The sequence below is a fragment of the Cyprinus carpio genome, chromosome B18, assembly GCF_018340385.1.
Source record: "Cyprinus carpio isolate SPL01 chromosome B18, ASM1834038v1, whole genome shotgun sequence".
Classification (NCBI taxonomy): domain Eukaryota; kingdom Metazoa; phylum Chordata; class Actinopteri; order Cypriniformes; family Cyprinidae; genus Cyprinus; species Cyprinus carpio.
In genome coordinates, this window is record NC_056614.1 from 19,749,808 (window position 1) to 20,038,165 (window position 288,358).

General features: G+C 36.0%; 14 protein-coding genes across 30 annotated transcripts in view; 4 read left to right on the plus strand and 10 right to left on the minus strand.

Moving 5' to 3' along the window:
• Nucleotides 1-686: 686 nt before the first annotated feature.
• uri1 (URI1 prefoldin like chaperone) lies at nt 687-10,114 on the minus strand. 3 transcript variants are annotated; one of them, XM_042744266.1, is made up of 12 exons: nt 9,289-10,114; nt 7,707-8,001; nt 6,802-6,836; nt 6,379-6,457; nt 5,733-5,868; nt 5,555-5,646; nt 5,401-5,461; nt 5,128-5,314; nt 3,288-3,540; nt 2,569-2,720; nt 2,224-2,467; nt 687-1,605 (listed from the first exon to the last, which is right to left on the minus strand). In XM_042744266.1, exons 1-12 carry the CDS (start codon nt 9,387-9,389, stop codon nt 1,423-1,425), a joined length of 1,818 nt encoding a protein of 605 aa, XP_042600200.1. In that variant the 5' UTR covers nt 9,390-10,114; the 3' UTR covers nt 687-1,422. The 3 variants fall into 3 exon arrangements, with proteins under 3 accessions (XP_042600200.1, XP_042600201.1, XP_042600202.1); XM_042744267.1 differs by lacking the exon at nt 7,707-8,001 and having other exon boundaries at nt 9,422-10,114; XM_042744268.1 differs by lacking the exons at nt 7,707-8,001; nt 9,289-10,114 and adding an exon at nt 7,403-7,692.
• A 363-nt stretch (nt 10,115-10,477) lies between these two features.
• pdf (peptide deformylase, mitochondrial) lies at nt 10,478-12,173 on the plus strand. The gene is made up of 3 exons (XM_042744271.1): nt 10,478-10,531; nt 10,825-11,437; nt 11,581-12,173. Exons 2-3 carry the CDS (start codon nt 10,852-10,854, stop codon nt 11,736-11,738), a joined length of 744 nt encoding a protein of 247 aa, XP_042600205.1. The 5' UTR covers nt 10,478-10,531; nt 10,825-10,851; the 3' UTR covers nt 11,739-12,173.
• A 144-nt stretch (nt 12,174-12,317) lies between these two features.
• Nucleotides 12,318-15,284, minus strand: spata2l (spermatogenesis associated 2-like). Its single transcript, XM_019122165.2, has 3 exons — nt 15,143-15,284; nt 14,234-14,570; nt 12,318-14,133 (listed from the first exon to the last, which is right to left on the minus strand). Exons 2-3 carry the CDS (start codon nt 14,567-14,569, stop codon nt 12,781-12,783), a joined length of 1,689 nt encoding a protein of 562 aa, XP_018977710.2. The 5' UTR covers nt 14,570; nt 15,143-15,284; the 3' UTR covers nt 12,318-12,780.
• A 561-nt stretch (nt 15,285-15,845) lies between these two features.
• LOC109109533 lies at nt 15,846-20,893 on the plus strand. The gene is made up of 6 exons (XM_042744270.1): nt 15,846-16,004; nt 16,546-16,653; nt 16,770-16,909; nt 17,119-17,215; nt 18,407-18,531; nt 18,686-20,893. Exons 1-6 carry the CDS (start codon nt 15,857-15,859, stop codon nt 18,860-18,862), a joined length of 795 nt encoding a protein of 264 aa, XP_042600204.1. The 5' UTR covers nt 15,846-15,856; the 3' UTR covers nt 18,863-20,893.
• An 856-nt stretch (nt 20,894-21,749) lies between these two features.
• Nucleotides 21,750-38,983, minus strand: LOC109109050 (VPS9 domain-containing protein 1-like). Of its 3 annotated transcripts, none has more exons than XM_042744272.1 (16): nt 38,830-38,983; nt 38,247-38,319; nt 37,596-37,781; nt 36,782-36,941; nt 35,786-35,897; nt 34,183-34,245; nt 33,566-33,618; nt 33,248-33,335; nt 32,654-32,739; nt 32,046-32,569; nt 31,676-31,805; nt 30,569-30,774; nt 28,952-29,036; nt 25,937-26,041; nt 23,351-23,464; nt 21,750-21,994 (listed from the first exon to the last, which is right to left on the minus strand). In XM_042744272.1, the coding sequence occupies exons 1-16, from the start codon at nt 38,926-38,928 to the stop codon at nt 21,982-21,984; spliced, it is 2,097 nt and encodes a 698-aa protein (XP_042600206.1). In that variant the 5' UTR covers nt 38,929-38,983; the 3' UTR covers nt 21,750-21,981. The 3 variants fall into 3 exon arrangements, with proteins under 3 accessions (XP_042600206.1, XP_042600207.1, XP_042600209.1); XM_042744273.1 differs by having other exon boundaries at nt 23,347-23,464; XM_042744275.1 differs by lacking the exon at nt 21,750-21,994 and adding an exon at nt 25,707-25,767 and having other exon boundaries at nt 23,347-23,464.
• An 876-nt stretch (nt 38,984-39,859) lies between these two features.
• On the minus strand, nt 39,860-45,616 carry LOC109109049 (UTP4 small subunit processome component). Its single transcript, XM_042744276.1, has 17 exons — nt 45,485-45,616; nt 44,975-45,147; nt 44,644-44,832; nt 44,105-44,189; nt 43,917-44,006; nt 43,599-43,810; nt 43,208-43,379; nt 43,016-43,107; nt 42,826-42,922; nt 41,915-41,979; nt 41,628-41,750; nt 41,303-41,459; nt 41,034-41,140; nt 40,851-40,946; nt 40,565-40,750; nt 40,197-40,307; nt 39,860-40,108 (listed from the first exon to the last, which is right to left on the minus strand). Exons 2-17 carry the CDS (start codon nt 45,131-45,133, stop codon nt 39,992-39,994), a joined length of 2,058 nt encoding a protein of 685 aa, XP_042600210.1. The 5' UTR covers nt 45,134-45,147; nt 45,485-45,616; the 3' UTR covers nt 39,860-39,991.
• Nucleotides 45,617-46,498: 882 nt separating this feature from the next.
• wfdc1 (WAP four-disulfide core domain 1) lies at nt 46,499-58,040 on the minus strand. Of its 2 annotated transcripts, XM_019122805.2 has the most exons (7): nt 57,565-58,039; nt 50,591-50,786; nt 50,297-50,380; nt 47,777-47,917; nt 47,524-47,574; nt 47,355-47,418; nt 46,499-47,275 (listed from the first exon to the last, which is right to left on the minus strand). In XM_019122805.2, exons 1-6 carry the CDS (start codon nt 57,682-57,684, stop codon nt 47,360-47,362), a joined length of 651 nt encoding a protein of 216 aa, XP_018978350.1. In that variant the 5' UTR covers nt 57,685-58,039; the 3' UTR covers nt 46,499-47,275; nt 47,355-47,359. The 2 variants fall into 2 exon arrangements, with proteins under 2 accessions (XP_018978350.1, XP_018978351.1); XM_019122806.2 differs by lacking the exon at nt 47,524-47,574 and having other exon boundaries at nt 57,565-58,040.
• Nucleotides 58,041-63,041: 5,001 nt separating this feature from the next.
• LOC109108988 (monocarboxylate transporter 2-like) lies at nt 63,042-76,154 on the minus strand. Of its 2 annotated transcripts, XM_019122102.2 has the most exons (6): nt 75,754-76,154; nt 71,083-71,173; nt 69,755-70,016; nt 67,954-68,097; nt 66,037-66,879; nt 63,042-63,901 (listed from the first exon to the last, which is right to left on the minus strand). In XM_019122102.2, exons 3-6 carry the CDS (start codon nt 69,975-69,977, stop codon nt 63,702-63,704), a joined length of 1,410 nt encoding a protein of 469 aa, XP_018977647.1. In that variant the 5' UTR covers nt 69,978-70,016; nt 71,083-71,173; nt 75,754-76,154; the 3' UTR covers nt 63,042-63,701. The 2 variants fall into 2 exon arrangements, with proteins under 2 accessions (XP_018977647.1, XP_042600211.1); XM_042744277.1 differs by lacking the exon at nt 75,754-76,154 and having other exon boundaries at nt 63,760-64,108; nt 71,083-73,307.
• A 1,784-nt stretch (nt 76,155-77,938) lies between these two features.
• LOC109109489 (potassium voltage-gated channel subfamily G member 4-like) lies at nt 77,939-104,834 on the minus strand. Its single transcript, XM_019122601.2, has 3 exons — nt 104,402-104,834; nt 102,006-102,925; nt 77,939-84,680 (listed from the first exon to the last, which is right to left on the minus strand). The coding sequence occupies exons 2-3, from the start codon at nt 102,753-102,755 to the stop codon at nt 83,814-83,816; spliced, it is 1,617 nt and encodes a 538-aa protein (XP_018978146.2). The 5' UTR covers nt 102,756-102,925; nt 104,402-104,834; the 3' UTR covers nt 77,939-83,813.
• A 17,451-nt stretch (nt 104,835-122,285) lies between these two features.
• On the minus strand, nt 122,286-167,954 carry si:dkey-246g23.2 (solute carrier family 66 member 2). 2 transcript variants are annotated; one of them, XM_019122101.2, is made up of 5 exons: nt 167,576-167,899; nt 164,062-164,303; nt 160,131-160,264; nt 139,509-139,725; nt 122,286-126,768 (listed from the first exon to the last, which is right to left on the minus strand). In XM_019122101.2, the coding sequence occupies exons 2-5, from the start codon at nt 164,259-164,261 to the stop codon at nt 126,594-126,596; spliced, it is 726 nt and encodes a 241-aa protein (XP_018977646.2). In that variant the 5' UTR covers nt 164,262-164,303; nt 167,576-167,899; the 3' UTR covers nt 122,286-126,593. The 2 variants fall into 2 exon arrangements, with proteins under 2 accessions (XP_018977646.2, XP_042600212.1); XM_042744278.1 differs by lacking the exon at nt 122,286-126,768 and adding an exon at nt 133,319-135,582 and having other exon boundaries at nt 167,576-167,954.
• Nucleotides 167,955-168,326: 372 nt separating this feature from the next.
• Nucleotides 168,327-171,353, plus strand: LOC109108986 (heat shock factor binding protein 1b). Its single transcript, XM_019122100.2, has 4 exons — nt 168,327-168,500; nt 168,747-168,813; nt 170,788-170,911; nt 171,053-171,353. The coding sequence occupies exons 1-3, from the start codon at nt 168,456-168,458 to the stop codon at nt 170,904-170,906; spliced, it is 231 nt and encodes a 76-aa protein (XP_018977645.1). The 5' UTR covers nt 168,327-168,455; the 3' UTR covers nt 170,907-170,911; nt 171,053-171,353.
• Nucleotides 171,354-172,064: 711 nt separating this feature from the next.
• zgc:173742 (DNA topoisomerase I, mitochondrial) lies at nt 172,065-204,272 on the minus strand. 2 transcript variants are annotated; one of them, XM_042744279.1, is made up of 20 exons: nt 204,033-204,272; nt 203,747-203,828; nt 202,813-202,894; nt 202,090-202,142; nt 200,975-201,100; nt 199,670-199,757; nt 197,495-197,619; nt 197,268-197,383; nt 195,512-195,633; nt 185,586-185,708; nt 185,295-185,482; nt 184,895-185,039; nt 183,446-183,589; nt 180,792-180,977; nt 179,154-179,222; nt 175,740-175,854; nt 172,903-173,030; nt 172,694-172,788; nt 172,428-172,577; nt 172,065-172,324 (listed from the first exon to the last, which is right to left on the minus strand). In XM_042744279.1, exons 2-20 carry the CDS (start codon nt 203,824-203,826, stop codon nt 172,222-172,224), a joined length of 2,238 nt encoding a protein of 745 aa, XP_042600213.1. In that variant the 5' UTR covers nt 203,827-203,828; nt 204,033-204,272; the 3' UTR covers nt 172,065-172,221. The 2 variants fall into 2 exon arrangements, with proteins under 2 accessions (XP_042600213.1, XP_042600215.1); XM_042744281.1 differs by lacking the exons at nt 203,747-203,828; nt 204,033-204,272 and adding an exon at nt 203,307-203,528.
• Nucleotides 204,273-205,437: 1,165 nt separating this feature from the next.
• LOC109107525 (malonyl-CoA decarboxylase, mitochondrial-like) lies at nt 205,438-220,434 on the plus strand. The gene is made up of 5 exons (XM_042744282.1): nt 205,438-206,047; nt 214,303-214,415; nt 214,495-214,651; nt 214,944-215,096; nt 218,272-220,434. The coding sequence occupies exons 1-5, from the start codon at nt 205,502-205,504 to the stop codon at nt 218,815-218,817; spliced, it is 1,515 nt and encodes a 504-aa protein (XP_042600216.1). The 5' UTR covers nt 205,438-205,501; the 3' UTR covers nt 218,818-220,434.
• A 41,930-nt stretch (nt 220,435-262,364) lies between these two features.
• Nucleotides 262,365-288,358, minus strand: part of LOC109108993 (cadherin-13-like) — a 355,177-nt gene continuing 329,183 nt past the window's right edge. For 7 of the 9 annotated variants that reach the window (XM_042744284.1, XM_042744288.1, XM_042744283.1 and 4 more), the window contains 3 exons: nt 277,864-278,097; nt 276,613-276,831; nt 262,365-263,476 (listed from right to left, as the gene is read on the minus strand). In XM_042744284.1, the coding sequence (XP_042600218.1) occupies nt 263,469-263,476; nt 276,613-276,831; nt 277,864-278,097 (461 nt within the window). In that variant the 3' untranslated portion in view covers nt 262,365-263,468. Of the gene's footprint in view, nt 263,477-268,782; nt 269,956-271,848; nt 272,230-276,612; nt 276,832-277,863; nt 278,098-288,358 lie in introns of those variants that run through there. The other 2 variants (XM_042744285.1, XM_042744286.1) reach the window with 2 other exon arrangements.

A 288,358-nucleotide genomic window follows, 5' to 3' on the forward strand; every position in this document is an offset into this window, starting at 1 on the left:
GTTATTGATTTATTGTGACATATCGCATCATTCAACACAACTATAAAATATAACAATTAAGTTAAAGACACCCTGTCATATATGTGTGTGTGTGTGTGTGTGTGTATGTATATATATGTATATATATATGTATGTATGTGTGTTGGCCCAAAATTTATATTGAAAATAATTTATTAAATAATTCGCAATATTTTATAAACCTATTTTATTACGTTTTATATCATTTAAAAAAAATGTTTATGTAAAAACACCAAATCCGACAAGCCTAAAAAATTTTGTTCGTAACATTTACTTCACATTAGGAGCCCTAGATTCAGCAGGAGCATTGTTTTGGATTCGATTTTTTTAAGATGAAAAAGTAAAAGGCTTTAGCGCCCTCTAATGGTTCTAAATGAACAACACCATGGCGACAAAGGAATTGCTTCATCACTAGAACCGCGTTACCGCGACTTGTTTCCTGCCCAGAAGTGAATGCATACATCTATATCCTGTGTAGAACCGAACCCAATCAAATAATGTCCTAATAACCAGCTAAAACACTTGCACAGTCAAAATTAATTTTCCCCCTTTTCAGTTACATTAACATTTCCTGGAGGTCACAAAAAAGCTAATGTACAAAGCCAAAACTCTGTAAACAATACAAAAACAAGATACAAAACGAGATAAGGGAGAGTCAGAGACAAAAGTTCAGAAGGGATAATTATTATTATTTTTTTTAGCTAACAGAAACTGGCAGCTATTTCATGACCACCATATATCAAAGTTGCACATAAGGCATGAATTAACAAAATGAGAATAAACTGTGATAAAGCATTTTCCATAATAAATCACATCATAGACCACATGATAATGACAGTAGTCGTGATGTCACTAACACTACTGTTTTAGCATTTTATTTTTTCCATTCTATTTTTAACTATTATTCACCTATTAACTTACACACACAAAAGATACTAACATGTGCAACTTCTTCATAACTTAAAGGGGTAGTGGCTCACACAAAAAAGAAAATTCTGTCATTATTTAATTAATCTCATGACAATCCAAACCTGTATTACTTTCTTCTGTGGAACAACGACTTCCTTCAAAATAACTTCCTTTGTGTTGCACAGAAGAAAAGACAAGAAGAGACGTAAGTAAATGATGACAGTTCTCATTTTCTGGTGAACCATCTCTTTAAACAAACCATCTGGCATTTAAAAAAAGCAAACATCAGGGAAATCATTTATCATCTCTATTAATTACTCTTATAGAGCAAATAAAATTTCCAGGGTGCACAGCATGTCACAAAAAAAAAAAAAAGACAGATGACAGTACAGCATGGAGGACAGATGAAGAGGACAGCCACTTAGAAAGTCAGTTTATAAGTGTTACTGTTGTACAAAACCGAATTCAGAAGTTGTGTGCTGATGAGATGAACTCTCATTTCTGATGCAACCGTGTAGCTTTAAACTTGGACATCCTCTTGGGTGGCTCCTGAGGAGCTTCGGGGCCCACCTCCTCCAGCTTTCTCTCAGGGATTGTGGGTAAGGCAGGAGGAGCGATGGTCAGGTGTGGGATGGAACAAGGCAGGGGATCCTTTTCAATCACTGTGCCGGTAAAAGCCTAAACCACAAAAACATTTAAATATTTAATGAGAATATTGTTATCTGAGAAAGACATAAAAAAATATATTACATTTAATACAAATTCTGGACTGAGAAGGAAATAAAAAATACTTTCGGTCCTGCTTTATATTAGGTGGCCTTAACTACTTACAACAAAAAAATAAGTACAATGTACTTATTATGTTCATATTGTATTGCAAAACAATTTTGGTGCTATTGAGGTGGGATATGGGTAAGGTTTAGGACAGGTTTGATGGTATGGGTCAACAGTGTAATTATAAATGCAATTACAGATGTAATTACATGCAGGTATTTTTTAAATGTAAGTACAATGTAAAAACGTGTACGTACACAACAAGTGCATTGTATCAAATGATTAAGTTAAAATGTAAGTGCACAATAGTTAAAGCCACCTAATATAAAGTACTTTCTCCGTCACAAGATATAAATAATTAAAGTTTACAGTTTTTGAAGTAAATATGTTTTTTTTTATTCACACTGCACTACGGGTTGAACACATAATTCACAATAAGATCAATATCATGCAATACGAATATGAACTGGGTAAATTTCCATTTCATGTTGACTTTAACTAACAGCAGTTAGTCTTCTGTACCTCAAAGCGTCCATTAGTGCGGGGGCACGTTCCAGTGGGGCTTTCCTCCTCTGTAATGCCATCGCTGGTATCACTGTGTGTGGCGTCATCATGGCTCCACGATCGTCCAAAAGCAGCACGGCGCTCTTCGAAGTCAGCTGTGCTGCTCTCGCTGGTGTCACTGCACACGCTGTTCTCGCGGCTGCGGGACTTCAAAATGGACTTGCGTGGTATTGGCTCTCCATTCACCAAGTCCACAAATACCCTACAAACAAACACTGTGTTGAAACTGAACCGATAAAAACAAACAAACAGTGTAAAACATCAATAAAAGTAGATGAATGATGTCTCCCATTAGGCTGTCACCTATAAATGTCTGCTGGGCTTGTGATCTTGTAACTTTCATGAGGAGAATGGCCGTTGCTTTTGCCACTTTTCTTTTTTCGCTTGGCTTGCGCCTTTTGTTCATTTCTTTCACTGAATTTTAGAGTGGTGTTCTTGCCTGTATTTATCCTGACCTTCACAGGGAAAAGGGAAGATGGAAAGAAAGAATTATGCAAAAAATAAAATAAAAAATAAAATTTTACTTAATTTCAAGACAGACAGGACAAAGTAATTCAATGCAAAATATAACATGTTAATATATACTACCGTTCAAATGTCTGGGGTCTGTAATTTGTGTGTGTGTGTGTGTTTTTGAAACAAGCCTCTTAGGTTTACCAAGTCTGATTTAAATTTTTTTTTTCACCAAAAATACAGTAAAATCATTACAATTTAAAATCATTCTATTCTTGTTTATTTTTAAAAATGTAATTTATCCCTTTAATAACAACACTGAATTTTCAGCAGTCATTACTCCAGTCTTCAGTGTCACATGCTCCATCAGAAATCAGTCAATACTGATTTGCTGCCCAAGAAACATTTCTTATTATTAATGTTGAAAACAGTTGCGCTGCTTAATATTTTTGTGTAAAACTATACATTTTTTAGGATTCTTTAATGAATAATTTTTTTTTAAAAAGAGCAGCATTTATTTGAAATCTTTTGTAACATTATCTAAAAGGGTTATGTAGCACTCGACTAACCTTTTTGAATTCTGCAGTGTGAGAAAAGTAGATAGTTGGAAGACCATTGCTTGCTTCCTCATTACAATCTTCCTCCTCCTCATCCTCAGGGTGCGAGCCATTAGTGCCATTCATCTGACTTGTGATAGATGACGGTACCCAGCCATTTTCCTTCTGATGGCCATTAACCTGGACATCGCTGCCACCATCTGCTTCCTTCTCTTCCTCCGAGGAGGAAGTGGTGTCTTCTCCATTAGTGTCTGTGCTGTCCAATCTAGTATAGCAGGGGAAAAATATAGACCAAGTCTATAAGCATACTATTAGGGTCAATATCACTGTCAACATAAAAATTACTATAAAAGGGTGTGTTATATTAGGCTAAGTTTTTATATTCATAACAAAAGCATTACTTGGTTCTTTAGATACATTTTCTAGAGTTTTGTGTAAGAGGATGCGTTATTTTGCTTATGTCCCATGCACTGCTCATTAAATGTTAGTAGAATATTGTCAAATCATTAAATGTAAAAATTTTGTTCTCCTATTAATATTTTGTTAAATAAGAGATTACTCAATTTTAGTGTATTGGTCATTTGGTAATAAAAACTATATTTTTATTAAATAAAAAAGAAAAGTTTGTCCATGTCCCTTGAATGGTTGTCCACCCCGTATTTTTTTTTTAGAAGTTGCATAAATGTTTCATTGTCATATTTTGTCATGCTTTGTGTGTTCTGCATTATGCGTCCACCCTGTCATCTAGATATTTTACAATAATATTTCAAATAATAATTAAATCATATCTATATAATCCAGTGTGTTCAATAGCTAGGTGTAGGGGCAGTAACATGCAAACATAAAACTGCATCCAAATATCACAGTTATCTCCAAGTAAGAAAAAATACATGTGTGAATTCTATAAGTTTCTTTAAAAATACATGGCTTACATACATCTTTAATGTACTTGTAATTTGAAAGCAAACAAATAACGCTGTTTAGGAAAGGGACATCATACCTTTCAGAAAATATAAATTGCATTTTAATTTTGCAATGAAAATCTATTAAAAAGCAATATATATGTCTATGACAGGGTGGACATATTTTATAGTTTATACTTCGAATAATGGCCCATAATTATCTAATAAAATGTGTGGGAGCTCAGTTTATATAGTACTTGAGTGTCGAACATTTATGACATGACACAAAGCAAATGGGAAATTAAAACCAAAATTTTTTGAGTATTGTGAGGGTTGAAAGGCACTCTATGGTGATACTGACCCATTAAAAATTTTGTGCAACAGCTACTTTTTCTGTATGTTTAACTGCACTTTCAATTTACCTAGAAATGTATGCATATCTGGTATGACAAACAGGGTTTTTCTACACTTTTAGATCAATAAATTCCCATGTGAAATTTGTTATTTCTGGATAAGATTATTGGACATTTCTTTTAAGAAAATTATATAATTGGGTTATCTAGTGTTGATTTCCATTTTAATGCTATGCACCAATCCTTAATTTAAACACTGGAGGAGTTTGAGGTTGGTAATTTTTTTTTTACTGTTTTTGAAAGAAGTATCTTATGCTCACCTAGGCTGCATTTACTTGATTTAAAAATACAGTAAACCAGTAAAAGTGTGAAATATTATTACAATTGAAAATAACAGTTTTCTACTTTAAAATGTAATTTATTCCTGTCTTGTTAAAGATGAATTATCAGCAGTCGTTACTTCAGTCTTGAGTGTCACATGATCCTTCACAAATCATTCTAATATGCTGATTTGGTGATCAAGATACATTTCTTATGATTACCAATGTTAAAAACAGTTGTGCTGCTTAATATTTTAGTGGAAATGCAATATGTTACCGGTATCTCTCATCTTGAAGTTCCTCCTGACGTTCTAGTTCATCAAGTCGAGCCCACAGCTCCTCCTCTGACAGCACCCCCGTCGTTCTCTCTTCATCACCTTCTTTCTTCTCCTTGTCCTCCTCCAGCTCCAACAAATACTCCTGCTTAGGTTTAGAGTTGGGTTTGAGGGCCAGACGAGGTTTTCCTGTGAAACCACAATAGGGGGTAAATGATAAACAGAAGATAAAACAACCTGATAACACACAAGTTAACCTGAAAAACTAGAATTACCTTTGGTAACTTCTTCCTCATTTATAACTTCTTCTCTAATGTCTGCAAAATCTCCAGCATCCTGTTCAAAAAGAGTAGACATGATTGTTTCTTTCAGAGGAGAAAACCTCAGTGTAATGTCACACAGTAACGAGGTCATGGTTAGGACACTTACACCAGTCAATTTTTCGAGATCATCTGTAAAGTCGGCTCTGTTCTGAAAGTTCTTCATCACTTTCTGTAAGTCATCTAGCGTATTTTTGACATCTGGAAAAATAAAATATCAGGTCAAGCTGTATGGATTATTCAAAATTGGTCAATGGAAAATCTTAATAGAATAAAAATGAACTCACGTTTCTTTCTGTGTTCCACAAGAGCATCGGCTTGTTTGGCAGAACACTTTGCAAACCAGTTATCCCCGAGGAGCACCGTTAACTCATTAGTGTGAACTAGCTTTCCCGGCATGAAAGCCAAGGGACCAAATGGTACCTATCATGTTAAAAAAAAACATCCAAACAATCAGGGCTTAAAGTAACAGTGACACTTTCACTTTCTTCATTGTCAAATCTGACAAGTAAAGGCCTGCTCACACCAAGAATGATAACAATAATGGTACCAAATCAACACATGCATTAAAGCGCACACTGCAATTATGCTGCCTGTCGCTTTAAATGCTCAAGCTCTGATTGGCTGTTAATGTTTTTATTGTTTATCATCTAGAAATAATTACTCAAAGTGATTCCAACGATATTGTTCCTCTATGTCACTATCGTTACAGTCATGGTCGTGGTGTGAACTTTCCTATTCTCATAGAATAACAATGATTATTAAAACTTTATGGTTATAGTTATCATCCTTGATGTAAACAGGTCTTAAAACAGGCTAAAACAGTGTTAATGATACTCTGATGATAATTTAATATTTTGCTGCTCAGGCAGAAAAAAATGTTTGTGTGAAGATTAATTTGGGTGCGTCAGTAATTGAAAAGTGCCACTATACCATAATATCATAAGACAACTTGTCAGGCAAAGTCCTGAGGCGGTCTTGAAGAGATTCATAGTCATTTTCCACTTTTTTCCTGTCAGTCAGAGAGAAAAATTAATCGCTTAAAAAGAAATTGTTGGTTTGTTGACATACAAGTTCTATTTTTGTTCTACCTACTGACAATCTTTTGAAAATAGGAAAAGGAATATAACAAAAGCCTGTCAAATCTTGTAATAACCATCAACATCTATACAGTGATTCACAGTATAAATAGCATTTCCATTCCAAATTTAAACCTTCAACAACCAATAAATAACCAATGACAAGCTAACATGCATCAATGAATAGTCCAAGCCTGAGAAACACTGACATGATACATTGATAATAACGTTTCGCATGTCTGAAACGAGACATGTTAAATTGCACGAGGACACCCACCAGTGCTCTATTTGACTTCTGCAATCTTTCACCACCTGTTGTGGAAACAGACACATTTTGTCATTTCATAACAGCTGAGATTCCCAAAATGGCAGAGACAACCAGTGACAAATCACTGCTAAACTATCTGTATTATTCTGGTAATGTGAATTGGCTATTATAGAGAGAATGAAAGAAATATTGAGACAAGGTACCCTGTAATGCATGTTTATGGCAATGTCTATATCAATAAGAATATGCAGACTAAGTTAATAAGTCCTATTGCACAAAATTAAACCCTTTTTAGGTACATTAGGATTACTTGCACTTATTAAATTTATAATAATTGCCCTATATTGTACATTATACATTGCAAAAACGTTTATTATTTAAACTTGTTTTTTTTTTAATTATTCCTTTATCTTTATCTATTTTTTTAAGCAATAAGAAGGAAATTATTTTGGCAATATGACAACAAACATTTTAAGGTTAATGTACTTGTAATTCATCTTAATGCTACTAAAACTGATTTTTTATATATATACAAAATAACTAAATATAGAAATAGAATTTCTTTCATATTGAGGTGCAACAGTATATGTCCTTTAAGAGATTCACTCACCAATAAAACAATATAAAGCATGTCTAACAGCATGAGCAGACTTGCATTGTTTTTTTCCCTCTCTCTCTCTACGAAAAGACGTGTTGCTGAGGGCAGTGCAACACAGAACTTCCCAGATCTTCTAAATAAAAATCTTCCAGTCTTGTTGATTTTAATTGAAGCAGCACAAATGTAGCTTTCATATGTGACCAGCTGAGGTTTATCCTCCAATGCCAACACATAGGTAAAAGCTGTTTGTTTGCCTTTCACCTACTCATATCACTCAAAATACCATGCAAATATAAATAGGTCAGTTAACCCTTACCTTCACATGGAGTCGTTTCACAGCATGTAAACTACCTACTGTAACAACAGTACTGTAAGCTTTTGCTAGTGTGCATTTTGGCAGCGTGGAAAACATGTGCTGGAACAAAGATTGTTTTCTAGCCTTACATGAATAATTTACTGTTATAATACATTGCTTATAAATATGTACGTGCATTTTATTGCAAAGTATAAGAAACACACATACACCAAAGCAAAATAACTGTTTGCAACCAGCTAAGTCAACAGCAACACGTGATACACAAAGAACTTTCCAGAAAACGAAACGCGTAATAGGGCTTGGGCGCCGCGTTGCATTCTGGGACGTGGCGGCCATGTTGATGGCGTCGTGAATGTAAACATACAGCAAGTCGAACGAGAAGAAACAGAGTTGGGAGAAAGATAAAAATATGTTAAAATCGCGAAAAGGTTGTGGGATTTACAGGGATACGCTAAGTAGGGATGCCAGGGATCGGTATGTGGACAAAATCGGCACTATTAACGGTTTGGATCTATATGAAAATCCCAACAAAGAGTGGAGCACCGACGACGAGTTGCTGCCGCACTTTTGCATTACAGATATCTTCGGCTACCTTGTTTGTTTTGTGAGCGCCTACACTTCAGAACAGTTCCGAAGCTACAAGTCATTGGAGTCTCATGTGCAGTTCACAAATGGATGGGTTAAGGAGCTGCAGATCATAAAGCCGGCAAACAGTATACAGTAATCCGGACAAAGGTAAACTGCACTCCGCCTAGTTGCTAGTTTAGTTACCGTTAGTGCTAACAACCATTCACATGTACTTTTAACTAACTTATGTGTTTCAAAAGTTTAGTTAGTAGCTGTCAACCCTCCCGTTTTTTTCCGGGGTTCTCATGTATTTGAGCTCTTTTCCCGCTGTTTTCCCGTTGTAGTATTTTCCTGTAAAATATCCCGTTAGCCCTTCCATCGGGCTGTTGTCCTGTTGCTACACAGTTGCCCTTCCAGCAAAACAGATATTTTTAAACCATCGTTTTGCTTAACGTTACTTGAAAGCAACCTTAGCGTGATATTGGCCTTTTTAAGATAACAGCGTGGTTGTTGTGAGAGCAGGATTTCACACCAATGTAAGCAAAGTCACGTTAGACATAGCTTCACAATCTCGCTTAGTTAATGCAGCAGTTTTGTAGTACGAATTTTTGCTGTCAGCAGAGGGACAGCAACAGAAAGATGAATGTAGAAATTTTCCGGTTTTTTTTGGATGAGTAGCCCAGGAAATTACCCTTATTTTCAGTGTTTACTTAAGCTATATAAATTAATTTCAGATATTATACCTCACTTGGTCTCCGTGGTCGCGCCTCCAAGCAGGAAAGCAGTGGCAAGTTAATCCATTTTTTTTCAAAGGGCGATTATGTGTTGCGCTATTACACCCCACAATACAGCAACGGTTTACCATGGTTGAAATAGATTTTTAATTAATCAAATTAAGACACACGGCTGAGAGGGAGTATGTCTAAACACTGCGCAGTAGTCCGAGTAGCAGTAAAGGAGGCCATCAGCATGGCGGCCACCCCAAGTAATGACGTCACGACGCCCAAGCCCTATACTAGGACTATCCTGCAAAAACATAAACATACGACTAATGAATCGATGCTGATGATTGATCACGTGCATGGACTTTAAGCTTTGATATCTGCGGGAATGCATTGGTGGGATATGAAATAATCGTTACTCCTGACCTTTCTGTGCTCCTCTTTTAACCTCTCAACGCCTTGGGGCATATCTTTACTAAGTTTGACTTTTCCAGTTGCAGCCATTTGGTCGTGCAAGTATGCCATCCACAATAAAACAAGGATTTGTTGTTTAAATATCCAAAACACTGAATGCTCAGGGGTTTGAAGTCCTATAGAAATGTTTATGAATGCAATTGGATGTGTTGCACTCAATCTGTCGCCTCGTAGTCATCAATGAAGCAGAACAAGTGGTCCAGTATATCGATTTTGAGACCATTTCACACGTGCATGGTACTATGTCAATCCTATCCCAAAATTTCCTCTTGTTTACAGTCCACCGATGGCCTGTTTCCCCTGCGCCATGTTCATCTAATCACGGATGTAGTACGTACTCTGGATGTCTCGCTCCCTACTACAACGATGCAAACACGTGATTGCCTCCTGTTTAATTTCACTTTCATTTATGAACAACAAATACAAATTTTAAGAGAAATTACATTTCCTAAACCATACATGGACTAAAAATAACTGTCAGCATAGAATTGTATAAATAAGAGAACGCCTACTGTTATCCTCCTGCCAATAATGCAACATGAGTAAATTACTTATGAAGAAAAAAAAATTAATATAGTATCCATAAAAGGTTCTGTTAACGGCAATATTTGTTTGATCGAAAATGTAGGTCGTTGATTAATGCATTTATATAGGTTGTGTAGTTTGCTTTTTTTGTTTGTTTGAAAATTTGTATCGTTGGTACAACACGTGACTTACAACGAAACAGGAAGTTGTAAATGTTGAGGAAAAATGTCACTAAAATAAAAGACTTCGATTAATTTTTTGTCAGTGTTGTTTCAGTTTGAACCGTTTCAAGATATGAATGATCTAGGTGTCTCATCTCAGCTGCTTTATAATAAACCCCATTATAATGAAATAATTCCGCAGTTTTATTTTCATCCGGATACTTTTATTTTGAAGAAAAAGAGAAAATGTGTTGTGGGTGTGTGTAGTTTTTTGGGGTGTTGTGTGTTCTCATTTTGATGTTTTTATATGTTTTTAGAGATTTTTTTCGTGTGATTTTAATATTATTTATTAACATAAGGAATTATTAAAGTGCCGGTGAGTACTGAGACTTGCTCATAAAATTGACTGAGTCCTTTTTTTGTTTGTTGAAGTCATTGTTTTGTCATGTCATTGGAAAAAAATTAATTAGAGCTAACATTGATAATTTATTTCACTCCCATTTAGTATAGCTACTTTTTAAAAATGCATTCCTGCTTATTAATGTATTTGTAAATTTAAATGTGCATTCAGCTTAATCAGTCAAAATAAAACTTGACTTATTAACTAGTTGGCATGCATGTTTATTGCATTATTAATTATTTTGTATTTGTTGACATTTTTTCCCCCAGGTGACGAGAGAAGCTTTGCAATCAGTCATGTTCAGGCACTGCAGGACATTTTCACATTGTGTCTTAAAAAGTCAGACAAATTATGTACTTTCAAAACCAGTTAGGATTCTTTTGCACTGGTCACCTTTCACATGTACCGCATCCCCACGCACTCATTCTACCAACATCAAGATGCGCTCCTACTTACAGTACATGAAAAGGAAAGTCAAAGGAGCACCAGCTCCTCCATACAATCATGTGTGTCAGGTTGGAGATCCTGTGTTACGTTCACAGGCTGCGGCGGTGGAACCCAGAGCCATTCAGGGCCCAGAAGTGCAGAAGGTCATAAAGAACCTAGTCAAGGTGATGAGGAAGCTTGAGTGTGTCGGCCTGAGCGCACCCCAGATTGGTGTTCCTCTACAAATACTAGCCTTGGAGTATCCAAAGAAAATGCTGGAGGACAGCTCAGTCACTTCCATTGAAGCTCGGGGTCTGGTGGCAGTGCCTCTTATGATTTTTGTAAACCCACAGTTACGTGTACTAGATGGACGCACTGTCATCTTCCAAGAGGCCTGTGAAAGCATCTGCGGGTTTTCAGCATCTGTTCCACGCTACGTGTCTGTGGAAGTCTCAGGTAAAAGTGCAATAAAATGCCATCCCAAAAAAAACAAAACATGTATTAAGTAACCCATACCTTGACTTAAAACCCCTCGTGGATTTACTTCCTGATGTTCTTAATGTATCAAACCAAAACAGATGTTTTTTTTCTTTGCAAAGGTCTTAATGAGAAGGCGGAGCCTGTCAGTTGGCAAGCGAGTGGATGGCCAGCCAGAATACTGCAGCATGAAATGGATCACCTTAATGGAGTGTTATATATCGATCGCATGGACAGTAAAACCTTCATCAATGTAAAATGGGAAGAGTATAATGAATAAAGCCTTGGGAACTTCACTGCAACCTTACCTTTTGAATTCAGAGAAAATAGATGTTCTTGTCACTCCTGTGTTATCTAAAACAAGCATTTAATCACATATCACACCCAGAAATGATTTTTCACATTGGGAGTTTACAAGTAATTTAGATTAGACTTTGCCTTTGCAGATAGCACATGGAAATAACAACAACAGCATCTGCAATAGTAGGACACTTTTTGTAATATAGGGCGACTGTATGTCCTTTTATTTCTAAACTGTTTCTAAATTGTTTAAACTGTCTAGGTTTTGGCTTTGTTTTCCTATTGTTTTCATACTTTATGATGGTAATTAATGAAAAGTATTCCGACCATTTGTGTGCAGGCATTTTACATAATCGATCAATCATGGCACGCAAGAAGGTGGGATCTACAGAGAACAAAGTAATGCAAATACATGTACATATGTACTGTAAAGAGCACATCAATAGGAGAAGAAAGCCAAAACCTGGACATTTTAGGCAGTTTAGAAGGACATAAATATGAGAGTACATATGTGTAATAGAAATATTTAGAATTTAATTTGAATTGAGCACAAGCAGGGTTCTCATTTAGATCTTTTATTTTTTATATGAATTCCTTTAAACAATCCTAATATCAGACATGTACATTATATTTAATAATTATATGGCAGTATATCACTCTAAACCACAGTGATTGGCTGGAGTTGTTGCTAAGACCGAAAGCCATAATTTTCCAGAACACATCATACCAATAACTGAATACATGTGGAGTGGCAATTACACAATCTCACCAATAACAGTTACAAGCCATGTTACTGTATGACATATAGATTAGTAAGAGACAGTCAACTCTACAGTGAAATTTGTTACTTTCTTGTAATATTTGGCTCTTAATATCATATAAAGACATTGCTAATATCAAAAATCAGATCATGTTTCTATTACCCAGTATTTCAGGCTTATTGTGCAATTAGCAAAATAATAGGCTTAATTTGGAGATTAACAGTGTTTTCAACAAGACATGGTCAACGCTGACAGTTGTTTCTAAACAGAGGAAGAAGCTCTGAGGAAAGGGTTTCCACACCTACACATCATGGTATATTTATAGCAACAGAGAGTGCAATACACATCACCACAATACCTGCATACCTGCAAGTTGCTAAGGTCCCTACTTAAGCAAGAGACACAGGATGTTTTAACATTTTTTAAGTTGTGTTTTAGAGAGCAGTGTCGTTGTTCAGGACACCCAGAGAAATGAAAGACTTTACAAGTAAGGCATAAAGTTTCAGGAAAAAATTGGTCACTATTCCAGCAGTAATCGTGATATGGTATTGGTCTTTCTGAATCACCCGTTTCCTGAGAGTACTGCTTATGATGTGTAGCAGAAAGACATTTGTGCCTCTTTTGGGCGTTCACTTTTTCTCCTTGAGGGAGTTGTAATTTTCCTGTTGGTTGCACGTTGTGTTTTAAATTGCACATTTGTATAATATTACAGTTGTGGTCATGGATCAACTGGCACTCATGGCACACCAAAAATGAATCAGAAGTAGAACCAACCATACAAAAATGTGTTTTCAGGGAATCTTTTGATTTTTCCTTGGCCAATCTAATCTGGTCTTGTGTTGAATAAAGCTCTTCAGCTTTGTCTGAGCATAGTGCTAAAGTATGTTCTTTCCTTCTGCACTCTCCATAACGAGAACACGATGAACTGTGCATGTCTTTGCAATTCTCACACTCGTAAATAAATAACTTATCTGGAGTGATACACTTGCACAACAATTTTGCTGCTGCTTGTCTCTGGGCATCATCTTCAATTTGATCTTCAGCAAAGCTTTCCACTGGACCTGGATTGATGAGTGAGTTTCCCTGCCTTGCATCCTCATTATTCCCCATGTTTGACTGTGAGGGCTCTCTCTGTAAAATCTTGCTTAAAGGCTTCTCTTTTGGTTGCATATAAGAAGAGTCAGGTGGCGAATCAGAAATGGACATCATGTGAGAAGCATCTGCCTGCTCTGTGTACAGATCCAGCTCAGCGTCCACGTCACCAGTCAGGATGGCGTCTGAAACACTGGCAGCATCTGACTTTCTCTTGGTGTTCTCTAATGCTATCTGAAGACTGTGGCCTGCCTGCCTCTCCTTGACTAGCTGTAGAACCCACTCCACACCTCTGTCCACAGAGCCCAAGGCCGAAAGTAGCAGCTGGCATTCCATCCGAGCAGTGAAGAAACCACATGCAAGACTGAGTAAAACATCAGCAGGAACTAGTTTGGAGTTCAGCGCCAACTCTTCTTCTTCATTAGGACTTGAAGCTTGGTATCCAAGCAAACCAAACAGCTCTTTAGCCTGCTGAAGTGTCAGTGTAGGTTTGATCAAATGGGTGAACATACCTGAAAACATCTGGTGAGGAGAAAGAGACTATTTTAAGGTAGTGAAAACAAACAAAATGTCATATAAACAAATAGACATCTGTAGGTGGAGCACCGGTATTTCCACATACCTTCACCAGTCTGTACTCTCTTCTCCAGGGGTAGATGTAGAGGTTTAATGCCGCAAGCTCCAACACTTCAAAGGCCTTGGAAAGATTCTCAAGCCTCATTTGGCCAGTTTTAGAGGGAAATGCATGGAGAGATTTTTCCATCACTGCCAGAGAATCTAATCTATGTAGACTGTGCATCTTCTGGGCATTGCCATTGTGAAGGAGCGTCTCAACTTCCTTACAAAAATCCTCATCCCTGCATACCAGACTTCGATCCCCCTTCTCAAGTCGTCTCTCCAAGTTAGTCTGGTACCTGTTTATGAGACCATCCGCTGTCTTTTTATGAGCAGAATTCATCCTAGAAGAAACAATATCATGCGTTTATTTATTGACAACCAAATTATAATCATTAAACATGACAATCACTTACAAGGGATATACATAAACAAGCAAGAGTCTATTTTGCATTACGTCATTAACGTAAACGGGAACTAAAAACAATGTCTAGAGATGATATATTCATATCAAATTCAATTCAATCTGACTAGTAATTGAATATATGTGGAAATTATACTATTAAAAACCATCTATAATGCTAACGGACTTATAAATCAAGAAAGTGAAAGTGATCTTCCAAGATCGAAAGCACAGTTCCGTCCGATTATCTAAAACCACCGTTTTAAAGAATTCTGTAGTTATTAAATATAGATTTTTAAATTAATATTTAACGTACAGCACAATGTTGAACAATAAATAGCATAAACTACGCTAAATGTTTAAAGACTGTGTATCTTGTGCCTTTCCCAAACAAAACCACCGCCACCTAGAATTTTTCCCAACTCATTAAATTTAAATCAACAGAGCTCTTGACACACTTACGCCGTTCAGTTTAGACTGTAACGAATTAACTAAACAGACGATATTTGTTACCTGATCAACGTTTAACGTCCAACACAAACTGCTTTGAAAAACGTCGGTGTTTCCCAGTCAAGAGAGAAACTTTTTTGACATCACTTCCGTATTCGGCTCACGTGAAGATTTTTAGGGTTGCAATGTCGTCAAACTTTATAAACTAACAAGTAGATAAAAATGAAATAAGTAAATATAACAAGATGAAAATAAATCAAATAAAAAGTAATGAAATAAAATCAGTAAAAAAAATGGTATGAAATATATATGAAAATTATTACATATCAATCTTGAGATCACTATTTCTTATTCCAAGTCTAATAAACAGAGATTTTGTATATAAAATAATTTATACAAAATTATTCGTAGTTTATACCACTGTCAATGTGCAGTTTGCAATGATTACTCAATTTAGTGTATGTGCTAGTGATAGTTCACAAGAGGGCGCTGTAATATATGATAGAAACTGTTGGTAATATCAGTTCTGACCCTGGTATCAAACTTAATTATTAGAACTATTTCAACTGGCAAGATGATATTACTGTTATTTATTAAAGTATGAGGATTTTTTTTTTCAGTTCAACATTAATAATTTTCTTCTAAAATAGTTTCTTTGAAACTGTAATATATTCGTGATACAGAAAAAGGAATGCATAATTAGAGGGGCGTGTCATTCTGAAAGGGGCGGGGCGTTCTTGCTGCGGTTCGATTTAAAGATCTTGAGCAGCAGGAGACATGAAGCCCATAAAGCATAATCAATCTCAGACGTGTGCACTGCTGCAGCGGTTTGTGAGCGCGATGTCAAACGGGGACAGGGTCGTTTTAGCGCTCGGTGGAGCAGGAACTGTCGGCTCCGGGATAGTGAAAGCTCTCCTGGACAGAGGTAAGAGCATATTAACTATTTACACCATTATATATATATATATATATATATATATATATATATATATATATATATATATATATATATATATATATATATAGCATTATCTTTATTTTAAAAAATCTGAAATATTATTTATAATTATTATAATTAACTATTCATTACAACAGTAACTATTCATTATTATTATTATTAGGCTATTATTTGTTTTTTTCTTTTTTTTTTTATTTTTGTTTTTATTAAGCATTGTGATTTAATGACCTCAACTGCCCAGCTCTGATTTTTCTAAACCTATTGCTTAAAATTTTATTTGTAAGTTTAAAATTAGATTCAGTGCAGTTATGATTAGGAAAACTATTATGTATCCACCACTATTAGATGTTTTTAGTTTAAATCCAGATCTTATTTTTGATTCCGTAATTTAATTCTAAATGGATTAAACATGTTCTTTCTTTAAATGAAAAAATCAATTTCTTTGCATAAATGTATTTTTCGAAAGTTCTGCATTGCATGTGTGGTAACTATGCAAAAACATATTTAGGTTTCAAGGTTGCGGTGGTCTCCAGAGACAGCAGCAAGTTGGAAAAACTCAAGGGCTTTGTTTCACCTAGCACAAAATGTAACCTGACCACTCTAGTGGGGAATGTTGGTAAGTATCTTTTGCATGTTTTTTTTTTTTTTTTTATCTTTGCAACTCTAGACATTTTGAGGTCTCATTGATTTTGGATTGATTGTGACTGATGAAATACTCTGCTTATCTATCAGGCTCAGAAGAAGGAGTAGAGGAGGTGAAACAGGCCTTGCTCAAGTCTGTGGGTAAGATCACAGATGTGGTGTCCTCTCTGGGCTTCAGCTGGTGGCAGGGAGGTCCACCTCACAGCCAGCCCCTCAAAGAGCTGCACTGGGTGAGAGAGCAGCTTTTACCCTTGCAAGCCCTCTACAATATCAGTCTTAATATTGATCCCTTTCAGCAATTCCTTATACTTGATTATATGACACACAACATTTCACCATCCCCATTTTGCGTTATAACGCAGCTTTCATCCTTGGGTCTGCTTCTCCAAATGATCCCTGATCACTTGATAGCTCAAACCTCTTTGTCTCTGATCAACAGGTTATTGAGACTCTGCTTTTCAGCACCTTTGTGTCTTGGAAAGCGTTCTTTCCCCTGGTGAGAGATGATCCTAACTGCACCTACACATTCATCACAGGTACATCATTATCTGCCCTCCAAAACATATATTTGGTTAACGTTAGGTATATGTGGAAAATAATTATGAGTGCATATAAATGAGCATTAAAAAATCTACTCATTCATCACTCAGCAAATTCAAAACACAAATCAATAAAACAAAATCAATGCTTAGATAGGTGGTTACATTTTTAGGAACGGCAACAATGCATATACTCTTAAAAATAAAGGTTCTTTATGGTTCCATGAAGAACATTTACCATCCATGGAACCCTTCTATCGCAAAACAGGTTTGTTATAGTGGAAAAAGTTTAGTCATGTTATTAAAATGATCTTTAAACTAAGTTTCTTTTGAGAGCTGTTTGCCATCACTACAAATAAATAAAATAAATTAAAAAAAAATAACGAAAGAAAGAGTAAGACTTTTGGAACCTGAAGAACATTTATTTTCTATGATGGAACCTTTCCAATTTACATTTTTATTTTATTGAGTAGAAAAGGGTTTGTTGGGTTAAGACCTGTGGAAATAAATAGAAGAAAATGGAACATACATATGTGACCCTGGACCACAAAACCATTCATAGGGGTTAGTTTTTTTAAATTGAGATTTATACATTATATGACATCTGAATAAATAAGCTTTCCATTGATGCATGGTTTGTTAGGATAGGACAATATTTGGCTGAGATACAACTATTTGAAAATCTGGAATCTGAGGGTGCAAAAAAAGAAAAAGAAAAAGAAAAAGGAAATTCCAAATATTGAGAAAATCACTTTTAAAGTTGTCCAGAAAAGTAAAAAAGCAACGCATATTACTAATCAAAAATTAAGATTTGATATATTTATGGTAGGAAATTTACAAAATATCTTTACTTAATATCCTAATGATTTTTGGCATAAAAGAAAAATCGGTGATTTTGACCCATACAATGTATTGTTGGATATTGTTTTAAATATACCCGTGTGACTTGAGACTGGTTTTGTGCTCCAGGGTCACATATACATATGCATATAGATATGAATATACATATATTTTCAGAGAGAGAGATTTCTATAAGAACCAGACTTAGATGGCAAAAACATTTAAAAATGGAATTAGAATTTAATGGCCAGTGTATTTTCTCAATCTACTGACCATAATGCAGGCAGATGTGGCAACAAAAAGTAAATGATTCCCCCTGCTTATCCAGATGTGTTCTGTGTTATCCAGGAGGTGCTGGAGAGAAGTTGCTCATGCCGGGCACAGGGTTCCTGACTGTAGGGGCAGCCAGCGCTCTGGCGTTCTGTCAGGTTCTGCGTGAGGAGTATCCAGAGGTGCCATGCAAACTCAACCAGGTGTGTCTCAGCAAACTCTCCTCAACAAGCTCATGGGGTTATATTCCGGCCATGACATGTACATTCACTGTAGAAGTGCCTAATTAAATGTCATGAAAGTATTTCTTCATATTTGTTCCTCTGTGATGCCTTTCTTTAACATATTTTCCCACAGGTGAAAATCAATACGGGTGTGGCGGCCCCAGACCGAATGGCCCCTGGATACCTGAACCACTTGGATTTAGGGGAAGCCATGGCTACGCTGATAGAGCGCCGCAACACGTCTCACACCGTCTTCCCCGTGAGCTGTCCCGCCGATCTAAAAACTGTTATCTTGGAGGGCAGTCTGTAAGCAAGGCCCATCGGATTTTCCTCTGTATTCACTTTATCCTGTTAGTATGCGTGTATTGTTTAATTGCATGTCAACAAAACATTTCTGTAACCCCAGCTTTGTCATAGTACAGTCATAGTCTTGAAATACTCATTGTGCTCAAAACATATCGATATAATAAGCAGTGGAATGGCACAGATGCTTTGGAGTGCAGCGGAGCGTAAACGCAGCCCCAGATATGTAAGCTTGACATTGAAGAAGAGAGACACGTGTGAGAACGGATGTAAAAACAAACTTGGTCTTTTCCGCGGTTAGAGAAAGTGAAAAAACATGGCAGGTTGTTGGCACACTTGCATCCCTGTAGCGTGACTCCCTGCCCTCGTTCACTCAAAACTTATCTGGCTGTTGCTTCCACGGCTCCAATTATTCCCAGCCGTGTGGCCCATAATAAGCGTGTGAAGGGGGCAAGGGGTTTAGAAATTGCTGGCCTTCAAACTGAAGGACTTTGTTTGCTGTTATCATGATATTTGCATAAACGCTTTAGCGATATGAATGTAAATTTGCTATTAAAAGAATCTGGATTCAGTGAAGAAAGAAAAGGAGGTGAGAAGGCTGTGGTTTTGCTTTGCATAGGCTTATTAAAGAGATAGTTTGCTTAAAATTGAAATTTTTTCACCTTCACGTCATTCCAAACATGTATGACTTACATTCTTCTGTGGAACAAAAAAGAAAATCATTCTTGAAGAAGGAAAACCTTATAGGCTGGGAATGATGTAAGGGTGGGTAAACTATCCCTTTAAATCTGAAGTACATACCAACAATTCTGTTCACACCACAGAAACATAGTCTCTGTTACTCCGTTTAGTTCTTGTCTGAGTGAAAACAATTCATGGGCGCATTTATATTGCGTGTCTGAGGAAATTAAAATAATAAAAAAAGAGAAAATCTCCCAGACTCCTGGCCTCTTTGAAGTAGCAAACAACGTGACCTGAGCCACAAAGCCTAGGGTGTGATATGACTTCAGTCGCCTGGATTTCATTAAAATCTGGCTTGGAGTCCTTATTTCAAAAATAGTTTGGGAATTGAAAAATTGAAAACAACGGAAAACAAAGTATCCACTTTGGCAACCAATGATGTCCCTTTTCGTGAGACGGTACACTTTGAGTGCCAGAAAGCCATTGTTTCTCATCAATATTTTCAAACTGTCATTATTTATTCACTCTCATGTAATTCCAAACCACATTTGTTTTTCTTCAGTGGAACACAAAAACTGATATTTTGAACGACATGAGGTTGAGTTAATGAGGTTTTCATTTTTGGGTGAATTCGCTTTAATTTTACAAACACAGTTAAAGAGAGAAACGGTCAGGGATGCAAAATCTCACAAAAAGTGAGACTGATTAGGTTATGATGTGCAACCAAGTGGCTTTTATATGCAATTTTACACTATTTAATTGTCCATTTCTACAGATCAAATTAAATGCATACAGATCAGGGTTTGCAAACTTTCCCTAACCACTCTTGCTGTGTTTTGGTGTTTAACCCCAAGGCTTGTCATAGGTTATTTTGGGTGCCAGCTCCAAAACACAGACAGGAATTGGGGCATTTATGTAGAGGGACAAGACAAGTGGACTGGAAGAGATTTAAAAGGCTGCCCATAGACAAAGTCACACAGTGAAGCCATTAGAGTGATCGTCATCCACACAGAGGGTATTCTAGGACATAGGTTAAGCCTCCTGATTCAGAGTGGCATGTTTTCTCCTTCGGCCCAGAAACTTTCGGAACAATCCAGCCATCTGCCCATCAGGGAACTTGACCTCCCTCTGAGCAATCGCTACTCCCAGCGATTTCCCCGCCCTTCGAATTTTAACCAATCGATTAAAAGGTATTAAAAAGCATGGAAGATTTAAGAAAATAAAAGAAAAACACACCCAAAAGGGTTACATATGTCTTTATTGTTAGAAAATTCACATGCCGTGCACTTTCAAACCATGCCCATGTGCATTATCCAATCCTAATGATCGGGTATAAAGAACTTGGGAAGGTTTTGTATAATTTTATTAATATTTATTTAATTAATTAAAACATGGCCGCTGTCTTTCAAACAAAGAGATTCAGGCTACATTCACATTACAGATCTTGAGCAACAAACAAACACATTCTGCTCAGACAAAACATATAAATATGTACATTAATGTATTTGCTCATACAATTTATTTTATTATGCCTATTTTCTATTCAATCCCCTCAACCTCAGTAGCTGAAGACAGATAGTTCAGCAGCATTAATGTTTCAAATTTTTTCACATTGATTTCATTGCTTTGGCTATTAGTGAAAAGCAATTAAATAACAAATTAAGATATTTTAAAAGAAATAGATAAAACCTATAATGCTTAACAACATGATGCCTGTCTGCTAAGTGGTAGATGTACTTGCAAGAGAAATGCACAGCTCGGAGTATAAACGTATAACAGATCTTTTGACAATTTTTCTCCATTATGTCCTAACCAGTACAAAAAGCTCAAAATTCCGATCTAAAATAATACAAAAACTCAATTAGTGTCTCTTTTTTATATTGTTTAATAAATAGGGTGTTACATGATGACAAATGCTAGTAGTGCTTTAGTCTTTCATTTCCATTGATAAAATTCTGAGCAATATATTGGACCAAAAAAAAATAAAGTCAATGGGATTAGAATACATTCACATTTGTGTGTGTGTGTGTGTGTGTGTGTGTGTATATATGTATATGTATATATATATATATATATATATATATATATATATATATATATATATATATATATATATATATATATATATATATATATATAAAAACATTTTTAACTATCCTTTCCACAAATCCTTTTCTAACACCTGGCTCATTTCATCCCATTCAGTCTCATATAAATGTTTTTTTTTTTTTGCTTTGTCTAAAATACTGATCTTACTTCTAACCACATTCGGATGAACCCTGTAGTACCCAAACACAGCGAATAACCTTCTCCAGTCCCTTCAAAAGCAGTAGGTGGGAAAGATTTGAACAGAACTGAAGTCTGGCCTGATTTGGGACTTGAACAGGCTGAGCAGAGGAGCTAGACCAACTCCTGAGGACTGTCAAACACAATGAGATCTTTTCTTCAGCTAAGGCACCTAGAACCAAAACACAAACGACTAATTAAACTGGATGAACAAGAACCATGTAAGCCAGCCAGCTACTCTAAGAGCAGAGACTGTTAATGAAGCAAGAGCAAATGAAAGTGTTCTGCATCCTTCTGGCAGATGCTAGAAGTTTGTGTGACGTTTTGGCATGTTTAACAGTCTCCATTGGGTAATCTAATTAGACCTTAAGCCACCGTAGACTATCATTATTTCAGTAACATGACCTTAAATAAAAACTTCACCCTGTGGGCAAAAACAAACAGCAACATTTCACTTCAAGAAGTGAAGTTCAAAGTTCAGCAAGGTCAATGTAATTTATCCATCAAGGTAAGAGCAGCACATCTGGCTGTGATCCATGGGTACCGCCCAGCCCCTCCCATTCTATTTGTTTCATTTAAGCTGTTCAGTGATGGATGACGAAAGAGGAACGCATTTCAACATGGGACGCCGTAGCGTAAGTGACAGCTGTACAGACACTGCACTCTGCAAAGTTAAACACTTGGATAAGATTGGATAACTGTGTCACAGGGAGTTTTGATGAGGCGGAACAAGTTCAAATCTTTTCCTGACCCACCATATGACCAATTCCTTACTCAACTGAAAAATAGCATTTGAAGGGCACAAATGCATTAAGGCAATAATGATTTTTTTTAAAGGTTTTTTTTTTTTTTTTTTTTTTTAAGAAGTCTCTTATGCTCACCAAGTCTGCATTTATTCGATCACAAATACAGTTAAAACCATAATATTGTAAAATATTATAATTTAAAATAACTTTTCCATTTCAATGCAAACTAATCGTTTTAAGACAAAGCTGAATTTTTAGCAGCCATTACTCCAGTCTTCAGTGTCACATGATCATTCAGAATTTAATATTAATTCAGAAATTAATCTAATATGCTGGTTTGGTGCTCAAGAAACATTTCACATTAAAAAAATTCCGCTAAATATTTTTGTAAAAACTGAGTTTTTTTTTTGTTGGTATTTTCAGATAAATAGAAAGTTGAAAAGAACGTCCTTTGAAATAGTTTTTTTTTTTTTTTTTGGTTAATGTAATAAGAAAAAGAAAGAAAGAAAGAAAGAAAGAAAACGAAAGAATGCAGACAGAATGAAAATGAAAAGAAAAAAGAAAGAAAAGAACGAAAGACAGGAAGAAAGAATGAAAAGAATGAAAGACAAAGAAAGAACAAATGGAAGACAGAAAAGAGAAAGAAAGAAAGAAGGAAATGATTTCATAAAATTATAAATTGGGATGGTAATCTATGTAGCCTGCATGTAGGTAGCTGACTTGGTTTTGAGTCTGTGTGTATCAGAGTATAAACTTGAGATGATATGATTGGCTTTACCTACGTCAGGTGGCTTTGGCAGCCGGGGGGTGGAGCCCCACCCAAGAGCAATGACTCAACGTAGGTCAGCGCACTCTGCATTGACGTCAGGCAGTACCCTTCCTCTCCGATCAGATACCTGTAGACATAAATAAACACTTCATTAGCGCTTCTGCTCACAAGGGAAAACAAGATCTCTTCCAGTGAGGGTCAACTTCAAGTGAACCCATCTGCTAATGAGACTAAGACACGAGATCAAGCTGAAGCCAAGAGCCAGTGTGTAACATGTTAGGGAATGTGATGAGAGAACAGAAAGTAAGGGAGAAATGAAAGAAAGACAGTATGAGACAGATCACTCTGTTCATTAAACCAAGTTTGCTCTAACACAATCATCATTTTCACCCTCAGGTCATTTTAAACCCGTGCCATAAAGTCATATTTGATTTGAGACCTGTTTGAGATGCAGATTATCAAAAAATGCTTACATTTGTATAAATGACAAAAATCTCTCATATGATTTAAAGCGATAGTTCATCTAAAAATGAAAATTTTCTGACAATTTACTCACGCTCAGGTCATCCAAGATGTGGATAAGTTTGTTTCCTTATCAGAACAGATTTGGACAAATTCAGCCTTACACTTCTTGCTCACCAGTGTAGTGAATGGGTGCCGTCAGAGTAAAAACAATACAAATACAATAACCCACAAGACTCTAGTCCATCAATTAACATCTTGGGAAGTGAAAAGCTGTGCATTTGGAAGAAATATATACATTGAGGTGTTTTACCTTTAAACTGTTGCTTCTGCTACATGCCTGATCTGATATCTCTCTCCCGATTCAGACGAGATTACCTTTTCACTGGAAATAGCAATATTATGTATAAAGGACTCATATTTTAGACAGCAGAAATGGTTTGAAGTTGAAAATGTCATGGATACGCAGCTTTTCACTTCACAAGACATTAACTGATTGACTGACTGGAGACATGTGGTTCACTTGTGGATTATTGTGATTTTTTAATCAGCTGTTTGAAATCTCGTTCTGACGGCACCCATTCACTGCAGAGGATCCATTGGTGAGGAAGTGATGCAATGCAAGATTTCTCTTTCAGATGAAGAAACACATTTTTATATCTCAGATGGCCTGAGAGATGGACCATTTTTTAAAGTAGCTTTTGATCATTTTGAATCCTGCCACTAAGAACAGTTGGTGAATAGAAGAAAAAAAAAAAAAGTACTTTTTTTTGGTGAGCTATTCCTTTTAAACAGTCTAAGACATGCATATAGTCAAAAATGAAGGGAAACCTGTTAACTGTGCCTGAGAATGAGTACACTTCCTATCACAGCTTTCCTCACATGCTGCAAAGAGTTTCACCCTCAGTTCCAAGCCACCGAGCAGCATAAACATCTAAAGAGATTTTATTTGTATTTTTATAGGGAGAGAAAAACCCAAACCAGAATATCCCCAAAATTCCTTGTTAAGTGCCAATCTAACCAGCCTGTAAAAACGTCCAGTTTTATACTGATAAACAGAGCTCAGGGCTGTGGTCTGAGTAGACACGCAAGAGTACAGCGCAGGAGGGGTGACATGAATACCCATAGCACTGCTCAGGAAACAGGTCAAGCAGTCACCTAAACGAACTGAGATCTCACTGTTGTGATATCTTCTGCTCAAAAAAAACATGAAAGATGGCATCAAGGTTGAACTCTTATCACCAATATGAACTGTAATATTTGCTTATGGGTTTATTCCAACATGTTTAGACTGGAGGGTATTTTTCTAGCTGACATTTATGCACAAAATCTGAGACATCATTTCGATTATTGGAAACAAGTGAGGTCGTGTTCTGTCGATACTTGATACATGCCCAAATGTCAGCGAGACTGGCTCTTAAAAGTATATGGCAAGCCAAATTTCCAAACAGCATCATCTACCCCAACATTTTCAACAACTGATGCCAAAAATTTGACAGACTGTCGATGGGTTTTAGAGGCTGTCTGAGATATGCCATTTTCTATTGCATAATATTTAGACAGGCTGGAATTGCAGATCTTTAACCCATTATTACAATAACATTTAACTGACAACCATATAGGTATCAACCGGACAACCTTTTACAATTTTTGGGTTTACTTTTTTATCTGATAGCTTTAGACTTGGCATGAAACCAAGAACTGGATCCCATTTAAAAGTATCATAAGCAGCACAACATTGATAAGTAATATTTTTTGAGACAAGAGTAATGGCTGCTGAAAATTTAGATTTGCCATCACAGGACTAAATTACGTTTTAAAACATAGTAAAATAAAGTTATTTTAAAATTGTAACATTTCACAAGCGACTTCTTTAAAAAGCATTAAAAAAAGATTTTCCCACTGACCCTTCTGTGGATGCTTGCCACTGATATCACATGCTAATGGTCACGTCATTCTTTATAACATCTAAATGTAAAAAGAGATTGACTTTACAAAAGATGATGAATTTGCGCGGTGGAGTATGGAGTGTTGGGTTTATATTTTGGTTCTTCACAACTACCCATGGCTCATTTTCAGTTCATCCTTGCAGAGAATAGAAAAAAAAATTACACAGCACTTTATATTGAAGACGCACCCCTCGTGAATGAACTCTTCCAATGCAGCACATTCAGACACCAGCTGAGGCGTTTCACTGCGTAAAGCCACGAACGCCAGGATGGGCAACAGGTCATCGGCACCACTGAGAAAGACAAAATGGGAAGAAATAAAAAGCAAAATATTAGAAGTAACCAAACAAATCCAATTAAATTTATTGGCAGGATAAGCTATTCTCAGGAAGAACAGATAAACTTCATGATTCGTGCGCCGGAGGGACGTTTGCGTGAGAAAATAGCTGGGTGTCCCCTTTCCTGCCGGACTGCAGGACACCTGATATGTTTCATACAGGTGAGAATAGCTCTGCATACCATCATCACCTCTGTTCCAAAACAGTTTCTGCTGCTATCAAAATAACGCTCATACAAGGCGTGCTGGGATGACGTGGCAGTTAGCTTGTTCAAGCCTGTATGTCAAATTATGCAAAATCTGAGCATATGCTGAAGAGCTTTTTCAGCAAGGGCAAAATTTGACTGAGTTTAGCAATGTGAACTTGAAGGGTGATGATGATAGTGAAATGTGTTGCAGCAAAAAATAAAAAATAAAAAAGGCCACATGCATGAGCTTTGTAAGAAATGAGAAACAAAGACGTATTATAGACCAATATGCCCCCTCTAGGGAAAAGACAAAAGATTAATACAAAGATGGACAGACAGAGGAAATGACTGCTGTGCAGAAGGAAACAGCAATAAAAGTTTAAGTGCGAGTGAACGTAATCCAGAAAGGAGGAGAAGAAAGTGAGCGAGTGAGAAAGAGGAGAGACAATGGAACAGAACAACCGAAAAAAATGGTGAGAATGGCTAAATTGTTCATGTTCATGCATGCATGAGGACATTCATTCTCCCTCACAACCAAACACAAACTTAAAAGCAAAACAAAGGCAGAATGCGCCTGGGCTTTGCTACCAGGGCAAAATCAGGACAAGTCTCACAATGACACATTTCCTTTCGGATCGCTGATGCCTTTATAGCATAATCATTTTTAAACCAAAGTTCAAGCACGGGACTGAAAACACCCAAACAATGCTAACGAACCAAAACCGTTGGATTTGGAAAGCAACTGTACATTGTTCTGGTAAGAATAAACAAATATACGAAAATTAAGGTTGGGCAGTATGACCAAACCATCTAATTGCAAAATTAATTATATTACAATATGGCTTTCCAAAAAAGAAAGGGAAGCTTTAACTAGATTGTATTGATAATTAAATGAAATAAATGTATATTATTTCAACAAATTAATAAATATAAAATACATATTCAAATATAATTTAACTGCAGAAATTAAGAAATTCTAACAACAACAATTACTATTATTAAATTACTTTTAAAAACAAATTTAGGGATTGGGAATTCATACATTTCTTGTCAATTAAAATTTTTGCTTCCAATAATTAAAACAAAATAACTGAGGTAAACGACTGCACCGCATTCATGCTTACCTTCCTTCACAGCGGTGCAATTATGTTCCTCTTTAGAAGCCCAAACTTAATATCAAAATTGTGTTAATGATTTCAATACTGACCAAAATAATAATAATAAAAAACCCTTGACCCTCTAACAATTGTACTCTTTTTTTCTATTTTTATTCTACTAGTTTCCTTTTTATTTATTATTAAAAAAATGACCCTCCAACATTGGCATTCCCTGTTTTTCTATTCTTTTTCTATCTTTTTGTTTTTCCTTTTATTATAAAAAATAAACAAATAAAAAACCCTTGTTAGACTTGTCACAGCATTTACATTTTATTCCTCTTTTGTTCTCATTTGGATAAAGAGTCTGCTAAACGATTAAATGTAAATGTGATTTGTGCCATAGTTGAGCTGTCCTATATACAAATATGATTGATGCAAAGAAGATACTTGTGACAAGACGGTCTGCACTGGACACTTCTGCCTGCAACACAGCCTGCTTTGCCCCTGGTTTTAAATTAAGTCACCACAGATATGTTGAATAGTATAAACAGTTTAACAATCTGCACCAGTTGATACATTTCTACAGATTTCACATCAGCTAAATGTTCTTTCTTAAGAGAAAAACACAATTGTGAGTCATTGTACAAGTTTTGCAAGTGCTTAAACAAGCATCTACCATCAGTCATCATGAGGCACCAAACCGCTGAGCATGTGCGTCACCAGCGAGCCACCGCTCTGCAAACTGTGATGCTAAGAGACATGTAGATATGACACTGAAGTGTTCATTCTACCCTGGCTTCCTAGAATGAAGCACGGAATCAAGAGAGAAAGATGAACAGGCAGCTTGTGTTGATGGGTGTGGCAGGGCCAAAAGGTTACAGGCATCAGAACGGCCCACATAATCTCCCAGCGCAGAACGCTAGCGTGAGCTCGCACTTAAACCGTCAAGATTGCAGCGGAGACGGGAGGAAATTTAAGATGTTTTCCAGAAGAGTGGAGCAGGCGCTGAGGTCTGTGGGAGAATTACCACAGGGGAAGCTGAGCCAAGTACATTCACTCCGATAAACCTGAATAAACCCACATATAAGAAAATGCGTGTCATCAGGATTTTACTCTGGTTGAACACACCCGTTCATGCTGTAAATCCAGAATTCAAATTAGAAGAGCTGGCCAGAAGCTGTGCGAACATCTCATCAACTAGAACATAAGCAGAGCCGCAAGTCTCTATCTGCAATAGATAAGGCTCACTTTTGGTTAGCATTACTGGATCAATTTGACACTCAGACCCTCTTTCAAAGTGCATCAAGGCCAAAGTCTGCTCCAGACAGGGCGACCCACTTAGAGAGGAAGTCAGCTCCGAGCGCCCCGCAGGGGCCAGAGGGTCAAGACAGAACCCCTGCTGAGCTTTGGCCTCCGTGAGGTCTGATGAAGTCTGACACAAGGCCAGCGGACAAAGCAGGAGATTGCTCTTAGGACTCTGAACTCCAACAAAGTTCCTTCATGACTCGTTGTACTTTTTTGAAAGGATGGAGCTTCACAGGAACATAATAGTTTTTTATGTTTAGACTTGTGCATACTCACATTGCTGCTGATTTGGGTGGAGGATCATTTTCTTGCAGGAGGCGGTACTCTTCAGCACAGCCACAGATGATTCGTAGAGTTCTCACTGTAATGATAAACAATTTAAGGTAAATAATTAAAAAGTGTGACAGGACATAGGTGTTTGTTCAAACTGTAATGGTAAATATTAGCATTTATAAGCACTCTTAAAGGGATAGTTCACGCAAAAATTAAAATTCTGTCATTACTTTACTGTCTAGAGAGAGTATGAAAGCTCTCGGATTTAATCAAAAATACATTAATTTGTGTTCCAAAGATGAATGAAGGCCTTACTGATTTGAAACGACATGAGGGTGAGTAATTAATGACAGAATTGTCATTTTTGGGTGAACTATCCGTTTAAGATTAATATGCAACAAAGACTAATATGCACCCTTTAGGGGTAGAAAAGGAATACATTTTCAAACAATGTCCAGAAGGTTACATTTATGAGCACCTTACTTAAAGGCAAAAGTAAGGAACCACATTTCTTTTTATGAAGGAATAATCATGACATAAGTCAAAATTATAATATCAAGTCATCTTAATTTCAACTGTCAAAACTAAGATTTTTCTCAATCTCAACTTTGCATTTATCAGTTATTCCAAATCTCAATTTTCACTGTCATAATTTTGACTTTTCATCTGAGAAATTATGACATACTGTCTTTATTTCAGCTATGCATCTAATAAATATGACTGAGTTATGTCTATTTTTGACGATCAGATTTTTTGTCTTTAAGAAAACTTACTAGTCACAATTACGGCTTCTAAATTCATAATTATGATTATTAAAGCATGATTTTCAGGTGGCAGAAATTATTTTCTAAAATGTTACAAAATTGTATCCTATCCCAGCTTAATACAGAGATGGCTAGAAATGAGCCATTTGTAAGCTTTTTTTTTTTTTTTTTGAAAAAAGGGAGTGTGTTTGGTAAACCTGTTTGAAAACATTTTATTTTTGCAATTCCGTTTGGACACCAAGGTCCCGTTTAAACCTTAATATGTTTTTAGTGACCGAATATCTATCCGATTCATTAAAATGGTTCCATTTACACTTGGCCACATAAATGTGTCTCTACAAAAAGGATATAAATCCAATCTTTAATTTAAAAATCCAGATGCAAAATTAACAATTCACGTCAACGAAAACATATGTGCTGCATTGTATTCGTCATCAGCTAATTTCAAGATCAGACCACAATAGGGGAGAGCACGGCATCAGCATTCGTAAGAAATTAGTCTCACTAATTTTTCACTATGAGCAGTTTGCATGTCGACTTGCTGAAGAAATATTCAACTTCTCATCTGCAGCGATGCATGTTGCATTAGCACTGTTATATCTGGCTATGACGTCATATAGCCTATAACACGCTTTCACACGTTTTACATTTGGGGGAGGAGTAACATTTACACAGGGTTTGTGTAAATCCCAAACCATCTCCTGAAGTGGTTGAGTTATCGGATTTCAGTCCAAAGCTCTCTAAAGCGTTTTGTAGGGCACTGTTATCTGATCATAGAAAACACTTGAAGTGACCAGGTGTAAACAGGCAATAAAGTGACACAGAAAAGGTTTATGGTTTCAATTTATGCTTTTACCAATACACTCCAGTTTCTTCTGAGGACAATAGTCTCTACACAGAAGCTTCAGCTCCTGCACTGCTGACTCGTATGGATAGGAACCATGCAGAACAGCTGGGTCTCTTGGGAACAATTTAGATGGAACACCAACATCACAAGGTGAAACATTACGATGAAGACGCATGCTGTTCTCAACAGCCAGCTCCCGTTCTCGATGCACCTTCCTAAAGCATCAAAAAAAAAAATAAAAAAAAAAATAAAAAAAAAAGACATGCATTTTGCTAAACCATACAGCATCTTAGAAAGTGCTCTGATGATTTTCTGAGCAGTTGTAAGGAACGATGGTTATTTTCAGCCATGCTCTAACTAAAGAATAATGCATACGATACAAATTGACAAGATGAGTTGGGACTACTGAATTTTAGATTAATAGTGCCATCTACTGCTCAGTGTCTAGACAATTCATATGATTCAACATGACTTGGCTCACTCTGCCATTCAAAGTAGTAATTTGAATATCCTATTTTTGAATAAGAGAAAAAAAAAATACATTTTGTATTATTTATTTAATTAAAATATTGTATTTATTTCACATAAGTTTAATAAACAAAAAAATTAAATCCAAATCTGTGCAACAGGAGATTAACCTAATTCTTGTTGTACACTAGTCATTAAATAAGTTAGAAATTAATATTTTTATTAAGAATGCATTTAACTGATCAAAAGTTACAGTAAAGACATTTATAATGTTACATCAGATTCTATTTCAAATAAATGCTATTCATCTATTTATTTCCACGAAAACATTAAGCAGCACAACTGTTTTTTTTAATGTTTTTTTTTAAGAAATGTGCCTGTGCAGCAAATCACCATATTAGAATGATTTCTAAAGGATCATGTGACACTGGAGCAATGGCTGCTGAAAATTCAGCCTTGCCATCACAGGAATTAATTACATTTTAAAATATGAAAGTTATTTTAAATTGTTAAAGGACTATATTAAAACAATATTACTGTATTTAATCAAGTAAAACAGATTTGGTGAGACTTTTCAAAAACATACACACACACAAATTTATTTAAAGACAAAAAACTCAAACGTCCAACAATTATTTTGTGACTTACCTAAAAAGCGCCAAAAGAGGGCACCAAATAGGGGTGAAGAAGACTTCCTCTATACTCGCCACACATTGGTCCTTAGAATTTGCGGTGTTGAGACATTCAAAAGAGAGAAGACACAGAGACAGCAGGCGATCTGTTTCACACAAAGATAAATCCATTTACCATAGACAATCAGCCAACTAGCCCGTTTCATAAAAGGACCTTTTTACAAACAGGTTTATGGTGGATTATGATGCTCAGTCGTTGGTTACACCCTGACGCAGTTTAAACACATGATACAACCATACAGATCCCACTGGCTATAACAGGGGATTTCTAAAAATGCTGAACTCACATGTTGCACTCAATCACACAAGAACAAACACTTACTTACCGATAGCATTGTGGATGTCTTTGACGATGGCCTTCAAATGTTCCTTCAAAGCACGCTCCTCAAGATGATTAAGATGAGATTTGAGGTCTATATGTGTTGTGTCAAAGGTCACATCAGAGTCCGTATCATCACCACTTTGAGAAGAAACCCAGTCCAGCTGAGTAAGAAACTTCTCTAGATCCTCAAAAGAGTTCTCCCTATCTGTGGAGATCAGAGGTGAGGCCTCGTCCATGTCGGTCTCAGACTTTGTGTCATTGGCGTTGAGGTCGTGGGATGGGGAAAGGGAGATGGAGGCATCAGATAAGCTGTGTGTCATAGCAGATTTGAGCGGGCTCTGCTGCTGCTGCGGAGAGATAAAACTGTCGGACAGGAGCAGGCTTTGGGCGCTGCGCGAGGGCTTTAAGGGCAGTGAGCGACCAGGTGCTGTGCTCAGAGGAACACCCTGGCTAACTATAGGATACAGTCTGTTATACACCCGATACTGAAGCCTCTTCAGCAACTTCATTACTGGATGGTCTGGGTAGCTGGGATTGGAAAAGAAAAGAACCAGATGACAAGATATGGAAGAAACACTTATGCTTATAGATGATCTGACAGCATGGACCTACCTGAGAAGACATGAGATAAGACCTGAAACCAGCACTGGATCATTCGGATTCTTTTTCAGATTAGCTTTCCAAATTTTTGGCCATTCCTATGATTAAACCAATAAAATCTTTAATTATACATTTGTATACATACACTTATGTTCAGTCTGTATGATTTTTATTATTATTTTTTTTTTTAAAGAAATTAACACTTATTCAGCAAGGATGCATTACACTGATCAAAAGTGAAAGTGAAGACATTTATGATGATACAAATGATTTCCATTTTAAATAAATGCTGTTCTATTCATCAAAGAATCTTGGAGAAAAAAGCAGCACAACTGTTTACTATGATGATAAAAAAAAATTCTTAAGCACTGACTCTGCATGCTAGAATGATTTCTGAAGGATCATGTGAAACTGAAGAAAATTTAGCTTTACCATTACAGGGAAAAAATATTTAAAAAGACAGTAATATAGAGAAGTCATTTTAAATTGTAAAAATATTTTAGAACATTAATCTTTTGAACAAAAGTGTAGGTATACAAGTTAAATTTGCAGTTGCAAAAATACACAAAGATATGATTTAAAAAGCTACAATATACATAAACTTACATGATCTTGCTCATATTCAAGCACACTTGCATACAGAACCCGCTGCTCTTGTTCCTCAGGTGTCATGGTCCCACAGGTCGCAAACCTCCTGCAAAAACACACAATTGCATGAGCAAAAAATTAACACAGTGTAACTCAAAAAAAACTGTTGCGCATTATACAGCTTAAATGTGTTAACATAATACCTTTGCTATTCCAAGGTATTATGTCATGCACAATACACAACAAATATGAAACAGGCAAAACTCATAATACTACATTTGCAAATAAATAGCCAGCTAAACATCTTCATATGGCTTATGGGTCAAAAAGGCTCACCTGTTGGCTTCTTCCTGCAGCCTGAGTCTCCTTTCCTCCATTTTTCTTTGAAGCTGCATGAGCTCAGGAAAATTCCCAAACATCCACACTCAGAAAAAGCTATCAGCAGAAGGCAAACCTTGCTCAAAGCACATTGATTAAACATTCACCCAACACACTTAACGTTTGGTTTTTCACATGTGGACGTGTGAAAAACCAAACTTTAAGTGTGTTGGGTGAATGTTTAAGAATGAATTTAGAATCAATCAGATTTCACTTAAGCTACATTAAATACTTCAGAGGTCACAGAGGTGTTAACCTTCCAAACCTAAACTTTTGCTCCCAGACACTCGTCGTGACACAAACATCTCAAAGGTCAAACATTGATGAACTTAAAATAGACATCAAAAACCCATTGATGATCTTATGTAATGACCTCAACAACAGCATATTTAATTGACAGTAATGAATGATGAAAAGAAAATAGACGTAACAGATACGATTGGAAGAACAATCCAATTACGGCCACCAGATTCACAAACGACTACATTTTAACACCTGTTAAAATGTAATTCCAGGCTGATTTAACCAGAATCTGAACCAAAGCCACACCTCAAGAAACTACTAAGGAAGGATACTGCATCTTGCCTGGCTTTTGCTATTTTTAGATTCTCCATCATCTGCCTCTGGAGTGAGAGGGTCTATAATAAGAAAAAGAAAAAGACCAGTGTTATACAAATAATTATTTCAGTTTCAACTTTATTAACATTTACTCATTAGAAGAAGAAGAAAAAAAAAACTGAAGAAAGTTACATGATAGTGCAAACAGTTTTGAACACATAATACTGCAGCTTTAACAGAGGAAATTAAACAAACTGACAGCACACTAAATATTCAGAAAACCAACTACTTCAACTGGCCACCAGTTCTTCCCTAAATGTAAAATCACACATTTGCACATTAACGGATTTAAAATGATCAAGTAGTGTCAAATGAATTAAAAGTCAAACATTCAAAAAGTAGTGTATGAAATAATGAAGTTAAAAAGCAGCATGCATAATGCTGAGTAAAAGCAGATTAGATTGGCCATATGACAGCATGACATTATCATTTTCAAACTTCAAATATTTTAATATACTGTATCATATTACGCAATGGATTTTCCGATCGAAAAAATTCATTTTAATTAACCGAATTTTTTTTTATTTTTTATTTTTTTTGCATCCCAAGTACGTACAGTTTGCATTTAAATTTATACGATTTTATCCCAAACCAAAAAAGGATTTAAAACGTAAATCGTTTGAGAGGCATCGGTTATCTTGCTTTGTCACCACGCAAATATATATATAATATAACGTTATCATATAAAGTCAACACGAACCTTCCAGAATGTCTTGATTTTTTTCCAGTATAAACGGATATCCACTGGCGTTTCTCTGCGTCTCCGGATCATTCTTGAGAACTGGACAGCACACACTGTTTGTGTCCCGCTGAACAACATTAAATTCGACCCGCCACCAAAATTTAAACGAAAGAACTTACCGTAGAAGTAACTGCGATATTGCTCATTAAAACTACGAAAGTACTGCGATAGCGACCTCAAATTATTAAATATAAATTGTCTTTACGGCCTATCTATTCCCTGACTGGCTCCCAAAACCACAGCAGGCGTCGCAGCGGTCGCACCACATGGACATGAGTTTAGTGAATCGCGCAAAGCCATTTAAAACTGGAGGTGTGGCGTTAGATGTGTTCTACGCATGCGCGCAAAAGGTAACAGATCACGTGCGTAAACATCTGAAATTGGGTCGAAGAATAAGGTCATTGTTTACGGATTTTCCACACACATATGCAATTTTATACATATTATGAAAGCTCTGAAACAAAAGGTGGAAATAATCACAAAGTGAAATATTTTTTATTGCCTTTTGTTGTCTCTTTCTTTTTCATTTTTTAATTTGTATTTTTTATTATTTTTTTTGCAAATACTTTTTTCATCATAATATGTTAACAAATAATAAAAAAAATACGATTATGGAATACAATTATGGAGATAAATATGCAACCTGGAAAAAGGGGAAGTGTAAAAAAGTACAGCAGAATGCTAATAAAACGTACTTAAGTACCTCAAAATGTTTTTTAGGGCTTTCATTTTATATGCATATTTTAAAAAAATATGCATTAATTTATTATTTTCCTACAGTAAGCATACATAAGCATACTAATTTCTTCCAGACTTACCAATGAGGTTTTTTGTGTGGCCTGACCAGGGGTAAGTCTTGCCAACCGAGCCTCATAATTAGCCTTAAGTTTCTGGTTGAGACGTGATGCTTCCTCAATAGGCGTTAATTCCCTGTCACACACATACAAGACTTCTTATTGTGTACATACTGTGCATTAGGGACAGTGAGACTAGAAAAACATGATGTCCTATTAACATTCTTCATATGGATGCAGAATAGATTTGTTCTCTATCACAAAACTGATAGCCTTGAAAGATCAGCTGACTGGGTCAGCGGTCAGTGGAAGTGCATGTTACTAATTGTGTGAAACGTGGAGCATCATGTGAACCTTTATTTAAAAAAAAAATCCAGTGATGAACAACCAAATATTAAAGGTTATAGACTAGATTTCTAGGTTTTTTCTTTAATATAGTAAATTATTTACAACAATTTTTGTTTAGTAATTTCAAAGCAAAAGCTTGCATTTTTACTTTTTTTTTGTCTTGGTCTCTTTTTCCTGCGAAAGCATCATCCAGAAACTTGTTGACATTATTGATTTTTGCTGTCTTAACATTATTTGAATAATATCCATTAAAAATGAAACCTCATTTTCAGTTTTCAAGTATTTGACAGAGGGTATTCTGTATCGTGTTAAACCAAGCATATTGTTCTTTGAGAATCTAATTTAATAAAACAAGGGTATTCATTATGGAGCAAGTTACAGTGAATTATAACACTTTTATTTAATGTAGAGCTCTGAGATGGCGAGACATAATTTATGAAACATTATTTATTAGCCTATAGAATTATATAATAGTAATGTACAGTTTTCAGTGTTATTTAATCTTGTTTTTGTTTGTTATCTTGTATGTCTTTGTATATCACACTATATTTTGGGAACCAGATGTGAATGATCAATGTATATTGGGACTCTGTTCCCATCATTATGTAGGTTCTCCCACATCCTACTGTTATGTATACAGTGGTTATGAAACTCTATATCTCACAGACTTACTTTCGGTTGTCTTGTAAATCCATTGACTGAAGCTTCTGGAAGACTTCAGGTGGCAGGAAGGGGGAGTCAGTCTCCCCTCCCTCAGAGAGGACTCTGCGATGTCTGGTGGGTTGCGCTTTACTTTTGGTCTCAGAAACCAGTGCAGATGCATTAGGTGTATCTACAGGAAGAGGAGTTTTGTGTAAACTGAGATACACTACCATTCAAAAGTTTAAGACGTGAAAAGTTAATTTTTTTTTAATAATTATTAATTTTATCTTGCAGGGATGCATTAAATTGTTCAAAACTGACAGTAAGACATTATAAAAGATTTCTAATTCAAATAAGTGCTGTTCATCAAAGAATCCTGAAAAAAGAAAAAAAAAACGTATCATGGTTTTCACAAAAATATTAAGAAATAAAAATTGTTTCCAACCATTATAATTAAGCACCAATTATTAATAATTAAGCATATTAGAATGGTTTCTGAATGATCATGTGACACTGAACACTGCTGAAAATTCAGCTTTGTCATCACAAGACTAAATTACATTTTAAAATCTATTAAAATAAAAACTGTTATTTTAAATGTAAATAATATTTTACAATATTACCGTTTTTTTTTTTATATATACTGTATTTTGATTAAGTAAATGCAGCCTTGGTGAATATAAGTGACTTTGTTCAAACCATTAAAAACTTTATTATTCCAAACGTTTGAATGGTAGTGTAGAAATAATATTTTTAAAGAAATGTCATTATGTTTAATACATACAAGTAGCAACTTCATAGACACCCTTATTGAAAACCCTGAATAAAGAAAATAAAAGCTCACCTGCCATTTTGGAATGATTTGTTGCATTAATAGCTGGAAAGGCGGTCTGTTGGGAAGCGGACAGAGAAGTGGAGGAAATGACATTTGTTGGGGACTTCCTTATGATGCATGATTTAACCCTCTCTAAACATTGCTCTACTAGTTTCACCATCTTCTCCAATTCCACCGACTCCATCTCTCCCTCCTCTGCAAGGAGAAGTGCATAAGAGTCATATATCACATTCAGTCCATAAAAACAGAACTTTAAATGTACAGTAGGACAGTGGAGTTACTCCTGCCTAATCAACCAGGCAAACTTAACATAAGCCTGAGAAGTTGAACAAAGGTGATATCTAGCCTTATCTTAATAGGGCTTTAATAATCATTTAATGCAATCTACAAAAGTTAAGCTACATTTGAACCCTGTGTCTTGTCAATTAAATTAACTTTGATGTCATGATGAAGCACACAAATTTGTGACACATTAGCACATACAATCTCTTCCTTAAAAGTTCCCTCTTGAAATAGGAAGCCAGTTTACACCACATGACAATGACTAAGGCAGAGGAAATAAACTGCATTGTGAAATAGCCTGTGAAGCCTGAAAGCACACATCACATTTGAATAGAAAGGTTGAAGTCATTTCTTAATTAAGTATGATGAATAACTTACGTTTAGATGTGGCATCTTCAAGCAGAGCATGAGAGATGTAGTTGATACTTCTCAAATATTCACAGTACGCCTCCTATAAAAGAAAATAAATAATCATAGTGGGTGGCAGGGAGATTTTATTGGATGTGTTCTGCAACACAGTGCCATAGAGTTACGTTGAAGTCTTTGTTAGATATCCTGTTCTGGTGTATCCAAAAAAAAAAAAAAAAAAAGAGAAACACAACATGATTTCTCAACAAAATGTTTCATCTAAATCTGCACTGAATCAGTGTTTTCACAACATGAACTCAAACTAGCCCTGATTAATCTTTAAACACACCCTAACGCCAGACGAAACTCTCCATATGACCGTTGATATGATTTTATTTTATATGATTTTATAATAAAGTTTATATTTTGTTCGCGATCGATTGGAGCCGCATTTTTGTGTATAAAAACAGGGGAAATCATTAGGGTTCTCGTGATCATCGGCTTCGATCAATGTTTACGCTGATAAATGACGTCACTCTCGCATGCATTTGTTGGCTAAATATGACCATATCTGGACTGAACAGGGCAGGCTTAAATATTTAAACATCTGTACCTTGTGTCTGTTGCCGGTATCTAACTGAATGGCCACTTTTACAAGTCTCATGGCATTCTGCAGCGGTCTCTGATTGCTGTCACTGACAGGAGCGGCCATCCTGCCAAAACAATCGCGCGAGTCTGTCGGTCATCCGCAACAACCCCCTAGTGACGTAATTACTGCTTTTTCAAAATAAAAGGACATGAGCTCATAGCTTTTAACTGGCATACGTTTAAATAAACAAAGAAAATACAGCATATATTATAATATTTGTTTGACATTTCAGAATTATTGCTTTGAAGTGACACTTGAGGTATGACTCTGTGAATTACAAAAAAAAAAAAAAAAAAAAAAAACCGATACTGAGATAAACACAAAAAGACTTGGATTAAAATTTTAATTAAATGTGCCAATATTGGCATATGTATTAAATAACTGGGAAAAAAAACAAAACAAAGAAAAATGGTTATATTGTTTAGAATTATTTCTTATACCTTCAATTGACTCTTTGAAATGCCTTATATTTTGCGTTGATTTTGCCAATGCAATAAATGCAATGGTATATGAATAAGGTAATAATTTAGTATTGTAATATTTCAATCTTTTTCAAAGTGATGAATGAGTGAAGTGCTGGAGATATAAAAAACTTGAGATGTCACAATGTCATGCAGTGTTATTTTAGTATTATTTATACTGTACATCATATATATATATATTAGCTCTTTGGGGGGGGGTATTTTTATTTTAGTTTGTATTATTCATTTTTATCATTTACTTTTGTCAGTTTAAATTGTTTTTAAATATTTATTTCTATATAAATTTAATATTTATTAGTTTTTTTCCAAGTCATTTTAGTACTTCAGCCTAAATTTTCAGTTAGTTGCAAAGGCAAGTTTTTCTTTTCTTTCTTTTTTTCTCTACATAATATTTACATTATTTCTGATTTATTTTAATTACTGAAATCTTCTTATTGTTAACAATAACTACATCAGAACATACCTGAAGATACCAAACTTAACTTTTTTAGACAAAAGACCAACACAGCAGGTACAGTAAATATTTCTTTTTAATACTGTCACAGCAGTTTTTACATTGGGGGAACAGGGAACAATTTGCAATCTCTTAATAAAAATACACTTCCTCACTGAGGCCACACACATACAGATGGAGAGGTTTATCCTTATGTGGCAAATTTCTTTTGTTTGATGGGTGCAGGCAACTGAGAGGCGACGTCCTCTAGAGGGCGCTCAACCACCACCAGAGACTGATCCGACATCAACTCAACACACAGGATATCCTAAAAAAAAAAACAGAAACAGAGTTAAGTAATACACTATATAGATCTAAATTTCTGGGAAAAAACAGTATATGTGGCTCACACACACCTTGAAGGTCTTGCAGACTTTAAAAGCATGGCTGTGAGATTTCCTCTGTTCTTCTGGGAGGCTCTTCAGGGTCAGCTGATTGTAAAATTGAGTTTTGTCATCAGGAAGTGGCTAGGAAAGGAACATACATTAAAATAAATAAATAAAACACATAAAAAAAATCTAACTACCAACATCAGAAATATTAGGCTCATAACCTTGTAAAGATAAATGACATAGCAGACACAATAAATAATAATATCAAGAAAAATTTAATTTAAAAACAATTTTGTGAAAAAATTTTTTTTTTTAATATATATATATTTTTTGACATTCAGACTTAAATAAGAGTGGCAAATGCTTTCTGAATTTGACTGAGTCTGTCTCACCAGGCTTTGGTCAATGATGCAGAGCATGTAGGTATCATGCAGGATAACATGGGATGGATTTTGTGGATTGAACATCACATTGAGACACGGTGTGTCTCTTTCCATCCAGAAGCGATGAAGGCCCTTCCTCTGCACCGTTCTGCTCCAATCTGTGTACTGTTTCTGCTCTATAGAATACTCGCACATCTGTGGTGAACAAGAACACATGAGACCAGAAATACAATCAAACCTACTTCATCAACCTTATGCTTTTCAGTGGAGGTTGTCATGAAAGCTCAGTGATTACCTGTTGATCTGCATACATCATGAACAGACAGTTTGTTGTTGGGTGGATGCCCATGGCGGTGACAGCAGAGCTGTATACAGGAACCGTGCAATGAGCCTGAAATGTATGAGTTCAATATTAACCATCCATCTTCTGTCAAATGTTTATATAAGGTTATATAATCATTGCGGTCATATAACACACCTTCCGTGTCTGCAGGTTGTAGATGTGAACCTCGTGGTCACTGTTTGCAGAGGCCAACCATTTGCCATCCTCACTGGCAGCTAATAAGTGAATGGCCTGATGGGAACCTGGAGGAGGACGAATGATTTTTGACGATTCTCTTATACTTTTGCATTTATTTGAAATATAAATCTTTTGTAACATTATATGTAAAACCTAATGCATCCTTGAAAAATAAAGAATTAATTACAAAACTAAAATTTTCACACCAAACCCTATAGTCCTCTCACCTGACTTAGGTTTAAGGGTGCCCACAAACTTGCATCCTGATTGGCTGAGAGAAACTAAGTGCACTGATGACTGTGTGGAGGCGGAAAACAAATGGGAGGAGTCTGAGGAGAAGCAAAGCTGATTGGCTGAGCTGAGTACCATTGGAAGTTTGGATATCTGAAAGAAGAGAAACAAAAACTGTTAGTCTACTATTTCAACGGTGTTCATGGGACCTTTATCGGAGGTCATCAGATTCTTCAAAATTCAATGAAATCTATGCGTTTCTTTAACATGCTTCAAACCATGTAATGTGTTTTCACGCAGCTCTGTGGAAATCTGCAGTACCTTGGTGATGCTGACGTTGTTATTGTCGCAGTGTAGCCTGTAGAGCCGTAGACTGCTGGCTGTGGAGTACACAATCCATTCTCCACAGGGAGACACGGCACTGCAGCGGATGTGATCCTCACCCTGCAGATAAACATCACAGCTCCGTCACTTCATTCATTTGAGCAGCACTACCAATGTCACAACTCTCACCACACTCTGAATAAAGATGTACATATTTTGATATAGGTATTCTGTGAAATTATTTTAATCAATTGACAATTAAAAAAAAAAAAAAAGCACTGTACCTTCACTTTCAAATGAAGCAGCTTCTCTGGATTTCTTTTTACAAATAAACTGCTTCCTGGCATGCCTGAAAACAGAAGACCAATAGTTAACAACAAAAGAAATTTGACATTTCATACTAAAGTCAACTAGAAATGATTTAATCTGTTATCAGTCAAAAGTCTAAGAGTCTAAGACAAGACACTTGACTAAACTTGTTTCTGATTATTTTAAATATTGCTTTTCTGCTTGATATTAGTTTTATAAAACATTCCAACATGAGTTGGACCAGAAATAAAAAATGTTCACTATGGGAATGTTGTATAAAAGCATTCCAGAACGAATGTCATGAAGACAGAGGAGACAAAGCTAAACATGAACAAAGACTGCTTTTATTTAATAAAATATTTAAAAATATTTTTTTCTATTTTATTATATTTTAAAATGCCATTTGATCCTCTGATGGCAAAGCTGAATTGCTCCAATCTTCAGTGTCATATGACCCTTCAGAAATCATTCTAATATGCTGATTTGGTATTTAAGAAACATTTATTATTATGATAATTGTTGAAAACAGCTACTTAAATTTTTTGTATAGAAACACAATATATTTTTTCAGGATTCTTTTATTAATGTTCAAAAGAACAGCATTTATTTGAAATAAAAATCTTTGTATCATTATAATTGTCTTTTAATAATAATAAATAACTGTCCGTTTTGATCAATTTATTGTGCCCATGCTGAATAAAAGTATTACTTCTTTCAAAAAAAAAAAAAAAGTTGTAATGTAAATTTGTGAATTGTAGTTTAATTTCCTTATTTCCACCTAAGCCATTTCATAGCTTTTAAAATACTAATTGTAAAAAGTGATTATGAGTTTCTAAACGTTTAACTGGTATTCTACATCAATGATCACGCTGAATATCATCCTCACCTTTTCCTTCACTCTCTCCCAGTCTCCAGAGCTCCAGATGACCAGGGTACTGGAAAAGCATCAGGCCTGACTTCCTCGCACAGGACACCAGTCTCCTCTGCAATGCAATAGAGCACAACAAGTCCCGCCCTGTTAAGAATCATTTACAAACATGCCGTCTATGTAAAAGTCACAAATTAACAATACTCACATGTGGAAAGTGAATCTTCCTCAAAGCTGAGGCCGCTGACCTCACTTCGACCTTGTCTAATAAAGGTCTCACGACCAGCTGTGCATCCATACCTGAGACGAGAATGCTCTTTTAAACTATTTTAAACAAAAATATTTCAGTCATATGATGATTTGTGTGATTTAGGCAGCTGTAGTCTAAGAATAAACTCACCTCCTGAAACCACCGCCGTCGTGATCTCCGCCACAGCTCTGATGTCATGCGTGTGGTTCTTAAATGTTCTGGTTCTGACCCATTCTTTGTCATCCTTTCCCAAAACCATAGAGATGAACTGGAACTGTACCACAGTTCCTTCTGAAGTCCCGGCAACAAGGCTGTCCTCATTCTGCCATTCAAGAGGTACAATAAGATAAGATGTTATCCTGTTCATATTCTTATAGTATGTCATGTATTCTATTAAGAGAAAGATTTCAGGTTTGAAAAACACGTGTACACTACCATTCAATTTATTTTTTTGAAATAAATGAACAGTTTTGAGCAGTAGTGAATAAAGTCATAAACGTGAAACTAACATTTGCTCGCAAACCCACAGCATTATTCTCACCTGAGAGACTGATAATGCCAGCACATCACATTTTGTGACATTATGGCTTTTGATTAGTGTACCAGTTTGATCATCCCACAATTTGACCATTCCCACAGAGTCTCCACTGATGATTGTCCCATCCGAGAGGTACACCACACTCCACACCACGCATTCCTTACTGCGGGATGTCCCGACCCCTCTGTCAGCCAGCAGCCTGTGTACAGAGTGGCCTAGAAAACATATTAAACACTTGATTACATTCATATTTTCCAGTTCTTCTACTAACTCTACATAACTGACTACAGTAATACATTCTGGAGGAATGACGCCGTTTACCTGTCTCTACATTAAATATCTGGATCATATCCATCATTCCAGCTGCTATTTTGGAGCCTGATGGGTGCCAGGACAGAGAGATGATGCGGCCTATAGAACAGATAATCAGATGTTCATTTTTATATTTTTTAATTCAATAACAAATCATGACATTTATCTGAAAGTTTAAAATATGACCACAATCTTACTTTTCTGCCTATCCAGATTTCTCTCAAACTGTATTTTGTCTTCATTCACCTCAAACAGTTTCACAGTTCCGTCTTCACAACCAACCTACAAATGGTAAAGTACACTTTAGCATACACTTAAACAGAAGACTGGAATATAATTAAGAAGAATGTACTTACATGTCAACTGAAGGTAATATTTATTTACAATTAAATGAAAATATGATTTAAATTGATCTGAAATGCAAACAGTTGAACTTGAAGAGTGATAAATAAGAGTGACTGTCAAAACAAAGTCATGAAAATGTACTCTCTTTACAATTAAGTGGCCTTTTATTTCATCAGTGCTATAAATATACTTTTTTATAGATATAATTTTTAGATTTGCAAGTGCACAGTCAATACAATTATGCATACTTCTTTTTCACAAGTGTTTGCTTGCATTATCTTGCCTTAAAATAAATGGCATTTGTTTTTAAATTGATTACATTATCTAATGCAATGCCTTTCATACATTACCTGTGGCTGATGTTTTTTTACTGTACACATAGTAAACATACCGCTAAGTGTGTTCCTTGTTGATTGCCTGCAATAGTCCAGATTGGCCCTCCATAGGCATCTATGGTGTATTTCACTTTCTGGTTTGTCAGGTCATACTCTGTTATTCCACCGTTTAGTCCTGCACTGAACAGACGCTCCCCAACCCAGGACAGGCCTTCAATCCCACACTGCTCTCTGCCAGGGATGATCTGTGGACATAGGAAATGTAATTAAGCATCTTTAACAAACTGTCTGCTGGTCAAAAACCATTTTATCAATGTAACTCTGGTCCCCAATACTAAGACAGAGTTGTCTTATGAGCATCTATATGATAAATATGACTGAACGTACCTTTTCTTGGAAAAATCTGTCTGAACAGTGGAAAACCTCCACTGATCCGTCCATCCTCGCCACTGCAATCCTTTCAATATCTCGATTGAAAGCCAAGGCTCTGATTCCCGACGGCATGTAGTCAAAGAACCGAACCCGGTGAACTTTAAACTCCCCCATCGCTGATCTGAGATCTGTAGACATCATGAGAACATTGTTTTAGTCAAAGAAGAGTCTGCTATTTTGATCAAATAGTTGAACCAGTGCGTAACGTTACTGGTCACTAACGTTACAGAGATCCTGAACGACACTAGCAGCCTAAATGTTTATACAACTGCAAATGTAACTGTGTATAGATCATAATTTGCTTATTTTAGACAGTTCGACTAAACGCCTCATGTATTAGTTTGTCTCTGAAAATGTCTTTCTGAAGTAACGTTAGTTAACTACTGATTTAGGAAGCACATACATCACGCCGTACGATCCGAGAAGAACTTAATGCAAATAAAAAATGACAATCTCTTTCCTTACCTTCTTTTCTTATTTATTATTCTCTTTCAGATGTTTTACCACTCAGAAGTAGCGCACACGTTGAGCTGCAAGACACACCACGTTGGTTACCCCTGACTCGGAAAGGAAGCTTCTGTCTAAAAAACCGAATTTCAAAATAAAGGTCCAACACTATCATAATAGTCAATATAATATATTGTTTCGATATTGTTGTATTAGAGCATTATGGCAGTTACAACTATAATTACAATGTAGCTAAAATGTTATTACATAAATAAGCTTTAGAATCAAAGTTACGTGTGTGAGATATAAAGATATAAAGGCATAGAAACGTTAACTTTAACTTCTTTTTCAGTTGCAAATATTACACATTATAATGTATTTAAACCACTTAACTTACAAACAGTAAAAAAAAAAAAATAGGGTGAAAAATAATAATAATAGAAATAGATACAAAAAATAAAATAGATAAAGAAAACGTGCCGGGGAGGTAATAATATAAAAATAAAAATACTATATTATCAAAGTCTCGTTTATATATAAAGTCTTTACGGCAAATACGGCTCAGCATTAAAGGGCTTTATAGGGCTCTTCAAAAAAAAAAAAAAAAAAAAAAAAATAATAATAATAATAAAAATACAAAAAATGCCAGGACTGTCCATGTAGGCCTACAGCCTAAAGGGATTTTGACTCAAGTCAACAAAACCTTTTTTTTTTTAAACAAACTTTTATGAGTGTCAAAAATAATAGTAAATCTTCTTTAAGATAATCAGTGAAGTTTAAACGTACTTCCCATAAAAGGGAGAAAGGTCTTGAACAAGAAATATTTTAATTAATACATGTATGATAATAAAATAACTGAATAAAGGTGGTTTCATGAGAGATTTTACAGAAGATCCTATTTATATTTTTACCTTTTTTAAATTTATGTAAATAATGATTGCTGGAGCCTGGATAAAATCTGATGATTTCTTTCTTTAGCTAAGATCAGACACAGCCCATGACGTTCTGATACACATGAACACGACACAGATATATTTTATCAAATGTTTTATTTGGAATTACAATGCAGTATATGCAGCACCAGTTTCAAATGTTTTGTTTTACAGAAAGTTGTATTGTGGTTTATCCCACTTGTCAGATTTGTATAGCTTATCAGAGAGCAGTAGAGTAAAACATAGACCTGCACAACAACAACCACGGTTATTGATCGGAGCACCATATGAAAAACAAATAGCTTGCAGTGATAGAGCACAGACGGGATGTTAAACTATAGCTGAGGCAAGCACCTAAACACATGATTTTTGAAAAAATAAAAATAAAAACCTTTAAAGGAGAAACATAATTGTATGGTATGGAATTTAAGTCTTTATGGAGCATTGCTGTACCAAAATTTAAATCCACACAGTAACTGAGCAGTTAGCTTACACTAACTAGTTTTTGGTGTTTAAAGTGGAAAAAAAGTTCAGACTCAGCAGCATAAAAACCACACAAAATATCTTCCTTTAACACAACTCACACATAGTTAATTCTGCTTTTTACCCAAAGTAAGCACATGTAGAAGACATATTATTGTATAAGTTCTTTGATACTTTCTGTGGTCTGTTTTTGGCTTTTATAAGAGGTAGGAAACTTTAGCTTTGCATTTCTGTCACTCCACCTTAAGCACCTAAGAAAAAGAGCACCAGATTTGAACCGATCTCTGGTTTAAGATGAAGAGAAAGGCTTGTGCAGTTCAGTTGGGTTTGATGGTTGGGGTTCAGGTATAAGGGTCAGCGCTTACTACTTCAGTCCTGATTCCTGAACAGGAACCTAAATGAGAAAAAAATTGGCTCTTTTAATACATTAAACCACAAAAAAAGTTGGGATTCAGTGGTGAAACTCAACTCACCTGTCTCAGCCCAAATGCTTGTGCTGATGTTTCTCATAGCTCACTGCATTGTTGGAGTTACTTCCTGAAGAATAAAGATTAAATTCATTGTCATTCTATTAATAATGGCTGCTTTTATTCTTCCCTTTCCTACAGCTGAAACACGAAATAAATTGGTGGTTGTACTAACCTAAATAATCCTTGTAATCTTTGAAGGACTTGTGTCTCAGGCTACGTCCATCTAGAGGGAGAACAGTTAAATGTGTTTAATATTTTTGTTTAAATATATTAATTATGCAATCTACTGTTGAATGTGTGAATGCAATCTTGCTTAGATGTTTTCTAAAACAATGTTTATAACCACCATACTATATAACCTACACAATGCAAAACATGTGAGTGGATGTGTTAATGCATTTTTGTTTAGGTGTTGATGGATGTATCTGAGTTTCCACGCTGTTTGATGCACTGGCCTCGGTTTGGGATCCCAGCTGAGGGGTTTCCTGGGTTGATAATGTGGCACTCGTAACCAGTTGGGCAGAGCAAAGGCTCATCTCCATCCTCTGTGGTGCTACAGGCCTCAGCTACACATAAAGACAGTCAAGCAAGTTACTGGTGTATCCCACTATGTGCATATCTGTGTTCAAGCAAGCTACCAGTGTGTTCTGATACACAATATTATTTATTTATTGGTTTGAGCACCAGAATGTTTTGTTGCAGGCAAAGTGTTCACATAATCCTTGTTTTTTTTTAATACTTGATTTAGTAATGATTGTAAACCAACTACAGATGGCAGTGTTAGATTATTTTAACAATGTCTTCTGGGCCTTGAATGTGGTGGTTGTGTTGCTGGCTGTGCAGGGTCAGAAAGCTCTCGGATTTCATCAAAATATCTGAATTTGTGTTTCGAAGATGAATGAAGGTCTTACGGGTTTGGAATGATATGAGGGTGAGTAATTAATGACAAAATTTACATTTTTGAGTGAACTATCCCTATAAGTAACAATAGCGAAGAGTCAAGTTTGTGCTGGTCAGCATAGGCCACTTAGACCCTTCTGGATAGTTTTCTCCGGTTATTATACAGTCAAACCAAAATGTATTCAGACACCTTCAACATTTCTCACATTATCACAGTTTATTCACTATAGTTTAGAAAACGGTAATAAAATATGACAAGAACTCAGAGTAAAACTGTGTCAGAACAATTTCATCTTGATAATGTCAGATAGCTTTGATAGAAAATTATTATTTAATGAATTAAGTTGAATAGCTGTCAGCTGTTAAATTTAACTACACTATTAGATAATAGCAATTTAGGTCAACCAATTACCAAGCAATGCTTAATTTAGTTCATTCTGGTGTTTAAAACGGTCACATTAGCAATTAAAGAAAAATACTTTAGCAAAACATGGTCAGGTCAAAGTCTATAAATAATTTTTGGTCTCAGATTTTTATCAGTTTTACTGGTAGTCCACTGTATGAAGGATTTTTGTGTATAATATGTCACAGCTTACTTTATTTTGGTATCCTCACTTACATAAATGCACTATAGTGCCCTGCGCCCACTAGTGAAAAAAAATATTAAAAATTATATCTGGTGTCTGAATAATTTTTGGTTTGACTGTATATATTTGTAAGTCCTTGAGAAGAAAAGGAGTCAGCTGAACCCCCTTGACCCCTCAGATTTAAATTAATATTTAAATAATTTAACAACATTTAAATAATTAACAGTCTGTTTCTGAAGAGCAGTTCAGATTTCTCTGATGGAGGCTAATGGTCACATAACATTCAGATAAGCAAATAAAATATTTAGATATTATGAAATACTTTATTTTTTATTATTTTATATTTTATAATATAAAGATATATACATAAATAGTTATAAAATATAAAAACGGTATTTATATTATTTTATACTATATATATAGTTTTATTTTGATATTTCTATTTTTCTTTGATGATACTTTATATTTTTATGATTTAAGTAATGATTTGCTTTTCATGAAACCAGTTTGCAGTTCCCTCACAAACCCCAGTTTGGCAAACTTTAATACATTATAATATAATTCAATATTTGCGATTTGTCAGAATATGTGGCTACTTTTAACCTGCTTCCTATGAAAAAGATACATTTTGCTGCCAGATGTAGGTGTAGTTCCAACCTCTACTAGAAGGAGCCAAATGGATCATGCTAACCAGGCAAACCTGGCAGCTTAGTTGAAGAGCCTGCACCTTCTTGTGGTGCCATCAGCCAATCAGCATTGTCATGACGTGTCAGCGTGCCAATGCTACCTACTATATACATCCTCAGTGCTAATTTAGACTGCTGACTGCAGAGATTAAATGTATAATAATTTCAAGATAATTGCTTATTTTTGATAGATTTTTGGATATGAATAAGCCTCAGGGTAGTTGGGGTAGCTCCATGTTGAATTTTTGATGGGAATGAAAACAACACTGTGAGGGATAGAAGTACAGTCTGTTCAATGGATTGAACATACCAATTCTATTAACTGTACTGAAGACTTTCAGTACACAAAACTCCAGAAAACAGCTTTGAAAGCTGTTCCATGTGATCTAGGACCTTTATACAGCACATGCCATTGTAAATACTGTGAGTCTATCCCTCAAAGCCTTGTTTTCATTTGTGGAAAAGTCAATATGGCGTCTACCGTGACTAAGGTCTATAGCAGGGGTGCCCAAACTCTGTCCTGGAGGGCCGGTGTGCTGCAGAGTTTAGCTCCTACTTGCCTCAACACACCTGCCGGGAAGTTTCTAGTATGCCTAGTAAGAGCTTGATTAGCTGGTTCAGGTGTGTCTAATTGGGGTTGGAGCTAAACTCTGCAGGACACCGGCCCTCCAGGACCGAGTTTGGGCACCTCTGGTCTATAGGGTTATTAATATTGCTCCAACCAACATTTAATGGTGAGTCAGTATTCAGCCACCGATTAATCGATACCCACCCTGCAGAACTTCTTCTGGTCCATCTAAAAGCCAGCCGTTCCCTCCTAACCACCGCGGCTTGGGCTGCACCAACCAGTCCAGCACTGAGCAATAAGAAATCAATACACAATATCAGTTTGGCTAAATGTACTCATGATTCACTGTATACACATCCAGCTCAGTAACTTACACCTCACGAGAGGATCAATTCATTTTAAAATCCATTAGCACTATGCCTTGTAGTAATGCTAAAGTGGATATGTGTGTCTGTTGCTTATATTGATTTCGGAGCAGATCATCGTGTGTTTTCTCACCGGGTGGAGGTTGCACTGACTCCAGGCAGGCGTAGATGCAGCCGTTGTAACAGCACCGTTTGTGTCTCTCACACTCAGAATCAGACCGGCAGCCCGGCACCTCACAGGCTCGCTCGGGCAGCATCTGCGGTGGCGGAGGACAACGATCGTTCTTCTGGTGCTGAGCAGTCTGAGGATGGTTGGGGTACTCATAGTCCTGACAGATTGATAGACAATATATGTAAGAAAATAATATCAGAAATGTTTTATGTTTTTGAAAGAAGAGTAATATTGTGACAAATCATTACAATTTAAAATAACTTACTTTCTGAACATACATTTAAAATGTTAATTATTGATGGCAAAGCTGAATTTTCAGCATCATTACTACAGACTACAGTGTCAGATAATGCTTCAGAAATCATTCTAATATGCTGATTTGGTGCTCAAATTTCTTATTTGAAAACAGTTTTGCTGCTTAATATATTTATGGAACACATGATATACTATAGTTTGGGGTAAGAATAATTTTCTTTTTTTTATTATTATTTTATTTAGCAAGGATGCATTAAATTTATCAAAAGTGACAGAAAACATTTATATTGTTAAAAAAAAACATATCAAATAAATGCTGTTTAATTAACTTTCTATTCATCCATATCATTTTATCACGTTAACATTCAAGGTAAAATGGTTTTCAGCTTCGATAATAAAAAGAACTGTTATGAATAATTAAGCACCAAATCAGCATATTAGAATATAATATATTAGATTTCTGAAGGATCATGTGACCCTGAAGACTGGAGTAATGGCTGCTGAAAATTTAACTTTGCCATCACAGGAATAAATATAATTTAAAAATATATTCAGACAGAAAAAAAATATTTTAAATTGTAATAATATTTCACAATATTACTATTTTACTGTGTTTTTGATAAAAAAAATTAAAAAAAAAATCGCAGCCTTGGTAAGCAAAAGAGAAAACATTTAAAAATCTTAATTATTAAAAAATTTGTCCACTGGTGTGTGTATGTATATTATTTTAAAACTTCCACTAAGAAAACAAAAACAAACCAAAAACTTGTACAAAACAATCAGCCTAATCAAGTACATTGGTTTGAAGTTGGAAGATCTGTCTGATATACAGTTCCTATGGATGACACGTTGCAGCTATAAAAGCCTGTGACACTGTTTTCTCTGATTTAGCACTGTTAATATAACGGGTACACTGTTCAGGAACATAATACCTCTCACAGAGAGGCTGAGTTTGGAAAAAAAAACTTGAGTTTTCTTCCTCCCATGGGTTCTTCAATGGGCTCATAGATCTGTCTGAGCCAGGTTTCAGTTTGCACCAGAGGTACTGTTTAGGGGTGCATTTTGTTCTGAGAGACCTCCTCCATTCTCTCGCTCTTGCTTTTCTTTTTACAGTTCAACACTACTTAAGCTCATCAGTTCTCTTGCTACCCTGGCCAAGTATATACTAAACTGCTGTTGAAACTCCAGACCATAGCTGTTTAAAATGCAAACACGCATCAGCTGGAATTCAGCACTTCATTCTTCTCCACAGAGTCTTTTATTAGGGCCCAAGTCGAAATGTGGCTGTGATTTTGTTTACTAATTAAATTATGGGTTTGTGAACTAACTGGATACATCTTAAAAACTCAGCATGTTCACTTGGCAAGTCTGGAGCTTTGCTTTCAAACAAACTGTTAAAATAAAAGCAAATGTCTGGCATAAGCCCACTGTGGTTGTTTTTGCAATTAGGTTAGATTCCATTTTATTGTATTTTTAAAGAGTACAAGAAAAAGTCTTATCAAAAGTGAAGTTAGTAAGATTTTTGAAATAAGTCTCTTTTCCTCACATAAAGGCTGCATTTATTTGATCAAAAATACAGAAAAGAACAGTAATATTGTGAAATATTATTACAATTCAAAATAATTTTATATATTTTAAAATGTAATTTATTTCTGTGATGGAAAAGCTTCATTACTCCAGTCTATAATGTCACATGATCCTTCAGAAATCACTGTAATATGCTGATTTGCTGCTCGAGAAACATTTATTATCATCAGTTTCGAAAAAAACAGCTTACATTCACATTAATGCATTTAGCCATTTATTAGAAATAGTTTTTTTTTTGTAATATAAGTATTAATCTCAGTTTTGATCAATAACAGAAATTAATACATTTCTTTCAAAAAATCTTATTGACCCCAAACATTTAAACAGTGATGTATATGAAATAAATGTTTATGTGCAATTAAATATAATATATATGTGACCCTGGACCACAAAAGTAGCATGGGTATATTTGTAGCAATAGCCAACAATAGCCATATAAATCAATGGAAATCAATGGATTAACATTAATGGAAAGCTTATTCATTCAGCTTTCAGGTGATGTATTTTAAAAAATTGACCCTTATGACTGGTTTTGTGGTTCTTGGTCACATATATATAAACCTGTCTTTCTCTGATACCTTTATAAATGTATCTTTTGCATAACAGCAATGGCCTCATGAAGTTTGGATTAAAATTTTATGATTTATGACTGCCATCAACATGACAGTAATTCAGCATGCTGTTTTACCAGTGCTGACAATAAAAATATCAGTGACTGTTAAAATCAGTCTGCCTTTGCTTATCTAACAAACAGATTATATTTTCCCAAGTGTCTCTGGATGAGGCAAAGAGGAAGTGGTAGTGTACTCTTCCTGTCTGGAATAGGTCCCATGATGCTGCGCTGTATATGACTTTTTGCTTATCTCCCCTAGATCCTCTGTTCCTGCATAGAAGATCAGTAGCTTATATAACAGTTTGTTCCAGTCCTCTGATCTGATCAGGCAACAATACTGATACTTCTATTAACAGCACAGGAACTTTGTTTGATGCTGCTCTTACTGTGTTTTAACACACATGTAAGCAACCTATTGTAAAAGAGATCTATAAAGAGTGTGGACCCAAAATAGATTACTCATTTGTCTTGCATTTTTTGGTAATAAAATGTTGTAGAGAGCAGCCTGGGGTTTTGTGCTGTGAAATTTTACTCTCTCTCACTCTAAGGGGAGACAAAATATATTTTTTTTTTCATTTTTATGTTCTACACTGTTATTGTTCTATATATTTCAGGTTCACTGACTTGAGGCCCCTATTAGTATGGACAATAAGATTTGAACTAAATACATGTTGACATACTTAGCACTCTGTAGTGTGGTCTTCCAAGCAATCATTAAGATAATTATGAGAGGAAAACTAAATAGGCCCCTTTCCTCTCTCTCTCCAAGTTTCACCAGTGAGCTGTGATTTAAGTCTAGACGTCTGCACGTTCATTTCCTGCCGAGTTCTGGGTATTTTACAGCTTCTTAGGTGCTTCGGTGGCTTGGCTCAGTCTGAAATGAGTGTAGTGAGTAGGACAGGACTTGTAGATGATTGACAGATCTGAAGATGGGAACAGAAAGCTGGATGAGGGGCAAGGTGAAGGTCACTCGTTTCAGTGTTTCACCTCTTTTCCTGATAAACCCTGATAAATTACGGTAATCATTAAAGGCTTTGAGGAAATGTAGAAGCCCCTTTGTTTTGGACTAGCTTAATATTGACATGCCATGAGGTTAGCTGCCATGTACTTGTTAGAAACATTACTTTCCTTCCCCTTAAATTATTATAATATGCATTGTGTAGTGTCAATCGGGTAGATGTAGATTTTAGATTTTTTTGAACATACTATATAGACCAGGTAGACTTTAGATATAAGTCCTTAATAACTTGTTCATGTATTTTATCTAAACATTACAAAATAAATGTTTTTCTACTATTTCTAGGTGTGGTTAAACATGGTCTCCTCAGCTGACTTGGGATTACTGTTGAACTCTCTCTGCAACAGAACACATGACTGCTGTTCAACTGCTTTAGCCTGATCTCATGTTGGAAATTAGCTAGAGTTGAAACACAACAACAGTCAAATGCTTCCCTAATAACATATACTGTAACATTTGGTGACAAATTGTACTTTTGCTCGTACTTTTGCTTTGCTTGAACTCTGCTCTGTCTGTCCCATAAGTAGGTTTGAATCATTTTAGTAAATCAGTTTGTATGGTTCATTTAAATAAACAATTTGTTGATCAAATAAATGATTCACAGAATCATTTAAAACCTCTGTGTCTTTTTGGAACAAAATAGTTAATGCTGCTGTGCTGTTCATGATTTCACTCAGTTATAAACACAATTGTGTTTTGTAGTTTCATTCAATCAATCATTGGTTGATTGATTGGTTTTGTAGTTTTATTAGTTATTTATTATCATTCAAATCATTTTAGGTTTTTGAAAGAAGTCGCTTGTTCACCAAGGTAGCATTTATTTGTTTGTGAAATATTATTATAATAACTATTTTTTGATATATTTTTAAAAACCTAACATTTAAATGGTAATGTATTTATTGAATAAATGTGATTTTCAGATATTCATATCTGTTCTATTTATGTTAGACATTCAATGCATTTTGATCTATTTAATGTCACCATAATTTCGATTATTCTTCTACCACATAAAAATATATAAAAGGGTAATATCATATGATAAAGATATCGACTCCCTAAATGGCTTCCAAATACTCTATGTAGCTTGCTTTTTCTCATAAGTTCCAGGGCATTAATTGAATAATTTAAGCTGCAAGTTAATGTTTAATATCTTACAAAAGTTATTTATGGTCCAAAACATTAACTCTATCCAGATTGAAATAACCTGTCATTAAAGCAGATGCTGCAGTCTTGATTTAGAGTCTATGAGCAAATACAACCTGAAAGAGAATGACAGACTCTTCTCATCACCTTAGGAGGTTGTTGACAAGTAGCTCTAAAACATCTGTCATCACCTCTGTCAGCTTTTAAAGCGTTCTCTCTTGGCCAGTTAGTCATCACTTTGCTCAGAGATTGATGGGGCTGTGAGGGTACAGCCGAGCTGAGATGACCCATCACATGCCTTTACTTGTTCTGCAGAAAAAAAGCTTTTTGTGATGACTATCTTTACAAAGATCAATGAGAAATATTTAGCTTTATAACCATACCTTTGTACTTTAGCAATGCAAACCCTCATGGACTGATTATACTGTGATTATGAGGTATTCATGAAAGCCTTAAATGCTCAGCCACAAGCATTGTTAACAAACACTAATGCTTTCAAAGGATAAACAGTCCTTGGTTCGCAGTCACGAGCGAGCTGGGAGCCAGTTGGACTGGGATGGCTTTTGGAACGCTTCAGGCCCACCCAGAAAACAACTCAGCAGAATGCTGGCTCAAACCCACTTTCTCTCTCCCACAACAATACTGTTACAAAACCCTGAAAGTGAGGCACAGCTCACCTACTTCTCTGACCCCTGTTATTGCTGTTTTTCAGTGGAATGATCTCAATTACCCTCAATGTGAACCTAATTATGATTTATTGCTATAAAAGCACTTTACTGTGTGTCTATCCATGCATCATCAGTTCACACCAATGACTCTGCAGAAAGAGAGAGTGAAAAAGAGAGGACAGCTAGAGAAGGAACCAGATGTTACTTGTCATAATGTCAAACGGAATAATAAATTAATCAATTGAATATGAGTATGAAAGGAGTTTTAAGGACAAAACCAGAAAGATGTACTTATGATAATGTAACAGAGGTTACTTTGGGCACAGTCCATTTCCTGTGGCATGTGAATGGATTTGTTTGTAAATCTTGTCAATCTCGAATTCCCCAATAGAGCCGTAATCAGAATGACGCAGGAATTCAGTCAATTGGGAAGGGATTTCCATCCGGTGCGAATTCCATCTTGCCATCCCTTGTTAATTGTTATCAATCAAACCTACGCCTATCAGGACTAATGAGCAGAGGCTCAGAAACTTCCCGCCTGAAATCCCTCTGCCTCTGTTGCTTGTGCACACACACACACACACACACACACACACACACACACACACACACACACACACACACACACACACACACACACACACACACACACACACACACACACACACACACACACACTACATACATCTGAGTATTCAGCCGTAACCACAGCAACTCCACTGGAGTCACAGAGACACAGTGTATTCATTAAGTTTTTTTTCACTATATAATGGACCTAAAAACTCTTAAAGGCTCACAGATGCCAACCTCTGCCAACACTGCCTCAAGTGTGTTCCATATCTGCATGCAACATTCTTTTTATAGCATATTTGCAGTATATAGTAATCTGAAAATAAAATCTTGAAAATGTATATATATAAACATGTGAAATGGCACCATGGTATTGCAGTGGTATTCTTTGAAGTACCATGATCAAAATATTATAGTACATGAATATGCCATGACATACTACCATAGTAGTATATAATCCAAAAATAATATACACTACAATTCAAGTTTTTTTTTTTTAAGAATTTAATACTTATATTCAACAAACATGGATTAAATTGATCAAAAGTGACATTAAAGACATTTATCATTTTACAAAAGATTTATATTTTAAATAAATGCTGTTATTTTGAACTTTCTATTCATTAATTAACCTTAATGAAAAGTATATCATATTTTCATCAACCTTTTTTATTTTAAACAGCAAAACTAGACTGATAATAAAAATTAATATTTCTTAAGCAGCAACTCAACATATTAAAATGATTTCAGAAGAATCATGTGACACTGAAGACTGGAGAAATTATGCTGAAAAAATTACATTTATAATAGTTATTTTAAATTGTGAAAATATTTCACAATATTAATATTATACTTTATTTTTGATCAAATAAATGCAGCCTTGGTGAGCATAAAAGGCGTCTTTCAAAAATATTTAAAAATGGTACCAACTACAAACTTTTGAACAGTAGACTACATTTCTTCCATTCATTTTAATTTCAAGAAAGTGACTGCTTATCAAATAAATGCAGCCTTGCTGAGCCTAATAGGCCTCTGGTGTCCAGCGCGCGCACACACACACACACACGGATTGAATCCTTACCTTCTGGTTGAGTCCCCTCTTCCTGATCATGCGTGCATTCCCTGAACCAGATGCCAACAGCAGAAAGAAACAGACCAGCAGAACCGGCACAAACCCAGTCCGGATCTGACAGTCTGGCATGGTCCCGCTTTTTCAGCCTGACTGTCCTTCTTCTTCTCTCCCAGCAATCCTCAGACTCTTGAAATTGTTCCCGTTGGAGGTGCTTATGCTGTGGCTTCCTTAAGGTGTCTCTGTCCTGTTGCAGTTACATAAATTCCTCTATAGGAGAGTTTCCAGAGCTATAAAGAGGACAAGAGCTGCAGAAAACATACACATAAAGAACACTACAAAAGGAGAAGTGAGAGGATTAGAAGCCAAAGAAAAAGAAAGAGAAAAAGAGACAGCTGTCTATGCATCGGTTATTCTGAGGAGAGGGTTAAATGTGTCTACTGACACGAAAAGCACATGGTTACTCTGAGAGAGGGAGGGAGGGAATGAGAAGAGAGGGAGGGAAAGAGGAGGACGAAAAGACAAAGTTAGGGAATGAGATTTTCTTACACTTCCTTTGGCCAGACATATTTATCAAGTAATTTTATGACAAACTTGTGTCTTCATCTGGAAAATACATCTGTGAAGTAGGCCTATGCAAAAAAGCAAAAAAGAACAGTAGAAAATCTCATATTTCACATATTTGTTTGTGTCTTAAGAAAAAAGTTATTCCGAGCACAATTATCCTGAGGTTTCCCTGCAATCTGTGTGTTTGTGTGCTCATTTGCATTGGATAAAACAGACCGGGTGAACAAGGAGAAAGAATGAAAGCATGTGGTGAATTCTGAGGAAGGGGCCACTAGTCTTTGAAATTTCACGTTCCCTCCTAAAGTAGGACATCCCGCCTCCAGCCCCACACTCTCTGTACCCTTCTGTACCCCTGCTGCAGGGGCTGAAAAAAACGAAGGAATGCCAAGTCCATTTTAACCTTTGACACCATTACTTTTACTGGACGAAGACACCTGTGAAGATTTCAGGGTTTAGACGAATTAGAATATATATTTACTGGGAAAAAAAAATGTTCAAGGAATTTCATTATATCCCACAGGTAAAATATATCTGTTTATTAAAAAAATAACAAATCAAATAATAGTATCCCAACATGTGTCTGTTTATCATATATTTTAGATTTATATTTTCTATTAAAATGAATGCAACAGTTACACGTTAAGTGATATTAATATAGTCAGATATTTATGCAATTTACAGAATGTACATTTTTTACAAAAAAGTAATTTTGACTTTTTTTTGAAAACATCCAAAATGGTGTGTACAGATTTGCATTGGAAGTTAAAGAGGCAATGTTCTAGAAGGTTTAACAGCAGAAATGTGCTGTATTTAGGGCTTTTCACACTGTGCATAAGCCTAGGTTATAGTATTTCTAAATTTAACCCTGGGTAAAGGTAAGTTAGGTCTACTGGAAGCTCGTAAAAGAGGTAATTGCAGCCTTTAATCTCACAATTCGAATTATTTCTTGCAATTTTTAAGTTTGCTGTGTTAGATTGTTGCTGCTAACATACAGCCAATCATGAGCCTCATATTCACATGCTTTGGAAAGACACACAATCGCTGCACTTTGTATGAACAGTCTTTTCAGTGTTTGAGGGGAAAAATGTCAAATGGTAACGGAAAACGCGTAAATTGGAGTGGACTTACCTTTATAGTCCACTGAAAAGTCCATTCAGGAAAAACTTGAAAGTACGGTTTTGATGTGCAAGGCTAGCCGTTATGTAAACACATGCTGAATTCTCCAATCACTGGCACAGTTTAGAAGGACCCAGGGTTAACTGTTTTAAGTTTTTTTCCCCTATTCATTAATTCTTTCAAACAAATTTTGTTAATTATAAAATAAGTTAGTTAACCCAAATTTTTTTAATTCTGTCATTTTTTACCATCGTGTCATTCCAAACCTGCATGACCTTCATTCATTTACAACACAGATTAAGATAATTTTGATGAAATCCGAGAGCTTTCTGACCCTGCCAGCAAAGCAACTGACATGTTCAAGGCCCAGAAAGGATACTAAATGGTTTAACTGTAATTTTATGAAGCTACGAGAATACTTTTTGTGCGCAAAGACAACAAAAATAACAACTTCATTCAACAATTCAACAATTTCTTCTTAATTGTTTCAGTGTGCATATGGTGCTGTTGATGAAGATGAATAAAGGTCTTACAGGTTTGAAACAGCATGTGGATGAGTAATTAATGACAGAATTGTAATTTTTGGGTGAACTATCCCTTTAAGCTTTATTAACTTCCATTATAAATAAATTCATATAATGTAACAGTCAAATAGCCTACATAAACACTAAAATCTAAACACTAAACAGCATGCCAAATTTTTGTTGGCTATTAATAGAAGTGTTTGGTCCTGTTTTTTTTTCACTCAAATCCATAAAACATAAGGAAAAATTAATAACAAATGTAAGAAAGAATGGTGAGTGAAAAATCTGCATAAAAACACCTGTATGGCAGGATTACAATAAATGAAGTGAATGCACATGTGTCATCTGATGCGCAGCTGCTCTGATTCCTTTGATCTATGATTTTTATGATTTTTGTGGAGCTCTGACACAATCAGTCTTTGACTTGCTGAAGCTATGATCTGCAAAGATCAGACCAGGAACACAGCCTCACAATGAAATTAACACTTTTATAATGATCATATAGACCTTTCTCTGCATCTGTTGAGTAAGGGTGAACCATGTGATCGTAAAATTCAAACTGATGTTTGAGAAAAACCTGAACATTGCCAATGTTAGTGAGGTTGATGCCTTTTATTATCTGTACAGCATGATTGGTGTGTTGTGGAAATAAGCTTTCTTGATTTATGTGTGGACAAAAGAATATATAGGGGGCTGACATTTCTGTGTTCAGGAAAGAAAGACAATAAATTTGTTAGAAAAAAATGCTATGATGTGCTTAAAGTTCCATTCTCTCTTTTTATGTCTTTTCCTTTGAAACAAATACCTTTGATTCTTGCATGTGGGTGCATGTATGTGATGTGGGCTTGAGTGTGTGTGTTGACAGGCACTTGAATGTTACACAACTGTCTGAAACTTTTAACCAATTCTATCAGAATTATACTAATTGTCCTGCAGGTAAATATTTTCTCAAATACACCAAAAATTGTAAAAATTCTCATAGGTTCACACCAACCTCTCCACAGCTGTTCCTATCAATCCTGTTCAGGACAGCCCCTCTCATTTGACCCCATTAGGCCCACCCAAAACAGGGCAGAAAATGAGAGAAAGAGAGAGTGAGAGAGAGCGAGGTAAAGGAGAAGAACTACACCTCTTGGGGTTTATCCAGTAATCCCTCCAGCTTTCCAGATTTTTCTTCTCAGACTTTGATTCCTCGCTGCTTTGAAGTTCACTCTTTCTGTAAGCAGTATGTCTCCTTTGTCTGGCCTCACTGCATAGTGCATCTTTTTAATTCATAATACATATCCCACTGATATAACTTTTTATGAAACATCAAACGCCGAAGGTTAAATGGCCATAAGGATGAATAATAGACACGGTGGCCTCAAAAGCTACACTTAAAGGAATAATTTCCCCAAAAATGAATACAAAATTTCTAAATCTACTAAAACCTTGGAACCAGATAAAGTTTGGTTTTATTGGTTTGTAGGAGCCATTTGGTTCGATATTTTGTTATCTAATAAGGTTTACAAGTTTTTACCTCATTGTCTGCGTAGACAGAGCATAGCCTTTCCTTTCTGGTGCAATAATATCCAGGGTTACATTTCCTAAATGTATTGAAAGCAGATTGTAGAAACCCTTGGTTATGATGCTTTTGGGAAACACAGCTTAGGTCTGTCTGTGTTTGCCTGTCACTACTGAAAGGTTATGTTTGCTGAGTCTGTACATAGTCTGTTCCTAGTGTAGTTTCCTAGTTTTCAAAGAGCTGGTAACATTAATCAGGTGTTCTGCCACTTTGTATGTTCACAGGGAAACATTTCCAATTTGTTGTAATTTCTGTTCAATTTCTTTGGTAGTTTTCCTTTTGTCTTTATTATTAGATTGAGTCTAATTGAGTTTTCATCTTGAGGCTTCATTGAATGTTGCAATCGTGCATCATTCTGACTGTCTGTTTCTGGGCTAACTGCCTAACCTGGACCACACCAAGGTCAAAGTTAAGAGGCCCGGTTTTATGGGTGAAGGGAGATATGTCTGAAGAAACGGATCTGGGATCCGTTATTCCACTTCACTCCATCAACTGTTTCCAATTACAGACTTCAAAGGACTCATCGCCTCAACCGAGTTTAAAAGAAAGGATAGCTCAGGTCAGACAAAAACAGCGTGAGTCCTATTTTCTTTCATTACAGCATTATTTCTTTTCTCTTTGGGATTTACTGATGGGATCATGTGTCAAAAACTATATGTAACGGCGTTTGTTGAGTTTCTGCTTGAAATGATAACTTATTTTACAGTAAAATGTCAATTATATTAAGATTACATAAAAAAGACAAATATAGAATAATATTAAAATATAAAATGATAAGATCTCTTAACTAAACTACTACTACAAAAAAAAAAAAACTGGAAAAAATATTTATTTATATATATAGAAAATTAGAAATGAAACTAAATAAAAATAAAGTGAATTTGAAATACTAAAATTAATAAAAATACATTGAAGCTAAGTAAAAAATATGAAAACTTGGCAAAAAAAAAAATGGCAAAAGCAGATTATAAAATTACTAAACAAAATATGAATAAATACTATATATAAATAACACTAAAAACTCGATACTATGATGGCCTGTTTGCTTGTATGCATGTATTTGTGTCAATACCTACATGTTAAAGTAAAGGACAACAAGTTATATATAAGATAATATAAGGGAAATTCAAAACTGTGCTTGTGAACATACTAAAATGTGAAGAATTTTTCATTTGTATGCCATTGAAGGCTCTTATTGTCTAGCATAATGTTTGCTTTCTCAGATTCTTGGGAACTAACAAGCATACTGAATTTTATTTCTAATTTTTTGCCAGTTTGAAAAGCCATTTATCTGTGATACACACAGACCAGCATGCATAAAACACATCAAAGTACAGATGTTGGGAACAGATTATCTTGAAGAAACGAGAGATGAGAAATATGCTTTGATATCTTATAAAGATGGTTTGGCTTTGAACGGTTAACGTTTCATCACACAGTGTAAACAGGAAAGATCTAGACACTACTATCTATCGTGTGGTTTTCTTCAGCAGGATGTGCCTGTGTTTTTAGTCTATGCCTTCAGAAAGACATTTATCTCCCACAGATCCAAGATCAAGCTATTGTAACATGTTTTTTTGTTTTTGTTTTGGCGAAACAAAATGCACTTTAATACCTTTTTCTTGATTTATGCTCTTTTAAATGTGCAGTAACTTTCATGTTGCACTGACTGATGATGTGACAGTTGCTCCGTGTAAAATAAACAACGTTCATTAGGCTGTTTTAATCAAATATGAGTTTATACATAAAAAAAAACATAGCTTATTTATAGTATGTATAAAATAAAGTAAATTTAGAACAGTTTCATTGTAGCCATCCATCCTGCATTCCCCTTTTCTCACCTTTAGAGGGCGATAAATGAGAATGTTTCAAGAACTGTGGGATTTAGATGACATCCAGACCTGGGGATGGCACTTTGAAAAAAAAAGGAAATGTTTCAAACCTAAATTTGTGTAATTTTGGACAGACAGACTACAATACATACTTAATGTCATACAAGAAATTGCAGCAGATTTGTTCTTGACTGTATGTGATCATCTTCGGCTGTGGCTAAACTGTGAGCTCCATTAGTCACTGCCCATTTTCCAAAGCAATAGAGCTGATGAAATATTTCCTGTAATGGCATCACTGTGGGATTACACTAAGAAGACTTCCCAGAATCCATCAAATGCTTCATTTAGGTGGGAAATGTCTGTTCACTCAGTGTCATTAAGAGTGAGAGTTTCCTTCAGGAATGGACAGACAGGACATGTCAGCAGCATGAGTATATGTTTTCAGTTTATACCTTTCAATTTTCACAGTCATCTCTAATTATAATCTCTGTTTACATTACTGCATTTGAGGTGAAACATTACACATTATGTCAGAGCCTCCTCTTACTAACTTTTTCTGAAATTGAAATTTCTTTGTTTCAGATCCTCATGTCCTTTCCCGTTCTCCAAGTTGACGTCTTTACCCCTTCCCATCCCTTTTTTGTTCATCTGCTGTAACACAAGCAGAAAGAGGGCGGAGACGAGAAGAGCCACGCCTGCCATCAGAAAACCAGTTCCATAGTCACTCATTTTGTCTATGAAGATTCCTGTAGAAAGAGTAGAAAATATTTTAGTCAATTAAGTTTGAAATGGAATTTTCTCTTAAAACAATAGTTAAACATTTGCTGAATATTTACTGACCCTTAGGCCATCCAAAATGTAGATGAGTTTAGGAGAAATTCACCATTATATCAGTTGCTCACCAATTGATCCTCTGCAGTGAATGGGTGCCGTCAGAATGAAAGTTCAAACAGCTGATAAAAACATCACAAGTAATCCACACAACTCCAGTCCATCAGTTAATGTCTTGTGAAGTGAAAAGCCAAGTGTTTGTAATAAACATCCATCATTAAGATGTTTTTAACTTCAAAATGTTGCTCTATTCATAACATTGCTTTCTCCAGTAAAAAACAAACAAACAAAAAAACATTGTGTCTAAACTGGAGAGAAATATGCACAGATCAAGCACTGTTTACAAGCAAAAACAGCTCAAGACATTATTAAACAAGTATGTTGGTAGATTTTGATGTGAGAGGACAACATGGGAAATACTTTTTCACTGGAGGAAGCATTATGTTTTGGTCAGATGCATTATATTTTGGTCAGAATTGACATTGTCTGAGACAAAATGAGAGTGTGCTGATTGCATGCAAAACCTGCTGAAACAATTCTAGGGTGTTTTAGGTGGTTGCAAGGGCATTTGTATGCAGTTGCAATAGGATGTTCTGGACGGTTGCATGTGCATAACATTGACGCTTGCCCAAAGACCACTAATTAGCCCGCAGTTGTTCATGCATCTTACCACGTCACGTTTTCATGCCAAGGTGCTTTCTGAATGCACATTTCCCTGTACATTTATTTTAAATGATCAATCAATTAAAGCACAGAGGAATAGAGCTCCTGTGAAGTCAGTGACGCAGTGATTATTTAAGATGTCTTTTATAATGCCACAGTAAAGGAGTTTTCCAACCTGATTAAAACTCACTGAGAAAAACTGCTGCAGAGCTAATTTATGGTGTAATTACACCGCCGGTTATGAAGCTCACCAGACTACACTCTTAACCTGCAGTGCCTAAAATAAAGATGCTCCTCTCCTCCCAAACATCAATCTGTGCTCTATTTAATGGACTAAAACCCCAAGAGATTCATATTAAGTACATTAGTCTTTCAGAATACAGATTTAGACGTAGTTTTGGCAGTCAATCCCTTTAAATGGACGGATGAAGTTTTTCTGGATGATTTAGTGTTGAACTGCTTCTGGTGTGGGAGAGGTTTTTGGCTGCTTGGGGTGAAAACTCTTCCAGCTTGTGCCATGTTTTGGCAGATGTTTATGAGAGAAAAAGTGTTAGGTAAGAGCAAAATGTCATTATTTCAACATTACAGAACTATCTATTTGAAGTTTCTCTATCAGAGCTTATTGTCTAGCAATCAATTACAGCTATTATATACATTGTTGTTGTTGGCTGGTTGTTTGTTTGTTGATTTATTGGCCACTTTTGCAGAGCTCTGCTGATGTACAGTATTATCACACTACCGATTGTGATGTGTTACGTACTGAGCAGCGGGCACAGAAAAATAACAGCCAATGAAACCAAATAAATTGTTTAAATTTGGTGAGGGCAGTCAAAGCATGGCATGCTACTGAAACAGGAAAAGCCATTTATGCAGTGACCAATGATCCATGAAATTAACACAATAGCCCAGTGCATTTCTCTGATAGGCAATGCTTTATGGGACGATAACATAGTATTACTGTAAATTGAGTCCTGTCGGGCATTAATAAGAAACCTCATCAAAGAAATATGATGAGGAAAGGGTATGCATTAGGATAACTGATAAAGAGCTTTACATATTGTTACTGTACAATGTCAGACTATAGAGTAACTTCAGCAAGCTATTTGTAATAATATGGCATGTTGAACTATGTAGCCCCTGGTGGTATAGTTCATTATTACACACAAACAAATAAATAAAGGTACAAATGTGTGTGTGTGTGTACATATTATTAATAAATAACATTTTGTTATATATTACACTCAGCAAATTATATTATATTATATTATATTATTAGTGATTTATCTACATTACACACTCAACAAATAAATAAATTACAAATATAATAGAATAATTTGATGTCACTGCTTAGGATAGTCACTAGTGACCAAATTTGTAAACATCTCACCTGCCAATGGTGGTCCAAGGAGGCCACCGCTGCTGCGGATGAGCATGAAGAAGCCCAGAGCACTTCCCAACCTCTCCACCCCCACCACCTCCGCGAGTACTGTGATGTGAATGGACACAGTTGCTCCGAACACCAGTCCATAACCCGCACTGAACAGCGCTAGCTGGGTGAATGTGGTTGCAAGTGGGCAGAGCAGCAGAACAATGCCCAACAGAATCACTGTGACGATCAGCTGATGGACTGTCTTGACCAGCCGCAGATTAGCCACCCATCCAAATAACACCCGGCCTAACAGGTCCAGCACCGCAGAGATGGACATGAGAGAGGCCGCCTGGTACTCCTCCACTCCTTGACTGCGGGCGTACGGAACCAGAAAGAGAGATGGAGCGAAGAAGCCGAGAGCAGCAAAGACACCAAACATTGAGTAGACCATGAAGCGCGCATTAGCGATAAGAGTGTAGTCCACGTAACGAATGATTTTGACATTCAGTGGATCCGATTTTTTTGAGTCTGACCTATTATTTGAACTTCTAGAGTCTATGTGAGATTGAGATAACAGCTCCAGCTCGTGCTCTTTCTCCTCGAGCTCTTTAGGGGGAATGTGTCTGTTGAGGGGTCTCAGAAGAGCTCCGCACAAACACAAGTTGAGTTGCAGAGCTCCCAGGATCAGCATCGCTCCCCTCCAGGAATACTGATCCACCATGAACTGAAAGGATGGGGTGAGGATGAAGGTGAGGATGCACTCTCCTGTGCTGGCAAGAGCGTTGGCCACTGGGCGTCGCTTCTCAAAGTACCAGCCCAGCATGGTCACAGTAGGGGTCCAGGTCAGGGCATAGCCAAATCCTGCAGAGGACGAAACAAAAAGGACGTTCAGAGAGCAAAGCAGGTGGATATACCTGAGCAAGCATTTATTCCTCTGACAAGTCATTAATTTTTCAAGGGTAAAACAATGCTGAAATGCCACTGGTTAAACGGGCAACTGTTTTGCAAGATTATGTGTATTATGACCATCTAGTAACACTGAACATCCGATTCAAAAGTTTGGGGTCGGTATGATTCTAACGTTTTTTTTTTTTTTTTTTTTTTTTTTTTTACGACTTCTCTTATGCTCACCAAGGCTGCATTTATTTTATTAAAAATACAGTAAAAACAGCAATATTGTGAAATATTATTACGATCTAAAATAACTATAATCTATTTGAATATATTTTAAAATGTAATTTATTCCTGTAACGCAAAGCTGAATTTTCAGCACCATTACTCCAATCTTCAGTGTCACATGATCTTTCTGAAATCATTCTAATATGTTGATTCTTATTATTATTTTAAATGTTGAAAAGTTGTGCTGCATGATACATTTTTCTTTCTTTCTTTATTTCTTTCTTTCTTTCTTTCTTTCTTTCTTTCTTTCTTTTTTTCTTTCTTTCTTTTTTTTTTTTTTTGTTTTTTTTTGTTGTTATGAAATAATTAGTTTTTTTTGTTTGCAGTTTACTTTGTGCAAAATAACATCAGTGCAAAAAGAGATAATAGTAAAAAAATAATATATAGATAAGTAAATATGAAAATAAATATTATAACTAAAATAAAAATACAATTTTCAAAACAAAAATTAAGCAAAATAACTAAATAGTAAAATTAATTAAAAATAAGTTAAGGCAATTAATGAAGTAAACTACATGAATAATTATCTAACTAAAAAGTAATTAAGTAATTACATTCTTTCTTTTTTTGCTTTGCCCCTACCATTTTCTCATTTCATCATATGCTCTCCTGTGTTCTTGAATCTGAGAGGTTCATGAATAAGATCCCATACAGCTACTATAAATGGCTTTTCAAGTTGTGAATCCTCACTGAAACATTGGAAACATGAATGTGTGTGAGTACAGCCATATGCTCCACTGCTGGCTGCGCTCTTACCTGTAAGGAACCCCACAGTGATGTACAGCTGTAGCAGATCCTGGGCATATGACCCGGCCACCATCCCAATGCTGCTCAGCAGACCCCCCACCACGACCACTGGCCGATGGCCGAAGTACGTGCTCAGTGCGGAGCCTACGGGGGCTGAATCACAGACAAACATGAAGCACACCATCATGACATACTGTACCACCAGGAGCCAAGTGCTCCATCAGCCCAGTAATGCTATTATACTGGTAGAACACAAACTCATATTTCTAGTCCCCTGCTCTGTTAGATTTGTTTCAGCCACACAATATTTTAAAGTCTGATGGTGCCAGAGACCAAGAGCGTGTCTCTAATAAATATTACAAGATTAAAGCGAGGCTGTGTGTTGGCATACATCTTCATCACAAATAAGATCAGACAACAGTGAAGATCAAGTGTGACAAAGAGTTTGTAAGTGTTTTTCACAAATCACATCTTCATGGTTTGCAGCTTAGATTTTGTGTGAAAACTGTGTATGTTAAACAATGAATAATAACATAATATTTGAATAAGTAAAAATATTAGTACTAGAAATTATTCATAACTTGAGAAGATGAGAGAACGTAAGTGTCTAACAAATATTAAAAGATTACAGTGAGGTTGTGTGTTAGCAGGCATCTTAATAAGATCAGACCACGATGAAAATCAAGTGTGACAAGTATTTTTACTGAACCACATCTTCATTTATAGCCAAAGTGATTGCGGCTTCGATTTTGTAATAAAATTGAATTGTGGAATTGTGCAAAATAATATTAGTGCAAATAGATTAAATAGGGGATGTTAACAAATAATACTTCAGTTTTATATATATATATATATATATATATATATATATATATATATATACTAGAATATAAGTGTGTCTCTAAAAAATATTAAAAGATTAACGATCGTGTGTTAGTATGAGTCTAAGGAGTAAGATCAGGCAACGACTACATACAAGCGTTTTTACCAAATGAAATCTTAATTTTATCGTTTTAAGTCTTAGCCACTTAGATTTTGTGCAAAATATCATTAGTGCAAATAATACTTATAGTGCAAATAATGTTTTAAAATATTTTAATGATATTAAATGAATTATAATATAAATATATTCTATTCTTTTTATTTCTTTTGTATTCTATTTGTTATCTTTTTATTTACTATACAATTAACAAAAAGTAAAAAAAAGCCTCTAACACTAGCTTGCTCGATTATTTTTCTATTCTACCTTTCTTTTTATTTATTATATAATAAATAATTAAAAAAACCTTGCTACGTGTACTGCATTAAGCTAACTGAGACTTGTTATAGCACCTGCATATCACTGCTCTTTTGTTGATTTTGAATGTTTCCATTGTCCTCATTTGTAAGTAACTTTGGATAAAAGCATCTGCTAAATGACTAATGTAAATGTAATATTTTATTAAATAAATTATAATATTAAATTCATAAATAAGAAAATGGATTTTTCAAGACAACAATTTAAAAGATTAAAACAAGCTTGTATGATCAAATGTGACAGAGTTTTTACCAAGTCACATTTTCATTTAGAAATTCATAAACATATCAGTCTCATGTATGACATTAAAAGGCAAAATGCGAAAGCAACGCAAAAGTAACGTTACACATTACTTTCCATAAAAAGTAACTAAGTAATGTAATTAGTTACTTTTTTAGGGAGTAAGGCAATATTGTAATGCATTACTGTTAAAAGTAACGTTCCCCAACACTGGGGCTGACAGCGAAAGTGGAGTGAGCCCCCTGCTGGTTAAAACTTTAAATTGCTACATACCCCCAAAATGTACAGTTGCCACAGAGATAGATGTGATCCATGAGCTTGCAGTCGCTGTGGTTGCAAAGTAGTGTTGGATTTCTACGAAGAACACACCGAAGGACTTGATTACTCCGAATGTCAGCCCAAATACAAGAAAGGTGGAAAGCACTATGAACCAGCCATAGCCTCCATCCAGGGGACCTGCAGGCTGAACTGTTCGGCTCTTCCTTCGTAGTTCCATTGGAAGCTCAGGAGAGAAGTTCAAAGCATCATCTGCAATCTAAAAATTAGATACAGCATACATCAGACTATTTTTATATCAATGGAATGCATAAATCCACACTGCCCAGTCAGCACTGATGTTCTCTGAGCTCAGTAACACATGAGAGGAAAGTGATATAATTGATCAATTATTAACTCTAAGTGTCCAAACAGCTGAAGAATGATTAACTTCTACAAGCTGTAATCAGTTATTATACAACACTGATCTTATGCTGTGTGCACATGTGTTTATCTATGAGGTAATGAATGCGTAACCTATGTCAAGACCCTAACAAGAATTTAGGACACCCTGTAAACTTGTTTTCACTTGGCCATCTGTATAAGGCCAGCACACACAAACAGTGAGAAAACTAATTCTTTTTTACCACCAGAAGCAAATGTTAACAGTCAGTGCTGAATCAGTCAGCTGAACATAGTTGGAGTTCATGGTGGTCTCTTTCATTATCCACACAGGGATTTTTTTTTTTAGAGCTGCTGACATGTTTCTCTGTCCTGTTTTATGTCCCATGTGTTTATGTATAGGTGTGAAGAGCTAACAGCATGTCATGCAGGATAGAAGTTATCAGTAAGGACAGGTAATCACATGATGACCTGTATATCACCCCCACACATAACATGAAACTTAGAAATGTCATAGAACAACAGAAACCCATTTCAATAACCATCATATATATGATTTTTTTTTGCCATATTATTTTTTTATATGTTATTTTGTGCATTTTCTTTATTTACAGGTTATCATCAGGGTGATAACTGGAATAGATAGAGCGGGATATTCTGCCCCCCAGTATTCATGATCATTTTAGGCTGTTTTTGTGTGTAAAATACAGTACAACTATTTAATCAATACCTATTTTCAATGCGAAATTTAAATTGTCAAAAAACATTATTTAAAAAAAAAACGTCTAAATGGAACACCTTGCCATTTCATATAATATATATATATATATTTTTATCATGAATGAAGCAATCATTTAAAATACAATAAGCATCTATATTCTGAATTTAATCACAGAAGAAAGGGTTGCAGGGAAATTACATTTGAAAACCAAACATGATTTTACCTCTCATGGTGTCTGCCGGCTGAAAAGACTGCTTATTCCCACTTCCATGTTTTGCCTGGCTTATCTTCAGTGACACTGCATATTCATGCTACTGTGAAATACAAAGGTCAACACAGGGAACAAGTAGAAAGTGGGAGGTAACCTGCTATTTCATATAAGAGGGAGAGATTTGTTAAAAGAAAGGAGAAATTTTAGTATTATTATTGTATAAAAATAATTGTACTGTATTTTCAACAACAAATATTACTTATTTACAACTTTACATTATATTATATTATTGCATTTCCTACTTCCGATAAAACAGTGGTGCATTTCCTGATAGCTCTTATATTAGAGCATGTAAGAGAGTTACAACTACTCTGGCCGAGCCTCACTGGTCCAGTGCTCAAATGATCTCTGGACCTGAGCATAAATAAGCTGTTTTATAAATGAATTACTCTGCACAGTAATGTGCAAAGCACATCATTCTCTAGAGCATAATAACAAGATGTGCTGAAATTAATTTTACCACTTTATCACCAAAATCACTTTTATATCCTACCATGCTAGGTTGAATATATCTTATAATAAAGTTCACCAATAGAGGCAAATGAACAGAGAAACACAGCTTCTTTATACAATTTGAAACTTTCCTTATGATAAAATTGATGAGACTTCTGGTGCATTCAGCACTTTAAAACACATTTTTGTTAGATAAGCTAGAAATGTGCATCGTGTGATAGCATCTAAATTAACTGCTTTTATTCAAGTCCAACATGTAATTTATAACTGAATACATTAGCAAACACCAATGAAAATAATTTCTAAGGATCAGATATAAAAGAAATGGGTAAAAGCTGCACTATAACTGACCAAGAAAAAAGAAATGTACAGACATCAGCTTTTTTGATAGACTCTAATATGGTACATAATTCCTTTTCATTCTCATTCCTTTTCACTCAATAGCTCACAAAGTGCCTATATAATAGTAGGATTTTTGGGTAAACCTTTGACCTCCAAAGAGTTTGATATGCTGTTTGTAAGTTCAGTACTCAGAAAATGTTATCCTGCTAATTGTGTTTCAGATTAGCATCGTCCAAGTTCATCATATAGGTCATCGAAACTAGTTTGGAAAAACATTCAGAAAACCATTTTTATCTAGGTGCAAACCTGTAATCTTGAACTACTGACACTCTATTTCAACTAAAATTGATGCATAAACAGTACTTTACCCTGAGAACCAAAAGCAGTTCAGTAATAGCCTGAATCTCATCTCTCAGCCACTGCTCTGAGTTCATTGATTAGTGGAGGTCATTTAAGCTTCTTCTGATGTTTGATCTTCAATGCTTAGAGCAAAAAACCAAAGTGTTTTGAAAAACAAATTAAAAGAAAGGAAAATTAAATAAGCTCGGGGGCCAATAAAAACTTGTTTCATTGATGTTATCCCTCTCCCTCTTTATGCATGTAAAGTAGGAAGTGTTTCCTAAAAGGAAGGTTAAACTATCAAATGTGCATAAAAATTCAGATTCATACAGCTGTAATTTTTGCCTTCTGGACAGGCGCTTACACACTATTCATTATGAAATAGATGGTGAGTAATATTACAGAGATGCTCAAATGAAGTTTGCATTAAAAAAATAAGTGGATAATAATAATTAAAAAAAAAAAAAAATACACCAGACGTGTTCAGCTTCCAAACAGAAGAACCAAAAGAACACTGGTTGCACAACATGCATGTAAAATGATATGTTAATGTGAAATGTAAAATCTTGGAGTGGCAGCACATTGGACAAAAAGATGAGAAGTCAGTTAGTATGACATTAATACCCATATGATTGATTACTGAAGAGGATATATGTAGTGTCAAAGCATGCAAACTTTTTACATTTATGGATTTAGCAGACACTTTTATCCGAAGTGACTTACAGTGCATTCAAGCTAACATTTTTTACCTAACATATCTTCCCTGGGAATCGAACCCACAACCTTTTGCGCTGCTAACGCAATGCTCTACCACTGAGCCTTCATCTGCCGTAACTAAACCGATTTCAGCACTGAAAAGTCATAAAATATATGTAGCCATTCTCAGATATATTACTGAAACCGAAACGTCATAATAAACTGCACTACGTCTTCTGTCTGAACAATAAATATCAACTAAATCATCAAGCACTACATAATAATATAACATAAGCAGCCGCTTTCAAGAAATATACCATTCAGTTGTTAGTAGTATTTTATGCTTTTTTGATATTTTATATTTATATATTTTTATATATTTTATATTTTTTGTATTTTATATTCACCAAAGCTGCATTTATTTGATCAAAACTAAAGATGATTAAAACTATTATTATTATTTAGCAGCAATTACTTCAGTCTTCAGTGTCACTTGATCCTTCAGAAATCATTCTAATATGCTGATTTGATCGTTTTTATGTTAAAAACAGCTTAATATTTATATGAAAACCATAACGTTTAGGACTATTTGATACATAGAAAGTTCATTAAACAGCATTTTTTAAAAACAGAAATCTTTTGTAACATCAATTTAATGCACCATTTCTCAAAAGAATGTATTAATTATTAATTTCTTAAAAAATGTTTTACTGACCCCAAATTTATGAATGGTATTTCTTGAATATAGAGGCAGAGGGATAACTGACAAACTAACTAGAGAAACTTTCACAAGGTGAAAATAACATATATTATGCTCATATGTTCAGCTATAAATTTAAATGTTGCATGTCCTTTTTAAAGCTTCATAGGTTGAATGTTCTCTGACTAATTGCTGGTCCAGTCTAGGATGAAATCCAATTAAAAAGAACTTTAATAACCAACCAACTGTCAGCAAGTTAGTTATCGAATACTGTGCAGTGCCTGATTATCTGTGATCTTTTACTCTCTGGACATGCATCAGACTACACTTGCATCTTGTTTAATGATTTCATATTCCAGGCATGAATTTCGAGGTAAAAACTTAATCAGACTGATTTTCATGTTACTGGATATCACAGCAGGGATGAAATGACTTTCAGATTAATCTCTGTTTGGGTGCTGTGACCCACAAGGTGTTAAACAGAAGGTTAGCATTAGCTGAGCCGTGTATCATTCATCATATTAAGGTCTTTATTTTCAGGATCCCTCTGATAGGATGAAAATGTGAAAAGACGCTAATTAGATAACATGGACAAGATAAGTGAAGTATTAAGCCTCCAAATGGTTCAGAGAGCAATATAAGATGCATATTGTGGGGGTGGAATAACATGTTATGACGTTGAACTGTATGTTTTTACATTGTCATTGCTAGAAGGGCATTCTCTTCTGGCAGTGCATCCACTTCAGTGGCTTTCACCCAAAAAGCACAGGTGTCTCTGCACTTACCCAGATGGCTTTGCTGTTGATTACAAAACCTGGGTATCACAAAAAGACGAGAAGCCAGCCATGCAGGATCTCATTGGAATATAAAGATCATCTAAATCACAATTCCACCAGAATTGCTTTGTTAGATTACGATCTCTGAAGCTTCTGTTACAAAGCATATTCTTCCAGAACGAAGACAGAATGCACATAATTTTTTCTTGGATACAAAGTTGCTGGGCAATTCTGGAGATAAATCAAAGTTAATCGAAATGTGCTGTGGTTGTTTCAAGTAGTACGTTTCTCTTTGTTTTTGGATTTGCTGTCATACTAGAGAAGAGCAAGCTTATTATAAAATGTGACTTGGGACTTAAAGGAATAGTTCATCCAAAAATGATTTTTTTTTTGAAAAACCAAACAGTTGTTGGTCCCCATTGACTTCCAGAGTAGGTTAAGAAATGGAAGTCAATAGGGATCACCAACTGTTTGATTACCATCATTCTTCAAAATATCTTCATTTATGTTAAACATAAGCAAAAAACTCATTCAGGTTTGGAACAACATGAGGGTGAGTATAAATGACAAAATTTTCATTTTTGGGTGACCTATTCCTTTTAAAGACTTGACCAGTCTATTCCAGCTAAGAATACTGATTTAGAACAATGGAAAATTGGTATAGATAGACATGGATTCTCTTTTTTGTGAATTTAAACCATATTGGCATATTCAAAATCTTTTCTGTATAATTAGTAGCCTATATCATAATTCAAAATGAACTGAGAAATTCAGTTCAGTTCCTACTTCAAATTGAATGTAAAAAGAAGTAACAAACAGAAAGTAAAATTTAAGGAGAATTAGAATCAAAGGAAATGCATCTAGTGTAAATGAAATTTGTCATGCATTTATATCTCTGTTGAGCATGTTGCAAATTTACAGTTCTTAAATTTAAAGTCTTTAGAAGGTACACTTTTACATCTTCTAAAAAAATGATGATGATGATGAAATTGAAGAGAGATCTGAAGACTGTTGAGTATTTGCTAATAATTACTATGTAGTGCATATTTTTAATGCACTAACACTGATTCTATTCTGTTGTTTTCATCTATATAAGGTGGGATACCGCAGGTGCCCCGTTATAGTCATGGTTATGTTTTGGTGTCCATAGTGACCATCTGTGCTCTTCAAGAGGATTTGGTGTCACAGCACCAAAAAACATCCCTTCCCCCTTATCCTTACACAGCTTAGCGTCACACACTGATGGAAAAATAACAAAGACAAAAAGACAAAGCAAAGCTGTGTGCTGACGTGATATAAAGAAGCACAAAGTCTTACCTGTATCCATCAGGTGTGTTAGCACAAAGCCTCTGGTCTGCTGTGATGATGTCAGAACTCCACAGGTTAAGCGAGATGATGAGGAAAAGGTGGAGCTTATGTAAATGAGACAGAAGACAGAAGGGTTATTATATCTGGTTATTATGGCTGTATATTTAGAATACTGAGTGGTGTTAGAGTTTATTTTGCATGTGTGTTGCTTACGTTTCATCTGAAAATGTGTAATTCTAGGCTTGAATTTGTCTGGGACGTTTTCATTGTACTGTATAAACAACAACTAGAAGGTTTCTGCACATCTCACAGGCTTAAAAGAAGAAAGTTATGAAGTGTATAAAACTTAGATGAATAAAACATTATACAGTAAATCAACAAGCTTGACAAGGCTATTCTGTATGAATTATGGAGGACCAAACCTGCAAATATAATAATAATAATAATAAAATGATGATAAAAACTGAAATAAAGTAGGAAAAATAATACATTATTAATAAGATACAAAAAATATTAAAAAAAAAAAATTATCCAATTGAACGTTCTATTGTAACTTCATGTTTTCTTTAAAAAAAGAGCCTCTAACACTAGCATTCTCTATTCTTTTTCTATTTTATCTACTTGTTTTCTTTTTATTTATTATAAAAAACAAATCTCCAGCAATAGCTTTCTCTTTTCTTTTTATATTCTTTTGACCTGTTTTATTTTAATTTAAAAAACTCCCTTTAACACTAGATTAACCGGCTAACCGAGCCTTGTCACAGCACTCTTTTGTTGTTTTTGATTGATTTTTGATTCTGTTGTCCTCATTTGTAAGTCGCTTTGGATAAAAGCATTTGCTAAATGATTAAATGTAAATGTAAAGTGCCATTTAGGTGTCTTTACACAGACTGTTTAATTCTGCTCAGATGTGTACAGTATGTACAGTATTAAGAAGAAGGAATTTTTAATATTTATTTATTTTCTTTTTTACAGAAGTTTTACCTGAATTGTGAATTTTGCAAATTGGGTTGTGATTTAGGGATTATGAAAATGTCTGTAAAATTACTGGATGATGTCCTAACAGAAAATTACCAGTAATTTTTTTTTTTATTTATTTACTTTTCTTACAGTGTAGATCATAAACATTTGATATTTTAAATTTAAGTTTTATATTTGTTTGCGCACCAATCTACAGTTTATCTTTTTACCACAGCCCTTGCAGAGTGTTGCACTGATCTATATTTCGAACTCTTGATTCATCACTCAGGAGTTCAACCTCACCATCTGCCCAGCATCACAAATAGTACTCAAAGCCCAAGGCATTCTAATTTACACCAGCACAGAGAGGTTTAGTCAACAAAAATGTACTATACAGCCAATCAAAATGTCAGAGTGTGGACGTGTGCACACGCACATGCATATATGCATGCGCTGGGAAACTAACGCAAGATGATGGTTTTCTGTGCATTTCCAACCGAGCAAAATGAAGGGCCCATCAGGGGCTTATTCACAGTCTGTGCTGATATTTTGAATGATTAAGACTCAATTCAGCCCTGCCACAGCTGTGAGGACACAAAGTCTTCTTCTACTGCTTTTCCCTGTCTCGGGATTGATCACAAATTACACTGTATATCTAATATAGGAAAGAGGGAGGAGGGGATACAATTTCAATCTAACTGGACTACTTTGTTTTCTCCAACCATCGTTATGTTTGCAGATAAATGGGGCAGTCATAATGGTGGCTCGACTGATTCTGTGGCATATGGAGATCCCTGTGGACAAGTTTTTTTGAATGTTTTTATGGCGTTCAATTTCTTGATTTTAGCCAAGTGAACATCTGGCAGTTATCCAGAGTGAGACTGATGATATAGTGATGATATCTCTGCTGGAGCTGCACAGCAGAGATGAGAGAAAGGAAATGAAACCCAGTTTTACAAGTATGATATCAGATTAGTGACTAAAATTGAATGGAATGACTGTAAAACATTTTTTTTCTGTGATGTGTTGTAGTTTGTCATTGTAGTATTGTACAGAAAGTACCTACACATTATGAAGACATAACTCAAAAATCAACTTTTGAATACAGAAAGACCTAAATTGCTATATATATATATATATATATATATATATATATATATATATATATTATATATATATATATATATATATTTTTTTTTTTTTTTTTTTTTTTTTTTTTTATGCGTGTTCTGGTTTTTTGATCATTCCAAAAACACTGCTTGTCAAGATTACATTTAAATAATTTTTTTTAATGTTATAGTAAATTAATAGGCAAGGCAAGGCAAGGCAAGACAAGGCAGATATATAGATAGATAGATAGATAGATAGATAGATAGATAGATAGATAGATAGATAGATAGATAGATAGATAGATAGATAGATTACGTTCTCCTACTCCACTGTACCTGCTGATAATAAAAGGCAGTTTAATAATTTGTGCAGAGTGTAAGAACCCAGACCTGGGGAAAGGTGATTATAAATCATAAATGAAATAATTTGTCTGTGGACATTTTATGGATTCACCACCATCCTTCGTGAGGTCTGATGACGCACATTAATACATTACAGTCACAGTCGCATAACTGATTCAGGGACATTTCTACATTCCCTGACATGACATCATTCTGGTCACCATGGCCTCTAGAATAGCTCGTCCCTGACTGTGGGCTATTTAGAGTGAGCTTTGATCGATTGGTTCTAGGATGTTAGAAGTTGCAACTAATTACCCATGGTGATCAGATGATTAACGCTGCCCTTTAATCTGCCCAGTAATCATCAGTGTCCTGTATCTGCCTTCTTATCTCTAGATACCTGCTTCATCTCGGCCCTCCACCTTCTCTCTGATCTCTCTTGTTCATGTATGATTCCAACATAACAGCTTCTGTATTACATCAGAACAAGTTTGTATTATTACAGCAATGCAATGTAATGCCATAATTTATAACTCTTAAAAATATCTGCAGTATGCATATAGAATACACCTGCATGAAATGAATAAATGTACGACCTACTACTTTTACTAAAATGTGCAGTTTACAGCAGAACACAATGCAAGGAATATGTGTATGGAATACAATGTAATGAATCACACAATACAATGGACTCCACCTAACCTTCCATTTCCAGAACAACAAATGACCTAGAAGTACTATTAATATGATTTTCAACGTCTTTCTCGTTATTTAATTGGATGTCAGAAAGTTATATATTTTTTTTTTACACAAAAGTTGGGTTAAAAACCACAAAATAACTAGTTCAGTACTAGTCTGGTATCCTGAATGAAATTTTTTTCACATTTTTCGGATCTTGTATGCATTTCACATATTTACAAAAAGCTTTGAGTATGTATTGCACAGTATGCAGAAAGCTATTATTTCACTCTGAACATAGCCTTTGACATCCGATCTGTTTATGGGATGATATACAGAAATTCAATATCATAAAACACCCATTATAGGAATTTAAAGCACCAGAGATGAAATGTAAAGCTTGCTAACGATGTTGCAATGCAGTTAAATTATGACTTTGCAGTAATTGTAAAGTCACTATTCTCTGTTTCTTTCATTTATCTTATCAAATTAGTATTTACTAGCATTATTCATCGACTCTCTCAATCTATTTCTGTCTAAAACGTCAAACTACACCACTTTGGAGTAATGTAGAAGAACAGATGTTGGTTGCCATCACGTAATAGCAGACATATCACAGTATAAGCAGTCATTTTCATTACATTTTAGGAGACAAAACCACATTTTTCACCACAAGATACTAGAAACGTCAACTACATTATATTAGTTTGTCTATAAGATGGAAGGCTTGTTACAGTTCCAAATCTGAAACAGTTTGTTGGTGGTTTCTGAGGGACACAAAAAGACACTTTGTACCTGAGCAGAACATCAAGCAGACATCAGCAGAACACACAAGTGGCTCATTTGACGGCAGGAATAAGAACCATCATGCACAAACACCTGCTTAAGAGCCTGAGAAACCTGACTAAGAAAGAAAATGTGAAAAGCATCATCAGTCTCTATATAAATAGTATATAAACAGCACATTGCAGGTAGCCTTTTTATTTGTGTACAGTGAAAAGTTGAAGGCCCATAGACTTCAACTGTAATTGCATTATTGTAAACATGACATTTGTTTTTGAAAAATCGAACAAATGTAATGAAACTCATTTCACATTTATTGTTTTACTCCACAACCTTCTAGGTTCTCAGGGATGATGAACAATGTTCCAACTAAACACGTTTACAGTACTTTTCTCTTTTTGAACAGAGAATGAGACTTATTCTAGGAAAGAGAGATGTTTATGAGCCAGATGCTGCAAATGAACAGATGAAATATCTAATCCGAGTTTATTAGCTGATAGCACATCATATGGCACTCTTTAAATGAACCCGACTTATTCTGCATATGAATGAGTGCTTGAACTGTCCCAACTACTCTTTCGATCAGCTTTCTGTGGTATATAAATAATACATGGATACTCACTGTGAATTAAGCCTGGGAAAAAAATGCTGAAAACGCCTCCTCCTAGAGCCTTTGATTCATTTTTAAAACTTTGCCTTTAAAGTAATACTAGGAATGGCACCAATCACAGCTGTCTTTCAAAGACACTAAGGTCTCTAATGTTCAATAAAACCTCCGCCTATAACTACTGCAATGATGATGCTCATGTGATACAGAGAAGAGGAACACTTTAACTTTCCAAGCGAGACCCTTTCCAGAATTTCATTGCCATGCTGCGGTACATCTATGGTCAAGCTGTCAACTATGATTAATGGGAAGCTTACTGCCCATTGAGGCTCTTACCATCATGAAAGACAGAAGACAGAAAGAATGACACAGTGTCATAGCTAGAAGCAAGGCAATACGTTTACTACGTCAAGCTATTTGTCGATCCACAGTAAAAGCAAAAAAGCTGCAGGATGTGACAAGTCAAAACATATTTAATATATGATATATAGCAAGTTTTCACCTAATCTCATCAAGCCTGGTTAGAACTGTTACATCACAAGAGACTCTTTCTTTAATCTATACTACCGACTGTGTATTTGAAAAAATGCAGAAAAACTGCTCAAAATGAGATGAGATTAGGCGGTGAATTCTGGGTAATTCAATGTATGCTGTATATCCAGATCACTATAATGTCAGCCAAAGTTCACAAGATTAAATCCATTTACAAAGAAACAGACCGATTGACAAGCCTGTGCTCAATTATGACTGACATATCAGATCAAAACTGAACTGTATATGGAGAACTCAAACATCTGTTCACTTATACTATCTCCGCCAAGAAGAAGCTTAATGCAGTGATAAAAAGTTAAATTTGAGCCTGAAATGTGGTATGATGACAACATCACAAATATGCTAATAGAAGCATCCAGACAGCACTGCAGAACTCGTGCCAATCATGGAGAGTTTAAAGATTAATGTAACAGGAAATACAGTTTTCCTTGATCTTTTTAGAAGCGAAAAAGCGTTCACAAGGCCATTTAATGCAACAACGCTGCAAAAACATCTTGATGTCTGACACCACCCACATTTACACATCAATAACGTCAATTCAGCATTCATAAACTGGGCTGCTCAGTAACGATCAAGTAATGAGAAAGTAAGACACATAAAAGATAACATTCTAAACACCATAAGAACTAATGATATCAGTAAAATTAATATCCTACCAATAAAAACAAGTACAGTTTTTGATCATTCTAGCCTGACCTTCACAGTTTATGCGTTATATTGCAGTGTTATGTAAAATGTCACAATGTAAAGCAGGCGTTGCCAAGTTATTGAAAGATGTGTGTAAGCGTATTACAGTGCTTTTACTGGTTTCACGTGAAAAGGGCATATATAAATGGACATCTTAAAGGGACAGTGGCAAAAAATAAGCCTTTTTAATTCTAAGGGTCCTGGATGATAAATGAAGACCATGATCAGCTTTAAAAGTCATGGGTGAGAGAGACTGCAATGGCCGGCCATCCATCCATCCATCCATGGACTGCTTTGTTCTTGTCACAAACACACAACCATAACATTCAACCACCACTATACACTCTGAAATGTTAAAACACATACACGCATCATTGACCTATTGTTTAGATTGCACCCGTAAAATGTTGACTTGAAGAGAGAACTAAATATTAGGTTTACTACACTTTGAAATCTAAAAAGCAACTTACCTATCGAATAGGAATCAATCTCTCCATCAAGAAGATCTGATAGATTGCCTCTTAAATCCTTCTTGATGCTTTCTACATCAATCACTGATACCAGCAGCAGACATTTGCCATCTAGATATGGCCTTCCTTGATAAATAATGGCATATGATACATCATTCAAGCCATCCATCAAGCCAACAAGATTTTTCAATAAGCACTGTGGCTAAAAGCATCTTTATAGCTGAGCTGATGGCATATCTCACGAAGCTTCCCCCCATTTCTGTTAAATGGTGCAGATGGTTATTAAGTTCATATGAATTGTTACCGCAATAGAATACGTTCTATCAAAACGGATAAGAATATGGTTTTCTCTTCCCGGATATGTTACATAACAGTTTAGGAGCAGTGTAATGTGAACATGAATATAACCACTAAACATTGAGATGCCAATGACTCAATGAACTGCAACACAATTTCAGTTGTGCATTAAATATAGCTGGCATTTATCAACAACATCGCTGTAGAGAATTGCATGGTGTCATTTGTTGGCTTTATGAAGTATACTCTTATCCACCTTTTTTGACGAGCATGATGACATTTCTAATATAATATAGTGATTCTGACAGAAACTGTTGACTATCTGGTTACTTACTAGTGGATTGAGACACCCCTGGACCATCTGAGACCTGAACCTGACACTGCTTGTCTATCATGAAAGAAAAACAAGCGATAAACAGGTTTAACCTTTACATAATGAACAAGCTGATGTCCATTTAATGATTCAACCAGATGGTTAATCCTGTGAAAAGCTACACATGCAGTTTGATTGGTCTAATCAAAGCCTCTTGGTTTCCTCTGTACCTTTTCCCGATCCATGACTCAGTCTTCTGGGACTTTTAGTGCAGCATCAAGGCCATTTATGGAACATCCGATGCAACATGACTGAATAATTGGATTAGAGGTGCAAATTTGTGATTTGTTGACAAAGCAAAGTCCATCACAGATTCTGACTTTTTATCACTATGAATTTATTGCATGTTAATCCCCAGCCTAATCACGATTCTCCCCCCACCAGCTGGACCCTGCAAGCATTGGGCAGTGGGACAATTTTTTGACCTTATACAGAGAAGCTCTTCACCTGGGGGCAACAGACTCTCCTATGGGGAAATCAGCAAGAAGACGATGAAAACTATGTTGAACTTGTTGAGGTCACAGCATGGCTGCATCTCAACTCTAGCAATAAAAACTAAAACAATCATAGATTCATTCACACACATAACTGCTGCATGTCAGAGCTGGCAGATGGCAGGGGCACATAAGTGCTGTTTCATAAAATGAAGAGAACAGGGTCACTGTGTCTAATGATTGAGCGTTTCAAAGAAGAGGATTAGAAAATCCTTCTCTGAACCCTAAAAAACAGGACAGGACATTGAGATTACTGCTGTTTTTATTTGGAGCTGTACAAGAGCATGTCTGTCCCAAACCGGTGCAGGACATTTCGTGTGCACATTCTCTGGAAGAGCAATTCTTGAACCTGAAACAGTCAAAAAAAAAAAAAAAAAAACACATCTTTGGATTTGTTAAAAGAATTTTGACAGTTAATTTGAGGAACCTAAATTTTTCTGCTGTATGTCTAACTGTGTGGAACAAGGCTTTAAAGTTAAACTATCTAGCTTTATTTTTTACTTCTATTGCATGGATTTTCATGGAGTGCTAAATCTTATATGTCCATAGTGTGAATATGAAGGAATTAGTACTTAGTACATGATCAGCTTGTGGCTGATGGAAGACAAAATAGCTTCAAGGCCCTTTAACTTCACCCTATCTACTGCAAGAGGGTTCATTATGAGGGCATGGAAGAACAGGTTTGATCTAGAGAAGTGTACAATGCGCGTGCATCACTTAAAAGGCTCCAGCTGGTAACGGGTGCTTGTTATTCCCGGAAGTCTCCCCACCATTCCCGAGAAGAGAAAGGTCTTCAAGAGAGCCAGGCGTCTCTGTGTCTGGAGTAAGAACTAGTCTGGGAGGAGGAAAGGCCACCCATCCTCCATCCTGCTCGCCATCGGGTCCTGCGGTAGCCGCTGCGGCTGCCGCACACTCCTCTTTAAAGAGCCTGTCGTGCTCTTGTTTCAGTTCTTGGTAGGAGCGGGAAAACATGTGGAAGATGGAAGTGGCTGGGAAGGCCATGATTAGGATTCCACTGAGGATGCTGCTGAGTGCCACCACCTGACCAGGTATGCTTCTAGGTACCATATCCCCATAACCCACTGTAGTCATGGAGATGATCGCCCACCAGTAAGAGGCGGGAATGCTGCTGAAATCCTGCACTCCGGTCAGCTCGCTTTCCGCCAGGTGCACCAGAGGCGAAAAGAGCGTCACGGCAACGCAAAGAAAGAGAAGAAGCAGACCGAACTCACGCGTGCTCCGCCGCACCGTCATCCCCAGCGTCTGCAAGCCCAGAGAGTGGCGGGCCAGCCGCATCACATACAGGATCCGAAGGGCACGCAGGATCCGCAGTACCAACCCGAGCTTGTCCAGGTAGCCTTTACCTCCAGAGGGTCGCTCATGTTCGTTGGTGGGGTTCTCTTCCACTACCAGAGACACATAGTAGGGAAGGATGGCCAAGGCGTCGATGATGTTCAAGGGTCCACGGAGGAACTCCAGCTTGCTGCGCGCCTGCACGAACCGTAGCAGAAACTCCAGTGAGAACCAGCCCACACAAACCGTCTCGACGATAAACATGTGGTAGCATTTTTGGGAGCACACACCCTGCGGAGGGAAAGAGAGTGAGAAACTAATTTAATTCTCAATTCAATTATTTTCAGTAAAACGCTTTGCATCTAAATTTAAAATCAATGCATTCGACTTGGCATATTAGAAGTTAAAGTAGAAAAATGTTTGCGAAAGGGAGGTTTAAAATACGCCAGAGAGTAAAAGGTTGGTCAGTAATACACAAAAGGGGAAGGAAAATAAATAAGATAAGGAGAGGGCTGATAGGCATTTTCCAGAAAAACTCAGTGTTTACTTTTAGTATTCAAGTCACACTAACCAATACGTCAAGCTGTATCAGTTAATTAGCCAGAGTCAGAGGTCAAATTGAGATGGTGGTGGAAGGAGGGCTAACAGAAAAGACAAACCAGACCACTTTGACCTTGAAATTTCTGATTTAAACCCCCCTATACAAGCAACATGCTGAAAGTGACCCAAATTTGATTTTCTCTTCATGTGGCATGCCTGTAGATGTGATCCTTGAAACTACACACATCTGATGCAGCCAGATCTGAAATCACACATTCTGTTAACACGTGCATACAGTATCGTCACACCGTTTTGTAATGTCGTTATCATTCAGCGCCAGCAAGCGCCTTGCTAAGATCTTGAAAACCAAAGGAGGAGCAAGCAGAATCAGTGAAAAGATGCTGAGATAGCAGATTTAATTAATATTTGCATTAGTTCAAGCAAAACTTGAGGGAATGTATCACAGTCATGCCATGTTAGCAAATTAGCTGTTCAATTTTCAGCTACTTGAAGGGCCTTGCAGATGTAATGGTTTTGTTGTTATGTGCATATATGCTGGTAAACCGTGTAATGGTATTGTTTCTGTACCTGCTCACACACAGGTATTTTAAGGTCAGCTGACTGTTCAGAGTGATGCAGATATGTGTCATTTATAAACACAAATGTGAGCAGTCAAAGAAAAAATATTACATTTCAGCAAATGCTTGGAACAGTATGGTTAGATCTATGATCTATGAAACAGCCTCAGAGAACATATGTAAGGAATAATTGATGGTGGACTTTGTGTGTAGCACATGTACTGTATATGTCTTCATAATGTGTTTACCTCAAGACATTGTTTTAGTAGAGATCAATACTTAGTTTGACCTTTTTTTTTTTTTCTGATATTGACACTTTTCCACTTCCTGTGGAAATTAATACATGCCAAAATATTTTAAGCATAACAGCCAAAAAAGGAGGAATATATATTATAGGATAACAAAATATATCTAACACATGTGTTTTGTATTATTGTACTCTAATGATGAACAGAAATAAAACTATTTAAAATTTGCATTTTGGTTATAAGACACTTAAAGAGAAAAATCTTTAGTATTGCTTTTTTATTGGAAAAGTAACAAGTACAAACTGTGAACTACTACACAGCAATGCAGTAGAAACTCATGACCTTGAAACAATCAGAATCAAGAACTAAACTAAAATAGTGCAGACAGTCATTCTACAAACACCCTGCCTTCCCGTAAGAAGCTCGCACTGCCACACTTACATCTTTCAAAAAACTTTCAAAACTCATTCATGCTTTTTCTTGTCTAAAAAGTATGAAAAGCCTTTTCTCAAGGCTAAATTCTTAAGCTTTCACATGAGCAATAGACTCGCAGTTAGAGAGGACTTATTACCAAACGGCAGCAGCTCTGAGGTGATTCGTTGCTGTAAATTCACTAATTTTAAATGCTCAGCACACAATTTGTCCCTCTCCGTCCAGCATGTACACTGACCCCTTTCCCTCTCATTCCCTTTCTGTCACTCTCCCCAGTTCTCAGTCATTCTCATTCCCCACTTCTACTCCAACACCTTCTTTTCATCACATTTCTCTGACTTTTGCTCCTCATCTCCCTGCGGCGGGGTGAAGTGGTTGTGACTGCAGCTGCAGACATTATGCATGTTAAAGAAGGATAACAATTTGCAACTCGTCAGGCTGATTGTCAATTTCTCAGTGCTAATGCACTTAGGGTGACCTTATCTCTGCGCTGCCACTAGAAATGTCAATGACATCCCCCCTCCTTTGTGCTCAAAACCAATCAACCATAGCCCCAGCATCTATACAGCCTGTATACATTTAGAAATCACCTACAGAGCTGATGAGCAGCTTACTATGAAGACTTCCATCGGGGCTTCTGAGATCAGCATACGTAGCAATAGGGCTGCACAAATAATCAAAATAAAATGCAAAATAAAATCTAAGCAACAGAAGGATGATAAGTTAAATATTTAGGGGAATGTATTGTGAAGCTTTTTATAGTATTCAACTAAAGTGACTTGCCTTAGCAATTCAAAGCACAATCAGAGCATGATTTTGTGACCAAACCATTCAGCCTTGAATAGCAGCACTTGCATATGGGATTTAGATGCATTCTGTGTGAATAGCAGAATATAATGACAAATTAAAATCAATAGGATGGTTGGAATAGGTTTGGCTCAACTCAACTGCCACAGTCCCAGAGCAAAACGGAGACATAAAACAACCAAACACAGAACTACTGTCCTAGTCTTGCCAGGTTATCGTAGCCTTTGTTAGCACTAAACAGGTTATACAAAACTGACAGTCATCTTTCCGGTATGAGTCTCTGATTGAATGTTAGGTGGTCTGGCTGACTGTTTGAATCTAAAGGGAGGGTCTGAGAATGCATAAATGGATGTATTGAAAACCAAATGCAGTTGGGATAATCCGATCTGTGAGCTGCTTAGTGAATGAGATATGGGGACCCAGGAATGGGGATGTCAGGAAGAGACGAGGGGTTGGACAGAGAGTTGAATAATTTCTTCTGACTGTACACTACTAGAGGATCTGATAAACAACACCAAACAGATTACAGGCATGTACAGAACTCAAAGCTTGTTATAGTGCGCATCCTGCTTTATACATGTAAACAAACAGGAAACAGACCCCTGGGGTCATCTGTTTCCTAACATTCCAATTTGATCTCGGTCCTCCAAACATTTTTACATTTTATATTTTCATAGAAATGCATCAGATATTCATCAAAAAATATTATTCATGAGGAATGAAACCGCAGCAGGAATCTAGCTCCATATAGCAGAAGACATACTGGAAAACCATAAAGTATATTACTTTCAACATCTAATATTCAAGCTTTTATAGAAGGACTCAAATTAAGTTGTGGAAAACACTTGCAACTAGGTTTCTACACTTTCAGATTTTAGAGCCCTATTGGGCCTTGGGCAAAGTGCTGTATTACTCAGGGCAACTGATTAAATATTAAATGGTATAGAGAAGGAACTGAAGACGAATTGTGAGAAAATGTTAAGTTTTTAAAATCGAATAGGCTAAATCAAATCTCATCTTTCACAAGTCATCAAATTTCAAACCATGACGTGCATCATGGGATTCTTTTCCAAATGTCTTTACAGTATTTGTCCACTTTTTATTCTAACAAAACAAAAAACCTACTGTAAAAAAATACTATAAAAACATCCTGTATTTTAAAAAATCGAAACTTTGTCTAAAAACAGCTTTTATTGAAGGCAGTCTGCCAAAACGACAGCTTTTGGAATGTTCTACTCTATGATGTAGTAGTGTAGATAAGCGCCGCCTCTGTAGAAGATCAACACCAGCTTGGACATCACTGCCTGTTTAGCCCCGCCCATCAATTTGCGCATGTAGTGTTTAGGAGAGAGAAACCAAACGATAAAGATGGCTCTGAAGACAATAAGATGCTGTGCAGTGCCAAGTTGTGGAAAAACAGTATTTGCGATGCCTTCTGATCCCAACGTTAGGAAAGAAAGAGTGAATGAACTTTATTTTTAATGAAGATACAGACCGCGTCAGTAAGAATTCATTCCTTTGTTTACTTCATTTACCACGGAGGCACAATTCAACACAGGATTTTCAAAAAGATTGAAACTAAAAGATGATGCTGTGCAGACTATATTAGATCTGACAGAAATGTCACACCTCAACTGTGAGTATCTGTGAGTATTTATTATGTGGTCACTATTGCTTTGTCCCTTCTTACAGATTGTTTGATATGTATGAGCTATTTATACGTTTTTTGACCTAAATTACAGCAGCGTTTGTCTATGAGTAATGTACGCTGTCAAACATTCACAACTGTTAGCCAATCATAGTAGTGGCCATTTACTTCAGTCTGCAATCTGCCACGAGAGAGAGAGAGAGAGAGAGAGAGAGAGAGAGAGAGAGAGAGAGAGAGGGAGAGATTGAAGTGAGACTAGGAGGAAAGCAGATATCACAAAGCTTACAGACGTTCTAAGACTGATGTCCTGTCTTTGATGTTTTCAAACAAGTGATAAAATATGAGGTTGAGGACTCACTAAGAACTCTTTTTTTTTTTTACAGGCAAGAGTAATGACTGATACCCAAAAAAACATAAAATAAAAAAAGGGTTAAATGGATGTTTAACATGCTGCGGAACAGTAGTCGTATAGTGTGATATGATGTAATGTGATTAAGTCTCCTCCACCGCACTGCTGCTGCTCATCGTGTCTTCCTGCTCTAACTCATCAGACATGAGCCCAGACCAGTCTCTCTTTCCAAACCTCTCTTCCATCATCTAAGTCCATTATTCATCCCGTCTCACTCTTTTTCACTTTCTCTTGCCAAAATATTTGTTGTCGAACATTTCCTGGCGCAGAGTCAATAATGCCACTTTATTCTGAGCTCCTAGAAAAAGACCACATTCAGGAAATTGTTGAGGTCAGCATATTGCTTTTATTTAAATCGCTGTACTCTCCCATCCCCCGGCTGCTCTCTATTAAATATTCTGATTGAACGTTGTTTTAAAGACATAAAGGATAAAGTAAGCAAAAAATCTGTAACAGCGTGCTCAATCTGTCATGTTGTTTTTACCAGGTTGTGTGTGCTGATGAAGGTGTATGTCAAAATGACCTTGAGGTCATTGCCAGGGATTGAGAGAGATGCAGAGACAGAGATGGAGTGATTGGGACATTGAAAGAACTCTATGCTACATCGCGGTAACCCAGAAACCCTCACCCGTCTGCCGCGCACTAATACAGTCACAGAGCAGAGACAGACAGGAACATGACAGATGATCAGATATACTCGCGTCTGGGTCTTTCTGGCAAACCAACCTCCATTTTACTCCCTGGAAAATACAAACACACATACATACACACACACATATACACTCCTAGAGAAAATAAAATTATAGGTCACCAGACTTACGGGTGAAGTGTGAGATTTCTCTGTTGAAAATACTTTCTCCTAGCCCAGTCTTTTGTGAGTTCATAACTAGGAAAAATATATTCACTGGAGAAATGTCTATGACTTTTCAGTGACCTTTCAAAATTTCATGCTTTTTGAAATTTCTTGTTATTTCTAGGTAGGACAGTGGGAACCCAGAACAGAGTAGGTTATGTGCGATATGATATTACACAAAATTTTTCAATACATATCGTCATATATATTTATAATGTGATCTTTGTTATTAAAAATGGGAACAAAGATACAAAAACAAACAATAAGGACAATTAAAATATAAAAAGCATATAAATTAAATAAACAGTGCTCAGCTGAAAAATAAAACGTTTTCAGGTACAGCAGGTCTAACAGTAGCAATCAAAAAGTAATACTACAGAAACATAATAATCAAATAATAATAATCATAATATAAAAAATGTTTGCTCATCATTTAATCACACTGCTGTCTGGGAGAAACAGCTGAGATAATGAAGTCAATATGAAGTTAAAAACTAAACCTATTTTCTTAATACATATTCCTGATCTTATTGTGCATCAGTACATGTTTTTTCAATGAAAATTTTTGTCTTCATAATCTTTAATCAAAACGCAAAGCTTGCTCTGTGTCTGAAACAACTTCGCTTTCCAGCTTACGTCACCTTAACTTCTTATTTTTTAAAGTCTTTCTTTATCTCATCAAGTCTTTCTAACAGCACACGCACATCCAGTTTTAGCCTGATGCTTTAATCTGTGTAATCCTCAAAAATGCACTCCACTCATTTTGTCCTCCTGCATAATAATTTGTCAAACAGCAAGACATTTCTCCCTCTTTCTCTGTCTCTATCCATCCCAGCCCAGAAACCTGAAGTATAAAGCGCTGAATGGGATGGTACGGCTCAGCTCTGCACTAGCTAAAGTACACAGCGAGACGGTTTCAGAATCTTAAACACCTGCCTCTCCATCTCCCTCTTGCTAAGCAAGCCGTATTTTTAACCTAGACACACTCGTTCTCTTCTCCTCACCTTAAGCTCCTATAATGGAGAGCAATGAAGGGATGGAAGAAGAGAGAGCGTGTTGGTAGGCACTATGAAATCTGTTTTATTTTTCCCAAATTCTGCTTTTTTCGTTTTCATTTTTTTCTGGATTCTGTGTGTTATACTTTAATACACATTTATTATCAAATATGTTAGTGATCAAATGAATGATTAACAAACAAATTAGAATTTGTCATTAAAAAACAATTTAATTAATCTTTTACATTGTAATGCAATAAAATTTTAACATCTTTTTTGGCAAACAAATTGCTGCACAATGGAGGTTTACTGTGATATTCATTAAAAACTATGCTCTAATAAACTCAAACTATATAAATATTATTATTATTTCTTTGAGAAGTACATTCCTAATATACAACATACAGGTGCATCTCAATAAATTAGAATGTTGTGGAAAAGTTCATTTATTACAGTAATTCAACTCAAATTGTGAAACTCGTGTATTAAATAAATTCAATGCACACAGACTGAAGTAGTTTAAGTCTTTTGGTTCTTTTAATTGTGCTGATTTTGGCTCACATTTAACAAAAACCCACAAATTCCCTATCTCAACAAATTAGAATACTTCATAAGACCAATAAAAAAAATAAAAAAAAAACAATTTGAGTTGAATTACTGAAATAAATGAACTTTTCCACGACATTCTAATTTATTGAGATGCACCTGTATATTTGCATCATAATTTCTTCAAATAAAAAAAAAAACTTTTATTTTGCGGGTAGCAGTGAAGACCATTCCCTTTCTGTGTGTATCTGATTTAAGTTTTTATCAAATGTAATGGTGACATGCTTGTGACATGTTGGAGATGAAGGTCACGTGAAGGTCGTGTGTAGTGAAAACATCATGACAGTCATGCATGATTGAGCATGTGTAGTACTGTAGATAAAATAGTGGTGAGCAATGCAGTTATTTCGAATATAAATGTGACCCTGGACCACAAAACCAGTCTTAAGTGAATAAATAAGCTTTCCATTGATGTATGGTTTATTATGATTGGACAATATTTGGCAGAGATACAACTATTTAAAAATCTGGAATCTGAGGGTGCAAAAAAATCTAAATACTGAAAAAACCCCCTTTGAATCTTCCAAATGAATTCTTAGCAATGCATATTACTAATCAAAAATTAAGTTTTGATATATTTACAGTAGGAAATTTACAAAATATCTTCATGGAACATGATCTTTACTTAGTGTCCTAATGATTTTTGGAATAAAGGAAAAATTGATTATTTTGACCCATACAGTGTTTTTTTTTTTTGCAATTTAATATTCACAGTCACAGTCACAGTCACAATTTGTTATAAAAAGTGTACAGCACTTTTTTTGATTTATTCATCCAAATTTACCAAATTCTGTGACATTCCGCATTACACTGTAAATTCCTGCGATTCTGCATTGGGAGGTTTTTGAGTGCTTTTCGCACACAGTGTGTCTCAGTTCCCACTAAACTTGATTGTAATAAGCTGTGTATCTCCAAAAAGGCTGTGAAGAGTGGTTGGCTGAAAGAGATCAGAGATCGCTTCACCCACATATATCTGACACAAAAACAGATCCGCTTGCAACTACCTGCGACTGCACCCACATGACCTTTGGAGGCACTGGTCACCCACCCACACCTTTTATCTAACTGCATTGCTCTCATTCTGTTCAGTCTCTTCAGTGTCCTCCTTCCCCCATTCCCAGAGACTGACGCTGCACTCTGTCCATTTGATCTGTCCTTTATGGCAGGTTACTGCAAATCCTGTCAAGCAAGGTTTACTACCGTAGTCCTGCACCAGCAGTTTTGTGGTCTCTATCTGCCAGAGCTTCTCTGCATCAGACTACAGAAATCAGAGGTGTAGCAACCATTAATTTATTAATGTCTTAGCTCATTCCCTCGCTCAAAAAAGTCAATTAATTTTGCTTGACTGCAGCTGAAAAAAAATGCAGCTGGCCACATATAAAACATTGACGTTCACACCAAAGTGACATGTTTATTGCTAACTACCTGTTGGAGGTATGTATTGTTACCATTACAGTAACATAAAGCACGGAAAGTATGTACAACAGGACAGTCTGCTTCCGACATTGGCCACGCATTCAAGTATGTTTCTGGCCTAAGTGTAAATGGCACTATAACATCCTTCCCTTCCCTTTCAGAGCAGCATCTCTAGCTTTTAGGCAGGACCCAGGAGACATTGAACAGACATGGATACCTAACAGCCAGCCCATAAACATCTCAGTGGAAAAATAACCAAGAGGTCAACGGATAGATTTATTCATCCTGCTAGTCTGTAAAGAGAAAGCAGGAAGGAAATGGGTGCTTGTTGGAAATAAATATGCTAAAAAGGAAATTTCACCCAAAAATGTAAGTTTAGTCTATATTTTCTCACCCTCTGGCCTTTCTATCTTCTGTGGAACACAAAAGATGATATTTTGAGAAATGTCAGTTTTTGTCCATACAATGGCGGTCAGTGGGCAGCAGCACGGTTTGATTCCTAATATTGTTCAACATATCTTCATTTGTATTCTCATTAAGTGACATTGAGTATACAACTGAGAATTAGTTTGAATTAGAGAAAAAGTATTTTCTAATGTCAAGGTGAGAAAATGTCAAGACATTTAAGTGAATTGATCTGAAATAAAAAAACTGAACATTAAATCATTCACCTGGTGCACATTGTGATTTATTGTAGTTAACCTATTCAGAGAGGAAATTTGAAATGTAAAATTACCAACCACCATCAGATTTACCAGCCCCACATGGCGATTATGAACATGCAAATCTGAAACCAGTGCTACCACAATATTAGACCCTAAAAACTCTTGAATGTCTCCTAAAAATCAAATGCTTTAACCCTAATGAACAATGACATATCCAAGTACTAGTTCTTTCACTGGAGCATTATAGCAGCCAAGTAGCTTAAACGCTGCTTTCCAGTGGATTTCACCACCTCTTGCAATTTAAATGTACATTATGGGGCAATCACCTGAAAGAGAAAACGGACAGTAAATGAAACATTCTACATGCTAATGTTGCTATACTGCCCCTTGTGCAACTCTGTGAATGCATTTTCATACAACAACACAAAATTATGCATACATAGCATAGAAGAGTCTGCATTTATGGACTTGCATAGGCTATGATTCAGGCCTTTGAGTAAAGCGATGGCTGTATAATGCTATGCTTCTCCACAGCAGGGGAGAAAACTCAGAGAGACACAAAGAACAATGGATAAAGCTAAAACAAGAAAGTCCAAGGAAAAAACATGTTACAGTCCTCCACAGCACTGAGACTTCAAGGGTGATTCATCTTCAAACAGGACAGGTACCTGAAGCATACAGCAAAATATACACTTAAAACAGTGATGTCCTGGAGAGATCCAGTCAGTTCAATTAAGCATCTGTGAAATGGCTTAAACACTGCAGTTTACAGTTCCGGCTTAACTTAATGAAGCCGAGGCATCAGTTTCTTGTCGATAGACACAGTAATTGTTGTCAAAGGTGACCACACTATATATTAACTCTAGAAAGGAAGTCATACAGGCCTACTAATGCATTTAAGTATTTCTATAATATTACAATTATAATATATATAGTATGCATTTTTGTCATTTCATTATTATTTTTAATTATACACATTTTGAGTGGTATACATTTTATTTTTAAAATCATAACAAACATGTTCATATTTCCTCATGACTCATTAAAAATAATGTTCAAAACTATGATTGTTTGGTGTTTGTATTGTATTTCTATGCACAAGAATGTAGTACAAGAGAGAGAAAAGCACCCACAAAGTGTGACCTGCACAAGATGAGTTGTGTACATCTTGCAAATTTAATTCAAGAAAATTATAGGAGCAGATAACAAGCGGGCGGGCATTAAAAATGCATCTTTAACTCTGGGATGAAGTTACTTGTGGAACAAATCTTGTGATGGATGGCACTATTTACACCATTTACTATTTCTGCATCTGCTGAATCAAAAATGAGTATGCAGTACAAGAGGAAAAATGATCAGACGTGCCCACATACATTAATGGCCTTACAGCACCACACCATACATCCCATGCATCTTCTCACTGTCATTTCCTGCGGCTTCTCTTCTATTGTATTAAATTTAAAGTCCATTAAATTATTTAAAAGAAAAGCAAAATGAAACACTACATTTTCTAAATGGTAGTTTTTTCTTTTATGCTGCAATCTGGGCCTCTTGTAGCTACCTGGGTTTTTTAATCTGACTCAGGTGATTAAAACCAGGAACATTCTGGTTACCCTGAGCTTGTAAACACTTCACTATATCACCAACAAAGACAAACACTACTACTGTATAAGACCAGCCACGTGTGTTTGTTTATACGTACACCTGTGAGACACTCCAGAGTATCTTTTTGTGAACTCTATAACCTTGGAACTGAAAAGATGTTGCGGTGCACGTAATGGAAAACAGCAGGCAGGCGTAAGAACAGCTCCCATTCTGAACATTTTCTTTCAAGCCATGCTGCTCATTTGAGGAGTTCAAGCAAGTCAATTCGTTCAGGACCTCAGGTCCAGCTTTAACAAAGGTGATTCTGGTGCAATAACACTTTTGACCTACACTGGCACTTTGTGACTTGGAAACTGCTGTTGAGTGTTATATAAAAACCTATTCTGTAACTTGCATCTGAGGGCAATCACCTCCAAATTTCTCCTGCATCACTATGGAACACTATAAAGAAATGTACAAAATGAATGCATGTAGAACTACAAAAAATGTCAGTCCATTTGCAGTAGAAAGACAGTCTGCATTCTTGTAAAATTGAACAACTAAAACACAACTCACTCAAAGCTATGGAATTAGTAATCGACTCTCCAACCCACTTCCATTATTCCACTGATGAATTCCCTGCCCAATGCAAAACAAATTTACATATAAGCTGAGAAGAAAGCTTGCAGTGTGAGAAATCCACAGGAAATCGGGTTAAAATTTTGAGTAAAAAATATTTATAAAAATCCATTAAAATCACAAGTGGAAAAGACTTTGAATATTGTTGTGAACAGGGTGGGACCATGAAGAAAAAAAAACACTAAGAGACGCTGAAATAAATCATCATTGTCATCATCATCATAATGTGCACATTAGGAAACCAATATTAATAATGCAGGTCTGTATCAGAACTTTCAAATAAATACAAAGTTAATAAAACAACAATAAAATATCCTACAAGTTCTAATTAGTTGGTGAAACTGCTTTGTTGTAAACTTTATTAATTAATTTAAATGGGTTAAAAAACATGGCATTACTGGAAACTTCTACAAGTGCAACCAGTCTTCACCTAGTGTTTCCTTTCCATTCTCTCACTTTGTCACTTTGGCCTCATCATGCTGGTTTTGGTCGCTATCATCCCACTCAAGAGGAAACTGGCAGCACATTGTCCAGATTGCACTGTGGATTGTTCACCTTCTCCTGCCTTATTGTAAGAACCCAGGCCAAGGAACAGTAGCTGAGATCATTGCTAACCCTGCATCAGCACCTGTTCCAGGAACTCCCCTTCTGGCAAATCATTGAGCCAAAATGCAAAACTGCAACACAACACCAAAACCACTCATGTCCTGCACCTGTTCCGACACCATCTGGCCCTCTGTAATACTCTGTCCAGCATAGCATGAACAGGACTGAACAGGACATGTAGAGCACTAGCTAGTCTGTCATTGATGGGTGTGTGGAGACTATGATCGGTCAAGAGGAAAATTAAACTAGCTTTGGTTTGAACTGCAGCATTTGCTAAATGTTCAAAGACCAGCTTCATGTTTCATGAATGTCACAGATGTGAAAGTGATGCAGAGCTGTAAAATGGCTTTAAATATTCTCTCACTCTGTATGCTTGAGCTTAGTCAGGACCGATGATTAATTTACCTGTTCATTTTTTCAGCACTTTCATCTAGCAAATGATGATAATGTGCTCAACTTTGTGGCTCAGAAGCAAGGCTGTTCATTATGTCTTAATGCATGTAATCAGGTGAATACACCTGCAATATAAAAGATTTTGATTGCTGTAGAGGTAAGTACAATACCAGGTCAAGCTAATTCTTTTAGAAGGTTCCATCAAATCAAACTGATTATGTTGTTTTTTTTCTGTAGCAAACACAAATCTGCTCTTGCATGATGGATTGGCTGAAGACTTAATTAGAAAATAGAATTAATTCTATAAACTTAATTAGAATGAAAAAGTCCATGACATCACTTATTCTCTTATTATTTTTAAATTGAACCCAATTCAAACATGCATTAAGGTATAATTGTCTTGGCAGAACAGGCCCATTGCTTTTTCTGGAGTCCAATACTACCTATTTGCAGATCAGTCATTTTGACTAGTCATCTCTATAGTCAATCTTACAACTACAAGAAGTTCATTCTATTTTTTTTATTATGTATTTATTTTAACATTAATATTTAGTGCAAGAACAAATCTTATATAAATGCACATCAGGTAAACTCAAAACCAAACCTAATTATTCAGGGATTTATTAAATGGGTAGTTCACCCAAAATGCAAGTTTGACTTTCTTCTTTCATTGAAATACTTTTGAATAAAAGTTAATGTGGTCCAAATACTGACTTATATATCTTATTTTTTGCTCCACAGAAAAGAGAAAGCAAAGTCATACAGTTTGGTATGACATGAGGGTGAGTGAATTTACCTCAAAGTTTTCATTTATGTAAATTTTTTGAAAATGTGAAGTTTTATCCTTAATACGATCAGTGATACAGCTTCACTTTTACAGGATACTGTGAATAAGTGTGTGTGTCGCCAGCACTTGAGTGAGAGTTTGCAGGATGCTCATTGGAATACAAACACCTTCAACTCAGAGTCCTTGCTGCTGTAGTTCAAACAAAGCAAAATTTACACCTTCAGCCCCAGGGAGGAGAAAAGGAGAGAGTGCATAAGACAGCATGGGGGAAGAAAGGGGCAGAGAGTGGTAAACAAGAGTAAAGGTGAGAAAAGGCAGAGAAAGGAAAAGAGGGCAGAGAGAAAAGCAGTCCAAAAGAAGAAAACCAAAGGTAGAAATTAATATTTAAGAAAGCAGGGCTGGAGTGAATCTACTGTAGGACAAGAGGGGAAAAAAGTAAAAGATCCATAGGAAGGAGTGAAGCACAGATGCTCAGATTCTCTTGACTGGCTGATGCTTTATCCATAGAACCAGTAGAATAAATGTTAGTTTAAAAATTGTATATACAATATATAATTAATTGTTACAAAACGGCAGAAGGTACACCCATGCGAAACCATAATCCTATTCTAGTAGCACTGCTTCCAACTTATCTAACTTCTGCAAAGATAACGGGTATTAGAGAATATGAATCCAGATAAAAGTCATCTTATCACCTCATAAGAATGTATTTATTGTTATCTAAACAATAAATAAAAAGGTGCTGCTTGGGATTATGAGAATACAGCCTACTCTGAAACACACAAGATAGTTAACCTCTCTGGATTGATCCCCAAGGTTGACGAGTTCAGATTGTGCTCCATAAATGTTTCTTATCTCTTATCTATTCATATCACACTTAAAATGCCAAACCAGGGAGTTAAGGAATCATACATAATGCCTGAATGGCATTGTGTAAATTAGGCTAGACCTTGATATAAAACTAATTTTGATTTATTTTGCCAATGACTTTTAAGTCTTAATGTGATTTTTAGTGTATGGATGAAGTCAGTTCCCCTCATGTTCACGCAGGTGTAGTTCATCACATTAAATATGGGCATTTTCCACTAACATTTGTCTACTAGAAAGTGTTCAAATACCTTTTGTCTTTATTTTAAATAGTATATAAAATTTTGTTGAGGAAACATTCAGAAAAGTGTACTTTTCTGAAGCTTTTCTTTAAAATAATTGTCACTTGGTTTGATATGTTGTCATCTAATGGAATACCATTCATACGTTATTTATGGGTTGCTTAAGTGTCCAGATACTTTCTGAGGCCTCTGTACCTTCATATAGATTCCTTAAGAACTAAAACGCTACAGGGATCTGTTTAGGTCACACTGATGTCAAGCGTTGAGATAAGCCCGTGGGTTGTTGAATTTATTCACTGCTTCTCTCTATCAGCTCATTGCGAGTTTTCTCACAGCGTCTTTCTCTCGTCTGTTTGTGTTTCCTGTTTACTAGAGATTTGCTGCCTTGTCTTTCTGCATCTGATATTGAGCTCTAAGTTGAAATCGTGTTGTATATAATTTATAGATGCATAAAACTTCACAGAAAAGTTTTATGCTTGTAAACATACAAAACTGTGGAACATCTGTACATGTTCACATTCGACTACGCACAAAGAATTGAAAGTGCTGCAAAAGATAGAGGAGGTCATCTTGTTATCACTCAATGTACACATGCACACACACTTATCTGTGCACACACACACACATTTATGAGCAGAGATGAATGACTCCATGCTCAGGCCATTCCTTTTCTACCGTGTGGCTGACATTGACAAACGGCCCGGCAGTGTGAATTAAATATGACAGTCCTGCTGCTTCCAGCGGGACTCTGCCTGTTGGACGCTACATGCTGGCGTAACTGCCTAGACACCGCAAGAGTCTTACCTTGACATAAACACAAGCACATCCAATCGCACATGCACAGTATTCCAATACAAAGCTGTGGAGTGAAACTTCAGGCAAATGAAGCTACAGCCATCGGTCTACCACTTCCACTTTGGGCGGTGTGAGGTGTCTGCCTAAGGGCGATTAAAATGCATAGTCATTTAACAGCAAAAAGGTCTTCTCAAGCGGACCCCCCATGTGTGCCTGCTGACATTCCAGAGGTCTCTGTGGAGCTGGTTCATTATTCTCTGTGTGTGTGTTTGCTGACATTGTGGAGGCATCGCTGGTCCAGTTCATTACTCTCTGGGTATTTACTGACATTGGGGAGCCCTGCTGAGGCGCATTCATTATTTCTCACTAGGAACAGGACGCACAGGTCTGCTTGAAGACCGGAAACACACCTCCAGTGACATGATCACATTCTACAGTACCTGAGGAGAAGGGGGTCTACGTTAACAGTGGAACATGTGTTGGGTTCTTTCGGTAAATTCAAAGGTAAAGATGAACAGAAGTAAAATGTAACAAAGAGAGAATTGTAACTCATGAATTTACATATAAATCACTTGATTTTCAGTGTGTTGGCTCAGTGTGAGAGGATCAATGCATTTGAGAGCATAGCAATCTTTATGATCATATAGAAAGGGTTAGACTGCCCTAAAATGAAAATTCTGTCATCATTTGAATTAAATCTGTTCATCATCCCTGTTGAAAAAAAAAAAAAAAGCATATGCTGGTTAGGTATGTTTTGAAGCTGGTCCTGAGCTGGTTTAAGCTGGTCATGTGCTGGTCCTAAGCTGGTCCTAAACTGGTCCTAAGCAACTACTGTAACTCCAGCTAAGAACCAGCTTAAAACAAACCAGCAGCCATGCTTTAAAACATACCTAACCAGCATATGCAGTTTTTTTTTCAACAGGGATACAGAGCGAACGTATCTCTTCATACAATTTAAACCACACAATTTATAAGGATTCATTTTATAATGCCATTATGGCACAATCTTCTAAGTTTTGTTTCTTTGTTCTTGATCTTCTAATCCTTGGTTATTTGAACTTTCAATAGGGAGACTGAAACCACTCAAGTTTCATTAAAATATCTTAGTTTGCATTTTAAAGCTTAACCGAAGTCTTATGAGTTTGGAATGACATGAGGGTGAGTAAATTAAGCCATAATTTTCTTTTTTGGTGTAACCTATACCTTTAACCTTTTGAGCGGTACGGTCCCACATATGGGATTCTTATTTCCGTGCCCCTGGGCATATGGTCCCACATATGGGATTTAGAATGTTCGGTGACGTCACATGACTGCCAAATTCAAAATTACGTTTTCGTGCATTGGCTGGCGCTGAGCCAGAGACAGAGGTGCACTGCCCTTGTCATATTATCACAACTCTGCAGGTGTTCTTAACCATATAATGCATATTTTAGGTTTCAGACATTTAAATACACATAAGTACTAGTAAAACAATACATTTAGAGTTTGAAAAATACACGCATATGTCTATGGAAGCAACAATAACCATCCATTCAAATTTAATTTGCAGATGTGTTTTATTCATATCAGTTGAACATGGTGTAAGTAACTATGAAGTTCACTCTATTCTTCACCAAATTCACCGGCCACTTATTACTTGTATTTCGGGAGAAATTGATGAATTCACGTCCTGTAAATGCGACTGACTGGACTCTCTGAACTGCAGTGCGAACAAACATGGCGGCGCCCATCACACATTACAGATCACGATCAAGATCATTTAGAAAGGTTTTTAAACAACAAAACACACTCATTTACACATATTTATGAATCAGAATATCAGATTGTTCATGACATGGTATGCAAGTTTGTGAATATTTTAAATAAAAAACGGAAAAATGAAATAAAAGCGATCCATCTGTCATACAGTGTTATTGTAGACGCGGTGTGTCACGTGATGCGTCGCCATGGAAACAGTAAGGGGAACGTTCTAAAATAATGGTCATCTTAAAAAAACTCACTCTGGGGGGACCGCTAGAATATTTTACACTCACCACTGAAAAGGTTAAGGGGAAGTCGTGGCCTAATGGATAAAGAGTCGGACTTGTAACCTGAAGGTCATGGGTTCGAGTCTCAGGTCCAACAAGGATTGTAGGTGGGGGGGAGTGAATAACCAGCGCTCTCTCCACCTTCAATACCACGACTGAGATGAGACCCCTTGAGCAAAGCACCGAACCTCCAACTGCTGCCCACTGCTTTGGGTGTGTGTTCACGGTGTGTGTGTAGGCACTTGGATAGGTTAAATGCAGAGCACAAATTCTGAGTATGGGACACCATACTTGGCCACACGTCACTTCATACTTCACTTTAAAATCCACTTACTCACCCTCATGTTGTTCCAAAGCTGTATGACTTTCTATCTTCAGTGGAATAAAAAAGTCATACTTGTTTGGAATGACACAATGACTTTTCATTTTTTGGGTGAACCATCCGCTTGATTGGGTTGAGAAATTTTGTATACACTCACCCTACTCTCCTCCTCTCTGAGGTCAGGCATGGTGCTGATGCACAGGCTGATCACTGTCACCGCCACCATCAACACAGACAAACAGGCGAACATCTTTCCCGGCAAACCCGACTGAGGGTTCTCCACCATGTCCCTCAAACGGTTCATGAACTTTCGGTAACCTGTCTCCTCGACAGGAGGGCGCAGCTGCATACTGCGTTGACGGCGCTCCTCCTCCCGCCGCTCGAGCTCGGCGACCTCCTCAATGCGAGTGTACATCTTGCGCTTGCAACAGCGTTCCATGTAGGCCATCTCTACGCCCCAATAGTTGAGCTCCTCATGCAGCGAGAGCGCACACATCTCCCGTAACAAACGTAGCTTTCCTGCTGCCAGGAAGTTGAGAATTACACGGAATGCACTGGGGCTACGGTCAAAAAAAAATTCACGGCGTGTCTCATCGTAATCGTCACAAACACAAGCGATCTCCTCGGGACTGCTGCAGGGTTTGAGACGTCCTAGACGAGTCAGGGGGAACTGCTCCAACGTACTCCAAGGGAAGGTGTAACGGTTGCCCCCCACATTGATGAGGGCCTGCAGGCCGTGGTCCACCGAAAGCAGATCTTCCGGTCGGCGAATGAACTGAGCACGCTGATAATACACTCCCTTGATGGTCTCAGTTTCCGGGATCTCGGTAAAAATGTGGTCCAAACTGCTGTCGTCACTGACCGAGAGGTTGCTGAAGTCATGATTGGCGTTGCTGATGATTGGCATGATGGCATTGAAGAGGAAAGTTAATCAAAATGGTTGGGCGAAGCTCAGGTCGTCTTAGCGTTAGCCTGATACCTTGGGTTTAGGGCATTGAGGTGTTTAATCGAAGGTAGATCCCATAGGATCTCATGCACAGTTCAGTGAAGACCCAAACATCCCACATCATTTGAACACTGTTGGAGACAATAAGACAACAAAAGACAAAGAGATTAAACAGTTGTTTTTATAAAACCACAAAGTTTGCAATAGTACTATAACTTTGTTAAAATGACATGGAACTTGTATAATGTGCTCTTAGTATTTCAATTACGAAGGACACTATTGTTTGGCATATTCTCTGGTGGCTAGGTGTATTAGCAGAGACCTCCAGACATGCCACAACATCTAATAGAGATTGAATAATTTGCTGTTGTCAAGGTGTTCCATTATGCTTGGGTGGGAGCTAGAGTGATAAACTATTTATTAATAGAAGTGTATTCCCGTCGGGAGCGAGGCTTGCTTTACTGTGTGGAAAGTTAATTGAGGGAAGTGTGTTGAGCAGCCCAGTGGCAGTGACTCTATAAAGAACATCTCTCCAGTACAGGCTGATGAGCAGAAAGTGAGGGGAGCAAGATTCCTCATAATCACACATAAGCAGGTGTTAAAATTGGGTGGATATTGGGAAGGAAGTGAACCAAGCAGACAATGCATGATAATTGCAAATGTGTCTAAACAATGGTGAAATAATGGGCATACTTTTACAACAACAGACAGCATGCAAGAAGTGTCAGGGGCCACTCCTATTGCCTTTAAAAAGCTTATTTAAAATCCACTGCATGTCTGACTAATTTAACGACTTTAGTAAATTTAAAAGATCATTGTATTGTAACATTAACTCAAAGGGGGTTCCAAAAAACAAACAAACAAAAAACACCTTTCTACAATGTTCATGTATGTCATCTGATTGCTTAGAGCATTGACAACCATTTAAAAATGTTTATTCCAAAAAAATATTTATGCAAGCAATTTTTAAATCACAAATATATCAGTATATTATACATTATATTATTCCTGTTCATTTGAGCCAGTTCATTTTGGTGAGTCAGAAACCCTTCAATCAGGGTAGTTAATTTATCTAACTCCCTCACTGAATATCAAGTCATGCAAGTATTTTATTCAATACATTAAGAAAAAAGTTTATAGGATTGTATTTATGCTTCTGCTAAAAAGTTCGTGGACCCGTTAAGGAATCGGAATCGTTTAAGAAGAATCAGAATCGACTAGATGAATCATTACATCCCCCTATCCCATCACTGTCAGGATGTATCACAAATATACTTAAAACATTTATTAAAATAGCTGGCTCATTCACAGACCGAAATATAAAACTGTTAAATATAATAATACTGCTAAATTTAATAGATACAAATAACATACATATAGGCTAAAAGGCTTTACGAAACTGTTCAAATAACATTAGGCTACTCTGAATATATTTATTAGACTGTGTACAGTCAAACCACGAAAGAACAGACATCAAATAAAACTAAGCGAAACTGACAGCCTAAAAGTTGATAAACACACATTAAATATAACAATACATACGTTAATGATTATATAAGTTATTAAATGAATTCTACAAGGGCATCAAAGTAAAACTCCCAACTCACCCCTCGACACGACTCCGGTCCTCACTTTCTTCAACAGAGACATTTTCTCTCCACAATGCTCCATAACGGTTAAACGAACTCACTTTAGTATTTCATTAACGGTTCTTGCTGGAATGCTTACGTCAGGAGCAGTAAAATGATCAGAAGGCGAATATTCTCCGCTGATGTGTCATCACTGTCCCGCGCGCTCAGAGTCACTATCACTGCATAGATCCGAGCGAATGTGTGTGTGAGTGAACGCCGGTCGGTTGAGAGAGGCACTGTAAGTTTAAAGCGAAGTCTAAATCATCGTAGGGATGTTCTGCATGCGAATCCTGGTCACGTACCGTTCGCACCTCGACAATAAACCTTACAAACAGCAGATAATTTAATTACCTGCTCCTGTTTTAAACGAGTTTGAGATGTGCACGTCATTGTGCGTCAACGCGACTGAGGCGTGATGAATTATTACACTCGCAACAGACACTTGAATTTGCATTTGAACCCCTTTTGTGGTCACAATCAAGAATTTCAAGAATTTATTAATTGAATATGAAGAGCATAAGGCAAAACAGTCTGCATTCCCAAATTTGTCTCGTGAGGTTGTTTCAACCGCAATAGTTCCATTACGACAATTCATAAATCTACAGGTAAGTGCATCTAGTATCTGTGTTTGCTGCACAAACTGTAGAATTCATAATGTCATATTTATGCATTGCACACAGTGCAAACACCTCGGGACAGCCCAGTTAGTTTGATTCAGTATTTGCACACATGCTGTTCACCTGGCAGCACTATTATGGAGTCCAAAGCTTACAAACAGACGCGTACAAAGTGTGCATACTGTACTCATTAGGTTGCACATGCCTAGGGAAATGCTAAAATAACTAAGCAGTTTGCACTGGTCCTAGTGGCTTATGAATGGAAAGTGAGACAGCTGGCATTGTGCACTCACACTATTCATCACTGGATGCCAAGGGTCCACAGACATAAAACCCATGAATGATCGCACAAATATGCCATGCCGCCCCCTCCTCACTGTCTCATATTTTATTTGTACCCCTTCATTTATACACATTTAACTATTTGCCCACATAATAAAGCTGTACTGAGTTTCAGTGCATTTTATTACTCTGTATAGTTACTGTAAAAAAAAAGTTGCTAATAAATGTTATAAATAATTAGAAAGAAATTGCAAGTAACATTGAATTAAGCATGACATTTTGAAGTAGAAAGATTAAACTTATTTTTTTTTTTAATTTTTGAAATACTTTTTTCTTCTAAAGCACAAGCCAATAATCTTTGTTTACTTAAAAATATGTGTTTGAAAATAAATTAATCTGTTAAATGTTTCTTCCATCTAATTTCCTTCAAACAATGAAGTATAACATAAATAGTTAATTTATGAATTTAGTTAAAAAATGAGAGCAACATTTAACTTTTAATCACTTTCTTTCTGTATTTTTTTCCACACGAAGTATAAAAGCTTGATATATAAGAGAACATTAAGTAAACACAAGTAAATGTGTTTTTTTTTTTTTTTTGCATAGAATCTTTTTTCAATACTTTGATAGGCAGACAGATTCATCTGATCAATATAGAAATCTGACTTCGATAATTTCTGTCAGGACCACTATTGTCAAGATGACTGGTAGTTAGCATACAGTTTGGATTGGTGGTATGGTTCTGTTCTGGGCAAGAACTCCCTGCGCATCCATGCAGCTGTCAGCTGATGCGAGGTTGACTAACGTGACCTGCCAGAACTAACGCTTATGCTTGATTTAAATTACAGATGTTTTTGATTTCATCAATTAGTGGCCCCAACTCTTTGTGTGGTTTTGGGGGCCATTACTTGAATTCACAGTCCTGAAGACCCATCATTCCTTAGTGGATTAAATAGCATGGGACAATGTTCCTGGACGTTTCCCAGATGACACCCTTTTGTGGTGTTGTCCTTCTTCCTACAAATGGTGGCTTCATCAAGGATATAGTGGTTGAAGCAATGGACCTACAACATTTCAGAGAGAAAGAGACTGTTTGAGTGAGATTGAGGCGAAAAAGGACAGAAATCAGTTGGAGGATTAAACTGTAATCCCCAGGGACAGCGAGATGGGGTCAGACTGATGAGAGAATCGTGCTGGGGGACGGGATGGGGAACAGCTTCAGCAGCTGAGTGGTGTGTCCCACTGACATCTGTTTGATCCCGTGAATGTTCAGATCAACCTAATTGCTCCTCAAGCAGATGTGTGAATAGATAGATTACTGCAGATCGGTGGTCTACCAAGAAAAAGAAAAAGGATGGTGAAGAATGAGCTATAGAGCTGTGAGACTTTCTCAATCCCAATAACAGGTGTTTGTTTAATTCCCTCCCCAACCAATTCAGTCATTATAACCAAAGACATGATTTTTGTTGTGCGTAAAGCACTGTGACTAGGTATGATGGAACAGGAAATGCTGGTTTGGACATAACCAGGCTCTGTTTTGTCATTCGGACAGCAATCCTAATCCAGGATGATCTACATATCATTCAAATTTGTAATCAAATCCTGAAGGCAGCCAAGGGAAGCAGGTTAAATGAGATTTCTCCTGGGGGATGGCAGATGTCAGTCATCTGGAATTTGGGGCAGTAGTAGCACTGGAGATTTTTGAAGAGAGAGATATGCAGTCTGAAGCCTTCCATGGTGTTCTGTATTAAACATTAATGCTGGAGGATGGGATGAGTGGACCTATCCCTTTATGCAGACATCAAACCTCCCTTTGAGCTTAAATTGGAATTTGAGAACAGCTAGGAACGTAGAACTCTCTCAGTCACACCACCTTGCTGTGTGCGTCTAGTGGATGTGTGTGTGCTTGTGAGAGTGCAAACTGCAGACCGGATATCCCCATACAGAACGGCCAAAAATAGCGTGGTCTTCATCATCTGCGCAGGGTAAAGCACATTTGAGCCTTTCCTGTACCAAAAGTGCCCCATCAGCATTTCAAACAAACCTCATGTTCTATAGAATGAATCCATCTGCCTATAGTATCAATTAACTCTCACATGCAACTCTAGAAGCGTCCACTTCTTGTCAACAACATCAAATGATATAGTTGACAAGGACACATGACATTGCCATAACTGCAGCCAGCAGTGAAACTAACAGGGGACCGTCCGTCTCACAGTAAGGGACTTTCTGTTGTCTCTGCTGTGCGTGCAGTGTTTTATTTCCACATTAATTGAGTCTATTTACATCAGCAACCCTTACCCTGCTGCTCAGGTTACCTGTAATGACACACCTGGATAAGAACTTGAGAGCTCAACCCGATCATCTCACTTCCCTGATCTCTGATCAGTTTACAGACACTGTGGCTCCAATTCCCGGTCCATCATGAATCAAATCAGAACACTGAAAAAAACTTTTCTGTCTATCTATCTATCTGTCTGTCTGTCTGTTTCTTTCTTTCTATAGAATGAAAGATTTCATCATCTCATCTCCTGTTAAAGTCAACATAAAACTGCTTTTCCAACCAATTTAACATTTGTAATGTAATACATTTACAAGTGAAACAGGGTGAGGAACAAATATGGTGTGGGATCTGATTTTATCCATCAGAAATTGGATAAATTGGATAAAGAAAATTGGGCGCTGAGGAATTCTCCTCTCTTGAAACACCACCAGAACCCAATTTAAAAGATTTTTTTTAGCCTTAAGGTTAGGTTCACCCTTAAAATCCCAATGTTTCTTTTTAAAATCAATTGTCATTTTCTATTAGCAGTGACCTCTACATGGAATTTCTACAAAACCACAATGGCTAAATATTTAGATATTGGTTAACATTAACCAAAAGACTAGACCAACTGAAAAAAAATGTGCCTTTAGTTTTGCAAAACTGCAAAAACTTGCCTGTTACAAACATTTCACTGTAATTTCCAGCTGAAATGAACATAATTATGATCTCAAGGGCAGATTAACAGATAATGAACAGTTAAAAAAAAAATTGTGCTGTTCCTTGCGTAATACTATGTTTAGATCATAAACATTCTTACCATAGTGTATGATTTGTAAACTAATATATTTTAGTGGTTGTTTCACATAATCAGATCCATATGTATGGCTTTTCTGATATAGCAAACTTGCTCATTAGCTCACCTGGTACAGCATTGAACTTATGAAAAAGAGTTCTCGTGTGAAACACAAATCACGATAAAAGTGCACAAAAGCTTGTAAGCAGGTAAAAATAGCATGCTTGCTTCAGAAAATACGTATTTATCGCACATTTACTTTGTTTACTCTATAGGTTTAAGGTAGGAACATTATTTTCAAATGCAATAGAGTATTAAACTTTAAGCGCAACTCACTGGACATATAATTTTCAAACTGCCCCAATACAACAACAGATTCATGTTCATATGTTTTGAATATAAAATTACAAATACCAAAATTTTTTTCTAAATGAAAATATGTAAAGAAAAGAAGTGTAAATATTGATTTCATGTTGACTTTGAAGACAGGAGGAAACCAATCAGAGTCTCTCTATATTTCCCAAATACCCTGACCTGTCGACATGCTAGCAAGGAATGAAGAATAGACCAAGACAGGATGTGAGCGCAATCATGGAGACAACCGCTTCCAGCAAAATACACAGTACATGAAGTATCATATTTTTGTGTTGCAACTCACTAACCCAGCGGCTATATTGGTGCCTGTGGATTTAGGGACCACGCAATCTTGGGACAGATAAGTCATCTATAGCCAGCCTCCCTACAGCACACAGACAGCCATCCAAATTGAATTTGCATTACTGCAAAGAAACATTAACTCATTACAATGTATCCCAGCTTTAGAATTAAGTTCATTCTACACACAGGCAGCCACTGACACGCATCATAACAAAACCCCCAATAGACTGAATCAGTCAGCCTCTCTCCTCCACACCTCTCCATGCCTAAGGGCAAGTAAAAGGGGTGGGGGGGAAATAAGTTTTCAATAATTTAAACGCAGCAGGAATGATCTATTTTAATTTCGGAGGAGAACTAACTCTGATAAGCAAACACATGCTAGGCTGTTACATTGCCTGGTCCAATTAATCATTACACTGCAACAGAATTCAATATTCTTGTCAGGAAGTATTTGCTAGCTAGCTGAGTTAATAGAGCTCTTTTTCATTTATTTGTTTGTTAGCTGGATGATGCGGGAGTGTTGTGTGTATGCTAGCACACCACAGCATCAAACACGAGGAGCAATGCTGGTTCTCCCAGAGTAAGTAAGCTGATTAATGTTTTGCTTTAAGTTGTTTTTGTATGATTTTGATTAATGATATTTAAAGCGTTTCTTCATCCGAAAATGAAATTTTATCATTGTTAACTCACTCTCATGCCATTTCAAACCTGTATGATTTGTACTTCCATGGAACAAAAAAACAAAACAAAAAAAAAATGTTTACCAGAAAGTTTGATGTAAACAGTGACAGTAAAACAATCAAACTTGAAAAAATGTTCATTGCACAGAAAAGATAATATAAAAATTACAGAAATAAAATTATTCTGCCAAGATTCTTAAGAATATTTTCAGTGAATACCAGATTTGTTGTTTGCTTTTATAATGTAATATTGTAATTATTGATATGTAATTATTATGCTTAATTTTTTTAACTGAAATAAAATAAAATAATAAAAAACAAAATAAAATAAAACAACTGAAAAAGAGAATTGTTGCTCTAACTGAAATAAAATTAAATGAGCTAAATAAAATGAAAAAGAAAATCTAATACAAATGACAAAATAACATTTAAAAATACTAAAAGTTTAACTAAAAACTGAAAATATAAAAATCTCAAGTATGTAAGTACTATAATAACATAAATAGAATTATAAAAGCTAAAAAAACCCCACTAAAATAACATTGCAAAAATGTCTGAATTTAGTACTTTACAGAAGACTTTGAGTATTTATTTATTTATTTATTCATTTATGCACCAAACTACTTTAGACCCTATAACAAAACGAGCACTTTGGACCTTTGTTTTCCATGGAAGAAATAGGTTTGGAGGTATGGTGAGGAAATAGTGAACAGGCATGTAAGTTCCTTTGTCACTGGTACATACAGTCCATTCTGAATGCCACAGGACTGCCATAGCCTAAGGAGACAAGTTCAAGACAAACAGAGCAAGGTTAATGAATGACCTCTAAAGTACATGACAAAGCTTCAGACCTAATTTTAAAAAACATGTGCTGTTGGCTAGGCCTAAGTCATGTTCTCTTGTGACAGCAATGTACAGTACAGCCCTAAGTGATCAAATAGGATGGAAGAGGAATGGACGGTCCAATCATAAAGAGAGAAAGGATCAGTGCCTCCAGTCTTGCCTGCTGAATATGGAGCAGCTGCCTCTGACTAGAAACATAATGGACTCTGCTGAAATGAATCCTGTGATGCATATTTCAAAATACACCTATGACAAAAAATATGAACATTTGCTATTTTTTGTAAGTTTAAGGTTCCAGATACCTAAGCAAAACCAAGAAGAAAGACATTACTGAAGATGTATCCCTCTATTTTACATCATAAAAGGCAAGCACTTTTTTCTGGTATCCATTCTAGTAACATTGTTCTCTTCTGGAATCAGAAGCAGAAATAAACATTAAACAACTTGAATGAACACAAATGAAGCATGTTATAAGTCATTATATCTTAAAAACCTTTATTACATAAGTTTCAGTGATTGGTACTAATTCCAGAATTGCTAATTGGGTGATTCTTTCATTTAGCAAAAAATTTTATTCGGGGCAAAGAAATGTTGACCATTTTCTGATTAAAATGCTACTAGTGCCGAATAAAAATAAAAATAAAAAAGCCTCTTATATGAGCATAAAGGGATATTTTGTAAACATTTTGAAACATCTCAGCTATGATTAGTTGATGTAATATTGCTGTGTTGTGAAACGTGTTTAGGATGACAATAAATGATAATGTCTTGTATTTGAGGTTCACTCTTGGAGCGTAGCGGGCAGATTAAAATGCTGATACAGACACAGAAAGACACACACACCTCTAGGGTACAGAACTCAGCAGCAAGCTCTCGGCATTCTTCCTAAACAAATACAGGTCAGCCTCCCTATTCTCCTTTTATCATGGGCCGTTCTTGCTTCCTTTGCTTTTAATCTCACCCACAACCACACACACACACTTGTTAAAGGAACAGTTCATCCAGAAAAGAAAATTGTCAATATTTACACACACTCATGCCAAAACAAACTGAACACAACTTATTTTCTCAGTAGAATCCATAGTGTGACTTTCTGAAGAATATCTTGATCATTTGATATAATGAAAGTGGATGAAGGGGAGCTGTCATAAAATATATGCATCCAGAAGTAATATGTGTATTAAAATATGCACTTTCCAGAAGAAACTCATAGAACAAATTTTTTTGCATTCAATGGTTCTCACTCGGATTGCTGGTTGATAACATTGTTTAATGAAACTTGTTCTGCTCTTTTCATTCTAATCTATATTGCTCTGAAATCAGATCTAACAGTGACCAAGTAATAAAATGATGAGAAAATTATGGCACAATTGTGCACATTTTAAAGATGAACTATCTCTTTAAAACTCGGGACATACATTCCAAATTAGAAGCAGAATTTAAGCACATTAATGTCAGTAGATCTTTCGGGATGGATCGTATTTTAATTTTGTGCCATCTTTTGGCCACAGTTAGGTTCATTAATATTATATAGGTTAAATTTAGCACTTCCTACAAAATGCAAATCTAGCAAGTATATCTTTCCTCATAAAAGAAGAACAAAAGTCTGCCGCCATCCCATTTAAATATCAAAAAGTAACTCAAAAAGACAGATTTACTGCTCTTTATAGCAATTTTACATTTTATTTGATATGTATAGTAGATTAAAACATAAAGAAGATTTTTCATTGACCATGCAGCAGACTAAGAAAAAGAAAAAGAACCATTTGATCTCTCATTTCACTAATCACACTACACAGACCAAGACTATAAGCACTACCGTATGATTGAATTAAATTCTGAGCAAATAAATGCTGCTTTCCCATCAGGTGGGATGCTGCAGTATCATTACCCAATAGTTATTTCAAATGTGTTCCTGCTATACATCACAGCCAAAGACACTGAAGGCAGTCCTTTTTGTTCTGATTGGCTCGTCTACAGCAGTCTTTGTGTTTCTATTTATGGAAACTGTTCTGGTAGTGGAGCAGGAAGTAAACTCTGTAAATGGAACTTGAATCCACCGCCCTGGGTCTCAAAGGGCAGAACTGGAGAGCTTTTCCTAATCCATTGCTGATATGGTTATGGTGCATTCACCTCCACTCTCAACATAATTACCAATATCAAATGTAAAGATGGTCCATTTTGACGTCACAGCAGGGAAACATAATGTATAGTGGACAGAAATGAGAGCAACACATATGGTGAGAAGAGCAGATTTGCCTACAGATATTAAAGGGTGTAAACAAAGACACATATGGATGGTCAGAAACCACATAATATCCAGCTGTTGTCATGAGGCTATCCGAAAAATGGAAGATCTTGGAGGTGTGAGAGAAAATTGAGAGAAAATAGTAAACAGAGAGAGAGAAAGATAAGGGGCTTTTAATGAGATCTTTCATTTCAAAAGCTAATTTTCTTCTTTTCTTCCTTCTGGTCTCATATTAATCTCTTCATTGGTATTCACAAAACAAACCAACAAATATAAAGAAACAAGGTTTATGAAAAGAGTTGTTTATACTCTATATTCCTTTACTCCTCTATGTAGAAAAAAAACCCCTCTATTATCTTGATTTTTTTCTTCATATTTTCCCCCCTGATAGTTAACAATACAAATCTTACATTTAAATACCAAGAACCTATTACAATTTATTACACATCTCTCAGAAATACATAACTCTGATGATACATGAGACTGGTTTCAGCAGTCAGACATTTTTGTATATGACCTCTATATTGTTTTGCACAAATATATGTATTTGTATAATCTTCTGACTTAATCTTCAGCCTCTTTCCTCTCAAACAATAGTGTGATTTCAGCTTAAATCAATTATTCATGTGCATTTATTATTTGATAAGTGGGGAGCAGTTGGGGGTTCGGTGCCTTGCTCAAGGGCACCTCAGTCGTGGTATTGCCGGCCTGTGACTCGAACCCACAACCTTAGGGTTAGGAGTCAAACTCTCTAACCATTAGGCCACGACTTCCCCATTATAATCCATATATAATGTACATTCAGACAAGAAAATAGATCCCTTCGGGACGATACCAGACCCTGTTGGAGCTTAATTTGTGATAATGACTGTCTGACTGAACATTATACCTTACTTACAAACACACATCACGATTCTACATGTTCAAAATGGAATACAATACACTTAGGAGTATTTAGAATATACATTAACTTCTTACTTACTTTGGTTGGTTATAAGTGACCACCTGTTGGACTCACTTGTGATCTTTCAGCAGTTACCAACAGTGACCGCAACACTGTTCAGGTGTAGAATGGAGGGTACAAATGCTTTCTCACATCCCACTGCTAATAAAAACCAAAGAAAGAGGAAAAATCAGAGATAGGACTTTGAAAGGTCACAACTTTAAAGGCTTTATGTTGTTGGTCCCATCAATCTACCCTTAGGTGTGGGAGAGCCTGAGTGTCACCATAGGTCAGCCTGTGATAAATCACTGGGTTTGTTTAATGTGTTTTCAGTGTTCACGCTGCACTGTGAAGAGGGTCAGGGACAGGTGAGAGGAAGTGGAAAAGAGAGGTGCTTACACAGAAGCCGCCCATCCTGTGATCAATTTTAAGAAGCGAGGAGAATGCTCCTGGTTTTTTATGATCATCTCTGGGCATTTATAAAAAAAAGTTTGCTATTGCTGAAGGCATTGCTCTGTCCATCATTACGAAGTACTAAATAACTCTGTAAGTTCCTGACAGAACAGTTTTTAAAATAAAACCCAATAAAACCAGGGGCAATAAAACCCGCTGTGGTGCCATCACACTGTCTGTGAGGGAGGAAGAGAGAAATGACAGATAGACATACAAACAATATATAATATAAAGCATATACACTACCGTTTAAAAGATTTAAAAAATAAATAATACTTTTATTGAGCAAAGATGCATTAAAAAGACACTGAGTAACAGCTGCTGAAAATTTAGCTTTTCGTCACAGGAATACATTACAATATATTCAAATGGCATTTTGTAATAATATTTCACAATATTACTGTTTTTTCTGTATTTTTGATCAAATAAATGCAGCTTCGGTGAGCATATCATACATGAGGCTCTGAATATTTCAGCACAATATTACAGAGTAGGATGACATCTATATAATGCTTACTCTCTCCAAAAATTGTTACTTTTCGTCTGCCGACCTGACCAGTGCTTAAAACTACACGGAAACTTAACCCACAATGCTCAGGATCCTTTTCAATGATCTCAGTCTTTCCCAAGCTCAGATTCTCTTACACAGGACATTCATTATTTAAAATAAAAGGGGAGGGAGAAAGACAGAAGAAAAATAAGGAAGAGGGAACAAACCACTAAAGATTTCATCCGATGTCACCAAAAGCCGAAGACTGAACCTAAAGAACAATCTGCAAGTCAGGTCCACTGAGTGAACTAGATGTTGTATCAACCTGTTGGTGAATTTTTCAGGAGGTGTCCTGTTGATGGGATAGAAAATGAGCAAAAGTAAGTCTTCTGAAAACTGCTTGGGTCTGGTCCAGTGTCTGCAGGGCAAAAGGGGTTAAATTTCCATTTAATCTAGGCAAGATTTTCACCTTCTCCGAAGAACTCTCCCCTCCTATCTAGCCCAAAGAGGCCAGCAATACTTGCTGAAAACTATCTGTTAGCAGCATTCCTATTCATCTCAATGGCAGTTTGCAGTCAGCACCAGTCAGAATATACAGCTACGTTTGAAAGGCTGTCATTGGAAAATAGGCTTTTTGTCCGCATAATGGATTAGCCAAACCCTACCTGGACTGGTGAACACTTCACCCGAGAAGAGTATGAGAAGGGTGAACATATATAAAATGAAGAAATTATGCAAATGAGGCGAAGGCTCATAGTTTTTTTTTATGTCTAAATGAAGTGAAGTCCCCTGCAATATCCAGCATTTTGAAACAGACAAATCCTCAAATGCACATTTCCAGCTAGTGATTCTGCTATGCCTGCCAGAGTTGGATTTGTTGGAATTCATTGAAACTAAACTTTGTAAAAATGGTCTTGGTTTCTCATGATCGCATTTCTTTTCATTACAACATTGAACGAACTTGTTCATAAGTGCTCTGACTGAGGGCCAGTTTAGAGTCTCAAACCCAAAGAGATATTCTTTAAAAAAAGTTAAGACTTGTCACGCCTTCCTAAAATGCCTCACTTAAACATGCCCCCACGTGCATGTCACTTTGTTGGAAGATTTGCATAACATCAACCAAATGTTACGCAAAGAAAGAAGACATAACATTTATTCTCGCTGTAGTATTATTGCTGCTGGCATGTCGTGGAGATGCTGTGTGTTTCCAAATATGGTGAGGGGTGTAACATTTACGTCACATGCTTGATTTATTCAGCCAATCACAACACACTGGATAGCTTTAGCCAATCAGAGCACACCGCACTTTTCAGAACAATGAGCTTTGTAAAAAATTATGCGTTTCAGAAAGGCGGGGCAGAGAGGAGCAACAATAATGCACGGTATGTGGTAAATAATTCGTTTTTTGAACCTCAAACCGTGTTAACACATTGCATTATTCCAAATACACAAAATAATTTTATTTTTTAGCATCGTCATTTAAGCCCTTTAATGATGGATATATTTTGTTTTGGAGATCACCAAAGCTTGCCTGAAGTTTGAAGTTGCACAAGAGCCCTACTGAAACTAAAGTGATGAATTCTATACCATGTAATGTGAATCCATTTCTATTTGAGACGGCAACATGAGAAGCAGTGAATATCAATGCTATAGAGAGAATGAAAGATAAACCACCACCTAAGATATAAAAAAAATTAAATATACAGGAACAAGCAGAGCTATATAAAAGATTATACATTTAGTAACTTTTTATCTGAAATGCTTACTAGCATCAAACACTACCTGCACCATGAGGTGCTCATGGTCACCTTCAACAGTGACAAGGAGGGTCCCATACTACGTTCTGTAATAGTTTTGACCCTGTTTAATTAGTCTGTGTGGGATTACTGGCCAAGGGATGGGCAATAATAATTGCCAGGGGGGAGGTGGTTGGAGCAGGCCATGAGATAGACCAGGATGCCCTTGACGTCCCCTGCCATGAAATGAGAGTCATGCCTAACAATGGGGTCTACCCTGGGGGACACCATGTATAGCGATGTATGGCAAGGACACATTCTGCAGCTATTCACCAAAGAGATGATTTGAAATGAGGGGGCATAAGGAACAGGTATGGTAGAGGTGAGAGAGATGGGAGCAGTGATTGATAGAAGGAGATACAGCTCAGCAAGTGTGGATAGAAATAATGATTAGCCTCAGAGCTAAATATATTTGCGTTTCCCAGAGGCTGTGGCTATGGCATGAGCGCACTGTCAATGCAGGCAAATGCAAGGAGCTTCAAGGACACTGGATTAATGCTATAACATTCACATGGAGAGGATACGCACAACGTCAGAACAATAAATGTGTGGCTGCGGTCCAATTCTAATAAATGTAAGGAAGTAGAAGTAAAATGAACTGAAAATCAAAGAAATTTATAGAATTGTAATTTGTAACTAAAAAAATGGATGGACGGATGGACGGACAGACAGACAGATAGACAGACAGAAAGACAGACAGACAGAGAGACAATATGGACAGACAGAATGATAGAACAATAGACAGACAGACAGACAGACAGACAGACAGATAGATAGATAGATAGATAGATAGATAGATAGATAAACAACATATGGACAGAGAACTATAGAATGAGGATGGATGGATAGATAGCAGACAGGTTAGTCATTATTCACATGCTTGAGTAATTACATCTTAATTTCACACTCTATTTAATACAGCGGTGCAAGAAACTGTAATCACGGGCAACTTCTCTGATTGGACTGAAATATCATTGGTTTAATAAAATCCCTCCACTCGTTCATGTCTTTATATAAGCCTGCCTGGGAGCCGTTTGGAAATAGAATGATTGGTTCTGTTCCTGAAATCTCATTTTCTGTGATGTGAGGGAGGACACAGAGACGCACCAGCCATTTCTGAGCTGGGAAACACCATGTCAGTTTGACTCCTAATGTCTCCTCTGCTCTCTGAACACTCTTCATGGGAGGTTAAGAGAGGTCGCGCTTACCCGAAAAAGATGTTAGCTAAAAGTATTACTAACATCTATAAAAATAGACGCTGGTAAAAAATATATAAAGAAAATAAATAAATTATGTTTGATACTTCAGTTTAGATTCTAGCACATAAAGAGCAGTATAGAAATTCTGCAAAATATCTATCTTGAGGTCAGGATGAATGGTAACAGAACCTTCCCTTTTGAGTGAACTGTCCCTTTAAAAGCAAGAGGAGAGGTGTGGCCATAAACAAAAGTGATATTCCTCTTTCATAATCTCTCACAGATGCCTTCATAATGCTGTTACGCTCCATTTCCAAAGCCTTTTCATGACTTTTTGCAATTCCCCAGTTGAACATTTTCTCTGGTGTGCCTATAGCATGCATGAGAAGACAATGACAGTTATGATCTATATCAGTCATAGTAATATATGCCTCATCATTATGCTAAAAAACTAAATCGATATTCCCCGTTATTAAATGGAGGAATGTAAGGGAAAGTTTTTGCGCATCATAAACTTACATAGTAATTTAAAATGGCTTATAATAACCTGTGAGCAGAAAATAGCTCCACTGCCAAACAGCTCGATTAGTGATTGTTTCATTTGAATTACAAGTAATGAGAAAAAAGTTGTAATTGGTGGGAGAGAAACCGATATTGATTTAAATATGGTGTAGCATAGTGATTCTGGCTGAGATGGAGACTGCCCTCAATCAGATTGAGGGGTAATTGCTCGGGTAAAGGAGCCCGGGGGGCATTCAGAGGAAGTCATTCAGGGAAGTCACTCTGCTAATGTTTGGAACAGCAGAAGCAGTGCACAGTATCAGCCGCAGTGACGGAGTCAGTTTGTTGGTGCTGCAGTTTGTCTGCAAGGCTGTGAGAGCTGACAGCCTGACCTTACACAGAAAAGAAAGAATGAAAGAAAGAAAAATCCAGAGGGAAGCAAAAGTAATAAATAGCACGGCTAAAGCACTACAAAAAAAATTTCAAAAAAAGAAAGGAAAAGTTCTTCAGGAAAAAAACAAGTAATTGTTTTACTGTGAGTTAACATTACATATAGGGTAAAATATACTTAATTTTTAATTCAATAGGTGAACACATTTACATTTTCTATAGTCAAAATGATTAATATTATAAGGAAAAGTACCATTCAAATTAAAAATTTCAATGATATTATATTGAAATATGAAATTGTATATATACACGTTCAGAAAGGATGCATTACATTTATCAAAAGTGACATCAAAGGGATTAATGTTTCAAATATTTATATTTCAAATAAATGCTGTTATTTTGAATGTTCTATAACTTGAATACTGAAAAAAAGTATCACGTTTCCACAAAAATCTTTAACAGCAAAAACTGTTTTCAACATTGATAAGTAATATTATTTATTGAACACTGTTTTTACTGTTTTTTATCACTTTTGTCAAAAGCATTATTTTAATGATTCCAAACTTTTGGCTAGTAGTGTAAATAAATCATATTTTATAATAATTACATTTTTACAATTTCATTTCCATTTTAAATTAAAATATATAACTTAATGAAGTACATGGCTATGCAAATATGCAAAAAAGTACAATTTAAATTTAAAATGTCAATGCATCCTTTCTGAATGTGTATACTATATATATATATATATATATATATATATATATATATATATTAGTAGCCTTAATGGGGGGCTAGTAGCCTTAATGGGGGGCCATATAATATATATATATATATATATATATATATATATATATATATATATATATATATATATATATATATATATACGTATATATATATATATATATATATATATATATATATATATATACGTATATATATATAATATATATATATATATATATATATATATATATATATATATACGTATATATATATATACATATATATATATATATATATATATATATATATATATATATATATATATATAGTATACACATTCAGAAAGGATGCATTACATTTATCAAAAGTGACATCAAAGGGATTAATAATGTTTCAAAATATTTATATTTCAAATAAATGCTGTTCTTTTGAACTTTCTATCTATAAATGAATTTTGTAAAAAAAAAAAAATCACGTTTCCACAGCAAAAACTGATTTAAACATGATATAATAATAAGAAATATTATTTATTGATCAGCATTTTTTAATTACCTCTGTCAAAAACATTATCTTAATGATTCAAAACTTTTGACTGGTAGCGTAAAATAACTATTATTTTAACTATATTATTAAAATTTCATCTAATTCTCAAATTAAAAAAGATATAACTACAAAAGATATATATATAACGAAATACATGGCTACGACATTCATTCAAAAGTAAAAAAATAAATAAATAAATGCAGATATAAAAATGCGATCACATAATATCTAAAAATGCTGCCATTTTAAGGTACACCTTTTCAAATTCTGTGAACAAAGGTATGATGCTGTGGTAACACAAATGAAAATAAATAAATAAAATAACATTTCCCTGCGGTTGAGCTGAATGGTGCAGCAGACTGTCAGGTGTAGTTTAGCGACAAGGAAGATATTTCAACCTCTTCTGGTGCGTGAGACCCTCTCATCACACTAACAGATTGAATAATTTAGCCTGGGTAGACTGAAAGAGGCGTTAATGAACGTTTAAAACAAATAGGATCACAGAGCCACTCCATCATAGAGTGAAGCAGCATCCCCAATGTCTGTTCAAGACTTTGTTCACACACAGGACAGAAAGAGATGAAGACAGACAGATCAGTCAGTACTAATGATGGTCCTTACATTATTTACATGTTAGACTGATGAAAAACACGGAGCGATGCTAGAATACAGAGTGGGAAATATGAAAGCAAGAAAAAATGTATGCAGGTATGTAGAATGTAATGTATGTTTTGTAACCCTTATTAAAAAACCAAACAGCTTTTTACTATAATTTTGATCAAATAAGATACTTTTTTTCCAAAACATTTTTTTTCCCAAATTTGTGACCAGCAGTGTATGTACATTCTGTATCTAAGTCTAATATAAAATCATTCAAATCATCATTGATTTTGTGAAAGTGCTCCACATTTGTTTAGCTCATCAAGGCTGATTAGACTCAAAAGCATTCCTCATCTTCAAACTGTGTTTGAATTCCCTGACAATTGATTATCGATTAGCCTACCGTCTGAGGCAACATCTTAAAGAGCTACGGAGCGTATCACATGCATACACGTGTAATGATATCTGTAATGTTATCTCAAGTAAAGAGCTAAAGTACAGCATGACCCCTTGACCCCATTAGCTGATGGTGTGCAATTAGGAAAAAAAATATCCCCTGCCCACATACTTCATAAAGCATCTGCAATACATCAGCACTGCCAGCTCAATCTAGACACACACTCCACGCTTTAAGAACCTTAAAAAGCATTGCATTATTGTACAGTACATACTTTCTGGCATGCTGACCTTATCAAAGTAGCTTATGTCCTGTGAAATATGACACCTGCACTATAGTTAGGTAACACACACATCATGCTCAAGCACTGCTCCCTTGGCAACATTTCACATGTTTTTGTGTCTATAAAAGGAAGTTAATACAAAGATCAATTGTGTTACAGATGACACAAATGTCTTTTCTCTCACGTAACTGTATATAAATGGGAAAACCGATATGAAGGCAAAGGAGAAATGTACCATAACTGAGGTCAGGTCATATTACGTCAGGTCAACCCAGCACCAATTATCAGGACATCTCAAGAACAGCTTTAAAGCATAGCAGAGACATTCTGCATGACATAAGGTGTCCATCAAGAGGGTTGAGCAACAATCATTTGTCATTAGATATCAGAGAAATCAACCACACATTTGTCCCCATAATATTCTTGACATAACACTGGTGAAAGTGGTAAATCTCTTGATAAAAACATGCACAGGTCACATTTCACCCCAATATTACAATAAAAGAAAGAAAAAAGAAACTGAATTATTTTTTGCATAAATTATGTTTTTTTCTTTGTAGTGAAATTATTTTAATGACAGTTTAAGCTCAGTTCCCTCAAATTCTCATTACCACAATGTATTGTATTGTATGAGTAAAATAATTATTCTTTAAACAATTATAATAATTAAAATAAAAAAAAATAATGTGTAATTTATTTTACAATTTAAATAAAAAATATACATACATAATAATACACAATAATAATAAACAAAATGTATATAATACAATTAAAAGGTTCAGGGTTAGTAAGATTTGTTTTAATTTATCATCAAAGACACATTACATTGATCAAAACTGACAGTAAAACATTTATAATGAATTAAAAAATTATCATGATTCATACAAAAAACTATTTTTAACATTGATAATAATAATAATAATAATAAAAACAACATTATTAAATCAACATATTTAAATGATTTCTAAAGGATCATGTGACAATGAAGAGAAATGATGTTGAAAATTCAGCTTTGCCATTAGAGAAAGGAATTTTAAAATATATTAAAATATATAGTTATTTCAAACTGTAATAATATTTTAAAATATTGCAATTTTTACTGTATTTTTAATCATATAAACCTTACCAACACCAACCTTTTAGACTGTAGTGTGTGTATATGGAAATGTAATGATTTTGGAGTTAAATCTGACCTGACTAACATATCGTTAACTGTCAGTTCTTGCTTTACTTTGTGCTGCTGAAGCCTCTGAAACGTGAAACGTCTGCTTTCATTGTTGTAATGGACTGTGTCTACAGAAGGAGATTAAAACGAGCAAATGTGGAAACTCAATCCATCATTTCCCTGTCCCTGCGTCAGGCTCCTCTCTACCGCCCACCTGAACGTCCCCATTCTGACCAAGAACACCCCGGATTCCCGCAGTTATCAATGTGACATCCTGTACCATATCATTAATGTATGGGATTTCGATTAATGGAGGGATACAGGTATTCTGCAGGCTTAGTCTCTCATATATAATCCAGTCTCCTCCACAACCTTGAATATTTCATACCGAGTCTCTTTCACTGCTGACACCAACTGATTATGCAGCCTTGTAAAGTGCAGTACTGTTAAGTTCAGGACTGTGGGACAGAGTGCAGTATGAACCCCTTCTGATCATTTGAAGCTGACTTTATTAGTAGTAATGGTCATTCACTTTCTTCTGTCACACACGCTCAGTACAGAAACTGGAAACGATGGAATTTGGTTTTTCAATTTTACACCCCACTACACTGGTCACACAAGCAATTTACATGTAATTTCAAATATGCAATCATGCATCATATGTTATTAAATCAAGTATGTCGCTGGAGCTCTGCAAAGATAAAAAATCCAGCAAAAAACAAACAAAAAACATTCAACAAGCAATACAGATATTCTTACATAACATGCTGACAATGTGGTATTCACACAACAGGATACGAGGACAAAATAAATAAAGGACAAAAATACAGAGTATTGTTTGGATATCATATTTTATGTTTTTATTTTTACATGGATTATTTTATATAGTAACATCCCAGTCATTTAATGTGTGTGCGAACTCACACAAACACACATATACATATATCCCGTACATAATGCCATAACATCCTGAAAAAGTAATAATTATGTTCATAATGCTGTAGAAATAATGACAAGTAAAGATTATTTGTCATGTCACTTTTAAAGGCACCTTCTTGACCTGAATGACAAAAATGTTCAGACCATTAAGGCAACATTAAATGATCATTATCACACGACATTAAACACATAATAGAGCGTTATCTTGCTCATCAGTGCGATTTCCTCACTGATGATGGGAGAATTACAAAGCTTGGCAAAGCTATTTACTGCAGCAGTCATGTGCAACTAACAAAACACTGAAAACTGGAAACAAACAGACACAGCAGAAACATATCCATGAAGTCTTTGGATTACAATTATTATTATTTTTTGGTGAAAGTGAGGTATTAAAGGGGTTATCGGATGCTACATGCACTTTTACAAGTTGTTTGAACTGAAATGTGTGTTGGCAGTGTGTGCACACAACCACCCTATAATGAAAAAAAAATCCACCCAGAATTTTTTTTTTTTTTAAATCTTGTTAAATCATTTGCCCTTTCTCAATTCGAGCCAATCTCAGATGCCTGTCTGTTTGACATCACAAAAACAGGCCCCTCCCACAATAGTTTGATTGACAGTAGCATTTCAGCACCGACTGGACTGTCATCAGTCCGCCATTGTTTCATTGTTTTTACTGTTCCTAAGAAAATTTAAATGAAAAAGCGATAATCTTAACTGATAATACTCCCAAAATGTCTCCTGAGTTATGAAAGCACAACCTCTGATCAATAAATCTTTCCTCTTAAGGAGTGTATTGGTGTGAGTCAGGACAAAAAAAAAATAAAAAATACCATCAACACAACCATTCAAAAGTTTGAGGATGGTAGGATAAATAATATTATGAATTTTCAGCAGCCATTATTCCAGTATTCAGTGTCACATGACCAGAAATCATTCTTATATGCTACATTTGGTGCTCAAAAGACATTTCTTCTTATCCAAAAACAACAACAAAAAAAAGGACCCCAAACTTTTGAATGGAACTTTTTAACATACACTTATATCATTACACAATATTGTTTTTACACAATATTAACTTAAAATGTACAAAAGTACATATTTCCATAAGATTTTCAAACATATGTATTGCATAGAACAGCATTAATGCAATGTATTTTATTCGGAAGAGAGTGGGCTCACACATCCTGTGACTAAATATGTTGGTGGTTTTGACCTTTGCTGGGGTCAGATATGTTGATATGTCGGTTAACAGCACAACAGAACAAATATTTATCACACACAAAGTCTTAGCACAATGAGAGCTAAAGCCAATAAAGCTGCCCATGCACGGAGTAAACAGCTGAGGCTTTGTGACCATCTGTAATAACCAACGGCTAAACTTTGACGATCAACTAATGCTAAAGGAGCCAACGGGCTTAATCAGTCCATGGACATGTTGAAATCCCTACGGTTAAACATGGGCAGAAAGAAAGCCAAAACTGAGATGGAATCTGAAAGTGCTTTTTTAAGGCTACATCTATAGCCCTCCCTGAGCAGCCTGGGACTATAGTGGGATTTAAAGTTATAGTGACCTTTTCTTTGCGGTGATAAATAGCACAAAACTCAGTGCTGGTGTGAGTGGTAACTTAATAGAGTGGAACTATTTTATGATGAGGTCTCCTCATATCTGATCAACCGCAGAAGCATCTGAGTTGATGCGACTGCATTTTTTTCTCACCGGTCCCATCAACTTAGACATAAAAACAGTCTAAATGTCAATATTTGTGAATAGGCTGCCCTTCATCTTGGTGTGACATGCATGGATAAACATGGATGATATATGACTGGTTGAGGCACAGTATTCATTGTCATAGTGGACTATGAACCCAATGGCTCAAAGATGTCCATCATTGGCTTTGTGTGGTTACTACGAACTGCAACTGCTTTTTCATTGGAACATTACACATTTTTAATTCTACTTTTCTAAACCAAAAACCATGGATAAAAAAACATATTTTACAAAACACTGGCATTAACAGTACACTAAAATTACCTGAAATTAATGGGAAAAGGGACTTTACTTTTGATCTTTATTAACCAAACAGAACAAATCTGTCTTTTTTCTCATTTGCATTGCAATCATACATGATAAATCAGTTGTGCATTATATATTTATGGCATTATATATTTATGGCATGGCCTTGTGCATTTCCACTGATATGGTTTGGTAATTAAAGTTAGGTAATCATTCATCAGCAACTAGTTTTGACTCAAAGGCTTAGATTTAAAAGTATAACATTAATCTGCTGCTTAAAATATGGATTTGTGTGTGCAACTATACAAGTAACAATGATTTAAGTGCTTTAAAATGAAAAAAAAAAAAAGGAACACAAATTGTAAAAAAAGTGAGCTAGCAGTTTGAATCCAGGATGTGGCAGACACATTTGGCACATGCATTTCCCAGCACTTAAAGAAAACTAAGAGCATATTGGCTCTCACAAAAGCTAGCAAAATACAAATAATCTAAAAAAAATAAAGTGAAGGGGCATTCATTTGTCAGCTTGTAGTGAATCTGTTGGCTGGACTTAAATGTTTTTATTTTTTTCTTGGTTGATTTAAAAAAGGTAAAAAGATGTCTAACCTGTGCATATAAGGCCTGTTCACTTTTCTTTGAATGAAAAACTTGGTGTTTGGTAAGATGTGACTAACTGACAGAGGCCAATTTTTTTTTTTTTTTAAATAAATAAATAAAAATAAATAAAATAAAATCCCTGAATGCATTTGTTGAATTAAAAAATCTAAAAAATCTATCTATCTATCTATCTATCTATCTATCTATCTATCTATCTATCTATCTATCTATCTATCTATCTATCTATCTATCTATCTATCTATCTATCTATCTAGCAGGGTTCAACAGACTGAAACCAAATTGAAAATCTGGGATGCAAAATCAAATCAAATTAAAAATAAATTTAATAGAAGTTTTAGGATTAAAAAAAGGAAACCAAGAAGTATTGCAACTAATAAATCTAATACAACTAAATGGTTTTTTTTTCCTCCAAATAAATTAACATTTTCAATGTAACTTTTCACTCAAATTTTCATGCTAATAAGGCACTTTCTAATAAAAACATTAGATAAAATAAGAAATAAGTATATTATTAAATATAAACATTAAATTTAATTTATATTAAATGAGAGAAAAGCAAAATAGAACTATTTTCACCAGCAATTTCAGACTTTTGAACCCCACTGTGTATTATTATTATTATTTTTTTTTTTGGAAAAGTAAAAGCATGTAGTTTTGCAGGTAAGTAGCACATAGAATGTCCTAATTTAGGAGTGTTGATCACCATCATTATTGTAGTGATCTCAGCCCAGTTTGATTCTGGTGTCCTGGCTGTAGTAGCCCACCTGGAGCAGAATGGCAATGTCAATTAAGATCTGTACTGCACCACAGACCACGAACTGGGTGGGGCTTTCATTGATCATGAAATACGTGGTCTTAAAGATGTCACCAGCTGTCCATAAAAGCACCATCTTTACGCTGAAAAAAAGGGAAAGAGACAGAGAAATGGAACATTATATTGAAACATTCAGAAATATATATATATATATATATATATATATATATATATATATATATATAAAAATATAAACATATGAAAAATCTCTCAGAAGTTGCAAAGATCCCATTCAGCTATAAAGCTCGGATAAATGAACCCCACTCAAAACCTTTGAAAGGCGTCACTAATACATCAGACTAATGTATTGTACAATGTCCTGTCCTCCCACTTGATAAAGTCATACATCTGTATATCTCACACATTTAAGTCTCTGAAGTCTTGTGCAATTGAGTGCAGTGGGGAGCAGCTTTCAGCTACACTTAATTTAATTCAGAGGAGGATGCAATTATTTATATAAAATTTATATAAAATTGTGAAGGGGTGAGGAAACAGGTAGACTCCAATTATCAAACCTAAAGGGATAGTTCAACCAAAAATGAAAATTACCCCATGATTTACTCACCAAAAGAAATCCTAGGTGTATAAGACTTCCTTCCTTCAGACGAATACAAAGTTATATTAAAGGGGTGGTTCACTGTTTTTTTTCTAGGCTTGATTGTGTTTATGGGGTGCAGCCTAACGTGTTTAAACAAAAACAACAACAACAACAAAAAAAAACATTATTTTTCACATAATTTACCTTTATTCCACACCGCTCTGTTCCTACTCTGATAAACGCACTGATTTTTTTTTGTTTTTATGTGTTCTGTCTCTTAGATGTGGGAAGTGTTCTCTGATTGGTTAGCTAGCCCAGTGTGTTGTGATTGGCTAAACCGCCTCTAGTGCACATCTAAACGTCCCGCCCCGGAGAGCGTGATTTCACCAAGTACAAAATGTTCCTGGATCAACATCCTTGTTGATCCTGGAACAACATTTCAATCAACCAATGAGAATTGAGGGATTATTTTTGCAGGAAATATCTGTTTTAGGTTTCTGATCGGGGTTAGGTACTTCTACACTCTTTTTAATCAGCTATAATTTCACACTGATTTTAGGAATAAATTATGGGTAGGGGTAGGTTTTGGGGTAGGGATTGGGTTAAGTTTATATTTTTGGACAGTAATGTTGATCCAGGATCAACAAAAGATGTTGATCCTGGAACATGTCTTACTTGGCAAAATCACGGCAACCATCCCGCCCCTCACCTCAGCAGCATGTGCTCCAGTTGTATTATAAACAATGGCGTCGTTAATATCGCATATCAACAGTTAGCGGAAGCTAGAGATTACTTTTTACAATTTTTAAATATGGATATTTTTCGCATCACTTTGCTGATTTCCTTTATTAAATCCCCCGGAGCCACGTGGAGCACTTGTTATGATGGATGGATGGACGGATGCACTCTTTTGGGCTTCAAAATCTCGACCCCTATTCACTGCCATTATAAAGCTTGAAGGACCCAGGACATTTTTTATATAACTTCTATTGTATTTGTCTGAAAGAATAAAGTTATAAACACATGAGAGTGAGTAAATCATGGGGTAATATTCATTTTTGGGTGAACTATCCTTAAAGTCCAACTGAAATCAAAATTGACCATATTTACTTTGTTTGCCTAAATTGATCGTTTTGTGGTGAACAATTCATCCATGCAAGTCAATCCACACACAAAAAATGTTTGGCTTCGTAATCTTTAATCAAAATCTGAAAATGCCCCTCCCCTCTGCATTGGAGGACCTCCCCTGATGACGTAGGTTTGACGGTTTGGGTGACTGCTTAGCATCCATAAACACGCCCCTCCAACTGACAGTAGACAGGCTGCCTGTGTGTTTGCTAGCATTGACAGCGCGTGAAAGGAGAGATGGCGAGGAGGTGCGTTTTTGGTTCTAGATCCAATCAGGTGCTAGATGGAAAATAAAGCCATGCCCACTATTTTTCCTCATTTAGTATTTCGTTTCTCTTGGAAATACGTCACAACACTGGAGAAAAGTCGTTTGCAACTTCCGGTTCACGCAGACTTTAAGGTATATTATGGCTCATAGAAGCTATATACGGATACATTTATGCATTATATGCAGAAAATTTACATTTAAATGTCAATTTGACCTTTAAGTGTAAACTTTAACCTTTAACTGAGGTTAAGAGATGGAACAGTCAGACAGGAACAGTGGATCCTGGGACATGGACCGAGCCATCTTCAGGATGCTTTGGGGATCACCAAAGCACAATATTTTGTAAATGTCAATTCTTTTTCTTTTTTTAAAAAGTTTAGCTGTAAAAACTTCCAAGAAGCAGCAAAGGATAGACACTGCATTCTCAGCGGTATTTATGCTGAATGAGTTCATTCATTTCATTCAAGTGTAAAGAGGGAAAAAAAAGGTGGTCTAAAGATGAGAACAGACTATACATCAGCTGTCACAGACAGAGAGGAATGAGCATTGGACTTTTCGTGCTCATGGCAATTGCCCCGACAAGAGAAATTAGTCTTTCACACAACGTGGGGCAGCAGAAGCAGACATCTACAGTAATGAAATGGTCCATTCTGGCTAGCTGTCTACTATATGTTGCAAACCCACCCATCTCAACATGACATTGATTATTGTACATTACGTTCTTTCTTATCACTGCCTGTGCACTGTTTTGGTGTCACAGGAAGATTGTGAATGAGGATGTAGGAACATCTGCTGGCAGAAGATGCAATGTTCGCTAACAACAGTGTGAAATATCATCATTTATCTAGCTCTTAGATATTTTACAGTGCTAAAATGTCCTGTTATGGAACTTTCCATACTAAATCAAATAGATTAGGCACTTTATCTTCATAGTCCTGGAGCACTTGCTGATAGTTGGTTCTCCAAACAACCTAAAAAAAAAGTGTCATGGAGGTGAATGAGGTATAACGATAAACTGGAAAGGGGCAATAGGGATCCTGAAAGTTATACTTTCCATTTGAAAAACTTTTCATAAAATGGAAATGTTTCATAGCCAGAAATCTCCATTAAAACATCCTGCTTAATGTGCTTTGAGAGGAAATGTGTCCTCTATGTCTGATCTCAAAGTTATACCCCTCATTCCTCTCCTCCTTCATTCGTCTTTTACATTAGTTTACTCTAGAGACCATCTTGAAACATCATTAATGGGGATGAAACATTAATGAGGTAATTAAAGGGGGGTGGGTAATCTGTACAAGAGCAATGATAACAGTGACTCCACACTAAAAACCACTTAATGGTTCTCCATCTTCCGCCCAGAGAACACAAACTCTTTCAATTGTTCCCAAACATTAATTCAAACAAACACTCCCTTTCCCGCTCACTAAAACAAACCACTATCTTTTTCCCTCCTCCCCTTCAAGCCCTATGCGGATTGATAGCAGATGAAAGAAATGCTCAGGAAACAGCAAGCAGCGCTTCAGGCCCTGTGAGAGAGGTAGAAGTGATTATTGCATTGATTAGGAGAACTGAGGCCACGGTTACAGCACTCCCAGTCCACACTGAACAGCCCTGCACTCAACCCTGACAAGCCTTCAATTGATCCTCTTCAACTTGACACTCTCATCTCTACATAGCAGAGCTAGTAAAGAAAGAAAGAAAGAAAGAAAGAAAGAAAGAAAGATTATATTAGCCAAAAATTAAAGAAAAGACAGACAGATCAATATACATAAGGATTGACAGAGTGGTAGACAGAATGTTACCATCCTAAACAGACAGATAAAAAGTTAAGAACAGACATATAAAATGAGGAAAAGAGTGTTAGAACACAAAGAAGGATTGGAGGACAAACTGTATGATCAAGAGAACCATGGACAAATGAAAATGAAAGAATTATTGAAAGAACATTAGAATCACTGATAGAACTAAAAGGGATAGACAGAATGATAGAACAATAGGAAGAATGATAGAAAGAACAGCAGAATGATAAAACTCTAGAAAGAACTATAAATGGAATTACATAATGCCAGATAAAAGAACAGCCAGAATGAAAGATTATATAGAATTTATAGAATGATATATAGAATGATAGAGACACAAAAAGATAGAATGATAGAGTGATAGAACATTAGATAGAATAATGGAATGATGGAACAACAGAAAAATTGAGAAAAGACAATGATATAAAAATAGAGAGAAATAGATAGAACAGACAGACAGACAGGTGGATAGATAGATAGATAGATAGGTAGATAGATAGATAGATAGATAGATAGATAGATAGATAGATAGATAGATAGATGACATATAGAATTATAGAATGATAGCTGCAACGATATATAAAATGATAGAAAGAACGACAGACCAGCAGACAAACAGAATGGTAGTTAGAACAATAGATAGAATGATACAACTCCTTGTATAACTGGTCTGTTGGTCTGGTGAAGCAGACCCCATGTCAATAGTTAAAGGTCTGTCTACTGAAGGCTAGAGACACCAGACATATGCAACGCAAAGACAAGACTACCGGGCCTCTGAAGAGATTTCAGTTTTGACATTTGGCAGAGACATCTAAGAAGGGGCAACATTCTGAAGATCTGCTCCAGACAGATGTATTGACACACAGGCTTCTTCCTTTGTCTCTCTGGTTTCTCTCTACTCAATTCACAGTGATGGAGTGATAAACCGTGACCAGCGAGTAGCCTCTGAAAGAGGCACCAGAACTCTCTCATAAACACCCTCACTCACTACAAATGTCCACAAAGGGACTGAAGAGAAACAGAAACTTGGTGTGCTTCTAGTCGCTCTTCACCTATGGAAACCAAAGACAAGCAAAAACAAAACCTTGACAATCCATCAGGGAAAGCATTGATGGGCTGAAGGTAATGTAAGCTCTTCAAAACTTTGGCACATTTGAAGACAGGTGAATTCAAATGGTCGGTGAGAGAAAAGACAGGCCATCCTCAACAAAAAGAATATGAAATATGTATGTAGATCGATCTATCCGGCTCAAACGCAAGAGAGTTTGCACCCTTCCTAAAACCGAAGATCAGTCTCCACCACACAAAAAAAGAAAAAACACAGAAAAACCTACAAGAGGAAAAAGTGATTAAAGACATTAAAGGTCTCAAATCAAATTATGTTTATGCACCATATGGCAACCAAACAAGCTCACACAGATCACTATCTTACAAACAAAGCTTAGCCAATCAAAATAGTCAGAAAATACATTCAGCACAGCAGCGACATGCTTTGGATGGAAGTAGAATGTTCAAGCGGCCTTTTAAATCAGTAGAGTTGGACATTATAACATCCCCCGTGATATATTTCTACTTCTGTATACACAAACCCATTAAGAGCGATGCTAATATCATACAAATTGGCATGTCAACCAGAAAAAACGATGCCTTTCTCTTTCGTTCCCTCCAGAACGCCGGCACTCTGCTCTCTAGTATATTTCTTGTTCCTCACCCCCCTCCTCCGCTGTGCTTTGCCCTGGAGGGAATGTGAATAATTCTGTTGCGGTACTGGTCCTGGCAAGCCGTGGCTGCTAGCGACTCCTCTAATTCAATCACACGGCTCAGTCTGATCAATGGGGACTGTGCAGGATGCTAGCATACCTCAGCTCACCTTGGGTCATGTGGGGATCCACTCCATTGGCTTTTTCTTCTCTAATTAACCCAGACATGACAGCCAACAACTGTGAGGGGAACAACTCTACTGATAAAGTTCTGTATGTTTGCGTGCCTCTAAGCGATATCAACTCAAAGATCGAAATGTGTCCAGACATACCTTGCTAATATGTGCTGAGGTGAAACATCACTTTCGGGTATCAGAAATTCAATGGCTATGTTTAGAATAGAATACTTCTATTTCTGGAGTATGAATCATGAACTCTCAATGCAATATGAGGGATGCAATATATATTCACAACATATTGGTTATCAGACATATTTTTCGATTTAACAGTAGCAGCCCATATTGGTTATTTAATTTTTAATTATTTTTTTTGGTCTGCTTATAAGATTTAGATAACTCTTCCCATTATGAAAAGGCTAATTTAAAGAGACAACAACTGATTTTGGCCAACATATTACTAAAAATGCATTTTTCTTTTAAAGATGCATATTTTCATGGGTTGCTGTGTGCGTGTTACAGCAGAACTATGTAAATTTGTGAATAAAATTGGTTTAGATTAGATTTGCAATATCCACGTGGAAATAATTATTATTGGCTCATCAGATTGCAGTTATTGCCATTTATTCAGTATTGTGCATCCCATATATTCAGGGAATAATTGAGCTACACTACCATTCAAAAACTTGGATTTATTTATTTAAAGAAATTAATAAAAAAAAAAGAAATGTAAAGACAAAATAAAAAGAAAACATTGTAAATATGGTAAATAAAGATTTGCCATCACAGGAATCAATTTTTGAAATATATTAAAATAGAAAAATATTTTAAACCTTTTTCTGACCACAAACCTGTACACTGCAAAACATATTTACATCAGTATCTTCACTTGGTTTGCAGTAAAATTATCTAATAAAAAATCCTAAAACTACACAGATTTACTTGCAAAGCAAACATAAGACGACTTGTTTTTACTGTAGATATATATTGAATGCTCAAAATAAGAAAAAAGGGGGTTAGAAAATTATCCCAATAGGATAAGAAATTTAATAAATGTATTTAAAATATATACAATATTTACAAGATATATACAAGAGAACAAGGATTAGTGTACTACATTTGACTAAATGCACAATATACAACCAGCATACAGTACAATGATTTTTAAACGTCCTTCTAGATTAATTTATTGGACTAAGTTATAACACTTTCCACAAAACAGGATTAAACATAAAATATTGAAATTAAAAATGGTAATTAACTGCCAAATTTAATATTCAATGAAGATGTCTAAGACAACAATGTAATAATTGAAAAGTTTAAAAAAGATTATCATTGAATAATGGATCACATATTAAATTTTCAAACAAAACAACAGTAAGTAGAATACAATGTATACTTTCTAGTATTCCATTCTAAACGTATAGTAGCTTGTTGGCAAGTAAGAAAAAGAAATGGCATCCCTCTGTTTTGTTGACTTGTTTTAGGTTAATAAAGCATTTCTTTTACTCTGCTTGTGTCCATTTTCATGGATTTTGCTTTGCTAGCTATGATAAATTAGTTTTTGCCACCTGGGTGTATCACTGAGCACCATTTGAAGCGAATATAAGGTAGATCGCATGCACAAACAGACCACAGAAAGACAAATAGCTCCCACCATGTGTCATAACAGCAGCCACAACAAATCAGAAGCGCATCTATGCTAGCAAGGACACCTTCCTTTCCCCAGATACCCTGTATAGCTAAGTTATATCCACTGCTTCCTTATTTTTATAAATACGGGAAACGTGTCCTATGAGCATGAAACTCCCAGGGGTAATCAGGGCCGATCAGGGCTCTGTGTGAGCAGCGAGGCCCATGGCGAAGCTTGGTCTCGTGGGAGAATCTGGCTGTGTGTCTCTGCTTGTTAGGGAGACAGATTACAGTGCACTCGGCTTCATCAACACAGCAGGGTCCTGATGCTAACTACGCTCTTGACTTAGCATGGAGCCTAAACCCCAGAAACTGGTTTCAGCCGACATTAGAGATGAGTGGCTCAAACTTTTTTTGTTAACTTTTTAACATTTTAGAGCTCTTGTGGAGGCACCTGAGCTGGGAGAATTGAAAGACAGTGACAGTGCAGTGATGCTTGCTGTGCAATCTGAGTATTTGGGACTTATTCAATTAGACAAAATATATAACGTGAGTTTGAATTAAAGAACTGCTTGGAAATGCCTCTTAATTTCGGTTTCTTTTTCAGTCTTACAATACAAAGATGCTGCAGGTTATTTGTTGGATCTAATACAGAAGTGACATATGCAACAAGTGCAGCTGTGATGCAACATTTAATTTAAGCAAAATCAAGTCTAAAATCTCAGTTTACCTAAAACTTCAACACCATTGTGTTGATAATCTGCCTTAGACTCATATTGCCATTGACTTGACCCAACACTGATGCCATTATTGAAAAAATTGCATACTGAATTATGGACACTCTTCTGTTTTACCTTTATATGCATAATACATTTTTGCTAAAACAGCACATTATGAAGAGTCAGCGTCTAAAACCATATCTTACATTACTGGAGCAGCTAAGCAAGCATTGGAAAATCAGAAAAGTTCCATTTTCATCAAGAATGATATCTATATAGATAACAATCATGTATATCAGCATCCACACCAAAAACGTTTTATTTTAAGCACCAGCTGTAGTTTTTTTTTTTGTTAGCTGCTTTAAATGCTTGAGCTCTTTAAAGCTCTGTGAACTCTGATTGGCTGCCAATGTTCATAAGCTGGAAAAAAAATACTTCCACTATTATTACATTCCTCTGTTATTGTTATAATTGTTTTAATTGTGGTGTGGACTATCCTATTGTCACCGAATTAGATTCTAAATATTAGAATGATTATTAAAAGTTTATAGTTATAGTTATCAGTATCAGTCTCGGTGTGAATGGCCCTTTACTCCAACAACCTGCATCTAAGGTCTTTGCTTGCATCAGACAAGATGTTTTAAAATGAGGATAATGAGTGAGATTCTGTGTTGGAGACTATGCTTTAGGAGAAAAAGGGGTTCACGGGGTGAGACTCCATGTATGCTGGTTCGTTAAGTCTCTATAATTAGAACAATCATCAAAGAGTCCACACCAAGGCTAAAGACGATAGCCATTTGGAATATAATTCAAACTGAATGTGGTTGTCAGATACGCATACAGGATGGTGTGAGAAAAAAAGAAAAAAAAACCTTAGATAAAATAGGTTGAGCTCCTTTTGCTCACATGTGTCAACAGAGCCCCCAGGGTACAAAATCTGAAATGAAAAAGATCAGGAATCAATTTCTGTAAAAATACAAATGTGAACACACTGAAAACAGCCCCTGTCAAGAATTCTGAGGGCCTTTCAGAACTTGAAAAATGGGGTAAAGCCTCATGGGAGAAGGGAGTCAGCGTGTTGCTGGATACCCGGTCCATTAATGTCAGTCACAGTCTAAGACACACATTGCCCTGCTGTTCCTCACTTCATCCTGTTCTTATATCTTTGTTTCCACTAGAGCAACATGAATTTAAACAGCAGTAGAAATGGACACAGAATCAACGAGAAGTTCAAACGAGGAGAAAGAAGGTCAACAAGAGATGGGAGCTTTCAGAGAACAGCAAGGGGAGATGGGCCATTTCAGTCCTTCAGGTTCAATAAATGTCTGGCTCAAGGGCACAGCGTTGGACCCTCCCAGCTTCACTGGCCCGTATTAAGGACAGTAGGAGGGCATGGATGGTTGGTCTTGTTAAAGACAGGTCTGCATGTGTCATTGAGCTACTGATGTGGAGTCTATCACAATACCTTGTAAAACTCTCTCTACAAGGGCACAGCAACACAAACACAAGCTCTGCTCCACAACCTAGTGAGCTGCAAAGCTAGACAGCATTTTACAAAGAGTGCCTATATTGACATTTTTGCAAAATTCCAAAAATGTTGCTGCAGATACAATTTACTGCAGCTTCCATATTGAATGAACAGTTGAAAAAAAAAAAACTTTTCACACAAAATTTTTTATAGAAGCAGATAAAATGTTAACAAAGAATTAAGTATGGTTCCTTGCTCAATACTATGCTATGACCTTAAACACTGTTACCAAAGTGCATGGTTTGACGTTTGTATAACATAACCAGATCCACATACTGTATATGGCTTTTCTGACAGCAAACTTGCTCGGTAGCACACCTGGTAGAACATTACACTCGGATAAGGGTAATGTTAAACAAGAGTCAAGATAAAAGACTTGCAGAAGCAAGATAAAATGGTATGGCTGTTCCAGCAAATGTGTTTTTATCTCAGTTAGGTTCAGTGTGCATGGTACATTATTTTCAAACCTGACAGAATCCTTTAAGTCAATGTAATAAAACATTGCCAGTTTCATATTTCTCTCTTTTGGAAACACTGGAACACTACTAGACTATTAACTTGCAAGAAACAAATATAATATTGCAGAAATGTTGCCACAGGCACGTTTTTCCAATAAGGCTGGATTGGAATTTAAAGACAATATTGTTAAAATTTTAACATACATTAAAGCAGTAATTTACAATTCTGTCACCATTACCACACCATCATTTCATTCTAAACCTGTATACCTTTTTCTTCACTGAAACAGATGTTTGAAAAATGTTGCCACAGGTCTTTTCTATTCCGTGAAAGCATATAGGCTAATTTCCCCCCCAAAAAGTGAGCTGCCTTCTAAAGTAGCATACGAATTGATATAGAACCTCATAAGAGATCAAGTTGAAACACTCTACACTCTGACAGTAGCATTTCTCATGTCAACACTTTTTTTGCAAACACAGTTTGCTGTTAGCATGTTGCTAATTCTAAGCTTCAATAAGCATAAAATTACCTAGCACATATAAATGTTGGATAAAATAGTTAATCTGTGAATTACATTTACCTAATTTCAACTTTTATAATAAATACTTTTTGGTACTGAACAATTAAAACAAAATGGTACTAAATGAATTATATTTACATATAATCAACATACCAGGTTTTGGAATGGAGCCATAGTGACCAGGGGCTGTCAAGCTCCCTAAAGTGCCATAAAATAGTTTATAAAACCTGTTTATTATATTCTGAGTCTTCTGTATTCAAACAATAACTTTGTATGAGGAACAAATCAATATTTCTCAATTATTCATTATCTGCAGAAACTCATATACTAAAAACTTAATAACAGACAAATCACAAATGCAATATGTCAAACCTGAAATAATTGAGAGGATTATTATTATATTTAATATTATTGTAGTAGTTTCAGCGCATTTTAAGTTTTTGTGGAACTTTGTCAGGTTTAAAGGTTCACCACCTATTTATACGCAGATATATGAACAAAATATACTATACACACACACAAACACTGCAGTTCTGTCTTGGTGACAGATATTTTCCACTCATAGATGTTGAAGGATGGCTTTAAATACACACTCTGAACCATGTCTCCAAAGACTTCGCAATAATAAATTCACTCGCATACGCAAAGAAATACAGATGTCAGTGCAGTGATCGGTCGAGGGGCGTCAATGCCTGCAGACACTCTGAAATCACATCAAGGGCAAAGGCTTTACACACTACACGCTATGGCAGTGACACATTCATTGTGTTCATAAAAAGATGGATTTTCTGAGAAATGCCATTTACATTAGCTTCAATTTTCCCTCTCTCAGCCTAAACTGTGCTCACAGTGTTTAATTTGGCTCATAAAGGGGAGCTGGAGAGTGTGTCACACCGAGTTCTGTGGAGCAGACCATGAGATGAAGGGCTTTTTCCTTTTTTTCTTTTTTAAATAAAAAAAAAAGGAAAAGGAGCTGGCTTCAGCTGAAGTGGAGCTGATATTGAGCTGTGATTATTATGCTGACTGAAGCCTGAGGCTAAAGATATTAGCTGTACTCTAAATTCTCTCTGGTGCTTTTTTTTTCTCAAAAAGTACCAGTAAGGTCAACTTTGTTTCACCAAGGAGTCTTCGGATTCGAGCTGAGTGGGCTATAACATCAATTAACAAGCTCATTAGTGGTCTAAAATTAATTATCATCATTACGTGCCTTTAATGAGTTTTGTCTTGGGTGAAGCATGTCCTGCAAACAATTACCGTGTGTGAATTTAACCTTCTCACCATCTACCTGTCATGGCACAGGCAACACACATTACCGCAACAATGAGCAAAAATTATCACAAGAGGTTGTGAGGCATAGGCTGTATATTTTGAATGCCACATGGAAAATAACATACTGTACATGGTAACATACTATTTTTTGTCTAATTAAACTAAATATAAAACACTGAAAACTAAAATCAGCTGTTTTAAATGCAACAGTTACAGTTAAAGGAATAGATCACCCAAAAATGAAAAATTGCTAAATAAATTGTATATACTGATGTCATCCAAGATGTAGATAAGTTTGTTTCTTAATCAGCACTAATTTAGCATTACATCACTTGCTCACCAATGGATCCTCTGCAGTGAATGGGTGCTGTCAAAAACACGTTTGTAATAACACAAAAAACATCATTTGTTTATTATAAACATGCAGTTTTTCACTTCGCAAAACATTAACTGATGAAATAGGGTTTTGTGGCTTCCTTATGGAAGTATTGTGATGTTTTTAGCCATTTTGGACTCTCATTCTGACGGCACCCATTCACTGCAGAGGATCCATTGGTGAGATTGTGATGTAATGATACATTTCTCCAAATATGTTCTGATGAAAAAACAAACTTCCATACATCTTTGATGGCCTGATGTTCATTTTTGGGTGAAACTTTTCTTTCAGCATCATAACTTTATAATGCACGTATTGAAAAATGTTTATAATTTAAATTATTTTCAGATTCATTTGGGAAAGAGCTGATTTTTTTAAAGTATACAAAGTATATTTAAAAAACAAATTCACCTTTGGTACAATCTAATGCTCATTTAATCTAAATGCAAATGATAACGAATGATGAGCATGAACAATATTGATAAATTACCTCTAATATCAGCTGATAAATTATATGGTACTGATATATTGTGCATCCTTAGAGCCAACATTACCTAAACAGCATTTTTACACTGAACATGTTACAATGAATTCTGAGATTGTATTTTCAAGCTTGGTAAGTTTTTGAATGTAACATTTTAATGTAATGTAACCTAAGGCCCAAATTAAACATTTCATTAAAAGATCAAAAACAGTTTGGGTCTTGTTTACCTCATGCCTCGGGTGGAGCGGTTGTTGTAGTTCTGCAGCAGCTGAGGCAGTCCCAACATGGCTTCAAACATTACAGCCAAAGAGCCCAGGGCCTCCACAAATAGGACCCAGTCCAGAAAAAGGAACGTTACGAAAGCACACAGCAGCGTGAAGGCAAAGCAGAACATCAGATAGTCCTCAAAAGAACTCCAGCTCCAAAAATACCGAAGGTCCAAATCTGTAGGAGAGACAAAGAAAGAAAGATAAAAAGGATTGTAAAAATATTTCAAATACAGACAATGCAATATCTCCAAGCATCTCTCTATAATACTACCCAAGAAAATAAGAAAGGGAAACTTTAAAGCATTTTGTCATTAGTATGCATGTCACAGTGCTCAACACCTCACATAAACTCTCTCATGCTATTTGAAAAGTTAAATGAGCTTTGAAACCTGTGTGCCTCTTTCTGCAAATCTCCATTTCATAAAGAAACCCATTTACGACAACTCAACATTTCATTTACAATTTTCCTGAGAGCTGTGAAATAAATGACCAGGCTCTCCAGGGGAACACAGCCAAACATTCAGCAGTGAGGATTAAGCACTTGCATAAAATAAAGACACAAATCCACGACTGTACTCCAGTCAGCAGAAAAGAAACCATACACATATTGATATATATAAAAAGTTTGGGGACAGTACTTTTTTTTTTCTGGAAAAGAAACATTTAAGACTGCTGAAAATGCAGATTTCCCATAACATTAAAATAACAAATGAAATATATTAAATTAGAAAACAGTTCTTTAAACTGTAATAACCACTGAATTGTTTTTGAATGTATTTTTGCTCAAATAAGTGCAGCCTTGGTGAGCATAAGACTTTTCTTTCAAAAAATTCTCATTAAAAACGGTGTAAAATATGTACGGAGATTGCAGCACAAAATAAATAATAAATAAATAAAATGGAAATCATTAAAATATTTTGGTAACACTTGAAGCATTTATGTATAATGCATTATGAAGGTATTCATAACGTATGCTGTAATGCATAGTCTATTCATAAATATTTGTAACTAATGTTAAAAAGCATTGTAATATCGGCAGATTCCTTGTTACATCTGAAATTAGTTGTTTGCAATGTGTTTTTACTTTCTAAATGTGAAACACTGAATAAGGTAAGTACTACTTTGTATTATAAATTTCAATTATTAATGAAATCAGGTGCATTACAAAGCATAATTAATGCATTAAAAACGTGTTATTTAAAAGGGCATCAAGTAAATCAAGTTTTCTGAATGAATTTAAAAAGTGCCAAGTGATAACTGTATAATTTGGATCAAATAAAAGTTAAGATAAATTAGTACATTTTTATAAAGAACTATTAAAGAATTAATGTCAAAATGGAAATTAACGGCAAATGTGGTATACATGTTTTGTCTGATCTCTTAAGAATCAATGAAGAGACAAACAAATAAGACACAGGATAGTGAAGACAGCTTCTTTGTCACATTGGTCATCTTTACATTAGTGATCACGAACCATGTGAAACATCCTGACATGATCAACGAGTACCTGTCTCTCGCCCAAACTGATGGCACAGGATCCTGAAATGAGCTGACATCAGCTCCACAGAATTGATAGCTAAATAATAGCCCTATTTGTTACAGCTCTAAATGGAGTGTCGCGTTCAGCGGCAGAGAGCCCACAGACCACACGCTGTCATTTAGTAGGTTTTATGTTCTGATTTCTTGCATGTGTCTACCTGACAGGCACCAGCACTGTAGTGTGGCCGCCGTGCCATCCACTGTTGGGAAACATTTGCATGACTGTGTGGCACAGCAAGGGGCGAGACTTCTGGATGTCTGTTTGTGTGATTAATGCACCATATTATCAGAAAACTCACGGCTTGAAATTGGAGAACAGATAGGATCAGGAATGAAAAAGCCTCAGAAATCACATAAACGTTAAGTGCTAAGCTAGGAAGGACAAGAAAAAATGTGAACGGCCTCTTCCTGACGATATTAAAGTATTATTTCCATGTATTTATGTGATATCAGTCCAACATTAGCTGTGGTACCACTACATGTGGTAATAAAAGATAATTTCAGTCCATGTACAAATATAATTTTACATTTTTTAAATTTGTGATAAACAGCAGATCATTGTATCACTTAGCATTAAGAAAATAAAAGTGTTAGATTATTGTTGCAATTTAACTTGCATTACTGTTCAGACATTTAGGGTTATGGTTTTTTTTTTGAAAGAAATTAATACTTTTATTCCTTAAGTATTGATAAAAAATGATAAATTGCATTAAATAAACAGTGACAAAAACAGTAAATATATATTTACATTGTTACAAAAATATATTTCAAAAAATGCTTTCTATTCATCAATGAACACACACCACAGTTTCTACTAAAATATTAAAAACTGTTTTCAACATTCATAAAAAATATTTCTTGTGCACTAAAGCAGCATATTAGAATGATGTGACAGTAAAGACTGGAGTAATGATGCTGAATATTCAGCTTGCACCACAGAAATAAATAACATTTTAAAATATTAAAAAAGAAAACAGATTTTAAAATAATATTTCACTATATATTTTTTTTCTGTATTTTTGATCAAAATAAGTGCAGCCTTGGTGAACAAAAGACACTTCTTTCAAACTCTTAAAATTCTAATGGTAGTGTAATTATGTATTATACAATTCTGAAAGTGACAAGCTTAACTGTTGACTAATTAATTTGGGACCCTGCATTTCATATCCTAGAACAACATGAGGTTAAATGTCTTTCTCTGAGGAACATCGGTGATAGATCACTGAAAGCTCCTTAAAGGGATCAGACCAGTTGCTTTCTGGTAACCATTTCTGAAAATTAGATGCTAAACACACTATGCAAATTCATCTATCTACAAAAAACACACAAATGCACAGCACATTCATTTGGTGCACAAAACAAACACTGACACTTTATTTGTAATAAGCAGCATTAAAACGCTCTAACAATTTCATTATTCATCTGGGGGCAGAATGCATAAAAATATATTCATAGTTCATAAAATCCACATCTTCAGAACAAATTACTAAGTATTAAAATGCACCAAGCTCATCCTACACTGTACATGACACCTTAAATCATATGGGTTGCTGTGCTATTATTTTTCTAAAGAAATTAACTGACAGGTGATAAAACAGGTAAAAAATAAATAAATACAGCAGATTGAAATTTAACGAGTCATCCAAACTATAATTTGGGAAAAGAAGATCATTGATTCTAGGGAGTGGGATTTTTTTGACCAGCAAACACCCACAACACCCTAGAAACAGTTTATAAAATGCCATCATCTTTCATCCAGGCTGTTGTGCAAGCTATAACCTGTCATGCTCCAGAACATCTTGTTCTCCACTAGTGGCATTCAGAATGAAACGGTCACACTTCAAAACGATAGATAGAGCACAGCCTTTTCTTCTCAGATGTCCACAGATCAAACATTTCAATTACTAACATAGCACCTCAAGTCGGAAGTGTGCCTTAAACTTTGTGTGTCTTGTGGCACTAATCTCTTGAAAAAACACATCTGTAGTCTCGACCTGCATCAAGATATCAGGCCAATAACACAGGTTTTAGCTTCCTAATGCTTCATGAACCACAACCCCCCCTCAAAAAAATCCAAATAAAACATCTCTTCCACTTCTCTCACAGTGGCTGTGTTCCCAAGGTCTGCAGCCTGATGTGCCCTTTCTCATGTTCTGTTCATGCCTGGATGAGCAGATGGCAGATGCTGGTCCAGGCCCTGTAATTTTTCTGGGCTCTACCCGTCAGCTGCAAAGCCATTCAAGGCCAGGTTGAAGTTTTGCAGAATCCCATGAGTTTATTTATACACAAATTCATTTTGCATGCATGATCATGAATATTTATTTGTTCCCCAGCCGTACAGATCTCGTTCCGCATTCCCCTCGGTAAATAGCGTTCTGGGGGGTCCCCCTCGGTAGAAATCAGGTTTTTCCCCCTTGGGGGGCCCCTCTCCATTGTCGGGCCCTTAGAATCGTCCTAACCTCCCCCACCCTTGCGGCGCCACTGCACACACAGACACACACACACATATACACACACACACACACACACACACACATATATACATATACATACATACATATATATATATATACATATACATACATATACATATATATACACATACACACACACACACACAAGCACTGTAAATATACACAAGAACATATGCACATGCATGCATATTCAAATCTGATCTTTACATTGAACCTAAAGTCTGATATCTACAAATTGTAAACTAAAAAGACTAATGATGCATGATGTGTGGGCTGTGTACAGTAGCATCATCACTTATCCACCAATATTCAATATTTAATTTTGATGTTTGGGATTTTTAAACTTTTAAAATAAACCAAATTATTATCTGCTCATTGTTATCAGGCAGAATTTTAATACTGATGCATCCAAAATCATAAATCATATCCCCTCCCTAGAAATGACTAAATTAATTTTCACTGTTTAGGACACAATCATATATATATATATATATATGAAAAAAAAGAAGCTCTTTTCTGTCTCTGCTTACCAGTGCTTAAACTATGGGTTGACTAATGAACACGTAAGCGGTAAACTCATATGGGTTACAGCTCACCTACAAACATTTGACTTTTAGCTAATTATTTACAATGATTGTTACAAAGCTCAGTTAATATTCATGACCCAAGTCTAGCCCAGCAGAGTTTGAGAACAAAACCGTGCCAGAAAGAAAACGGCCTGAAGAGTGAAAATGTGAACAAAAAGAGAAGTCAACACTGAAAAAAATATGCATTGTCAGATTCACGTGTTGCAGTAACACTTCATGTCCAATTAGTAAACTTTTCAGAAAAAACAAATAATGTATTCGTATTCGTGTCAATTAGGCATTTAGAACCGTGTTGTAGTTAGGAAAAGAGACTGATGAGATTTTTAATGTGCTGCAAGGATCGGTCCGATATCTCTGCCAATGTGTGGATGCTGTCTGTGGTGGCTGCAGTAGGTTTCTGGGTTTTGAGGACACTAAAATTAAAGGCATGCTGAAGAACAGATGTCCAGAACCGCTAAATAATTCATAAAGCTGATAACATATTCAGAAATAGCCATGTTTAGTTCACACATATACTTTAGTCTATCATTAACCTACAGAAGTCTTAACCCCGCTTCCTCATTTGATTTGCATATTCAGTACAGTTCTATTTTCTTTTTGACCGACATAATCACAACTATTAAACCTGATGCACTTCATGAATATTTACACAATTCGGTGATACCATTTTGCATTGATGCTTAATATGCATGCGTTCAACATATTTTCTGTCAAGTGTTATGGTTCCATTTACATTAAGCAGTTGTTTCCCTCTCCCACACACACGGTTTATCCATGACAAGCAGTATGAGTCCTAATGAACCTTCTCATTCTGTGTCTTTTTGACTGACAAAACTACTCTGAGCTCATCCACTCAATGAATATTCATGCAATAAAGTGATAGGCACACCACTTTGCAATGGATTTCATGCATGCGTACCCATAGCATGTGCTTATTTCCTGCCAAGTCTGACCAGTCTATCTGCATTAACATCTATTTGGAGCTCACTGAATATTAATTAGCAACCTTGTGGGTTAATTAGTGAAGCAGTTTTTCAAGAAAAAATGCTTTTCTTACATGCATGTGTCGTATTTGTGAAATGTTTTGGTGGGAATATGAGGAAACATCTGGAACAGGCACCAAGCAACTCCCACTCCGAACGCCTCGACCCGAATGTCTCCACAACCTACAGGTAACCTTGGTCAGCTCTGACAGCCCTGATGCAACTTTACAGCAATACATCATTGAGAGATAGTTAGAAGGTGGTTGAGAAAACTATGATGGTGCGATGGGCTGCCTCAAGGTTTGCCCTTGGCTGGCTAACATTTTGTGTTGGAAACAGGTAATCGATTGAGATTCTAGTAAAAAAGAGACTTTAAATTAGATAAAAACAGATAATTAGGTATGGGGATCAGGAGGGGTAATTAAGCAGTTGACCCCAAGGGGAGTGACTAGAACAGCATGTGCTAGGAAAACACTTCAGCATCTAGAGGTCGAACATCTGTGTGGTGATGCTGGAGAGATGCCACTAGGGGTTTGAATGCCTGACAATACAAAGTCAAATGATTAATTTAACTTTAGTAATTCATGGCATTGCAGAGTGACCTTCTGTGATCCATGAAGGTGGATGTGCTTCTCTCACAAAGCATCCTTGGGCCATTGAGGGTGGTGACTCATTCAGATTAACTTCTTCAGACAATCACCACCTATAACCTTCAGCATGGGAACTCTGTTGCAACACCCAGAACAAAACTAGATTATACTGCACTCACAGCAGAGAAAAATGACTCTTGGTAGCCATCAGCGATGCTGGAAAATGTTTTGAAATAAAAGAGCTGTTTTAGCTGATCGGGACATCATTCAATGGTAGTGTTATAACTCATGAATATTATGAATATCAATTAGGACAGTGGCCTTGAAGGCCTTTTTCAAATCAGGTCCTCCACAAATTAAACCACCAGAGAAAATAAAAACAAAAATAGAAATCAAATCAAAGCTTTGTATTTATGTATGCATGCATGTAGCCTTTACACACACAAACAAATATGAAAATTATATATATAATTATTTATATATATATATATAATAAATACATAATATATATACTATATATATATATATATATATATATATATATATATATATATATATATATATATATATATATACATATACACATACTACGGGGCCGTTAAATGCTTGAATCTGATTGGCTGACGAATGTTCTAAGGTGTGCAATTATGTTATAGATAGATAGATAGATAGATAGATAGATAGATAGATAGATAGATAGATAGATAGATAATTTTCTGGTACAACAGATTTTTAGCTCTTTGGTAAGGCTTTGCTGATTTTAAACTAGACGTACAATATATAAGAAGGCCTCACTACCTCATCAGAGAGCACGTACACTAGGGATTATCAGTCATTTAAAGCAGCTTATCTTCCTCTCAGCTCCCTTGTTGGTGATGTGTACTGGTCGATATTTAAAGCCATTATTGAACAGAGGCTTGATTTTAGATTTTTTTTGTCTCTCTCTCCTTATCACACTTCTCCTCTGTCCTGCTGCTTTGCTACTGATGGACATCCAGATCACCTTCACGCCAGCGTGTGTGTGTGTGTGCGCAAGTATCTGGATTATCCTACAAAATCTTAATCGTTCTCTGTGATAAATCTAAGTGGCCATAAAATGAGAGGGGAAAGGAGAGATTAGGTATTTAAGGGTAAAAGCATTCTCTCAGACTGACTATTCTGTTTGAGTTCAGCAGTCATGCTCGACCATTCTCTAACCTCAGGCAATGAAATCCAGATCGCTTTGCCAAAGCAACTCTTCATGTCTACCTGTGCATTCAGTCATCTTCCTGCTAAACGGGGTTAGGGCAGGTGGCCGTGGAGGGAGGGCTCATGCAGAAGCGCTATCACTTTACTCAGCTGTGCTGAGGACACACAATTTTAACTACAGTCACGGCCCCTGAGCTTGCAACAAACCCACAGATGTTTATAAAGCAAAGAGGTTAACCAATCATAATCTTCAGGACTTAAACTGAGAATTAGGGAGGCACAGCAATGTACCATATTGGTTATCTGTGATATTAGACATTTTTAATTTATAGTATCAGTTAATACAGAGGCTAATATTAGATAGTTAATTTTGCACGCTTCTATGTCATAATCAAGTGGTTACTTACAGCTAATCTTGAAAAACACTTAATAATTTCATGACAATACGTTGACATAAAAATGAGTATTTAATTATTTAATAAACATTAAAAATACTAATGAACATGTATTATTTTAGTATAATTAAGATACTATTACATTTTTATTAATATTTTGAATCTGCTCCGTAAATATATTTTCCATATTAATTGTAAAATTTTAGTAATTTCGTTGTTTATCATTTGTCATAGCAATTTTGAAAATTGAAAAAAAAAAAAACAACAACAACAAAATCAACAAAAATGCAAGATTTACTTTGAAACAGTGTATGTGAATGCCATTTAAGAAATGTGTCTGAACAGGTTAGCTTAACTTGAACCTAGACCTTAAAGGAACACTCCACTATTTTTGAAAATAGGCTCATTTTCCAACTCCCCTAGAGTTAAACAGTTGAGTTTTACATTTTTGAATCCATTCAGACAATCTCCAGGTCTGGCGGTAGCACTTTTAGCTTAGCTTAGCATAGATCATTGAATCAGATTAGACCTTTAGCATCTCGCTCAGAAATGAACAAAGAGTTTCGATATTTTCCCTATTTAAAACTTGACTCTTCTGTAGTTACACAGTGTACTAAAACCGACGGAAAATGAAAAGTTGCGATTTTCTAGGCCCATATGGCTAGGAACTATACTTTCATTCCAGCGTAATAATCAAGGAACTTTGCTGCCATACCATGGTTGCAGCAGGCGCAATGATATTACGCAGCGCCTTAAAATAGTACCCAGCTAGTTTGTGTAGTTGAAGAGTTGCAGCTGGCCGATTTCAGGCGCTGCGTAATATCAGTGTGTCTGAAGAGTCAAGTTTTAAATAGGGAAAATATCGAAACTCTTTGTTCATTTTTGAGCGAGATGCTAACGGTCTAATCAGATTCACTGATCTATGCTAAGCTAAGCAAAAAATGCTACCGCCAGACCTGGAGATCGGTTGAATGGTTTCGAAAATGGTAAAACTCAACTTTTTAACTCTAGGGAAGTTGGAAAATGAGTGTCCCTTTAAGACCAATTATTCAACTAATCCAATATGAAGTTTTGCTCTAATTAGTATGGTACATAGAACTCAAGTCAACCAATAAGCGGGCCACAGTCCACTGTAATGGATGTGAGGGATCACTGAAAAGCAGTTAAGTAACTCTAAACTCAAGCGTCTCCACTACCACATCAATGTCAAGTGATGGACCCTCTGCTATATGATGAAATCTTACCCTCACTGCTTTCCTCTCGGCCTGTCAGTGATTACCCGGGCAAAAACACACTGGACAGCTTGTCAGCACTGGCCAGTATTTCATCAGGGATTCTGGAGTTACGAGGCAGCATTAGGCATGCAGGAGAAGAAGAGAAAGGCTAGATGAGAGGGAGAGGAGAACACTAAAAGCAACTCTTATACGGGTTACATAAGACTACGCAAGACACTGACGGTGAGTCAAGGACACAGCATAAAGAACACACACACACACACTCACAGACGCTGCAGGAGGGATTCCCCAAACAACGAGGCTGAGCCAATGCAAGATTTACCTGCTATGACAATGCAGCTGTTTGTGCCGCACCATGACTGTGTTGAGACTGCAGAGATCTGAGATTTGCTGCACAATTCAGTCAATGACAATTCACAGTTAAAGGGTGTGAAACTCGTGTTAAGAGTTGAGAGAGAGAGAGAGAGAGAGAGAGAGAGAGAGAGAGAGAGAGAGAGAGAGAGAGATTAGAAACTCATTTCAAAGTCAGAACACAACAATTCATCAACAACTAAAGCAGCATATGGGATTAGAAAGCCGCAAGGTGAATCTGTCACTTCATCAATGTGTGGTTCTTCAAATATACTTGATTTTAATAAAATTAACATCATTTCTTTCTGTTATATGAAGCTCTCTTTTTTAACATGACCTTTAGCATTTATTTTGATCATTCTTTGTGCTTCTGTCATTAAACACAGCAGATGAAATCATGCAATTAATTCCTATACATTGTTATCAATAGACTATTATAGTATTATAGTTTTTGTTAATATTTTGAATCTGTTTTTATTTTTCCAGTTTCCATTTTCTGTTTTCATTTCAAAGCTTCAGTAATTTAGTTTTTTTGTAATTTTTCTATCCTTTTAAAAAAAAAAAAAAAAAAAAAAAGTTTAAGGTTTAAAAAATTATATTTCTTAATAAATAAAATAAATTAATTAATATTTTTCTTATTTAGTAACAAGAAATTTTGCCTTGACAACTTGCTGAAATATAATAGTTTTTAGTATTTTATTTTACATGAATGATTGTTTTATTGCAAGTAAAAATTGGTTTTAATTTTAGTTTCAGTTTTAGTTAACTATATAAGACGATAGACAGTCTTAACATCAAGATTTACTGAGTGAAATTTATGTATAATCAAGTTAATGTAGCTGTATAAACAAATAGCTGTTCCTCAGTTCTGGAATCATTGTCATCATGACCAGCAATTCTGCTCAACAAATTATGCAAAAAGTGTAATTTTGTACATTTAGAATACAGAAAATGTTAGCTATGAAATTTCCGCCACTGTAATTTCATCTAAATTCATCGTCATTTGAGACAACACATAATTTATTTTGCTGAAAATTATGTAGGCCTACATATTTTCTTCTCAGCCAAATCATCACAAGTCCCTCAAAGTCTGATATTAACACTAATTACCTATTCTAATGTGCACTGCTGTAACTCTTCAAAGAATCTGACTGCAAAGTGATAAAAGTGATATGGAAGTAGTACTGGCATGTTGCCTTGGGCAACAGCGATATACATCTTAGCAGCCATTAGTCAAAAATATCTGACCGCTCAATGCCACGGCTCAAATATTCCAGAGAGCTGTGTAATAAAAAGCAGGATGTATAGCCACAGGACTTGATTGAATTATTTAGTTTGAGCATCTCTCTGAATGAATATACAGTATACTGCAGTGCAGCTTTTTGTCCCACTAGACACAAAAAGAAATGGACAGGACAGAACTACAGAGCCGTGCCAAACACACAGACATAAACACACTTGGACTTTTAACATCATCCCATTACAGGCTGTGACTCTTTTTAGCAAATGCATTTCAGCAACTCCCTCTTGCTTTCCGTGTGTCATTCATATTTAATGTTGATGCTTTACTTCTGTGGTGAAAATTACATTTTAAATTAAATGGTCAAGGCTTTTGGTTTGCTAAGGTTAATTTAATTTCATAACACCTAAATACTCACAATTAAATCAGATTTTCACTCTTAATAGCATATTTTCATAATATTACAACATGACCAGAAACATATTTTGTTCACAAGTGATCTTTACCTTGATTTCTCTTTATTTTCTGCAGATATCATGTCTCATATTTTATCTCAAGCATGCACAACACACACACACACACACACACACACACACACACACACTATCACGAGCACAAATGTTTGTTGTAGTTAAATCAACATCACAAATGTAGGAAAACAACTGATATAAACAATTTTCATGAAATATAAAAATCAGTGTTAAAACTAATGACAAAAGGGCACATTTCAAGGAACATTAAATTTTTATATTGAAAATGTTTTTTTTTTATGGGATAAATCATTCAAAATGTTGTATTTTTGTTTATTTGACTCTTCGTTTAGATGATCATACTTTGAAAATCAAGTACACTTTAATGTAACAATACATAGTTTTATGTATTTTCCCAGGAAATTCAACTGTTAACTATCAATGCTATATGTCTATTGAATAAAAATCTAACAACGTGTTCATTTGGCTAAAAATAAATAAAAGATAAAATTCACTCAAGTAAAAGAAAAGGAGCTGCACACAGATGTGGTTGATCTAGAACAGATATCTTCCATATGAAATGGCTATGTCTAGTCAAAAAAGAAGTTGGTCTGTAACACTGGGAGATCCAGAAACAGCTTTCACAAACAGAAACAATCAAAACTTTTTAGTAGACAGACAAAAGTTGTCTACTCCTCACGTAGCTCAGTGTAGCACAGAGCAGTGGGCACCTTTTATCTCCTACCTAATGAAATAGGTGGAATCTGTCTGCACGCGTTTGATGGATGATACAGATCCGGTTTTAATGGGCCTTGAGAGAGAGAAAGCAAAGAAAACGAGAAAGAGAAAGCAAGTGAGGAAATGAGAGAAACAGACAAGCCAAGAGAGAGAGATGAAGATAAAGAACAAGAGTCCGAGACAGAATGAGAGAGTGCAATCAAAGGAATGAATCTGAGGTCACTGGAGAAAGCAATAGGAAGAAGTGAAGAATAGTGGGGATCCATTAGAAGAAATATGCAGCTGTGCTAACCGTAAGGCAGAACTCAACTCCGGGGTCCGAGTGGCCATCGGAGAGCTGTATCTGATGCCGGTCATTTTTAATTAGGCAGCAAGGGAACTGAAAACCAGAAAGCACAGCATGATACGCATGATCAGGGCAGAACAAAGCCCAGATGAAACATCCAGCTAACTATGGAGCATCTATACTGCATTATACTGTACCAAGTTAAGATGAGGATTCTAATAAAGAAAGTGGTCCCATCTTATATTAAGTGGCCTTAACTACTATGTACTTGCATTTAGATTAATTATTTGGTACAATGCACTTATTGTGTACATACATGCTTTAACATTGTACTTATATTTTAAAAAATACCTGTATGTAATTACATCTGTAATACGTTTATGTAATTACATTTATAATTGCACTCCTGCCCCATCCCTTACACCTTACCTTATGACAGTGATACCTGGAGGGGCGTGATTGGGAGGAATGGCCCCCCTGATCTGAACCCGAGTGGTGTTCTGTTATTGGACTTCTGTGCATAATGAACACCATGTTCAGTCATAAGGGTGTCCATCAGTGCACGTGGCACCAGGACACCCTAGGCCGGAGGTCGATGATCGACTTTGTGGTTGCTTCATCTGACCTCCGGCCATATGTCTTGGACACTCGGGTAAAGAGAGGGGTGGAGCTGTGTTTGATCCAATGGCGGGGGAGGAAGCTGGACAGACTCTGCGGACCCAAATTGGGGGTCTGTTATTATTGTGAGGGTCTGTTGGGAACATTTGGCTGAGCCCCCTGTCAGAGAGATCTTCAACTCCCACCTCTGGCAGAGCTTTAACCAGATTCCAAGGAAGGCTGGAGACATTGAGTACGAGTGGACCATGTTCTCCGCCTCCATTGTCAATGCGGCCACTCGGAGCTGTGGCCGTAAGGTCTCAGGTGCCTGTCGAGGTGACAATCCCCGAACCTGGTGGTGAACACCGGAAGTAAGGGATGCCGTCTTGCTGAAGAAGGAGTCCTACCAGGCCTGGCTGGCTTGTGGGATTCCTGAGGCAGCTGACGGGTACTGGCAGGCCAAGCGGGCTGCAGCCCTGGTGGTTGTGGAGGCAAAAACTCGGGTCTGGGAGGAGTTTGGTGAGGCCATGGAGAAAGACTATCGGTTGGCCTCAAAGAGATTCTGGCAAACCATATGGCGCCTCAGGAGGGGGAAGTAGTGCCCTGCCAACACTGTTTACAGTGGAGGTGGGCAGCTGTTGACCTCAACTGGGGATATTGTCGGACGGTGGAAGGAATACTTCGAGGATCTCCTCAACCCCACCGACATGTCATCCATTGAGGAAGCAGAGGCTGAGGACTCAGAGGTGGACTCATCCATCACCCAAGCTGAAGTCACCAAGGAAGTTAAGAAACTTCTCGGTGGCAAGGCACCAGGGGTGGATGAGAGCCGCCCTGAGTACCTCAAGTCCCTGGATGTTGTGGGGCTGTCTTGGCTGACACGCCTCTGCAGCATCGTGTGGCAGTCGGGGACAGTGCCTCTGGAATGGTGGTCCCTCTTTTCAAGAAGGGGGACCGGAGGGTGTGTTCCAACTACAAGGGGATCACACTCATCAGCCTTCCTGGGAAAGTCTATGCCAGGGTACTGGAGAGGAGAATTCAGCCGATAGTTGAACCTTGGATTCAGGAGGAACAATGCGGTTTTCATCCCGGTCGTGGAACACGTTCATGGGAGTTTGCCCAACCAATCCACATGTGTTTTTTGGATTTGGAGAAGGCATTCAACCGTGTCCCTCATGGCCTCCTGTGGGGTGTGCTCCAGGAGTATGGGGTCTGGGGCCCTCTGTTAAGGGCTGTCCGGTCCCTGTACAACCGTAGCAGGAGCTTGGTACGCATTGCTGGCAGCAAGTCAGACTTGTTCCCGGTACATGTTGGACTCCGGCAGGGCTGCCCTTTATCACCGGTCCTGTTCATTATTTTTATAGACAGGATTTCTAGGCGCAGCCAGGGGCCAGAGGGTGTCCGGTTTGGGGAACAGATGATTTTGTCTCTGCTTTTTGAAGATGATGTTGTCATGTTAGCTTCATCAGGCCAGGACCTTCAACATGCACTGGGACGGTTTGCAGCTGAATGTGAAGCGACTGGGATGAGAATCAGCACCTCCAAGTCCGAGGCCATGGTTCTCAGCCGGAAAAGGGTGGCTTGTCCCCTTCAGGTTGGTGGAGAGCTCCTGTCTGAAGTGGAAGAGTTCAAGTATCTTGGGGTCTTGTTCACGAGTGAGGGAAGGATGGAGCGGGAGATTGACAGGCAGAAAGGTGCAGCTTCTGCAGTGATGCGGTTGATGTACCTGTCTGTGGTGGTAAAGAAGTAGCTGAGCTGCAAGGCGAAGCTCTCGATTTACCGATCGATCTACATTCCTATTCTCACCAATGGTCATGAGCTATGGGTCATGACCGAAAAGACAAGATCCCGGATACAGGCTGCCGAAATGAGATTTCTCCACAGGGTGGCTGGGCACTCCCTTAGAGATAGGGTTAGGAGCTCGGCCACTCGGGAAGAGCTCAAAGTAGAGCTGCTGCTCTTCCACATCGAGAGGAGCCAGCTGATGTGGCTCGGGCATCTGTTCCAGATGCCTTATGGACGCCTTCCTGGGAGGTGTTCCGGGCACGTCCCACTGGGAGGAGGCCACGGGGAAGACCAAGGACACGCTGGAGGGACTATGTTTCTCAGCTGGCCTGGGAACGCCTCTGTATCCCCCCGGAAGACCTGGAGGAAGTGTCTAGGGAGAGGGAAGTCTGGGCGTCTTTGCTTAAACTGCTGCCCCCGCGACCCAGCCCCGGATAAGCAGAAGAAGATGGATGGATGGATTTAATTTATTAAGGGGAAAAAGCTGTCCAAACCTACCTGGCATTACGTGAAAAATTAATTGCCCCCTCCTGTTAAATCATGAAAGAACTGTGATTAACCACATTATTTTAGAAAGCTGAGTTAAATTTCACTAGCCACACTTTTATTTAATCGTAAGTTTCACAGGATTTTATTTTACAGTGTGGGATCTAAGTGAACTCTCATTAATAATAGAAATGAGACAGGCAACGTGTGGAATTGAGGCCCCTGGGGGCAAGCGGTGGCTAACCAGCACTCTCATCTATCATCCATCCGGACTGTCACCAGATCTGTCACATCTACAGTGAGAAAAGATGGAGAATTAGGAGTCATTGCCTTGTCTGTTGTACACCAAGTACTTTCAGACTACGTCACATTTCTCCACAACTGGTGCCAGTCCGCTGCCAAAAAGCATTTGAAATGTGAACTTGATTGTGGGTGTGAGCTCATTAGGATCATGCAATGTAAACGTGAAATCTTGAACGGTATTTTAAGTCAAACGTAAACTAAAATAGATGGGATCAGATTTTATTACAAATCTTGCATCAGAAATATCCAAGGCAGCAGTCTCTAAAAGCATAAATGAGTGGAAAAAGCCAGTACAAAGCGAAAGCTAGAGGGGTGAATCTCATAAAACATGTCCAGGGTCACATTCCACCCCAAAATCAAAATAAAAAAATTTTTAGCATAAAGAAAATGAGGCCATCAATATTTTTTTCCATCGCAACATTATTTTCATGAATTTTAAGCACAGGTTTTATAAGATTCACCCAGCTAGATTGGCAAAGGATAGAGAAGGAGCCAAAGGTATTATGGAGATCAGGTTTGAGAAAGAGCAGCAAGAAAATGAAAGTGTGCAGAAGGAGAAAGAGATTTAGACTCACTGAAGTGCTTTCGAAAAGGAAGAGCTTAGAGACGATGACCCTGCAGCACTGTTTCAAGCTCTATACCGTCTCCTTACTGTGTTTTCACCTTGTTATGTGCCATTGACTGTTCTGTCAGAGCCCAGTAAGGATGAGTGATGGAGTGATGGGGAGGGGACCCAGCTGTCAGAATCCACTGCTGACTCAGTGAGAGAGAAGCCCCTGCTGAGACCAGACTCCAGAACCGAGGGTCAGAGATGAACTTATGAATTTATAAAAGTTCCTCACAAATAACCAGCAGACACAGCCACGGCCAGACACTAAAGAACTAAAGAGCTTTCCTGTGCTAATGGATGAGCTGTATGAACTCCTGACTCAAAGTAAATTGAGACGGATATGTGCAGAGTGAAAAGGGAAATGGCTCTTTTAAAAATGTGAAAATGTGAGTGGTGCAATGAATATAATAGTGCAAGGATGTGGTTACCAAGGCGTTGCTATGGGGCTTCTGGTTGCTAGGGCAGCAAAAATTCAATTATTAACAATGCAGGACTTGTTACATGCCAAATAATGATACCTGAAGTATCAAGAAGCAGATTCATTCCTGCTGTTTGATATTATATATTTCACATAATTCAACATTTACACAATCTTTGCACAGAAGTTGTTACAGCCTATATAAAAAAAACATCAAAACACGTTCAGTCGCAAGGAAAGAGGTGGCAAGGAGTCTTCCAAGGATCTATGATATATTCCATCTAGCCATAATAATTCATGTAAGTGTCTTACAGCAGAAGTGTGAAGCTATCACCTAACAATTATGTCAAGTATTCATAACACAGTGGGAGCTCCAGGTGGGCTTTTCATATACAGTATACATGAGTCAATCCACACCGCCGCAAAGCTGAAGTGTGCACACATGAACACACACGATTACAATGTAACACATATATTAGGACACAACTTAACTCTGCCTTATGCAATTGCATCATGGGTCAAACGGTATCACTTGGATGCATGTACTTATAAAATTACAATTTGACTTAATTGGACACACACCAGGGTGTTAATGAAATGAGTATCAGAGCTGAGACCCCAGTAAGAGGCCACGCTTGAGTGACAACAATTCAGCTCTGCAAGGCACAGATAACGGCACCTGCCACTCCTCTGCCCACAAGAAACTCACTGAGCATGCACAGACAACCATTTCACTATATTTAATGACCTGGTTTAATTTACTGTGACCCCAAAAAGTATTTAGACACTTGAGTGACACTAAAAAAAAAAGTGAGTTTCACTGCATTAGATTGCAAAATAACAAACCAAGCGACATCTTCAAACAAATCACACAAGTCTGTTTCTCAACTAACTTTATGTACATCACAAATAAATAAATAAATTAATTAATAAATGTTACTACTATATTAGAATAATTTTTGGGGCCACTGTACATTCAAACTCAAGTCATGTTCAACACGTCTCCACAAGAGGGCTCTGCTGTTCTAATTTTTAATATCTCATTACTTTAATTTAATAAAATGATCCTCTAAATGTCTAGGATCCACTTAAACCTGGATAAAAACATTAATAAATAAATAACAATTAAATAATTAATAACTCGATGTGATATTAGGCCTAAATACTTAACATTCAAAAGCTGGGGGTCAGTAAAGTTTTATTTTATTTTATTTTATTTTATTTTATTTTTATTTTTTTATTAATACTTAAATTCAGTTAATTAATTTATTTAGTGCATTCTTTAAATAGATTAAAAGTGACAGTAAAGACATTTATAATCCTAAATAAAATGTGCTGTTCCTTTGAACTTTCTATTCATAAAATAATTGTATTCTATTAAAAAGTGTAATGACTTCCACAAAATATTAAGATGTACCAATTGTTTTCAACATTGATTCTAATAAAAAAACATGTTTCTTGAACATTAAATCAGCATATTAGAATGATTTCTGAAAGATCATGTGACACTGAAGACTAAAAATTCAGCTTTACCACCACAGCAATAAATTACATTTTAAAATACATTAAAATATAAAGCAGTTATTTTAAATGAGAATAATATTTTACAATATTTTACTATACTTTTGATTAAATAAATGCAGTCTTGGTGAACATAAAAGGCTTCTTTATGTAAAAAAAAAAAAAAAAAAAAAAATTCTAAGCTGTGGGGTGATTGTAGTTTTGTCATGATGACAGTAATAAAACAGCTAATTATTGGGAAGCAGCAACACAGTTTCGCTGAAAAATGTGTAGATATATTCTGAAAAGGCCACTAGAAGTAAAAGTATTCTGTATAAAATAGAACTGACACAAACTCCAGGGCAAAAAACACTGGCATCTAAAGCACACTCTAAAACAAAAGATGAAACCGATATGGGACATTGGCTTCCTTAATTCGGTCTTCTAAAGGTCACACTGTAACACCTCTCTCTCTCAACATCTACAAATTCATGTCAAGACAACAGCAGTAGGAGTCTAATGAACAGCCTGAGGGCGATCAGTGTGAGTCAATGCAAATTCATTCATAGCTCGCAGCAGTAAACAGACCCAAGCTTTAAACGTGACATGTGACCTTACATATTCCCTGTAACTGACAATAGAAACGTGTGAGGGTACATCATACAGCACATATACAAAAGCGTATGGGTTAATTGGTCACTTTGAGCATATACCTTCAAAAATGCACACGTGTGTGTTTTTTGAAGATTTGTTCTTGCAGCCTGACCGCTTTGTGTGTGTGTATAGGTGTGAAGGTATGCAGGGACAGGTGGGCTGTAGGTCGCACATAGCCAGCGGGATAGTCAGTGATTAAAGAGGGTCTCACATGACGTCTAACTTTCAGAGGGAGGACCCAGTGTCCGTGCTATTCTGGGTCCAGCACACACCCTTCCCTTCTGTCCCTGCTGTAACCGGACACCTTAACTGCCATTCAGGCAAACCCGCTGACGCACACAGTTCTTCTATCAAACCGCATGTTCAGCACTCAAACTGCTGTTAGCAGGCACACTAGGTGGAGCTGATCCAAAGTGATCCAAATGTTAGTTTTCAATAGGAAAACACACTTTACAGAAGCTTACTGATATAGGAATCCTTTTCTTCACCTTACAAGAACAAAATCAAGTCGGTAAATTCAATCAAAAATATATGAACAAATAATTGAATAAATTAAGGTATTTTTAATTTGACTTTGAAAAAATGATTATGTGTTATTACACCTATAAAACAAATTATGACTATTAGTATATTGCACTCAAAAAAGTTCTAAATTTGACATTTATGTATGAATTGCATCAAAAAAATTACTTCACCAATTTGGATTACAGAGGTTTAAAATAAACTAATAAAGTGATTGATATTTGTCATAAATGCACTCAAACTCAAGTCTGCACTCAAAAACATCACAGCATAGTTTAATATTTGCATCTATTTGATTCCATTAATCATATTTTTATATTTTTTATTATTTAAAACTATTAAAATAATTCAGAATCAGCATAAATCTGTTCATTGAGAAAACAATATTCAATTAGTTAAAATTTATAAGATTGAAACAAATTGGATTTATTGATGATCAATATATAAACCTGGTTGTGTATTTTGGAAACAAATTTTTTTTTTTGCTTACCCATTTAATTTATGTTTGACTGACAAATTCTCATTACATTATGCTAATTAGTTTATGTTAAAACGGTATAATCCAAATGGAGGAATTTTTTATATGCTATGCAGATTCATAAATCATAAATTTAGGCCTAAATATTATTTTGAGGGGTGATATTAGGGATGTCAAAATTAAATTATTCTAGATCAATTGCAATTAAATTATACCATATAAAAACTGAAAATTACTTTTTGATAATTAAACCATCTGATATTCGTTTCCAAATAAATTCCACCAAAACTTTCAAAAATGTGTCCCAATGATTTCCCCCACAACTGTCAAAATTCAAGTTTTTCCCCTCCACTGTTAGACTGTTAGCATTGACTGATTTAGTTCACAAGTTACAGTTCAGTTCACACTGAAACTTTATAACAAAGTGTAAGAGCGAGCTACAGCCTCCAGCTTAATCAATCAACATGACAGGTAAATTAGGGCTATGTCTGATTTCACATTCAATTTTCTAATTATTACAACATAGCAAAATGTTATCATCCTTGCTCCATCTCAGACAGTGCTCTCATAAAAAAATATGACTTCAGATTGAATTTTCCCTAGCAAACCCAGAAAAAGCCAATCAGCTGGAGCCTAACTTTATCATAAATCAATTCTGTGGAAGAGCGAAGAGGAAATTACACACAGTTTGCACAGTGATCCACGTGACGCCAATATTCTCAGACACTTAACATCTTCATTATAAATGAATATGGGACTAGACTAGCGCCCCGGGCAATGAGTAACACTCATGCGGTTTTAATCCCATCTACATGACAGAAGACAGGGAGGTGATATCTGTTTAGTAATATTCTCACATGCTGAAGTTTATATACCATTCACATGACCTCAGGCATTAATATAACACTTGCACACTGTAAGGTCATTGCAATCATTCAAACTGGCACTTTACAAATTTCTACTTTCATCATATAGATTATCACTACATTTCAAATATGTACGTCTTAATATGTTCCCCCAAAATATTGGTCACTTTAAAACTTTGAGATAACAAAATATTCAACCAAGTAGTATTTACAAGTAGAAAGAGCACAGTTTTTAGGCAAAGCATTTCACACTCCCGCTGGACACAGACTGTTTAATGTGATTACCTGTGATGTGGTGCTGTTTAGTACTGACACGGTTGCTGCTCTGGATGGAACAGCACAAATGTAGCATAGCCAACATGGTGAGAATCATCACCACACTCTGCAGGAGCAAAGGCAGCTCAAACTGCTTGCCTATCCTGCAAAACAAAACAATAAATGCATAATTAAAGGTAAAGTGCAAAAGCTGTGCCTCTAGAGAAACCAAACAGAACTGCAAAACTAACAACTGTTTTCAAACAGGTTTCCCAAGCAGTTCTCTCAGGCCCAACCCCAAACACGCCATATAGGTTAAACCATTGTTGCTATGTCTGGTTCAGACACTCAAACAAATTTTGAAAGTACTGAACTGAAAATGTTTACACTTTTGAGGGAAAACAACCTATTAATTGCTTAATTAAAGTTGTATTTGTATATAAAAGGAATAGTTTGCCCAAAAACAAACATGTGGATAAAACAATACCACTATCCACTATGTGGACTACTTGTGGGTTATTGTGATGTTTTGATCAGCTCTTTGAACTCTCATTTTGACGGCACCCATTCACTGCAGAGGATGCACTGGTGAGCAAGTGGAGTAATGCTAAATTTCTCCAAATCTGTTCTGATGAAGAAACAAACTCATCAGCATCTTGGATGGCCTGCAGGTGAGTATATTTTCAGCAAATGTTCATTTATTATGTATGAACTATTACTTTAAATGGGTCATATGATGCTGCTAAAAAGAACATTATTTTGTGTATTTGGTGTAATGGAATGTGTTTATGCGGTTTAAGGTTAAAAAAAACACATTACTTTCCACATACTGTACATTATAGTTTCTCCTCTATGCCCGCCTTCTGAAATGCATCGATTTTCACAAGGCTCATCTGTCTGAAAAGCGAGGTGTGCTGTATTGGCCAGCTATCCAGCACATTGTGATTGGCCGAATGCCTCAAGCGTGAGACGGAAATTATAAAGCTCTTAACATATTGTGAAGCCTTGTCCGGACGGAGCGATGAGACAAAAACAAAAAACACATTATAAATGTGATATAAACATAATTTCTAGTCATGTTTTTTTTTGGAATGCAAAAATAAAGTAGTTTCTCTTTCACAGTGAAACACACATCGTCTATACGACATGGCTGTGGCGGCAACAACAATACTACAACGAGAATAAAAGGTACGCCTTCTTTCTTTGCATGGACATCTATGCGGCGTTATGCAAATCTTCCCAAATACTGACGTAGATATGTGGGGGCGTTAGAACGAGCCGTTTCAGGGAGGTGTGGACGAGTGTTAACTTTTATAAAGAACACCTCTTTGGATTTGAGACATATGCATGAATTAATTGTTTACAATAAGATGAGCATTTACATTTAGTCATTTAGCAGACGCTTAGCTATCCAAAGCGACTTACAAATGAGGACAATGGAAGCAATCAAAAACAACAAAAGAGCAATGATATATAAGTGCTATAACAAGTCTCAGTTAGCTTAAACACAGTACACGCAGCAAGGGCTTTTAAAGAATATAATAAATAAAAAGAAAACAGATAGAATGGAAAAGAATAGAGCAAGCTAGTGTTAGAGGTCTTTTTTATATAATTGTATAATAAATGAAAAGAAAATAGATAGAATACAAAAAGATTAGAAAGGTAGTTAGATTTTTTTTTAAAGAATAGAATTAGAATAGTGAGTGCTAAAGTTAGAGGGTTAAATAAAGATGGAAGAGATGTGTTTTAAGCCGATTCTTGAAGATGGCTAAGGACTCAGCTGCTCGGATTGAGTTGGGAAGGTCATTCCACCAGGAGGGAACATTTAATTTAAAAGTCCGTAAAAGTGACTTTGTGCTTCTTTGGGATGGCACAATCAAGCGACGTTCACTTGCAGAACGCAAGCTTCTAGAGGGCACATAAGTCTGAAGTAATAAATTTAGGTAAAGGGGTGCAGAGCCAGTGGTGGTTTTGTATGCAAACATCAATGCCTTGAATTTTATGTGAGCAGCTATTGGTAGCCAGTACAAATTGATAAGCAGAGGTGTGACGTGTATTCTTTTCGGCTCATTAAAAATTAATCTTGTTGCCACGTTCTGGATTAATTGTAAAGGTTTGATAGAACTGGCTGGAAGACCTGCCAAGTGAGCATTGCAATAGTCTAGCCTGGACAGAACAAGAGCTTGAAAAAGGAGGTGTGTAGCATGTTCCGAAAGAAAGGGCCAGATCTTCTTGATGTTGAATAAGGCAAATCTGAAGGACCGGACAGTTTTAGCAATGTGGTCTGAGAAAGTTAGCTGATCATCAATCATAACTCTAAAGTTTCTGGCTGTTTTTGAAGGAGTTATGGTTGATGTGCCTAACTTGATGGTGAAATTGTGATGAAACGATGGGTTTGCTGGAACCATAAGCAGTTCTGTCTTGGCAAGGTTGAGCTGAAGGTGATGGTCCTTCATCCAGCAAGAAATATCTGTTAGACAAGCTGAGATGCGAGCAGGTACCGTCGGATAATCAGGATGGAATGAGAGGTAGAGTTGATTGTCATCAGCATAGCAATGGTATGAAAAGCCATGTTTCTGAATGACAGAACCTAAAGATGCCATGTAGACAGAGAAGAGAAGTGGTCCAAGAACTGAGCCCTGAGGCACCCCAGTAGTTAGATGTTGCGACTTAGACACCTCACCTCACCAAGTTACTTTGAAGGACCTATCTGAGAGGTAAGACTCAAACCACTGGAGTGCAGTTCCTGAGATGCCCTTTGCCAATAGGGTTGACAAGAGGATCTGGTGGTTAACCGTGTCAAAAGCAGCGGATAGATCAAGCAAGATAAGTATTGAAGATTTGGATTCCACTCTTGCCAGTCTAAGGGATTCAACAACTGAGAGCAAGGCAGTCTCAGTTAAATGTCCGCTTCTGAAGGGCAGAGACTTGGTTGAACACAGCTCGTTCAAGTGTTTTTGCAATGAAAGGAAGAAGGGAAACTGGTCTGTAGTTCTCTAAAAGAGATGGGTTGAGGGTGGGTTTCTTAAGTAGTGGAGTTATACGAGCCTGTCTAAATGATGAGGAGAAAACACCAGTGTGGAGGGATATGTTAATGATGTGAGTGCACGTACAACTGCAGGAGAAATGGCTTGAAGGAAATGAGATGGAATAGGATCAAGCGGACTAGTAGTAGGATGATTAGAAAGGATGAGTTTGGAGACTTCTGCCTCAGAGAGTGAAGAGAAGGATGTGAATGAGTGTGTGTTCGCTGGTGAGATGTGCTTGATGGATTGTGGTGTGGAAAATTGTGCACTGATGTTTTTAATTTTATTAATGAAAAATGTGGCAAAGTCGTCAGCTATTAGAGATTAAGCAGGAGGGGGAGGAGGAGGACAAATGAGCAAGGAAAATGTTTTAAAAAGTATGTGAGAGTTAGACGAATTGTTAATTTTGTTATGGTAGTATGTCCTTTTAACAGTGGAGACATTAGCAGAGAAAGAAGAGAGGAGTGACTGATACACATTAAGGTCAGTAGTATTTTTGGATTAGCGCCACACCCTTTCAGCAGCTCTAAGCTTAGAACGATGTTCGCGTAGAACATCAGATAACCAAGGGGCTGAAGGGGTGGTAATATGAGCAAGATGGATTTAGAAAATAAATGGGTGGAATTTAATTGTATATCTTAATTTAAATTTTTTTTTTTAAAGGAAACGTGAAACACACATACTGTATAACCAAAACATACTTGAAACTGCATAATAAGAATTATATTGAGAAGAAATGGTATTCTCCAAACAAAATGGGACCAAATGAATGAATGAATGGACAAATACATAAAATAGAACATGCATACAAATATAATTATGATTCAGCCTTTATTAATTAGATTTGTCCTTGTTTATTTCACTTTGATTTCCATATTGGCCCGCTAAGTCACCATTCAACTCTGCTGCAGTAACATTAACTCTCCTCCACTCACCAGAAAAAAATGCGAAGTATATTAGCAACGAGCAGCACCAGACAGACTCTTGTTGAGAAACCCTCTGTGTTATTGGTCCTCTGGATCTCCTGGTACTGGGGGACGTAAGGAACCGCACCCCCAAACACCATCACTGCAGAAGCCAGCCAGGAGAGCAGAGTCCATGAGCTCTCCATGTTCTCCTCTGACCCCTGCTCCATCGCTTAGTCCTTCTCAAACCACGGTCTTTATACTCCCATCCCCTGCAAGAAGAGGTTAGGACACTCTTACATTTGATCACAAATGTAGAAAGTGCAATGCAATGTATTCAAGATTAAATTAGCTGTCTGCTAGCTAAAACTAATAAAAGTAGCATATATTGCAGCAACAAACCCTTACAGCACCAATAAAAGCAACAGTGCCACCTTCAGTAACCTTAAAGCTCCCACAGGAACAATAATACCTTTCTTTCTTTCTTTTTCTTTTAAACACCATACCAGCTTCTAAGGCTATATTCATGGCGAGAATAAAGTGCAATCAATCAAAGGAAGACTAGAAAAGATGTTTAAAATGTATTTCCTCTAGAAATCTTAGAACCGAACAATAATGCCTTCAATATAAACACATTGTAAATAATTCATGTGGGCCTTTCTGGACATGAAATCCAATGAGGGGCCATTGTGACAGTAGTCAGGAACAGTAACAGTCGTCTACATGCTGCCACCCATTCTGACGGTATCTCAGCTGAACAGGATGTTTGTGCTCACAGGAGGACTGTGCACCAAAAGATAAGGCTCCTTTTTGTTTCTGACCAGACAAACGTCACATCAAAAGAACCGGCTGAGTCACAGGTTCTAGAATACACTGCTGAGAAGTTTCGAAATAGTTTTTAGCTATACTTTGCAGCATCAGTTCCTCAATTCAACACAATCTTTGGGCAGACATGTTTCCCGAGGTTTTGAATATTCTTTTAAGTATGCAAGAAAAGGCTTGTGATGCAAGAATTTGTAATATATGCTAACATTCTTTTTTTTTTTTTTTTCTAAATCAGATTTCTACTTGATCAACAGCATTACTGGCTCAAACTCAAAAAATAGATTTAAAAGTAATTTTTATATGGATTTAAATTGTAATTTATATTGTGTATAGTTTTAAATGTACATAATAATAATTTAAGTTGAAAAAACATATTTAAGAGCTTTTGAAATTAACTCTATATAGATTTATATAACACTTTTAAAAACACTTAAATATTCATAACATTATTTACATATATAATTTATTTTTCATACAAAGTTAAGTTTTCTTTGCAAAAATAATATAACAATAGTTGGAAATTAAATATAAAATAATAGTTGGAAGAGTTATTTTCAGAAATGCCAAGACAGCCATAAATCCATAAACAATATTGTATCATGATTAAAAATTATTAATTAAATCCTCGTGTTCAAGTTATAAACAAATGGTAAATGAAAATGAGTAAAAAAAAAAAAAACATAATATGCAACATTTAATTTATATTTTATTTAAATGCATTTAAATTATATTTGATTTTAAAATTAAACTGATTTAAAAAAACAAACAGACAGACATTATAACATTAAAAATACATTAAACTACATAGATTATATTGACAAATTATCTTCTTCAAACAAAGGGGGGCCAAAAAAAAGGCATAGATGGCAAAACATTACAGATTGGTTCGTCATTTTTCTTTTTCAGCTGATAGTTGATGATGTTACCAAGACTATCAAAAGTCACTTTCAACAAAACTTTATCTGTTAGCCAGTTAGAAGAATCACTAGCTGACTTGTTGATGTCTGACAAGGAAATTTTTCAAAGAAATTTCACATTAAAAAAGTTTGCAATTAAGGCATAAAATGCTTACATAAAAAGAAAAAAAAGTCTAAAGGTCCTGCAACATTTTAAAGGAGATTTTGTGGATTTAAGTGACCAGATTAGTAAGGAATGTTTCCTAACCCCCATAAAGTCAACTGGAACCAAGTACTTGAGCATTGCTGTGACCTCTATAGTGGAGGTCTAGCAGTGAAGTTTGCTTTCTGAGAACTGCTACTGTACTGTACATAGAGGTGTTGCATAACTTCTGCATTCCGTAGGGGGTTGGGCTCTTCTGACATGTCTCCACCATGGTCTCCACCTCTCTTTCGTTCGTTTGTGTCTCCTACATGAACAGATGTTTAGATCCACACCTACTGTAAACAGATTTAGCTTTGCTGGACGTAAAAAGACTATCATTTTTTCTGGAATGGCAAACATGGGCATAAAATACGTTTGGTATGCTTGAGGCGCTTCATAATGCCATGTGCACGTCTGCGTTATGATCTTTACAAGCCGTATCCAGCAGCAAATTTGGACAGAAGTAAATCCCAAGAATTTGTTTACAAAGAACGGGGTTGTCACTGCATTGCTTAAATTTGTATTTTCCTGTATAAATACACTCTTTGACATTCCATTCAGTCCGATAACCGTTTTAGGACAAAGCCTCGTGTGAATGGCCACTAAGACGATTAATAGTGATGGGAAATCTGAATCATTTAACTGAGTCGATTCTTTTGAACAGCTCGTTTAAAAACGATTCAGTGGTTCGTTCACGTCGTGTATAACAAGATCTAAAGCTTTATAATAAAGCCATGTATGCATTGTGTTTTTAAATTAAGTTATAGTAGCCTAAAAGAGTTTAATCGTGTGACTCAGTCTAGTTTGTCGCAGCCATGATTCAACTCATAAAATGTAAATTAGAACCCTAAATATAGGGTTGATTTGAATTAACAGGCCTATTGAATAGTAAAATTTATTTACCACAATGAGGAATTTTTTTTTAAACCACCATTCAATCGAGTCGTAAATAATAGTCTGTTTTGTTAGGTAATATATCAACTATTCGGCAGCTGAAGTAACTTTTTGACATATTAGTTTAATCCTCTACTTACTTTAAACGTTGTATAATTTCAATCATAACTTCTCGGCTCATAACAAATCGGAAAAATCGAAAAGAGTAATTATCATTTCGAGGCACAAAAGATTCACTCCGACCCACTCGGTTAATTCGTGAAACCATAATGTTTCAGTATTATTCTTGAACAACATCGTCCGGATCTGTTTTGTGAACCGGTTAAATTTTTTTTTTTTTTTTTTTTTTTAAAGATCCGAATCAAAAGAACATATTAGTTCACAAACAGGACATCGATATCACAAGGATATGGACAAACCATTCGTGGATACATGAATCCGGATGTGCACATTTTATCGACTGTCTTGTTCAATATCAAGCGAACCTGATCAATCAAAGTGAATACTAATGCAGTATCGCGTGCAAGAACTCTCCGATCAGCAGTTAAACGCAATGCACAAGAACACCATGGTGCTTTTCGCTTCAAACGTTAAACTAAAAACTCTTTATGCATATTCAGCGGAGCTCCGCGGCGCAGGTTTCGCTTTACAGTAACGAAACAGCTTCAAATAACAAAAAGAAGTGGCAAAGAAGGGGGAAAAGCCCTAGGAAGTTTAAGCATACCTTGTTTCGGGCGAAGACTTGTTTGACAACTATAATAGCGGCAGCAGCGCGCGCACACACACACACACACACACACACACACGAGCATATGCTGTCTCATCTAGTCATCATCTAGTCTAAATCAGGCTGATGCAGTTTGGAGATGTGGGCTTGACCGCGCAGCTTTCATCGGTCTAATGTTACTGAGGAAGAGGAAAGAAAAACAAACACGAGATCTTATCAAACTACATTTGTGTATGGATACTCCCATTGTCTTCATTCTGATGTTAGATTATTAGAACGGTGAAACGTGGTAACAACAAAATCACTTCCCTTTCTCGTAGGCTATAACATGTATAAATTGAACAATTTACTTACAACTTTTAAAAGCAATTTATCGTTCAACCCTTTTTTTTAACCCATTACCCTACTCAGAATTAAGCCTGTTTTCTTTTCAAATTTGCCCAAAATATATAGCCTATCATAAAATGATAAAACAAAGACTTTGATAATCTCTGCTTCTACACCTAATGGAGCAAAAAAAAAACAAACAACTTTTTTTTGTTTTTTTTTTTTAATTCGCAACAAAATGAGCTGTTTTTTTTTTTTTTATATATATATAAATTCTGGCCTATCCTGCTGTAACGTGTCACTGGGTTTAATAGATGAATGACTGCATCTTTTGTGTGAGAACTGCTGTTGCTGCGCGTATGGTCTGATCACGCCAGAGGTTGATTTGCTTGCCTGCAGCTGCGAGGTCTCTAAAATCTCGCGATGTTTGTCACGACTCCGTGATTTATCCAACAGCTGATCATCAGAAAGCAAAGAGCTCGGAAGATACACAATTAAACGAGGAATAAACATCTTTTTTGCAGTTGTACTATCTATTTATTAAAGAAATATGGCAGAAACGGACCCAAAATCGGTGCAGGATCTCACAGCAGTGGTAGGTTTGATAATAAACGACATATTTTTGTGGTTAGCTAAGTTAGGCTAATGCTAGGCCATGTTTGTCTGTTCTACTTGGAATTATTATGATGCGACGTAAGCTTCGTTTACTGTTAGATTCAAATGATCCGACAATACAGTTGTTGTAATGTAAACAAGCTGATTTATTTGTCATGTCTTATTTATTTGAACATCTTTATGTATTTTTACACGTGGGATGAACTGAATGTTTCTCTCTTAACAGGTGCAGACATTGCTGCAGCAGATGCAGGATAAATTCCAGACAATGTCAGACCAGATCATCGGGAGAAATATCCTTTCTTGTTTTTAGCACAACTATAGACTTCCAACGGGGTAATAGTACTCAGTGATAGCGCTGTGACAGTAGAGGAATTGAAATGAGGGTAGCTGTCATTTAGCAGATTCTTTATCATCTAAGATAGAGTTTCATTTTTGCATACAGTCAAGCAAATTGGGGCAAAATGCCTTGCTCAGGTGTTTCTGCAGGTCTTAAAAAGGCATTAAAAGTATTTAAGTCAGATCAGTAATGGCATTGAATGTTGCATGCCCTGCTAAAAATGATCTCAGTAGTTTTTGTCTTGCTTTCCTAATACAAATATCTAAAAATCTTTAAAGGGGTACTCCATCCCAAAATGAAATTTTTATCATTAATCACTTACCCCCATGTCGTTCCAAACCCGTAAAAGCTTCGTTCATCTTCGGAACACAATTTAAGATATTTTGGATGAAATCAGGGAGGCTAGAGACTCTCCTGTAGACTGCCAAATAAATACAGTAACAGTGTCAAGGTCCAGGAAAGTATGAAAAGCATCGTCAGAATAGTCCATCTGCTGGTGTCAGTGTTTAGGAAGTTATGTTATGAAGGGACAAAAATATTTTTTTTACACAAAGAAAACAAAAATAACTTTATTCAACAATTCCTCTCCTCTGTGTCTCTCCAAATAAGCGAAGTGCCATTTTGGCAAATCTGACTAGTATGCAAGCGGCTTACGCTTTTCTGTGTCAGACGTGCTGTTTGCTTTCGAACCAAAGTGTAAATACACGTAATAAACGTATCCTTTTGGCACGGATGACACAGAAAAGCGTAAGCTGCTTGCATACTAGTCAGATTTGTCCAAATGGTGCTACGCTGATTTGGAGAGACACAGAGGAGAGGAATTGTTGAATAAAGTCGTTATTTTTGTTTTCTTCGTGTACGAAAGTATTCTCATCGCTTCATAACGTTACGGTTGAATCACTGATGGCAGATGGACTATTCTGAAGATGCTTTTCATACTTTCCTGGACCTTGACACTGTTACTGTATTTATTTGGCAGTCTATGGGACAGTCACAAGCCTCCCTGTTTTCATCCAAAATATCTTAAATTTTGTTCCGAAGATGAAAGAAGCTTTTACGGGTTTGGAACAACATGGGGGTAAGTGAAATAATGACAAAATGTTCATTTTGGGATGGAGTACCCCTTTAAATGAAGATGACTTGATGCAAAATGACGATATGAAGTCTATTCTGAGAAATTGAACAAATCAGTTGTTTAAAACAAGAACAAATATCCATCAGATTGGTATGAAAACTGATTTTTTAATCCCGTTGTCAAATATTAATTTTTTAACCAAACACTTGTGTCATTTTGCTTCAAGCAAGTGTATCTTGATTTAAGAATCTTTATAGATTTGCAAAATACTGAGCAAAAAATATTTCACTTCTTTTGTTAAAAAAGTAATGGAAAGTTGTATTTTCAAACTTTGAAATGTTTCAAATACAACCTCTTGTACTTATTACATTTTCTTTACATGGTCTTGGAAAAAAAAGTTTTAAATTTACCTTTATAAAATCTGCAGAAACCCTGAGGGTACAAAGGTGAGGAGGATGACTTAACTCTTCCAAAGTCTGAACTGTCAGTTGTCAGGGGGTTAATTCAGATCTTTAAACACTAAAATGCTACAACCATTGTCAAACAGGAAGAGCATCTCAAAAACTCATACAGATCTCTTCAGAAAAGCTCCACATTTTCACAGAACCAAAAATTACCACAATCACAAGATCACCATTCTGTGATCAGGTTCACAAACTTATCTGTAAAAATCCAAACTTGGAAAAATGCTTTAATCCAGTGCTATGCAGGTTTACAAATACATACATTTTGTTTACAGTCAAGATCTTCAAAGCAGACATTGCTTTAGCCATGCACTCAATGCCTTGATATGTGGATTTAAATGGTGGTATTACCTGTACTTGCTCCTGTATCTTCCTTAATAAGAGCCACTTGATGAAATGAGCACCCGCATCGATGATCTAGAGAAGAATATTGCAGACCTGATGACTCAGGCGGGAGTGGAAGAGATTGAAGGGGAGAACAAGGTCAAAGAGGGAGAAGCCTCCTAGTAGAGGTACTTTCCATTTCTATCAATTAAACTATTTTAGTTGAAACCAGTTGCGAATGTTTGATTCTAAATGGAAATCTGAAATGCATTTCATTCTGGTATGCTGTATTAAAATGCACTGCCCTGATTCAGTGTCATCTTTCACAGAATCCTGAGTAGCAAAAACTATCAACACTCTTCAGGAGCAGCACGGTTTTCTCTATGGTGACTAACATATTTTGGTTTGATGTGATGCTTTTTTAATATTTAGAATTTAAAGTCAGTCCTAATACTATGTATGTAATGTATGCTACCCTTTTCCCGTAATGGACTGCAAAGAACTTTTTAAACACGACATCCAACTGTAGAACCGAACCCTGCGTTACTGTAATAGCACTAGCCCAAGTGCCAACCTAACACCATTCCTGTTAAAGTGAATTTGTTGCTGAATTAAAGTTGTTTCTTAAAACCCGTGTCCTTGTCTCTCTTTACTGGTATAGCTCTTTTAAACCAAACTGTGAAGTCTGTATTAACACCATTATAGTTCATGGTTTCACCCTGACCTCTCTAGCAGTCGCAAGTTAGTCAAATATAATAAAAAGTAACGCATGCTGACATGCAAAATCTCTTGGGTCAAATACAATCAAGCTAAAACTAACAGGGTGAATTCTTGGAAATGTACATCACAGTTTATAATTGATCAACATGTAAGCTGGGTAAGATGGTGATTAACACATTTACATGCAATTTAAAACCATAACACTATCAAAGGTCAATTACTTCAGCTTAAATGTGACTAAATCGCTTAAGATTTTTCCCCTCCAAGAAAAATCTATTTTTGAATCTGGACTCATGAAAAAAGGCTTGACGGGATATATATTGGTAAATTATATTGAACCAAAAAACATCCAAACCATGATCATTTTACACCAAAATAAAAAAATAATATTTTATCTGAATAATAACTGGAATTATGTGTCATACAGAATTGTTTTAGGACCAAATGATTTTCATTACTTTATTACTTTTTTCACATTATGTTAATGAGAATTACTAGATGTTAAATCTATCTATCTATCTATCTATCTATCTAATTTCCCATTTTTTCCTTATTTTGGGGTGAAATACAACCTGAATATTTCTGAGTTCTGTCTCTCAAGAAAAAATGACTTAAAAAGAGTTCCCTACAAAAGAACATTTATTGAACTTCCTTAAAATAACTTAGAACATTTGATTAAACAATATAAAAGTGACAACAATAATCAGCAAAACGCTGCACAATGCAGTTTCTATTAAAATGTACAACTGAGTTGAACTGGAGAATGAACAAACCACGCTTAGAACACAAAGTCATGTTCAGTCATGTCTATAGCCCAGGCAAACTTATCCCTTAGGGTTTTGTTGTAAATTTTATCCAGCGGCACCTCCATGTTCTTACACCTAGAAGCAGAAATTAAAGTAAAGAAACACTGAAAACATTCTAATATGAAATACAACAAGACTTCCTGTGTAGCAACTTTGTGTATGAGTATGACATCATCACCAGGCCACGCTGATGCGTGGATCCAGGTAGTTGAGTTTGGAGGTGCTCAGGGCGATCTGTTTGTTCTCCTCTCGGTCTGTAGCCTGAACCTCCATCTTCAGCAGCTGTTCCTCACACCTCTGCACAGCTTTCTTCTTCTTTTCCACCACACTGAACACACATAAAATGCTTTTACATGTGAACATCTTATTCATTTATAAAAGGATCCTAATAGCTGGAAGAGCAAATAAACGTCCCCTTTCAGAGGCCTGGAATGAGATACTGACATAAGCAGCTTGTTGTCTGAGCTCCCTTTGGCTTCTTTCTTGGCCTGCTTTAACTCTTTCTTAGCCAAGTCCAGCTGCTCCTTCCTGCTGTCAATTTAAAGAAAAGAGAGAAAAACCAAACCTAATAAAACAGAATCATATTCAAATGCTTCTTTTATGATACAAGATTTTTTTTTTTTTTTCACTATTCAGTTTCATATCTCCAGTACCTTTGCCTGCAGGTTAGCCATGGACTGTTCGAAGGTCTTTGGCGGCGCCCGCTGATGGTTACATAGAATTGCAACCGCACGGTTTGCCCTGTTGTAAGAGAGCAACTTCTCTGCCACATTTTCCTTCGCTGTAGTAAGAATGACACATTTAACACACACACACACACACACACACACACACACACACACAGTGAGAGAGAAAGAGAGAAGTAAAAAGATTTACTAAATAACAGATACATTTAAATGTGGAAACTGGCAGCCTTTACATTCCTCCTCCAGAGTAAACATGTCACATTCATTTAAACAAAATTCAAACAATTACTTTCGATACAGTTTAACAAATCAAACTAAACTAAATAAACAAGTAATGAGTAAGCCAAAAATTCAGTGACCAACTCAAAGACATTTGCTTTGTTTCTGAATAAATCAAATGTTTGAAAGAATCGATTGAATGAATGACTCATTTATTAATGCATTTATTTATGCAATGATATTTCTTTCTAAAGCTGCTTTCCTGTAATGTCTATTCAATGCTTTTCCTTCGTTTTTTTTTTGCATTAAAATATATATTTTTCAGTTTATAGTAAGAGAATTGTGCTTAATTGTAATAAAATAATAAAAAGGCTAAATAAATTATTTACTGTTATAAAACAATAAAAACTCTTCATAAATTGTTTAAATTTTTTCCTTTTGAGGTAAAACAATTACCGGTCACACTTTACTTCAAGGTCCAATTCTCACTATTAACAAGCCATTAACTACGACTTTTGCAAAAAATAAACTCCTAATTTGCTGGTTATTAATGGTTAGTAAGGTAGGCCCTAGTTCAGTTTAGGTATTGGGCAGGATTAGGGATGTAGAATATGTACTATGTATAAGTACTAATAAACAGCAAATATGTTAATAATATGCATGCTAATAAGCAACTAGATAACAGTAAGAATTGGTCCCTATACTAAAGTTTTACCCAGTTACAGTACCTGCATATTCACCCGCAAGTTCATCATAATTAAAATTTTGTATGAAGGAAAACAAGTGAAAACATCATTAAAATGGCTAGAAATTGATAATTACAGGGCCTCAAACAAGCTTCTCTGTAAATTCCAAGCCAACATGAACACCACTTACACACACACACACACACACCCCCACAGCACATGGCACCTGATGGGCGAGACGCTGCCACACACTGAGCTGATTTAATTAGAGCTTGTAGCGGATGCCGAAAACAGATTTCCTCTCAGTGGCGATCCGACACCTCCACCCCAGCATTACACACACATCACATGCACACACTGCAGCAGTCACTCTAGAGATACTCGGATAGTTACACTACTCGTAAACAAACACAACAGTCTCGTTAGCACAAACACACAATTCAGTAATTAATGAAAACACCAAAGCTAGCGGCACAAACAAGACAACTAGAATGCGCTCATCAAACCGTGTCCTAACCAAGCATGATGTGATAAAAGTAATATCCTCCATGTTAATAAGGAGTTTTTGTCTTAATTCATGACCAATTCAAGCAAAGAGCAACAGGAAAATTTTTTAGACAGTGTGTGTGTGTGTGTGTGTGTGTGTGTGTGTGTGTGTGTGTGTGTGTGTGTGTGTGTGTGTATGTAATCTGAAACCTTTACAATTAAACATAAGAACTCTCCACAGCAATAGCACTAGACTTTGGTTTCCTTTCGCACAGCACAAAAATTAACAGACTGCATTTTTCGGTCATTTTCTTAATTTATTATTTAAGTAAAAATATATTTCTTGTATAGGCCTATTTTTTTCATTATATATATATATATATATATATATATATATATATATATATATATATATATATATATATATATATATATATTTATACACACACACACACACACACACACACATATACATACATATATACATACACATACATATACATATATATACACATATATATATACACATATATATACACATATATATACACATATATATATATATATATACACACATATATATATACATATATATACACATATATATATATACACACATATATATACATATATATATACACACATATATATATACATACATATATACATATACACATACATATATACACATACATATATACATATACATATACATATACACATACATATATACATATACATATATATATATACACACACACACACACATACATACATACATACATACACACACACATATATAATGCACACATATATTAACGGTTAATAATCAATTAACGAGCGTCGGTTGTCAGTTAGGAAAAATAACCAAAATGAACACCCCTACTTAAAAATAAATAGAAACTAGAAATGAAATAGAAATAAAAACAAAAATTGAAACCAAATTGAGGAAAAAAGCATGAAAACAAAAAAGAAATAGAAACTGCACAATAAAGTTATAAACAATGAAAACTATAATAACTGTGAATAACAATCACTGAAGCTGCAATGAGCTATAGACTCAAACACTGATGTAAAACTGCGGCTAGTCAGTTTTGTTTTCGCAAAAGTAGAAAGAATAACCCTGATGGACAGTCTGACTGTGGGTAAACACGTTGTGTGTTTCCAATATCCATATGTTCCTGTGGATTCACAGTTGTCAAAATGTACGTTGTTTTGAACACTCTGACAGCAATCCATATTGGCATCATAATCAAGCTTTTTAGCAAATGTTCCAACATACAGTACATCCATACTGACGGCATGACTGAACATCTGGAAGTTGTACTAGTTTTCTTAATGCTGAATGTTCATTTGATGTTTGACTGATAGAATGGAGGACGAAAATAGGAGAGAGAAAAACAAGACACTCACTGTTGCCGAGTTCTTTCAGCTGTTGCTGCAGGGTTATGGAGGCGTTATATGTCCTAAAAACCTTTGCAGTCAATCCTGGCATGAGGGAACTCAGGTGTTTATTCAGCGTTTGAGTCTGTAAAGGCAAAAACAAGACATTAAAGGTAGCATTCAAACACACACACACTGAGAAATCATCGAATTTTATTATACAGCTTCACTGTGAACCACAAGATGGCGCTGTTGCTTTTATTGTCTAGAAATAAATACACAACAAAAAAAAAGATGTCTGAAACAGCAAATCTCAATAGGGCAATCTTTTTTTCTTTTCTTTTTTTTTCTCTCCTCCAAAGATATCAGACATTTTTCCAACTTTAATGGATCTGTGAGTGCAGGAGTATGGGTTATATGTTCCAGACATAAAGAAAACATCCATTAAATCTGGCTACATCAACAAGATGTGTCTTAAAAAGGGCTCACAAAGTTGTCTGATGTGCATCCACATCATACTCATTCGAAAACTTCTCAACAGTAAAACCTTGCTCACTTTTCCTTTACGACCATAATACGAAAAATCCAAATATTCACTTCACAATCTTGTTTTGTGCGACCCAGTGGAATACACGTACAGTCACACATCTGCATTCTAATGAAGCTAGATGCGTTTTCTTAAAGATACTAAATGCTTATGACACAGCTGTGTCCTAGCATGTCAACTGCTACTAATGTTCAGCACACGCACTGCCGTCTGATGACACGTGCATGGCAAGACACTTAACGCATCTGTCTGTTCGACACCATTCACCAGGGAACACTGTGACATTTGGGCTAGGACACCCAGTGACTCAAAGGAACAGCAAAGAGTTTGTGTGTGTGTTTTTTTAACCAAACTATACTTCTGGGAACACTGCTGCAAAATGTCCTTCAAATGTTAGCTAAACCTGACAAGCTACTTGTAGGGACCTCCTCATAAAAATGACTAAATGTCTTTTTTTAGCTCTACAGTTGTATTATAGGATACGACTATAATTACCAGACAAGCAGATTAGTTTGTATGTAATTATAGTTGGCCTTTTTGCCATTTTGTGGATATGAATAACAAGAGACAAAACAACAGTGGAAAGTCAGTGGAAATGACAATGTGGATTCAAGCATCTAAGAAAGAAACATTAAATTGTGCACAAAACAAAAATCAAACAAAACAACAACCAAAAAAAATACTGAAATCACAATGTGGAATCAAGCCTCTAAGAAACTCTAATTCAAATGTGAACAAAAAGCAAAACAAAACTCGAAACAAGAAAAAAAAAATAAAGAAATGACAATGTAAACTCAAGCCTCTAAGAAATTCAAATGTGCACAAAACAAAATAACCAAACAAAAACAAATAAAAAAACAGCAACAAAAAATAGAACACCAAAAAAGGGAAGTCGTGGCCTAATGGTTAGAGGGTGCTTTCACATCTCTAGTTCGGTTCATTTGGTCCGAACCAAGGGCAAACAATTATACATTGTAGCATTTTTCAGCTTTTTTGGTTCCTTTTCACACCACACTGATTGCTTTGGTCCGAACCAGTTGAAAAAACGAACCAAAATGCAGTCACATGACAACATCCACATCACTCATTGGCCATGACGTATTTCCTAAACTGCTTTTCGATTGGTCAGAATTTACGTGCGGGAAAATTCCAACATAAGAGGAAAAGCCAGCAAACAACACTGAGACAACACAACTATGGAGAGATGACTGCGCGGGCTGGTTTTGTCCCTGGCCATAATCTATTAAATTGTTTGTATACACCACAATATGCAAACAATACATTTCTATAATGAAGCGCGGATGCGGCTTGAAAACAACGTTCTAATGCACTGCAAACGGCGAGCGGGCATCGCTCGTAACTTCAAGCGGAGGCGTGCATTAATCCACAAGCTGCCATACTAAAGTGCAAACTGTCAACAAACACTTCCTCATCCCATAATGCACATCGCAGCTGACTACAGCAGCTGGTTTAGTCCAAAAATGATCAGTACTTTTTGCAGTTGGGTCTGTTCGAAGTCGGATCACGTTCTCACCACAAACAAACCGCTCCAGAGTTCATTTGAAAGCGTACCGAGACGACCTCTTCAAGCAGGTCTCGGTACGCTTGTTTGGTCCGCCTTTGGGTGCGCACCCGAGTGCGATTGCTGCTTTCACACCTGCCCAAACGAACCGCACCAAAGTGGGAAACGAACTCTGGTACGATTCAACTGAACTAAATGAGGCAGGTGTGAAAGCACCCAGAGAGTTTGACTCCTAACCTTAAGGTTGTGAGTTTGAGTCTCGGGCCGGCAATACTACGACTGAGGTGCCCTTGAGCAAGGCACCGAACCCCCAACTGCTCCCCCGGCGCCGCAGCATAAATGGCTGCCCACTGCTCCGGGTGTGTGTGTGTGTTCACTTCTGTGTGTGTGCGCACTTTGGATGGGTTTAATGCAGAGCACGAATTCTGAGTATGGGTCACCATACTTGGCTGTATATCACATCAATTAAAATCTTGAATCACTTTCACATATATATATATATATATATATATATATATATATATATATATATATATAAATAGAATTTTTATGAAAAAACTTTTATGGTATATTTTCTCCCATTTTAATGTATGCATATCTTACCACAGACTTCTTATAAAAGTAATAGAACAAGTAATAGGTGAGTTAAATACTCCATTCGTATCCTCCTATGCAAGCATTCTCATTAAAATGTTTCTGTTTAGATAGCTAGGTAAATGACTGCATCTGACTATGTGTAATCTATAAAACAGTGTATGTTCTATTGAGGGTTCAGCCAAGTTAAAGACACTTATTTTTTTCTGAGCATCATATATGCACACATTTAAGCACACAAGCTTAAAAGCACATCAGCATGTAATAAGATTTGCAGCACTTTGTGAAAGAGGGCCAGTATTACTCTGCCGCACCCTCTCTCGTTCACCCCTTCGCTCGGCCTTCCACCGAGACAATCGGAAGAGCCCAAAGTACAGATTAACGTTCCCCCTCCACGATGGGCCACCATTACCAACCTGACCTCACTGAAAGGGCACATTTCTCTCTCTCTATCTCTCTCTCTCTCACTCACACACACAGTTTTACAATTTTCTCTCACAATTTGTCTCTCTGTCCTTCAATGAGGGAAGAATCTTTCGGCTGCAAAAATTAAGACTGAAATAAATATATAAATATATATATATATATATATATATATATATATATATATATATATATATATATATATATATGATATATATATATATATATATAAAAACAGGCTGAAAAGAAAAACTACCATCCTTTAGTGAGAGCTTTTATGATGCAAGTCTCTCGAGAATTGTATCCCTCAGAATGAAAAATCTATGATTCTGCCGCTGTTTCAGAACATTACACTCACATTGAGTCGATCAAAGAGGTCGTCTCCTTCTTGCTTGTTTTCCATGAAAAGCTTGAGGTTTTTGAAAACCTGAAACAGAAAACACATGTTAGCTTGTTTATCGTATGCACAGAACCGAGGTTGAGAGGAAAGGAAAGAGAGGGAGAGGCACTCTCAATTATATTTGACATTTCGCAGAAGTCCTGTTTTCCTCCACTCCTACTAAATAAACCAGCTAAAATATGCATGGAACTAATTAATGGTAGCAGATGTGGTGCTTTTAAATCAGTCTCATTTGAATAACAATTTATCCTTGAGCCAAATGCATGAAGAAGAAAGTAAACAGATCGCTCGTCAAGCAATGACAGTATTTATATTTCTGGAACATTTTCCCCCAATTTAACACGCTCGTATGGTACTAATGATTGATTCATATGCTGACCGTCCTGTCTAATAAGCACACAGAGGGGATATCAATATTAATATGATCACATATTCAACACTCACCCTAATATGGTCAGATATCGCAGGTCCAAAATTCTCAGACCATTAACGAAAATGATTATTTTTTTCATTTTTGTAATACAGCTGAACATTTTTCATTACAAGTTATATTATCAGCATAATAGTTTTAGTAAAAACTTGGACTGGGACATTAAAGTGAATTCTACAATGTCTTAGTATTTGTTTGTTTGTTTGACAGCAACACTTGAGTTCATGTAAAACCAGATGATAATATTCTCCAGCATGATTTGAGATGCTCTGAAAGTGGAAGTAAATCAAAACTCAATAAAGGAATTATGTAATCAATGTTACAACTTGGCTTAATTAGTGACTTAAAAATAGTGCAGGATCTTAAATATTTATTTATTTTCCTTTAAAGCATTCTTGTTTTTATTTTCATTTCTAAAATTAGGATTTAGGATTTCTAATGCAGCCTCAGACGCCTGAACATTTATTTTATTAAAATAACAGAAAAGGAATAACAGCATATTTACAGTAATGAATCTAAAACCAAAGATCAGCTTCAGATGATTATTCATTATCCAGATTGTTATTCATTATGCCTATAACAGGGTGATGAGGAAGTAGGGGTTGGTTTTCACCATACCTGCAATTATATTTGACATTTCCGCACAGTCTGCCTGTCGCCAAATAAATTTGCAAGATGTTCAGAAACTAATTAATTTTCACTTGATGAGCTTCTTTCAGATGCTCTCATTTACATTATGAGGCCTATGCAAGCAAACAAGTTCCAGCGGCTGAGCGCATAACACATCTCACACTTTTCCTCTAATGTGACCTGCTGCTTGTGAACAGTGAAGAAACAATCCTTTCTACAGCTATGAACAGTGCTAAAATAACAACAACCCACCTGTTATGACTAAAATTACCATAAAACATTCATTTTTTTTCAGCTGGTGCTCTAAAGAGGTAGTTGATAAAAGGTCTAGATTTGCATTTTATGTAAGAGAGAACAGATCAAGCACAATTCAGTATGCAAATAAGGCAAAAAAAAAAAAAAGATTTTAACCCGTGAATGGAATATTGTCAAAATTTAATAGAATTATTAGAAATTTATACAACTCAAAACACAGACCAGACACAGAAATACAGATACAAGCAAGCTCAATCGGTCGTCTCTTAAAAAATCCTTACCCTTTTGGTCACCGGGACCTTGTTGTAGTAGCGGATGCAATCTTTACCCAAGAAGTCGAACTCTACCACACACTTCTGACCGTCCAGTGTGTCGTGTAAAGTGATGTGCTCCACACGTAGTGAGCAACAACCCACGGTGTCTGCCGTCTCGCCCTCTTCCTTTTCATTACCTGCTCTCAGAGCCAGCTGAAGAGTTTAACACAGACATACACCTGCTTCATACAGACACAACACTACATCTCCAGAACATCTTAGTGAAAACTCTTAGCTGTTTGTGAACATTTGGATATGACAGTGGGCTGAAAACTGCAGTATGGTACAGCTGTTGTACCAATGTAATAAGAACTGGCTCATGAAACCTCTGATACTGGATCTAACCTTTGATCCAGTATCTCAACACAGAACTCTTTGAAACTGAGGAAAAGATGCTTGCCTTTAAGAGATATTTCCATAAAAAAAATAAAATAAATAATAATAATAATAATAATAATAATTGAATAAAAAAATAATTAGATTTACAAGAAATTATTGCAACATTGTTCATTATATATATATTTTTTAAAGTTGCAATTGCAATTTGGTCTTGTGAGAAAAGTTAACGTAAAACTGCGGCAAATAAAGTTACTGTTATGTGAACTGTCGTAACTTAAAACTTAATTCCAAAACAACCATTAATTGAAACCAAGTTGCAAAAATATCTTGTTCTGATTTGGCAACTCAGCTTCAGTAATCAAAATTCATTAACACACAGTTCAAAAGAGCTCAAATAACATTATAAGTTAACCACAGGGGGGAAAATGTGTCAAAACGTACAGGTCATTTCTCAAAAAATTAGCATATTGTGATAAAAGTTCATTATTTTCCATAATGTAATGATAAAAATTAAACTTTCATATATTTTAGATTCATTGCACACCAACTGAAATATTTCAGGTCTTTTATTGTTTTTAATACTGATGATGTTGGCATACAGCTCATGAAAACCCAAAATTCCTATCTCAAAAAATTAGCATATCATGAAAAGGTTCTCTAAACGAGCTATTAAAACATCATCTGAATCAACTAATTAACTCTAAACACCTGCAAAAGATTCCTGAGGCTTTTAAAAACTCCCAGCCTGGGTCATTACTCAAAACCGCAATCATGGGTAAGACTGCCGACCTGACTGCTGTCCAGAAGGCCATCATTGACACCCTCAAGCGAGAGGGTAAGACACAGAAAGAAATTTCTGAACGAATAGGCTGTTCCCAGAGTGCTGCATCAAGGCACCTCAGTGGGAAGTCTGTGGGAAGGAAAAAGTGTGGCCAAAAAACGCTGCACAACGAGAAGAGGTGACCGGACCCTGAGGAAGATTGTGGAGAAGGACCGATTCCAGACCTTGGGGGACCTGCGGAAGCAGTGGACTGAGTCTGGAGTAGAAACATCCAGAGCCACCGTGCACAGGCGTGTGCTTTTGAACCAGAAAACAGCGCAGAAGCGCCTGACCTGGGCTTACAGAGAAGCAGCACTGGACTGTTGCTCAGTGGTCCAAAGTACTTTTTTTTCGGATGAAAGCAAATTTTGCATGTCATTCGGAAATCAAGGTGCCAGAGTCTGGAGGAAGACTGGGGAGAAGGAAATGCCAAAATGCCTGAAGTCCAGTGTCAAGTACCCCTTAGTCAGTGATTGGTCTGGGGTGCCATGTCAGCTGCTGGTGTTGGGTCCACTGTGTTTTATCAAGGGCAGGGTCAATGCAAGCTAGCTATCAGGAGATTTTGGAGCACTTCATGCTTCCATCTGCTGAAAAGATTTATGGAGATGAAGATTTCGTTTTTTCAGCACGACCTGGCACCTGCTCACAGTGCCAAAACCAATGGCAAAATGGTTTACTGACCATGGTATTACTGTGCTCAATTGGCCTGCCAACTCTCCTGACCTGAACCCCATAGAGAATCTGTGGGATATTGTGAAGAGAAAGTTGAGAGACGCAAGACCCAACACTCTGGATGAGCTTAAGCCCACTATTCGAAGCATCCTGGGCCTCCATAACACCTCAGCAGTGCCACAGGCTGATTGGCTCCATGCCACGCCGCATTGAAGCAGTCATTTCTGCAAAAGGATTCCCGACCAAGTATTGAGTGCATAACTGAACAATTATTTGAAGGTTGACTTTTTTTGTATTAAAAACACTTTTCTTTTATTGATCGGATGAAATATGCTAATTTTTTGAGATAGGAATTTTGGGTTTTCATGAGCTGTATGCCAAAATCATCAGTATTAAAACAATAAAAGACCTGAAATATTTCAGTTGGTGTGCAATGAATCTAAAATATATGAAAGTTAAATTTTTATCATTACATTATGGAAAATAATGAACTTTTATCACAATATGCTAATTTTTTGAGAAGGACCTGTATAATATTATGCTAATTTTTTGAGTGGGGATTTTTTTGTGTGTTTTTCTTTGTTTTATAAATTTGTCAGGAAATAATGCACCATGCTGTCCTCTGTGATATCTCCTCAATCTCTGCTGTATTTATTCTCACCAGGCATTTTAATTGACATGAACTGATTACAGTACACTCTAACTCTTTGGTCTTTCTAAAATAAAGTCATCATGATTGAAAGCCCAGTGATGTAGTGCAAGTACACAAATTATGTTTGTGTGGCCTGACCTTGTCAATAAAGTAGAGGGCTACGGCTCTCTGGCGTGTGCCCATCTGTTTGGACTTGAGGTCCTCCTGGTACTGGGCTCGGATGGCATCCACACATGTCTTCAGTTTACGAGCCACCTCATACTTTTCCCAATCCTTCTCACCCTACAGGAGACAAAAAAGTAACAAAGAAAAACCAAATGATCTGACATGGGGCAGCTCATCCTGACACACCATGAGTGATCAGTTTTAAAGTACCATCTTATTCCAAAGGAGCAGATTGAATTATGAGGTGATGTAAACTGTTTCATAAGAGACTTAAAAAATAGCTTAAAGACTTTTTTTGCCAGCCTTTCCTGTTCAATTTTACAGGAAGTTGGGAACAGAAAATATCAAAAGGCTTATATATTAGCTAAAAGTACATTTACTAGCATACAGATGACTTCAAAATAACAGACACAAGGTCATATGACGAATTAATGTAATCTTTAAGAAAGAAAATAAACTCTATAATGAGAAGAGTAATAAAAATACCTTTGGATAAACCAACCTCAGGTTTGTCTGAATCCAGCCACTAGTTACTCTGTTGTCACAGCAACAGCATAGTTACAAAACATAGTGTAAAATAATTTAAACTTCACTAATTCAGCACATATAAAGCAACAGGAAGCAGACAAATGAAAGGATTCGGGAAAGAAAAGCAAAGTGATGAGGCGGTTCGGAGACGGTGTTGTGAATCTGTTCTTCTTCAGTTATAATTAAGTTTCTTGAGAGGTGTCCATCACTCAGTTCTGATGAAAAGAATCGCTTTGCTTCCTAATTTAATTAGTGAGAGGAAGTGAGTGGAACGAAGGTGAAGATGAGGTGCTGAGCTGAAACTAAGTGAGCGTGATTCGGCAGAACGCGAGAATACACGTCTGTTCTGTTTGATTGGCCCGGACTCGGCGCTAAAAATGATGCGTCATATAATATCTTTTATTATTAAAGGTGTGAGAGAGAGAGAGTGTGGGGGTGTGGAGGGGGTGTAGATGAGTTGGAAATGAAGAAATGTACAGGCAGAGAGAAAGAACAGGGCAACAAGTACGTTTTAATCAAGTGAATAATAATGTACTCACTAAAATATTACTCACATCCCCAGACTTTAGACTAACTGCATGAAGTTGCACCAAGATTGCAGCTTATTCTGACCAAGAACCTTTAACTTGTATAAAAAAAGTTTGTCCGACCAACATTAAAACAAAACAAAAACTATGATTTGTTGTTTATAAGTGTTCTTTTGGAATGGGTTTATCAAGGTATGACTATACTCCAGTAAGTTCTTTCTAGAGCAAAAAAAGGAATAAAAAATAAAATAAAATAAAAATAATGATTAATAAAATATAAATTTAGTTACCATAATAATACCTTTAAATAATAAATGATGTTTAAGCGCTAAAGCTTTGAATTTGTAGCTGAGACTATAATATATACCTTAAGTTTAGAGTTGGCATTGAGCATCACATATTTACAAGATCCTTGCACATTCTCTGTCCAGCTTGCTAGCCATGTTACGGTGCTGTCGTGACGAACTTCCTTCCAACGATGACCAGCTGGGGGTTCTGGGATACGAGAGCCCCTGTGGGGTAAATTCAAACCTTACACTTCCTCTGAACATAACACACTGATTGCAGAGTGAAACATTACTTGATATTGCATATGTTTGTTTTTTCAAAAGAGCTCTTAAGGGAACTTTCTATGAAAAATAGCTGTGACGTGCTTTTGTTGGACCTTGCATTCATGCCGGAGTGCTACAGCAATGATCCTACTTCTGAACATATAATACAGCTTGAAAAAGCAAAGCTGACAGTGGACTGTTACGACAAAGCCTCACTTGCTGCAGTTGATGATGACGTCTTCAGGCTGAATCCTCTTCTTCAGCATTCCCTGTTTAGGATGGTCTCCTCTGCCTCGGAAAAGCCCTGGAGGTTCAATCTTAAAGTTCCCTATGCGTTCACGATGGTGGTCCAACACACAGTATCCATACTCATCAACAATTTTTTGATTGGCCTCTTTGTTAACCTGGAGAACATTTATCAATTCAGAGAAACATCCGAGGAGCAAAGATTGTAACTTTGATTTATACTGTATTTAAAACATTCAGATGTTATGAAGAAATACTTACCAACTTCTCCTCTTTGCTCAAGTTCTTCCTGGCTTCCACCTTCTTTATATGCATAGCATGGAGTTCCCCAAAATCACACTTGTTCAGATCCATTATTAGCTGTCTCTCCTCCAAAGTCATCTCCTGTGCAGTAGAGCATGCATAAACCATCAAAACCAAGACTTTGCAAATGAAGTTTGAACTAGGATAACTAAAGACGTCTGTGAATTTGGATCTCTGTAGTTTTTACTAAGAATGTTTATTGTCTGGATTTTGGGTGTTACATTAGTATTATTTATGTACTATTATAGCATTTATTAATATTTATTAACAGTTATTAAGAATTCATTTTAATTGTAGTTTACATTGTGTTAAATTACATTTTAAAGGTTTTTTTTTTTTCATTTTATTACATCTAGTAATTCAACTTATTTTAGTGAATTGTACGGAAGAGGATTAGGGCCAAGCAATAATAAAAAAAATAAAACCATCTCGAGATTAAAGTCATTATATTGCGAGATTAAACTTGTTAAATTTCGAGAAAAAAAAGTCGAAATACAATCTTGAGAATAAACTCATGAAATATTGAGAATAAAGTCGTTGTGTTTCGAGATTAAACTCGTTAAATTTCGAGAAAAAAAGTCTAAATACAATCTTGAGAATAAACTCATGATATATCGAGAATAAAGTCGTTGTGTTTCGAGAATAAACTCGTTAAATTTCGATAAAAAAATGTCGATATACAATCTTGAGAATAAACTCATTAAATATCGAGAATAAAGTCGTTGTGTTTCGAGAAAAAAAATCGTTAAATTTCGAGAAAAAAAGTCGAAATATAAACTTGAGAATAAACTCATTACATTACACGCCATTAATGGCAATGCCGTACGGTTTTAATTTATCATAGCTGTCCAAGTGCCAGAGTGCATTTGGGTGAAGCCAGCGATAACCTTGCATTTGTCCTCTGGTTGTCATTTCATGTTGGACAAAAGCGAGTAGCCTACATCGCGCAAATTGGACTGATTTTTTTCTTCTAAAAAGACCTAGCCGCTTGCAAATTCTCTTTAAAAGTTCGTGTGCTAATTATTATTGTGTCATAATTAGCTAAAGTTGATAGTATTTCTTTGTTACTGAAAGATATAGGCTATGCAATGAACTCTGATCGAATGCGTTATTCTCTACATTTCATTTCGACTTTTTTTCTCGAAACACAACGACTTTATTCTCGAAATTAAATGAGTTTATTCTCACGATTATTTCGATTATTTTTCTCGAAATTTAACGAGATTTTTCTCGAAACACAACGACTTTATTCTCGAAATTAAATGAGTTTATTCTCAAGATTGTATTTCGACTTTTTTTCTCGAAATTTAACGAGTTTTTTCTCGAAATACAATGAGTTTATTCTCGATATTTAATGAGTTTATTCTCAAGATTGTATTTCGACTTTTTTTCTCGAAATTTAACGAGTTTAATCTCGAAACACAACGACTTTATTATCGATATTTCATGAGTTTAGTCTCAAGATTGTATTTCGACTTTTTTTCTCGAAATTTAAAGAGTTTAATCTCGCAATATAATGACTTTAATCTCGAGATGGTTTTATTTTTTATTATTGCTTGGCCCTAATCCTCTTCCGTAGAATTGCCATGTTTTTGGGTTTAGGTTTTTTTTTTTTTTATCTTGTATTTATTTTTTTTATTTTATTTAAGCTTTATTCTAACTTCTAAAAAATGTTTTAATAGTAGTTAATTATAATAACATTGTTACCAGTATATCATGTGAAATCCACTAAAATACACCAACATTTTTAAACAGTATGTGCTAGTTTAACATTATACACATAATTAAAAGAAAAAATTAATAGGTGTTAAGGATCAGACCAGACGCTGCTCTACAGTGGCAATTCTGAACAGCAACTTTTCTTATTGATTAAATTTTATTTTCAAATTGGATGCGATGCCAGCAGTACTTGAACCACCAACTGTTATTTTACACAGAAAGTTGGCATAAAGGTCTAAATCCATATTGAAGGTTCACCAGGCAGTAAAATTTATATATATATATATATATATATATATATATATATATATATATATATATATATATATATATATATATATATATATATTTTTTTTTTTTTTTTTTTTTTTGCTTTAGCTGCTATATTCGAAGAAGGTTAAAATAAATTAGGAGAAGCATTGTGACGCAACACAGACATTCCTACCCAGATGTCACTTGGTTTCTCAGAGGACCCCAGAGTAGAAAAAAAACAGTACATAACACGCACCAAAATTTGTCCCGAGGTTGGGTGAGAAAAACAGATTTGGAAGGGATTCAAATCAATATTGAAGGCTGTGAAACACAAATTTAAATTGACTCCTCAGGGAAAACTAGTTCCATCCAAACAGGGCTTTTAAGATAGTTGCTGCTCACTTCATGTCTACCAGACATCTGATAAGTATGAAGTTGAAGGTGCTGTTTTGCATCCATACAGGGTGATAGACCAAGCACAGATTGCTTGAACCAAGTGAACTTTGGCTGACCTTGAGTAAGCGTGTATGTGTGAAGATCAGAGAAGGCTTACACAGACACACACTGATGTTTTTTAGGACCACATACACACTTAACCACAAGAACTGCACATACTGTATCCGAACTTGGCCTTTTTCTGTATCAGCAGCAAGAATTGTTACAACGTGGATTATGTGAAAAAAAAAAAAATAAAAAAAACTGATGAGAGAGAATGAGTACTGTTTAGCCAATGATTCTTCTGACAGTAAATGCTTTGAATCATCACACTTGGAGTAGAACTTTTGATGAACAATATATTAAAATAGAAAACATTTATATTAAATTGTAATGTTTCACAATATTATTGTTTTCACAGTATTTCGATTAAAAATGCAGCCTTGGTAAGCATAAGAGACTAAAATAATAACAAAAAAAACAAGCCCAAACTTTTAAATCATGGTGTATATCGCTCAAATGTTAGAAATAAGCTGAGCTATGACTTTGCTCAGGGGTCAAAATTTTGAGTGATTACAGCAGGTATTTGAGTAGTCCTGTCATGAATTGCAACCGGAAAACCGCTCACATTTTTATTTTAAGATCCAATTCTCACCATTGACAAAAACCATTAACTACAACTTCTGCCTCAAACTCCTAATTTTCTGCGTATTTACAGTTAATAAGGTACAGTGGTGGGCAAAATTATTAGAACACTAGTAATTTCACCAGTGAGTTATTTCTATTGTTTGCTGCAGTGTGTCAGTAGGAAATATCAGTTTACATTTCCAAACATTAAAGGGGTCATATGATGCAATTTAAATTTTTCCTTTCTCTTTGGAGTGCTACAAGCTCTTGGTGCATAAAGAAGATCTGTAAAGTTGCAAAGACTAAAGTCTCAAACCCAAAGAGAAATTCTTTATAAAAGTTAAGAGTCAACCACACCCTGTCTATGTCACGATGTGGGAAAATATGCATAACACCGCCCAAATGTTCACGCAAAGAAAGAAGGCATAACTTTGATTATTGCTGTTGCCGCCGGCGCCATGTTGTGGAGATGCCATTTCATTGTGAAAGTGAAAATACTTTGTTTGGCCTCCCAAAAGAGGTCACTAGAAATCAGTGGTTAAGTTGTATTTACAACACTGTTCCAGAACAGTTCAACCCAAATATTTAGTGTGCAGAACTTTTTATGGAGGACTGTTTCCTGATCCTGGGAGAGAAAACTACAATGCCGGCTGTTCTGACTCACAGTCTATAAGTAAGTTTACATATGTAAAGGATTTGCCACTGATGATTCAAACGCGAGTTTTGAGCAGTGTAGACGAGTAAAACTTGTTGTTTGTCGTTTCTCTGATCCCAAATGCAGATTTAATGTTTACTCGGCGCGGCGCAAAAACACAGTATAAGTCATTATAATCTGTAATAATGTCCCCACTGGATGCAACAAATGGCTCGTTTGTAATGTGTTTTATTGTGTTTGTCTTGTCTTGCTGGTGTTCTGACCTGGACACGAAGCACAGTATGACAAGGGGCGTAACATTACGTCACACGCTTGAGGCATTCGGCCAATCACAAAGCACTGGATAGCTGGCCAATCAGAGCACACCTTGCTTTTAAGACTGATGAGCTTTGCATTTCAGAAAGGCGGGGCATAGAGGAGAAACAATAATGTACAGTATGTGGAAAATAATGTGTTTTTTGAACCTTAAAATTCATAAACACATTTAATTACACCAAATAAACAAAATAATGTTCTTTTTAGCAACATCATACCCCTTTAATTTTGCCATTAATTGTCTCCAAGATGGTTCAAGAAACCTAGTTGCAAAGTTAGTTGAAAAACTATGCACAAGTGCACCTCGGAAAAAGCTGCTTTAAATGCAAAGGAGGGACTCACCAAATGTTGATTTATTTTCGTTAATAGAAGTTAATTGATGAAGAGAATCTATTTATGACATTATTTTTGACAGTATCCTAATTTTACATTTTAACAGTACTGTAGCATTGCAGGTAGGTTTCTTGAAGCATCTTGGAGACGTTGCCACAGTTCTTCTGGATTCAGTCTGTCTCAGTTTGTTCTGTTTCTTCATGTCATTCCAGACAGACTGGATGATGGTGAGATCAGATCTTTGTGTGGAGCACTGGCTGTTGTCAGACTCCTTGTGCAAACAAAAATCTCACTGGATTATTACAATTAATGGCAAAATGAATGTTTGGAAATGTAAACAGCTATTTACTGACATACTACAGCAAAAGATAGAAATAACTGACCATTTAATAGCCGGTGGAAATACTAGTGTTCTAATAATTTTGGCCACCACTGTAGTTGTTAAGTTTATGTACTGGTAGGATTATGGATGTAGAATATGGTCATGCATGCAGAATGTGCACTTAAGTACTAATAAACAGCCAATATGTTAATAATAGGCATGCTAAAAAGCAACAAGTTAATAGTGAGAATAAGTCCCTATACTGAAGTGTTACCGGAAAACCACACATTTTGGTATGGTTGAGACTAGGCAAAAGATTCAGCTCTGTGGAAGTGGCTGAGACTTGTGACACATAGTGACTATTGTGAATGGTCAATTTATCAAACAATACTGTCTGATCATACATGCCTAGGCTGTCTTTTTTCCTTTTAAGAACATTTCACTAATTATGCCATATTTGACCATTATACCAATTCTGAATCGGAACACTGAAAACTCCCCAAGTCTACCTCATATACTGTAGAAGGACAAATGTGGCTTATGTTTAATGATATATTAACATGTATTCATTTGTCAGATGCTTTTATCCGAAGCATTCAAATTATACATTTGATAAATTCCTGCTTTCCCTGGGAATCGAACCCATGACCTTGGCAGTGCTAGCGCCATGCTATACTGTTTGAGCTAATAATATATAATAAATGGACTTCTTATTGTAATGTGTATTCAATAATCTACTCATCTTCCATAATAATGCCTGAATTATCTACTTCTGGGAGCTTTTCTCAACAAGTATTTAAATATGTCCTTAATTAACTGGGATGATATATTAATAAATTTAAATTGTAACTATTGACAGCCCTACTTCAAAGTTAAACTCCTTTGAGTGTGCAATTTCTTGTTTTGTTTTTTTAGCAGTTGTCTACATCTCAGTGACTAAAAAAAGCCTGCTTTCTGATCCTTTGTACCGAAATTGCTTTGGGATATGGCCTGTTTCATGACATACAATTACAATAAGTACATTCTACATCAGGAGACACTAAAGATCATCCAAGCAACTATAGAGGACCGAGATCCCCTCACCTGTGATGATCACAGCTTCCCGTGGGGGACAGGAAAGGAGAAAGAAGAGGACGACAAGCGAAAAACGAGAGGAGAGAAAAGTAAGTATAGGATGGAGGGGTCACAGAGGACTGCCATACGCGTTTCTCTTTTGTTGGCTTATGATTTATTCTTGCACTTTTGCGGTGCTAAATGTCACACTAACACTGATTCACTCTAATCTCTCCTCCTGGGGCTGGTGAAGAGAACCTGCGCCACGGGACCTCGCACAAGCAATTTCCTCTGACCTACCCCCCTCCATCTCCCCATTCTGTCACACACATACACACACTCAACCATGAATGGCACCCCTGGGCCATTAGCCAGGGAGCAGAGCCCAGCGCAGAGGGGAGGAAAAGAGTAAAATGAGAGGGAAAGTGAGAGAAGGGCCCAAAAATGGCACACAAACAGACTCTCAAACCTCACAGACCCACAAATCAATTACAACGGATAAGGGCACAGCAAGATCTATCAGTCTATACTGTTGAATAAATCAAAATTTACTAAATGGCACAACAAACTTGCACTCAAGAAATGTGTCACTATATTTAAAGGTAAAAGGTCATTTCTGTGTCAACAAATGAAAAAGAAAAAAGAAAAAAAACTTTTTCTCCAATTAAAAGTAAACTGTTGCCGCGGGTTGATTTTTCTCCCACTGGGTTTGATTTACTGCATAAAGTGCATTCTACTTGAAATTTTTTATTCATTTTATATACTTCCATTGATAAAACTGTGCTTGATTTTAAGTTTTGTTAGGGAGTGGCACTTGTAGAGAGCCTTTGAGTTTCTTGTGAGCTCTGTTATGATTACTAATTTATAGGGAAGTTGAAATTGTGTATAACACAGAACAGTGACTGTAAAAGTATATTAGGTATGGGAGTGGTATTTTGAGGTTTTATATTTGAAATAGGGTTATTGGGCTAGTTTTGTTATGCAGACATGGCAACTCTGAAGTGATCTCGCCCACGCAAAACTCACTTCCAGATTGCAAAGATGTTTTAGGTTAAAAGGGAATTAATATGCAGTTACTAAGATATTCTGAGTGTTTTTATTGTGTTGCTTGCTGTGCTGTTGCGAGTATGATCGGAGTGGTTACTAACTGACAATGAATCTCTAGTAGTAGCGAGGGTCCCTCCTTCAATCTAAATTTATGTGATTTACTTATACCCCTTTTATCATCTGTCACATACACAATGTAAGTCTACTTAGAAAACAGATTTGATCGGTTGTGTTCATACGATAAATCCCGCCTCTTGTGTTTGAGCATGTTCCACATTCGCGAATCAGTCTGAACTAATAATATAATGGCGTTAATGGGAATACTATTAAAAAAAGCAAGTAAACAAGTCACACATATAGATATAACCACTTTGTTACATCAAAATAAGACTTGAAATGGCCTGAAATCTCTGTGTCTGACTAGTATTTACCTAGCTTTGATGACTGATCATCAGAAAAATTCTAAAATCGTTAAAAGTTAGCTATTAAAAACAATATCTGAACATAAGCTCACAAATAAAATATATTATTTAAATAGCTACTTGAGTTATTGTTTTGGAATAAATGCAAACATTCATACTTGGCTTTAATAAACAGAATATTTATTACATTGTTAAAGAGCAGGTCATATGGGTTTTTGAAAAATATCTCTTTTGCAGTTTATAATGTAGCTATCCTTAAATGAAAACAATCTGCAAAGTTGTTAATCAAAAAAGTGCATGATAAAGACATTGTCTCTAAAAAGAGAGAGTCGGTTCTGAATCGCCTTAACGAGTCATTATATTTTCGAATCTTTTGCCTGTTATGGGTATACGTGACTGGGTAACACATTTGCATAATCAAGGATACCACAGAAATACAATTCAAACCTTTTGTTGTGTGCATGTCATTTTATCAAGGACTGCTTCTCTAATCTTAGCTTTTATCTTTGTTGGCTTCTAATCTTCTTTCTTAATTTGGACTAACAAGCTCTCCAAACCACAATATGCAAGTACGATTGATACGTTGTGTACATTTTCAATTGAGTGCTCAAAAAAGTGTTTGTGCTAATATGTGATGTACACCTAGTGCAGCTTTAGGTTTCCAGATAAAGCACAATATTACTGTCTTACTGAAGTAGTTCTGATAATTTGCTGTGAACCTACTATTTCCTAATAATGTGTCGATTATTGTAGACTGATGTTGTTCTAATTACTTCATTTAATAATAAAGAATGTAGTGTAGCACACAGACTTTATAATCATTGTGAAATTGCTGTTTAATTTGCTGCACCGGCAGTTATAGGGTTAATACGGGAGAGACGAGTAAGTTATCAGGCTGTTGCACCTGTGATACAGCTGCTCTGGGTTCTGATTAAAAGTTAAGACAGCGTCTTTTGTCTGTCGTTCTTCAAACATTACAGTATACATATTTTGGTTTACAAACTGTATTGTTTCATCAGTTAGTCATGTTAGCACTCGGCTACGTATGCACCAAGTGTTCACAGTTTAGCAGTAAAACTTTAGCTGTGGGCACGATTCGCTTGCATAAGTGTTTTTGTATTTTATGTCATTATTATAAGAACGGATTGGAGCACTATTTTGTTTTATGTAAAGGTGCTTTGTCAATGGTAGCAGTGGCTAACTGGCTCAATGACTCCTCTCTGTGCCAATCACAACAGGCTTTTCCAGCTGACCAATCAGAGCAGAGAAGACTTATGGAAGGGAGGGGTTTGCTCCGAACATGCTTGGAACGAATCATTTCCTAATCATTGGCAAAATGATTCTAAAATTAAATGTGTATTCTGAGAAAAATTAGAGTGTTTTCTGACCTTAGATGCATTAAAACCTGTTGTAGGCAATCCCAACACAATATTAGGACACTTTAAAATACCATATGACCTGCTCTTTAATGTAAAAAAAAAAAAAAAAAAAAAAAAAAAAAAAATATATATATATATATAATATATATATATATATTATATATATATATATATATATATATATATATATATATATATATATATATATATATATATATATATATATATATATATTATATATATATATATATGTATATATATATATTCCTAATAGTGTAAGTAATGTTTATTTATCCAAGAAAATGTGACTGGGACATGAATTTATATTTGATAAAAAAATAAAAACATCACACACCACTGATATATTTCTCAGACATTTATTGGTTGCTTGGCATAACTGAAAAAAAAAGGCTGTATTGGCCAGAATATCAGTATCTCTATTTCCCTAGTTGAAGACATCACTAAGAAAATGCAATCAAAGATGACTTCTGCTGTACCTGCAATTGCACTCATCCTAAACACAGTTTTGTAACAAGTTACATGTTAAGCTGCTCTCTGATTACGTCCTGTGGCGCCCAGTTCTGGCGGGTCTCTAATGTGCAGTAATTACCAAATGCTAAGAAGTACATAAACATGCCTCCTCCCTCCCTGCACACTTTTCATTGACCTTGTTTTTATAATTGCTGTCTGCACTGCACAGTCAAAGAATGCTGGCACAACTGAGTGCAGCCATACATTGAAATTCATTATCCACCGAACCCTTAATGGTACTCAGAAGTGCGGTCTACATTAATAAGTACTAAATGGGTCAAAAGGTACATCTAAATGAACATTTTTAAACAAGTGTTTGCTGAAAGCTCTACACTGCAGATCACACAGAAGAAAACAACGAGCAACAAACAAGCTCGAAGTTCGAAAGCACTATAATAATAGAGCCGATGTCTCATCACTTGAATTCCTCTCTCGCTTGTTCTAGAGATTGACAGTCGGGCACGGGGCGGAGACTGTGCTCAGTGAAGCGAGCAGGGGCTTCCGTGTTATAATAAAACAGTTAAATTGGATTTGTTCATATGCGGGAAGCGAGTTGTCTGGATTAGCATATCAATGCCTTTACACAAATCGTGTTTTCAAGAGCATTGAGCACTAAGCAGCACGAAATTAATTCTGCATGATACGCCCCGAGGCCTTCTGGGATGCTGTAAGCTTCATAACTCTTCCGTACTCATAACCTGACACCCATCCCTACTAGAACCTCCACAAACGTGTAAGTGTAAAAGCTAGTGGTTAAAGATTGAGCTAGGCTTACAAGTGTCAGAGAGGTTTACCTTCCTCCAGTCCCTGAAGAAGTTGTTGCGGAAGACCTCTTTTGTGGTGTATTCGTGATCCACCATCTGAGCAAAGAAAAGGGCCACTTCCTCAGCAGGCAGGCTGAGCTTCACTGGCTTTCCTACAACAAAACAGAACATTTTACTTACTATAAGAATGTTATAGTATGCGACTAAAGCAACCAGCTATGCGTGGGTTGGGTCAAAGTATGTACCATTAATAAAGTATGCAATAAATATGCAGTAGATAATTTTGCCATCATCTAGTGTTAATATACTGACACTGATCTTTAAAGTCAACATGAAATGAAAATGCACCCTACCTTATTTTTAACTAATTGTCTGCGCATAGGTTTAATATTTTAAGTTTTTTGATGTCATAATTTCTAATCAAAATTTCATTTTTGAGTGCAATGCACAAATGTCAAAAACCATTTAACAATCTATGGATAGAACAAAGTAATTTCATTTGTTTGCTACTCTTGTTTCATCGCCACCTTAATAAAATTTAATAATGCTGTTTTATGAATCTTCAGATGAAAGGAATATATTAATTTCATACGTAGTGATGCCTAAATTCACTTTTAATATCATACATGTAATATTTTATAATCTTGGACTTTTTTTGGACACTACATGGAACAGAATTTTAACTTTGGCCATTTATTGTTAATTTTCCATAATATCAAAACAATTAGTACCTTATTATTATTATTATTTTCCAATTTAAATTGAACAGTCATTTACAAAGATAGTGATTCCTCTTCCAAAGCCTCATGGGATAATACAGTGTCAATCGGACACACCTTGTCTATAAAAAAAAAAAATTAAAAAAAAAAAAAAAACATTTTTTCAATGTTTCATTGTTTGCAAGGTGCAAAAAGAAAATGTACTATTCCGATCTTTAAAAAAAAAAAAAAAAAAAGAAACCAGGACATATCTTCTCCATAATCTGATTGATTTGCGATTTATTTCATATCTATAGCATTAACTGCATGCAAGTTGAATATATATAGTGTACACTAATCCTAAATTTTATCATTCTAATAACTAAAAGTTTGTTTCAGAAAATTCGGCAGATAAACATTGGTTCATTTATTTATTAGCTCATTTCCTCCTAAGACATAAGAAGAACATAAAACAACAGTCAATAGCACATAAACACAATATCGTTTGCACAGATCTACTACAGAAGACTGTTGAAGGTTTTTATAACCATGTTAAGATGAGACATCAGACTCGATTTCCCACAGGACTCACCAGCACACCCCGCAAAATAGAACTTTAAATGCATCACCGAGAATCATGGCCTAGGACAAATATAATCAAAACTGCATTTATAGCTTACCGTTCAGAGAGTCTCGGGTACAAAATCCAAATACTTCCCCCTCTGGGTTATTGTACTAAGATTAATGGCCTGGGCCTTCTGAAACGCACTTATAGTTTAAGAAACGCCTCTCTACGGTAAATGGCAGAGTGGATATTAATAGAGGAAGCTGACCTTAAAGTTTAGCAAAGAGATTAAAGAGACTACCTTTGCTCTCTTGAGTACACCTGACACCAGCGGAGGAACAGGTCAACCTTGAGTTGGGCTGCATGCCCAAACCCAGAAAATTAAAGGGAACAGCACTGACCAATGAACTAACCTCTCGGATCGAAATCTCTTTCTTTTGAACATGTTTTGCCTTGAAACATTTCCATGTGATGCATCAGTAACACAGACACAACTAGATCTTTATAACATCTGCACACATACCATTATAGTAAAACTTGACATCATCTGGAAGGGGTTGATACTCGGGAGGGAAATACGGCCCTTTGTGTTCGAGAAACTTCCATTTAACTCCATCCTCATACTTCTCCTCTTCCCACCTGTGAAAAAGTCAAGTCGTCGAGAAAAGTGAAAAAGAGACAAACAAAACTTCTGACCTAAAAGGTGTCTCTCCTTCCATACAGACAAGAAGATGAATGCAGAGAGCCTACCATCTCCATCTTTGTTTCTCTTCCTCTTCTTTCTTCTTAACCTTGAGAGCCCTGGCTGCCTCTATCTCTTCCTTGGTCTTTTTCTTCTTAGTGGAGACAGAATGCCCTCCTTCCTCTTTTATCACCTTTGAAAGGGAAAAAGGAGTCATCGCGGCACATTTTGTGAATAGTGTCTGCATTTTGCAGGAGTTGCAAATCTTAGCTAGTTAACATGACCCCTGGTGTTATATTTAAATAAGCAGAATTCACAATGTTTAACAATGTTCACTACATCTTATACATGTCAGTTTAATGAAAATGTTTAAGCTGAACCCTGAAAAAAACATTTGAATTTCTTTAATTGAACATATCACCTAGATAACAACTTTGAATAAACTATTGGCACAACAATGCACACCTAAACTTGACAGGAAGATTAACACTCAAATCAACAAGTATGAACTGCGAAACTGTAAAAACAGCATGTATGTAAAAGCAGGATAAATTATATCTTTCTGTTGACAATTTGGTTGCAAGTCTTGCTGTTTAGAGAGTTTATGGTGGTTAAACTTGCAAGGTATAGATCTCTAAACATGTATTCTTTTTTTACAGTGGAGGAATAGAATAGTGACAGATAACACCCAATGTACTTGCTACATTGTTAGAAGAATGGCATCTATGCTCATATTAGTCTGTTTCTCTCTTATTCCGAGGTCACCGTAGCCACCAGATCCAGTCTGTATCCAGGCCAGATGGTCACTGCAGTCACCTGGATCCAGTATGTATCCAGACCAGATGGTGGATCAGCACCTAGAAACCTCTACAGCCCTGAATGTCAGCGGAGACCAGGACAACTAGATGAGCCCCAGATACAGATCCCCTCTAAAGACCTGGTCTCAGACGAACACCAGGACAAGACCACAGGAACGAGTTGAGTCCTCTGCACAATCTGACTTTGCTGCAGCCTGAAATTTAACTGCTTGTTTTGTCTGGCCAGAGGAGAACTGGCCCACCGACTGAGCCTGGTTTCTCCCAATGTTTTTTTTTTTTTCTCCATTCTGTCACCGATTGAGTTTTGGTTCCTTGCCGCTGTCACCTCTGGCTTGCTTAGTAGGGGACACTTCATTTACAGCGATATCGTTGACTTGATTGCAAATGATTGCACAAATACTATTTAAACCGAACTGAGCTGCATGATGACATCACTGAATTCAATGATGAACTGCCTTTAACTGTCATTTTGCATTATTGACACACTGTTTTCCTAATTAATGTTGTTTTAATGTTGCTTTGACAAAATCTGTTTTGTTTAAAGCACTTTGTAAATAAAGGTGACTTGACTTGACTTATAGCATTTTGCTATTTAGACAAAAAGCTTTTCTCATTGAGATACTGGTGGATCCACATGAGACACTAAACATTTACTGCTCCAAAGATAAAACTACTTTGAGAAATTGAAGCGCACAGAAGTCTAATCTGCAGTGAGAGAACAGACACAACAACTGACCAAAATGAACTCCTGAGGGGCAGTGTGGACTGCATCTTTTCACAGTAAGCCAAAAACAAAACTGTAAACGGTTTCTCCTGAAAATACGATTTTGAGCTCTGCAAGTGAGAAATGTTTTTCAAAACTGCTCTCCACAGAACTAAAATTACTATCAATGGTCAAGAGCAACAGTTGTCAAACAAAATGACGGCTTTTCAGCACAGGCGATCGCTTTGTTATCTGGTCTTTTAAATCCATCAAATTGGTGGGTGATTGTGAAGTTGACGTTGACCTGCAGAAGGCAGTTTAGCTAAATAGCAAAAGTGAATGAAATGATGAATGAAATGGCATTTCTGTGATTTGTGTGAATAAAATGGAAAGTGCTAACATGCCTATTCATCATATGAACATAAGTTTCAACCCCCCCCAAAAAATAAAATAATAATAATTGCATTTTACAAAAACTGGTAAAGACATTAACACAAAATCAACCCTGCATGGTACATAATTATAGTTAAAGCAAACTTTACTGACATACATTATCTCAGAACTTTCTGACTGTGCCTTTATGCAGATTATCTCAGCATGCGTCCTTTTTAAAGATTTTGGATTTCAGATATCCAAATTACTAGCATTTCAGCAAGCGCTCTGTCACTCAGTTCTTCTCTCTATAATCAATATACCACTAATGCACTCTGGGTAAAGCCCACCTTTTCTTTTTTCCCCTTGATCTTTTTCTTCACTGTTGCTGAGTTTTCCTGTCCCTCTTCTGCAGCTTTCTTCCTCTTCTTCTTTGGCCTTTCAGAGAAATTCAGCATGCAGACAATACATGTAAAGCATCCTTTTTTCAGCACCAAATCAGCATATTTCTGAAGTATCATGTGACAAAGACTGCTGAAAATTCAGATTTGCCATCACCAGAAAAAATTACAATTTAAAAGTTGATTTTACAATTAGAAAAGAGTTTTAATAATGGGATGCTTAAGAAAAGATATTTCATAATATTGCGTTTTGCTTATAAAATATCTGCTGCCTTGGTGAGCAAACAGTAAGAGACTTTCAAAAACATAAAACCCCCAAATGTTTAAATAACAGTTTATATATAGAATGGGCCCAGCATAAAGAGCTGCCTGTGATTAATGCACATGACCACTTTTATCATGCTAAAAATTCAAAGGTGACTATCAATAGAAATTCTATCTTCAATAAAAATTTAAATTAAATAAGCTAGACAATTAATAGCAAGGCCTCTGAAATCAATCCTAAAATGTTATTTTACATTCAGTTATGTAAAAGCCCATTTGTTCAGGAATAAAATGCATATCATGTATGTTGGTAAACCTCCAATGCACAAAACCATGGTAATTATTTGACTAAAAATTTGCCATAAACTATTAAACATCCAAGCTGCCTCTTTTCCATAAAATTAATGAAAATGGTGGCCACGGCTGTCCTTGTTATCTTCCACTTTCACTGTATGGACAAAAAGCAGCTTTGACATTCAGCTAAACATTTCCTTTTGAAATAGTAAGTCAATGTAGGTTTGGAATGACATAAAGGGGAGTACATTTTGGGTTGATTTATCCCTTTAAGTAAAAAGTGGCACAGCTTACCCCACTGGCTTCGTAGAACACAAAACCAGTCACAAGTTGCACGGGTGTACTCTAGCAATAGCCAACAATACATTGTGTGGGTCAAAATGATCGATTTTTTTTTATGCCAAAAATCATTAGGATATTAAGTAAAGATCATGTTCCATGAAGATATTTTGTAAATTTCCTACCGTAAATATATCAAAACATTATTTTTGATTAGTAACATGCATTACTAAGAACTTAATTTAGACAACTTTAAAGGCGATTTTCTCAATACTTGAATTTTTTTGCACCCTCAGATTCCAGATTGTATCTGTTGACCCTTGTGACTGGTTTTGTGGTATAGGGTCACATATGTCAAGCAGGAACTGTTACTGGCCTATTCATTCATTGCTACGCCTAGAAAATACAAACACTTACAAAGGAGCTTCAGAGGTAGAAGAGGGAGCATCCGTGTTATCCACCTTTCTTTTCCTCTTTTTCCCTTTCCCCTTTGTTACAAAGTCTGGATCTTCCTCTGGCTCTTCCTTCACATTCACCTGAGACCTAAAGAGACAAACAACCAAAAAACACATTCAAAGGCTGTAAGATCTTTAGTCTAAAAAAAAAATAAAATAAAACACTCAAAAGGACAAATATGCATTGACCAATGACAATGACTAAATTACAGTGATTACACAATAATGCTTAATGGCCACTGATGATAATTATATAATTACGGTAATTATGCCCAAGGATAATTGCGGAGAGATACAAGCTTCAATTTCCATAAAGCATGATTCAGATGTGGCGGGAGGTGAGCAGACCAAATCAATTAATTACAATTACCATAACAAACGATTCAATTCAACAGAGAACTTTCTGGGAGAGATTAAGTGTAAAAGAACACTCGGACACCTTCAGCAGTTTTAGAGTCTGACCTCTGTCGTGTAAATCAACCTCCCACCTGCAATCATCGGCAGGACTTGATTTACAAAGCGTCTGATTGTCAAAGTCCCTGATTAGAGACGTACTGTTCTTATCGGGAGACAGAAACAGCCAACGAGAGATTTTGGATGGTCCAACTTAAAAAAAAAATAAAAAAAAACCTTACATATGAAATATCATTTCATGTTAAATGTTTGCTTGCTTAGATTTATGCCTCAGGCTCCATTCTATCCCCCCCAGGACCCCCTCCCACCCAGTCTGATCTGAATGCTTTTCACTTATTACTTTTCTGACATGCCACAGCTTTCTTTCCAATAAATAAATTAATTTTCTGAAAGACAGCCAATGTAGCGAGAAAATCGGAATGGATATTGTCCAGATCTGCGCACATTCAAATCATCAGAATTAATTTTCCTCAACTCCAAAGGCAAGAAAAAAAAAAGTATGATTGCATATTTGAATCGTAAATGGATTAAAACTCATTTCCAAGTGCAGCTGCTGGCTGCTGATGCCATTTCTCTAAATCAAAAGCCTGAATCTGTGAAACTGCATGTGCAGTACTGGCTACTAAAAATACCATCACATGTGACACAGCGATCTCACTGTACCTTCTGTCAGCACTGTCTTCAAAGTCCATGCTCTCTTCTTTAGGCGTTTTCATCTGAAAGATAAAAAAACATGACAAATAGATGATGGAAACTTGTGTATTGCATTCCCAAACATTATAATTATATAAAAATTTTTGATGAATTATATAATTAAATAAAATGCATGTTTATATATGTATGCATGTTTCTTTCAGAATAATTTGATAAACAGTACAAAAGAACAGCATTTATTGGAACGCGTAACACTGTACGTGTTTTATTGATCAATTCAATAAAATTTTAAGTAATCATTTCTTTCAAAAAAAAAAAAAAATCTATACATATATGGTCTAAATCAACTGCTAAAAATCTAAAATAAGTTCCAAGCAACCTACATACTGACTTGACAAGGACGTTCCTTTATAATCCCATCTTCTGTAAAACACTGTATTAAGGTGGCAGGTAATAAATAAAGAAGAGGCAATACATGGAAATATCAAAGAGATGAAGAAACAGACTTGATTGCCTGCTGACTAAATGCTTTTAGGTTATGCTCTGTGTTGCAGTCGGTTCTTGTTATATTTGGGTCTCTGTAACCTACAGTACGAAGCAGGCGCTGAATGATATGTCTGCATAAATATTCCTTTACAGCAAAGCTAACAGGGCCTCTTAATTAAGCCGGACTTGAAGAGAGAATCCCAGGGGCATGACGAAAGAAAATGAATGGTGACATTGAAAAATTACCTTCCTGTGTTTTTTCTCCTTCCCTTCGTGCTGAGGCTTCGCCTTGCCTTTGGCCTTTGCTTTCTTTTTCTTGGGCTTTACTCTGCGGAGGAACAAAAAGGAAAAGGAAAAGATGATGAGAGGAGTATGAGACAAAAGACAAACGTATATGAGAAAAGAAGGAGGGGTGGGAATAGATGAGACGAGGGGGGACATAAAAAGGCCATTAGTGTTGAAGAGTTCCGAATCCATATTAGCGCTTTACAAATAAACTTCTCCCTTCACTGGAGTGTTTGACAGCCTGCCAGCAGGCCTCGTCACAACAGGCTGCTGTCAGCAACACTTACAGGTGTCTAAGTCTTTCACCAGATTAATTACAAATGCCAGAGACGGATGGATGTCCCCGGCGTTAGTGGGCCCATATAATGCATTAGATATCAAAGTAAAATAACTTATTCATAAAGAAGATGGAGTATAACTCATTGAATAATGAATGCAAGCTCTTTGGCACTCACTTCACACTTGGTTAGATTTACGATTTCTGGTGCACATCATTTGTTTGGGAGGCTCAATTTGTCTCGCAGTAACGCGAAAGGCGTTTCCTGCTGCAAAGTGCAGCACTGTGTATAATAATGTGCAGCTGTTGTTTGTGTTGCTATTAAATCGTGCTTATTCTCAGTTGAATAACAAATATTTAGCTCACTTGTATACTCATATACAGCATTCACAGAAGCATATGGTCTATGTGTGGGGTGATGTGTGAGTTTGAATAGTGTGTGCCAGCAAAGCACAATTACTGGATGGAAGTCAATCAAGATCAATGGATTATTTTACCTGCAGTACATCTGGACAAGTGTTTGAGGATGTGATGTGATTGGACACGTAGTGCAACAATTATTTGTGATGCATACAGGGCATAGTGGTGTGTTGTAATTTCACTAACAGCTGTACTCACACAAGTGCATCTCCACTTGAGCCTGGAGTATCTTTGAACTCCTTTTCCACGGCTTTCACAGATTTAGAGTCTTCTGCCATCCCTAAAAGATGATGCCAACAATTCAACTGAATTCATCGCTGAATTCATCAAATTCATATTTCACTGAAAGCAGCCCTTGTGCAAATCAGGCGTATTAATACGATCATAAACTTTACAAAATAAATTCATTATTTAATTTAGCAATGCTAAAACAGCAGTATTTCAACTGAGATGTGAATAAAATCAATAAACATTAATGTAATACCTGCAAATCCGTATATTGTGCGGTTGTTATCAATCCGCGTGGTTACAAACGAGCCACTGATTTGAGGTTGGTGTTGTTGCTAATTTCTTGACCAGCTTATGCTTTATTTCCAGGGTGACTGTAAAATTACCTTCTGGTTCAACAAATATTAATTTAAAATTGCATGTGCGTTGGAAATTTCTTTGACTCTACAGCACAAAAGCTAAAATGGAACTGATTAAAAAATTGCTTTCCAAACAAATTTCCCCAAATACTCCCATTGGTCGGTCATAAATGTATTCCCGCCTCAAGCCCACGCAATTGGTTGATTTTGGCAGAGAGCCGTCTCTTTGTTTTCTGATTTGCTAACACGGCTGGCACTGAAACAATAGCGTTTTTTTTTTTTTTTGCCAGTAAACCTACCAACGTTAAATAGGAAGACAAGAGGGATTTCGCCTGACAATAACACTAAAATAATATATATAGTTATACATGTCTTAAAATATTATTTGTTATGGTCTCTGATGACTGTGTTCCATACATACTCTCTCATCTCGTATTCCTCTCATGTTGACGTCAACATGAAACATTAGCATATTGCCAGCCCACTTATTGTTTTTTTCGCGTTGGTCTGAAAGAAAATGCTAATTCGTTCTTTGCCATTAGCTTACTTAGGTGTTTCCCCGGTAACACTGTACACAGAGCAGCAATGCGCTCACAAACGCTGCTTTATCAGGCATTACAGACATGATGAAATGAAAATGAGACCAATCACGCAGATTAGCGCCACGTAACGTTAAAGGTGGGGTTTGGAAAAATGAATCATTGAGCAAATCGTTCGGGAGTCGTTGAGGTAAAAATAAATGCATATATAAGACATGCATGTCAACCTGTTTTTGGGGACTCCCAAAACCAAAATATGAAACTTTCGTTACCCATAATAGGGATACTTTAACTAATAGTATAATCATATTCACCAGTTGTTTAGTCACAATGCAATAAGTTTTCTATTACACGTTTTCTGGATATGCAAACAGAATTAAGTAATTAAATATAAACTAATTTGCATAAAGTTGCATAAGAGAAACCCAAATATCTATTAATTTAAAATATCTAGTTGTATAATCATGCAGTGGTATGACTTTACATATATTGCATACATTGACAGATTGCATCGAATTAATTAATTAATTTGTTTGTTTAAACATACATAAATACTTTGTATACCTTTTTTCTTTTACTAAAATACTTTTACTAAGGCATCTACCCTTCCCTACCGCTTAACTATCCCAATATATTACTGTATTAATTTTTATAATATCTTTTTAAAAGCTTACTACATGTTTTTGAGTTTGTAGGAACACCTGTGTTCTCTGCGGTCATGCGTTTGTCATACAACTGTGCGCGGTTCCTTTAAGAGACCCCGGAAGTGGATATGAATTGCAACACTATATACAAGTTTATTTTGGTGCGTATTTGTCAGGCGCGCAATGACACCTTTCCCCTTATGTACAGCCGCGCGCTCTTTGCTAAAGTCTTATCGACACAGAGCAGTGTTAAAAACGGTCCAGGGACTCAGAGTGTGGGAGTTCAGAAACATGTATCCATGTACTTCCATCGCAGTGCACAACAGCATGGAGGAGATCCTGAGAAAGACAGTGGCCCCATTGCCAACCTATGAGATGAGAGACAAATCTCCACCTCCACCTGAATCCAACAGTCTGGAGTTCATGCACTTCTACAAGAGTTTAGAAAAAGAGCAAAAGCTGGAGTTTCTCGAGAAGCTGTCACATGATTTCGGGGTAGATCACAGATGGGCTTCGGATCTGGCTGCGAAGTTGCTGGACACTCAGGGGCGGGATGTGGCCACCATCCTGCAGGTGGAGGACAGGTTACGGTACAGTTTAACACCCCGGTACCGACAGCTGCTCACGCACATCAGCAAGGTTCAGGGCGGAGTGAAGTTTCTGGTGGACCTCAGGGCAGATCTCATCGAGTTCGCGTCCTCAAAAATTAGTGACAGCCCGCATATGAGGGTAAATACACATTATTTTATTGCTACTGTTTATTATATGTAGAGATAGCAAATGTAGCTATTAGTTTGTGATGCCATTCAAAAAAAATAAAAAAAGGTGCCTTTTGTGTCCCACATGAACATAAATTATATTATATCTATCTATCTATCTATCTATCTATCTATCTATCTATCTATCTATCTATCTATCTATCTATCTATCTATCTACCTGTTCTTGTTACCTGACATGTTTCCAACTTTTGCTTTAATATCCCACAGTTCAGGCTTTTTATTTGTTTATTTATTTATTTATTACTACATTTAGAATGGCAAAATATGAAATCACAGTTCTGAGAGGACATGCCTAAATTGTGAGATATAAACTCGCAATTGCAAGGAAAAAGTCAAAATTGTAAGATAAGTTGCAATTACTTTTTTATTTTTATTTTGTGGCAGAAAAAAACCTAAATTGCAAGATGCAATCATAAAACTGAGATTTTTTTTTAACTTTATATCTTGCAATTATGTTTATAGCTTTTTTTTTCTCAGAATTGGAAGAAAAAGTCAGAATTGTGAGATAAAAAAAGTTGCATTTACCTTAATTATAATTCTGTGTTGCAATTCTGTCAAATTATGATTCTAAACATACAAATAAAAGATTATATATATATATATATATATATATATATATATATATATATATATATATATATATATATATATATATATATTTTTTTTTTTTTTTTTTTTAAATGGATTTTAGTGAGCATATTTAAAAAAGTTGCATCCCTAGTGTCAACCCTGTTTACCCTCATAAATGTTTCTTATTACCTTCTAACTCTTGATGAACTCTGTTTCCCTGATTTTGTACAGTAATTAACTGATTATTTAAAATATGATATGATTTGTGGAAACATCAGTATTATATTTGTAATCAACACTGTGGTGCTCATGTCATGGAATGACCTTCTGGCTTTTCCATTGGTTTCAGTGACTACTGCGTTCCTAACATTGGCTTTGGTTATGACATGGCATGCAAACTTGTGATGTGCCCTTTCCCCTACTTTAGATCCCGGTGGTCTCTGATTTCGCAAGGCTGGATGTGTTTGTAGCCAGACGACCTTTGTCCCACATTGGTGAACGTCACAGGCTTCAGCTGTGACATAGTTTGTAATGTTTTGGTGCCAAATATGCATTTGAATTTATGGCATGACGTCATGGAAACATGTCTGTAGTGCAATACAAAGTCTACAGTGCCTCACATTTCATTCCTGTTATAGCTCCTCTAAATTTTGTCAAACTTATTTATTTATTTAATTATTTATTTGAATCCATTAAACAAGATTTTATTTTATTAGTTTGAGACTTATGCCTTTAGGAATTTGTCCATTTTTTTATGCATGCTGAATTGGAACGCTCGTCATTCTCAAAATGTAATGCATCCCTTTGCAAGTTATATTTTGGTAAATTTGATTATGCTTTCAGATCTATTTTACACATTTACCTGGTTTAAATTCCGTTCAGCAGAATACCAGAGATACCTTCTTTCAAAAGTCAGTGCAGAAAATGTGAAAATAGTCTGTCTGGGCCCGGTCATACTGACAACAAGCTTTTCATTAGGATTCTAGTCTAGGCTCTGGTTTGGCCATTCCAGAATAAAACCTTTTTGTTATGGCCCCCAAGGCATTTCTTATGTCCTGTGGGTTATTTTTCTGCTGGAACATCCCACAAACAAAACTCTGTCAGAATGACACTGTTTCTCCCCAAGGATTTGTCTGTATTGGCCTCATTTGTAGATGGCAACAATCATAGAATGATACTGCCAGTATGGACTTACCTAGCACAATATGGACCTTTGTCAGGGCAGATGCCATACTTAAATTTTAAAGAATGAAAATAAGGAAGAGTGATAGAAATACAGTCTGTGCAGCTACTAGGAGTCCATCCTTCAGCTGACAGAACATTGAAAATATGTCTGTCTAAATAATTCCCAGATGACAGAAACATATACTGGGAAAATAAGACAGCCTTGCTATTTCGAATTACATCTATGAGGCTTCCTGTATGTTGGGCTGTTTTCAGGCCAAGTAGGTCTTACCAGACCAAAAAAGAAAAACTTCCAAAATATTTCCAGTTTTGCCTCGTGGAGCCTAGCAAACTTCCGTTGTTACACCATCTGTCTTTTTCAAAAGTGAGCTTCAGTTGCTCTAGCTCTGTGAAGTGCAAAGAAATCATTGAACTCTGGGCAGTTTCCTCAATTTCAGTCAAAGAGCTGTTAGTGGTGTAGACAGCCTCTGGGTCACTTGCACAGCACCTTGTCCTGATGCTTATTTTGAAGGCATTCCAATCTCAACTCCAGTGTTTTCCCCCCATCTTGTTACAAAGGACTTCACAGTGATACTTGGAAAGTTTGAAGTTTTGCCAGTCTTTTTATAGCCTACTCCAGGTATTTTTTCTAACGTTATTTCAAAGTTTCACGGGCAGCTGTTTGGTCTTCATGGCAGCAGTGATGATCTGATCTGCTGTTTTAGTAATAAGACCTCAAAGTCAGCATTTATTGTGGACTTGAACAGGTGGATTGAGAAAAAAAAAAAACATTAGAACTGATTATGTACATTTGTGTAAAAAAAAAAAAAAAAAAAAAAAAAGTTTTTTCCGAAGATGTAAAAATATTATTACTATAATATAAATGTATTATAACAATTTTTTTCTACAAAATTTTACAATTACTATTATTTAAAAGTAGTATGTGAAACAGTACCCATATGCAAGAATAATTAATTATGTTTTGTTGTTGCCTCATGAGCTTACACTACTATGTGCATGTTTAATTATGTGAGTGGTGTTCATTAATCAATCAAAAATTGTCCGGAAAAACAGTAATATATCTTCTGTTTGATTTGTTTTATATACTGTAGAAATAATAAGATTAATATGGTAGTTTGTAATTCCGAATAGTATTAACTTTATACAGAATGGACATTATAAACAATTAGAATTAGCTAATAACATTTCATTTAAAAGGTTGAAATTTGACTTTGCAGAGTGGGAAATAATCAATGAAACTCTGATTCTGACGGCACCCATTCACTACAGAGGATCCATTGGTGAGCAAGTCATATAATGCTAAATTTCTCTAAATCCTCTCACCTTGGAGCAAAAAGGTATTCTCTCTGATGAATGTTAAACATATTAATTTGGAAATGAGGGTGACAGATGCATGAACTTCTCAAGATTGGTGTAAAGAAAAAAATTGCTTTTATCATCTGTGCACCTTGTGTTAGTATTATAAGTGATTACCACACCTCTGATTCAAGGACAGAGAGCGTGGAAACTGGATCTGAAAGCCATAAACTGTGAACTAGCACCTGAACTGATTTAGCTCACCTCCTACCAAAGTGCGGAAGAACAAAATGTGTTAAAATGACTATAATCATTCAAGACAAAGAACAGCTAAGATGCTGAGCTTTGCACTAAAATTTAATCACACATCCCAAACTCTCCCGAGCAGAATTATCAGGATCCCAAAGAAATGTCAGTTCAAATCTCTGAGCAGGTGCATTTCTTGATATGTAATCGATAATCAGATGTAGTCTGTCTGGACTCAAACAGGTGCCCAGCAGAACTCCTCCAAGTCTGCATTGTATTGGACAGTCTGCATTGTATTGGACAGTCAGCAAGCTGCTTGCAGTGGTTTTCACAGAGCAATTTAGGAGGACTATACTGACATGTCCTCTGCAGAATTAATGATTGAAAGTTACACTGGGTGCCTTGTCAGTAAGACATTTACATTTCCTCAGTTCATTAGTTTTGAGATTAACATTAGAGTTTTATGTTATATAGCAGGAAAGATCTGATCTCTGAAGCATTAAAAAAGTCTTCTATTCAAGTCTTCTAGTCTTCTATTAGAGTATTTTGAAGTAGCCATATACAAAAATTATTTTGCATTATCTGTATATATTTGATACTGTGATTACATTGTGTTTTGCATAAACACATTTTGGAGTGACTTTTTAATACATATACAACTAAACAAAATAAAATATATTTTAAATAATGTGACTATTAAACTATTAAGCAATTTCAACATATTTTTCTAAGCTATGGTAATATTTTTAAGTGTTTACACTGTGTTAATCCTTTAATTGGTGTGAATGTAAATTAAAACATGTATTTTTGAGCTTGTATGTGATGGTAAAGTCATAGGAATTTAAGGAATAAATAAATACACACACGCACAAACACATATATACATATATATACACACACACATATATATATATATATAAGTGCTGTCAAACGATTAATCGCATCCAAAATAAATGTATTTGTTTACAGAATATATATGAGTGTGTACTGTGTATATTTATTATGTATATATATAAATACACACACACATGTATATATTTAAGAAAAATATGTTATGTTTATATTAAATATATTTATATATAATATAAATAATATGAGAATATATATACATTTTCAAAATATATACATGCATGTGTGTTTATATATGTTCTTGATATATATGTTTATGATGTTAATGGGACACACTCCTTCCAAAAAGTTCAACTTTTGTCTCGTCAGTCCACAGAGTATTTTCCCAAAAGTCTTGGGGATCATCAAGATGTTTTCTGGCAAAACTGAGACGAGCCTTTATGTTCTTTTTGCTCAGCAGCGGTTTTCATCTTGGAACTCTGCCATGCAGACTGTTTTTGCCCAGTCTCTTTCTTATGGTGGAGTCATGAACACCGACCTTAACTGAGGCAAGTGAGGCCTGCAGTTCTTTGGATGTTGTTGTGGGGTCTTTTGTGACCTCTTGGATGAGTTGTCGCTGTGCTCTTGGGGTAATCCCACATCTGGGAAGGTTCTCCAGTGTTCCATGTTTTTGCTATTTGTGAATAATGGCTCTCATTGTGGTTCGCTGGAGTCCCAAAGCTTTAGAAATGGCTTTATAACCTTTTCCAGACTGATAGATCTCCGTTACCTTCTTTCTCATTTGTTTCTGAATTTCTTTGGATCTCGGCATGATGTCTAGCTTTTAAGGATTCACTTTGTCAGGCAGGTCCTATTTAAGAGATTTCTTGATTGCGAACAGGTGTGGCAGTAATCAGGCCTGGGTGTGGCTAGAGAAATTGAACTCAGGTGTGATAAACCACAGTTTTAACAGGGGGGCAAACACTTCTTCATACAAGGCCGTGTAGTTTTGGATTTTGTTTTCCCTTAATAATAAAAACCTTCATTTAAAAACTGCATGTTATGTTTACTTGTTATCTTTGACTAATATTTAAATTAGTTTGATGATCTGAAACATTAAAGTGTGACAAACATGCAAAAAATAAGAAAACAGGAAGGGGGCCAACAATTTTTCACACCACTGTATATATAATGTATACACACACTTTACTTATTTATTTATGATTTAAAAAAGTGTTTTAATTTTCAAAGTCATGATTGAGAATTCCAAAAATTACAAACACAAAGTGTTTTTTTCCACAGAAGAAAGTAAGTCACAGGGTTATAACAACAAGAGGCTGAGTAAATGTTTTTGGATGAACAATTCCCTTAAACCATTTTTGTATGTTTTTTTTCCAGCATATTTTTCTCAAATGCTAGCGGTGTAAAACAGGCTTTCATTTTATGTACAGTATGGACAGGTGAAAGTTGCTTTAATGTCAGATTTCTTCTATTTGCACCTGCCTTCTCCACTTTTCGTTCACGCCAGTAAAATCAGAGAATGTCAAAAGCACACTTTCAGGTTCTGTTCAGGTGCAGTCATTGACATTCTTGCTCCTTTTGTGCAGAGCAGATTCTGCACTCTATTTCCACCAAGCGAATGTTCTCTGCCCTTTTAAATTTCAGCGTGGCAAATGTTTTTTCTAGCACTTTGGTTGGATTAATAATTTGTGATCTTTGCATCGGCCTTGATGCGAGTTATAGTTTAGTGCAGGTTAGATATCTTCTTTTCCCTTATGCACATAAGAAAATAAATAAAGCGGCCCAAACAGTGCAGTACTTTTGAAAGTTGTGGCCTGCGGTGCGATGGCACATATCAAAGTTGGATTCCACTTATGTACGTTTGGCCCTAGAGTAAATTCAGCCGTGTAAGCAAATATAAAAGTCTTTTGGGTGAAGAATTTCAAATGCTTTCGGCTGCACTGAATTTAAAGGTAGAACACCAAATAAATGCTTAGAAGTAATTTCCCAGCCCAGAGAGGATTTGATGAGTTTAAAGTTAAGTGGAACTGTGACTGCTGGGGCGGCCAAGGGCTGTGGATTGCTGAGATAGACAGAAAAACAAAATGCCGCAGACTACATAGCCAGTTGAGTCCCTGATGGCCTGCTTTTCTTGAACAGCCATCCTGTTTTCAGGCAGCGCTACAACCTCAACTTTGTTAGATTGTTTTGCTGCTATTGAGCTATTGGGAGCCTTTACCTTGACACCCTCTGGTTATCTTCTACATACAAATGCATCACTTAGCGACACATTTCTATATGCTGATCTGAGCGAGTGGGTTTATAGGGAAAAGTGTGCCGGGAAATGGTAATTTGAGATCTTTTTGCTTGCAGGCACAGCTGAAAGCACTACAATAAGGTCAGATTTTACGTGTGCTACCTATAGATGAAGCCAAAGCATGTACGGATGGTCGGTGTGGACGTTTGAATGACAGGCCTGTAATTCTTTTAAGCACATGCATCTGTGGGATAGGCTAGCGTAGAATTTTTAAAACCGCTTCGTGTGAGTGCCCCGGCGACTAGATCCAGATATTTGTATGCGTGTTGTGTTGCTCATCACCATTATGAGTGCAGAACCATATCTCATGTGAGGAGCAACAGCACTTTGATGAAATGGAACTGTGTTTACCACAGAAATCTTTCGACGCTGATGCCGATCCGGCGTTCTAATGAGAGCACTACCAGAGCAAATAAACAGACGCTAAGAGCTGCAGAGGAAAATGAGACGACTCTGAAAGTGTTTTGTACTGTACAGATGAAAAAGCAGCAAACTCTGAGTTGGTGGGGTTGCTGCACACGATCTGTGAAAGTGACTGTGAAATGTTAATTCCCTTGACGGAAGCTGCACACTTTATAATTAGGCACCATTATGAGCGCAGCTGTACTGAGAACGATTCTTGAAAATAGGTGGGTATTGCCCATGAATTATAATATTAAACCGGACGTGTTCTATCTACACTTTTTGCAGAGTATTATTTTTTTCCCTGAAGCCCATTTATAATATTAGTCAAGGCACATGATTTAGTTTTGCATGAGCATTTGCAACACTCTCTTTGACCCTTAGGATTAAACAGGCTGATTTTGTGGCTTCCCTTTTAAGAATATATGTAAATAAGCTCTTTGCAATACTGTGATTTCTGAATGACCCATTTTTGCATAGTTATCATAAATGGTCCGAGTGCAGTCAGGAGGAAGATTTGCATTGGGAATGTAGCATTTCAGGGTTGTTCAACCATGTTTAACTTTTAATGTAATTTATATAACAGGTTTATGTTGGATTTGTGATGTAAAAAAAAAGGTATTTAAAATATTTAGTTTTAATTTTAACATAACTCACATAGCTTATATAAAAAGTGTAGAATATAGAAAAAATGTGTGTTTGGAAAAAAATCTTTTTGATTTAAGTCTGATTGATTTGGTTAGTCTAGGGATATTATCATCAACTTAAACTATGAAAAAAAAATATATTTTTTTTTATTTATTTTATTTAAACTAAATAAAAAAATATGCATAAATATGAATATAAATAATAAAATAAAATATAAATATGCTGAAGCACCGAAATTACTAACTGGAAATAAATTGAAACTAAAACTGTAATAAAAATAAATTAAACATTAAATAGTGATCTTAACAAAAATAATAACATATAACAAAAATGAACAAATAACAAAAATGAAAAAACAAAAAAACTAATAAACTAAACTAATAAAAATCAGAAAAAAATTAAATAAAAACTGAAAATATATATATATAAAAAACCAGTCAACAATATTAAAAAAAAAAAAAAACTATGATAGTATATAAATAATAGTTAAATAATACTGGTTCAGGGACTCACAATGTACAAAGTATTTTTTAAATAATAATAAAGAAATTTAGAACCTAAATATGAGAACTTTCAGAACTTTTTTTTTTTTTTTTTTTTTTTTAATAATACAGGACTTTATGCTATATGTGTATTCCAGTGATGAAACTGCATGTTCACGTCTCACATTCTTCAATTCTGATCTTCTTGTGTTTGTATATCTTGGTGTTAGGATCTGAACAGCACTCTGAAGAGTCTTCTGTCAGAATGGTTCTCTGTTGGGTTACTTCGACTGGAAAGAATCACTTGGCAATCCCCATGCGAGATCCTTCAGAAGATCAGCCAGTAAGATCGCTCTCATATGTATAAACATTTTCTTTTTAGTTGTCTTCCCAGTTGAGCCTTTTATTGTTTGATCCTACAGGTATGAGGCGGTCCATCCTGTACGGAACTGGACGGATATCAAACGCAGAGTGGGGCCGTACCGGAGATGTTACGCATTCACCCACGCCTCCATGCCTGGAGAGCCACTGGTGGTGCTGCACGTTGCCTTAACTGAGGACATAGCAAATAATATCCAGGTAAATGCAAATGAAAATCACATTTGGTATTCATCACACAGAATAATTTATGGATTGATGGTCAAATAGAGTTCATGAAGGGAGAAAGCGTCTTTGTGCAATGTCATTAATTCTCACCAGTACCTGTTAGGATCAGAAGAATGTGTAAGGAGACAGTAGTGATGTAAGACGGGCTAAAGATACTCCAAAACAGCACACTGTGACTAGAATGTACAGAATTCAGCTATGGTCCCTGATTCTGGCAACGCCTGTGTGAGTTTATTCATTTATCATGTGCCTCTTATTTTCTCAGGGAATTGTAAGAGAGTTTTCCACTCTAGATGCAGACGAAGATGTTAACAAGATCAATGCGTCCATCTTCTACTCCATCTCCTCCACTCAGGCCGGATTGCAGGGGGTGGAGCTTGGAAACTACCTCATCAAGAGGGTGGTCCGAGAACTGCAGGTGGGCAAATGAAAGAGAAAATAAATCATGAAAGTAATGTTTTATCACAGCTGTTTGAAGAATTTTTGCAGTGAAATATGTGTAGATAAATAATAAATGCTAGGAAAACAGTCTGCTATTTATATGGTGGATTTTCAAGCAGGATTTTCAACCTTTTTGATTTGAAGAGCACAATAAAATATTTAAAAGTATTGAACAGGTATATTATATAAATGTGTGTGTATATTTTATATTGAAATGAATTACTTTTTTTTTTTTTTTTTTTACATTTTTAAGTAATCAAAAATGTAAATAAAATTATTTTGAATTGAAATTATATTTTAATCAAATCACACACACACACACACACACACACATCAAATTCACTATATATAATCAACTAGAAGTATGTTTTTTTTTTTGTGTGTGTGTGTGTCTATTTTTCCTTTTTTTGTGATATGGCATGGCGAGCCATCAATGGCCAACTTTGCCCTCAATATGCATACAAAAACTAATATGCAGTTTAATTAATTAATTGGTATTTTGTAATTAACTCTTTACAAAATAGAAATTGAATCTAAGGACTTTAATACTATTAATATATTTGTCCCACAGCATCACCTAGTACCAGACATTGTACTTTAGCACATTTCTAAGCTGGAAGAGAGGGGAAAAAAGCAGGAAAACGAATAAAATGTCAGCTGTCACCCTCAATAACATGAAGAAGGAGGGACACATGGCATGTCACAGAGCTCCTGCCTCTTTACTAGATGAAGGCGAAATTAAATGGAAAAGAAACGAGAGGCACTCAGCTTTATAGATTCAGATGAGTTTTGCTTCAGCGGGAATGTTGGTGAAACAAAGTGCTGGATGGCTGTTTGTGTAATAGAGGTTAACCCTAGTAAAGAGCTCTCTGCGAAGGGCTGCAGTTCTCAGAGAGCTGATTTACCCAGATGAGAGATTGAAGGCATCATTTGAGTGGAAATGGACACTCAATAGATATTATTTCATGCAAATTGTGCTTGTTGATGCTTTGGATTTGTGTTTGAATTAGTTTTTGAAGTGTGTGTGCAAGTGCAGCTTGCTTTTTTTTCTTCGAAACAAGTTCTCAACATCTTAGTCCATAAATATCCATACGATCCTTACAGAACTTTTCCATGGTAACCATTTTCCAGTCATGGTTTCCAGTAAAACACCATTGTTGCTCTAAGTAGTAAATTTGTTACTACTGTTATAAATAGACTTTTACATTTTCTGAAGAACAAGTCACACAGTTTCATACTTGATTACTTGCATGCTAAGTTTATCAACTTTGTATTAACTCTGTGTTGGAAATTTAAAGCTGCGTATAAAACTTGAGAAAATGAGTTTAGTTTATGTAGTTTGAAAAGAAAGTATAAAGTACCTGTGAGAACTGGAGCTCATCCTTCTGCTGAAGAAAGAGTAAAGGTGACTCACCATGCCACAAGGGGACGATTGGCGTGATGGATGGATGATAGACAGAAAAAAAGAGGTGGAGAAAGGTCACAGTGTGATTTAGGAGAAGGAGGGTTTGCTTGTTTTTCAGCAGAATCCTTATGGGGCTCTTTTGCACTCGCTTTCTATCTTATATTCACTCTCTTCTTGTCCTTACTCTTCATTCTCTCTCCTTCTCGCTCTCTGTAGCTTTAAACCTGCTGACTGATGTTTTACAGTAAATTGAGTTGATGAATGAAAAGTGACCCTTGGACATGCTTACTCTTCCTACACTGCTGCCAGTCTGAAGGAGTGATGCATGGCAAAGAAGGAGAGTGAGAGGGAAGTGTGAAGGACTTAAAATCTCTGCTTCTCTGGGGCCAGTCTGACACGTTTGGTTTGTTCAGTGCTTTCTTCTTGTTGAATGTGAGCAGAAGAGGGAGAGAAAATGAGTGTGTATATGTCCTTGTGGGGGATGAGAAAGAGACACAGTGCTCTTGTTCAACATGATTTTTAAATTAGTACAAATGGAATGTGGATGGAGGAGAAAAAGAAGAGTAAGAAGAGAGGATATAGATATTTTATATAAAAATATCAGTTTACACAAAAATATTCAGCAACACAATGGTTTTCAACTTTGATAATAGTAAGAAATGTTTGAGCACCAAATCAATGATTAGGATTAGGAATCATGAGACACTGAATTTTGTTTTCCAGTCACACTAATAAATAATTTTTTACTTATATAAAAATAGGTAGTTTTCATTGTATTACTGTCTCTCACACACACACAAACATGCACACACACACACACACACCCACACACACACACATATATACAGTATATATATATATATATATATATATATATATATATATATATATATATATATATATATATATATATATATATATATATATATATATATATATATATATATACTGTATATACACACACACACACATATATACATACATATATATATATATACATGTATACATTTAGAACTCATTCAGTGCAGAAATTGTCTGATTTAAGCCTGTGATTCATGAGGTCGTTCCAAATGTCGTTCCAAACCCGTAAAAGCTCTGTTCGTCTTCGGAGCACAATTTAAGATATTTTGGATGAAAACCCGGAGATGTGACTCTCCCATAGACTGCCAAGTAAATAACAGTGTCAAGGTCCATAAAAGGTATGAAAGTCGTGGTCAGAATACTCCATCTGCCATGCAATCTGGGTTATATGAAGTGACGGGAACACTTTTTGTATTTAGCTTTGATTTGAAAGAAAACAGCGCATCCTTGTGGCGTGGATGATACAGAAGTGCATACGCAGCATACAGTGATATGGAGAGATACAGAGGAGACTGCTGAAAAAGGAATTGTTGAATAAAGTCGTTATTTTTGTTTTCTTCGCTTACAAAAAGGTGAAGTATCCCTTTAATCAGCTCAAAAGAATCATTTGTCCATGAATAGAGACACTCCTTGCGTTTTATTTCTTTAACAGGCAGCTTAACAGAAAGATGTGTTTTCTTGCTGTTATTTCAAGGTACATATTTTGGGATCCATGTTGAGCTATACTGTATAAATTACTATACTCAGTTTTACTGTATTGTTACTATTTAGTTACAATAAATACTCAGTTTACAGTAAAATGTATATGACATATATATAATTTTTGTGTGTGTTGGTATAGATATGCAACTGAGAGTTAACTATCTGTGTTTACCTTTCTGTGCAGAGTGAATTTCCTCACATGGCCCAGTTCTCCAGTCTGTCTCCCATCCCCGGCTTCTCATTATGGCTACTAGGGGCTCTCGGTCAGCACAAGAAGGAGGGACGTGCCATAGAGCTCCTGTCTGAGAAGGAGTGGAGGGAGTTGGAGGATGTGACGGGAGCCGCCCCCGGTGCCCCAGCTCTAGAGGCCCTGCGCAGGCTCATCAGCACCAGCGAGTGGACCCGCTCCGACCGCCTGGTCCGTGCTCTGGAACCTGCGCTAATGCGGCTCTGCGCCTGGTATCTGTACGGAGAGAAACGGCGGGGCTACGCCCTAAACCCTGTGGCCAACTTCCATCTTCAGAATGGCGCCACCATGTGGAGGCTGAACTGGCAAGCGGACACAAGCCCACGAGGGATGGCTAACTCTTGCGGCATAATGGTTAATTATCGCTACTTTTTACAAGAGACCAGCACTAACAGTGCCGCCTACCTGCAGAATAAAGTCATCAAGGCTTCGGAGCAGGTGCTGCATCTAGTGTCGCAGTTCCAGAAGAACATCAAATTCTGAGTCAAATCTGTAGCTCTGTGCTGGAACAAAATGTGTTGGCACTCAAATTAATTTGTATCATTTTTGATAACTCTGATCTGCACAGGGTGGACAAACACAATGAAGATTTAAACGAGCCTTATGTGGATCCACGACTGAAACCAGCAAGTCACATTTCATTGTTTGTTCAGAGATGGACAGTTGTACTCTGCCTTTCTGAAAGATAATAATCCAATAAATCCGATTCTAAAGGGATAGTTCACCCCAAAATGAAAATTCTGGCAGCATATACAAACCCTTAAGTTGTTCCAAACCTGTATGACTTTCTTTCTTCCTCAGACAATCGTCATGCAGAGTTTTCATCCAGCAGAAGTTCACAGTGACAAAATAATGTCATAGATTAAACATTATTAAATGTATTAAAATAGTCCATAGGATTTATCCATTATATTCTGTGAAGCCATACAACTTTTTGTAAAGAATAAATTGAAATTGAAATCATTATTTGCTCTCAAAATGTTCATGCAAATCACTTATGAATATTTAGCACTTATGGCACAGGTTTGATGGCATTACATGCAAGAACCAATGACATTTGATGCTATTGATGCACAAACTGAATATTTGATTTGTGAGCAATAATGACTTAAATAGCTTGTTTTATAATATTAAGCTATCTTAAGAATACTTTAAGTATAGTACACAAGTTATACGGACCACTTTCTTTTATGAACTTGATCACTACTGTTGTATATGTAGTACACACATATAACTAGACTATAGCTTATATTTTGAGAAGGCCTTCTCTGATAATAATGACAAATTGCAGTTCTGTATGCAAGTCAGAAGTTTATTCAGTATTCTGAAAGATTCAGAGTTCATTCAATGATGGAATGGTTCAATCTGTAATTCATAAGGTTGACTTTAAAAAGAATCAGTTCTTTTAGAGAGTCATTTGCTCATGAAACAGCATTTGTTCAGAAATCAGGATACTCTGTATTGTGTTTTTTTTTTTTGCATGCAGCTTGGAACAGAACTAGACAGAAAGATTTTCTCACCATTATTTTGGCGTATGGATACAGGAATTGGGGTTTTGATAACTATGTAAAAACTATTAAATATATAAAATTCAACTTTAAAACATATTAAATATTCATTTTAAGTGAACTATCCTTTTATCACGTTAACTATGATTACCCAGCATGCTGCTTGGTGATGTTACAAAGAGATTTCACCTAATTTTTTTAATGTGTGCCAAATCTCCACTAATTTCAATCAAGAAAAGGATAATCTTCCAAATGAATCTATTTTTCTTAGTCCTTTTCAGCAGCGCTTGAGCCTCTGTTTGATTAGCCGGTTGCTGATTTTGATGTAGACTTATGCTACACTTTGAAAGACTGGGGGTAATGAAGCGGGAAGAATCTATCAGCCTCTGTCATGTCTTTGCCTTCTCAGCGTGTGTACGCAAGAAAGCGTTCCAGTGCGACTGAGTGGAAGCTGCTGTAATAAATGATGTTTTGATTCCTTCATTAGCGTGAGCTGATTCACTGTGAAACGGCTGTCTGTATGTAAATGTGTCTGAATATGCCAGCTAAAAATGTTTATTTATGAATTAAAATTCTGCTTATCTTCCAAAAACTGATTCTTTCTTTTGTTTCCATTGTAAACATGATGTACTATCTCAGCGGTTTGATCAATTTTGGGCAATGGAGGATTTTCAAACGTTTTTTGAAGTTAACACAGGACAGTACGCTATCTCGTTGGGCCAGATCCTATCACATTTGGACAGATCCGTTCCTTGGCGGTTTAACTGGCGGTATTTAAAGAGATTTAACACTCTCCAGCAAGCATTTTATTCCTCCACGACTGCTGTCTCTAGTGTCTGATAACAGACTGCAGTGTTCAAGTAGGCCTCCTGTCTTTTTTTCCCCTCCATTGTTGTGTAAAGTATCTCAGTGTAAGTTGACTGTGAAATTGCATTTTTACTCTCAAAGGAGGCACACATCTTCTCTCCCCCGTCCCTCCATGTGGTGCCCTAGAAACTAATGAAGTGAGAAATAAAGTTAAAATAAATTGATGATAAATTTATGATATTCACTTAAACTGGGCACTGGGTGGAAACAGAACAAAGCGGACAATGTTTAAAGGATGCCCTTGAGAGACTCCTCCCTCAGTGAGGGAGGAAATGAGGAAAACACATCTGTAGGCACAGGCCCAAGGCTAGATGGACATACTTCACAACATCAAGTGCTTTACTGTGAGGGAAATACATGAGGTTACCATGGCAACTGCGTAGCATAGCATCTACAATATGGTTCATACACAGTTCATTCAGTTCGGATTAGTTTTGCCCAAAATCTGAGGCTTGTTTAGTAGAAAATATGTGTCTGTTTTGCATTATGTGCATGGTTTTAAGATATTTGATGTGAAACTGAAAGGTTTCTCGTTTTTAGCGTCTCACGAAAACATAACGGATCAGGAAATGAGGTGTAAAGAGTCCTGATGTTTTTAGCCATTCATGAAGAGACTTTTCTATACAAGTAAAATGAAAACCCCATATTGTTATGAGCCTCAAAATTGAAAGGAACAAGAATTCAGTTGGAGATTATGACCTAATAAATTTGTTTACTGTGTATTAGGGCTACTTGAAAAAGATGCATTTTGAAGACTTACAGGACGACTCTAGAGAGGACTAAAGGTGTTGCTCATCAAAGACACATTTGTATTCGAGCTTTACAAGCCTCAGGTACTTGTTGGTATTCATACCACACTGCTGTCATACACACACACACACACACACACACACACACACACACACAGAGAGAGATGATAAACTGCTATTTTTTAAGCTGTTATTGAAGAATATGTGACCATTAGTGCGAGTCTCCAAGCAAAATCCATTGGCAGTTCAAAGTACCAACAATAATGATTTCAGTAAGTTGTGACTCTAATTCAAAGTAACAAAATTTTAAAAAGCTTTTCAAATCTGCAGTATAGAGCTCACATGAACTACAAAGCCTTATTAATAAGTTTACAAGCATTTTATTTGTACTGATTAACGTTAACATAGAACGCCATGCAATTTTTTACGGGACTATCATTATGTGCTATTATTGCCGTAAACTAAATGATAATAATTTCAATCAGAATTAAATTGATCATTTATTATTTCCAACAGCTATATAAACAGCTATTGCTTAACATTATTAACCCCATCTGTGCAGGAGAAAAGCTAGATTTAGAGCATGTTGGGACCGGGGGTGGGGGGTGTATGTGTCTGCATTTGTTTTATTAATGTAAACTCTTTACCCATATTATTTTGAAAGGATTAAAAATACCTTATGATTTTAGTAGGAAAATATTGTATACACAAGAAGAAATAGGCTCTTAGTAGACCTTTTTTTCAGTCTGGCAGGATTATTAATGTTATAAATTATGTTCAATATCTTTTATTGTGTTACTAAATAAATCAAAATACTACTGATGAAAGTTTTTATTTTATTTTATGTAGACTAATGTGTTCTGAATTATGCACAATATGTCTTAAAACAAATGGGGCAAATCTGAATTCATGTTGATTGACATGTTCGTGTACATTCAAATGTTCTATACATTTGAAAATATGCATCGACATACTATATGTTCAGCTTAGTACAAAGTTTATTCTGAATCCCTGAGCAACATTCTTGTTAAACAAAACATTATAGTGAATGATTCAATGACACACATACAGTAAAGACAAGTCTCTTGTTTCATGATGAATCAGTATTGTTGTACAAGTTGCTTAAGTGATAATTCAATGACATAAAGACGCTGTACTTGTTTAGTTCCTGAATGAATCAGAGATGTTAAGTGACTCAACTGAATTTATTAGTCAATCATTACTGATGTATGGATGGAACTTACAAAAAGAGGCACTGAAGAAAAAAAACACCACTAATACACAGACTCTGTTTTAAACATGCAAACACAGACGAGCCTAGTGATACAAATAGTGAAAAATCCCAGTGCTGTTGGACTGTAATAGACACTTTTGGCTCACTATTCCAGTGACCGGAACTAACTTTTATAATGCTTGGTTCGTTATTAATACTGTATCACTTTAAAAGGCATTAGCGATCTGCCTATCCAGAATAGCAGCACTGGATCTAAACACAAGGCCTTCCAGACCTCAAAGAGCATCACATAGTGTCCTGGAAGATTCAGCACAACATGTTAATCAACAAACCCGCAGCTGCTAGCCAACTGGACATTAACATTTTAGTACCCATTTGTTAATACGCAATTACAGGCAGGATGGATTAGGAGGCACTTTACACCCTTTTTAATGGCTGTGAGCTTGTCATTACAGTTAAGTAAAGCACATGCTGAACAATGTTCTATTGCCTTGTCGCAAATTTTCCAACAGCACATTAATCAATTGCCTGTTTGATTGCCGTTCTTATGGATTCCACATGCAGAAAATATGGGAATTCTCATTTCCACATATTGATGTGCTACCTGAGGTCTTCTCGCAAACCATTTTTTAATTGAGACACAGTAGCTTGTATTGTAAGCATGTGGGCGCTCATAAAAATGCATGTGAAAAGATGGATATGAGAATGGGCTGAAATGAGCAAATATGCAGTTTAATACCTCGCTGAATTCACACAATAAGTCATTGAGGCGGAGGATTTCACCGAAAAGGTTACCTTGGAAGACAGCTTAGTCCCAAAAAAAAGTGTGTGTGGGGTGGGGGTGGTTGGGCATAGAGAGGGGAAAAGTGATTTTACTGTCTTTTGATAAGACTATGGAATTGCTCATGTGTATGAGGGAATGAAAGGAAGGTTGAAAGTGGCCTTTTGTTCATTTAAACATCTAGGAAAAATGTCTGAAACGGTGCAATGTGGCATGTGAAATTTTCAAGTGCCACTTGATTTGGTTTGAAACTTATTTCAATAGCTCAGGTGTGCAATATACTTGAAGAGATGACTAAGGTTATATCAAAGAACATTAACAAAGCCCTTTAGGAAAGAAATATAAATGGTTCAGTCATACTATATTGACCAATATATGCTCTGTAGATTCAATTCAATTCAATTCAAGTTTATTTGTATAGCGCTTTTTACGATACAAATCATTGCAAAGCAACTTTACAGAAAATTACATTTCTACAATATTTAGTAGTAGCTTATCAGTGATGACTGTCAGTTTATGTGCATACGGCAGAAATGTTCTGAAAAATCAATAAAAGATGTAAACAAACAGACGATTAACATTATTAACAGCAATTATGCAATCAAACTTATAGCAAAATGTGGTAGTTCTGTATGTTGTTTCAAGGTTAGCATCATCTGAGGTCCTCTGAGGGGTTGGCATCATCTTTTCTCAGGTGTTCTGGATCCAGACTGGAGCTTGTGTAAATCCTAGTTACCGTGGCAAAACAGAGAAACAAATAGAGAAATAATTAGCGTAGCTGCTGTTCCAGCCTAGTAAAATTAATTCGTTTAACCCAAGCTAAAGAATAATAATGCGCATTTGATCAGATATAACGGCAGTCCAAAATTATGAGATGCATTATTTGAATGCTTGGCCAAAGAGATGTGTTTTTAGTTTTTAGTTTGGGAGCCAAATGCGAAAAAGCTCTACCTCCTTTAGTGTACTTTGCTATCCTAGGTACTACCAAAAGTCCAGTGTTTTGTGACCTTAGGGAGCGTGATGGATTGTAGCATGGTAGAAGACTAGTTAGGTACACAGGAGCTAAACCATTAAGGGCCTAATAAGTAAGTAATAATATTTTGTAACTGATACGGAACTTAATAAGTAGCCAGTGCAAAGACTGTAGTATTGGGGTAATATGATCATATTTTCTTGACCTGGTAAGGATAAGGTAAATGCATTGTTCACAAACGTACAAACCCAATTCCAAAAAAGTTGGGACACTGTACAAATTGTGAATAAAAACAGAATGCAATGATGTGGAAGTTTCAAATTTCAATATTTTATTCAGAATACAACATAAATGACATATCAAATGTTTAAACTGAGAAAATGTATAATTTTAAGGGAAAAATTGGTTGATTTTAAATTTCATGGCATCAACACATGTCAAAAAAGTTGGGACAAGGCCATGTTTAACACTATGTGGCATCCCCTCTTCTTTTTATAACAGTCTGCAAACGTCTGGGGACTGAGGAGACAAGTTGCTCAAGTTTCGGAATAGGAATGTTGTCCCATTCTTGTCTAATACAGGCTTCTAGTTGCTCAGCTGTCTTAGGTCTTCTTTGTCACATATTCCTCTTTATGATGCGCCAAATGTTTTCTATGGGTGAAAGATATGGACTGCAGGCTGGCCATTTCAGTACCCGGATCCTTCTTCTATGCAGCCATGGTGTTGTAATTGATGCAGTATGTGGTCTGGCATTGTCATGTTGGAAAATACAAGGTCTTCTCTGAAAGAGACGACGTATGGATGGGAGCATATGTTGTTCTAGAACTTGGATATACCTTTCAGCATTGATGGTGCCTTTCCAGATGTGTAAGCTGCCCATGCCACACGCACTCATGCAACCCCATACCATCAGAGATGCAGGCTTCTGAACTGAGCGCTGATAACAACTTGGGTTTCCTTGTCCCTTTTAGTCCGGATGACATGGCGTCCCAGTTTTCCAAAAAGAACTTCAAATTTTGATTCGTCTGACAGAACAGTTTTCCACTTTGCCACAGTCCATTTTAAATGAGACTTGGCCCAGAGAAAACGCCTGCGCTTCTGGATCATGTTTAGATATGGCTTCTTTTTTTACCTATAGAGTTTTTAGTAATTTTTCTCTGAGAAACAACTATATTTTGCCGCAGCATTGGGGGAATTGGTGATCCTCTGCCCATCTTGACTTCTGAGAGACACTGCCACTCTGAGAGGCTCTTTTTATACCCAATCATGTTGCCAATTGATCTAATAAGTTGCAAATTGGTCCTCCAGCTGTTCCTTATATGTACATTTAACTTTTCTGGCCTCTTATTGCTACCTGTCCCAACTTTTTTGGAATGTGTAGCTCTCATGAAATCCAAAATGAGCCAATATTTGGCATGACATTTCAAAATGTCTCACTTTCAACATTTGATATGTTATCAATATTCTATTGTGAATAAAATATACGTTTATGAGATTTGTAAATTATTCCATTCCCTTTTTACTCACAATTTGTACAGTGTCCCAACTTTTTTGGAATCGGGTTTGTAAATACAAATGTTCACAAATGTCCTTCTTAAACTTTAAAGTATTAAATCTTTGAAATCCGCCTCTTTCTTTCTCTCAGAGCTGGAACATTAGGGCCCCAGCTGTAGTAATTAAAAATGCTTGCTTTGTTTCTCTCTGTAAGAGCAAACCGCAACAAAAGATTTAATTTTGAAAAGGGCTTCAATTTTTATCCATATAATGATGACTACTGGCAGATGTTGGCAAGTGGAGAGGATATAACCAATGTACCAGGAAAAGGTGAACGGGGATGAATAGAGATATCCTACGCTTCACTGTGTGTCCTGAGTGAAGAAACTAATGAACTTAATCAGTCTTAAAGGATACCATTACTACCAGTCAACTGACCATAAAATTGCACTTATTGAGAGAACAACCAGACAGAAATGATATCCGAAATACTGCATTTAAAGGTCTTTTATGATTGGCTGAATGCAGAAGCAGAATAGTTCCCGGGGTAATTTGAAGCTAAATGAGGCTGGATTGTCCTCCATCAATGGCAGCTGCTTCCCCAGTGCAGGTCAGGTGTCATTTCTCTCTCAGTCTCATCTGCATAGGCTAATGGAGGCAAATGGTTTTGTAATTTATCCATTCCTAAGGCTGATTAAGGTTGTACTGTGCCAAAGTGCTTACCTGGTAGAAACTGTCATTTGACTGTAAGATTTTAGTCTGTGTGAACTGTTCAGGGTTTATGACGACAAAAGCTGACTTTCTGCTTCTTTCAGTTTAAGATGTAGTATGAGTGCTTTACATAATTCAGCATAATTTAATGTATTAATATTTGTAAATGGGTCAATGACAAATAAAGATATTCAAAGATTTATCTTTAAAAACAAATCTAGACCAAATTTAACAGAAACTATTAAAAAAAAGAGATGCAATAAATAAATAAAAAGTAACCAATTATTTTCCCTCCATTTTTTTAAATTGTTATACTGTGAATGTCTTCACTGTCACTTTTGATCAATTCAATGCATCTTTGCTGAATAAAAGTATCTCTACCCCAAACTTTTGAATGATAATTGCATTTTCCACACAATATTAAACAACAAAAACAGTTTTTAACATTTATATTATTACAAAATGTTTTTTGAGGATTTATGAAGGATCATGTGACACTGAAGGATTGGCTGTTAAAAAATAAACTTTTCCTTCACAGGACATCCATCAAGGTTTTTGGTTCTATAATGAAAACTTTTTTCCTGAATTTAATAGTAGGAACTTTTTTTTTTTGTATCCACTGTGCATTTAGTTAATTTTGTGAATTAGTATATTTTATTGGGCCTTAAGGAAATATAATGTCACTCCATGTTTCTTATTGATATTTCCCAAGGGAAGCATGCACAGGGTGAAAAGCAATGGTCCAAATACTAAGCCTTGCAGTGCCCAATATGACACCCCTACATGTTCTACTATTAATTGATAACAGTCAGATGATGTGTATGTAAATATAACTTAAGTATGATTTGAAACATGCCAGTGCAGTCCCACTAATGCGTCATCATTTTCAAGCTTTTCCAAAAGCATGGTGTTTTCAATTATTATTAGTGTTCTATATATATATATATATATATATATATATATATATATATATATATTATATATATATATATATATATATATATATATATATATATATAACATTTAGGGTATTGAATCATTAATATTATTACATTTGACATCTACTTTCAAACAGAAAACTTCATCATAGAAGTGGTGCGTTCAATGTCTTTATGCATTGCATTTTAAATGCATTTTTGAATGAACCTCCAAAATGTTTATTCCACTACATACTACATATTAATCATGTACCTATCATTAACATCATGCCAAGTTTAGCTTTATGTTTGTTTTGAATCCAATAGTCTTTCTTCTCCTGCAATTGGGCAGCTTACTGCCTTTCCAAACATGGTGCTGTATCATTAGTTTGAACATCACTACAAGGTAGGTGGGAGTTAAGTGCATATCTCAGGGCAGTTACAGTGCTACTGAATAAGTAATTGTACTCCAGCCTTGATCCCTGTGTCATCCACCCGTGCTCTGCCAGATAATACCAGCCTGTATGCAGAAAATGCTGGACTGCAGCCCTGTGGCAGTGGTGCAACCTCTGTCCAAAGATGCACTATTAATTCATGCCATCCAACCATTCCCTGCCATCCAACCATTCCCTGAGGCCAGTATACATATACATATATATATATATATATATATATATATATATATAATATATATATATATATATAAATATATATATATATATATATATATATATATATAGCAGAATAAAAATGTTATTTTTATTAGAAAAAATAAAAAATAAAAGCAAAATTTTACAACTTTTACAAATTTTACAACTTTGGACCCTCCTGTATTTATTTTTCAGTTTGGTGGCAGTGTTGAATGACAAGGCTCTGATCAGGTGTGGTGTTTGCCTGTGTTTGTTCTCAGTGAGTAAATTTAATCCCTTTCTAAGTAGTAACTGTCAGAGTACAAATTTGACCAGAGGGCATGACTGATGTTTGCACACAGTAATTTGGCATCATAAACTGATGGATCTGTGATGTTGCACTGTAATGATACAATCTGTAGCCCTGCAGAGAACAGAGGCTGTGTGCGCTGATTGCCATGTGTAAATATTGCACATCACATCATGGAGAGCAGAACGGGCCCGTGGCTCTCTCCGACATTCAGGATTAATGCCGGAGCTTATCATGCACGACTGAAATTGAGAAAAGAAAGGGAATAAGTGAAAGAAAAGGGGATTATGGTGGCAGAGGAGAGAAGTGACGAAGTGTGTGTACGATCATTAAATTACACATTCGAGATGGCATTAGCAGAGTGCTTTGGGGATTCATTAGTCAATATGCCAGTTTTCTGAATAGAGAGAAGGAAAGTTGGGATGTGTGGGGAGGGAAACCTATATCATAATGAGTACTAATTCTTAATGAGTATTTCTCTCTTGTCACCTTATAAAGACAAATGATGTTGTTCTGAATAAGTTGTGTGGCATTACATTCACTTTGGAAAAGTATTTATTGACTAATCTATCAAAGATGGACCCGGAAGTGTTCATTTTAACACTCATGGTGCCAGATCTCCCAATATTATTTTTGCTGTGTAGATAGATGCAGAAAAAAAAAGAAAGTGTGCAAGAAAGAAGAAAGGGGCTAGAAAACAGCAAAGAGAGGGGATTGTTTTGACAGATGTGTTTGCATCAGATTCATGCCACACAGGATTTGGTGTCACAGATCTCTCTTAATTATAGTCTCTCTCTGAGCCGCCCTGTTTGTTTCTCTGTCTAATGAGTTAGATGGGGATTAAGCACTATGCTCGGGGCCAATTAGCTCACCCAGTCCCTAACGCCCACCGCTCTCCGCCCATGCAAACAGACTGCATCTGAGAGAGAAGGAAGGTATTAAGATGAGCACTTATCCTCATATTTACCTTCGCTCTGTAAAAACAAGAAGCAGAAGAGCTCTCTTCACAAAGGGCAAGATGAGCGAGCGCTTAAGTGTTCAGAGAGACAGCCAGAAGTGTTCCAGCTGTGATGCTGAGGGGCAGAGAGGAAGACTCTGAGACTCATACAAACAAATACGGAGCATCAATGGAGTGCATTTACAACAAAACACCACATGCAATAAAAGACAATTGTGTCTTCTTAGGTATGCCAAAATAAAGGATACAGTGGACAGATCTTGTCTAGAATAAACTGCACAAAATTGTGTTAACTCAAAAGTCAGTCTAGGTGAGATGTTGCTAGGTAAATACACTTGTAATCTTTTCAGCAATGGCAGCATTAATTGAAATGCGGGTGAAAGGAGCTGTTTGGCCCCTCGGCTGCTACGAGGTCAACTAACTGCTATTGTATAAAATAAAAGAGGATGTGCTATAATCATCTAACACGACATTTTAAAAATCATTTCAAATCACTTCAATTATAACATCTGTGAACCTCATCAACATGTGCGAACAATATACACAAAGCAATGCTACAAAAAATAACATTCACTCTGAACATTTTTTTCCACTTAATTGTGCTGCAGGCCTCTGGGAGTGAATACAAAGAGCGTCTGTTCGGATTGTGTGAAAACCAACAAAAAGCACAATTAAAACTACACATCTCATTGCTTTGAAATGAAGACGAATGAGTGGATAAATGGATGAATCAAATCATCAATACACGCCGTTTGGAGAGGTTGCAAGAAGAGTGTATGCAATGCAGCGCTCCATGTTAATGTAGTGAATGGGAAGCGTTCGGTTTAGCATTCTCTGTGTGATTCTCTTCATGCAGTAATGCCCTCAGTGCTACTCTGTGGGCTCTGGCCTCCTTGCTTGTCTAATTGGATCTGGTGATTGCCAGGTTTTGTCACACAAAGGGCTGATCTGCGCAAATTACAGGCCGGAGTGTCAGAAAGCAGAGCAGTCAGTGTCAGAACTGAGTCAAGTCAAAGCAAACAGAACCCATATTTTCTTTAGAAAACATAAACTGTATTCTCTTACTAAATTTCATTTCCATTGACTAAAACATACTGGCAGTTTGGTTGTTTTGAGCTTGTTAACATTTGTTTTTGAGTCTGTGTCTCTTCTATTTGTAATTTGTGGATATTATGCAGACTGAGATGGTTCTTCTGTTGTGAAATAAACACAAACACAAACACAATACACCATCAATAAGTAAAGACGGTGAAATTTTTAAATCCCACATAGGGAATACATTCTTCTGTTCTTCTTCAAACACACACTGCTCAAAAATGGATTAGGTCACAACAACTGCAGATCTTGAAGATTTTGATTCAGAGATTGACATGTTTACCACTACAAACCAATACATTGTGACCACTGAATAAGAGATACTCTGGGAACACAAGCGTTTGTCTAGATTCAACAGAGCAGGGTAAGCCTGTAATTACAGCTAATAAACTATATTTATAAAAAGACTTAACCCCCTACTCATTAACTTTCATTAATGGGAAGATTTAAAGTGGACAGAGCTGACATCTGCTATGTAAACAGGCAGTAAGGAGTTACAGTATACTGCACGCAACTTTTCCCATTACAAATAAAATAAAATAAAATAAAATTAAATATGAAATTTTGAAGTCAAAAAAATGAAATAGTATTTTCTTGTAAAACCTACTCCAATAATCTTTGTTTTATTCAAAAGTATATTTTTTACAGTGCTCTTTTACTGTCATGCTTGTCTTTTTTGATTTGTTAAAAAAAAAATCATAATATTTACAATGATAATTGATAAAAAGAACACTTTTGAAAAAACCTTTAAAAACATTTTTAATATATAAAAATAAATAGAAATTAAATAATAATAATAAAAAAATTTAAATAGAATGTTTGACCTCATGGTGATCATCATTTTCTGAGGCTAAAAAATTATTAATTATTAATTTTTATATAATTATTAATTTTTATTTATTTCTTATTTAAAATAAATAAATAAATAAAAAAACTACTTGTAGAAACTACTTGTACTCTGAAATTGTTAGTAAATTTCACAAACAATTACAAAGAAACAGAATGCAACACATTAAATTAAATATTAAATGTTTGAACAGAAAAAATTTAATATCTTCTTATAAAATCTACTCCAATAATCTTTGTTTTATTCCAATTTTTTTTTTTTTTACATTGTTCTTTCTTCATTCTTGTCTATTTTTGATTTGTTAAAAAAAATATTTTCATAATATTTTGTACTATTTATACCATATTTGTTGAAAAGTGCTTGTCCCATTTCATATCTGTACAGATCTTTCCCCTCGGATATATATATATGTGACCCTGGAGCAAAAAACAGTCTTAAGTCGCTGGGGTATATTTGTAGCAATAACCAAAAATGCATTATATGGGTCAGAATTATCAATTTTTCTTTTATGCCAAAAATCAGTAGGATATTAAGTAAATATCATGTTCAATGAAAGATATTTAGTAAATTTCCTACCATAAATATATTAAAACTTAATTTTTGATTAGTAATATGCATTGCTAAGGACTTAATTTGGACAGCTTTAAAGGTGATTTTCTCAAGGTTTAGATTTTTTTTGCACCCTCTGATTCTCAACATTCAAAAAATTGTATCTCGGCCAAATATTGTCCTATCCTAACATACATACAACCATTCATCAACGGAAAGCTTATATATTAAGCTTTCAGCTGATGTATAATTCTCAATTTTGAAAAATTTATCCTTATGACTGGTTTTGTGGTCCAGGGTCACACACACACACACACACACACACACACACACACACACACACACACACACACACACACACACACAAAAGAAAACATATATATATATATATATATATATATATATATATATATAAAACCTTGTGGATATCTATTAACAGCAGTTTCACGCTCTCGTTCCTTTAACTTCGATGTCGTGATGACCTGCCAGATAAATTAAAGGCATTTAAAGATGTCTAATGTGCCTGTCTGGGTCCTCCTCCGTCCGCCTGGGGAAAAAGGGGGCGCTCTTAAAGGCGTGACCATCTGCTCCTCTTTTAAATTACATATCTTCACACACACGGTGGGCAGCTAAGATTTAATTAGTAATTTCCCAAGTGCTCAAGGTTAGTGTGCCTGAGAAACAGCCCTATTGATCTCAGTAATTAACACAGAGAGGCAGAGAGTGAAGGACATCAGACTGAAATTTCAGAGAGAGGACATGACCCAGTTTGCTTATACTATGCATGAAACATAAATACATTGCTAATAATGGAAAAGTACATACTAGTGCGTTTTGAGCGTGTCATGTCATAAAAATCCATACTGATACCACAGAACCTCTTGTTTTGAACTGTGAGTGTTAATTTAATTAAATATATTAATATATTTTAGTGAGTTTTTACAAAGGGGTCTAGATTTGGCTGGTTAACAGTCCAGTTAACACCTGCTGGTAGATTTCATAACTTCACCTTATGGAAGAGAAAAGTATTTTTAATTTTGATTTCTATTTGTTTAATGGATAGCATTTAAAATATATTTTATACCTGTGATTACAAAGCTGATTTTTCAGCAGCCATTATTTCAGTCTTCAATGTTATATGATCCTTCATAAATCATTATAATAATGTTGATTTGATGCTACAATTTTCTATGCTCAATGTTGATTATCAGTCAAAACATTCCCTGCGATCAAAGCTGAAGTGTCAAATCATCCGTCAGAAATAATTTTATTTGATTTTTAGTGTTTTAAGTTGAATGTTGTTTTTTTTAATTTTTTTTTGTTTTGATTTTTTTTTTTTTATTATTTTATTGCTGAAAAAAAAAATCTATTAATTTAAAAAAATGTAAGTAATGGTAATGTAATGGTTTTTATTATTTTTGCAAGCCACACATCAAACATAAAAAAAATATAAAAGTTTTTCCCTGTTGGCCTACTTTAATCCTAATTAATGTTTGTCTGAAATGCTCTTTGGTCAATGTTGCAGAAAATATTATGTAAATATTGTTTCCCTAACACAGTATCACCTTTGTCCACAAATGTTCACTTGACACACCATTCCCATTAATATCAACAGATTTTCATAACTCTCTGACAAACTGTAAATTCAAGTGTGTAGGCGCCCTAAAAACTGTGGCAGCTTTGGCCTTGCATTCCTCAACATATTCACTCAACATTTTTACCACAAATTCCTATATAATGTCCTTCAACAGCAGACATGTCAGTCTGCTTCTAGAGCCGCTTCTCTTTTTCAAGTCAATACTGTTAATAAAATAACAACAGTTTTTGAATCCTGCTGAGCAAATTAAAGTTGACACATTTTTTGCTCTGAATAATGTCACATTTAATAGCCCAGATATGTGAAGATAACTCTATTTAACCTTTAATTACTGATCTTTGTTACATTTTTCAAAGTGTTGGCCAAGCATTTGTGTTTCTAGACAGTTTTTTTCTGCATCCTGTTGCACAATTTATCTAGGCTTGTCGAAGTTAAACATTGATCAAAACACATCTCTAAACCCTTGTGTTCTGTTTCAGTGTCTCTCTGTTTTTGAAAGAGTCTGCATGCCCCTTAGAGAGAGTGAGGCTACGTTTACACGACAACGATGTAGTCAAAAACTGAAAAGTTTGTTCACGCTTGCCTTTAAAATCAGCACATGCTGGGCACGTCTAGATTGTCTACATACCTAACACGTACTACAAAAAAACAAAAAAAACACTAACATGATGTACTACACATGCGCATGACGTTACCGTTTTCAAAGATTCCCGTATTGGGTGTTTACACAGAAACGATAACAGTGGCGTTTTCAAAAACTTGCACTTTGAAACCCGTTTTCATAAATTTGCATTTTCAGTCCACAAAACGCCATTGTCATGTAAACGAACAGGCAAAACGCATAAAAAGTTTCCCATTTTTGGCTGAAAACGTTGTCGATACTAGCTATGTTTTCATCCACCTATTTTTATGCTCATTTTGGAATATCGCATAAAAAATAAACACTGGATAGAAATGCCAAGATGCACATAAATTCTAAAAAATGAGTAGGAAAAACTTTTTATCCATGAAGAAAAAATGTGCATAAACTACGGTGGAAACACATTTACCGAATAAATTCCTTCATGCACATCGAAAAAGTCATGTGACTTTGCCCTATGAGATGGGATGACTTGACTAGCAGCGGACCGATCTCGTTCCAAAGGTCTTGAAATGTTACGTTTGTTCTGAAATCCCTGAGCAAAGTCTGTCGTCAAAGTATTTCTGTACAATTGTACAATTGACTGCGTTCCCAAACAGCTGGCATCCACCTCTGAAAGCAATGACTGCATTTATCATTTCATCTGCTCACTCTGAGGTGCAAGTAATTTATCATATATGAAAATTATTTTATTCAGTGGCTTCTCTTAGTTTTCTTTGTGATATTTAGTGCCAGTTTACCAGGAATTGACAATTTTGTTCTCTTTGACTCGTTGGATGGAAACGGTGCTTTATTCGCAAATGTTTTATGCGATATTCTAGTTTTGCGCATAAGTTTAATTCGAATCTTTGATTGTTAAAAGTTAACTGTGAAACATTTTCAGACCTAGCACTGAACAAGTTGTGCAGCAGAAGTTGAGATGATGCAGAAACACTGAGAAACGCAGCAGGCGTTCAGTGAAGTGACCTTTGCCTGTTCCTCTCTCTGGTCTCCTGCTGCAAAAATTGAGGTGAAAGTTCTACGGAAAAGGAGCGTGAAAGGAGGTTGCGTCCTGAATCCTGACCATTTCCCTCCGGCTAAAATCTCTCTTTTCTCCTGCCATACGTAACCATAGAAACGCACATTCCAGACTCCTCCACACCTATTCCGTTTCTCCAGGGGCCAAAAGGGACAGCGATGTTATGCGAGTGGGATGGGGGTGGGGGAAGCATAAAAGAGAGAAATCTCTCCACTGGACTCCGATTAAATTCATTTTCAGTCATCATCTTCCAGTGAGGCCTGCCGCTCTAAGTTGTTTTTCACCCAGGGTTCCAGTTGTATCTGTAATGCTGTGTTGCATGCTGAGACTAAGAGACTTACATAATGATTTATGAGTCCACAAAAATACATGCTTTTAGCTCAGAGCGAACAGGTTTTTTGTGCATGTGTGTGTGTGTGTTTTTTTTTTTGGATTACACTTTGTGAACTAATTTAATTTTCTGCTAAGTGCATACACAGACAGGCAGGTCATAAAACGGGTTCGTTTTAGTGTAATATATTCTCTGTCACCTTGCTCAGTCAAGGACATGAAAACCAGAGGAGCGGAAATTCTCTGATCATCAGGTGCTAAAAAATTCCAGACCTCGTTTAACAAGAACGATGAAAGGTGTATTTAATGCATGAGGAAAGATGTCAAAAAAAATACCTTCTCCTTGACTAGCTTAATATACAGAGGCATCAACAAGAATATTTAACAAACATAAAGAAGAATAAATACAATATACTTAAAGAAAAAGAATAAATAACAATATATAGGGAAAATATATTTCCTTGAGCAAACAAAACATCAAAAACAAAAATATGTACTATTAAATGGAATAAATAAATAGAAATAATAAAAATAGGTATATGAGCAAATAAAAATAATATACTGTCCTTCCAAAGTTTTGGATCAGTAAGTTTTTTAATGTTTTTAAAGAAGTTTCTAATGCTCATCAAGGCTGTATTTATTTGATCAGAAACACATTTTTTTTTTAAATAAAATATGTTTTTTTTTATTTTAATATACCTTAAAATAGAATGTATTCCTGTGAAGCAAAGCTGTATTTTAAGCATCATTACTTCAGTCTTCAGTGATCCTCCAGAAATCATTCTAATATGCTTACTTATAATCAATGCTAGAAACAGTTGTGCTGCTTAACATTTTATGGGACCTATGATACTTTTTTTCATTTTTTTTTTTTGATAAAGAAATAGTTAAAAAGAACAGTGTTTATTCAAAATAAACTTTTTAAAGGAAAATTAAAAAAAAAAATCTTACTTTTATTCATCAAGGATGTGTTAAATGGATAAAAAGTGATAGTAAAGACTTACATTGTTAGAAAAGATTTCTATTTTGAATAAATCTTCTTTTAAACTTTTTATTCATCAAAGAAAAAAGTATCACGGGTTCCAAAAGAAATATTAAGCAGAACAACAGTTTCAACACTGATAATAAATCAACATATTAGAATGATTTTTGAAGGATCATGTGACACTGAAGATTAGTGTAATGACTGATGAAAATTCAGCACTGTGTCACCAAAATAAATTATATTTTAAAGTATATTAAAATAGAAAACAAATTTTAGAAATTGCAATAATGTTGCATAATATTTGATCAAATAAATAGCATTGATGAGCATAAAAGACTCCATTAACTTCTTCTAAAAACTTATTTTAAATAATTAAACATTATAAAAAAAATTAAAAATAGGTATATGAGCATATACAATATTATATTTATTGTATATCAAACATCTAAAGAAAACTGAATGGTTTCAGTGTTCAAATGGTATACTCTATATCCTGGCTCTTCAAAATGTTTGTTTTCTTCACTTTCTGAAAGCAAAGTCATCAATTATTTCTTTGTATCATAATAATAATACCTTGAGGGCCAGAGTTGCCCAGCCAAGAAAAGGCCCTGGAAACAGCTTCTACGTTAGACATTTGTAGGTTGATTATCCAGAACACTTTGGCTCTACAGGCATTCTGGTGTTGTTGACATTTATATTTTAGTTTGCTCTTAGAGTAGCTTCTCATAAGCTTCTCTTTATAAAACTGTCAAGACGTTACTGACTTCAGATGTTCAGTGCATGTCGGCCTATTTTTCATTTTTAGCAGTGCAATTTATACACATTATCTATAATAAGAGACATTTTTATATATTTACTTTATAAAACTGTCAATACGTTACTGTCTTCAGATGTTCAGTGCATGTTGGCCTATTTTTCCTTTTAAGCAGTGCAATTTACACATTATCTATAATAAGAGATATTGTAATAATGCTGAATGACAAACACAAATAAAGCTGTTCTGTTAATGAATCGTCTTAATTGCTGCTCTTATCTGAATAACTTTGATTATCCTAATGCATTCCTTGCCCATTCCTGCAAAAATGCCCCATAAATGAACATTTGATCTCAATTAGCAGTTGAAAGCCATCCATAAAAACCAATGGAGGTACATGTTCGAATATCACACTGGCTGATCTTGTCAAGGTTAAGTAATACCTCCAACCCAAAATGCACATTTGATGGAGCATTAAAAGCTCTAATTAAGTTTCATGAATCCTGCCAGGGGCACCACTTTGCCTCTCCATGACACCAATCAGAACTTATTTGTGTTTTATCTTCTGAATTTCAGAATTAGACTTCTGAATTTTACACCATTATGTCAAACCTGGGGAAAAAACTATTTAATCACAAGGTTGGAGGGATATTAAATGCAAAAGCAGAGGATTGTTGACCATCCACGCATTGTTTTTAAACAGTCTGTCAACTTTCTCAGTTGGTAACTTCAATTGTAATGCTGCCTTCACATGTTGTCTCAATCATAAATGCAATAATTTCCTAGTCAGAAATTGGACATGAATGGACCCTCAAGTCATACAGTATTTCTAACTTTCCAAGTTGGGCAGGCCATAAACTTAAAACACGCTGGAGAAGTGAAGGCTGTAGTATTAATTTATTTATTTTTCCCACAACATCTACATTGCTTTCTCATCACGTATTTAAATATTTACATTAACATTTATGCATTTAGCAGATGCTTTTATCCAAAACGACTTACAGTGCATTCAGGCTATACATTTTTTTTGTATAGTAAAAGTGTAGTAACATTTACAAGCAATATGAATGCTCCTGAGCTAAATTTCAGCTGTCCCAGATAAAGGTATGAGTACTCATGTAATGGAATCATTTAAGTTTTTTATTTTTCATAAATTTGGAGAGATGTTAAAAAACTGTTTTTTTTTTTTTTGCTTTACCATTGTGGTGTATTTAGTGTAGACTGATGTGGAGAAAAAGTAATTTAAAGCAGTTTAACATAAGGCAGCAACATAACAAAATGTGAAAAAAAAAGAAGGGGTATGAATACTTTTGCAAGGCACTGTATGTACTACCTTTCAAATGTTTGGTGTTTACATTATTTTTAAAACTAAAATTAAAACAAAAACTAAAAATATTTTGACACATTATTGCAATAATTTAATGTGTCCTTGCTGAATGTAAATGTTTATTTCTTTAAAAAAATACAAATAAAAAAATAAATCTTACCCTAAACTTTTAAACTGTATTCTAGTTACAGTATGTGACAAACATTTGTGCATGATGCCACCATTGCCTCAGACATCTCATGGTTCACATGGGGACTTCCGATATCTGTGGTACACCACTACTTATCCTCTCTCTCTCGTCATTACGCTTTCCCATGTTTTCATTTTCTGCTCTTTTGACAAAGACAATGTAAAACCTTCTCCTTCTCTCACTTGCTCTGCCTTTCAAAATACAAACAGACTCACAAACAACAGCAAATCACACACTTGAAAAAGCAGAGTAGCTTTTTTTGTGGCATAATCCACTTCCCACACGACTGTGTACTGAGAGCCTGTGATGGTGAGCTTTAACATGTGAATCAACAAGCTCGCTGAGATCAAGCCGAGCACACGGCTCCTCAAAGGGAGCACGGGGCTGGTGCATTTCGCACCACAAACCCATTCTGGTCTAGTTTCCTGGGGTCCCACAGGAAATGCTGGCACTCAGACACCTCCAGTTCGCTGAAAAGAAGAGATGAGCCGCTCACCAGGGGACAAGTTTGTCCGACGTGTTTACTTCATGCTCGCTTTGATATGTGACACGTGCTTTATTTCATTCGACTGTGCCTCTAACCACAGGGGTCAATATGACTTTTCATTACCTGGTTATAAGATTCAATTATCCTTCACTTGGGAAAAGGTTCTTGAAGTGAAGATTTCAAATGAATAAAAATGAAAGAGAACATGTTTATTTCTAAAGCTATAAAGCTATTTCCTGTAGGCTACAGGAAATAAAGCTGTTTAGTTTGTAATCATAAAACCTGCCTTAAAGTGCCCCTATTATGGGTAATGAAAGGTTCATATTTTGGTTTTGGGAGTCCCCAACAATAGGTTGACATGCATGCAAAGTCAAAAAACACTTTCATTGTCTAAATATGCATTTATTTTTATCCTACTTACTCAACGACTCCCAAATGATCCGCTCAACGATTCATTTTTCCAAACCCGATGCTAATCTGCAGTGATTGATCCGATTGGTCTCATTTTCATTTCATCATGCCTGTAATGCCTAATAAAACAGTTTTGTGAGACAGTGCTGCTTTTTGTACAGTTACCAGGGAAACCGCTATTTTTACGCTATTTTCTTTTTTCATATTGACGTCAACATGAAATGGCTTTGGATACATTTTAAAAATGACTCATTTCAACGATTCAGAGTCGACCCTTTCTTTTGAGAGACAATAACTTTATACATGGTTCACTTTCAGATTTGAAACTTTGCAGGATGTTTTCATTCACTAAAGAGTTGTGTTACACACTGGATAATTTTTCAGGATTTTTTAATTTAGTAAATATTTTTTTTTGAATGTTAATACTGTATACTAAGTGAAAGGTGTTTTTTTCATGAAGCACATAAGCTCACATCCTCATGGAAGTTTAGTATAAAACACAATGATTTCAAAATTCACTTTTGAAGTATGATGGTGTGTCATTTATGTTAGAACAAAAAAATTAAAGCGTTTCTGACTTCAACAAGTTGAGCTCCATTATTTTACTCATCCACTGAGTTACATGTGTTCTATGATAAGTGATTTAATATTTGCTTTTATTTTATTTGCAAAATTGAATCATCTACCAATTAGCAAAATAACAGTTTCAATAACAATACACATGGATTTCTTTGAAAAAGAACAGAAAAATGTTTTAAGTGAGAATTAAGTAACTGAATTACAGTAATTTAAAGTACTTTAGTATTTTTCAGTATTTTTTTTAAGTACTTTAGTATATTTCAGTATTTTAGACATTTTGAATTTGATTTTATGTTTTCTGATTTCATGTTAATTTTAAAGTTTTAGTAATTTTTCCTTTGTTTTTGTCATTTTTTATTAGCGTCTCTATATAGTTTTTAATAATTTTAATTTGGTTGTAGTTTCAGTTGTTCTAGTAGGCCAAGTTAAACAAAATGAAAATGACCAAAACAGTATTAAAATAGAAATAAAATAAACTGTACTTCATTGCAAACAGAAAGATTTTCACAAATGGTCTCAGTCATTTGGACCCCACTGTAAAAGCACAGTACACAGAGTTTTCATTGACTGTTACAGTTATGTAGCATAGGTGATATGAATATAATATCTGTCTGTGCACATCTAATTTTTCAAGTTTAATTGGCACAGGTAATGACCACTAACAAATATGTCTGGGGTAAGATTTCAAATCTTTCGGATACATGTTTTCTAAATAAATGAGCAAAAGCCAAAGAGAGTTACAATAATTCCCGCTCTCCCCACTTTTGTTTAATTTACCTGCAAAATCACTGACTAGGGCATCTTTGTAATTTTAGAGGTAAATCTCTCTGCTGAATGGTGTATCGCTTCCTCTTGTCCCTAAGTGAATCTCTTGCTCTATTTTCCAAGGCCAATTTATGTCAGTGTCAACCCCATATTCGTGGAGTGGGAGGGATCATTTATCATAGAATTAGAGCTGTTTACTGACGATTTTGTGTAATTTCCTATAGGAATAAGATCAATTTGCCATAGGATTAAACAAATCCACTTTGAAATAGAGCCACTCTGGTGTAGCAAAGGATGGGGCATTTTTAATAATATTTACTCACTTTACATGCCATTAAATAAATCACAGATGGGATTCATTCATGAGAGGTGACATTAGAACATTTCTGCAATTTGCCGCCAAGTATCTTCAGACCGCTGCTGTAACCCCAGCATTAAACCAGGCACTCAGGCTCTGAGAGCGGCCTATTTTTCACTTGAGTCCATTATACGAGACATAATTTACTCAGCATGCGCTCGGACTGAAGGACAGATGGCGAAGGGAGGTCTGTGTGTTCTCTCGTAGAGGAAGTGATCTTCAGAGACCCATTATGTTCAGTAGCTCAGCTTGCTGTCTCGCTGCCTACAGAACGTCTACCTTATTAACCACACTAGCAAAGTCAATTAAAACAGTGAAGCCAGGCCCTCTGCTCCTCTCTTTTATATGTGTTATGAACTCTCTGGCTCTCTTTCTTTCTCTCTGGATTTCTGTCGCACTGTTTCTCATTTCTCTTTCTCTGACACAAATTGAGTGAGTAAATGTGGGGTCGTTATAATGACAAGGAATGAATGAAAATACCTAGCAACAGCTATTGAAACATAATTATACACAGAAGAACAAACTTCTTTCTTTCCTTTCTCTTTAGACGTGTTTCCTTTGCACCATGTACTGCATAAAATGTGATTTACCAAGGTTGGGCAAAATTCAGAATTGAAGCAATTTGCCCTTATTCAGTTTATGAGAATGAATTTGAACTGAACTGGCCACAACACACAGGAATTTGAGTTGGAATGACAGGAAAAGACTTTAACTGAATTGTAGCTGGTGGTGAAATCTACCTTTTTTTTGCCAGTTGGTGGCTAATTTGTAATGAAATAACAATCTGGAACTGCTCCACTGATGGTTAGGTTTAGGCATGGACCTTCATCTTTACATTATTTTCTAAAATTCATAAGTTTCACAAATAACTGTACAAATTCATACGAATTGTAAAATTATAAATATGAATATAAATATAAATATATTTTCTTATGAGTTTTGGATATATCGCCGTCAGCTGATTGTCAGGAAAACAATCTGTTCTGCATATTAGCCTGGGATAAGATGGATTTTTTTTATTTTCTTTTTTAACAGCTCTAAGGTAAAGTTTGCAATTTTTGCGCCGCTAGGAACAGACAAAAACAGTAGCTGGTTTCTCTTTTTCATTGGTCAGGTAACTCCAGCCCAAACTCATGCCATTGGTTGAGCCAGTGCTGCTATGCAGGATTAGCTCAAACAAACAGATCAATGTTTTAATAACACCACAGAACCCAAAGAAAATCAATAAACAAATACTTTACTTAGCTGTCTTTCCACCTTAATGTGGGTAAAGCATTTCAACATCAAAAAATAGCACACATCACCTTTAACTAAAAGAACAGTTATAAAACAGTTTTCCTCAGCAGAATAGAACTGTGTGCTACTGTCACCTACAGTACGCATTTGCCCTCTGAGGCCCACTTGAGCAAAATGTTCAGATAACCTGTTCCTAATCTGTGAGAATCCATCAGCCATGCCCTTGACTGAGAACTCAGAAGAGAGATGGTGGGACGATACGGAGCTCCAGAGAAACAGGACCTTTGGACAGAGCTCTGCCTCAGGGACCAGTGTAATCTTCTCACGCTCCCTGCAACCGCAAACACCGGATCAGTATCTCACCCACCCAAAAGCCAATGTCCAGCCATGCTCGCTGTAGGGGAACAGGACAGTAGAGCAGAAATGATCCCTTCTTCAATAAACAGCTACATGTCACCCCAAGCAAGAGCTGCTCTCTGAAGATGCTGGAGTGACCAGCAGAGGAATGGAAGGTGAGATAAACACTTGACATCTTGATGCCTGAATGTCCTCCAATTCTGTCTGATCCTGCCCTTGAAGTCATTTTCACATGCAGATGTGAGAGCTCAAACCGAAGCACTTGAATATTGAAAACAAAAACCTTAGAATATTTCTGTTTTTATATTATCCACTTTGTGAGCAACTAGATGCTGTTAATGTCACACTCATTCTGAATTTATATATAGTCTGCTCTCTATGCAGTATACTTTTTTTTTTTTTTTGGGCTGTCAGTTTAATGCGTTAAAAAGTCTAAAAATCTAATTGGTTGATTTGAATGTAATTCCAGAAACAAAACAGATTCATTATCCAGAGATACAGTACATTCCTGCTTTATCATTGTTTGGGATTTTAGATAACATTATTGAATTAATTCACCTCAAAATAAAAGTTCTGTCATTATTTTCCTCACACTTATGTCTCAGAAAACATACAGTTGGCCAGCAACTGGATCCAGATTACTGATGCCAGAATGGAATTAGTTCCCCAAATAAAATATATTTATATATATAAAAAAGAATAAATAATAAAAAAAAGTTTTACATTTTTTAATAAACAATCTCAATTAAAATAGTACACAAGCTATTCTTCTGTACATTTATGGACAATGTCTACAAGATGACTCATGTGTTATTCAAGAAGAAGCAACTATGAAATATGAAGCCAGCTCTTGATATCACACAATATAAAAAAGCAAATAAGTAAGTGAGAAAATGAATGTCAAGGTGTGTGACTGAGGAGGAGGAAGAAAAAGTGTTTTTGACAGTAACTGAGCAGAGTGAAAGTATCTAGTCGCCTCGTCTTTCTCTGAATTATGGAGAGAGCTCCATTTAGGCTTAATTAACTGTGGATTAGCCAGAGCTTTCAGTGGCTTACATACAGAGTAGAAAAGAGAGCAATCAGGCATTGGCCAAGAGACATAAGCCGTGACCTGTGCCATCTCCAAGATGTGACAGGCTACCTATGCGTTTCTGCATGCTAGTGAACAAAAGCAGGCCTGTAATAATGGCACTAGAAGCAGCGCCATCGTGAATAATTTCCTCAAAGGAAGTGGATTTGTTTACCTGTTCACACCAAAGCCAAATTAACAACAGCTAAACAGATGCCGGGCTAAAGAAAATCTACGTCACTGATGTTCACATTTTTGCATGTCTTTTGTTACAGGCCATTACACGCAATAAAATGCTCATAATGATTTCTTTCAGGAGTCTTCTTCTTTATCTTTATGCAGCAATCTCAGGCTCAGAGGCCTGTTTATGATCTTTAAACAAACAGTTGCCAGTAATCCAATTATACAATTAGACTTATTATCTGATGCATTATACTAATAGGCCTTGATAAAATGTTCTTTATCTTATTTAATCATTGCCTCATTAGTATTAATGAGTATCAAAATGAACATCGCAGAAAAAAACTGAGATTGTCACACGTAAACATGCACATGGAGGAGGGTGAGAGGGGGCCACTGTCAAACACGTGGCCTATGGCGTCCCTAGGGTGTGTGTGTGACTGATGTGTACCGACATCTAGTTAACTCTGGGTTGGCCTCCATCAATGACTTTCGGAGCCCTTCCTAGTCTGAGGGTCCCGCTCTAATACCCTTCCTGAAATCCTCCCTTGTGCATCGCCCACTGCCGCTGATGAACAGACAGCTGGCAATGCTAAAGAAGTGGCTATGGAGAGGTACTGTACACCTCTATTGTAAGTATCAATGTCAGAAAAACAAAGGGCAGAGAAAAGAGGCAGAATGGGAGAGAGCGAATGGGGAGGAAGAAGGCAAGTCTTGCGCTTCTTGATTATGGTTAAAGGGCAGCTTAGAGCAGAATGGTGCTGTTGGGAGATAGCGGTCATCCACTGTGTGAATAATTTAGTGGAAAGGATAATGAAAATGAACGTTTGCTTCTATGTTGTCTGTCTTTTTTGACGCCTGGGCTTTAAAGATAACAAGAGCCCTCACTGAAATGCATGTTTATCGTTATGCAGACTGACAGTGCCAACACGCATTCTCCAACCTTACGCACACACACACACATATGCATATACTCCCACAAACACCCGAGGAGAGAAATCCAACATAGCTATTACAGCATAAACAGTAAAGCGACTAACACCAGAGCACACCTCAAAATTAGTTTTTCTTTCTGGCATAATCTTGCATAACACATATATAGACGCTAGCCATAATCCACTTGCCTCTCCAGCCGAAGTGCAAAGAGGAAGTGCTCTCCTTAACCTGTATTAAGGACATTAAAAGTTAGTGTATGTTAGAACAAGGTGATAAAGTCCCAAAGTCCTTTATAAGAGCCAAGACTATGAAAAATCTCTCAAGTGTGAAATAAAATGAATTTATAATTTGTGGTAAACGTATTGGGATTGGATTCGTAATCCCACAGAAATAACTCCAGTTTCTCTGAACAAATATAATTCCTTAACAGTTATTTTGAGGAAGACATGTTATAAATATAATAAAATTAAAACAAAAACAATTAAACAAAAGTGTAAATATAATTTTAAAAATGATGAGTTCATTTTTAAGACGTTATTAACACACTATTTATTTATTTATTTATTTATTTATTTATTTATCTATCTGATTGATTGATTGATTGATTGATTGATTGAAGCACAAATGCAATCCAATAACTGAACTTAACTTTATGTTAAATAACAATGATAAAAGAAAACAATGGTGTAATGTAGTTGAGTACAAAGCCGATTAGGTAACATTTTATAATATTTTATGTAATGTTTTATTTTATTTCTTAACTTTAGTAAAACTACATTAGTTCAAATGAACTAACAATGAACAATATTTTACCACATTTTTTCATCTTAGTTAATGTTATTCCTACATTTACTAACACACACACACACACACACACACACACACACACACACTCGCACGCACATACTCGCACACACACACAAATTAAGCTTAATAAATGCTGTAAAAGTATATTAATTCATCAACTAATGCATTAACTGATGTTAACAAGTGAGACCATTAAATTGTTACCACTGATTCACAAAAAAAAAAAAAAAAAAAAATTCTCGAGAATCATTCATTTGGGAATCAGTGCTCGTGCTTTATGTTTAGCCCTGTAGAATCAACATGAGTGTTGTTGCGCAGCTAAAAAGTAGTGAAAGAAATACTGTGAGGTTACTGTGGTGTTCAGCAAGAAATTTGGAATCGACTGATTGTGAAAAGCATACATAGGAATGGAAAAAGTTAGTTCGATGAATGTTTCTCCTTGACAGCCATTTAAAAGTAGCTTTGCATTCTGACAAAATAATTTGATTGGCTAAAAACAGTGTCCAGAATGAAGCACCCACCAAAGATGGAAGATTTCAAACCACTAAGTGCACATACTTAATTTGGAATAACATGTTCTGATTATTTGTACACAAAAAGGACCAACTTTTATTTTATGTTGAATTTTAGCATGTTTTGAAAGTTGTTAAAACTATGCATTTTCCTTTTTTTATCCCACCAGGTCAAAATAAAGGAAAAACCATCATGGTGGTGTGTTCCTCATCGCCTACCTGTCATGTTCCTGTCTAACATGCCAACGTCCTCGGGCATCATGCTGCACTACAGCTTCCACAATGATCGCTCTAATCGTCACACTGTGTGATTTTACCATTAAGCCATTTCTGCAATGGCTCTTGGCTGGACAGTATCGACCTCTGTACATGGCGCTTAACATAAACCACTCAAATCTGCCTGTGGCAATCTCCGTGTTGTGACTCCTCACATGGCCGGTTCGAATGCTTGTAGTTCAGTTCAGGTCCACTTCGGGACAAGACATCTCATTTCTTAGCCCCTGACTGAGTGGCTGCCATGATTTGTGCGCTTTTGTGTGTCCTGACTGGAGAACCTAAGCCCTGGGATGTGTAACGTACGTATTTGCATTAAAACTGGTCCTGTGGCAGAGCAATTTATCTTCTGGTCTGACAGAGCTGAGCAACAGATCAGGGATCTCCGCTGTTGTCACACTATAATTCTAATCAGGTAGCCAAGAAACACACATACCTCTCTATTTCTCCTCCCACTTGTTCCTCCTATTAGTGCATCTTGGTCTTGTGTGAAAGGAGCGTGTGATGGATGTCCTGGAGGAATTCCGACGTGTTGCAGACCAGTAAGGGTGCAACAGCCAATCGATATTTCATTGTAACCTCTGACACAGTCATTGAGATGCTTTACTTAGAATACAAATGCACCGTTCAAGCAAAACACATTTAGACATTTGTGCATTTACATTTCCTTGACCATAATTTTACATCATATTTGCATAATGGGGATCAATATATTGAAATACTTGAATTTGATGTTTTAATTTTTCAGTAATTAATTCTGTATAACTAATAGCTATAACTAATGTGTTTATGTGAGAAATTTGAATTTGCTGGCAACTTTCGCAGATTATTTAGTAATGATCCTTGAGGAGAAAGTCAGCATATGGGTCCATTCATAGAATGCATTTTTGCATTGAAAAATGTGAGATGCTGACAGTGGAATGAGGGGGAAAAAGGCAAGATCTTGAGACAATTTTGGACTTCTTGAGCGCCATGCTTTTAGAAAGTGCAAAATATGCAAGTGCAAAGGTCAAAATGTCCATCTATTGCATATTTTCATAGAAAAACAAAAGAAATTGGGACAGTCGAACAGAAAAACTTGTTCTGTATGAATGGCTGCTATCTTGTGCAATGAGAAACATCACTGTTTTTCAGCTCAAAATTTAAAACTGAAACAGTCATACACCAAACTTAAGAAATAGTGTGAAGCAATAGGAAGCACCACATCTTCAAGGGAAAATTGCCAACTTTAGTAGCTGCAAGCATGTACTATAAGGTTGTAAATCAATACATTATTTTACAGTCCTAATAGAAGCCTTTTGATGAGTTTGAATCAGAGTGAGTCAATCTGAAGACAATCTGAAGTAGCAAGCTTATTTATTTAGACGTAGATTAACTATTTCACTTTTCATTTTATCAGTTCAAGCAACCAAGTTCATTGTGTGGTCAAGATTCTTGACACACAATAGCACCACATGATCCATACCCAGTTCAATTTACCAGCATGTATGCAAATGCTGAAAACGGAAATGACACTGCTGGAAAACTCCACGGTTGCCTGTGAAGGAGAGTGCCGCGCATCTGACGTCTTTGATACAATCACACATTTCCATTACTTTACAGGCAGGAGCGTGTAATGTCCTGGGAAGCAAGGCGTAGCACTGCAGTTATCAACCACTTTCACAGCAATCACTCGACATTAAGAGAGACGACACGCCCGCAATTACGACAAAATTACACTGGTAACAGGCTCCAAGACTGTGTGCGCACAACAAATTCCCTACTCTTTTATTCTGTCATTTTTTTCTGTCTTATTTCCTTTTACAAAGGCCCTGGTGACTTTGGTGCACTGAGACTGTCTAGCACCCTACAGAGGAAAATGTTTCCAAAATGGGGCCAGGAAAAGGAAAGCAAGTAAAGGCCAATTTCAGCACTGCAGTGAACCACAACACAATCAAACGAAAGACTAAACTGGAGGAGGTTTGATCAATGGTCAAAGTCAAGATTTGGCAAAAGATGTTGATCCATGGTGTTTCTCTATATGAATTAATTGAGACAAGGCTGAAGTACACACATAATTGCACCACTGCTTCTAAAAAAAGTGATCGTGTAAAATTAGCCATTTGGCAATTAAATAAACTTATAAAATGTCATCAAAAGGCCAGAAAAAAAGATCAGAGGGGGACTGTTTTTGTGAACATAATTAGTCCACCAAATCTGATAATGTTTAAGGGTAATTTAACTTCATTTGGCTGAAGAAAACAAGTTCTTAAAAATATTATTGGGATATAGATGATAGACAAATACACAGATGTGTTTTTAAAATGCTGTTGGTCTCACTTTATATTAAGTGGCCTTAACTATGAACTAAAAAATAAAAAAGTACAAGAAGTACTTATTGTGTTCATAGTGTATTGAAAAACACTTTTGTTCCTTTTTAGGTGGGATATGGGTAAGGTTAGCGACAGGTTGGTGGTATGGGTAGGTTTAAGGGGGTTAAGGGTTAAGGTGTAAGGGATGGGTCAACATTGTAATTCTATATGTAATTCTATAAATTATTTACAGATGTAATTACATGCAGGTATTTTTTTTAAATATATGCAAAAATACACAATACGTGCATTATACCAAAAGATTCATTTAAATGCAAGTACATAGTAGTTAAGTCCACTTAACATAAAGTGGGGCCAAAAAAAAAATTGGAAAAGTAGCACAGTGCAATGGAAAAATGCATTCTGTGTAAACGGCCCCTAAGGCTGTGTTTAACAATAGCGCACATTTACACATTAGTTAAAAAAAAAAGAAGTGAATTATGATCTTTAGGGCATAAAGTTTAAACCCAATTAATAAACATTAGTCTCTGAAATTTATTAGATATTTAATACGCAAAGAAGCCGCTTGGACCCAAGTATCTAATTTCTGACTGTCTAACCCCGTCAAGCAGACAAATCCCCCCTGAAGCACATCAATGTTTTATTCCAACAGACCTGCAGTCGCCATCTCACTAGGGGTAATAAACTGACATCAGACATTGTCCATGCACCTTGCATGGGTTTCAGAGCAAATTTATCACTGCCAGCAATGAAATATTGCAACAGAATGTTCAGACTCTAAGCAAGAACACCCGAGTGCTCTGGTAGTTCGCTAAAGGGTCTTGGAAACATCTATCAAAGAGCATTTTTGATAAGCATTTAAGCAGTTGGGTATGCTTTTGAAATATTTCCCATGATGGTCCTTTCCCGAGAACAGACGATACTATATATCACAGGGCTTCTATAGTCTATTTATGAGTTCTTCATTCAGAAACTCCTAAAGGATTCACTGGTTTGAGGGCTTGGAAAGACACACTTCCTCTGAACAGTCCCGTCCCTAAATCCCACCTCAGTACCACTCTCAAACTTTTCCCTGCATATAGCTTGTATATATTTTTTTGCTCTAGGATTTGTTTCCGTCAGTTCAGGCTGAGATACCTGAATCTCTCAGCAGCTCTACTGGTCCATGAAACGGATTCCTCTATGAAAGTCAATGCCCCCAGGACAAAGAAAATCAAATCAACATTGTCCTATGTTAAACCACTGACCTTTAAAGCTGTCCAACAAATAAACCGAATACAAGGTCACATTTCATCCTATGTACACACATAATGGTGGGTTCCAGTTTTGATGGCCACCTGATGTTAGTGTAACTTTACTCTCTTTAACACTATTCTGGCCATGCAAAGATGGTTATGTAAGCCTGTCTCTGTCTCACAGCTACATAACTTCAAATTGTGACTTTAAATCTCAATGAATGATCTATAAAAATGGCAAAAAGCACATGACAAAATTAAAACTTTAGCTGAAATTAAAAAGACAAATGAAAATATAAAACAGAAATGAAAATTGAAACAACAAAAAAAGCTGTATGTGCAAAAGAAATAGCAATGCTTGATTTGGCTTATCTGAAAACTGTCTTTCTTTATCTGCTTTTCAAAAACATTTTCAAGATCTATTTTTTTGCACAGGATTTCACTGGCCCTTTGCCATTTGACAATGGCAAAGAAAAAGCCCATGATAAATGGATAAAAAGAAGCAGAATCTGAGATGTATACATCTACATACAGCATCTCCTCTAAATAGACTCTGATATTGTTTTGCTGTGGAGGGCTATAAACTGATTCAAAAGCTACTGGGTGAATCCCATGACAGACACTGAAGTCCAAATGCAGGGGTGCTTCCTTTTTCTCAATGATCCCTCAGAATACTGATGCCACTGTATTCTCATAGTCACTGCAGCTGAATGGAATCAGGGAGCCAGCAAAAGCAAATCTTTCTTCTCTGAGCACAGAGCTTTTATCCGTCAGTAATATTCTTTCAGGCCTACTGTTTGATTCTTTCAGCTGCTAAGACGATTAGTATCTTAAGATGCTGCAACTCGAGCAGTGCAACTCTTCTGTCTCCTAACAGGCAGCATAATCCAGTCGTCATGGAGTGTCTTTGGACAAAGCTGTGCCAAGAGATACCTGCTTTGCATATGTGTGTGGTGCCAGGTGTATAGGAAACAAACAGAACAAACAGGTGTATAGGAAAGGTTTTGTATGTTGATTTCAAATACCTAGTTCTAAACTCTTTTATAATAATAATAATAATAATAATAATAATAATAATAATAATAATAATAATAAATATAGATATAAACAATAACTATAAATAATGATAATAATAACAACAAAAAATAGCTATACTGTAGACTTTAACAAAATTAAATTTACCAAAATGATATCAAATTAGAAATAATAATTATAATAATAAAATTGTAGACTTAATTATAATAATAACAATGTGGAATATTTCCTCTAAAGAAAATCACAGTAGAGTAATTTGTTTGAGTAAATTTTAATTTTGCATTAGGCAAGTTGTTACAATGAAAGCTGAAAAATAAATAAATAAATAAAATAAAATACAGCAGGTTTGGAACACAAACATCAAGCTGAGTAAACAACAGCAGAATGCCTATTTTGGCTAACTACTCTGAGACCAAACCAAGAGAACCTCACATAATTTTGTAATTTTCATGTATTTGAAAGATTTGTTGTGCTTATTGAGGTCAAGCACTGTTAGTCCATTCCTTGGACTCACAATGGGACCAAACACATTCTAAACTCCTCTTTCCACTGAGCAAAAATGCAACAGAATGAAACATTTGGTTGGTGATCTTTCAGAAAACACCAGCAGAAGAGATTTGATTCCCCTGATTTGATTAGAAACCCCACAAGAGAGCATGAAGAGAAGGCCTAATTAAAAGCTCATCTTGATTGAAAATGAAGGGGAAAATGTCATTTGTTAGGGGCCGCAGTGCAGTTTGGAGACAAGTGATCTGGGGACGGTGGGAAATGTGTGTGTGTGTGGGGGGGGGGGTAGTTTGCTAAACAACTGCCTAATGTAAATTGAAAAATTATAACAATTAGTGTGTGATGGCCACTTGAGTCAGGCCCAGATGCAAACACCACTAGCAAACTTCCTTTCTCGTTGCCCCTCTCATCTCAAATGAAGGACCGCCGATCAACGTAAACAAATTAAAACATTCTCAGGATGATGGCATTAGGCTCTGGACCAATATTAGAGGCACAGGGATACTGCGTAATGCTGAATTAGACCCATTTCCCCTGGCAACTCCATTGTTTCCGCTTTAATCCCACGGTATGCCTGGCCAACTAAATGACAGTGCGCTGCTGAAATGGAGTGATTTGAAATCCACATTAAAAATAATGAGGCAACTATTTTCACCGCCTGTTAGTTGAAAACAATCTATATCACCAAGAGCTTGCACAGTGAGCACCATGAAAGACAACAATAGCAGAAGGGAAATTTATTTAATGACCTCTTGTTGTCCTTTGCTCGGAAGCTTTCCGGCTTACATTGAGCACTGGAGCTTGTATTGATGTGCTTCTAAAGAGCACCTGCAATTTTGGGAGCCATAACCAACAACGTTCTTGTGTCATGCCATCTCTTGAGGTGAACACTTTGTGAAAGCATAATAAGAGTCTAATTTAGTGCATTTACAAATATCAAATGCACCCGAACCACAATGAGACAAATGAATAGAGTAAATGGATAAATTTTTGGAGAGGAAAAAACATTTGGCTAATAAACAATCTCTTCTTCAGTCAATGCTACCAGATTTGGGAGCAGATTTACTAAACAGGGCAAAAAGTGCAGTAACAGCGCAGATTGGCGTGGGAATTTCAGCAGGTGATTTACAGACAACGCACAAATTAAAGAACACAACATCTCATTTAGATAACGACCAATGCAATATACCAAGTGCAACACAAATTAGCGTAGTCGCAAATAAGCTGATGCTCATCAGGTGCAGGTGATCTATTTACGACACAGGCCCAAAATAGTTTAAGACATGCTTTTTTAACGTAAAATAATTGTGCGAATGCCAGTAATTCAGCGAGCGCAAATGTTAGTAAATGGCGTAGCATGATTCATTTTAATACTCTCCACCCATAAATGTTGCGTCTGACAGGGAAACTCTTACAAATGCATATTCAATGAGGTCAGGCGCAAAAATGACTGTCCACACGTCTTCTGTGCTTATTTTTCACTGTGTGTCTTTAGTAAATGCTGACAGTACTATTTTAATGCCAAAAGATGGTTTGCACTGGCGCAAGCTGTTAGTAAATCTAGCCCTTGTTGGACTAATCAGGAAAACAGAAAAATAAAACCATCTTTGGTAACATTAATTTAAAAGTTTATTTACTTGCCAAAATGATTTATTTTACATGATTATAATATGTGAAGTCTAGGCTTTCACAAGGCTTTTTAAACAAAGTTTTGTCAGGCCAAATTTAAATATTTGTCTTTTACAGTTACAGTTTCTGATTTCCTTAAATAAATCATTGTAATTCTACTACCTTTCTATCAAATTTGAACTTTAATTATGTGTCCTGTTTTTTACCTGAATTCAAATTCAATTTAAAATCCAGGAATTTAACAGTTTCACACCTCTGTCCATTATATAGTTCTGGCCCACAACTTTGATTTGTGCACATTCAATTCGGGAGACCAGACACACAAGCTAATGTAAAGAAGTTTTAACTTAATTTGCAAGTCAAAGTTCAAGTTCAGTGATCTCTAACCTGTAACATTTGACCATTAGAGGACCTGAACATCACAGACTGACCTCTTGACTAAATTCAAACAACACAGAAACCTAAAAACTGCATGGTTTGCAGTGTTAATGGGTCCAAAGGAATTTGTCAAAGGCCTAGTATGAAGGCAGCATTAATCAAAAGATTTATCATTGAGCATCACAAACACATGCAACACCTATTTTAAGATATTCATTTGTGATCATACAGACGTAAATATTTGTTGTAAAGGGCAGAGTAGTGGCCAATTTTCTATGAAACCTAAGATATGAGACTTTTTAACATTATATAAATACATGGGCCCCTGCAGCTCACAAACTATTTTTGAACAAATAAAAATGATTAAAACAATTTGTTATGTCAAAATATTTAACATCAATTATAAACATTATGGTGATAAAGATAAAGATAACGACAGAAATCCATTCATGATTCCTGTGGTCGTGACTGGAAATCATCAAGTACGCATGGTTAACTTTACCAACTCGCTGCACGTTCAACAAGTAAATTAAAAATGACAATCTCCACTCTGCTATTTTCCAAGATGATTATGTTTACAAAAGGGTGATGAGGATGGCGTATTGGAACGTAAGGCCGCATTATACGCACACTTTGCTTAACCGAGCATCACTTTAACGGGCCTCAGGTTGGCCGGAGCTCCAGCATGTGGAACATTCACCAGCTGCCACTGTGAAAAGCCATTTTAAATAATTCCTCAACACCATTATCATTCAAGCATAAAACATGGTCACTTGTTAGATACCATGGAATGAAAATTACACATTCACCTCCAGCCAGAGAAATTAGAGATAAGAGCCCCCGTTTTCATGTAAATTAAGTCAATATCTTTCTTAAACATTTAATGGTTTCCATCTCACGAGCTCCTCATCTTCATTCAATTGGTTTACTTTCTTCTGGGGTTTCTCTTTTGCAAATATTATGCAACCAAACTGTTTAGTGTGGATTACAGGGCATTTTAAGTTCCTGAATGTTAAAACACCAAAAGTTTGATTTGTTGTAAACAAGTAATTTTGCTTTTCCAGAGCAGTTATGAACCTTACAAATTCATAGGACAATATGTAATTTTTTTTATTCCCTTTGAGTGAAATATTTAAAATATGACAAAAACACTTGGCCCAGAGTCTTTTATTTTCAACATATCTCTATGACCATTTCCCGATCATCGTTTTTTTTTTTTTTTTTTTTGCCAAGAAACATTGTATACAGTGCTTCTGTAATACAACAGACCTTTGAAAATGTCAGCCATCCCATATTTATGTTATTTTTTGTCATCTTTCTCATAAAAATAAGGCAGAAATGTGAATGTGGTTAACAGATGTCACTAAAGTTACTAGACCATATATATCTGTCTTTCCCAGTCTAGACTTTGACACTGTAGGAGCTGCATTTTGCTTGTCACTTTCATCACATCATTCACACCTCGTCTTACCCAGTGAAACTCATTTGTACAGTTTCACTCATTATGCATGTGATGTTCTCTATTATAAAGGGAGTTTAATCTGGACTGAGGTTATCAGCATGATTCTGGGAGTATCATTTAACAGCTTTTCAGTGTGTGAGAGGTTAAGAATTTAACCTCAAAGATACTTTTAAATACCTCTTAATGAATCATCACTCTATGTTCCCAGAGATAATGACCTCGAAACACAAACTGTATCCACTTAAGACTGATAAAATTATTTCCATTAATACACAGTGACAGTGAAATAATTACAGTTGGAACAGTCTGTTTTCAAAGTTGGTATTAATGCATGACTTGACAAAGTTACTGCAGTTCTATCACAATTTGGAACACAAAATGTGATGTACTCATAAAAATTGAACTGCAAACAGAGATTTGACTGCTGACCTTTAAATGGATATTTAATATTCAAACAAGGGTGATGACATTAGTGCTTAGTAAACAGCACTTTTCATTGTCTTCTGTTAATTCTCACATATGAGTGTAAATTACTGTAATTCTGATGTGTTATGGTGGCTGGAATAAGTCATCTTTCATTCCCGAGTTCAACATTCAACACCAAATAATTTTAGCTGCACAAAGTGATTCTGATCAAAAAATAATGTTTAAATAAAAATCGATAGTAGCATTTTTTTTTAAAATAATCCATAAAGCTAATAAAGGTAATGGTATGTTTGCTTGTTTCTGCCACTGAATCAAAATTTAAAAAGGGTAATTGTGACTTTTATCTCACAAATGTTAATTTTTAAAATCATAGTTGAGCTGTAAAGTCAGAGCTGCAAGACAAACTTGCAATTTTGAGGTATAAAGTCAGATTTGTGGGATATAAACTCGTAATTGTGATATATAAACTTGCAATTATGACTTTATCGCAATTACGAGTTTATTTATGTCTTATGTCTTCTTTTCTTGTAATTGTGAGATATTAACTCACAATTGTGAGTTATAAAGTCCAATTCTGAAGGGGGAAAAAAGACTATTTTCTTACAAATGCAAGTTTACATTTCACAATTCTGACTTTATACCTTGAAATTTTGAGTTTACTCTTGTAAACATTTAATATATTTAAAATACATTTATTTCATACTAAGTATACTGTAGTTCAAATCTATTACCATATTTACTGACATATCGTGAGACTTACTAATACAGCAATTATAATTAAACTTTATTTGGAGTACTACTTGTGCACAGTGCATATTTCTTAATATTAAGCCTTAAAATGTCTTTTAATGAATGTTAATGTATTTGCAGTATACTTAGCATGAAATAAATCTATTTAAAATACATTTTAGTATATTTATTGTTCACTAGGGTATATCATGCAGTTCTGAGAAAAAAAAATGCAAGATGTAACCTTGCGATTGTGAGGAAAAAAGTCAAATTGCAAATTACATTTTTAATTTTTACTCAAGCTTCCATATAATGGTGACCGAAACGGTCAATTAATAAATAAATAAAACATTTCCCAGTTTACTGCTAACGGCCCACCTCAGCTCATTCTTATTCTACAGTACATAGACTAATATGAATGATATTTATGACAAATTAATTTCCTAAAAAAAGTCTATGAACTAGATTTTAAAATGTTCTAGAGCAAATATAAATGCCACCTGCCATTTCTAAAATTGCCACCACAATGCGGTTGGTGCATGTCTGTATTAACTGCAGCCAAATAATGAAATTGTTAATTTTGCAAAACAGCTACAATACTGCAAGCAAATCAACATCTACATGGGAGCGAGGACATTACTTATTCATTATTACTTTTAAACAGTATAAGTTACCTGGACATGTGATTAAGCGCTGATCAGCCCCCTGCCGTCAGTATGGAGCGCTTTAATCCTGTGCTGATGAGTATTGATGAGCAGATAGTCTAAGCTTGGGTGATGAAGTGTGTTGTTAAGTGTGTGTGCGCTGGTTACTGTGTCTGTGCGTGTTTAGACTTCCCATTCCTGATTCACTCATTACAGGCAGGTATTGATTACTGAGTAGGGCACCTTGGCAAGGTGATGACTGCATGTGCATGCACACATGCTTATCACAGTATAAAAACTTAATAATCACCATATTAATTTTATACTAAATGTCTATCCTGTCTCATATGCAAGTCAATAAATGCATGTGAGCATGCATGTAGTCTTTAGATGTAAAGCTTGTGTGTGTGTGTGTGTGTGTGTGTGTGTGTGTGTGTGTGTGTGTGTGAGCCTCTTTTGGATTGCTGGTAATTGCAATGGAGATGTGCTAGCCGTATTACTGTTGGCGGGATGATTGGCTGGCTCTTTCTCCATAGTGAGTCGATAATGAGATGGCCCAGGTGATGCAGCTGCCGTCAATAATTCATGAGTCAACATTGCTACACAGTACCGTTCCCCTATTCGGCAAAACATAGTGGGACAAAAAAAAACTAGGCAAAATAAATACACATTCCTCCTCTCTCCATTTTAGCAGGGCTTGTGGGAGAACAGAACGGCGCAAGTAGATGTCTGCTCTTATTTTAGCTGAAGGACGGACAAACGCAACAGTAATCTAGGGTGTCTGCGTCTTCGTCTGCGTCCTTTTCCAAGGCTGTGAATCAAACCCAGTGCTGAATTTTCACACCCTCAGTGGTGAGAATGAAATCCCTGCAGGCTATTACAATATGCTAACAAGAGGTGTGAAGCTCTGCTGCTGTCCATTTCAAATTTCAACAATCCCGAAAAGACTGTATGGACTATGCTATAGATGGTATAGCTGAATGTTCTTATGGAAGATGGGCAGATAATGTAATTGTACATGAGAAATTATACATGTTATCTTCACAAATTAAACTTCAGTGCTAATTTGGGCAATGCAAGTATGAACCTGGTCTACATTGTGGTTTTGTCAGATCGGTTTGTTACCCCGTCAGCGTCTGTTGGTGTTGGTCAGTGCTTGTTCTCACTGAATGAATCAGCATTTGTTAAGTCTTGGAGAAAGAGGTCATGGAACCTTCTAGAACTGAGGCTGCAGTGCATCAGTGCTCCACTCAGCGGCAGCTGAACTCAAGACAAAACACTCCTCAGGGCCAAAATCCTGAATGAATACACAACTGCATTCAGACAGAAGGTGATGTCTAGACAACAAACACGGGCCAAGACAGCTGGACCTCAGTGCTCCCCTGCACACACACACACACACACACACACACACACACACACACACACACACACACACACACACACACACACACACACACACACACACACACACACACACACACAGTTTCAGTGTGTTGATATATTGTGCTCTTATTTCCAGCAGGCACACTTGAGGCTCTCTCTCTGTCTTCAGTTTTACCCAATCAGGAGCTCTGAGGGACAATTAGGTCTCTGACAGCTTGGTTTCTCTTCTGGTGTAAGGTGGAATCTGGCCCCAGGGCTCTCACCTGCCACATCAATCTCACACACAAACACACAGACACACACACCCCTACCTAGTACATTTGAGCACAAAATCTTCCTCACACACTATATACGTCATCCTACATTGTGAAATAATTACTACATATACAGATGCACACATATACAAAATATGAAAATTTTTTATATATATATATAAATAGAAATCATTTTTTTTAAAGAATGTATAAATGCACTGATGGTTGAAAGTCTGAGTTTAGCAAGAATTTTAAAGGTTTTTTTTTTTTTTTTTTTTTTTTTTAAGAAGTCTCTTAAAACCTGTATGAAGCTCATCAAGGCTGCATACAGTAAATACAGAAACATTGTGAAATATTATTGCTATTTAATATAACTGCTTTCTACTTTAATATGATTTATTCCTGTAATGCAATGCTGAATTTTCATCACCAATTACTCTAGTCTTCAGTGTTCAGAATCCTTCAGAATACATGTACAAAAAACAAAGAATACAAATTCTTAAAAAAAATAAAATAAAGAAATACATGCACATGCCTATGTACCTTTTTTTTTTTTTTTTCATTTTTTTTTTTTTTGCCTCTGAATATTAATTGCATGATGGCATGGAATTAATATTCATGAGCCAGGTGTATAAGATTGAAAATAATCACACACACTCTTCTGACCTTTTCAGGCTTTTCCAATGCTCCTGCTTCCAAGTGCCATCGTGAAAAATACATCACAGATGACACAGCATGACACTTCGAGATATAACAGGATCAGAGGGAAGTGAATGGTGCGCAGGGAGAGCAGAAATGAAAGAAAGAGATGACTGAAAAACAAAACATCAACAGTAGTACATTCAGGATTTTTCATGCCCCAAAATAAACTGAATTTTATTTACTAGTTTCCAGCCAAGCAGGACAGATGCGAACACAGTGTGCGTCCGGCATCTGTGTCACTTCATCAAACAGTGACCCAGATACAAAAACATACAGTGGATGGAAAAAAGACAAAATGAAATATATAGACACGTTTATATTTGAAAAAAAAAATGAAAAATGTCACTGCATTAGATGCAAACTATCAAACCAAGTGTCATCTGCAAACGAATGATGCAAGACCTTTTCTCAGAACCAACTTCACTTTTCTGAGCCATTTGTGCAATGATTCTGAACCAATAAAATATTCTGTTTATAAAGTGTGCTTGTGCTATATTTCTTTAAAATAAATGCCACTTGGTTTGATATTTTGCTTTCTAATGCAATGACTTTCAGATAGTTTAATGCATTTAGTTATAATTTAGATAATAAAAAGTTATGGCTTAAGTGTCCAAATATTTTCTGAGAGCACTGAACATTTATATGGATTAAACTGTAAATGAACTAACTGCTGGACCAGCTTTGCATTTTACATTTAAATTGCTTCACAAGAATGGAGTTGTGTGGACTACTTGTGGATTATTGTGATGTTTTTTCAGCTGTTTGAACTCTTACTCTAATGGAACCCGTTCACTTTTCCCTTAATAGGGGTTTAAAATAACACTTGAGCCCATTGACTTTTACTGTAAGTTCTTCAAAACATCTCTTCGTTTTTAGGAAACTGCCCCTTTAAGGACAATGCAATTGGTCACTCCAATTTTAAATATCTTGTGGCCATTAGTTGTATCAATGTAGTAGGTCAGGAGGTGAATGAATGACACTCAGAGGGTTTTCTCTCTGCCATTTTAAAGCAAGAACACTCTCAGAGGATTTAGAAGTCATCGAAATTTGTGGAGACAAATCCCTCATGTCACTTTTGAGAGAGGCATAGGAGATGAAAGCTGCTTCTATCCGACAAATAAATGGAGAGCGTGATGGCCACCAACCTGCCTGACAGACACTCAGCATATCATGCATTTACTCACCAGTTTGAGACATATTTGACTGAAATTAATACAATACGATGTTAAAGCAGGTCAAATGTTCAGTTTCAGTAATAATCAGGAGTGTAATACAAACAAATAGATTGCATACAGGTGCCACCATATGAACAGGCTCTCCATAAAAACAATTTGAAATGGGTTAAATGGTTTAAAGAGGACAGTCAATATAGTTCATGGATATTTCTGGTCCATTTTTTTTTTGTGTGTGTGTGTGTGTGTGTGTGTGTTAGAGAAAGCATGCTACAGTAGCATATAGATGGCCTAAAAACTAACATTGACTAAAATACACACAACCTCATTCTTGATTTCATGGCATCTTTTCTCTTAAATCAAGCTAGAGGCTAATCTTGGAAATAGTAATCATAATGCTATTGACTTCATCGAGGCCATGAACACCTGTGCACATTTATCGACCCAAACACATGTTCCAATTACACGTCATTACCCAGACCCGAATGGCAAAGCATGATCATTTATTGATTTCTACTCATTCAGCAAGGTTTCACACGTTTGTGCTTTCACAAAGAGTAATTGTTATGACAAAAAGGCGGTGACTTAATATAACAAACTTCTGGCTCTAGTATTTATACAGAGTGATTAAGAATTGATGTGGGCCAAAAACAGAGTATGAATTCAAAATGAGACTCGAGTGAGGAGGTGGGGGGTGATTACATTGCTGGCTCGCCATTATTCTTTTATACTGTAGTCACAATGATAAAAAAAGTACTATCAAAGCTTGTTATTCAGACCTTAAACTGGGTAATTCACACAAGTATAACTGCAAAAGTTCCCTATTCTTTTCTCAAAGTTTAAGCATCACTTTTCAAACTGTGAGCAACTTGCAGGGTTTCACGTGTTCATTTTCAGATTATTTATACTGAAGGAGTCAATTTGTTAGACTGTACTCTGGCATCTCCAGGGAAATGTTAATGGTGGTTTATGAGCTAATTATTTCAGTTAATCAAATTGGCGAGAAATTATCAGATGCTATTTGTTCTAAACGATGATGACTCGAGCTGGCCAGAGTCGGTTTTTTTTCTGTCTTCAAAATTAATGCAAAAGCTAGTTAAAAGCCTGAGCTAGTTCATTAAACCACAATTAATATGCAAGTGTACCTTGACCTTCAAACCAAGACATTTCCATTTTTTAACAGCTACATTGGACAAGTAGGACAAGTATTTATTTTTAGACCTTTCTAACAACATTATTTAGGTGAGTTTAATAAAATATTGATGTATGAAAAGATGGTACAAAGCTACAAATGGATACCTGAGTTTATGCTATAAATATGAATTAAACAATTAGTACAATTTTATATTATACAACTGCACTTGTATATGAATTACCCAATATATTATTTATAGCTATATTTTACAATATCTAAATAAAAATAAAATATTTACAGCATAAAATCAGAAATCCAGTATCCATCTTTTTATATGTTCATAATAATAATAATAATAATAATAATAATAATAATAATAATGTCCAAGGTCTTTAAACCTTGTAAGGTTGTCGTGAACCCTTTAGTTTGCTATATCTTTAAAATACCAATATTCTTATGTGCATATGTTGGTTTATTTATTATATCAGCCACGTCCCCTATGGAATGTAAATATTTAATGACATTTCTCCATCACTGAATCTGTTTCTTCTTCCTTTGGTCTGCAGACAAGCTTAAAACAAACAAGCAAAGTTAAAGTGGTGGGAAGTACAGTAACAGCTTTATTAAATTAGTGCAAAAGACAGACAAAACTCATTCACCACGTCATCTTTTTCTTTGCATTTTCAGAACTTATGGGGTCTTCCACACAAAAATTTTTCTGTCTCTCTTTTTTTGTCTTCTTCTCACAAGCGCAAAAAAAGAACCACTGAATCAACAGCCTGGCCTCTTTGACTTTGACCCAAGGGGAGAGGGAGAAAAATAAAATAAACGCCATACCATCATAAACAAGAATCACAAGACAGATTCGCTCTCTGTCTGCAAATCGCTCTCCAGACTCAAGAACTGCAGTCTAAACAAAAGCTCGTACATGAAAAAAAAAGAGGAAAAAACATCAATGGCATTAGAAATAGTCCCTAAAATTTTGCAAAAACATACAGTTTTTTTTTTTTTTTTCTTGAGGGGTCATTAAAGAATAAGCGATCAAAGTACATAAGTTAATTAATATATTTGTACATTGGTAAAAAATAAAATATATAGTGTACATTTCCCCCACCATTTCACACATTACTATAAAGATATATTGTGTTCCACTCCATAACAACTAATGCAACTGAACCAAAAACAAAAATAAAAAGACGCAAGAGATGCTTTTTTTTTTTTTTGACTCTGAAGGCTACCACCCTGCCCTAAGAAAACACAACCACTGCAGACTAAAGAGGCCTTGTGTCCTTCCCTTACATTAGTAAACAAGATCAAATACAGTAGTCTTTAACCAGAGGAAACTAAAGTACATCGAAATGTCCAATCAATTTCCCCCCATCCAATATATCTTTGTCCAGTGAGAGAGAGTTCGAGCATCGAGGCGGTGCCATCCGTGATGTAGTCCAGATGTATGAGTAGACAGGAAGTGCAGGGGAAGGAGGGAGAGGACATAGGGAGAGTTCCTGGTGAAAAGGTGAAGGTGCACTGGTTGGCGATAGAGAGAGACGATGCCAAAAAAGAGGAGAGCAAAAATGAAGGGTGTAAAGTGTCTTTTGGGGGTGAGGTCTTCTCTCTCTGCCTGGTTTGCGTGTGGAGAAGAGAAGAAGGTTTTCTTCAGTGTTGCAAAGGGACTACAGAAAGAATCAGCGGAATTTACAAGCCTGAGAAAAAGAAAAGAGAAAAGAAAACCGTGATTAAACACCATTTCAAAATTAAACATCTGTGGTGGTAATAAACTCAGTTTTCCTTAGCAGGTTTGAAATTTTTAAAGCAACATGAGATATTCGCTGTAATGTTTATGCAATGACTGTATAAAAACATGAAAAGCCACAACACAGCATTGGATTAATACACTTAACCAATTAGGAACAAAATGCCACTTTCGTTGAAGTTCCAGGAACCCTTATAGCCTTTTATTTTTTTCTTTGCTTTCCTTGCTTACTGCACTCCATGCCACCATCATCGTAAAATATGATTAAAATGTAACTTTGAAAAATGCAAGGTGTAATTTCGCAAGACTTGAAATGAATTGGCCTGCGGATCTCAGAAATTCAACAGCGATCGAACCGTGCCAGATCCGATGCGAGGGAATATTAAATGCGGAGGGGGACGACGACTATTGATTTTTTTTCCCTTTGCTGCTTGTTGTTTCTTTCCACTAGATACATTTGTACAGCTTGGTCCTAAATGGCAGTGGAAGGAAAATAAGACTTGAACGGCACTTAAGAGCGCGGCTGAGGTTGCTCCGTTCCACAAATGCCATTTGCAAATTATAATGAGACTCCAGTTCCGTTTATTCAAGTGCCGAGGGCCCAAAACGCATCCAGGTAATGCTTTTTCCCTTAGGCGGACGAGTGTGAGTCTGAAACATCAAAATATACAACTGAATCAATTCACCTCGCTGCTTTCACATGCAATAAAGTCAAGTGAGGAGTGGATAAAAATCCTCACTACTCTCATCTCTGCATACACACATACTCTTCGCTCCATCTTCCTAAAGGGGAAAACACAAGTAAGTGTGCAGGGAACGTGCAATGCAGGCAGCAAGACGAAAGTGTGTTTGATCTAATTACCATCAGCCTGATTGGAGAAAAGTGGTTGTGGCAGCAGTCAGCTGCAGTTGAAACAAGGCACAATAACACGTGAAACCCTGCAGAGCTTTGGTCAGATAGAAATACACTCCTCTGTTTCTCCCCCCTTACACACTCCTCATCATTCACTCTCTCAATTTGTCTTTCCATCAGCCAAGGAGTAAAGTAGAGGTCTGCATTCCCGCAGCTCTCCTGTGGGAACCGCGGTACTCGGCCAGATTTTTTTTGCGCCGCGGGATTAAATTCCAGATCAAAACGCGGTAGCGGTCGGTAACTCTGGTGTAATTTGAACGGGAGCGGGCGGTATAACAATAACTGGCACTCTGACTGTTATTCACGCATGCTTTCTGCATCACGCATTTTATTTGCGGGGTCTGTGTGCAGCATGTGCATAACGATGCTCAGAGCTGGCTGTACCAGTGGTAAATATACGGCCCTCAGACAGAACAGGCATGTTGTCGATGAGTGACAGAGCAGAATAAGGATGGAGCAAAGTTTGGATGAGCTGTCCTTGAAGGACTTTCAACTTGGTTTTGTTTATATTTTGCTTAGCCTATAATTTTAAAATGACAGATGTCATTTATTTACAGTATTTTTCTCAGCGACACTTTTCCTACTGTGTTAACAGAAAAATGTCAAACGACTTTAGTATTTTGATAAGACGAATAAAAACGAATAGGCTATTTTTGTACAACCTACATTTTTATTTTATTTTTTTTTCTCTGCAACATTTTTTCCTATGGTATTATAAATTTAAAACGACTTGTATCCTGACAAGATGAATAAAAAGAAGAAATAAAATTTTTGTACAACATTTTTATTTTCTCTGAAACTTTTTTTCCTACTGTGTTGCATAAAATATTAAATTAATTTTGTGTCTTAAGATAATTCATATAAATTCAAGTCAAAGTCAATAAATCAATTTCTTGACAAGATGAATAAAATAATTATATTATTATTATTATTATTATTATTATTATTATTATTATTATTATTATTATTATTTACTCAACCTCATGTCAGTAGCTCCACAGATAAAACTAAGTCAAACAGGTTTGGGATGACATGAGGGTGAGTAAATAATAATAGATAAATAATAATAGTAATAAGGGAATAGTAACAATTATTTTTGAGAAATCTATCCCTTTAAAAATTAAGTATACTGACATTTTTACTCTAACTATTAATCTTTTAACTTTCAACTTTAAATCGAAAATAATTTTCATGTTCATGTCGAGTTACTCTAAAGTTCAATACTTAAGGTTAAGGGTTCTAAAAACCTCTACCCTTGAGTATTAGAAACAGAAATTGTAATTTAGCAAGTAGCATTAAATATTCCTTTCACGCTTAAAAATTCATTAACAGGAAGAGGTTATGCTTTATCTGCCAGGTGCACTGCGGATGGCATGTCAAAACAAGTGGCTTGAAAAGCTAGTAAACGGGTCGATGCTGTGGAAATTTCTCTTCCCCTCAAGACAGGGCACATCAGTACCCAGAGTGGATTAAAGAGTAAAAGCGCCCATCTTGGCAGAAAAGGGGATTTAAACTTCAGTGGGTCCAGACTCAGGCTTATTTCCCTGTTTGCGGATTAATTATATTTTTCCCCTGTTGGGCATCTTTCATCAGATTAAAGCACGGTTATAGAGGTCTGTTAAGTATATCACCACTCTTCATTTGACCAGAAAAATCACGTTAGGAACATACTCCAAATCACTGTGCCATATGTAATATTCAATTACAGCAATTATTAATTAAACTATGACTGACATTTTCAATTTCATTTCCATGTGCTTACAGGCTGGACTACATCACTGTTTTTATAAACCAAGAAGGCTTTAAACGTGAAAACAAAAAAAAGTTAGATGCTATTTACACTAAACAGTGGTAGTGCAAACTGAAAATAGTGAGAGATGCTGTTCACACAAAGTGTAATTATTAGTAATATGCTATTTGTACCAAAGTAAAATGGTGGGTGAATAATAATAATAATAATAATAAAAAAATAGTTTTCTACACATCCAAATTGCAACAAGGCAACAGTCTAAAAGAGAATCAGCAAACTCTAACAATCAAATACACTATTTTTTTTTTCTTTTCACACTACTGTTTAAAAGTTTGGGATTGGTAAGATTTTTAAGGTTTTTGAAAAAGCCTCTAATGTTCACCAAGGCTACTTTTATTTGATTAAAAATACAGTAAAACAGTAACATTGTGAAAAACATTATCACAATTTAAAATGACTGCTTTCTATTTAAATTTTTCCTGTGCTGGTAAAGATTTTCCTTCAGAAATCACTCTAATATGCTGATTTGCTCCTCACAAAATGTTTTATTATTAATGTTACAAACCATGATATGTTTTTCAAGGATTTTTTGATGAAGTTTCTGGGAAGTTCAAAAGAACAGAAAGTGTTTGAATGAGAAATCTTTTGTAACATTAGAAATGCATTTAATATCACTTTTGATCAACTTAATGTGTCCTTGCTAAACAAAAATGTTAATTTCATTAATAAAAATTGACAGAAAGAAAAATATTTTACTAACACCAAAGGAGAGATCCCTAAAGTATAGTTTGCAAGCAGTCCTACGGGGGGCAGTGTGGTCATCTTGGCATTGTTTGACGCTTCCTCTGTTCAACATGTGCTCTTAACAGTCTCCTCTATGATCTGATCTTAAGCTCAATTGTTACATCAAAGCATATATATTTATTATTTTTTTCATTGGAAAAGATGATTTGGTTTCCTCTCAACATTTGTATCAGAATCCAGCCTTGTGTTGAAGATGTGTTTTTGTCCCTCTCAATCATTAACATTGCCGGTGTTCTGTCGATTTGTCCTACACTGTCAGATTTTCCTACCTCCCATTAAAACAGTGGGTAGTACAATTCGACAACGAAAAATGCTGCCGATAAAATTATGGTTTATTAACATCTACACATACTATAACCCTAAACCTACCCTTACAGTAATGCAAATACAGTAATTATGTGTTATATTCGCGGTTGAAGCAATAAGGGATACATTTACAGTAAACCAGGAATAAATAATTTTTTCTACATATTAGATTGTGTTTTATAAAAGTCTATACCTACCCCAACCCTAAACCTACCCTTACAGTAATGCAAATACATTAAATATAGTTGTTTATCATGAGAAAAAGGATGCGATATTGCTGTGCGCATGCGCAGTTAACCCCGGTAGGAAAATCTGACGGGTAGGATAAAATGTCAGGACACCTGCTTAACTTGACACACAATTCAGTGGTGCCACGTTTTCGGAGGACAAACAAAATCAATGGACTCAAAGGGCAAATCAGCACAGAAGGTGATGTTTGGCAAACTGTCATCAGAAACAGTAACAATGGCTCCTCTGGGATCGAAGACGTCAAGACTAATGAGTGTGTGAGACGGTGCCAGTCGTGCCCCCCGTGATTTGCCGTTTCACACGCAGGTATCTGGTGCAGAATTTAGGGACTTTAATGGGGGTCTAAAGAGCAAGAAACATGGAGCATCTGTTTGTGTTCTCTCAGAGGCTTCCATATATTATTTAAGAGGCCACAAATGCAAGTTCACTGGACTCCTTTATCCTTGAGAATGGAGGAAGAACAGAGAGCATGGATTTTTTTTCAGTCCGTGGAGCAGAAGGTTAGCAACATGGAAGCTAATACACCGACACACGCACACACTCACTTTATAGTGAAATCCCCACTGAGGATGATTCTTCTTTTTTCAATTTTCAGCAATTAAAGGCCTTTCACACCAAATGCGAAACAAATCACAGATGAATAACTTGGTTAAAACCTTGACACATATTCCATTAAAACTTAATTCCACTACATTTCAGTCTGTTTATTTTTGGTTATGAGAAATTTTAGAAAATTAAGAAGCTTAAGATTACAGTTTGAAAATCTAATCAATGTTATTGAGGTATTTGCATACTGAAAGATGACTGGCCTTTATTTTACATTTACATTTTTTTAAAAAGATTTTTTTTTTTTTTTTAATGATAACAAAGCTTTAAAAACAGACATACTGTGAGTTACAAGGTTGATAATCAATCGTATTTGGCTTTTTCTCAACATCATTTTTATCAGTGGAATTCTTGGTAAAAACTACATTACCCATGATTCTGCCAAGAATCAAAACATGCAAATCGCACCAAAAGACATTGATGCATTCCCACTCTCATGAAGCACTGCAATGATAAATCAGTCAATCTGCTCTCAAACTACCAAAATATTTATTTATAGTGCAAAAAAAACAAAAAGGAAAAGAAAATATGTTGTTTATATTTACATAATAATTTTTACATCAACAGCCTCATTCATTGTTTTTATTTTAATTACGACATTATCAATTAATCATAACTTTATTATGACAATTATTACAATGCTTCATGGGACTGTAGTTCTGCCAATGAGTTCAGGCCTTCTTCAGTATGAGTCTTTTCTCTCTAATTTAAAAACTAATTAAAGATTTTAAGTACTTTTTTGCTTCAAATTTAAGTTTTTAATGTTGTGATTTACCTTGTGGCAGATAAGTAGGTTCATGGCTTGAAGATAATTTTCTTTCATAAAATTAAAAATACTTTAGGATAAAATACCACCGTAAGGAAGGACACTAAAAAAAAAGTGGGTAGGCACTATTAAACACATGCTCTCTCTTTCTTTCTATATCTGTATTTGGATTTTCCTAAAACTTCAACAGTAGTCTAGTAATTCTTCAGGAAACATAAGTTACAGAGAAATACAAGAAAACACACTCACACTTGGGAGCAAACAACCATGCAGAAGTTAGAGAGTCTGTGTTATTGTGAAGGTAAGCAAAGGAGGTCAGGAGACAAAACACACACACACACACACACACACATTTTCTGTGGGGACTTTCCATAGACCTCTACAAACATTATTTTCTACCGCCTTACCCAACCCTAACCCTTACAGAAAACTAGTTTGCATTGTTACACTTTCAGATAAACATAATTTACTATTTTTAATAATTCTTTTCCCTCGTGGGGACCGCAGGATATTTTACCTCTTCCAAACTTTTGTTTTACAGAGTAAAGAAAATCATTACATATTATGATCTCTTTAAATGGTCCTGTGGTGTGACAGATACATTTTTAAACTACATGCATAATAATCATGAAAAAAAAGCCAATTTGCAACAAAGCAAAGACAGACAAAACAGGTATACCATCAGGCCTCTGAGAGGTGTCACACTGCAAGACATCATCAACTTATCAAGTATTTAATGTCGTCTACCCATAAAAATTGGAACGGCACAAACTAATGAACTACATGACAGTAACGCATGTGTGTGTGTGTGAATAAGTGTCTCCTGTAGAGGAGACCGATGAAGTGAATTCTGTCTAATCTTTTGGCCATTTCTCTCTTGCAGCACTCCATCACTGAGCTTCTGGGCTTATCTGTCCCTTCTCAGCGCTCTCTCAGCAGGGTCAGGGTTCATTAAGGTGATAAGGAAACTGAAGTCAGACACTCTCTCCCTCCCACTCGATCAGTTTGTGACAGCGGCGTGTCCTGTGTGTCTTCCTGCACAACAGTGAAACACATTGAAACACAGACCAGCATGCTCCAGCTCTGTCTTATGTCACATGAGAAGTAAACACGTGCACACACTTTTAGAATGCCTGTTACAATGAATCACAGCCTGAATGAGGAAAACACACATATACAGTATATACAATTTACAGTGGGGTTCAAACATATGAGACTACTAGTGAAAATGCTTCTATTTTGCATTCTTCCTCATTTAATACAAAAAAAAATAAATTCTAAATTATATAATTAGCATAATTTGACAGAAAAGTTAAAGATATATGATTTTTAAATATTTTAGTTTTAATTTGTTGTCCTTTTCAAACTACATGAACTTCAGAAGTACAGTAAAACCTGATGATCATGTTTTGCAGCATGATTTGAGATGATCCAAAGAAAATTTGGAATAAAACGTGAAGAAAAATATGGCCATTTGTAATAAGTTCAGATGATCAATATCACAAATGTACCTATTTGATTAGTGATTTAAAAACAGTGAAGTATCATAAAAAAAAAGATTGTTCTTCTTACATCATAATTTCCAAAACTTTGTTAAAAGTTAAATAAACAAATCCCTTATTTTCAATGTGTTCTCAGACTTTTGGGTCATGCTGTATGTTAAAATCAGAATATTTCATTATAAATCCTGAATGTTAATTAATATCAAAGGAGTACTTCACCCAAAAAGGAAAATTTGCTGAAGAATTTAACTCACAATTGTCTCCAGATTCGGAAAAATTCAGCATTACTTCACTTGAATGGGTGCCAGGAGAATAATAAACAAATTCATAATTTTATTATATTTTATTTATTTATTTTTTGACCTTCAAACCGTTGGACTTTCTAAACAAATACAGTATGCCAGTGGATTTTGGTGTGAATGGACAACAGAAGAACTTTTTCACTGGAAGTGTTATTAGATTATGGGCTTGTATTTTGACCAGAAGCACCGGTTTAAAGTTAGCCTTTAGGGATTTGTTTATTACAAAGATGTAGCTTTTTCACCTCACAAGACATTAATTGATGAACAAACAAACAAACAAACAAACAAACAGGCAAACAAACGTTTAGGGGCATACAAACACACAAACATGAACACATAATTGAGAAACTATATTAACAGCCCTGAATTTTTTTTCTCAACGATTGTGTGCTAGAATTGTGCCAGGAGCTGTAATTATTTAACCAGAAATCCCTCTTCAGGTAAACCAGCATGGCAGAACATGTCAATGTCTGCCAGGGCAGTAGCAAATAATCCCATCATTTCACCCTATTTACATTCAGATTCAGCATTCGTACCAGATTGCTACCAGAGCTACTGGAAGAAAGAGAAAATGATGTCTAAAACTGTAAAATGAAGCCATACGGTAATATGAAACATACACTGCAAAAAAGATGCAAGGCAGGAATTCACTAAGAAAGAAGGAAACTTTAATTTTATTTATCTGCAAAATGCATGAGTTGTTGTTTTAGACTGTCTGTGTACTGTATTTCTGGAAATATGTCTGATTATAATGCTTTTCCATTATTTGATCATTTATGCTTCATATTAGTCTATAATAAGCCTGATTGTTTTTGCACATTTAGTACCTGATACCAAATTAGTGAGTTTGAAGCATATGAAGCCAAAATTGAGGTGAAAATATGGGTATATGAATGATAATATATGCAGAGAGATAACACAAACAAGAAAGTGATTGGAAGAGAGAAACTCTGGAGAAGATCTGCCACCATGTTTCATGCAGATCTGGAGACATTGGCTTGACAGTGCCACAAATCACAGATGGATCTGACTCTTATCCAAACCGGGCCTTGGGCGAGGAACCCAGCTATAGAAAACCTCAGAGCGGAACATCCCTTCTGAACAGTGCGAGTAAAAATCTCTGATTTATTTTTCCTCTGTTTTCCATTTTAGAATGGCTGTATAGAGTTCCATTATTTTCCAGCCCCTCTAAAGGAGTGAATTATTAATGTTATTGCTGGGAGAAAGAGTCGCCAGGGGGCCATGTGCAGGTTTAGATGGGAGATTAACTGTGGGACAAACATATAATACACTTTGACACAGACACACATACACACACTGAGAAGCTTAGGACCTGCTGTAAAGCAACCTTTAATCAGTGCATATTACTTTAAATGCTTCTATGTGTCTCTAGCGGCTGCACTAGTGGCCCTACACATGCTGTAAATCTAGCCTGATATGGATCAACTCTTAATGCAGTTCCAGGCTTTACCAGAGTAAACAGATACGGGGTCACGGCAGACATTCTGGAAGAGAAGCCAATTTCCTGTCAAACTGTACAGCAAAGTAGGATGTTCATCATCAGCATTAACACTAAGCTAAAGCAGCAACACATGAAATCTGGAGAATTTCCAAAACTGAAGGTCAAGGGTACTGAGCTAAAAAAATATATTTGTAATCAATAACAACTTGTTTAGTTTTACAGTAAACTATATCTAAACATTAACATATACCACACACACACACACACACACACACTATATATACATATATATATATATATATATATATATATATATATAGAGAGAGAGAGAGAGAGAGAGAGAGAGAGAGAGAGAGAGAGAGAGAGAGAGAAAGAGAGAGAGAGAGTTATAAATCCTGAATATTAAGTTATAATAGTGAATATATAAATGTAAATATATAGAATAAAGTCTTGACTTTTTATGCACAAATCTGTAAATCTGAATGCAGTTATAAACCCTGAATATAAAGTTATAATTGTAAATATATAAATGTAAATCCAAATATATAGTCATAATCTCTCTCTCTCTCTCTCTCTCTCTCTCTCTCTCTCTCTCTCTCTCTCTCTCTCTCTTCAATTCAATATGTGCTTTATTGGCATGACAATTGTTACAATGTATTGCCAAAGCATAGTGTTTACATTGAATTTATATACATGCATGTATATACATTTAAAAAGTAGAACAAATAACATTTTAAAATTCTTCAAACAATTTATAATTCAATGTGGTGTGCGTGTGTGGTTGTTTGTGTGTTTGTGGTGTGTGTTTGTGTGTGTGTGTGTGTGTGTGTAGGCTGGTTACTGATTTGTTGACTCCTCCCTCTTTTTTGTGACAGGCATCAATGTATCTTGCTGCTAGTAAGATACAGTCTTGTTTTTCACCTAATAAATACTGAAGTTGTGTTTTCTTGTTCAACATTTTGAAGTCAGGGTAAAGTATTTCAAATTTGGGATAAAATTTATTTCTAATTTTTCTTCATAGGTTAGAGCAGCTGGTGAGGAAGTGTTGCTCTGTCTCCACTTCCCCATGATTACAGTAAGGGCAGATCCGGCTCTCTCTGGGCAGCCAGTGCTGTCGATATCTGCCCGTCTCTATAGTCAGAGTATGACTGCTCAGTCTGTACCTCGTCATCTGTCTTCTTAATTTACAGTCTTTAACTGTACTCAGATATTCTGCAGTTGTGTAATCTCTATTTAGGGCCAAATAACATTCAAGTTTACTTTGTTTTTCTGTTGTTTCAGTCCAGTAAGTTAGATAATTTTCTTTTTGTGCTTTTATTATTTGGTTGGGCCAAATTGTGTCCTGATGCTGGCTGTTGTTAGTCGTGTTAGATTGCTTCTGCAGCTTCAGGATCATCTGAATCAGGGGACTTTTTTCAGGGTTCACTTCATGGTTTTTTAAGTGCGTTTTAAAATGGTAAGAGTTGGGGTCGCTCATTTTTAGGTGTTTCCAAAATTTGATGGCTCGTTTTTCAATGTGCATTAGTCGAGGGTACTGGCCTAATTCTGCCCTGCATGCGTTGTTCGTAGTGTTCCTCTGGACTCTGAGCAGACTCTTACAGAACTCAGCATGCAGGGCTTCAACAGGATTTTTGTCCCATTTTTCAAATTTGTGATTCAGGGGAGGATCCCACACTTCACTGCCATATAATGCTATAGGTTCTGTGACTGATTGGAATATTTTGAGCCAGATTCTAATTGGTATTTCAATTTGGATAGATTTTTTTTTTTATAATGCAATAGGGCCCTTCTCGCTTTCTCTTTCAGTCCATTCACAGCCAAATTTAGTTTTCCAGTTGCACTCATCTTCAGCCCGAGGTATGTGTAGTTTGTGGCATGTTCTATTTTGGTGATACCAAGGGTGAAGTTGTGTCTCTTTCCCTGAACTCTGGGTCTCTTCTGGAATGTTAGTACTTTAGTTTTGTTAGGATTAATGGTCAGGGCCCAGGTCTGACAGAACGTGTGCAGGACGTCTAGGTTCTGCTGTAGACCCTCTTCTGTTGGAGACAGCAGAACCAGATCATCTGCAAACAGCAAGAGCTTTATGTTGGAGTCATGTAGTGTGAGGCCAGGTGCTGCTGATTGTTCTAGGACTGTCGCTAATTCATTAATGTAGATATTGAAGAGGGTCGGTGATAGTGGACAGCCCTGCCTCACACCCCCGCCCTTGAGTGAAGAATTCTGTTCGTTTATTTCCAATTTTAATTGCGCATTGATTCTTTGAATACATTGTTTTTATAATATTGTATGTTTTACCCCCAATACCTGATTCTAGAAGTTTTGACAGCAGACCTTCATGCCAAATTGAATCAAAGGCCTTCTGGAAATCTACAAAGCAAGCAAATATTTTGGATTTGTTTTGGTTAATGTATTTGTCGATCAGGGTGTGTAGGGTGAAGATGTGGTCAGATGTTCTATAATTTGGTAAGAATCCAATCTGACTTTTGCTGAGGACATTGTGCTCGGTGAGGAAGTGTACGAGTCTTGTGTTGATGATATTACAGAACAGCTTCCCCAGATTACTGCTCACACAGATGCCTCTGTAGTTGTTTGGGTCTGATTTGTCTCCACTCTTGAATATGGGCGTTATGAGTCCTTGATTCCAGGCTTCAGGGAAATGACCAACACTCAGAACCAAGTTGAACAGTTTTTAGTAGAGCCGATCTTAATTTGTGCTCTGTGTTCTTGAGCATTTCATTGAGGATGCCATCTGGTCCACTTGCTTTTTTGTTTTTTAGGGCCTGGATTTTATCAATCAGTTCGTTTTCTGTAATGGGGTAGTCTAATGGGTTTTGATATTTACCAATTGTATGTTCCATATGAATCATTTTTTCATATTTTTGGGTTTGTTCTGGGTTCATTTCACTATAAAGTTGTTCAAAGTGATTTTTCCAGGTGTCTCCATTTTGTATGGCTGCTTGTTCATGATTTTTTTTATGCAAGTGATTCCAGTTGTCCCAGAAATTGTTAGAATTTACGGATTCTTCAATAGTTTTGAGTTGATTTTGGATGTACTGTTCTCTCTTTTTTTCTGAGTGTACTTTTATATTGTTTGAGTTCTTCACAATATTGATGGCGTAAATCTGCATTGTTTGGATGTCGGTGTTTTTGATTTGACAATTGTCTTAATTTTTTTTTTCTCATGGTTTTACAGCCTAAATCAAACCATTTTTCATTTTCTTGTGTTGTTTTATGGATTTTCTTAGAGAATGTGAGGTTAGATAAATTGGCCAAATATGTAAATATATAATTTATGTTCTCCACAGCCAGATTGACACCATCTTGATTATGAGGATAAATTCTGCCTAGAAAATTGTCTATAAGTAGACACACTTTTGGATGGCTAATTGCTGCCAAATATTTTTTCTGTGCTGTTTGTGTTCCCATCTGTAATTCTCTCTAATGTTGTACAGCTTACTGGGTTGTGAATGTATGTCCGTATTTGTTGTCCTCTTTAGGTAAACAGTAACTTGACTGTGGTCTGATAGGGGTGTTAGTGGTTTGACTGTGAATGGATCTAAATCTGTGATCATGTAATGTAAATGTACTGTAGGTGTACCTTCCAAGACAGTCTCCTCTCACCCTGCCCTTGACCAGGTACAGACCGAGGCTTCGACAGAGCTCCATCAGAAGCTTCCAGTTTTTATTCACTTGGTCATCAGTGTTATTTCTTGGGAAGTTTACAATATTTTGTGGGAAGCTCTGTCCAAAAATATAGTTATTCCCATTATCTGTGGTATAGTGTACTCTCTCTCTCTCTCTCTCTCACACACACACACACACACACACACACAAACACACACACATATACATATACATACAGTACATACATACATACATATACAATGTACTAATACATTTAAATCTGAAATATATACATATAAAAAATGTATATAAAATAAAACATTTTAATAAAGAGCGATTTGGTTTGCATAATTTCTGCATGTATACAAGAGAATGTGTCTTAAAGATGTGGCACATAAACAAACTAAATGAATGGGAGTGATTCTGTAAGCAGCCTGTGAACTGGACTCTAGCAATACCGGAATCCAAACAGGTTTAAAATACTTTACATTTCCAGAGAGTCCTGCAAAAGGTCTGTTTAGATGTGTCGATGATGCACAGAATGGATAAGGTTCCAAATTCAGGGATTAAGAGAGTTTGTACAATAATAAACTCTGCAGAGTTCTGACTTTCCATATATATATATATATATATATATATATAGCTGTTGGGCAGAATCGTGGCTCTGACCATGAAATATGCAGCATCTATCAAACTTTAAAATTTTACATTTAAGCAAATCACCTGGAATTTCCAGCATTCTGATAAGAGGGGTTAAGCATGCATGTGAGTGTTGTAGAAGGTGGAATGAAAGGATACTTACAGAGGATGGAGAGCAGAACCAGGCCGAGCAATAGCAAGTGGTTTGTTTGGATGGAGCCGGCACGGCTGCAGTCCATTCTGTTCTTCTTACAGGTGCACACTTGAACTTTCAGTTCTGTGTTGTTGGATATTGGAGGCACGCCAGAATCGGTCAGAACCAGTGGCAGGTTGTAGTTAGCCTTTTTCAGACTGTGCAGCAACATGATCTGGGAGTGAGTGTCTGAGAAACATCAGAAAAAAAAAAAAAACACTTATGGAGCACTCTGGTTGCTTTACATGTCAGTCAGAGAGTATCTTCAACTCTACACAATACTATAAACCCCTCGACCTCAAATTACCTCACCAGTCCTCTCTTATTCTGTCTCTCTCTCTCAGTATCACAGCATCTGGAGATTCACATGCCTTTCTATATTTGAGTGTGTGCTCTCAGGAGATGGGTAATCGAGAGTCTGCTAAGATAAACCCCAAATACAATCAGCTATTCGGTCAGCGTGATATCTAATGATACACACACTGTCTGGGACAACAGACAGATCCTCTCGCTCTCAGACCCACCTGACCCTGGTGAAAACACTAGAATTGTAATTGCTATGCTGGATAGGTGCTGGTAAAAAATAAAGATTAAAAAAAAAAAAAATCATAAATGTATATAAAGTGGCAACAGTGTAAAAGTAGCCAAATTCCACCACCAACTTAGCAGCACTGCATTAAAAGGTTCTTTGGGGAACTCCAAGTTGCTCTTCTGTGGAATCACTGTAAAAACCCCCTTTTAAGGCCATTATTTATTAAGATTTTACCACAGCAGTGCTGACTTTAGGGATGCCAATATTCAGTAATTCTAATGATCGAATGTCATGATCAGTCAATTTTGCCCACATTTCTAAGCTAATTTAGAGTGACACTCCATTACTATTTCTTTTTTTTTGTTATTAATTTTCATGATTGATTGTCATTACAAATTAATAATCAATTAAATGAGCACAATGTTTGCAGTTTAAGTAATTCATAGAGAATTCTAATAATGTATGCCTGTATATGCAGTGTGTACATTACTTAATCAAATTTTTACTAAATTAGCTCGTTCCGAAATGGATTAATCAACAATAAATCAATTAAGCGTAATTATATTAAGATAAACCTTTCCTTTAGTGAAAGCACCTTTTGTATTTACTCAAACCGGCCCTAGAAATAGCCGGCATGTGTTTAACCATGGGTCAGTGCCTGTTTCTGTCCCATTTGAGAATTAACTTACCATTGATCCTGGAGATTTTCCATGTTTTCTCCAGTCCTGGCTGTTTGCCAAGTTCGATCTTGAAAGGATCTGTATTAGGATGAATGTCCTTGTCCCGTCCCCCGATCACCACCACATTCATGTCTTTAGCGTCCTCGCACACGCGGGCCACGGAGGGGAAGACATAGGGAGCGTTGTCATTCTCGTCCTCCAGAGTGATTATCAGCATACCCGTGCCCGAGGCGGGTGGACTTCCTAGTGAGACAAAAACAGAGTTAAAAAGAATAAAGTAGGGCAGGACCAGCAGTTTTAGAAGTTTTAGTATTGCAGTATTTAGATATTTTTAATTTGATTATTTTTAATTTTAGTAATTTTGTTAATTGCTATTCTGCCCTACAAAGCAAAAAGGCAGTAACTACGCAGAGTGCAGAACTGAGAAAAATGACTTAAAAGTTATCCTGTCATCCAGCCTAAGTAGTTGTAGGTAGATTATTGGACATGTTGCTGTTATGCTACTTTATATTTTTATAAGATGTTTTGTCACATAACAAAGGATGCCTTGAATGTCATGAAAATGACAATAACTAATTTTTGACCAAAAATGCAGTTACTGCCCTTTTGCTTTGTAGGGCAGTATTGTCATTTTTATTAGTGTTTGTAGCATGCCTCTTTAGTTTAAATTTACTTTTATTTAAGTTTTAGCAATTAGTACCTCAAATTTAATTAATTTAGTTTCAATTGTTTTTTTAATTTTCAGAAATTGTAATAGTTTTAGTTAAAAAATAAAATAAATAAATATAAACATGCATTTCTTTAAACTTTAATCTCACATTTACTTTTCTATAGTTTACTGTAAAAAAGGAAACAAGCTTCCATAAAGATCAGCAGAGAGCATTAAGAAAGTAAATTGGTCACTTTTGATTTTCACAATCACATGAAAGTCCTTTGGCAGACTAAAGCTTTCTGGCTCTATAAGCCAAATCAATAGCTGTCTTTTAAAAGCACAGGAGGATTGTGCTTAACACTCATGCATCTCACACCGAATGACTGTTACTGTAAAGCAAAGTGGGTTAAAGACTTCTTACAGCCAGAGCCACAAACAAAACAAAAAAAGGTCAGACTGGATGCATCAGAAAAACAGACAACAGCAATCAATGTCTATACAAAAAACAAACAAACAAAAAACAACCGCAAATCAAAACATTCAGTTTCTGACTTGGAGTAACAACAATTTTCTCGCCTCATTTTGTATCAGATTGCACTTTATTGAATAGTGCACAGACAAAAAAATACATTATTCAAGGCTTATGAAATATTCTGTTTCTAGGAGATTAGCAGTTATTGCAGGACTGCATAATTATAAACAGCCCTGGAGGTCACTCGCAATTAACATCCGATGACAGGATCAGTAATTACAGAATGATTTTGTCCTCGTACTGCCAGGAATGCTCAGGCCTCAAAGGGAAGAAAAGGCACGGTGTCAAAACATTGGGGCAAGTAATGTCTCAGTAGAAAAAGAAATCAGGTTTGTTCCAATTGCGTCTCTAAAATACCTCTGCAGAACAGCGTTTAGAGGTAGAACAATGACGTCCTTGCCATGTTTTATTGATTTTCTGTTCAAAAAGATTGTCAAGTATGTAACAAGCCATTTCACAATATGAAAAAGAACGCGTGTCTGTGGACAAAAGCATACTGTCTTGCCTAACACCATTAAAGCAGCAGACTTCTCAGCATACTTCACAGAAGTAAACATGTCCTGCCATGAGCGATAACAGCTATCTGATTTATAAATCATGAACTCTTAAAACATTTAGATGTGGCTTGTGTGTGCATTAGTAAATACAGTATGTCCACTGCTTCGCTTCCAACACCAATGAGCAAACCTGCGACTGAAAGACGCCAAAGCTCAAGGCAATTGTTACATAAATACAGCTGTTTTGGTATATGGTAGTGACTGAATATAGATTAGGTTTCTGCTCATAACAACAGCTATTAACCGCTTTCTAAACTGAACAACAAGATCAGATAAAAATCCCAGAAGCATGCAGGGGAGACACTAGAATATTCAAGGGGGATTTAAGGGGCCTCGGACACCTTGCAGAGCATGAGCTGATGTGATTCAAAGTAATATTTCAGCCCATAAAGGAACAGTTCACCCAAACATTTCCTGAAAATGTACTCACCCTCAGGCCATCCAAGATGCAGATGAGTTTGTCTCTTCATTGGAACAGTTTTGTAGAAATTTAGCATTACTTGCTCACCAGTGGATCCTTTGCAGTGAATGGGTGCCGTCAGAATGAGAGTCCAAACAGCTGATAAAACATCACAATAATCCACAAGTAATCCATACAACTCCAGTCCATCAGTTAATATATTGAGAAGTAAAACAAACAGTGTGTTTGTATGAAACAAATACACCATTAATGCATTTCAACCTGATTATGGCCAAAATACCAGTCTATAATCCATAATAATGCTTCCTCCAGAGACAAATTCTATCCCTTGTTGTCAACTCAAATCAAAATCAACAGACATATTTGTTTACAACTATTTTGGACCATTTTCATTTGTAAATGGTGCTTGATCTGTGCATATTTCTCTCCCGATTCAGACAAGATGACATTTTCACTGGAGAAAGCAATATTATGAACAGAGGACTCACATTTTAGTCAGAAGCAACTGTCTGAATTAAAAAAACCCCTCTTAATTATGGATTTGCTTCTTACAAACACCGCTTTTTAATTCACAAGATGTTAATTGATGGACTGGAGTTGTGTGGACCACTTGTAGATTATTATCAGTGGTTTGGACTCTCATTCTGACGGCACCCATTCACCGCAGAGGATCCAATGGCAAGCAAATAATGTAATGCTAAATTTCTCCAAATCTTTTCCAATGAAGAAACTAATTAATCTACATCTTGGTTGCCCTAAGGGTGATAAAAATTTCAACACGTGTTAATTTTTGGGTGAACTATTCCTTTAAGTGCAAAAGGGCAGCAGTTAAAGTCTTTCTTGTCAACTTTTTATAAATAAACATGAAAATAGGCTCTGTTTGTCAGTAGATCAGTAACTGTGAAATACTGTATCTGGTAGCATGTTATTGTATTATTTCCCTGGAACTGAGAGTGTTCAGTTGAGAGATCACGTTTGTGACAAATATAGACACTTAAAAGGCCTTTGGATGCATTCATATTTAATGTAACATACCGATACATACTCAAGTGAGGTTTATACATAAAGGCAAATGTAATAAAGTTAATATTAAGACATTACATAAACACACTTTAGTTTATATTAATATATTGTGTCTCTCACATTTTGACAGATCAGAAATGCATCTAATCTAAATAGAAGATGAAACGCAAACACTTCCAATCTTTCTGAAATGAGCAATATTCCAGCAACAATATGAAACTTCATTATCATTAGTTTTGGTTTGGTGAATACAAACATTCCACATATTGCCACTGACCTCCAAATATATTTTGAAATGCATTTTTTTTTCTCTCCCCAAAGACTATGAATGTATTTTAGCTTTGCACAAGGGAATAACTGTGCATATTGAGACAAATGTTCATCTATTTATTCCAAATATATTTTGAAATGCGACTATGAATGTATTTTAGCTTTGCACAAGGGAATAACTGTGCATATTGAGACAAATGTTCATCTATTTATTATTTTATTTAAATTTAATTATCTATTTAAATTATGTCTATTTACCTTTTAAAAATGCGTTAAGTTTATTGTTCTTTCCTTAAAATAAATGCTACTTGGTTTGACAATGCAATTACATTTTTTAATGTAAGCATACAATTAATGAGTCTACCATATATTTATATTTATTTTTATCAAATTAAAGCCTTGTGTCACATCAAATTCAACAATGTTTTATGTCCCCACTATATAATAATAATAATAATAATAATAATAATAATGAATGCATAAATCAGTGAATACATAAATATAAATAAATAAATAATGAAAAATATACTAATTAATAATAATAATAATAATAATAATAATATGGTAAGGACTAAAGAAAGAAAGAAAGAAAGAAAGAAAGAAAGAAAGAAAGAAAGAAAGAAAGAAAGAAAGAAAAGAAAATGGATATTAAATAACTTGTACAAGAACTTCATTACTCAATATATGACTCTAATACAACTGCAAATGCTATCTCTCTAACTCTACAGTACATTTCCAGCAAAGCAAAAATTAAGATAAACTCATACATCGCCTAAGCAAGCAAATTTCATCAGCCAGGCTTTATGAAGCTCTTCTGTGTGTGTTGTGGGACTGAGAGAAGACACCTATGCAAGAGGGAATGCAAATCCTCCCCATTTACACATGGCTGCTGTACATGGTTAGAAAGCATTAAAGTTGTTTGTCTTCACTAAGAAAAAAAGCCACATTCCCTTGCTCGATTGCTCCATAGTCTTTACCATCTTCATCAGCATCATCATCATAATTATCTTCGGCAGTGGTAAAAGCTCCCTCATCGTCTAACTCACATTGAAGGCCTATTACACATGTTTAGATGCACCGTAAAGTGTCTTAGAAATGAGCAGCAGCCCTTCATGTTGCAGTTTTTTATTTATTAATATTTTTTATTTTAGAAAGATGTGACCTGTGTAATATGTGTTTTTTTTGGTGTAAGTGTGAGTGGAAATATATAGCAGACTTCATGAATAGCTGAGTACCCACTGCTTTGTTTAACAAGCAGCATTGACACAAAATATATTCATGAGACACGGATAAGAAAGGGTTGTTAGCATAAATATGTCTATGACATATGCAGCATGTAATGGAACTGGATGTTTCAGATGCTGTCTTCTTTCCCTACCATAATGAGAGTGATTTATTTTCTCCTTTGTTATGGTGCGCTGATATATATATAGGCTCACATCTTGTCTGACTTTGCTGAGATCCAATTCCCTCTTCTCTAAACTTCTTTCTAATGCATCACTAAACATTGGTGATATGGAAAGGATAGACAGTTTTTCAGCCTCACAGCTGTTCGTGAGCAGATTTGCAATCAGATGCAAAACTGTCCTTTGTCTTTTCCCTCTGTATTAAAAAAATATTTTTTTTCATTTTTTATGGCCTTGCACACTGTTCCTATTTTATGGCTAGCTAAAACACAGCTTGCAGACTGTAAATAGCCTACATTTTACATACTGCAAAAGTCTTAGGGGATGTTTTTTTTTTTTTTTTTTTTTTTTTTTTTTACAAAAACAACCATATTTAAACCTATTTTTCCTTGCGTAACAGTAGAAGGTTTTTGGAAAAGTTTTGCAATATCTTATTTATTTTCGCTACTTCTCCAAAGTTAATAATGTCACATTTTTAGCCTTATGAAAATATGAAAATCCAACCAAAAAATATGAACAGTACCAATATAAAATTAGTAAAACAATTTTAAATGGTTACATTTAAATAAAAAAGTATGCATTTTATTTCTACCAAAGCAAATTATGAATGTTCCACATTTTGGGTGTTATATATGTAATATATTTTTAAGTGAATGTACTTGGTTACCCAGGAGAAAATATAAGCGCTTGAGATGAAACATGAGTTAAATATGAAGTTAGCAGATTATTTTTTATAGTGTGCCATTTACAATCAAACTATTCAAAAAGTGTGAAAATATAATTCAATTTTGCCTTAGCAAATCAATGAAGTCAGAAAAAGTTTTAAAAAGTAGGAAAATGTTTAGGATACACAAAACAACTCGAAATAGAGTGGAAATGACAATATGGTGAAAATCAGCTTTCTACTGTGATGCCAATATAAACTGCAAGACATTGTTAGTGGACAAATAAATAAAAAAATAGTGAAAAACAGTGAGCACACAAGAAAAAAAATCCGTGTTAAGGAGAAGTTTGAGTTACGTGTCAAGAAATTATGCCGTTGGCTGCATTAATGATTTTGTGACAGTACAGGACTCTATCTCATCCCCTCAGACTCCAAAGACAGAACCTTGGTCCAGTGAGTTTCTTTATTTTGGCACCGACCCACTGGCCCATAGCGTCTGTTCCACCTGATGCTGCTCTGGAAGACGGACAAATTGACTACAGCAGCTTGGGCTAATACCAAGTGTTTCTCTGTCTGTATCGCTCTCTGTTACTGTCCGTTCACAGTCTCACCAGAAACAAATGGCATTTCCTATAACAGATCCTATTCAAACACACACATATATAATAAACTACTAATAAAGTAGTTTTCTCTTTCTCTACTTTTCTGGATTTCACTTTTGCTCTAGTTAGCTCAAGCTAATTTAGCTTTTACTTGGCATTGTGTACTACAAACATTGTTGACTCTGATAAATTGCTTCTGCTGTTCCTCATTCATAAGTTACTTTAGATAAAAGCATCTGCTAAATGCCTAAACGCACAGAAATCAGAAAAAATGTAACTCTTAAATGTGTGTAAACAAATTTTAGTTCTTTAGAAAAGTAAAAAAAAAAAAAAAAAAAAAAAAATCACAGATGTGCATTTATGCATTTATTTAGACTTTTTATGTAAAGCATTTCAGCACACAAAGTATACATTTTATCATTTCCTGCATTCCTTGGACAGCCATGACCTTTGGCTGTGCTATTGCCATGCTCTACTGACCCAGCTGCAGTAACAATCTGTATCAGGTGGCGGCTCACTTGAGCTCCACTTTCTCCCATTGGAAGTGCATTTGAGTTAAACTCTGCTCAACTCTGTCGCATCGCCTACAGGCACTTTTGCACACTGCGTCTCAAATCACCAGCTCTCATTGAAAATGAATGATTTCCGGTGCTTTCTGGCTACTCCATCTCTGCTGAAGCTTAAGGCTAGTGGCAAAAGTATAAGATAAAGACAAAGAAAGAATTTGTGGACTGATTCACTTCGTGACTATGATTATAAGAACGGTTGAACTATTAGAAAAATGGGCTAAACAGCTAACAATTCTTAGACAACTCTTTAAAAAAGAAACAATAAAGACAGAGTTGAGCTCAAGGATGTGAATGGGATGTAATTAGGAGGGTCTCTGAGTCAGAATGGAAGGCGCAGTGGGGGTGTGGAGTGTGTGGTTGCTCACTGCAGTAGTCACGCAGTGAGATAGACTCTGAGAGGACACACAGGAGTCGAGCAGATGGCTCTTTTCTCACTCTGCTTTGGCATGCTGAGATTTTATAGCTTCAGTGCAAAGACCTATAGGAATAAAACCACTTACACAAGCGTACTGTAATGGCACATTAACTTGCAAATTTCTTAAAAAATAAAAAAAAGCATACTAAGCTTAGTTTAATTCATCAATGCTCTTAAATGCTCTATTTTTAGATGTAGAGAGACCACAAAAAGTTTTTAAACATGCATGAAAACTTTGAAAGTCACATTAAGAACGTCATTGCATTGGATACAAAATGAATGACAAATGATGGTACAGCGTTTCTCAAAAATAACTTCACTAACTGGTCCCAAGGTGCATTTTAGTGGAACATCACATTAACTATGGAATATTGTAATAACATTTGCCAACCACAAAATGTCACAGTAGATTTATATATACATATACTATTCTTCAAAAATAGATTTTATTTTCTTTGAGCAGGGGAAAAAACTTTATTTACTTTTCTAGGATTCTTGATATTGAAATCTTTTGTAACATTATACATTATACCTCAAACTTTTAAACAGTATGTGTTTGTGTGTGTGTATAAAACAGTATGCTTGTGCTATTTATTTAAAATAAAAGTTATGAAAAGGTGATGTGAGAACAATAAAATCAACAACCTCACAAGGGAGGTTATATTCAAACGGCTTATGAATACTGCACAGTTTTACAGAGTAATAACCTATTGAAAAACAATTAACATGACATGCACTTAATCTTCGAAAGAGGAATCTGACATGCTCCCCTTCCAGCAACCTCTGATTTCTCAATCTGCTCTAGAGGGACTGTAGAGAAACAATCCAACACACGACCACATATAGCTGTCGACACTCCGTCAACTTAACAAGGGAGAAAATTGATCTGCAATTAAAGTCAGGCCCTCTTGCTTCACGGGAAGCTCAGCTGGAACCTGACAATGAAGAGCCGATTAAACCTGCATGTCCCTCTAGAACAAAAGCTTCTCATTAGCCTCATGGGTTCCTTTTAATGAGAAACTTAGAGTGAAGGAACTCTCTAACTCTGCTTTGAGAATGCCTACACCATCCTTTCATCAGTACATAGTAATGAATCAGGGCCTGTTATCGTTCTTTACATCAAAGTCCACTTTTGTACGAAGAGAGTAAACGTGATTAAGTTCTATTTCCCTCTTGAAAGCCACACAAGTGGACGTGGCAGGAGTTGCATTACGAATAGAGAGATACGAATGTTCTTCCATCGGCACTTCAGACTTCAAAGTCCAGAGACAAAAAAAGATTCTCTAGTGTATGCAGAAACCAATCAGTGTCAATTTACCCCAGCAGAAATGGATGATAATTTGAGAGTGTGGGGCATGTTTTCCTGTGTCTTATTAGCTTGGTAAAGCAACCAACCAAAGCACTTGTTCTCCACAAGCCCTAAACAAATATACAGGCAACACCTACATGTTTCTCTCCACAGTAAAGCACCTCTTCAAACTCAAAGAGCATGTCTTAACACAAAAGTTCACAGGAGTCGAGCCTCCTTTTATCATATAGCCCTTGAGAGCCAGAGGAGGTGGAAAGATGGACTTGTTTTGACTTTTAAGAGAGAGCAGAGTGAGAAGCAGTGGAGAAACCAAAGCTGTGGATGGCAAGAACCATGATGTCTTTGGCTTTCTGGGTAGATCTCATTACGACGTCATTATCCTGGCTGGAGAAATGGATAGAGCTCTTGTGGCCCCTTGTACCACTTTAAAAATCCTCATTCTACTTCAAAGTATAGTGCCAGAGAGTATCTGCAGGGAATGAAACACCTCTCCGCTGACATCTTTCCCTCACTTGGAGCTCTCCTCCAAAAGAAAAGTGTCTAAATTGGAGAGCACCAATTATGGACAAGATAGTGCCACAAGCAAACATTTGCAGGCGTCCCTTAACTGTTGCTCTGAGATTGGTAAAGGAAAAAAATATATAAAAATGAAACTCTTAACAATTCAAAGAAAAAAAAAATCACAACAAATATTTGTTTATCTGAATGGCACTGCAGTCACAAGATGCTCACCACATTCACAAAGCATTCCTATTATAAATGATAATAAATTATTATAAAATTCTTAGACTCAAATAGATAGATAGAATATGCATATTTCCAATAAGAATGTTCTAGTCTTTTCTTCTTCTTAGACTAAGATAGATAAAATATGCATATTTCCAATAAAAATGTTCTAGTCTTTTCTTCTTAGACTCAAATAGATAGATAGAATACGCATTTTCCAATAAGAATGTTCTAGTCTTTTCTTCTTCTTAGACTCAGATAGATAGAATATGCATATTTCCAATAAGAATGTTATTGTCTTTTCATCTTCTTCTTATAATAGATCTAAAGACAAAATCGTTAAAAAAAAAAAAAAAAGTTTTTGGCCTGTTTTTAAATATTAAGCATTAAAAAAAATAAAATGTGCAACATCATACACACAACTACCAACATATTTTGGTATATGTTTCTTTTCCTGTGTGTTAACCAAATGATTTCCAGAAAGTAAATTCTTCAATGACAGATAATGTTCTTAATGTCTTGCACAAACAAACAAACAAACAAACAAACAAACAAACAAACAAACATTTTTGATGCATTACTAATATTTACCAAATAGTTGTTGGTCTCCATTGACTTCCAAAGTATGTAAAAAAATAAATTAAAAAAACTATGGAGTTCAGTGGAGACCAGAAACTATTTGGTGACCAAATTTAGATTTTTGAGTGAATTATCCCTGTAAGAACTTTCTTTTTTTTTTTTTTCTTAAAATTTTATTAGTCAGGCCCTTGATGAACGATTGTCCATTTCTAATACACTGGCTACAACAATATCAACAATTTTACATTAGATTAGCAAGCACTAAACAACGGGGAAGTTGTGGCTTAATGGTTAGAGAGTTTGACTCCTAACCCTAAGGTACCCCTTATACCACGACTGAGGTGCCCTTGAGCAAGGCACCGAAACCCCTAACTGCTCCCCGGGCGCCGCAGCATAAATGGCTGCCCACTGCTCTGGGTGTGTTCACTGCTGTGTGTGTGTGCACTTTGGATGGGTTAAATGCAGAGCACGAATTCTGAGTATGGATCACCATACTTGGCTGTATGTCATGTCTCAATCTCCACACAAAACTAGGGCAGATGTTGAGGCTGAATAGTAGAAAACTTCATGTTATCCAAACAAGTGCCCTGGAGCTAGATTGGTAGCACTGGAGCGATGAATGCAGTTCCTCTCTCTACAATGTGGATGTTCAAAGGTCTCAGAGGCATATGCTAATGCTCCGAGCAAACTTCTCATGCATACATAAAGACCCTTTTATATTGTACAGCAACATTCCTGATAATACATTGCCTGCACCTAAATGACAAGTGCACATCAGC

Coding starts and splice junctions, on each gene's coding strand:
- uri1 (XM_042744266.1), bottom strand. CDS start 9,389: ATGCATTCCCGCAGATATCAAAGCTTAAAGTCCATGCACGTGATCAAT. Junction 5,315..5,400: donor TGAGGAAGAAGTTACCAAAG/GTAATTCTAGTT, acceptor GTGGTTTCACAG/GAAAACCTCGTCTGGCCCTC. Junction 2,721..3,287: donor ACACTGCAGAATTCAAAAAG/GTTAGTCGAGTG, acceptor TTCCCTGTGAAG/GTCAGGATAAATACAGGCAA.
- pdf (XM_042744271.1), top strand. CDS start 10,852: ATGTTCAGGCACTGCAGGACATTTTCACATTGTGTCTTAAAAAGTCAG. Junction 11,438..11,580: donor CGTGTCTGTGGAAGTCTCAG/GTAAAAGTGCAA, acceptor TTCTTTGCAAAG/GTCTTAATGAGAAGGCGGAG.
- spata2l (XM_019122165.2), bottom strand. CDS start 14,569: ATGAATTCTGCTCATAAAAAGACAGCGGATGGTCTCATAAACAGGTAC. Junction 14,134..14,233: donor GAGAGTACAGACTGGTGAAG/GTATGTGGAAAT, acceptor TCTCCTCACCAG/ATGTTTTCAGGTATGTTCAC.
- LOC109109533 (XM_042744270.1), top strand. CDS start 15,857: ATGAAGCCCATAAAGCATAATCAATCTCAGACGTGTGCACTGCTGCAG. Junction 16,654..16,769: donor CACTCTAGTGGGGAATGTTG/GTAAGTATCTTT, acceptor CTTATCTATCAG/GCTCAGAAGAAGGAGTAGAG. Junction 18,532..18,685: donor TGCCATGCAAACTCAACCAG/GTGTGTCTCAGC, acceptor ATTTTCCCACAG/GTGAAAATCAATACGGGTGT.
- LOC109109050 (XM_042744272.1), bottom strand. CDS start 38,928: ATGGCCGCTCCTGTCAGTGACAGCAATCAGAGACCGCTGCAGAATGCC. Junction 33,619..34,182: donor CAAAAGCCAGGCAAGATGCA/GTATCCTTCCTT, acceptor GAGCTCATGCAG/CTTCAAAGAAAAATGGAGGA. Junction 32,570..32,653: donor CTTATCTCATGTCTTCTCAG/GTAGGTCCATGC, acceptor TTCCAATCCCAG/CTACCCAGACCATCCAGTAA.
- LOC109109049 (XM_042744276.1), bottom strand. CDS start 45,133: ATGGGGGAGTTTAAAGTTCACCGGGTTCGGTTCTTTGACTACATGCCG. Junction 41,460..41,627: donor ACAACGTCAGCATCACCAAG/GTACTGCAGATT, acceptor CTCTTCTTTCAG/ATATCCAAACTTCCAATGGT. Junction 41,141..41,302: donor CACCCTTAAACCTAAGTCAG/GTGAGAGGACTA, acceptor GTCCTCCTCCAG/GTTCCCATCAGGCCATTCAC.
- wfdc1 (XM_019122805.2), bottom strand. CDS start 57,684: ATGCCAGACTGTCAGATCCGGACTGGGTTTGTGCCGGTTCTGCTGGTC. Junction 47,918..50,296: donor ACCAGAAGAAGTTCTGCAGG/GTGGGTATCGAT, acceptor CTTTATGTGTAG/CTGAGGCCTGTAGCACCACA. Junction 47,575..47,776: donor CAAACAGCGTGGAAACTCAG/ATACATCCATCA, acceptor TTCTCCCTCTAG/ATGGACGTAGCCTGAGACAC.
- LOC109108988 (XM_019122102.2), bottom strand. CDS start 69,977: ATGGAACTACGAAGGAAGAGCCGAACAGTTCAGCCTGCAGGTCCCCTG. Junction 68,098..69,754: donor GGCAACTGTACATTTTGGGG/GTATGTAGCAAT, acceptor TCTGTGATTCAG/CCCCCGTAGGCTCCGCACTG. Junction 66,880..67,953: donor CACTGTGGGGTTCCTTACAG/GTAAGAGCGCAG, acceptor CGTCCTCTGCAG/GATTTGGCTATGCCCTGACC.
- LOC109109489 (XM_019122601.2), bottom strand. CDS start 102,755: ATGCCAATCATCAGCAACGCCAATCATGACTTCAGCAACCTCTCGGTC. Junction 84,681..102,005: donor TCAGAGAGGAGGAGAGTAGG/GTGAGTGTATAC, acceptor TTCCCTCCGCAG/GGTGTGTGCTCCCAAAAATG.
- si:dkey-246g23.2 (XM_019122101.2), bottom strand. CDS start 164,261: ATGGAGCAGGGGTCAGAGGAGAACATGGAGAGCTCATGGACTCTGCTC. Junction 160,265..164,061: donor ATACTTCGCATTTTTTTCTG/GTGAGTGGAGGA, acceptor TTTGTTTTGCAG/GATAGGCAAGCAGTTTGAGC. Junction 139,726..160,130: donor TAAACAGCACCACATCACAG/GTAATCACATTA, acceptor TCTCTCCTACAG/ATTTGGACCTTCGGTATTTT.
- LOC109108986 (XM_019122100.2), top strand. CDS start 168,456: ATGGCAGAAACGGACCCAAAATCGGTGCAGGATCTCACAGCAGTG. Junction 168,501..168,746: donor TGCAGGATCTCACAGCAGTG/GTAGGTTTGATA, acceptor CTCTCTTAACAG/GTGCAGACATTGCTGCAGCA. Junction 168,814..170,787: donor AGACCAGATCATCGGGAGAA/ATATCCTTTCTT, acceptor AATAAGAGCCAC/TTGATGAAATGAGCACCCGC.
- zgc:173742 (XM_042744279.1), bottom strand. CDS start 203,826: ATGGCAGAAGACTCTAAATCTGTGAAAGCCGTGGAAAAGGAGTTCAAA. Junction 201,101..202,089: donor GAAGACAGTGCTGACAGAAG/GTACAGTGAGAT, acceptor TTGTCTCTTTAG/GTCTCAGGTGAATGTGAAGG. Junction 199,758..200,974: donor TCTACCTCTGAAGCTCCTTT/GTAAGTGTTTGT, acceptor TTTCTCTGAAAG/GCCAAAGAAGAAGAGGAAGA.
- LOC109107525 (XM_042744282.1), top strand. CDS start 205,502: ATGACACCTTTCCCCTTATGTACAGCCGCGCGCTCTTTGCTAAAGTCT. Junction 206,048..214,302: donor GTGACAGCCCGCATATGAGG/GTAAATACACAT, acceptor TCTTGGTGTTAG/GATCTGAACAGCACTCTGAA. Junction 214,652..214,943: donor ACATAGCAAATAATATCCAG/GTAAATGCAAAT, acceptor TTATTTTCTCAG/GGAATTGTAAGAGAGTTTTC.